The following is a 288,358-nucleotide window of genomic DNA, read 5'->3' as shown; positions in this document are numbered from 1 at the left end:
CATTTATTGTTTTCCTATCTTTTTATCTCATAAAATGAGCTATTCATGACAGGCTACATTTCATTGTTGAAAATTACATTTATGTAAAGACATTAAATATAAAAATCTCTTGTGAAATATAGGTTTAATTCATTTATTAGTTTCCCATTGCACAGGAGCTCATGGGCCTGACTTAGTTGTGCGTAATGAGTCCTCTGAACGGAACAGTAACTGTAGACACAGACGGAAAAAGGTCAGGTGAAATTGTCAAAGAAAAATCTAGTCATGGTTAGGCCAGAGGGTCTAAACCAGAGATTTTTATCACTCTTACGTTGATAATAGTAATAGCTAGAATTGACATTAAGTTTTTTCCACGTGATAGGCTATGTGCTAAGTGTTTTATACCTTGCCTCATCTCAAATCCTTTCAACTTCACAATAAAAGAAAAAAAAAACTCACTTCAAAACATTATGTAACTCGTTCATGCTCATAGCTAGTATTGGCAAGAGCTGGAATACAGGCTCTAGTTTGTCTATATCCAAATGCTAGGCTTAGCCCAACATACTACAAAAATAAAAATAGAAAAAAAAACACAGTCAAAATACCTCAAAGATGAAACACTATAGGAAAAATACCACTAGTTTCTTCCTCTAGAAAGTTGATTTTTAAAAAGAACTTCCGTAAAAGCCAGGAAGCAATGCTCTAAAAGGTAAACTGAGGCATAGACCTTGTAGACACAGCTTTTTAGAACTTTTTTAGAAACACGACTGCAACAAAAATACCATGTTGCAATATTTTTGAAGGTAAATTCTAGAAGCACTGGAGACTTATAATGATAAAAATTACATGATAACCTTTTATGCAACAGGCTTATTGAAAACAACATTACGTTAGTGATGCTATTCTAAAAACAACTAGTCGTGCTGGGCTAAATTTTCCAAGAATGCAATTTAAGCCCACAGTAAGGTATATTATAAAATGAATGGAATACTGTGGTTCAAACACAGTCCTCCGAATGGTCCATCTGTGGACCTTATCTCACCGATTCTCATTAAACAGTGATTTCATTTCTCTACATCATCACAAGCTCTACTCCTGGGCAGGCGTTCAGCTGCCTGGCTAGTCTCACAACACATGCAAATATGAATTAAAGGCGGCCTCACCACAAGACAGAGGAGAGTTTGCTGATACCCTTCCCAGTGTGAAGCACGGGGCCCCAGCCATCACAGATGGGAAAAAGAAATTGGTGGTCCCAGCAGGCCTTCTGCTTATTACCCGGGAGGCCTCATTTGGAGCGTGGCAGTCACACATAGGCGCATGCACGCAGTCACACACACACACACACACACGCACACACGTGCAGATCTACACCACTCCGCCCACCCCCTACATTCCACGCGCTGTGAGGTTAAAGATATGTTTGGACTCTCTGAAAACAAAAATCCCAAAGCCTTTACAGCTACCTTGTCACTGACTCTCATTGCTCCCAGTCAGACACGTCAAAGAAGGTATGTTTTCCTCATTAGACTTACAGGAAATTGGAATGTGAAATGTAACCATTTGTCCAGAGCCAGGAGGAAAATCAAAGACAGAAAACAGAAGTAGAAGTTCTCTGTCCTCTGACCTCCTCTAGTTTGCACCTTTCTTACAGCCTGACTTAGTATCTACAATATAGTCTGGTTATTTGTAAAGTCACCTCTTCTCCCTCATGTGACAAGCAGCTCCTCGGGGTGCAAGATGATTTCCAGTTTGGTTCTGTGTTCTCACCACAACATGGTTCTCTCTAGGGTAACTCGTCATGTGTCTGGGGCCTGGAATAAAAGGGTCAACAAGATACAAATGGAGATGTTGAATGGATCTGGGTAGCTCTGGCAAGAGAGGCTGTCAAGGAGGGCAGATGCATTAGTGACTTTGCCTTATGGAGTACCTACCCTTTCAGATCTGTTTACTGCTGGTCATCGTGAATGGAGGGCAGGGAGCATATGCTAGAAAAAGAGAAAATACACTCAATAGTGGCTACTAAAAAAGCTAGTGGGAGTCAAAATAACGGGTGAGCAGGAGCCTGACATGAGAAGCCCTGGTCTCTCCCTAGCTCCTGGGAGGTGTGAGGTGATTCCTGGAAGTACTTATCCTTTCAGTTTCTGGGAGCCCTGTGGCCCTGAACTCACATCAGCCCAAAGGGAACCTCTTGGGAGGGTCTTATGGTCCACTGGCTGAGATTAGCCCAATCCTCGTCCAGGCAGAGGTCTGGACCAGTTGTGAACCGCCCCAGGAGTAGTCAAAGTCTGCAGGTGTTTACCATTCTATGCTAACAGCCTGAACCGCAAGTACCAGCTGCCAGCCACATGGGAAGCCTTCATGGACCTTCTAGCCCAGCCATGCCATGGATGAATATAGCCTGAGCCAACTTCACGGGAGTAGGAGAACTTCCCAGGGGCAGGAGAACCTCCCAGAAGAAGCCAAACAACCCATAGAATTATAATAATAAAATGGCAGTTATTTTAAGTCAGAAATTTTGAAGTGTTTTGTTTGCTACATAGCACCAGATAACCAGAACACTGAGCCTGATGCCAAAACGAAACAAAATTCTGCAGGGCACGGTAGAGGGTGGGGCAAGAGGGGAGTGTCTTGCAGCAAAGAGTGAGAATATTCTGCATGTGAAATTATATAAATTATTGGTGGCAGAGTGCAGACTAAAAGATGCTCTTTAAAGATGCTCCCTCCCCTATGAATCATACCCCCTGACCTCGCATAGTCTAACCCTAGCCCTTCCACAATGAATGTGTGACCAATACAAAATGAGGCAGAAGTCACTTGGTGTGACTCCCAAAGTTATCATGTCATGAAAAACTTTGTGGCTTTTGCTCTGGAGAAGCCATCCACTGTGAAACAAGTCCTATGACCCTGCGAGTGCCATGCTAAGGAGAGGTCCCATGGAAAGAGAGAAAGATGCCCAGCCAGCCCTTTGAACTGAGGTGGCAAACATGAGAGGAAGAAGTCATTTGGGTTTTTTGTCCAGTCAAGCCTCCAAATGACTCTTGCTTCAACTGTACCTGATTTCGACCACATGAGAGACCCCAGGCAAGAGCCTGCAGCTGAGCCCGATCAACCCACAGAACTTGGGAAGATGATATGAAATTACTTTTAAGCCAATAAATTTTGGGTTGTTTTGTTGTGCAGCAATAGGATAACTGGAAAATTAGGTTTGTACAATGTAAATATCTCAAACCTTTTGGTCCCTTCATATACAGACAACATTTTCTGCTGATATATCCTCCATATGACCAAAAAGCCAAAACAAATCACTCCTACACCAGGTCATAGTAAGAAAACACAAAGTGGAGAGAATGACATTCTGGCATATATCAAAAGAACTTATGACATCTGTGAGCTATTTCTAGTATAGCAATGAAAATGGGACAACTGGATATTTGGGTTAAAGAACCAAGGGATCCAAAATGACTTGGACTTGTATGGATGTGGGCAGCCTGCACTAGGTGAGGATGGGATCATTAGTCCTTAGTCTCCACATGTCCACTATGGCCCACTTACAAGGAATTTCCCCCCAGACACCTTTCAGATTACAAACCCAACAAATCATGCAACATCAAAGAAGTTCCCAGGTTATATAGAAGACTAGATTATATTGGAGAGCTGATCTAAAAGAACAAGTGTGGGAGAACAGTCGGTTTTAGGTGGTTTAAGGAAAGGCAGTACGCTTAGGAACTGTGGCCAGCCATGCAGCGGATGGGCTCACAGGCCTCCACACCACAGCAGAGCTCCCTGTCCAGCCAAGCCTTGGGTCTGTCACCTATTGCCACTTACCTCTCCCTCAGGTGCATATGTGCTTTTTCATCCCCACCCATCCCCAACTTTCTTAGACATTTCCAATACCAGAGGCACAGACTCATCCTAGTAAAGGCACTTTACTATATGTATTATTATAAGTGACTTAATTCTGTAACTTCGCTTAGAGGCATTGGATAATGCCTCAAAGATGGGCTCTGGAGTCAGATTGACCCGAGTTTGAGACCCTGCTCTGCCACTTACTAGATGTGAGAATATGAATAAGTGATTTCACCTCTCTGAGCCTCAGTTTCCCCTCTGGTTAGAGGCAGATAATAATGGTGCCTACATAAAGGGATAACATAAAGGGATTCCTAAGACTATTCAATGCATGGAAGATGCTTAGCCCATTGAACATACTCAAATATTAAGTTTACATTATTATTATTACTCCCCCTACCTCTTGCAGGGATTTGTACATCCTGAACTAAAACAACTAAAGGGGAGAGAGACCATTTTCAGCCTAATTCCCCCACAGGGTTGTTAGCCTGGGTCTAGAGAGGATTTCATTATTTTGCAGATACTTCAACCTAACTCTGTTGAAGGCGCCTTTCACCCTCCACTCCACTCTCCTCCCACCCCACCCCGAGCCTTCTGAGAGGGAGCAAGGGGCCAGAGAGCCCAGGAGGACTGACCACCAGCACAGGAAGAAGGAAGTCTCTGGAGGTGACAAACCATGGAGGAGGTGAGGGACAGAAGGGGGCCCTGAAAGGGATGATGGAGAAGAGAGAGGGAGTCAAATGAGAAAGAGGTTCCTCTGCCAATGACCAGAATACTGGACCAGAGCCCAGTCCAGTGAGGCACACAGTTGGAAGCAAAGATAGTGGAACAGAGCAGAAAAGTCACCCCCATCTCTAGCTCCTCTTTAGGATTTCAAATGATTTGGAATATATTGTGAAAAACCCAAATATGAGACCTCTTGGTCTTGGAGTGGGTACTTGGCTAGCTAACAGCAAGACCATTTGCAGCACAGGTAATACTGTCCATGATCTCCACGTGGGAATGGCTGGGGCACGTGGTTACGTCCTCTGTATAGTGTAAAGCACAAACAAACAAACAAACAAAAAGTCATTTTCAGACTACAAATCATAATTTGTAGAGGAAATGAGAAAACTATTGACTTTATTTGCCGCAAAGGAAACAGACATTCCTTATAAACATTCTTCTGCAGCCTCATAGTGTCTTGCTAAAGCTAGCAGTAGGGTCAGGAGGTGCCTTCTTGCTCCCATCTAGCCAGGTGTTCTCCGTCATTTCTCAGCCTCGGGTCAGCCCTGCTTGGGGAAACCCTGCCCACAGTATCAGTGTTGAAGTTGTGGGGTTGTCTCCTACACTGTTGGCCTCTGCTGGTCACTGGTCTTAAATATGCTCTTATGGCTTTGCTCAGCTCCTGGATGGCCTGTAGGTTTCTGCTTTATAACCAGTGTATCAGTCAGCTCATGCTTCCATAACAAAATATCATAGGCTGGGTAGTTTAAACAACAGAAATTTATTTTGTCACAGCTGTGGAGGCTGGAAGTCCCAGATCAGGGCGCCAGCCAATTCAGCTCCTGGTGAGGACTCTCTAGCTTGTAGATAGATAGTGCCTTCTTTCTGTGTCCTCATGTGTTCATGAGAGAGTTCTCTCTCTCTCTCTCTCTCTCTCTCTCTCTCCTCCTCCTCCTCCTCCTCCTCCTCTTCTTATAAAACCACAATTCTATCAGATCAGGGCCCCACTGTTATGACCTAAGTGGATTTACGTACCTCCTCAAGGCTCTAGCTCCAGATACAGTCACCTTGGGTAAGCCAATGTATGATTTGGGTTAGACACAAACATCCAGTCCCTAGCACTAAGACTGGCTGCGTGTCTGTCAGCTTTTCTCTAAACCTCCTTCCACTGCACATCTATAACTGATCGCAAGCTTCCTTGTCTCTCAGCGGTGCTGAGTCCTTCACTACCATAAGAATGAAGGGAAAAGCTGAAGAGTATTTATCAATAAATTTCCATTCTCACATTGGGACAGTGGTCTGGCATCATAAGGGACCTTCACATTTTGTTTCAATTGATTGCCTCAGTAGGTGCTGTTAGCCTCTTTTTCTAGGTGAGGAAACAAGGCCAAGACATGTTAAATGGCTTGTACAAAATTACACAGCCCACAAGTAGCAGAGCAGAATTCAGGCTAGGTCTGCTAGAGACCAGAAAACCCATCAAATTCTTCACACTCCTTTCTGTCAATGCCACCATTGCAGAAGTTCAGCACCTCCTCATTTTTCACTAGGAAACTGGCATGACATCCTCATTCACCTTCCTGGCTCCTGTGCTACTCACTGCCAATTGCCCATCAGGGCATGTTGTAATTATACTTATGGCATTTCTCTGCTTTAAAACTTAGAAGCAGGGACACCTGGGTGGCTCAGCGGTTGAGCACCTGCCTTTGGCTCAAGGTGTGATCCTGGATTCCCAGGTTCAAGTCCCACATCAGGCTCCTTGCATGCAGCCTGCTTCTCTGTCTGCCTGTGTCTCTGCCTCTCTCTCATGAATAAATAAATAAAATCTTTTAAAAAAATAAAAATAAATAAAAATAAAAATAAAACTTAGAAGCAGTGACGTGGCACCAACAAGCACACCCAGTGCCCAGATATTGGTTACTAAATACCATTCTTCAGTCGAAGAAGCCAAGGTTCTTTGAAGAAATAGCTGATTCTAGACCGAGGCAGGTAAGATACAATAGACTCTGGAGCATCCTGTAAGCCAGAAAGCATGGAAGTGCTCAAAACACACACAGAGACACACACTCACAATAATGAGGACATTTCAAAACAACAGAGGAGACAACCTGAAAGCATTCCCAATGACCAAAGCTAGAATAATTAAAGAAAAGAATAAATAACAATAGTATTGGTTATGACCGAAAAATTACTGAAATAATAAATATCCATGAATCTATATTAGTATAAATATAAGGCTGAATAAATAAGTAAATGAGGGAGAAGGGACAAATAAATCTTCCTTACAGAAGAATTTCCAAATAATAAATGTAAAAGAAATGAGAGAAATAGAAAACCACCATTAGAACACCCCAGTAATTGTTGCTGCAGGCAAGATCCTCCAATGAATATTAAAATTAGAAGGTGGAACGTTAAGGAGAAACAAGATTTTTGCGTAGCCTCAAATTATCTTCCCTATACTATTTATTAATTACTGTGGTGGTTTTAACATATGTCCATAAATTCTCTGATACTCCTCTCTCCAGGGAGTACAGCTTAATTCCCCTCCCTGTGAGTGTGGGCTGGACTTAGTCATTCTAAATAATGGTGTCTTACTCAGTTTGGGCTGCTACAACAAAATATCACAGATTATGTGGATTATAAACAAGAGGATTTTACTTCTCACAATTCTAGAGGCTAGAAGTCTAAGATCAAAGCGCCAAGCAGTTTCAGTGCCTGGTGAGAGCCTACTTCCTGGTCCATAGATGGCTGTGTTTTCACTATGTCCTCACACGACAGAATGGGCAAGAGAGCTCTCTGGGGTCTCTTTTATAAAGACACAGTTTCATTCATGGAGCCTCTACTCTTTTGACCTAATCACCTCCCAAAGGCCCCATTTCCTAATACCACTACACTGGGAGTTAGGAGTTCAACATAATGAATTCTGAGGGACACAAACATTCATTCCATAACAAATGAAAAGGGAACTAGTAACATTTCAATGGAATAATCTAACAGATACCCCTTTACCAAGTGGTCAAGGTCAACATCACCAGTAATAAGTCATGTTGATATCATGTATCCTTTGATATGATGCACTGAGAGAGCACTTCACCCCTATGGTATTCCTCCGCAAAATCCAAATCCCAATATAATCATAAGAAAATACCAGATGAACCCAAATCGAGGATATTTTACAAATGCCTGACCCACACTCTTCAAGAGTGTCAAGGTCATGAAGCACAAGGAAAGTCAAACTCACAATTGGAGGAAAGTATGAAGATGTGACAACTAAATGTAGTGTGGGGTGCTGAACTCAATCCTGGTACATAAAAAGGATATTAATGAAGCAACTGGTAAAATGTGAATAAAATCTATGAGTTTTTACAAAAGCAAACAAAATACTGTGCAGTATCTAATTGGCATATAAACTGCTGAGCAGGGCACACAAGACCCTCTGGATGTAACTCAGATGTCCCTTTGTCCTCTCTCACCACCTCCCACTCTGGTCTCTAAAACTCAGCCACACCAAACCGAGGGAGGCCCCTGAGGAAGCTAAGTTAGTCAGACCGTCTCACCTTTTCTCTTATTTCACCCTCTGCCTGGAATGCCTTCTCCCCTCTGCTCTACTGATCCATTTATCTGATAATTGCCTTTTTTAATGTTTTTAAAATTATTTTTATTTTATTTTTAAAATTTTTAAAGATTTTATTTATTTATTTATTTATTTATTTATTTAACAGGTGAGAGAGAGAGTGCACAAGCAAGGGGGAGGGATAGAGGAAGGGATGAAGTAGACTCCCCACTGAACAGGGAGCCTGATGAGGGGCTCAATTCCAGGACCCCAGGATCACTACCTAAACCAAAGGAAGACACTTAACCGACTGAGCCACCCAGGTACCCCTAATAATTACCTTTTTTTAAAATTTAGCCCAAGAATCTCTTCCTCATTGAACTTCTCTTCTGACTATCCCCTCATCCCAGTAGCCAATCTTTCCCTCCCTCTTTCATTTTCATGGATACCAGGAATCCCCTACCTACATTAATCAGTATCTATAATATTTTAGTGCATTTCCTTAAATGATTGCATCTTCCTCTCCCAGGTAATAAAATTCTTGAGGGGGGTCTGATCTTATTCATCTTTCATAGCCTTGGAGCTTAGTATATGTTTTATACATATTGGATGAATTAATGAATGAAAAAAATAAATCAATTAATGAGTAATGAATAAACTCACACTAGAAATCTTTTGGTGAGAAATGATAGATTTATAAATTCATCTCAGCTTTGCAGTCAAGATTGAACAAAATTGTCACTCAAAATTTCAAAATGCTTTATAGGAATACATACATCCATTCTTAATGGATATATCTTGAGGGCAGCGGACATATATATTATCAATGGTATATCTTTAGGTCAGCAGACATCCTGTTGGAGAGCCAAGGCCTGCCACAAACAAGTCCACCTCATGGAGGGCCCAGGCCCAGGAGCTCACCTCTGGACATTCCTCCTTATTTCCAGTTACTCAGTCAATTCAATTAAAACAGCCCCACACAGAGCTATACTGGGCCTCCTTTAAATGTGAAGCCTTTAAAAATATATATATAAAATAGAATAAAATAAGATAAAAGCAGAGCCTTTATTTTAGTCAAATCTGTACCTTGAAATTATATCCTTTCAAAACTCTCCCAAGTCAAACAAATGGCTTCCTAACGTGCTTACAGAGTCAAACTCCTTTTCTATGGCAACTTTCACCAAACTTTTCATGTGAAGTTTTAGTGCACTCCCATCAATCTGTGCATCTTCATGAATTGTGTCTCTCTCCCATCTTCATGAATTGTATCTCCCTTCTGCCATGTGAGTATTTCAGTAACTACACAACAATACATCTTCATTAATTGTAAGAATTTGCACTCTCATTTAAATGTTGATGACAGAGCTTTCTGTGCTTTTGTCCACATGCTACCTAGAGAAAAAAAAAGCTATGATAGAAGGTGTGTTACATACTAGGATAGTGTGTTCTCAAGGTGTGTTACATACTAGGATAGTGTCTAAAGTTAAGCAGGGATTTTTTGATCAGGAAGATGGTTAAATATGGATTGGAGGGATCCCTGGGTGGCGCAGCAGTTTGGTGCCTGCCTTTGGCCCAGGGCGCGATCCTAGAGACCTGGGATCGAATCCCACGTCGGGCTCCCGGTGCATGGAGCCTGCTTCTCCCTCTGCCAGTGTCTCTGCCTCTCTCTCTCTCTCTGTGACTATCATAAATAAATAAATAAAATTTTAAAAAAATAAATAAATAAATATGGATTGGACTAGAGAAAAGATAAGATTCATTTATATAACTATAATCAATACATTTAACTACTAAGCACAAAACACATGTACAAAGCATTGTGCTAAAATTGTAGTATATGTACAAAGGTTTAATATTATTTCTATTCTGAGAGGAAAAGAGATCTAGAGACAGAGACCACCCATATCCCTTTAAAAAGATGACTAACATTACAAAAAAATATGCATAAAGTTCAACTTGAAAGTTCTCCATCCCCCTTTCTCAAGGGATGCTAGGCAGTAAAGTCAGGTCCCAGGGTATTATCTTGACATAATTGGGGAAACACTGACTGCAAGAGTTCCTGCCTGTGACCAGGGCTCAGAACTTAAAACATGTCCCTCAGGCCCAGTCTAGTCATCAAAGAAGAACTGGCCTTAGACTCTAGTTCTTTCCCACTGCCTCAGAACTTTTCTTGCATTAGTTAATGCTTTCCTTAGAATGCAGGTAGAGGAGAAGGTGACTAGTTACTATTTGCTCAACCACTTTAACTTAGAAGGAAAAAGTTTAATAAATCAGAACAGTCTTCCAGTTGGGTGCACCCAGTTGGGTCAATCCTGTTCACCATTATAAAATTATCTTTTCGCTTTTAAAATATTCTGAACCAACACACAATTATTGTTTAGATCTTCAATATTATGACTCTAACGTCTGTCTTTTCCAAATAAAGGAACAAAGGGAGCTATTCACATACAAGCATTCCTTTTCATCTCAGCCCCTGAGTTTCAATAGTGCAAAGAGAATTTTAAGAAAAATACTCTGCACGCTGATGAAAAAAAAAATGTGCTGTAGGAGTTGAAGGAAGGGAAGTTTAAGAAGAAGTTGGGACTTCAGTTTAGCTTTGTAAAACAAGCAGATTTAAAATGGTGAGGAAAAGGGCAACAGATTCTCTGAGCAGACAGAGCAAAGCAGCAATGCATATGGTAGCTTCAATGCATTCTTTGACTCACTGACACCGAGGCTGCGTGTAGAGGCAATAGGAGATGTGATTAGAGTCAGGTTGATGGCATACGGTGAAGGTTTGCAATGTCAAGAAAGAGATTTTCCTCTGTAAATGTGGGAATGGAAACTACTTGTGATCTGTGTTCAGAAGAGGGACATGTGGTGAGCAATATCTTAGGAAGCAGAAATATGCTGCTGGGATGAGAGGAGAAGAATTTAGAGAGCAGAAGAAAGTAGTAGAGCCTTTACCCGAATAGTCTAAATAGAAAAGAAGAGGTATGTGAGAAAATGCTGTGAAGGAAAAATCAACAGGACTTAAGCATAGATTGGGCATGAAGAAAAAGAGGAGACAAGATGGCTCCCCAAGGAACCAAGGGAATAGCCACACAACCGAAAGAGAAGATTAAGTACTCTGGAGTCAACTTTCCCTTCTGTCTCTCACATTAGCTGTGTGACTCTAGGGAAATGACTTAGCTTTTCTGTGCTTCAGTTTCACCATCTGTGTAATGAGGACAATAATAATACCTACCTCATAAGGTTACTGCAATATCAAATGAGTGAAAATATGTAAAACATTGAGAATAGTGCCTGGCACCCAGTAAATAGGAGCAAGTTTAGATGCTGCTCTGGTGCTGTTGTTGTTACAGAGAAACCAAGACTAATAGCAGTAGGGATGGAAACAAATCCCTTCAGAAATTGCTCTGGTGAGACTAGAGAGATAAACTCAGAACTGGAATATATTACAGCAAGTCATTTTTACCGTTTAATGGTAAGTCTTATTTACCATCAGGGTACAAAGCTCCCTTTTCTTCTCCCCTGCCCTCCTACTAATATTCCCCTAGCTACCCTCATGGGTCCAGGCCTCCTACCAGATCCATCCTAAAATTTCCAACCCTAGTTTATTTAAATGGAAATGAAATTTCATTTGGGATACTTACTGGTTGGAAGGGGATTGTAAAATCATGTTTTAAGTAGAGAAACATCACTTTTAGATGCAGAAGCCTCCAAGGGAGACACTTTCCAAAGGACACTGCTGCTCTGGATATTATATAATTGGGGCATCTAAGGATGAAAATAAATCCTAGGAACATTTGCCCCTTATCCTGCCTCAGACAAGGGCATTGCCAAAGGTCTCAGTCACCATTTTCCCAACTGCAAAGCTAAGCTAAAAATACAAATATTACTCTAATAGGAATTGTATTCGAGAGAAAAGGAACAAGGGGAAAAGCATGAATAAAGAAAAAAGAGAATGCATATTTAGAAACTATTACATATTATTAGATTGTGGTAAGGGAGGAATAGTGGCATCTAAATACTTAATGCAAGGACAAAGTTGGGGATGGGGAACACTGACCTTAGTGTCTTCACAACCGAGCCACAATTTGACATGGACCAAATTGCTTAATCTTTCCATGACTTAGCTTACTCTGGATATTGTGAAACTTCCCTCACATCTGATCCCCTAGGTTCTTTAAGAGATAGGTGACTTGAGTAAAGGACATCATGTTCATTCACCTGGTTTTCATTTTATTTTTTTTAATTTTTATTTATTTATAATAGTCACACAGAGAGAGAGAGAGAGAGGCAGAGACACAAGCAGAGGGAGGAGCAGGCTCCATGCACCTGGAGCCCGATGTGGGATTCGATCCTGGGTCTCCAGGATCGCGCCCTGGGCCAAAGGCAGGCGCCAAACCACTGCGCCACCCAGGGATCCCTTTCATTTTAATATAATAATGATGAGGGATGCCTGGATGGCTCTGTGGTTGAGCATCTGCCTTCGGCTCAGGTTGTGATCCCAGGGTCCTGGGATGGAGTCTCGTATCGGGCTCCCCACAGGGAGCCTGCTTCTCCCTCTGCCTATGTCTCTGCCTCTCTCTCTGTGTCTCTCATTAATAAATAAGTAAAATCTTAAAAAAAAAAGAAAAAATATATGTAATAATGATGAAGGCAGCGAGAATCAGCACTAATGCCCTATCCAAGGGGCTTAAGGTGCACTCCAAACACCATCGTTACTCTCAATGTTCTTGCTACTTTTGTCCTGCATTTTGCCATCAGTGGTTAGGCCAGCTGGCCCTAATGTTTCACTGTCCAAAAGCCTCCCTACTTTAGACATCACCTTGCAGTTGATATTTTAAAGGGTTGCAAAGTGAAATCTTTCTATCCAATTGTTGGAAGAAAGAGAGAAGTGATGTTTGAGGCAGGTTGTCACATGATTTTCATCTTAAATGGAGGCATCAGAGTTCAAGGTGGTCTCATAATTTGATAGATAACCAAACTTGTCAGGCCCAAACAGGTTTTTACTAGTGTGTCGTCATGTCTTTGGCTTGGCCATGGCCTCCCCCGCTCTTCCAAGGAAGGCTAATAATGTCTCTCATTTCCATCCCATTTCCTAAGCCAGTTCTTCCTAAGGCTAACAGTGTATCAATTGTCTTCGCGCATCCTACTGTTCCAGCATCACTTTGAGTTAGCCATAAACCATCAATGAGCACTGGGCTCACACATTCTCCTTAAATTCCTTTGTTGTTCACTAGTCAAACCTCAGTCCCTAGATTCCCCAAAACTCCTTAATGTCAGCTCTGTTAGAGTTGTAACTCTCCCATCAAGCCCCCAGGACTACCTCACATGGGTGCAATCCATAAACCCCATGATTCTAACCAGTTATCTTGCCTAGTTGCCCAGACCAGATTGGACAATGGCCATCTCATCAATAACTGATGAAGACATATGACCAACCTCCATGGGGTCTCTCTGTGCCTAGAATCTTGTCCTAGCTCTAGAGAGGAGGAATCTCTGAAATAATTGAAACTATTTCCCACCATCTGAATGGGATGGTAGTTCTAATAGAATCACATCATTTTAGAAAATAAAATAATTTTACACACACCTCTAAGTGTGGGACTGAGGTCCTTCTTTCCCACCCCACCCCCACCTCCCCACCCCTGACACACACACCCTTTTGCCAGCATCCATCCTCCTGGGACTGGACTACACTACTTCTACCAGCTGGTTGGCATTCTGCTGCCAATAGACAGACCTCTCAGACGACAAATGACTACCCATCTGACTCCATGTTTGAATAGCCACCTGCAGCAGCTGCTACCTATACCACAAATTGTACCAAAGCACTTTCTCTGCCATCACTCCCATCTTGGTAAGGACAATCCAACCCTCTTGCCACTTGACTTTTTCCTAAAACTCGAGGATTGTCTTTCTTAACTGATGGACCCTCTCCCTAGGGGGAAAAAAAAGCACACATTCATATATACAGGAAAATATATTTTAGCCACAGGGGGTTCACTGACCCACCAGAGACCAATGCATGGGCCCTAGATTAAGAACCCCTGCCTTCAAATATAACTCAACATATACTCAGTTCATCTTGCTCATCCAGCAGGTGAGAAGGGGACAGGACACCCAGAGCCCCAAGTTACTGATGGTACAAAGAATGCTACAAAGAAGCCATCTGGGTTGGCTTCTTTGTAGATGCTACAAAGAAGCCATCTGGGTTGGCTGCCCCAAAGAATGACCCTTCCTGCGCACACATCTATAACACTCCCAGTAAAATTTATGGTTTTACTTAAAAATTAAATTAAAAAATAAATAAATAAAATAAATAAATAAAATTACTTAAAAAATAAATAATGCATCTCATTTAAATAAGGCATATCTTAATTTTGCAATAATCCATTAAATAATAGGCTTCAGTGGAGGAAAATTAATCTAAAATCCCAACTGGCCCTGTCAGGAATAAATACCCCAATAGTGGGGGCAGGGACCTTCATTGCCCATCCTGCCTACTTCTAAGCCTTAAGGCAGAGTTGGGAAGGGAATGTCCCAGTATGAAGCTAGTGGTATGGCTTTCCTGGTCTGGATCAGAGGTTCTAGAAATGCAACTGGACCATCAAACACATGAAATGCAGAAAATGGATCTTTTAGAAGGATTCTTGAAGAGCATCATTTCTTTTCCTCTTCCCTTTTTCTTTGTAGGGGTTTTATGGCTAGGGAAGAAGTGAGGATAGGACTGAGATAGATGAGATTTTGCCTCCTTTCCCTTCCCACAATAATCCCATACATCAGTAGTTACAGAACCAAAGCTAAAATTAGAGTGAAAAAATATCATAAATATTATCATTTCTTTTTTACATACATAGGATCCTGAAATCAGTATTGGGAGATTATTTAGTCTTCTAGAAATAAATCACCACTATTTTAAAAGATCTAATAATGATGACTCCCCAAGTTCTGAGTATGTTATGCCCCTGACATTCACTCTTTTAACTTACTGTTAAATACTTACTGTGCATATACCATATGTCAAGTCCCATTCTAGATACCAGGGGTATAGCAGGGACCTGAAAAGACCCTACTCTCAGGAAGTCACAGTGAACTAGAAAGGCCAATATTGAACAAATGTAATTTCTGTGAGGCAAGAGAAGTGTGGGCGCCTCCCATAGGTGGACCCAACCTGCACAACAAGTTCTTCCTTTCTCATATCCAATATCCATCTTACATCATCCAAGCCCATTTTTCTTGACATAGAGAAGGAAGACATGATTATGTCTTTTGTGAAAATCTTCATAAACAGTTACAGTCATGAAATCATCCCTTATTCTTCTCTTCTCTTGATTAAACAGCTTCAGTTGCTTTAACATTGCCTCGCAGGACATATTTCCATGCCTTTAATAATAACTTTCCTTGCATTGGCACAGACCTTTACCATTTATAGGGCACTTTGCAGTTTACAGAGCACTTCCGCATCATTATCACACTTTGATCCTTACAACAACCCCACAAGGAAGGTACTGCAGATATTTGCTGAGCACCAAGTATGCCCAAGGCACTGTTCTAGGGCTGTGGGAGCACCTGTGCCACTTTACACTTGTCCCTGCTGAAATTTATCCCAGTTTTGTGGAGCCATTTTCTCAATGAGTCAAGGCCATTTTGAATTTTATTTCTGTCTTGCAGAGCAATAACAACCCCACCTAATTTAGTGCCAGCTGCAAATTTAATGAGCATAGTCTTAATTCCTTCATCTGGGCCATCAATATAGTTATTGAGTAGGATAGATCCTGACCCCAATACCTCTGGGACGGCACTCAATATGTCCCCCCAGATTGATACCAGGCCATTGATGACTGCCCCCTGGGCTGAAGCCTTCCAGCCTCTAGCAGAAATGAAGACAGGAACATACTTTTCTAACCTGCCCAAGACAATGCCTAATTTAAAAAATCAAAATCTTTACTAAAATTGAGATAGATTCCATCTATTGATTCCCCTGGTGTATGTAGCCTCTCACAATCATGGAAGGAAATTAAATTGGCCTGGCACTATTTGCTCTTTACAAAGCTTTACTGATTGCTACTTAGTATTTTATGTTCTTTCAGGTGCTATCCAATTGATTATTTGATGATTTATTCCAAGATCATCCCAGGTATTGATGTTGAGCTCACAGGTCTGAAATTTCCAGGGTCATCCTGTCTTACTCTAAGAAATGGGCACCTCATTTACCCTTTTGCTATCCTCAGGGGCTTTTCCAATCCTCTGTGATTTGGGGGGAAACACTGGCTAATAGTCCTAAGATGAAAGTTGAAAATTCATTCAGTATCCTACAGGGCAAGCCATCAGGTCCTGCTGACTCGAGCATATTAGGTTTTTCTAAGTTTTCTAACTATGTCATCCCTTTGGCCTTCTATCCTCCTATTACAACTGGGACTTATTCTAGGCAGCAATTTATAGCTGATATTATCTTTCCCCTGGAGGAGGGGAGTGAAGAGGACATCGTAAAAAATAAAATAAATATCATAAAAAGCTTTACCTTTTCACAATCTTTTCTGCTTTAGCATGTCTGGCAGAGACAGTTCCATGTGTTTGAATCCCATTGCTTTTCCTCTTCTTGGCCATACTAGAAGACTGCATTTCCCAGCCTCCTCTGCAGTTAAATTGAGGTTACAGTTACAGGATTAGGATTAGGCCAATCTAATGATGGAAGGAATGATGGCTGCCATTTTCTGGCCTGGACACAAAATTATCTGCATGACCCTCTATGCTTTCTCTTCCCCTTTGCTGATAGCCATGGGCATGGCATGTTGATGAGGTAGCAACACAAAAGCCAAGACTGGACACGTGAATAACCACTCAGGAGTGCTGCCTGGAAGAGTTATGTTGGGTAGGTGACACAAAGAAGAGATGCATTCTGGTTCTGTGAAACCATTAACTATTAAGAAGTTTATGTGTGTGTAGTGTGTGTTCACTTGGCTGCAAAATCTCCCTCCTTACAGTCTTCTCACACTGACCTGAGTTTTGCCTTTTGAGATCATACAGAGGACATTTCTTTGTCATTTAAACAATCAAATTTTATCTGAGTGTCCCTTTTGGACTACTGAAATAGTTAAAGGATATCTTTTCTAATTTTTATTATCTTTCCTACATACATATTTTTTTACTTTAACCTTGCTAATCAGTCATACTATTTTATATATTGATGTACCCTGCTCGTTCACTTGAGGAGACGTTGCCAAAGGACCTTCATCCATCATGTGCTGCACAGAGAAGAAAATGACAAGATCAAAATTTTTAAATTCTAGAGAATTACAGTGGGTTAGGTATGTGTGTGTTCTAATTTGAAGGGGTTCTATAACATTATTCAATAGAAAGAATAACATCAAATACTTGTGTATCTATCACCCAATATTTTTAAATGCTCACATTTCTTGATATATACAAGAAACAAGCCTGATGGTCCAGGCCTCTCTGTTCTCCACTCTGCCCTCATTTCCTTTACTCACCTCAGAGAAAGCCAGTCTACCCTTTTTACTTAATCTACACATATATGTATACATGTATCTATGTAATCATAAAGAATATATTGTATGTTTTAGTTTACATGACTGGTATTGTATGTATCTCTACATAGCTTAATTTTTTTCACTAAACACTATATGTTGGGATACAATCCTTGTGGTACATATAGATCTAGTTTATTCATCTTTAATTGCTATGTTGTTTTAATCCATTATATAAATACAGCCAGAGTTTATTTATCTATTTCCCTGTTCATAAATGGACATTTTGGTTATTTCCAATTTATCTCTATTACTATACCACCAATAGTTCCCCAAAGTGGATGTGCCACTTTACTTCCCCACAAGCTGTGTATGCAAACTCCTATGTTGCCGTTCCTTCAGCCAAACCTGGTGCTGTTAAGACAGTTTGATTTTTGCCAGTTCTTCTATATCTTACTGTTTAGGTTTGTATTCCATTCTGGTCAGGCTTCACTTGTGTCCTTCAGAACTTCTTAAGATTTTTCCAAAAGGTACTGTTTATATTATTCATATGAATTCTAAGATATGTCACAGTTTTGTTGATCATATAAGTGAAATAACTTGTACCATTACATTTTCTATTTGAAAAGTAGAAATACTAGTGCTGGTATTCAGAAACGCCATTGATTTTTGTGCAGTTAATAATTCTCCAAAAGGAAACAGGCTTTTCAACAAACAACCTAGAAAAACATCTAGTGAGGAAAACTTAAATAGTTTCAAAGTATTTCACAGTATTTTCATTTGCTAATAATGGAGCTCAGCCTTCATTCATCCAACAAATATTATTTAACATCTACTGGGTCCCAAGCACTGTGCTTAACAATGGGATGGCTCCAGTGAGAATAAGACAGACAATGCCTACATTCTTGGCCCTTCAGATGATCTAATGGCACTACATTAAAAAAAAAAAAAAAGAAGAAGCAAACAAAAAATGAAATCAGATCTCTTTTATATTTATTGAGAATCCGTTTTCTCTGATTGCACAAATACAGTAGCTCTTAGAATCCCAACGCTTCCTCTGAATTTTCCAAACACAAGTACCGACATTTGCTTCTTTCTGCAATGTGATGTCACTGCGGGAAATTGAACCTTCACTCTCTCATAGACAATAGTTTATATAATTGCAACACGCTGCTTTTCACCAGCCCAGCCCTCACATACCCACACCAGTCCGTACTTCACGATGTACTAGTGCTTGGGCTTTCCCTTCTACATCGCCATTGCCTTTGGCTCACTAAAGAGTAGGGGACAGGCAGACTGTCCCTTCAGGGCCACTTGAGTGGAATTCAACAAACTCTCAGAGCACAAGTACACCTCCTTTTACTGGATGATCCATAAGCAATGCGTAGGCAGCTAGCAGCAGATGACCCTCACCTGACAGACCCAAGAATTGCAAATCCAATTCCCCCAGTTGCTGTACTCAGGCCATTGGCTACATTCTCTTACGTACAAGGAAACTTTTGTAGGATTGGCTCTACTCCAGGGGCTTCTCTGGTAATACTACTGATGGTGCTCAACAGTATCTCAATAAACTTACCATGAGCTTCCCCCCATTTCACACCCTCCGTCTCTTCAGGGTGTAAACCTATGCTGAGGTTTGGAACATTCTGTGAGTGTTTAGGAAAGTTTTCCTGGGGGAAGAAAATCCAAGAGATAAGAGAGAGCACATGAAAATGAGAGAGAAAGAATCAGAATATAAAATAAAAAGGAAATACTATTTAATTGGAGTCACTGCTTTGCCCCCCACAGTTCCTCCAAGGTGAACTGGTTTTCCCTGTATCCTTTTTCCAATCTATTGTTATGCTATAAAAATCTGTCCTTAGTTATCCTCCTCTAGTGATTCTTAAGAAAGTCCATACTGAAAGTCAAACAGACTGACTATTGAGTCTGTCTTCTCCTATCACTCTGCCCCATCTCCTCAAGGAAATGTGGCTACTTCTGACAAAGCAGAGGATGAGTCATAGATCATAATGAGTGAAAGATTAAAACTCAAAGGTATGATCACACCTACACAGTAAAGCTGAGATGCAAGAAGATATAGAGTTCTGGAGTCAGACTACCTTGATTTAAAATCTCAATTCTGCCATTTATTGATATGGAATTTTGAGCAAGTTACTCAACTTTTCTGTGCCTCTCTTCCCTTATCTGTAAAGTGGAGCTGATAATAATCGATCTCAAGTATTTTATGGTAATTAAATAAAGTCAACACATGGTAAGCACTCAGAACAATACCAGACACATAGCAAACACTCAAATAAATACTAGCCATTGTTCTGTAATTTAAAATAACTCATGACTAGTTCATATTCAGTTAATCACATAGCATCTAGAGTCTGGAAGTTTATCTCACTACTTCCATGATCTGATCATGTCTGAAGACTGGATGATCATCATCTTGAGAGCTCTGTATCCCCATTAAGCTGCCCTGCATTCAGCTGTCTACCTCTTTGATGCTTGGTTCCTAAGATATGTACGGTCCAGATGTCTCTCTAGGCAATTTCACACTCTTATTACTGGTTAGCATTTCAAATAGAAACTCCTTCTGGTCTCCTGCCATGGAGATATCTACATGGCTCACTGCCTCATTTTGTTCAGGTCTCTGCTTAAATGTCACATTTAAGAAGAAGTTGTCACTAAAAACAAAACAAACAAAAAATTTGCTTACTCTATTTTTCTCCATAGCACTCACCAGTACCTAACATTATGCACATATATTTCCTTTTCTGTTTATCATCTCTCACACTCTACTAGAATAAAAACTGCAAGACAGCAGAGATGTTGTCTATTTATTCACCACTGTATCCCTAGCATCTAATACAATGCCTGGCATGTAGTGAATCCCAAGAAATATGTGTTGAACGAATGAATGAAGACCAAACGTGACTTATGACTAACCTTCAAAGATTCCTGTTGCCTTTCTCCTTGAAACCCAGAGGTAACAACTAGTTTCATGTTAATCTAATTGTAATGGATGGCCTGATCATCCATTTGTTACATGATTTCTTTTCCTTTGATGCCCATGGTTCTTGGTCATGCTGCTTCAAAGAATGAAGAGATAGACCAGATGAAGAGTGGTGGGCAGCAAGGCAAAGTTTATTGAGTGATAGTAAAGCAGTTTATTGAGAATACAAAGTTCCCAAAGAAGGAGGGGACTCATGAGAATTGCCGATCTGGGGTTTGGATCCAGAGGCTTTTATGGGCTTCTTGGCCAGCTGTTTTAATCTGATTAACCCTTCTCTATGCCTATCACCCAACAAGGTTTTTATCACCTACCTATCATGTGGGAAAGGGTGGAGGGTTCCTTCCAGAGTGGTATAAAATCCTTTTAAGAATGGTTTCCTCTGGGGGGGGCAGGGGGTGGGCCTTGTCCTTGCCTGCCTTTTTTCTAACTATCCTTCATTACATTTAGATTCGTTATGAGGCAGAAAACTGCTGTGAATGATGACCAATGGCTGCCAAGGGATTTGAAGGAGAAATGATGACATATCCTCCATGTATTTTTCCATCTCTTAGTCAAGACTAAGCCAATCCAGCCATTCGTTCTGTGCTTTTCCACTGCTAGACCTCACTCCATCTTACTCGTCCTTACCAGAGGAGAAGTTACCTCCTCAGCAGAAGGCATCCTCTAAAATCTCTTTTACCATCCAACCACTAAGAAGGGAAGATATGATCTTCCTGCCTAATGTCAAGACCTAAGATTAGCCCTGAACCCTTTACTTCTGACCTGAACACAACCTTCAAACTTAATTTTCTGGCTCCTCTTGTTCCAACCCTACATGACACTGAAATAGTGAACAACCTCCTTCTTCCCATAAAAATTACCTTCCTACTAGAGCAAATCACTATGTTTTCTTGGAAAATCTATATTGCTCCTAACTCGTATCCAAATTCCTTCCCCTTAGAAATGGAATGAGGCATAAGAAAGGCTCTGAGTTCCTCTTTTGCTCCTTAACTTTAATTTTTTTTTTTTTTTTTGTGAGGATGGGAGAGGAGACAGACTCCTCTGAGATCTGATATATAGGCATGCACACACACCACATTTTGCATATGGTTAGAGGGCTCATCAGGTCCATTGCAGCACTTTAAAATGCAGATTCCAAGGCTCCACCCCAGAAAATTCTAAGTAGGTCTGGGATAGATTCCAAGAATTTGCATTTTAAGCAAAAACTCAAAGTTAGTCTAATGCAGATCATTTTCAAAACACTTTGAGTAACATTGCCCAGGAGTTCCACAGACAGCAGATTAAAAACCCAAGACCCTGAGAATGACAAGTGGATGATTTTCCAGAAGCACTTTTTTAAAAAATTTATTTATGATAGTCACACAGAGAGAGAGAGAGAGAGGCAGAGACACAGGCAGAGGGAGAAGCAGGCTCCATGCACCAGGAGCCCGACGTGGGATTTGATCCCGGGTCTCCAGGATCGCGCCCTGGGCCAAAGGCAGGCGCCAAACCGCTGTGCCACCCAGGGATCCCCAGAAGCACTTTTTAATGAGAGGTGTGGCCCTTCTCATCCTCATTCCAGGTTTCTGGTCACATGTCATCTTCTCACAGAGGACTTCCATGACCAACTTATCACTCTCCTATGTGGCTTTATTCCTTTATAGTAGTTATTGCTTTGTAACTATTATGTATGTATTTATTCGTTCAATTACAGGTGACCCTTGAACATAATGCAGAGGTTAGGGGCACCAAAACCACCCCTTATCCCACCACTATATAGTCAAAAATCTGCTTATAACTTTTAACTCTCTAAAAACTTAACTCCTAAGAGCTTACTGCTGACTAGAAGCCTTACTATACCACTGATTAACACATATTTTGTCTTGCTATGTATATCATATACTGTAATCTTACAATAAAGTAAGCCAGTGACAAGAAATGTTATTAAGAAAATCATAAGGAAGAGAAATACATTTGCAGTACCATACTGTATTTATCAAAAATCAGCTGCATATAAATGGACATGAGCGGTTCAAATGTGTTGTTCAAAGATCAACTGTACTGCTTTAGGGTCTTCTCTCCAAGCAATGCAAGTTTTATGGAAACAGGGGATTGTTACCTTTCCTTTGTTGCCTCCCCAGCACTAGAACCATATAGCTGTACAATAAATGAACGATTAAAAAGTGAACACATTTGTGAATGAACAATTCTCTTAAGTTCACAAAATCATTCAGTCTTTCACCCGTAATACTACTCAGCAAAAAAGTCTATTCACTAAATACATCTATTGAAGAAGATTCAGGGGAAAAAAACATGATGGTATTTTGTAACCGACAGATACAAGGCATTGATGTTGTCTGGGAACATTACAATGGCAGAATTATGAGGCTTAAGGAATGCTCCGCCTTTGGTCAGTTTATTGGCGCTGAGTAACGGATTTGTCGAAGCTCTGTGCTACAGGGTGGCAGTGGCAGCAGGCAATGCACCCACCCTCCAAAGCCAGCCACTGACACCCGTGCACGCGCAAGGAGAATCAAACCACTGATCTTCCAAAACTACTCTACTGCCACAGAAAGGGGAGAAACATGCTTTAGCTTTTCCTGGGTGACACCAAGTAAATAACATTTCCTTTTTATTTTATCTTCTGATTCTCTCTCTCTCTCTCTTAACTTGTCTCTTGGATATTTTTCCCAGGAAAACTTTCTCAAAAACTCAAAAAATGTTCCAAACCTCAGTGTAGGCTTACACCCTGAGAATTTGTTATTCATGAAGCAGGCCTTTGAAGTCTGATTTCCCAGAATTGATGCTTTATCTTTAAACAGTGAACATGCACATTGGCTCAAAGGGGCCTGACAATCACTTAGGAATAACTCAGACATTTGTGTCTGGGCAAGGTCTCCCCTACACAGGGAACCTTTTGTAAATATTAGTTACTAGAACCGTAACACTAATAGATGTAGTTAATAATTATCACCATGTGCCAAAACTGCACAGTTTGCTCCCTGATTACAATATTAAATTGCTATTGAGCTGTGGTATTCGCTTCAGGCTATACTAGTAAGAACCCCCCAAAGACTCTGGCTGGCCTCGCTGTACAAAAATGGAAAATGTGCCACAGCACACAATGCTCAGGCAGCAGTGGGCTTTGCCAGAAAACAAACACAAAACTCAGACAATAGAAGGAAAGTTTTATCAGGGCTGAAGTGTCCTTTCACTTGGGAACTGTCATCTCTCAGCAAGAACAACACGCACACACTTGATAGCGGCTTACGCGGCGGGCCACTGCTCTGGGCACGGGCACTCGCGGCGCAGACGGCGCTGCACGGCCAGAGCTCCAAGGCTTTGTTTTATTTGCATCCGATTACGTCTAGAGATAGGCCCAGCTGGCTCGGAAAAGTTGAGGGCCCCTCGGAATGCGAACAGGCTTCGCTGCCTGGGAGCAGGGAGAGGGTTTTCCTTTCTCACACACGCCCCCTCCTCTGTGCTTGACAGGTCAAGTGGCCGGGACAATGGGGCAAAGCCAGTGAGAGCAAAACTGTCATTTAATGGAGAGGTGTCATTAGCTCCGGCACTGCCCATCCGAAAGCAGACACAATGGGGGCACTTGTCACATGCAGCACACACCAAGCCACCCCTCACCCACCCTCCGACGGCCGTCCCACCCCCATGTTTGCAATTGCAGAGACCCACCGTGGGCGCCTGCGTGCTTAGCAGTCGGTGGAGGTACAGCCACCCCGCGCGTGCAAAGAGGAGGCTGGCTTGCGCCCCTCGGGGACACAGGGCTACACCCACCACTGAGGCTGAACACAGTATGTGCTGCCTTACGGGAATCAGGGCTCCTGAAGGCAGCAGGGTGACGAGAAAAAGAATGGTGGCCATGAAGCAATCCATTAAAAGAGATTCAGGGGGAAGGATGCTGCTTGGGCCTTGACCCCATCAGGCCAGGCAATCCTGGAAAGAACCATCAAAGTGCTTTTGTGCCAATTAGGAGAGGTTACACCAGAGCCATCTGCAGTCCCCTCAGCAGATGTGCACCTCTGGCTGTGCAGGCAGACACAGTCATGGATCTTCCTGGCACAGAGGACGCAGTGAACGGCTGCTCCAGCCCTTGCCCTCACGCACCAGGCTACCTGCTCCAGGTTACCAACGTGTGCTCGGTCAGGTCCCTTCCGTGGGCTAGGTAGGATACTGTGTGTGAGCCTGGAGCTCAATGGGCAATTCAAGCCACCACATCACCTGTGACACTAGAAATTCCCAAGAGAAACTGGGGGGGGGGGGGGGGGTTGTGCCTAGAGGTGGAAATGTTTCTTACACAGAGTCCAAACAAGAGGCCCCTGCAGGTTGACTCTTGGCACACCTGATGGACATCCAAAATAAAGGACTTGATACTTTTTGAAAAGTCTTTCTAGTCTCTTTATTTCCAAGATACTTGTTCATTGTGATTTTTTTTTCACATTCATCTATCCTTTAGGAATTCCTCAAGGATAAATGAGGTTCTTAACCATTTTCACCATTCACAAAGCCCCATTTGACAGATGAAGAACGTGAGTCTCAGAGAGTTTCAGTAATTTATCTGCGGGGTGAGTATTAGAGCTGGAATTACAGTGTACATTGTACAACACCAGAGTTTGTACTCTTCCTGCCTCCATTAAATCACTTTGTTGAGGTGTTATTAACTTGAACTCAGGGATCTATTCTGAGACGAGACCTTCTATATAAATACCCAACTTTGTATTGATTTCTTTTCTTCTAGTAGTGGTTTTTGGGAGGAGCCATAGGTAGGTAGTGCTGCTCATATGTGCTCCCTCTGCCCCAAACCTCCATCCTCACATGGGCTTTCTTGAAAATAATCATCAGGAGCTACTTGGCATGGTTGTTCCCTTCAAATTCACATGCTCATTAGGGTGGAAAACAAGAGACAACAACAACAAATCGAACTTCCATTGTTTATCCTCTTTCATCAGGCTGTGCTTGGTAGCTGACATTGAGACTTGAAAAGTCCAGAATATAGCAGATGAAATAATGTGAGCAAGACCTCCCCATATCCTGGCAACAGGAGAATGATGATTGGGACAGCAGCTCAGGAGGTCAAGCTGCCTACCACAGAAGACAGCCAGTTACACTACATTGGTCAATCAGCTGGTCATGCAATTGGTTCTAAGCAAATTTTGTACCAGACACTGTGCTAGATTCTAAGGATAAAAGACAAGAATGATAATAACAATGGCAGTAATAATAACCACAGCAGCTAACATTTATTGGAAGCTTATTTTGTACCAAGCACTTGTGATAAGAGACTTCATAGGCATTAGTATTATCCCTACCTGATGCACAGAGTAGATGGTCACTTGCCCAAAGTCACAGAGCTTTGTAAATGGTGAAAACGAATAAGAATCCTATATTCATCTTTGAAGAATTTATAAAAAGTAGACTAATATGAAAAAAATCATAATGAACAAGTATATTTTTGGAAATAGAGAACGGAGAGGCTTTTTTAAAAATATGAAGTCCATTACGGCTACTATCCATCAGGTTTGCCCAGTCTCTGGGTGGCTTATTCAGAACAGAAATTTATTTCTCACATTCTGGACGCTGCAAGTCTTAGATCAGGGGTCACTGGCACAATCCGGTTCTGCTGAGAGCCCTTTCCTGGGCTGCACACTGCTGACTTCTCAGGGTATCATCACACGGCTAGCTCTTCAGGGTCTTCTACACGAGAGCACTAATCCCAACCATGAAGCCTCTGCCCTCATGATCCAATCACCTCCTACAGGCCCCACTTCTTAGTACTATCACTGTGGGGGTTAGGATTCCAACACAGGAATTTGGGGGAGATGCAAACATTCAGTATATGACGAATGGAGTATGAAGAGGGAAAAATAATATCACAGTGGAGTCATCGGACAGACCCCACCTTAACCAAGTGGTCAAGGTCAACGTTACCAGTAATAAGTCACTGATCCCACGTATCCCTTGATATAATGAACTGAGGCTACTTCCATCCCTTGCACAGGGCTTTGGGAAAATTTAAATAAAAATACGCATGTAGAGAACTTAGGACAGAGCCTCTTACATAGACAGTCTGGGTATTTTTTTAGTCTAACTGATCACTCTCTCTACACAGAGTTCCGAGCAAATGGAGAGAAACACTTGGAACTCCAAATGGATCCAATCTGAGCTTTGTAAATGATGAAACTGGACAGGAGAAGCCTGCTTGACTTGAGGTCACAATGGGCTTTCTATTCCTCCTAGCTCCAAGCCAACTGATACCTTGAGATCCACAAAAAGAGAATAACACCTACTATTTCAGGAACACGGAAACAGCCTTTTGTCCTCCTTCTGTCATTCGCAGCACGACAGGCCCTGAACATTCCATTTCCCTCTGTTGCCCTGCTACTCACTACAGGCAGGCATTCGAGCTGAGTCTTTACAATCTCAACCTCCTTTTTAAGCTGAGTCCATGCTCCTGTCTTGCTTATAAGACTAAATCCCAGTGCCTACCTTCCTTTTGCTTCTCCTTGTCTTTCTAGCCCTAATATTTATCTTTCTCACTGATTCTTGAATCTTCTTTTGGAGGCCCCCATAATTAAAGAAAGTCAAGGATTTCTTGGTAGCATCCATTGCTCAAACTAATCTCATCCACCCTCCATTCCCTAAATCGGATAATCTTGCATCAGGAAATACCTCCCCACCAGACAACAATTAACCCGGGACTACACACAATCTGTTGTTGCTCCCCCTATTCCCAACTGGTGTGCCTATCTACCCTCCCTATCTCTTATCTCCTTTCCTTCCATAAATTTCCCAGGGGCTTTCCCTGGGGGGATAAACAACAGCTGTATTCCCACCTCCAATCCCCCATGCTACCATGAAACTCATCTAGTTCTGATTAAAATTTTCACTGCTCATCTCTTTAGTCTTCCTTTCTCAAATCTGTCCAGAGAGTCTAACTTTGGCATGCTCATCTCCAAGCTTTTATTTCTCCTTCTCAACCACAGCACTGAGAAGACCTTCATGATAAGGGCTTCTTGACTCCCTGCTGACCCTCTGAAATCTTCCCATTCTCTCTATCGAATCTCTTCCGACCCTAGGCGCTCCCTAGATTTAAGAGCTCTTTTAGTCCTCCTGTGACAAGCAAAATGCCTGGCTATATTTCCTTTCCCTTTCCCACCAGTCTAGCATGGTATTAGAGGTGCTTGCCAACATCTTTGGAACAAGATTGAATTGTGTTTCTTCTAAAATAGTCCAGGAGGCAGATATTCCAGGACAGAAAGAGACTTAGAGGCCACAGATCAGTCTTTGCAGGCCTGAGCTATTGATTGACTCCAAGACTGCTTGGTACATCATTTGTCATCACCAGTTGGTCCTTGATTCTACAAAGACTATTTAACATTTAGATTCAGGGGCTTTACGCTTCAGCTTGTGAGATGTGTGCTTTCAAACATCCACACATCCTGGACCCCCTATGCCTGTGCCTTGAGGGCAGCAGGCATAGAGGTCTGGTCCACAACTGGACCACTGCTGCCAAGTGGGGCAGCAGGTGGATGTGCCCTGGTCCTCTCTATAAAATTTCCTGAGCTAGAAATGATTAGTTAGAAGTGATTAAAAGATATACAATCACTGGAGGTAAGTTTTATAAACTGACCTCAAAGATCAAGCTACCACAATTTTTGAATACTTGGCAAGCATTGTATTAGCCATAAGTTGTAATGATATAAAATTTATCTTCTGGGAAAAGTACATTCAAATTTCGAATGTGACTTAAGAAAAATAACTGCCCCAATGTATTACTTATTTCTTTCTCTGGAGAGAAGGCATGACTGAACCATCAAATATACAGTGGGATTCAAGGGGATATCAGGCCTGCAGAGGAGAATTTGGCCAAGAGTCTTCTAGAACACCTAGACTCTAGGATCTCAGCCTATGTCCTCCCTTCAGATCCCTCTTATCCAGCCTCCAAGATCCAACCTTTCCTTATGATCTAATGGATTTCACTTTCCTTTTCCTATCAGTCTAGCTAAGGCCATTCAATCTCAATTTTTTCTTAAGAAAATTCTACTCTTCCTTCAGTCTAATAAAAATGACTTTATTTTTCTTTCAATCTCCCACTGTGCCTGTTCTTACTTTCTAGATGAAAGTATGCTTTTAAATTTTCCTCCTGGAGAGTCTCAGCAAACCTGATTCCCAGAGACCTACACAGGCATTTTAATTTTCTTTTATTAAAAAGATGAGATTGCAATAATTCCATTGAGTTTTTCTTCCACCTGACTTAAGAGGATGATATCTCTGCATTGTAACGACCCATTCTTCTTTACAAATTCATTAACAAAATTCTGCCTGTGTCTGAACTCCAGGTTGGTTCCTTGTAATCCACAATCATGATAGTAGGTTGCATAATTAGCAGGGGAAAGTTAACTTGAGACCATGCTGGGTAAGGAAGGACACGGACTTCAAAAGCACCTGAGCAAACCACATGATACCAGGGGGATGGTATTGCCACTGTTCCCACTTTGACCACAGAACTGGTTACAAGTCAAAACAAATTAAACAATAGGATTTGAGGCACCCAATCAGTGACTGCTACCAATCTCTTTATAATTTAAAGGATAAAACCTATACATCAGTGTTCCTAAGTCCTTCACCTGCAGAGAAGCGTGCAAAGAAAATAAAGAGATTTTCACTTTTCAATGCCAAAAAAACCTCTACAACCAAAAGATGCTTTTATTTTATACCCAGTGAATCTGCTAAGGTCAAAAACAGCAACCCAGATTCCATAGTCTGTTCTCGATAAAAATGGACACACACATGACTGCCAGCAATAAAGATGTCACAAATTATGAAGGAAAATCTATGTGACTGTTTCTAAAGCCTACTTCCAAACCCCACCATCAGCAGCCTTAATTTCCTTGTATAATGTTTAGGTCTGCAAATGGATGTCCAGTGTTCAGTCCTGAGGTTTCCAGACTTAATATTATAGATAGGAGTTTCAGAAGGTTACTAAATTGCACATCCCCTCCATCCTGAATTCTGAATCAATTTAAGAGTCAAAGGTGAAAACAGTGATTTTTATTACTTACACAAAGAATAAGACAGCTCAATATTTACTGAAAAGGAACAACTCCAAGATACAGAGTTAAATTCTAAAAGCTGCCTGCATAACTCTATGTGGTATATGTCATCTTTATGCATATGCATACATGATCAGAGACCATAGCAGCCTTTTTGGACTTAAGACTCTGCGCGTGAGAAATTCAGAAAAACAGAGAAGATAACTAACTAGGCAGTCACTTTAAAAGATTATGGCTCAACTCATCCCTTGTTGGGCACAGAGTACTAAATGAAGACCATACACATGTAGCCACCTATAAGCCATTAACCCCCTCCACTAGAGAAAGAGCGAATATCACATTCTTGCTACCTCACCATTCACAGATATTGCCTATTTCCATTGCAATCCACCAGTTAGATGGGTAGGGACGAGAGAGAGTTTCAATTCAATGTTCCTACACAGGGGACAGTTAGAATGTTATATAACATTCATAAACAGGTGTATAACAACAGATTTAAACTTAGTTGGTACAAACCAGTCCTTGATACAAGTAGCCAGGTTACAGGTATCTCTGAAAAGCACAGGCTTCAACTGATGCTTGTCCATGCAGTCTAACTCAGGGATCAGCAAACTTCTCCTTAAAGGGTCAGATAACAAATATTTTAGGCTTTGGGGCCATACAGTGCTTGTCACAAACTACTCAACTCTCATTGCAGGGAGAAAGCAGCCATAGCCAATACATAAGTGAATGAGGGTAGCTCCATTCCAATCAAACTTTATTTACAAAAAGAGATGACCATAATTTGCTGACCCATGGTCTAACCTGTTAAGCAGGACAATGCCACTTCTTTATCTAAGTAATTTGGTGCAAAATGCAAGAAATATTTCCATAGCCTGGGACTTCATCATCATTTACCCAAACCATTGTAGTGACTTCTGATTGCTGGCAGCAGCTTCTTCCTGCTGATTCATCTTATGCACTCCACCATATTTGTACCCCCAAAATTCAATCTTGATTCCATAACCTCCCTGCATAAAAACTTTCCATGTCTCCTAGTGGTTTCAAGAATGAAATCTAATCTCCATCATGGCTTACAAAACAATCCCTCTCTGGTTCCAAACTACTAGTAAAGTCATTCCTCCATATACCAGCCTCCAGTTCTACTGAAGTGTTGAACATTTTCCAAGTATGTTATACACTTCTACCTTCAAATCTTTTCACATATACATCCAGTCAGAGTAATTAATGCCAACTGCCAAAACAGACAAACTTAGCACAATAAAAGTTTATTTCTTTTTCATGTGAAATATACTGCTGGTCAGAGGTAATCTCCACTATCCAGTGATTTAGAGATTCAGATTCCTTCCATCTTGTGACTTATCCATTTCAAAATATTACTACCAAGCACAGTACAGGTATATCTTGGACGTAATGCAGGTATTCCAGACCACCACAATAAGGCAAATATCACAATAGAGTCAAATGAACTTTTTTTGTTTCCCAGTCCATATAAAAGTTATGTTTACACTATACTATAGTGTAGTAAGTGTACAATAGCATTATGTTTCAAAAATGCAAATACCATAATTTAAAAGACTTTATTGCTAAAAAATGCTAAGTTGAATTTTCATCATCTGAACTTTCAGCAAGTCATAATCTTTTCACTGGTGTAGGGTCTTGCCTCCATGCTGATGGCTGCTGTCTGATCAAGGTGGTGGTTGCTGAAGGTTGGGGTGGCTGTGGCAATTTCTTAAAATGAGACAACAATAAGGTTTGCTGCATTGATTGACTCATCCTTCCACAAACAATTTTTCTGTAGCACGCAATGCTGTTTGATAGCATTTCACCCACAAAAGAACTTCTTTCAACATGGGAGTCAATCCTGTTCAACTCTGCCTCTGCTTTATCAACCACATTATGGAATATTCTAAATCCTTATTGTCATTTCAATAATCTTCACAGCATCTTCAGCAGGAGTAGCTTACATCTCAAGAAATGATTTTCTTTGTTCATCCACAAGAAGCAACTCCTCAACCATTCAAGTTTTATCATGAGATTGCAATTCAGTCACATCATCAAGTTCCACTTCTAATTCCAGTTCTCATGCTATTTCCACATCTGCAGTGACTTCCTCTACGAGGTCTTGAATGCCTCAAAGTCATCTATGAGGGTTGGAATCAACTTCTTCCAAATTCCTGTTAATGTTGATATTTTACCTCTTCCCATGAATCATGGATGTTCTTAATGGCATCTAAAATGATGAATCCTCCCCAGAAGGTTTCCACTGACTTTGCCCAGATCCATCAGAGGAATCACTATCTATGGAAACTATAGCCTTACAAAATAGTAAGAGTTAAAATAATAAGATTCTAAAGTCTCATCATCAATAACATAATTCAACTACTTATTATTCAATAATTAATATTTAATTATTTAAATAATAAGACTTGAAAGTCAAAATTACTCCATGATTCATGGGCTGCAGAAAGGATATTGTATTGGCAGGCATGAAAACAACATTCATCTCATTGTACATCAGAGCTCTTGGGTAACCAGGTGCATTTTCAATGACCTGTAATATTTTGAAAGACATCTTTCTTTCTGAGCAGTAGTTGAGCACTGTTGAGAACACAGTGGGCTTAAAATATTCAGTAAACCATGTTATAAACAAATGTGCTGCAATCAAGGCCCATTGTTCCATCTACAGAGCACAGGCAATGTAGGTGTAGCAAAATTTTAGGACCTCGGAATTTGGAGGATGGTAAATGAGTATTGGTTTCAACTTAAAGTCCCCAGCTGCATTAGTTCCTAACAAGAGAGTCTGCCTGTCTTCTGAAGCTTTGAAATCAGGCATTGAGCTCTCCTCTCTAACTACGAAGTCTTAGGTGTCTTCTTCCAAAAGAAGGTTGTTTTGTCTACAGTAAAAATCTGTTTAGTGTATCCACCTTCATTGATTATCTTCTAGATCTTCTGGATCACTTGCTTCAAGTTCTACATCAGCACTTGCTGATTCACCTTGCACTTTGATGCTATAGAGACGACTTCTTTCCTTAAATCTCATGAACCAACCTCTGCCAGCTTCAGACGTTTCCCCTGTGGCTTCCTCACCTCTCTCAGTCTCCACAGAATTGAAGAGAGTCAGGGCCTTGCTCTGGATTAGGCTTTGGTTTAAGGGATGTTGTGACTGATTTGATCTTCTATCCAGACCAGACTTTATTCAACTCAGCAATAAGCATGTTTTGCTTTCTTATCATTGGTGTGTTCACTGGAATAGTACTTTTAATCTCCTTCAAGTACTGTTCCTTTGCATTCACAACTTGGCTAACTGGTGCAAGAGGCCTTGCTTTTGACATGCTTTTCTCACAAAGCTTAATCATTGCTAGCTTTTGATTTAAAATGAGAGATGTGTAACTCTTCCTATCACTTGAATACATCGAGGCCATTGTAGATTATTAATTGACCTAATTTCAATATCGTTGTGTCTCAAAGAATAGGGAGACCTGAGGAGAGGAAAATAGATGGGAAATGGCCAGTTGGTCAGTGGAAGAATCAGAACACATACAACAATATTTACTGATTAAGTCTGCCATCTTATATGGGTATGGTTCATGGCACCTTAAAACAATTACAATATTAACTCAAAGATCACTGATTAGGTGGTTACTCCATTTATCATGGTGAGCATTGAGTAGTGTGTGGACTTTTTAAATCACCATGTTGTACACCTGAAACTAATATAATGTTTTATGTCAACTCTACTTCAACAATAAATATATACATACATGCATATATATACACATACATACATATATGATGTTTAGGCATAATTGGGCAAACTTAAAACTAGATTAGTAATTAGATAAACATTTTGCTGATATTAAAAGGCAAAGATGGGTAAATGAAAAAGTAGATTACAAAACAGCATGTGTAATATGATCCTATTTTAAAGTTAAAATGCACAAGCATTTTAACACACATATATGTATGTATAGATATATGCATAAAAATGTAATATGCATAAAAAGATCTGTAAAAATATACAATGTTTAGTGTAAATATCTTATGTTTTTATCATTCTTTTTTTTTAAGATTTTATTTACATATTTGAGAGAGAGAGCATGAGCGGGAGGAGAGGCAGATGGAGAGGAAGAGGCAGGGAACAGGAAGCCCAATGTGGGGCGTGATCCCAGTACTCTGGGGTCATGACCTGAGCCAAAGGCAGACGCTTAACCGACGGAGCCCCCACATGCTCCTCTTTTTATCATTCTTATGATCTGTATTTTCTAACTTTCTACAAGATATTTGCAATAGTTACTTTAATCAATTGATTTTTAAGAAATCTCCTTAGTAAAATGTGATGATTTGTATTGCTTCTGGTGAGACATCCAAGAGTTGTGAGAATTTTAATAAATGTGATAAATTCAATTATTTTTAAAAAGATCACTGATCACAGATCACCATAACAAATAAAATAATAATGAAAATCTTGAAATATTGCAAGATTTACTAAAATGTAACACAGGAACACGTAGTGAGCCAATGCTGTTGGAAAAGTGGCTCCAACAGATTGTTCGACACAGGGTTGCCATAAACCTTCAATTTGCAAAAAAAAAAAAAAAAAAAACACAGTATCTGCAAAGTGGAGTAAAGAAAATGCAATAAAATGAGGTATGTCTGTATGTGGCAGCAGGAGAAGAGAGAAATGAGCAAGGCACACCAACACTTAACTGACTAGGATACTAAGTAAGGCATCATTTCTGCTCCCAATCCCATTCACAAAGATTCAGTCACATGGATCCAGTCCAACTGCAAGAAAACTGAGAAATAGAGGGATGCACACAAATGATTGTTGAGTAGAAAATCTCTGCCACATATACTATGCCCCCTTCTTCTCTTTCCATTTCTTCTCTTATCTTCCTACTTCTTTTCCTAGTAAACACCCTGTCATCTTCCAGACTCTGATCAAATGTCACCTTCGTCACTTCTTCAGATAGAATCTGCCCTCTTCTATGCTCCCATTAGTTTTAATATAAATACCTACTGCCTGTGTCTTATCCCACTTTACAATTATTTGCCTGTACATCTAACTCCAATTCAGAAGACAAGAAGAACTCCTTTCTTATCAATGGCTTCTCACCTCCCAGCACCACACCAGGTTCCTACAAATACACAGTACATATTTGATATGTGAATGAGTGAATGAATGAGTTCACCAACAAGGGCTATAGAAGGATTTTTCCCATGAAAACAAAGACAAAAAAACAAAGAGGAGTCACTCTCTTGTGTGTCCTTATCATGTTTCTGAGTTGCTAGCTAAGGACGAAACTACTCATGGTAAAGGAGCTCTCAGTGAGGATGATTCCTGGGCCAAATTTATTTAAACGGAAAACATCTAGAAGAGCCACATGATTATAGGGTACCCTTAAAGTTTAAAACAACATAATAGTCTGATTCTGGAAGTGGAAGACTTGAGGAGTTTCCAGTTAGGAACAGGCATTGTTGCTGGGATGCGCTGTCCTGAGGTTTTCCTCTGAGAAAATGGGAGAAGTAGACAGTGGCGCAAATATTTCCAGGCAGCCAGCCAATTTAGTAATCCCAGGCCTGTGTGTGTGTCGTGAGATTGATGTCCTCTCTCAGGCTGACATTCTTTGAGTCCCCTCCCATGTCTAATCATGCCTGTCTTATAGCTTTAAAATGAAGATCCAATTCAGAAAAAAGTCGGTGGAGTCCATCCTATTTTCTAAAGCAAAGAAGTCTTGGGTACTGGAGAAGTCTCTGCCTCGAATTTTTGGTAGCCGGCTGCATTCTGACTGAGGTTAGGTAACCACAACAAAAAAGCAAAACGAATGACTTCAGTGAAAAGTTTGCCCGGGGCAAAGCCAAGAGGTATGATATTTCTGTTGGATCAAAATCAACAGAAGCACTTATATTGAGGCCAGTATTGTTCAGATTTCCAGAGATAAGTGTAATACATTTAAGAACTTTTAAGGATTTTTTTTCCCCAAGCTTTTGAGATTTCAATTGAACGGTTTGGTTGGCTGGCTTTTATTCCCCTTGACCCAAAGGATTCATTAAGGAACCTTAGTCATGAATTTGGGGCTAGTGTGAAACAGCTGCCTTAATATCAGTGCCCTGTGATTTATAAGTTCACCACTTTCCTGGGAGGATCTAGGATCATATTAGCTGTGACTCTCCTAAACACGTCTCTCAATGAAACCCTGCCATTAGCACCAAAAATTCCAGCAGACTGACTAGCTGTGGGCAACATCTCATCTCGCTGACAAAATCTGCCATCGGCCTCGATTAGTTTGGAGAGCCTGTCTCATCAGAAAAACTCTGTGACAAATCTACTTCTGGTGCCAATGCTAAGCACTGCCATCAGGACAACAGTCAAAATACATTTGAGTCCTGGACCAGTGTGAAAACGTATCACTGAAGTAGACTCCTTGTTGAGGGACAGTTGCTGCCCTGTGCTGAGGGTGAAAATTGGTTCCGTTGGGGAAAGCTTCAAAGCCATTTTGGCCATTAAAATGTGACTGGACATATCAGGAAAGCAGGAGGGGTGGAAGCTTGGTGTGGGGATGTCATGGGGAGTTGGTAAAGAACTTGCTCCAGAAAATGGCCAAGTGGCCGTGCATTCATTCTTGGGAGCAAAAGCACTTGGGGCTGGGGCCCCATTACAGTTCAGTTCTTTACCTTACCAATTACTGGTGTATTTACCCTGTTTGGACTAACTTTGTGTCAAAAATTAGTGATGCCGATGTGGACTGCCAGTCTGAGATGTGCTAAGGCTTGCTACCCAGAAGGAAAATAACAATTCTGTAATCTTTAATCTGGAAAGCACTCTAAATTTCTCAGAATGAGAAACAGAAGCTACTGAAAAGCTTCATAAAACTTAAAGAATGCTCATGCTGCCACATACGGTAGGAGTGGCTTACTCTGGGTGGGGGTTCTCAAGGTACAGTCAGGCCAGCAGCATCAACATCACCCACAAACTTACTAGAAATGCAGAATCCCTGGCCCCCAACCTAGACCTACTGATTCCAAAACTCTGGTTGTATGGCCCAGCAATCTGTGTTTGAGAAGCCTCTGGGTGATTCTGATGCCAGCTCAAGTCAGCAAACCATTGCTTTGTAGAATATGGAGGGATCTTCACAGTCAGCAACTAATCCAGCCACTCACTCAACAGATGACCTTATTATGGAAGTCTTTTAATCTTGCTGTCCTTCCATCCTATTCCATCTAGAAAATGGTTGTCATTTCAACCACTGAGGTCCAACCCTGCTGCCTTACCCAGGCCGCTGGCAAGATAATCAGAACAACCTAGGCTGAACCCCTCATTTCTTCTGCAAAGGCTCCAAGGTTGCCAAGAGGTACTCTGGCCTCATTTTGTATCAATCTAGGTCCCCTACAGAAATGAACAGAACATGGTGGTTTTGTTTTATGTTTTAATTTGCCCTGGGCCTAAGGATGGAAAAAACTAAAAGGTTAGATATTACAATCCAACTAGATCAGGGGTGGGCCTATCCAGCTGTCCACCTATTTTTGTAAACAAAGTTTACAAACTTTTTTTTTTACAAAAATCACAGCCGTGCCCACTCATTACATACTGCGTAACGTCTGCTTTCAAGTGACACCAGCAAAGTTGAAAAGTTGTGATAGGGACTTGGTGGCCTGCAAAGCCTAAAATATATATTCTTTGACCCTTTCCAGAAAGCATTTTCAGACCACTGATCTAGGTACATAACTAGCCCACGTTGAATGGGAACCCAGAACAAGAGGTGGCAGGTACAGATAGGGTCCTGAGCTGGGAGGAGCAGGGACTTCAGGGATGACAGCAGAGGGGCCTCTGCTGGGAGAGCACAGTGCTCCAGTGCTGCTCCAGTGCTGCTCCGGTGCCTGGGAGCCCCAGGCCTGGATATAGGGACCAGGTACAGGGCCTCCAAAAGACAATCTGATTTATAAAAAGGCCCTCTGATGATTCTGCACAAACTAGTCCATGGACCATACTTTGAAAAATGCGGAATGACCTGGCTGTTCAGATGTACAAAGATATAAGCATACCCTGGAGCTCTTACAAAGTCCATCAAATAAAAATCTGGTCTAAGTCCCATAATTGCAGATGTGACTTTTTTGTACTTTCTAACAAATTTGGCAGGGGGAGGGGGTGGGAGGATAAATTTAAACTTCCAGGCTAGTTTAATTAATTTAGCCTAGAATGTGTGTGATTTGTCATTTAACATTCTTCTCTAAATTTATATTGCTAATATTCCAACTCCATACTTATAAAGAGAATTTTAAATCTATAAAACCCAACTTCCAAAAGACCAGAAAGCTAAATGGAGTTTTAACTTGTACCACTGCATAAACAAATTCTTGTCCCAAATGGAACCTGTAGGAATTTTGGAATTAGGAAGTTCAAATCTCTCAAAAAAGCAGATGGCCAGATAGTCTGCACACGTCAAATGAATTTTCAGGATATATTGAAATAACTGATATCTCTAAGGTAACAAAGGAGATTTCAAAAATTGTCAACTTTATAAACAAATGCAAAATTGGTTAGAATTCTAGAATTTTTCTAAAAAGAACTTTTGTTCTAAAACTAAGACATATTTGAAAAAATAAATAAAACTAAGATATTTATAATGCTTTCTTTTTATTGTAAAAGCTATATAACCCCATTGTAGAAAATATACAAAAGAGTAAAACCTACCCGTGATCCCATCATCCCAACAGAATCACTGTTACTAAAAAGGAAAAACTCTTGGGGCACCTGGGTGGCTCAGTCAGTTAAGCATCTGCCTTTAGCTCAGGTCATCATCCCAAGGTCCTGGGATAGAGCCCCATGCTGGGCTCCCTGCTCAGCAGAGAGTATGCTTCTCCCTCACCTCTCTCCACCACTTGTGTTCATTCTCTCTTTGCGTCTCTAATAAATAAATAAAATCTTTTAAATAAAAAGAAAAAGAAAACTCTTGAAATTTAAAACTGGAAATAATCTATTTTCCTGGTATGGAAAGACCTGTTCCTAAATTGTTGAAGAGTTAATAAAACTTCAAAGGTCAGTGGTAACAGGTAACCAAGACCCAACTGAGTATTAGTTCCTCGTAACGTTATCAACATGCCCTCCCTTGAGCCCTTTCCTACCTCTGCCTTCAAGATCCACCTCCATCCCTTTCTTTTGTTCTATTCCTTCCCCTTGGTTTCCATTTCTGTCTTCCTTTCTTAATTGGCAACAATATAATTACAACCAACATTTATTGAATCCTGTGCTGGGCACTTTACATGAATTATTTCATTTAGTCTCAAGTCTCAAGGTTCTTGAGACTAAATGAAATGCATAGTAGCCTGTGCATGGGTAATATGATGTCCTCATGCTACCAAACAGAATCTGGAAGTGGTACAACAAATTGTTGGAAATGGTCCCAAATTTGGTCACCACTCCCTGTATGCATGGCTGTTCAAGTGGTAGCATCTATATCTCTAAATCTTAAATCTGGGCTTGGTCAGATGATGCTTCAGTCAATGAGACAAGATAAATGTGATAAAAGTCAAGGTTTGTAAGATGCTTGCTCTTCAGATCTTACCCATTCTTGCTGCTGGGAACTTACGGCCACCATGGAAAGAAACCCAGGATAGTTTGTCAGATGAAAAGAACTAGCATGGGGAAGGGTCCCACTTAAGGCCCCAAACATATGTGTGAGCCTAGACTATACTATAAAGGACAGAAATAAGTTGTCCCAGCTGAACCCAGCTGAACTGTCAAATCATCAAATCCTGAGCAAATACATGATGATTTTTTAAGCCACTAAATTTGGGAAATTTGTTACACGATCAAAGCTAACTGACTCAAGCAGTTTACCCAAAGTCACATCACACAGTCAGGACTAAAAATCAAACCTAGAAGGTCTTTACGCTAGAACCTAAGTGCTCAACTCCATGTTATGCTGTGGAACTCCCATGAATCTAGTCAGTACCATGGGTACAGTCAGTGCTCAATAGTGATACCATGTCCCCTTAAAGATAACAATAATGATGAGTTATCTGTCAAGATGGGCCCATCCCACATGTTGCCATTAGTAGCTCATTTCTAAATTCAGACCACGGGCACCTGGGAAATAATTAGCTGCATTGTTGCTGTCCTCCTATAACAAATTTGAGGGCAACTCTTTATTTTTGCTCAAGTTAAACAGTTTGTGGCAACAAATGTTACTTATACTTTTCTAGGAATAGAAATGTATTTACTTTTAATCAGTTGGGGACTCATTAGTGAGGCTGTCTTTATCTCCCTGAGCCTTTGCCTTCTTAGCTTGTTTTTTTGGGGGGTTTTTTGGCCCTGTATTAGTGTTTTGTTTGTTTTCTACAGAACTCCCTGAAATAAACTCTAATGGGTTGAACAAGTCAGAGGAGAAACAATGTCAATTGCAACATAAGGGTCAACCCTATAACCTACTTCTTTTCACAATCCTTTCCTATGCCTAACAGAAATGAATTACTGATTATTGAAAGTAAAAAGGCTATTACCCAATTAATCTTGAGCTGTATGAAGCATTAATCTGGTGATGAACTACTAATAATGAGAAATTCTGGAAAAAAATATACATCAAAGCATTTCTCAGAAACACAAAGCTTTTAAAATATTAATCTACAATAATAGACTCTTTAAAGATCTGTAGATGTAGGAATAAAGTAAATACAATATTTTGATGCATAATAAACAGAGGTCATTATAGAAAGACATATCTGGGATACTGAATTTGAAAAATTTGTAGTGAAAACAATTTTCACTACAACTGAAGTGATCAGGTCTAGCCTTTTCCTCTTATTTTCCCTACCTTATAAGATCAGTGGAATGAAAAACAGTAGTGTTTCAGATAGTGTAGCTTAGTAAAAGTCTTTCTTTGAAATTCCAACGGTTCTTAAGTTGTTATTAATTCAGGATCTGTCCAAAATTCTACCCTCCTCAACACACACACACACTTTCAGTGGCATGTGTCCCTTGCAGACAGAAGTTGCCTTGCCTCCTGCCTCATCAGATGGCCAGTTCTGAGGGTATACTGGGGTATTTTTCATCAGTAAATGAAGTGTGGACAGTCTGTAGCTCTGGGTTCACTGTCCTGTGTACCCTGGAGATGGATTTAGGCAACTAGGCGCTTCTGGGAGCATCTAGTCAGGGATTCCCTGCTTCTCCCCTGTGCATGCCCTAACTAGCCCTTTCCCCTGGTTTCTGGTGTCCAGTTTTTCCTCCAGGTCTCAGGGAGGAACTACAGTCTATCCCTGCAGCACAGCTAGGAGGCTGAAGCCTGGCCCTCTCACTGGGTTCCTGAGCTCTGGAACTGGTCTTCACTTCATTCTTGCACATTATCCTGGTTCACTTTTGCATGACCTAGACGGGCTCCCATCAGATGATAAGCACGGCCATCTCCCAGAAGTCTTTCCTTTCCCATTATATCCTCTCTCCGACCTTGGATTTTTATGCACATCTGCCAAGACTTAAGTATGTTTAACCCATCGGGATCCAGGATGCTGGACCATCAGTCCTTCCCTAGGAAGAAAGTTGGGATTGGTTCCATGGAAATTCCCCCTGGCTTCTTGTCTACGCTGGTTCCAGCAATTCTAGACTCATTGCCTTTTACATGGTCGAGAGAGGGAAATGTTGCACTATTTCAGGGGAGAAACCTGTTTAGAAAGCCTAAGGACCATGAAGATAGCTTAATGTGAGCAAACTGCCCCTGAATATCATTAAAAGCAAGAGTATTATTTAGCCCTTGCTTCGTTATGCAGTTTTCTCTGTCAATTCACAAGAAAAAAAAAACCATTAGGGCAAGGAAGGAAAACTTACTTTTTTTCTTCTAGATTTTGACTGGAAGTTTTTCTTCTGAGTCTTTTCCCATCATGTGTTTATTTGCATCTACAGAGCTCTCTCCGCAGCAACACACATGAGAAAGTAACAGCTTGGTGTGGAATCCACCACATTTAATTATAAAACTGCATCCCTTGCATTTCCTCCAGCTCTTGTATATCTAAATGAACTGTGTAACTTTCAAGGATTTATTCACAAAATGTGTATCTTATAACCAGATTTTATGGCTATTTTAAAAGGAGGTAGTTGTTTTGTTAGAGTTGAATCCACTTTTTTTTTTTTTTTTTTTTTTACCAAGTTTCCTACCTTTTCCCAGTCTCATTCAGAAAGAGAAGATGAATGAGATCTGCTTGGCTGTTGAGATGCCCAGTCCCATTACTTGTGTTTTGGCAAATCCTTTGCACCTCAAAACTCAGAGCTTGGTACCTTTTACTCAATCATAAGCCATAAAATACTCAAGAACCCGTAAGCTCCTTTTCTTTTCAGTGAAGTGTACCTTGGCACTATCAAAAACTCTCTTAGAGACAAACTCTCCTCTAAGCTCAATTTACATGGAATGAAGCGCCCTGGGCAGCGTGATGTTGGAATTCATTCAGTACCATGTTTGCCTGCAAAAGGGCATTTACTCTTGACATTTTTGAAGATATTCATTTTACAACCCAATTTTCACACTCAAATAATCACCATCTGTGTTGTCCAGTTTAAAACGATCATGGAAAGCAAGTGCAAATTATTTTCCCCTTCATTTGGCTTTTCTTCCTTTGTATATTTTGTTTTGTTTTAAATTGTAGGAACATAATTAAACTTACTATTCCACATCTACAGACTGTTGTTTTATACAAAAAGAGGCAGGGAGAGAAAGAAAGGGAGAGAAGAAGGACACCTGATAATGAATAAAATGCATTTAACCCCTAGCAAGCTTTTTCTTGTAGAGCATTATCATTATCATTACGTCCACAGTATCATAATCCTGCCATGCTATTATACCACTTTTGTTCCACATTTCACCGTAATCCATCAATTCAGAAAGAAAATTCATCCTGATCCTAATTTGAGATTCTTTAATGTCTGAAAGCCAACTTAGTCTACATACCATATTTGGTTTATAGTTCAGTGCTCTTTAAAAATACTCTGTTCTAAAAATAAATAAATAAATAAATAAATAAATAAATAAATAAATAAATAAATAAAAATACTCTGTTCTAATGGCATGCTGATTTTGTAATATTCCTGGGTTCTCCTAAACGGAGAAATATGTCTTCAAATGAAGAAGCAACAGACAACCTAGGAGCCCCTAGATTTATGTACCATTCCTTTTACAACACTCATTACATTAAAAAAAATTTGTTTTTACTACCTGTTAAGTCCTAGTATAATACATACCATGTCTGTTTTATCTACTCCTGGAGGGACAAGGCCTCTTCACATTATGTTTGGCACTTTCAATGTGCCCTAGAAGCCTTTATTAATTGAATTAAGTCAATGAATGAATGTTGACTTTTCTTCCCTTCCTTTCATAAAAGGGAATCTGAACCCAGAGCCCATCATCCCATAAAAATCTCCATCACAAGAATTATTACCCCTTATAAACAAAAAAAGGGGGGAGGGAGAACACTCAATATATTTTGTATAAAAGCCAGAATGGTTCCCTGAAAAAAACCTACATTTTTTTATATTACAGTTTATACTGAAAAAAAAAATTAAGTGTGGAAAAAGAGATATTCTAACCAATTACAGAGTTTCATGAAACTTTCCTGTCTCAGCTAGTTTGACAATATTTAAGGCTCAGTCTGGTCAAAAACATTTTTCAATGGATTTGTGTTTATTTTAAGATGGTGTTAACACAAGCTGAACAAAAAAGAACAAATATAAAATTCAGTCTATTACCACTCTGCATGAAGTGTTCCCAGGACTTGGTGACCATCACACAGTAAAGAGATATTACATGAACGCAGGCAAGACGCAGATGGAAACCATGTGGGCTCATAGTGGAATAACACAATTTATCTCCACAGGTGAGAGCAAGTGCCAATGGGAGTAAATACTGTATGCCTCTAAATTTAAACCGAACACATATTAAGAGCTCTGTTTTGATCTTTGTTGGAGGAAAAACAAAGATGTTGGACAACTGGAATAAGTAAGTACCTCTCTGTTCTCTGAGAGGGCAGCATGTTTTAGAATACATATTGCTCCATTTTGACGGACCCCTATATGAGCACATCTGGAGAGGAAAAGCAGTTTAACATCTGTGCTCCTGAAACTTAGAGTTATTGTTGAAACCACATCAGTGACCACGCATGAGTTTCTATTAGTAAACCACGTGACTGATTTTAACTATTATTTTTACTGTTCTTATACCTAGGTTAGGATTTTCCTCACAAAAGCAAATTCCCATGATAGATAATCAGGCCTCTAAGTAGGACTTCCAAAGGTACTGGATACATCCAGAAAAGTATAAATTTCCAAATTAACTGGAATTTGTAGCAGTCCTTCATCAGACAAAAGCCAGTGCCTCAGTTGATAAAGTTTAGATTCACACTACACTTGCTCTATTTGAACATTCAGCACATAGACTCACAACATCTACCTCTGTAATCTCTTTAACAAAACAAACATCAGAGAAAAATGCGCTAATGCTCTCAGATTTTAAAATACAGATTCATATCACAAAGAGAGACCCCCCATTTGCCAATTTTTATATGCCATTTTTATGGCAAGATGAGCCTAACATGTAAGAGCGAAAGTATAAAAATGAAAATGACTTACCACCACAGGTCCTTGAATTACAGTCTGGTGGTCTCAATGGCCTTCTAGAAAGTTCTCCACCATCTAGTACTATGAATGCCCACAGTAAAAATATGCTTTTTTCCTGGCTGAACAATTAATTCATTTAAAATATAAAAATGAGGAGTGCCTGGGTGGTTTAGTGGGTTGGATGTCCAACTCTTGATCCCAGCTCAGGTCTTGATCTCAAGGTCATGAATTGAAGCCCCATGTTGGAATCCACACTAGGCATGGAGCCTACTTTAAAATATATATATATATATCTGGCACCCTCTTATTAGTGTATTAGGGGCATGGTAGTCATCATGACAAATAAGCTCCCAAATTTTAGTGGCTTGACATTAAATTTTGTTATTTACTATTTATTTATTTCCCATCCACCTAGTCAGATGAGCATTTTCTTGGTCATTCAGGGAGTTTACTTCCACATGGTGGGTAGGGATCCCGGTCCCTCCATGTGTGTTGCCACTACCCCCTGGGCCTTTGGAAGCCTCTGCTTCAATCCAGAGTAGAAAAAAAAAAGATTATTGTGATAACCCTATCTGCTTGAAACTCTCAGCCTGAAGGTGACCATATATATATATATATATATATATATATATATATATATATATACACATCTTCTTTACTCATGTTTTATTGGAGAAAACAAGTCACATGGCCACTTGTGCATGCAAGAAAAGCTAGACAATGACAACTCCACATTATCAAAGGAGGGACACCAATTTTATTTTGATAAACCATCTATGATACTGGTTTCCTCACTAATTCCCAAAAGATTTAACTCTCAGCAGCGTCATTTGGGGGCAGAGAGTACGTAGACTCCAGGCTTGTTACACCCTCCATTCTGCTATCTGCAAAATGTCTTAGAGACCAGATTCATTTGGAAACTGGTAGTCTAAGTAATGCTTCAAAGAGTGGTCAAATATCCAAGTGTATCTTGACCAATTTCTGTTGGCTGCTCTTCAGAACTCTGCAATAACTGCTGTAGCTAAAGTGATGCATTGTACATTGTTCTATACCCGAACTTGGAAGCTCTTGCAATGAATGCATCCTGCAAATAAAAAAGGGATCATTAGTTATTGGTTCAGGGTAGCTCTAAAGAAAAGGTACTTGGTTATACTCGTTTCCACAAAAGAGCTTCTCAAGCCCTAATGTCACTTGGCCCAATTAAATATATAAATGGCAAGGGGCCAAGTTAATTATAGCTCTAGGGACTTGGAGTAGACCAGGCTAGAAACAGAGTAACAAGAAGAATGGCCAAAGCTTACACTTTGCTTTGAATCCAAACAAAGCTTTTGCCTTCACTTGCCCTTAAGGGAAATATTCTGATCTCGATGTAAGGTAGAAGTGTCCTGAAGAGCTTTGGCTCTTGATCCTTATTATGGAAAAAAAAGAAAAAAGAAAAACCTGGATGAATATTAACCAAACCTGCAAAGAGGGCGAGCTGAAGTAAGACTCATTATAGGGTACCGTGAGGCAGATGCAAAATGTTAGCCATTCAAACTCTTTATGTCCCACAAGAAAGGTCACAAATGGAGAGTTTCCGAGAGAGAGCCACTCTCCCAGGAAAATCTCCAAGGAAAAGTGCAAGGATATATACGGGATATTTGCATTTAAGCAAATGCTGATCCTTTCCATCTGGCCAGGCGCTCTTAGAAAGCATCTAGGAAGTTCTGCCCCTCACCCCTTCTGCTAATTAGGCTGCTCTATGCATCAAGAGCTCTGCCCTGGAGGAGTGTCAGCAGAGCAGTTACTGCGTCCAGATGTGGACACTTCCTTAAAGGTGAAGTACAACAGGGGGAAAAGATTAATCTGCAAGGCACTGAAGGCAGACTCCGGGTAACCCAGCGATGTGTTAAATGAAAAGGAAAAAGCTGCTGTTGAATTTTATCTCCAAGTGGTGTCATTATTTCCAACTAACTTACTCCTTCAGGCAACCCAGATAGTTTGTTTTCCTGAAGCCCTTTGCTCTACGACGTTGCACACGCCCTCCTCTTGCTAGGCCCCGGAGAGGAATGACAGCAGCTGAAAAAACATTCCATCCCGGGGAAAAGGAAAAGAAGGGCTGGTGATTACCGAGCGGGTAAGGCTGGCAGGTCGTCACGCGAGGGCGCCGGGCTCCGTCTGCAGCTGGGAAAGGGGCCCGGGGTTGGGGGGCAGAGACCTGGCCACAGCTCGGCCAGCCGCAGAGGGTTAAAGTTCAGGGGGCTTCTCTCCAAAGAGCCGAAAAATACAATTTGTAATGCTGTGTACAGTGGAGCTACAATGTGATATTTCCTTCCACTTGTTAAATTGGGATTTTTGTTTTATGTGCTTTGGATTTAGCTCCTGGGTGCTCTCTGCTTAGTTTAAAAGGGTTTCCATCTCCACATTGTCATACATGGAAAAAATATACTGAGGCGGTGCACCGTACATCGTGACTTTTATTTTGCTGTCAGACTGCAAGTTGCAATATACCTGTGTGCATTAAAGACTTGGGGGCTTTAAAAGAGGGAAAGATTCCTTCACACGCCAGGAGCTACAGCCCAGGAGGAAACAACCGCCGCCTTCGTGCCTACATCAACCACGCCGCCCAGATTTTGGCAGCAGTTCCAGTCGCCTGTCACTACATTCCTTTCCAGGGGGGGAAAAAAAAACGCCATTTCTTAGAAACACAACTAAGACAGTTTTTGTCCAGCGGCATGGACCAATTTGGGGTTCATCCAAAAACATACTCATCAGATTTAGTACTAGAGGCCTGTGAACTTTGAACTGCTCTGTGTTCTTCTTCAGGAACAGGGACAGACTACGGTGGTCCCTCCTCAATGTCCCGGCCCCCCACGGAGCCCAGGGCAGGCTTGTCCAGCAGCTGCCACAGAGATGGGGGCAGCCACACCCCTAGACCAAAGCCCTAAAGCTGGCCGTGTGCTCACCACCTGAACAAACGGCTCCGCACAAACATGGCATGTCTGGGGCTGGACCAGATGCTACCTGGGGCTGGACATGGTTTTATTATTCTCAGCCTTATACTAGCTAGTTCCCGGGTGGGGGGCAAGGGGTGGGCAGAGGGCAAGAAGCTCTGTGGAAGGTCCGAGATCATCACCCCCCAGAAACACCATGGAAGCTAGAAACCACTCATGCACCACCAGTGTGCTTGCCCCATGACAGGTGAGGGCTGATGCTCAGCACGGGCTGCAGCAAACCTCGGAGCTTTGTCAGAGATGTCACAGACAAGGGGATCATGTGCACAAAGCAGGTCCTTGACCACCGTGTGGAAACCCACCGGTGTCAAAATGCGGGCAGCTGAGCGAGATTCAGTCAGTCGGAGTTTAAACAAAGAACTGGCAATCCGTCCGTCATCGACGGTCATAAAGCCAACTTACAAGTAAATATCCATCTCAGCCAGCAAGCTCCAAGTTACCAGTCCTTTCTGTTCTAGAATAGGTTTTCAAGGAAGATAAAGTATTTGTAAGGAGACACAGAGAGAGCGCGCGCACTTGGAAGCAGAATGGGATGGGGGCAACAGGAGGAAACGAGGCAGATACCGTTTTAAAAGGAAATCTCCATTTCTACTTTATTTTTTTACACGTTTCCCTGGCTCTTGGATTGAAAGGTACCCAAAAGAGAGCAACACCTAGTGCAGAGCAGAGAGTAGTTTTATTTACACCAGCAGGCTGTTTAGAACTCCCATTTTATTCGTGGCAATTTGATTGTTTGGTCACGCCTCCTAATAAGTGAAATGTTACACTGGAGTATTTGTTTAAACCTCGCAGCTTCAGATACAGTAAGTTGCTGAATGATGTTTGCTAATGGCACACATTCGATAATTCCTATAATGTGAAATCTCAGCCAGATTTAATGTTTAATTTCCCTGGGATTCACTCGGAAATTATTACAGACATTATGTATTCTGCTCCCTGGACTTGGAATTAATTTCAAAACAGAGTAAAAGTGCATCCATTTGGGTGCCTTGTGGGAGTTCAGATCAGTAACATTCCATTTCTCCTGAAGTTTCTGAAGTTTAAAAATACCTTTTCACTTTACTGCATTTGATCTGGGTTCAGTAGCTGCATGCCACAGTCACCCAGAGCTGCATTTTTTGTTTTGGTTTGTGATCTGGATGTGCCATTGCTTGATGAGTTCAGACTCTTGAAAAGCTGTATTGATATTCCAAGGCTTTATCTGCCTAACTCGAAGGTGCCTTTGAATGGTTATCGTGATACAAAATTATTACCAACATGCAATGATCTGGCAAGGAAAATCATTAAACAGATACATCTATGCCTTCTTTTTATGAATGTCTACCACAGAAACAGAATTCACGACATGCATTGCTTTGATTAATCAATCAATACATTGGCTACACTTCCGATACCTGGCCCAAGAAGAAAGCTCAGAGGCTGGAAAACCTCCAAACATTATAGAATAAAACAACCAGACCTATGTTAGGTTGTGATCCAAAAATTCCCAGACAATAAATCTTTAATTTGCTACCCTGGCAACCCTCACCAAATTTGAATTAAAAGAATATTTTCCATGCAAAGCGTTGAAAGGACTTGCCTCCTGAACAGTTATAAAAGTCTAACCTTTAACTGAGGCACACACTTCCTCCAGTCCGAAAGGAAACTGAGTGAAGAAAAAGACATCAGGGGATTAATTCACAAGTTTTACCCCAAAATGAATGACAGCTGTTTGGGACTTCAATTGCACTGACGTCCCATTAGGTTCGAAACATCCTGAGTCTTGCAATTATCTCATAGATTTCATAAAACCTTGCGAGTTAAAAAAAAACTTCACCTCCCCAGTCTGGTCTCAACTACTGAACTCTCACACCTAACCTCCCAATAACTGCTTCAGGTGAGCACCTGAGCAGTAAAGGATGTCACGTGGTTGTTTCTTCCAAGGATTGTTCATTTTTGTCAGGTAGATCTTATTTCATCAGCTCTCCCTCCCGTACCGTGGTGTCTATCATTTTAGTTTCAAATGAACAGAACAATGGATTATGGGTGGCTTGGAAGTTTGCTGGAAGCAGTAGAACCCAGCTTTGGAATTTGTAGCAAATTTGGAAATTTGTTCTGCAAATTTAAACCTTGAAATGATGGAAGAATTTCAAAGCCTGAAGCCACCTAGAGACCATCCAGAGGTCTATTCATATTTCTCAACTAGGAAAATGGCAATCTACGGAAGAAGCCATGCACCCAAAGTCCTATATCACAGCCACGACAGTGGCCAGGTGGGCGAGGGGACCTGGAAGTGCCACATGGACCACTCAGTCTCCATCATTCCCTCGCCCTGTTGCATGATTCTTATTTCTCTATTGTCTCAAGACTGAGCTCACAGGAGGCCAGAATGATGGCTTTCTTGCCTCTGGATCCTAAAGTGCATAGCTGAGGACTAGAAATGGAGATTTGCAGTAGAGATTTTTTTTCTTTTCCTTTTTTCTCCCAAACAAAAACAGCTTTATCCTTAGGTATTCAGACCTTATCACCATACACTCTTAAAGGTTTTCTAAAAAAAAAAAAAAAAAAAAAAAAAAAAAAAAAAAAAGAAGAAGAAGAAGAAGAAGAAAAATTTAAAGTTTTTTTTTTTTTTTTTTTTAATTCATGATAGACAGAGAGAGAGAGAGGCAGAGACACAGGCAGAGGGAGAAGCAGGCTCCATGCCGGGAGCCCGACGCGGGACTCGATCCCGGGACTCCAGGATCGTGCCCAGGGCCAAAGGCAGGCACCAAACTGCTGAGCCACCCAGGGATCCCCAAAAAGAAGAAAAGTTGAAAGAAAAAATCAAAACTGCTAGGAAGTTCACCAGCCATGTATGCCCTCTATTAATATTTAGGTGATAACCTTCCAGGAGACTAGCTGTGTCTATCTATAATACATATTCACCTAGTGCCAAAATGGAATTAAGCTCCTATTTAGTCCCCAACTTTCCCCCCTTAGCAATGTGATCAGGAGATCTTGCAATGTTGGTGAGGACAAATATACACCATCATTTTGAAGCACAGTATAGGTTCTCTTACATGGATATACCATAATGGAATTTGTTCTTTTTTTGGAGCTGTCACTCATTTCCCTTTCTTCATTACCATAAGTAATACTGTAGTAAATATCTTCATGCGTGTAATTGTGAATTTTAAAAATTTTGGTACATACTGCAAGATTACCTTCCGGGAATGCAGCAATTTTCACTTCATATCAGTTTATTAAAATGTGCACTTCTTCATACCCTTACCAAAATTGGAAGTGTCTGTCATTACCTGTTCTGATATTCTGGCAAATATACATTTCAATTTCCAGTTTGGGGGATTATTAACAAGGTTTTATAAGTAGCTGAGAACCTATCATTCCTAAAGCATCAAGCGAAGTTCTAGTGCCATAAAAGTGTACAAAACAGATACGGCCCCTGTCCTTGTATAGTTTATTAATTCTATTGAAGACTCCAAGGATGAAAAATAAGTAGGTTAATATCCACTGCAAAAAGATCTATGAAGGAAAGCAGCATGGTGTTGTGATAAAGGGTAGTGCTGTAGACAATGGGAGTTAGAAGAGTTCCACCTTAGGAAATGACAGTGGAGTCAAAACATCACATATCAGGAGGAGCCAGTCAAGGAGAGAGCAAGGCTGAGGACCTTCAAGGGAGGGGAACAGCAGGTGCAACACCCTCGAAGAATGAAGAGCAGCGCATGGCATGCCTGGGAAATGGCAAAAGGCAGATCTGGCTCAGAAACAGTAAAAAGAAACAGAATGGCATGCGGTCAGATTGGAAAGGGGGCCAGGAGTCAGGTCGCATGTAGGGCTAAGAGGCCTTGGAGGACTTTGAATTTTATACAAGTACAATAAGAAGCCACTGAAAATTCCAAAGCAGGGAAATAGCAGGACCTAATTTATGTGTTTAAAAGGCCACATGGGGGGATCCCTGGGTGGCGCAGCGGTTTGGTGCCTGCCTTTGGCCCAGGGCGCGATCCTGGAGACCCGGGATCGAATCCCACGTCGGGCTCCCGGTGCATGGAGCCTGCTTCTCCCTCTGCCTGTGTCTCTGCCTCTCTCTCCTTCTCTCTCTGTGACTGTCATAAATAATAATAAAAAAATGCCTTTAAAAGGCCACATGGACAATGGACAGGAGGGGTCATGGGCAGCAGTGGAGAGAGCCATTGAGCAATCGTTGCAGTATAGCAGGTGCAAGCCCAGAGTGGGGTCTGTGGAGACAGGGAGGAGGGACAGGCTGTGGATATATTTTGGAGCTGGAACTAGTGATAACTGGTGATATGTAAGAAGTGGAGTTTAAATAAGGGAAAGGATGTCTGATTTGAGCAGCTGAATAAATGATGATACCATTTGCTAAAATAGAGAAGTCTCAAGGGGAACAAATTTGGTAGTAAATCAAGGATTCCATATTACCGTTATTTATAACGGTAAAAACCAGAAACAAACTTAATATACAGCAATTGTGATGGTTAAATAAATAGTGGTATACACACAAATTATGCCTTCTGTGAAAATTATGATTCTGAAGAACAATTATTATATAAGAAAATATTCATAATGTTAAGTGGGGAAAAAATATCACTGTTTACGGTCCACAAATATAGGTATAGATAGAGACATAGATGAGAGAGAGATAGAAGGGAAAAAAGTAGGCTTAAAGGCACGGAAATGCCCATAATGGTTATATCTTGGCATTGGGATTACACATGATTTTCATTATTTTCTCTAGATTTCTCTTTAGGTTCCAAAATTCCTCTAATAAGCAGGTCTTACTGTTATCAGCACACCAAAAAGTCATTAAAAACAACCAGTTTACCTGCAGTAAGCCACCATATTTGGGTCAAGTTCATGACTGAACCCCATAACCCAATGGAAATAGATAAAGTACATGGTTGTGCTGTCATGCCTTGCCCGAAGGCCTTGAGGATTATTACTCTGCTTTTTCACATACAGACACACGTTTTGCCAAATATGTGTATGCTTCCAGGCTAATCCATGGAAGACTTAAGACTAGAATTCAAGTCTCTCGATTCACAGGCAAGAGCTTTTCCCACAGGGACTGATTCCATCTCAGCACAAGGCAGGCTCCTCTGATCTCATCATGGATGCTGAGACCACCCCCAACAATTTGCAGAATCCCTCTGAGCCAGCCTTGCTTACAGGCAGAGTAGACAGACCATCACCGCTGTATGATTTCAGGGACACCAGCATTTCCATACACCTTCCTCCTTCTTTCACCTGTTTAGCTAATACCCAGGATTCTTTAAACAAGGATCGGTTCATTTTATTCCACAATTAGAAATAGGGCTTAAAAAGTATATATACCTGGGAGAGGTAATCCCTTGGTTTAAACTTACCCTAGGTGTCCGATCTCTTATCAAATACACTCCTGAAAATGGGATTTGAAAGGGCCACCTGAATGCTGCATATTAAAAGTTAGGGATTTTCAAAACAAGGGGACGGGTTGGGGGGGGGCGGTTAAGACTTGGGATAAATGGCAAAGGACACAAATATTTCATGAATATTTCTGTGTACTGGACCCTTAGCTAGTTGCTGTATGTACACTATGGTTAATCCCACCACCCCGGCAAGGCAGGATCATTATTGCCAACTGACATTCATTCATTCAAGAAATGTTTATTGGGCATGTGCTATGTATGCTTGCACTCTCATAATTCTTGGAAATACTACAAAAATCAAAACAGACAGTCTCTGCTCTTGTGGTGCTAATTCAAGATACATGCGGGAGATGGACAACATGTATTTTAAACATGAATGCAGTATAGCAGATGGTGATAAGTGCTAAGAAGAAAATTAAGGCGGAGAAGGGGGATAGCAAGTGAGAGGCAACAGAAAACATGTCAAGATCATACAGCCAGCAAGTGCCTGAGCTAGACCGAACCAAGTGCCTGAGCTGGTCTGCTCCCCCATCCTACTGCTCCCCTGTGAGGTACTGCCTCCCCCAGAAAGTGCATCCTATCTGATAATCCTGCCCTGCGTTACTCTGCCAGCAACCTCCAAATATCCTATGGGTAAGCCTCTGGTCAGCTTTTGGTAAACAACCGGTAGCCTACTATGTGTCACGTAAAATCTATTTACCAATAATTGTTTAACATGATTGGTTTTTGCTTGAGCATGAATTTAAAACTTCTTCAATTGTGATGACCTTCAAAAACAAAAACATAGACCGCAGCCCATAAATGAAATGGAATAATTACCCCCTTGAAGTTTTGGAGCCCCAGACTTCACGGAGTACAGGCAACATCAATTTCCATGCTTGTAAAAAAAGAAAACAAAAATGTGAATATGATGTAAACCTCAGTATCATGAGGGGTCCCCTTCTTTTTTTTTTAAACGTTCTGTTAAAATATATTTTCCCTACACCAAGGGCAAAAAAAAATTCTAGTGCAAAGACTAGGGAGAAAAAAATGAAGCGAAGGTTGGTATTTTGTTGTTCAATGCATCTTTATGTGTCTATAAAAATCCATCTTCGAAACATCTCACCTACTAAATATAAGGCATTCAAAATACATAGTTTAAACCCATCCGTGGCATAATACCATGGAAAGGTCAGCCCACCTGGAGTTTCCAGCTTCTTTGTGGACAAATATGGCCTGATCATGAGCTGGGTGAGAGAATATAAGCCTCTACTGTATCTTAGCAAAGAGAAGAACAGGGGCAAACAGAGAGAATATTAATTTTCATCAAGAGAAAATCAAACTTGTCCAAGAACTTTATTGGCAGAAGTGAAATTAGTTTTTCTATAGCAAATAGTTAGTGGAGTTGAGGGATTAGTCTATTGCCCAAGAAGGAAAGTAAACCCACTGGCATTCAGAGGCATCTTTGTTCTCAATAATGCATTTAACTCTCAAAAACAAATAAGATTTGTCTCTGCACTTTCACTTTAAAAAAAAAAAAAACCTAAGACTAGATTATCTAAAACTCTCCCTTGCTAAAAATCAAATTATTAAAGCAAGTTTCCTAAATTCATAAGGCTCCAGACAACTGTTAATATTTTTATTGAATGTAAAGTGCCAGCCTGGGCCAAGTCTTCCTCGATTCAAACAAAACTCAATGTAAATAGCAACAGGCCCAGGACTTCTCAGTGGACAGACGGCAGCTATACTTAGTCACTTCCTACTATAGTCCAGGGGCCTGGCACATAGAGGCTATTTTGTGTAGAGAATCAAAATAGGATTATTGTATTATCTGGAAACTCTCAAGATTAAGGTAGTAAGAATGATGCTGCAGAATGCCATGGCCTTAGACTGCTTTGTTAATATTCCTGCCAAGTGCATCATCCTAGCTTTGGGTGATGCGGAGTACCATGATGGCCAGGTAGAAATCAGTTTCAGTACCATAGGTGGGGGAAGAGGATGTGAAACCTTGATTGCCAGATTTCTAGTTAAGACATCCCGTGAATTTACGGAGGTGTTGGATGAAGCAACCCTCCAGCCAATGAGAACATACATTTACTAGACTCAATGATTACATAATTAGAAAAACTCTGAACTTGTTCTGCACTTTGAGTAGTTGCCATCAGAAAACCTGAGGTCTCTAGATTTCCTCTTTATATCTCCCCTCATCCAAGTAGACGAATGGGTTGGGATGAAGAAAAAGGTAGACACAAAGGATCAGGAAATGATGCAAAGGTAGGTCAGTCAGAGGAGAGCATCTGGCCAGAGCCCTGTTCTAGAAGGGCTTTACCAGTTCCCTAGGGAAGAGAGGCTGGAGTCACTCCCATAGGCACTCTGTCAGGATTTTCATCTACGGTATATGTACTTAATCTTAAATTAACTATTCGGTAAACTGTAAATTACACACGCCAGAGGATAAGTTCTGCCAATCTCAACAAACCCTTTGGCTCTTTTTCTAAGTTAGAAAACAGCTTCAGCTGTTGTCAAAACCCCAATGGGACCATCAGGTTAGTACAGATCCTTGCAAGGTGCCTTAACGTCCTCGTTTCCTGCCTCGGTGGAGGGTCTAGCTGTAATGATAATGCATGTGAAAGGATTCTGTGAACCCCACCAATACTTAAATAGTGTTAACATTGTTTTTATTATTCCTGCTTCACGATATCCTCACTTCTGAATGCCACCCGATCTCCAGCAATAGCGGCACGCGTCAAGGGGCCCTTCAAGCCTGTCGGCCTCACCTTGTACATCACCCCCAACCACAAGACTGTGTTCATACCTATATGAAGGGAACACAGCCTGTCTGAGTAATATTCACTGGGGCTTATAAAGCAATAACAAGCCCATCTGGGGTGATTCTCATTTACCTTGAAGAACATGCACAGACGGACACAGACACGCAAGTGCACATCTTTTTTCTTTTTTCAAAAAGAAAACCCTACTAATTTGAAGGTAGGCATTCAATATCCGGTGTTTAAAAAAAAAAAGTCTCTATTTTTACCTGGTCTCCTGGTTTATTTAATTGCCTCCAAAGCTGTTTTCCACTTTGATTGCACAGTTTTACCTAGCAAAGTTGTCCCAATAAACAGAGCTGAAAGCAGTGGGCAGAAGTAATGAGTATGGGAATTCCTCGTCTTATAACTAACTTCTGCTCCTTTCCTGAGGTTTGAGATGACGGAACAGGCCCCCAAAACTACAGAGAATAAATCATTATGAATCAACATATTACTTTTGTTGGTATTTCTAGCGCTGTGATCTTCCAGCTACCCATAGTGGGATTTTAAAAACTTTCTTTCAAGAATTTCATTCTCCTTTGTCTCCAGAATAAATAAAGTGCAGTGCAGAATAAGTGCAAATGGGATTTTGAAATTCATCCCCGAACCACATGAATAGGAAGGCCTCCTTCTTGCCTTTGGTAAACAACAGTCTTTCACATCAGAGCAACTTAAGAGCCATGTGTGCTTTTTTTCCCTCTCACTGGAAATGACATTTTAACTTGATCTCATCTGATAGGATGAAAAGGAATTGTGATTTATGGCGTGGCAGTGTAAAAACATTGTATCGCAGTAAGAACCTATGCAACCGGGGTTACACCTGCCCCGGGACAGAATAGCTGATTAGTTTCCAGTTTGAACACAGGTGTGGAAGCAGAACAGTTCGTTGTTCTCATTGGTGTGACCTCTGCCACTCTGACTCCCTAGAGCCTGCCATCCTTACCCCGAGAAGGCAACATGTTGGCTTATGAACTACATAGAGGTAGCAGAGTCTAGTTTCCAGGAATCCTGTAGCATCAGGACTCAGGTGAAAGATCTTCTGTGCAACTAATGGGAAAAATACGTAAATATATATGAAATTTAAATCTACTATCTATTCTAAATGCATGCACAAGAGTAATTTTATTCCCAGCCTAATCCCAAATGCAAAGAGAAAGATTTTTCTCTCAAAATCTCTGTTCTCTAGAGTTGATGTCCATCTGCTCTCCTTTACACACCAAGATATCAAACTCCTTAGCCTGGCACTTAAGGCCCTAAGTTTTGATTCAACTCCATCCAACCTTGTCCTATAATTCCAGTCAAATTGCACTATTCAGGGCTCTAAAGAAAAACCAAGATGCTTCCAAATCTTTACATGTCATAAGCACACCTATAATATTCTTCTTTCTGGCTCTTCCTGTTAAAATCCTAACACAACTTTAAGGCACAATTCAAATAACACCTACTTAGTGAAGCATTTCCTAATTTCCCGACTTAAGAATCTTCTTTCTAGGGGCGTCTGGGTGGCTCAGTCGGTTGACCATCCGGCTCTTGGTTTCAGCTCAGGTCATGATTCCGGAGTCCTGGGATCGAATCCCATGTCAGGCTCAGGCTCAGCACTCAGTGCGAAGTCTACTTATCCCTCTCTCTCCCCGGCTACTCCTCCCCCAGAGCTCTCATGTGCACGAGTGCACTCTCTCTGTATCTCTCTCTCTCTCTCTCTCTCTCTCTCTCAAATAAATAAAATATTTTTTAAAAAAACAATTTATTTTCTAAACTCCTATAACTAAAGAAAAAAGGCCTTTCTCAAATACATTTCCTTCTCTTTGAAGAAAGTCAGAGAAAAACAAGTCTTGGCATTCAGATGAAGAAAAGCAACAAAATATGGCTCTGGGGCAGCCCAGATGGCTCAGTAGTTTAGCGCCGCCTTCAGCCCGGGGTGTGATCCTGGAGACCCGGTATCGAGTCCCACGTCGGGCTCCCTGTGTGGAGCCTGCTTCTCCCTCTGCCTGTGTCTCTGCCTCTCTCTCTCTCTCTCTCTCTCTCTCTCTCTCTCTCTCTCTCTTTCTCGGTCTCTCTCTGTGTCTCTCATGAATGAATGAATGAATAAGATATTAAAAAAATACGGCTCTGTCCGTTGCTTTATAACCAGTTCATTTAATCCTCACATAATCCTACAAGGCAGGTATTATTATCCTCATTTAACAGATAAGAAAACTGAAGCTGAATTTCATTTTTTCTCTCCAGCTTTACTGAGGTATGGTTGACAAATATAGCTTGCATATATTCAAGGTATATAATATTTTGATTTTTATGTATATTATGTAATTATTACCACAATCAAGCTAACTAATGTATCCATCACCTGGCATATTTATTATTTTTTGTGTTTGTGCTAAGAATGCTTGAGATCTACTACCTTAGCAAATTTCAATTATATAATATGTTATTATTACTATTTTTTAAGATTCTACTTATTCATGAGAGACTCAGAGAGAGAGGCAGAGATATAGGCAGAGGGAGAAGCAGACTCCCCACGGGGAGCCCAATGCAATACTCGATCCCAGGACCCCGGAACCATGACCTGAACACTCAACCACGGAGCCACCCAGGCACCCCTATAATACGTTATTATTAACTGCAGTCACCATGCTGTACCCAAGGTCTCCAGAACTTATTCATCTTATAACTGAGAGTTTGCACCCTTTGACAACATTTCCCTATTTGCTCTGCCCTCCAGCCCATGTTAACCACAATTCTACTTTCTGGATCTTTGAGTCTGATTGTTTTAGATCTCACATCTAAGTGAGATCATACAGGATGTGTCTTCCTGTGTCTGATTTATGTCACTCAGCATAATGTCCCTCAGGTTCATCTATGTTGTCACAAGTGGCAGGACTTCTTTCTTCTTCAAGGCTGAATAATATTCCACTATATGTATATATCACATCTTCTTCATCCATTCATCCATCAACAGATAGGTGTTTCATATCTTGACTATTGTGAAGAATGATGCAATGAACATGGGAGTATAGATACCTCTTCAATATAGTAATTTCATTTCCTTTGGATAAATACCCAGAAGTAGGATTGTTGGAGCATATGGTAGTTCTATTTTTAACTTTTTGAGGCACCTCCATACTGTTTTCCGCAGTGGCTGCACCAGTTTGCATTCCTACCAGCAGTGCAAGAGGGTTCTTTCCTCAGAGAGCTTCTTTGAATGAAACCTTTGCCTGTCAGACTTAAAAACACATGCTTTCCAACAAACAAGTCTATGTCACATTACTCATATTTATGCCTCTTAGAATATTGATCACATATTGCCTTGAATCTAGTTTTTTGCAAACATGTCTTTCTTCCTGACTGGAGCAGATGTTTGTGTTGTTGTAAGAGAAGAAAAGAAGCCACCTAGATTGCACCTTTGTTCCCTGGGCCCTTGCACAGCAAATTTCTTGCTCAAATATTTGTTTAATTAAGACACAATCTTTCAAAGGGAAAAATATTCAAAAGAAAAGGATAAAGATAAATGTCTCTAACTACTCATCTTAAGAACAATCAAAAAGAAAATAAATAAAAAGAAATCTTTCTTAGAAATTTGGCTACTTTGAAATTAGAAAAAGAAGGCAATTATTTTTGGTAATGACAACAGCTTGCATTATTTGAATCCTGATTATGTGCCAGACACTAGACAAGCATTTAATTTTTATACCTGCTGGTGAAGGAGGTAGCCTGATTCCCATCCCGCAAATGAGGACCCAGAGGGAGACAAAGGTTAGCAAGTAGGAGAAGCAGGATTTCAACACAAAAGCTTGCAATCTTGAACATGGCACTATCTCATCTTTGCTTCTACTGGCCTATTTAATATTTGCTCTCAGACAGGACCCCATTTCCCCCCTGCGTCCCTACAACAGAAGGCCTCATGCTCCAGTGACAGACATCTTTCTCAAATCTGTATTTTCATGATTCCTCAAATAATTTCTCTTCATTTGAGGACAGAGCCCTGAGCACCAGTGGAGGAAAAACAGTGCTATCTTTTTCTTCTATAGGGTAATGTGAATGACAGGGATTCAGAGGAATCTTTTCTGCTTCCAGCCCATAACAATACCCGTACTACAATCGGTACTTCGCCGTGTAAGCAGCATGACCCCTAGTGGGTACCAGTGGTAGGTATCTAGATATTAATACCAATACAAATACAATGGTGTGTTTTTAATAGGTGGATAGAAAAATAAGTCAAGATGTTGTAATTTCAGCTATATTAATTAAGGAGGTCACTATGAAACAAGAAACAACAGGCAAGTAGCAAAATGTTAAGATATATTTCATGCATTTAAATGATTAATAGAATTTTTAACATTAAATATATTAGTACACTACATTAGAATATAATATCCAGGAACGAATTCTAAAGTAGGTTTTTATATTTTATTTCATTTACCACCTTTGGCTTCCATAACCCTTAATTAAATTCTCTCAATCTTTGACAACATATCTTCAACAAAGATAGCTTGCACTAGAGTGCTTTCAAGAAAGGATTAAAAATGGTAAGGTTGGGACATTTTCAGTTTGTCTAGATAAAATACTCTCATGAATCCATCATTTTAAAATATCCCAATCCACACTCAATGTTACTTGTAATTTCACTGATGTTTAATTTATTTTACTGCATTATTACAGTTTAATTAAACAGCAGACAGGAGCTTCACTGGGATCGCTCCTTCTTTCTACCCAGCAATGTTCAGGTCTTGCACCTTGAAGCCAAACAACAAAAGAGATAGTCAAAGGAAGACTGTTCTGTTTCATTTCAATAACTGGGTCATATTCATTTCCTTTTTACTACCGACAGACGATCTATAGTAGTCCCCTCTCCCAACTTTCTTTAAAAAAAAAAAAAAAAGTAAATAGTAATTCTTATTAACGGCAGTGGCACCTGCACGGGGGTGGGCAAATCTGGTCACCAGCCGGTCCCCCTGCTGTTTTACTCAGCTGGCAACATGCTCTCGACCCTGGCAGCTGCTCCTGCTTTGTTTTTCCTTCCAGGCAAATAGGAACTTCATGAATGTTTAGAAATTCTTTTTTTCCTGAACCAAAACTTTGGTTTCAGAAAGTAACAATGAAATTGACAACAGATGATAAACTTTTATGTATGTGTTTAATTACCTAAGAAATACACGAATACAATCCTATAAAAAATTTAACACAGAAACGTCTAAATGGTAAACACCCTTTTCATCCTCCTCCCCAGCCATCTCACTCTCTCCTCAAAGCCTGGAGAGGTCGGGAGCATCCTCTCCACAGAATTAAACATAAAATGGGACAGCTTCATTAAAAACTACTTCAGATCACTGGGAAAGGACCAAAGGCAAAAAACAACTCACGACATTTGTTATATTTCCTGCTAATCTTTCGTTACATTCACAAATAAACAATGTGAGCTTGCTTCACTCTACATAAATGAGACCCTCCTAAATGTGCTGTCCTGAAATTCTTTTGCTTCCCATAACGTACTGACAAGACTTCTGTGTTGGAACCCATAGACCTCTATTGACCTTTCTTAATTGTTCCACGGCATTGAACAATTGGGTGTACCACCATTTATTGGGTCATTTCCCTATTGATTTAAGGTTGTTTTTTTAACATTTTCTTATTACAAACAATCCTGTAATGAACACTGTGGACTATCTTGGTGAACATATGCAAGAATTTCTGCATATGACTAGATACCTAAAAGTGAAACTCCTAGTCAAAGATTGTGCTAATATTAAATTTTGGAGGACAGTGCCAAATTCTGTCAAAAAGGCAGAACTATTTTTAAAATGATTAAACCTTTGAGAACCAATCCTAAATGTTAACACTGGAAGGGTTCTTAAGATTGCCCAAACACCTTTGCATTTTAGTACAGCACTGAGGCATATGGAATTGATGTGACTGGTCCAGGGTCATGCAATTAAACTCCAGTCCAGGGTTTTTTGGTTTCCCAGCCCAGTACATTCTTAACTACACAAATCTTCTGGGGCAAAAATCAGACTTGAATTTTGGAGTAATTCTTTCCAGCAAAATGAAGATGTTTTACAAATAATTGAAAACATGTTTTATTCCTTTGGATTTTTCAGTAGTATTGAGAAAAATTAGAATTTGTATTACAAATCAAATGTTCAGAGTGGTAATATAACTCTACAAAGCATTCGAACAAGTAGGTTCTATATTGTAGACAATGCTGTAAGACAAACATGCAAATGGAATCTTATTTCCTTATTAAATGACATTAAAAAAGGAGTCTGCAGTCCTATCTTCAGGTGCCCATTGTTTCTTTCTTTAAAATATTTTATTTATTTATTCATGAGACACACAGAGAAGAGGCAGAAACATAGACAGAGGGAGAAGCAGGCTCCCCAGGGGGAACCGGATACGGGATTCGATCCCAGGACTCCAGGAGGATCACAACCTAAGCCAAAGGCAGACACTCAACAACTGAGCCACCCAGGTGCTGCAGGTGCCCATTGTTTCATAAAAAATATTCCAGTTGCCAAACTAAGCTGCTCAATCATTGCTGCATGACAAATCATCTCAGAGTTAGCAACAGAGACCATTTTATGATATCCCCAATTCAGAGGGTCAGGAGTTTGGAAAGGGTACAGCAGAGGGTTTTGTTTTGTTTTGTTTTGTTTTGTGTCTCTCTACAGTGTCTGGGGCCCCTGCCGGGAAGTCTAAAAATCTGGGGGTGATTCAGCAGCAAAGCCAGAACCATTGAAAGGCACACTCACTCACACATCTGGAAGCAGGTGCTGTCTGTCACCTGCGATCCCAGCTGGGGCTGTTGGCCAGAGCCCCTAGGCACAACCTCGCTCTGTGGCCCCTATGCTTCTTTATGGCATGGAGACTGGGTTCCAGGAGCAATGTTCCAAGACTCACCTTCTAGTAATGGCAGTGTGAGATCAGGAGATCACAAAAGTTAAGTATAAAATTGAACAACCTTATCAAAACAACCATTTCAAGGCACTGGAAAATGACCAAAAGTAGACAAAAACTTGAGACGTGTTTACTCTTGAAAACTGCACTGGGTAAGGTTGGTGATTCAGTGGCATTCTTGCCTCAGGGCATCCCCAGCTCAGCTTTACCTTCTGGAAGTGGTGTTCTGGGTTTAAGATGGGCAACTAACAGCTAGAATAAGGCACTTTAGCAGTGAGAGAAGCTTAGAAGGTCAGAGGTAAAGTCTCCACTCATCGCTGGCAGACTGCTAATGCACACATGTTAAAAGAAAACCCCAGAAAGTCCAGCAAAAACCGTAAGCCCAGGGGATGTGTACATGGAAATAGGTGGTAGTGGGACCTTCACTAAAGGAACAGATAAACACATTGTGGAGAATGCACGTTCTAGAATTCCATGCAGCATAGTCTAGATGTACATATGTAAAACAAAAAGGATAAATCTTAACATATTTAAGGGATAACAATAATTATAATAATAGTATCAAGTAATACTTACATGGAACTTAGCAAAGCCCCAGGAATCAGGGATTTTTCTAATGTACTTCTACATATTAATTCTTTTCATTGTCACAAACCTAAAAGGCAGTCCATCAGCTAGGGTTCAAACAGAGAAGAATAACCAATAGGAGATATAGCTAGTAAGAGATGTATCACAAGAAATTGACTTCCGCAAATGTGAGGCTGGCTAGCAAGTCTGAAATCCACAGGCTGTCTGGAGGGGAAGATCATGGGCAAGCTCAAAGTCACGGGCACAGACGGGAGTTCCCATCAACTTGCGGGAGGGAAGGATGGATCACAAGAGGATGCACCCTCGCTGGCATGGGCTGAAGCTTCATCCACAAGCAGAATTTCTCTGTAAGAGTGTGGTAAGCAGAATTCTAAGAATGATTTTACCCTCAGACAATCACTTCCCTTTTGAGGGTGCGGGGAATCTGTGAATGTGAAAAGATATCACTACTATGACGATGCTATGTTATCATCTACGGCAAAGGGGGGGTTGTCTGGATGGCCCTGCTCTAGTCACATGAGACCTTTAAAAGCAGAGTTTTCTCCAGCTGGGTGAAAGACGAGGAAGGAAGAGATTTGAAGCCCAAGAGTGATTGCTGGTTTTGAAAATGGGGCCGACGGGGTGGGGGGGTGGAGGGGCACATGCCACAGAATATGTGTGTCCTCTAGGAACTGAGAAACGCTCTCATGCAACAGCCAGAGAGAAAGTGAAGCCCCCCATTTTATAGCCACACGGATCTGAATCTGAAGACTCTACCCCACAGCCTCCAGATGAAAGCCCAACCAGATAACACCTTGACGTCAGCCTTGTGAGGCCCTGAGCAGAAAATCCAGTCAAACTTGCCTGTACTTCTACCTAAAGAGCTGCGAGGTAATCAATGGGTGTGTTTTATGCTGCAAAGTTGGGATAATTTGTTTGGCAGCCTTATACAATGAACATTTGTGTCCCCTCAAAACTCATATGCCGAAGCCCTAACCCCCAATGTGGCTGTATTTGGAGCACAAGAATAATTAAAGTTAAATGAGGTCATAAGGTTCAATAAGATCAATGTCCTTAGAAGATAAACACCAGAGAGCAAGCGTGCTCCCCCCTCCCCTACCCCTTCCTCTCTCTCCCTCTCTCTTTCTCTGTGTGTGTGTGTGTGTATATACACATAAATATATGTACATACATACATACATAAATGGCAGGAGCAGACATCCTGGTCTTCAGTCTTTCATTACTAAATATGATGTTACTTGTAAGTTTTTCAGATATTCTTTATCCGACTGAGGAAGTGCTTTTCCATTCCTAGTTGTTGAGTCTTTTTATCATGAAGAGGTGTCGAATTTTATAAAATTATTTTTCTGGGGAATCCCTGGGTGGCTCAGCAGTTGAGGACCTACCTTTGGCCCAGGGCATGATCCTGGGGTCCTGGGATCAATTCCCACATCGGGCTCCCTGCATGGAGCCTGCTTCTCTCTCTGCTGTGTCTCTGCCTCTCTCTCTCTCTCTCTCTCTCTCATGAATAAATAAATAAAATCTTTTTAAAAAATTATTTTTCTGCATCTAATAAGATAATTGGGTGGGTTTTTCCCTTTATTCTATTTATATAGTGTATTACATAAATTGATTTTCAGATGGTCAACTGATCTTCCTTGCCCAGAATTGATCCCACTTGGTCACTGTATATGATCCTTCTTTTATACTGCAGAATTTGGGTTGCTAGTATTTTAAGATTTTTTTGTGCTTATATTCAATAAAGATACTCATTGCTAGTGTTTTCTTTTTCTTATGATATCTCTGGTTTTTAATCAGGGTTTCTGCTTGGAAATTTGGAGGAAATTTTTACCACAGTTCAATCTGCCACACAGTTCGTTCCTTGCCATGGTTGTATTCAGATTATGTATTTATTTCTCGAATTGGTTTCAGTAGTGTACATCTTTCCAGGAATATGTACATTTCACCTACATTACCTAATTTATTGACCTACAGTTGTTCATAGCATTCCTTTATAATCCTTTCTTATTTCTTTAAAGGTGAGGTGATGTCCCCTCTTTCATTCTAGATTTAATCATTTGAGTCCTCTCTTTTCCTTGGTCGCTCCAGCCAGAGCTTTTTCAATTTTGTCGATATTCTCAAAGAAAACCAACTTTTGGTTACACTGATTGTCTCTATTGACTTTCAATTCTCTATTTCATTTATCTCTGCTCTAGTCTTCATTTTTTCCTTCTGCTAGCTTTGGATTAGTTTGCTTTTCTTTTTATTCTCCTTCAGGTATAAACTTAGGCTATTGATTTGCAATCTTCTGTAATGTAGGCATTTAAGACTATAAATTTCCCAATTTCCTTTGAAGCACTATTTTAGTTGCATCTTATAAGTTTTGGTATTTTGTGTTTTCATTCTTCTCAAAGTATTTTCTAATTTCCACTTGTTTAGGAGTGTGTTGGTTAATTTCCATGTTTGTGACTTCTCAATTTTTCTTTCAATTTTTTTTCTGTTATTGATTTCTATTTTCATTCCATTCCATTAGGTTCAGAAAACATACTCTCTATGATTTAAAGTTGTTGTAATTTGTTTTAAGGCTTAGCATATCATCTATTTAAAAATTATTCCATGTGCACCTGAGAAAAATGGGTATCCTGCTATTGTTGGGCAGAGTAGTCTATAGATGTCTGTTAGGGGCAGTTGGCGCATGGTTTTGTTCAAGCCTTCCATTTCATTACTGATCTTCTGCTTGCCATTCTGCCCACTACTGGAAGTGGGAAGTTGAAGTCTCTATTATTGTTGAATTGTCAGTTCTCCCTTTGGTTCTGTCAGATTTAGCTTTGCACATTTTGTGTATATACAAACACACACATACAAATACAGATATATAAATATATATGTGTATATATATATATTTGCTAAGACCTTGTCATCATACCTTCCATTACATCTTTAAGTGCTGTTTCCTTTAGTTCCTTAAACATATTTATAATAGTTGATTCAAAGTCTTTGCTAAGACCAACATCTGGGTCCTCTCAAAGGCTACTTCTGTTACCTGCTCTTTTTCTTTCATACTAATCACATTTTCCTGTTTCTTTGCATGTTTCATGATTTTTTGTTGAAAACTGGACATTTTGGATAATAGACCATAGCATCTCTGCATTTTGATTTCTCACCAGCACCTCTCTGGGTCTCTCTTGTTTTTACTACTGTTTATGTGTTTATTTATTCAGTGATTTGACTAGACCATTTCTGTGAGGTTTATTTCCCCCATGGAGCACCACCTCTGATAAAACTTCTCAGAAGGCACACTCTTAGAGACACTCCCAGTCACCCTGAAGTGACAGTTGTTTTATCAGCACTCTCGTTTGTGTCATTCCTTGATCTCTTGTTAGCTTTTTAACTTCCTGTTCATCCTGCCTCTACTGCTCACACTCAGCTATTAGCCTCCACAAACTGGTGTCTGAGGTCCATATTGTTCTTCACAATGCCCGTTGCTGCAAAGTGCTCCCCAATCCAATCCAATTAAATCAGGTCTCTTTGCAGAGACGGTCCATATTGTTCTTCACAATGCCCGTTGCTGCAAAGTGCTCCCCAATCCAATCCAATTAAATCAGGTCTCTTTGCAGAGACAGTCTTTGAGGCCAGTCTGAAGATTATTCCAGTCCCAGAAGAGTTCTTCCTAGCTGTCCTTTTCTCCAAATTTTTCACAGTTCTACTTCTAGCTGTCCTTCAGTTTAGCTTACTGCTGTTGTGGAGTTATTAACCTCCTCATAATTGTTTGCTACCAGAACTTCCATTCCTTTTGATAGCACCCTTACATTTGAATTTGACCACACTCTGTCCCAAATAAACAGAGCTATGGAGCCCTCTGTTCTTACAGGTTGCCTCTCTCTGGTAAGACTTCTGGGCCATTGTTCTGGAGCTGAGGGCAGAGAAAAGGCCCTGCTTCTCTTGGAGCAACATCCTGCTCTGTCAGTGGGGCATCGGAGAACAGTGGCTCTGGTTTTCTTGATTTGCTTCTCTTCCTGTTGCAGAACCTTGACCTCATGAACGAAGGTTCTGGTATTCTATGCCAGCCTGGGATAGAATCTCTGCAACCTGGAGCTTGGGATGACCAATGAGAAATTTTGACAGCTTACTCCTCCAAGGAAGAAACTATAGCCCTAGACTGAGAGATGGGGCAGTGGAAGCCCTTCTTGGCCATACTCATTTGGAGTAGAGCTTCTATCACATTGAGCTATGAGGGGAGGGATGTCCTAATGCTCAAATGCCACAGAATCCTTCTTATAGAGAGTTACTACATTCCCTTAAATAAATATTTTCCGGGATCCCTGGGTGGCGCAGCGGTTTGGCGCCTGCCTTTGGCCCAGGGCGCGATCCTGGAGACCCGGGATCGAATCCCACATCAGGCTCCCGGTGCATGGAGCCTGCTTCTCCCTCTGCCTGTGTCTCTGCCTCTCTCTCTCTCTCTCTGTGACTATCATAAATAAATAAAAAAAAATTTAAAAAAAATAAAAAATTAAAAAAAATTAAAAAATAAATAAATAAATAAATATTTTCCCATACACTATATGCCCTTAGGACAATTTCCAGAAACTTTAGATTATTGTTTTTCACGAGTTGTATGGCTGAGATCAGTGGAGCTCCTCAAATTACCATCTTAGAAGTGTTCCTTATATATTTCTTCAAATGGATGAGATGTGTCTAAGGCCAAGAGACTCTAGGGGAGAAACTCTGCCAAACCAGGAAACCCAAAGGTTGGAAGCCACCAGGACTGACTTGCAGAACCATTAAGACAATACCCTGCTCACCAAGCCACATGCCCAAGGGCTATGTCAACCCAGAAGAAATAGCACATTTTCCTTATGTGTACAAGTAGAGGGACATCTTTTTCTAATCCACACAAAGGCACCGATGTATTTGCACAGCCCCAGAAAGCTACAAAGACTTCAGCTGATGGGTTATGTAGGATGAGTCAACCATCCAGAGCAGTAGTTCCCAATTTTGACTGTTCATTAGGATCACTTGGGGAGCTGCTGAAAAATACCAATGTGAGGGTCCCACCTAGACCAATTAAATCAGACTCTCTTAGGATGGGGCCCAGCCATCAGTATTTTTAATAGCCCCTCAGAGTATTCTAATGTACAGTCAGGATTGAGAACCACTGATCTAGAGCTTGGAGCCAGGGGGATGGGATTCTTTGTATCCAAACACCTCAAAAGGATGTAAATGGATGATGGGGTTCCAGTGCTGGCAGCTATAAAATGCTCTGAGTAAATAGTAAAATTGGAAGAGCAAAGTCAGTCAAATTATAGGAGATAATTTCTGAAGAAATGGCTATAGTTGTTCCTCAAAAAATAAAGAAAAAGAGACAATGACTCTGTGAGCAAAGTTTCCACACTCCCAACTATCAATCCAAATTGATACAGCTCAAGCCAGGCCCATCATGTTCCCTTGTGTCATGATGACACCTACAGTGGCAGGCTTTGCCCATTCCTTTGGCCACATTACTACTTCACACTTTTTTTTGGCATGACAGGATCAGAGGCTGCCTTTACAGAGGCATGGATTCCCAGATGCCAGAGAATACAGTTCCTTCATCTCAAGGAAAGGCTGCTGTGCTTTAACAAAGGGGATTCTACTTAGTTTCCAGAATGTTCTGCCAAAAAATACTCACTATTGCATAAAAATAAATCACTAAAAAAAATGGTGATGAGAGAGTTTATGAACTGATGGGATTCTCAGGTCATTTATGAGCCCTCCTTCTAATCTCGGATGTTCCAACTCATTAGTCTTCTCTGTGCCCCGCAAATGTTTCATTCCCTCCCTTTCTTCCTTCAAAGATCCCTGACTCACCCAACAGAACCCTAGGACAGTAAAATTGAAAAGCTTGCTGGAGGAGATCTTCTCCACAGGGGAAGGCATATACATGGCTTTTGTGACGGAATCTCCCATCCTTTTCCACTTCAAATATCAGGGATTGAGTCACAATGCTCTCTAGCTGTTGACTTTATAACCAGTGACTGAATCTCTCTGAGTCTTGCATGGAACGGGGCAGCTAATACCTACCTGGCTTAGTGGATTAAATGATCTCAACAATCTACCTCGAAGTGTGCATGGCAGGCATACGTCCAGTACTCACACTACTCTTGCTCCCCACCTCAATGTGTACACACATGCACACGCAGACAGGCATGCACACATGCAAGTACACATGCAGGCACCTGCACACGTGTGCACACACACAGGCACACACCTTCCCTCCCAGGAAAGGAAAATGAACAAAGCCTTCAGGAAAGAAATGACTTACCAGTTAGTGATACCCCAGTCAGTGACAGTGACTGGTCTTCAGTAAAGAGGACTTGATCAACCAAACAAAACAACCTCAACTCGGGATAAATGGCTTTTAAGTGTTACCTGGATTTGGTCTAAGGAAAAAATGTACTCTTCCAGTGTGCCTGCATCATTTTAAATGTCCTGGTATATCCCACACAACTGCCCAGTCAAAGAAACATGCCAGAGGCCATTGTGTGGGAAGAGCTTGGGCTGTGCAGACCTTGCTTGTACAGTACAAAGAAAAGCACTGGGGACATCTGCGTGGCTCAGTGGTTGAGCATCTGCCTTTGTCTCCGGGTATGATCCCTGGGTCCTGGGATCGAGTCCCACATCAGACTCTCCATAGGGAGCCTGCTTCTCCCTCTGCCTATATCTCTGCCTCTCTCTGTGTGTCTCTTCATGAATAAATAAATAAAATCTTGAAAAAACAAACAAACAAAGGAAAGCACTGGATTTCTGGGACTGGCAGTGAAGCTTCTGAGAAGGAATATGGTACTCTTCAAACTGTTAAAAAAAAAAAACAAAACATTTCTCTCAGCGGCCTAAGTCGGGCTTCCCCTCTTCTTCAGGGCCTGGCACATCGGGAAGTATCCCCCAGGAATTCTAAAGTCATCAGGAGATCCATCAGCCTTCCCACTCTTATCCCCTGCCTTACCCCCCTGCATTTTTCCATCTCCCCAGCCCTCCTGTTTTCTACATTTTTTAGAACTTCTCTATATTTATTCTAGCAGTAGCCTGCCATGCAATAAAAGAATGGGGGAAATCTCATTAAAATTATATCAAAAAGAAAAAGATGGAGTAGAGCTTGAAATTCCTGCAATCTACACACAATAACCTAATCAACTAGAACACACAGGTTAAATGGAGTCCACCCTATGGTGAGCCCAGATGATTAAACCCCCTCCCAGGGAATTGCTACCTTCAGGATACCTGGTGGTGAGCCATATTAAAATGCAGCCATGAAAATACCTCACATTTTAGAGCACTTTTAACCTTCCCACTCACTTTCACAACTATTTATCTTACTGACTTCAGCACGAGGGCCCCGGGAGGCAAGAAAAGCTATGGCTATTATCCCGTTTTGATAGTTAAGGCAAAGGAGGCAGCGAGGTTTCTCTGAGGTCACCTAGTTAGCGATGGGAGATGCCAGGCTGAGAGCTCAGTCTTGGTTCAAATGGACCCAGGTCGAAAAGACAGCAGATGATTGATCTAAAGATTGTCCTGGCATCTTCCTCTCCTTCAGCTTCTCCTTTTAATTTGACGCAAGCCCAGGGAAGCGAGAGAACAGTGTTTGCTCCAAACTGAAAGTCAGGTTCTTTAAATCGTTCTTTGCCTGGAAACGCAGGGGTAGCAGGAAGACCAGGGCCACTATCTGTACACTGAGTAAATAAATGTCTTACCAGGGGATCCCTGGGTGGCTCAGCGGTTTAGTGCCTGCCTTCAGCCCAGGGCATGACCCTGGAGTCCCGGGATCGAGTCCCACGTCGGGCTCCCTGCATGGAGCCTGCTTCTCCCTCTGCCTGTGTCTCTGCCTCTCTCTCTCTCTCTCTCTCTCTCTCTCTCTCTCTCTCTCTCTGTGTCTCTCACGAAAAAATAAATAAAATCTTAAAAAATAAATAAATAAATGTCTTACCAAATTTGCACTGGTTTCTCTCAAAGTTAATTTCTACTAGCTTTGGTCAGGGCATATTTTCTGTCAAAGAATATTTAAAGTAGCATGGAGAGGGGAAGTAGGAAGGGCAGTGCAGAGGTTCGAAAAAAAATTAGCACTAAAAAGAGGCCCCAGATCCTAAAAGGTTGGAAATCACCACTTCAGACTATGTCTTTGCCGACTCTCCACTCAGAATTCACCAGTTCTGATTTCCATTCCTTCAGGGGCCTGATCTCTGCTTTAAAATGATAGTAAGCTAATATGATAATATAATATGTATTAATAATTTAATGCTTACCCTTCCTAGGTAATATATGTGCATTTTAAAACGGGTCTTTTTAGACAACACGCTTTAATCCAAAGCAAACTTTCCAAGCCACTGTTCCTTAGCTCTGACCCCTCACCTGAATTCCAGACCTGTAAATTCTCAGCTTACTAAACCTCTCCACTTGAACCTCCCAGAGGCATCGAAACTCAATATGTCCAAAATTGATCCTGCACTTCTATTCTTTATCTCAGTCAGTGACAACATTCATTTATCAAAGCCAGAGAGGTGGAAGCTAGGTTTCCTACTTGCCACCCCTAGCCAGTAACTGGGTGAATGTATGTAATTCAGCATTTCCCAAATTGTGTTCTACTAAATGTCCTGTCAATAGGCAAAATAATTCCCCGATCAAGTAAGTTTAGATAATGCTAAGTCAGACAAAACCAAGCCATTATCATAGGACTTAACGGGATATGTCTAGGATGTTGCCTTGTATTGCAAATATCCAAAAGGAAACATACCACTCAGTGTTTCCCAAACTCATTTGCCCAGAGAACCCTTGTTTCCTCTGCAGAGTATCTTGCAGGATCTGTGTATTATAGAACATGCCTTGAGAAGTGGTGTAAGATATATTTGAAAATGTGCTTCATTATCACACCGCCTCATGCAATTTCTGTGATGTAGATGAATCATAAGATAGCAGTGTGCATTAAAAAAAAATCATTACATGACTTGAAAGCCAGAAGTGTAAAAGAAAATATGTCTTTCCAAATACTTACCAGGACATCCTAGTGAAAACATCACTGGTATTTGTGGCACTTCTTCCTGAAATGTGTTCATGAGTAAGAATGGGAGAATGTTTGAAGCCAACAAATGGCTAGCAGCAGTTAGCTCTGGGACGTGTTGTTAAAGGGGGAGAAGGGAAAGCTGTCCGGGCTTATTCTCCGCATGTCTGCATTCTTTGACTTTGTTATAGCGAGCATATGTTACTTTTGTAATTTGTTTTCCTGAAAAATCAATACAGTAAATAAATAAATAAATAAATAAATAAATAAATAAATAAATAAATAAAGTCTGGTACACTAAGTGCTATTTTAAAAAATCAATCCAGGGGATCCCTGGGTGGCGCAGCGGTTTGGCGCCTGCCTTTGGCCCAGGGCGCGATCCTAGAGACCCGGGATCGAATCCCACGTCGGGCTCCCAGTGCATGGAGCCTGCTTCTCCCTCTGCCTATGTCTCTGCCTCTCTCTCTCTCTCACTGTGTGCCTATCATAAATAAATAAAAATTTAAAAAAAATAAAATAAAATAAAAAATCAATCCAAAAGAATAAAAATGCAAGAAGAGCCAAGATATCCCTTAAAAAATAGAATAGGGTGTGAGAAGTTGTACCAATTACTATAATGTCCTCAAAGCCATAGTCATTTTTAAAAGGAGATGGTGGCATGGTTTATAGAGACAGACAGATGAGTGAAATTGCATAGAAATGTCACAAATTGAATCAAGAAGTTATGAAAATGGGGAGGGCAAAAAAAAAGAAATTACAAAAATGTAGTGGAGAATTAAGGTGGCATTTCAAAGCAGTTCAGCAAGATAAAATCAGTAAATTCTATTAAAACAATAGATTAGAAACTTCCCAAATACACTTGCATTTCTAATTTATTTTCATACCAAAATAAGTTCCAGATGGATCAAAGATGTGAAAGTTACACTTGAAGTCATGAAAATAATAGAAGAAAATATGAATGACCATTTTTATACTTTTGGTTTGAAGGAAGCTTCTTTAAACTTATTTTGTTTTAAGCCAGAAATGATAAAATCCAAAGATTTTATTTACAATCAAAAAATCATATATCGACAACAGAAAATTTTTCTAAAGCAATAATCATCAAAAGGTTAAAATACAAATGATATGCAGAGGAAAGTGTTCTCAATATACATGACAAGCTAACATTTAAATGTAAAAAGCCCCCTTGCAAATCACTGAGAAAAAACTGGCCACCAGTTGACCCCAAAAATGATAAGCCCCAGTTTCTGAAACTTCACTTTAATTAAAATTAAAGTTAAAATCAGAGGTCACAAGTTTTAATAATAAGAATACTGAGAAAATATTGAGAAAACAAATCACTGAGCAAGACTTGAACATTTTATTATAAAGATAAGGAAGAAACAGCAGGATATTTAAAATTCAGACACATATTTAAAACTCAAATACTTATATTTAAAATTCAGGTACTAATATTTAAACCTCAGTTAAAGATAAGGAAGAAACTGCGGGATATTTAAAACTCAGATACTTATATTTAGAACTCAGGTACTTATATTTAAAACTCAGATAAAGATAAGGAAAAAACTGCAGGATATTTAAAACTCAAAGAAATTAAGAATATAAATACTACCCAGGTTGGAGTGAAGGTTCTTTTTTATCATCTTTGTACTTAATCAGTGGCTTGTCATTATAAAACTGAACCCTGGATCAGTCATTTGCTCTCCTATGAGGTTCTAGTTTGTTAATAATATTTTTTTGTCACATAACCTTTCATTCTGAGATTAATTATGTTTACCTGTTTGTTATAGGAAATCTTATTCATTGTTCATTTGTTATATGAAAATGAATTTAAATTAATTCAATAACGTAATATTTCACCCAGTGATTTTTACTTTATTGACATTATTTTAACTATTTCAAATAGCAAAAGAAAAAGGAGGAGGAGGAAGGCAGTAGAGGCAGAGAGAAGAAGGACAAGGAAAATAAGAAAAAAAAAAAAAGGAAAGTTTGCTCTAATTTTCCTGGAGTGGAAAACCACCTCTTTTTCTCCCTGCATGAAAATTAAAATTACAATGCAAGTAAAAAAGAATAGTAATTACAGCCAAAACAATGCAGACTTTCCACTTTCTCCTCAACAGGCTTTAATATGAAAATTGGCCAAGAACATTGCATCGGTCAGGATTTCTCTTGGTGAAAGCTACAAAAAAAAACTAACATTGTCTAAGCAATAAACACATTTAATTACTTCATACGATAGGAAGTCTGTGATAGGAAATTCTAGAGACTGTTTCAGTCTTCTCACTGATGTCAACTTACTAAAAAGTCCATTTCTCCACAATTCTCCTGCAAAAATCACCTCCTTAAAAAGAGAATCCTAAGCATCTAAGAAGCTTCTTCAGCTGGGACACCCCTTAAAGGCTGAGTCATACCCCCTGGGGCCTCCAGGGCCCACATCTATTGTAGTGGTTGTCACACTAACTGGTGACTCACAACTGTCTTCCCGTCATGATGGCAATGAGGGGCTCCCATATGATTTCTCCACTAAAAAAGTGCCTGGTCCTCGTGGAAGCCCTCAACAATTGTTCTTTGGATGAATGCAGGATAGAGACCTGCTCCAAAGCAAGTACATGGGAACCCCATGCACTTTTCAACATCCCTTAGATGCTGCTTAGAACCTTGCAATTAAGTGGGACAAAACAAAAGAGAACTATTCCATCTAACAGTAGGGGAACTCCAAAGTTCTAAAACCAAAGGCAGTGGAATCCTTCAGAACACCAACTGGCAGCCCCCATATCATGAGACCAGAAGTATCCAAGACCCACTGGCATTGCCAGGTTGGGTCCAGTCCAAACCCTGAAAGACAGAGCCCAAAGTTATTCACTTCTCACATCCCAGACAATGTGTAAAACATTAGGGGCATCCTTTATTCTTTTCCTTTTGGGTCTCACGGGACACCCTCTCCCCCAAAATTAGGCTGTCTCTTTTTTACTCCTGTTTCTTCCTTGCCACCCAGCCCAGAGGAGACTTTTACTGACCCTCTTGGAAGAAATCCCACCCCCATCTTAATCAGCAGCATTATCTCTGTCATGAGAACCTTGCTCATGATAGGGTTAACACAGATTTAGGCTTTGGAAACCCAAGAACCAGAGACTAGAGTCTATGGCAGATGTGGAGGGACCACCAGGGTGAGTAGGACAGAGAAATAAACATTGGCACAAAATTATTTTCTCACCACATTTTTTGTGCTAGTAAATGTTTGCATGCTTGCAAAGGAAACTTTTTCTTCTTTCACGTGTCCTCAGCAAACTAATTGTTCCAAATCTAGTGTGTCGGAGGAGCAATTCTCTCAAGCCGACTATGCCATGGTAGGGACATGCTGGCTTCTCCAGGCTCCGGTAGGTGAGCCCTTTTTCAGAGCAAATCTCTTGTCTCACTTACCTGGGGGTCACTTCATCTAGGAGACCCTCGGCTTCTCCCTTCTGCTTTTAGCTCCCATCTAGCAGAGCGAGTCAGTCTGGCCACAGGCAAGACTATTTTGTGCCAAGGTAAGCCTCCCTGGGCTTCCCATCAGTGTTTGGCTCCGGGATGGTGGGTCCTGTGGATAGCAAGTGCCCAGCTCTGTCTGCTCCCTTCCTCTTCAGCTGAGGCTAGTGGATGCCTAGTGCAAGAGATGAGGTAATTCTCACCCAATTCTTGAGTCTCATTAAGTCAAGAAATCAAGAGTCAAGATCAGAATCTGTCTCTCCCTTCCTAAGACTCCCTCAATCCTGTTTTGTCATTGCTAGCTGTGGCTCTCTATAGTCTACCATGATAAGTTAACATTTTTCTTCTACAAGAAAAGGACAAGGAGAGGAATTTATGTTTCCCATCTTGGAATTATCTTGAAAACATTGCCCCGGGGCACCTGGGTGGCTCAGTGGTTGAGCGTCTGCCTTTGGCTCATGATGTGATCCCTGGGTTGGAGGATCAAGTCCTGCCTTGGGCTCCCGCCAGGAGACTGCTTCTCCCTCTGCCTGTGTCTCTGCCTCTCTCTGTATGTCTCTCATGAATAAATAAATAAAATCTGAAAGAAAGAAAGAAAGAAAGAAAGAAAGAAAGAAAGAAAGAAAGAAAGAAAAGAAAAGAAAGAAAGCAAGAAAGCTGAACAGCATTCTGCAGACTTACTCCAGAGTCCTTTCTGCTTCATGGCATATTCTCCACAGCTCCCAGGCCCCAGGTCCCTGCAGCAAAATGTGTAATTCTCTGTGTATTGTGTGTAGGGCCAGCTCTGGGGAAGAGAGAGTCTATCTTCTTCCCCATAAACCTGGGAAGTATCCCTTGGGGCTTACCAGTTGTCCCCACCAGCCCTAACTGTCAGGAACTAACTGAGCTAGAGTCATTAAGTTCACTTCTCTCTCTCCCTTTCTAGAAGATTCTCCCAAGACGAAATAATTAATTTATCTTTTCTCTGGATCCAAACAAAGTTTCCTCCTTCTGCTTTGTACCCACTGCAACTCCTACTTTCCTTCTTGCCCCTGAGACCTTTCCTCGGTCTCTGTCCCTGGGGTGGGAAGCAGACTGTCTCTTTCAAACTTGGCTTCTTCACAGTCCACCTGTGTTTCCAAACACCATGGCTACTTCCCAGAATGCACCTTATCTCTGTCTACATGGATGATGGCCTTTTCCTCAAAATGGTTGCACTCTAGCTTGAGGGATGATAACCAGTCTCCGATGCACTCTTTGGGGAAGCTTCAAAATCCTAGATCTGGCCCCACTCAAGGCAGGTACACATCGTGGTTTATAGCTCTTTATCTTCATAAACTCTATTTTTATACTAACTCAATTTCTATATTGATAGCACATTCTTCCAGCGTGGTAGAAACTCAGCCTCTCTCAATTTGAAAACTACCTTCTTTGCCCAGAATTGAGTTTAAATTCTAAGAAGGCCTCAGACAGTGCTAAGATGTTGAGTCTTCATAGGGAGCAATGAAGTGTTTGTTCTTTGTTCCTTTGTGGCCCCTTGAGCCCTTGGCTCTCCCCGCAGCTGCCATACTGCTGTGGCATAGGAACCCTTTGCCCTGGGGGTGTCATCTTATGGCTCAGGAATCTGCAAAGCTGTGCATAGTCTCTGAGGGATGGCGGGGTTGCCACCTCCCCCAGTATCACCCGGGAAGCCGGGCACTGAGCCCTCACTCCAGCACCAACCAACATACCTGCTTCCATCCCTGACCCAAGCTCTCCCTTCCACTCTCTGGCCCAAAGAAATCTTCCTCTAGTTCAAGAGAAAGCCCTCTCTCTTCAAACTGTTTTATCAAACTCTACCTATATCTCAAAACTTCTCCATTATTCCCAGGGCTTAGATTTTAGAAACCAAAGCCACTTCCTCTTTCTCTTTGACACCCTGTCACATCTGTCCCTTGAGCCTATGACCCTCTATAGCATTTACTTCACTGGGTGGGGCAGTAGAGGAAAAGGGGAGGATCACAGCAAGAGAGGAAGAAAAGAAGAACATCAGTTAATATTTTAAAATGCTATCACATTTTCATCTGCTATTACCTGATCTGGAACTGTCTTATTCTTAAATCTCAGAAGACATTAGTGATTGAAAGATGCCTTCCCTGCAGACTAATTTCTTATGTTCTCAGATCATGGGCCTTGCTCTCTGCTTATCTCCAGCCCGGAAGTATGTTTTACACTATCACGGATAGGCCTGGACCCATCTTTATAGCAACTACCTCTGTCTCCATTATTCCACGTAGAAATTCTTCTGGCCATGGCTCCTGAACCACTTCACATTTCATTAGGTACTTCATCAAGAAGGGAAGAAAGAAGTGCGGTAGCTCAAAATGACTGCCTTCATTTGCTGATTTCTTTGTTTTGCACCAGAAAGCATTTCTGCATCTCAGATGGTGTGCTCACACACAGTCAAGAGTAACCCCTCCTGTCAATTCCGATTCCACTCCATTTACTGGCATACACAGTTGAATGAGCTGTTTAAGTGGGGTTGTTATGAAGTGAAATGAATTTGAATTTGCATTACATATTCTTTCAATTATTTATGGGTTGGGGTAACCCGTATCAGTGACTTTTCCCCTCTACCCTCCTGAATCATCAAGAGAAAACAGAAAGAAAAGTAACTCAGCACTTTTTGCAAGGCCTGATGGTGATTACTGCTTACTGTGCTGAACAGACCTTCATTAAGGGCTCATACCTTGGCTTCTTATGGCAGCCTTTCAGACCTGCGAAGATTTTTAGGTCTAGGGCCACCACTCTATGGAGCTAGAGAAGACCTAGTGTGATTTGTGAGGCCCCACCAGGTATCAGGTGTTCTACTCCTGAAATCCCCAGTATTAAAGTCATTGCTTCCAGAAAAAATAAAGTCTTAATTATTTGCTATATGAATGATTTTGGGGGGTGGCTTGGGGCACGGCCCCTTAGAGGTCGCTGCTAGAATGTATGTGGCATGCCACAGGGAGTCTCCTCTAATTTCCTCCCATTATCAGCTTAGCTAACCATCACCTGAGAAGGCTCAGAGACTCTGGTCCTTTAAGGGAGAATTTTTGTAAATATTTCAGGACTACACTCCTATTACTCCTATTGATGAAAGGGTCCATTATCCAGCCACCTGACAAGTTCAAGCATAGCCTCCCCAGAATGTACAGAACAGGTCCCTTCCTTTAGAAAATGAACAAAATGTGTCTTCAGTTAAGCCTAGGAGACTAAGCACAAAGGGATGAAGGCATTCATCCCCTCTTTCCAGGGCTATAGCTAGTCACCATATCCATATTCTTAAGCCAGTCCTCTCCTGATTTAGTTTGTTTCCATCAAAGTCTATGCTGTCATTTTGATGATTTCCTTAGTTTTGTTTTGTTTTTTGTTTTCTTTTTTTTAATAAAGAAGGGCTATTTTATAAAATGGAGGTCATTTTATCATTAAAGAGCATATACAAATTTACAAAGAACTAATATGGTAACTTAAAGTAGATTACAGAATAAAGGCCTAGAGAAAATTGTTTAAAAAACAAAATTCAACAGAGTAAATTTTAAAGATCTGATTGGCTTTATTCAACAGTTCGTGAATTGGGTAGCATTGCATCAAGCAAATAGAAAAGACCTCCAAAGTGCCATACAAAATGGAAGACTTCTATAGGCAGAAGAGAGCAGGACAAGGAAGTTTTACTAGCAAAAAGTGGGTTGGTAATGGCAAGGTCACCTTCCCTCAAGGGCACAGAGGTATAGCATGATGGGGGTCTACTAGGCGGATTACCTTATTAGTGCTGATCAGGTAGGTCTTGATTAACTGGTTAAAGATTTTATTCCTGGGAGAGGTCAAAACTATAATTAAGCCTTAATTCTTGGTTTGGTGACATGGGGCTTAACATAAGTGACTCCGTTTTGGGTCTGTTGTCTTATTTTTAACAAAATGAACATAAACAAAATTAAAGGGCAGCATTTGGAGGTCCTTTAATTGCATGGTAATTGGGAGTCAAAGCAGAATCTCTTTAGAATACACAAGGCCTATTAGGAGTCCAGAGAACCAATAGCAAGTCAACCAAAATTAGGAAAAGAAATCAGACTTTAATTGTAAACGAAGACTAATCATTAGCTGTTCCCTTTCCCTAGAGTAAGTCATGGATAGTTGCCTGACATTTTACATTTTACTTTAAGTAAAAAAAAAAAATTACACAAGTGGCCTACTCATTAGCAGGTTTTTCTGTGTTAGTGGCTGTCAGAAATGTAGCTAAAGTCCAAGATTAAAAAACATCTTCCCAACTCATCCATGGTAGCTTACTCTCTAAATTGTCCAATGTCTACTCCAAGTCCATTACTGCAAAGAACCCCACTTTGCATATGTACTTGACAGCTCACCTGTGGCTTTATGCCAAGTCATCAGCTGACACGCAGATCAATTACATGTGCATTGAAAATACAGTTAGCCGACTCTTAGAAATGTGTCTCGTTGCTAAGTAGTCAAGAACGCTGTTCAATAGCTGCCATGTTCATGCGATAGACATAAATAAGATCAGCATGAGCCACAATTACATGTATATCAATACAGGATCAGATGATCCTGATTGGTTAACATCTTTTAATAACCATGCTTATTACATAATACTCAAATATGATTTTTTTAAAACTTAAATTAATCTGGCCATAAGACCTTTCACTGTAATGGAACTCCATTAGCCTAACACATTAGGCATTGTTGAGTTAGAAATGAAATTATGACAGACATGGTTGAAATGGCAGATGATATTGAAAATTACCAACTGCTAATATAGGGAAAGCTACCTCAATCTTTTAACATTATTTGGTTTTACTTTTATATCCTGAAATTCCTTTGGCAGATGTATATACTAATCTGCTCTGTGTAGGTTCTAGGAACTTTTTCTATGGTTAAAAAAAATAGATCTACTTTTAAACTTAACTTTTAATTTAAATTCTTTATCATCACTAAGGAAGGCACTTGATGGGATGAGAACTGGGTGTTATACTATATGTTGGCAAATTTAATTTAAATAAAATATTTTTATTTTATTTCTTAAATATTTTATTTATTTATTCATAAGAGACAGAGAGAGAGAGACAGAGACACAAGCAGAGGGAGAAGCAGGATCCACACAAGAAGCCTGATGTAGGACTTGATGCCAGGACCTCGGGATCACGCCATGAGCTGAAGGTAGACACTCAACCACTGAGCCACCCAAGTGTCCCATAAATAAAATATTTTTAAAATATAAAAATAAATTTTTAACTGTGAGGTTTGGGCAAAAGTACATTTCCCAAGAGTTTCATGTTACACAATTTTAAAAAGATTGCATTAAGTCTTCCATCCATTCAATAAGCACCTGGTGGATATAAGGTACTGTGGTGGGCATTGAAGAGCCTATAAAAATGTAGAAAGTGTCATAGGACTAACTAATGTAATAAAACAAGGCTATTGTAACTCAAAGGAGGAGAGAAGGCTTCCAGATAAAGGATCAGGAAAGACTTCATGGAGGAGACAAAGCAAAAATTAAGCAGAGAAAAGTAAGAAGACTCTTGTGCAGTATTGAGCAGACATTCCACTCATTCATTTGTAACCTGTGCCGAAAAATGTGATGGATGAAGACGGCAGGCAGATACACCCAAGAATGCCACCCTGACTACCAGCAGACTCACTAAATTACGTGCAACACAGTTCAGGGCTGCCAAGAGACCCTGTTCCTGGTTATGGTGGATGACTCATGAAGTCCCTGGAGGCAAGCCCAAGGAGTCTGGACCTCACTTCTGGGTAACGTGAAGACATTAGATGTTTACAACCAGGATCAGAATATCAGCAGCAGGTTTAACTTGAGGGAAATCAGAGTCAAAGAAACAAGGCAGAGGCTGCAGGAGATGTTTCTAGACATCAAGACATGTCAGAGCTAGTTTCATTGACCTGGAAGGCAAGCAGAGGTGGTGTTCAAAGCCATAGATTTGCAAGATGATCTAGGGGAGAAGGTCATGTAGACCAGAGCAAGAAGAGAATAAGATCAAAGAATAAAAAACAGAAGCAGATGACAGTGGTCAGGAACAGGACAACTGGGGATGCGGTGTCTCAGGCACCCAGGAAGCAAAGTTTCACGAAATAAGGAGTAAACGACTCAGTTGATGCTACAGAGAGGTCTCACAAGATGGAAACTGAAGGCAAGCAGTTAGGAGCACCTGAATACGCAAATGGGAGCAGTTTGGTAGTTTTGTGGAAGTAGAAGCCAGAATATTGTAGATTTTAAAGAATGAGTGAAAGGAAGAAAGAGAAAAAAAGTCAGACAAAATACCCATTCTAGAAATAAGGCTATAATGAGTTTCAGCGAGGGATAGCAGTGTCTTGGCCAAAGAAAGAATTATTTAAAATAGAAGAGGTCTGGGAACATTTGTGTGTTTTATGGAGGGAGCCAGAGAAAGGGAAAAATTCAAGATATGGGGGGAAGAAATGAATGAATTGATACAGTAAGAATGTATAACCTAGGACATACTTCAAGAGAAGTAGTAAGTAGAGAACAAATACCATAGTTTTCCTGCGCCCCTAAAACCCACCACCATAGACTCAGGCACATCATCAACATGTTGAGGGGGAAGAAAACAATGAAGGAAACAAAAATAAGACATTCCAATCTGGGCCAGGAATACAGGAAATGAACAGTTTTCCAGCATGTCATGATGAGAAACCTCACCCAGAGTGACCTAAAGAACAATCCAGAATCGTATTTGCATACGCACCAATTGCCTCTACTGCCAAAGAATTGCAGATGTTCCTGATAATAAAATGAGTTCTAAGATGCACGTTAGCCCCGCTTTTCAAAGACTGGCCCTCATCGGCACCTCTGGAAAAGGAGGAGGGGTTTCCCGGCTCTGGGTATGTGGAAGTTACAGGAAGAATGAGGAAGGGAGTATATATACTTAAAACGGCAGTAAAGGATTGGCTGCTTCAGTCCACCTCCCCTTGGCCAAACTGATATAATTCTTGATGGCATTTTAATTCATTAAGTAGAGGAGAATGAGAATGAGCAAGTAAAATTTAGTACGTTATGCAAATGACTTCCAGTAAATTCCTCAAAAAGTGCCCTCAAATATTTCACTGAGAGAGATGCAGATCTCTCAAATGAAGAAAGTTTACTGTTGAATTCCTAGGGTGAACGCTCTGCGGAGAGCCTTCATCCCTAGAAAATCTCCAGTTGCCATGACTTTGCCAAAGGGCGTCTCCCCATCAACCACTGAGCAAGGTTATGTTGTAAAAGACCTAGGCTCAGGAGGCCTACAGAGAGAGCTGCAGGCTCTCCAAATTATCACAGGGCCTCTTGGTTTTGCCTATGAGAAGGTTAATCCTAATTTCTGTAAATGAACCAGATTTGAAAATAGGTGTTTAGGAACAGAAGCAGCCCCAATGCCACGGCTCACAAAGCAGCCGGGCATGTAGCATGTTCAGCCCACCGTTCAATGATAATAGGTTTACCAAGCGAAATAAACACTAAATTGGGGATAGGGGAGAGCCTTTTACCCTATTTGACCTCTTAGGAAAGTCACCCAGAGTGTCATGAGGGAAGCAAAGCAGATAGGAGGGAAATACCAACATGCCCCCAATCTGAGTTGATAATCCCTTGTTACAGAACTGAAACAGGAAAAAGAAAATGCTGTCATTACTTTTACAAGTTTTTTGGCTTTTTTAAAATTTTACATATTGAAGTGAGTCAGTGTTTCTCCTGCTCAGTCTCCACTATTAAGACACAGGGCTGTGTGGTGGGCAGCAAGAGTTCCTCCAAATCTCTCCCAGCTCATGTCCCTGAGGCCACCCTCTGTCCCCACAGACCACAGGTACACAAAGACACACTCAGAAATCCTGACAGTTCTTCTCAACAAGAGACTAAACAGGAAGGATGTGGGTGGAATAAATCATAATTTGGGAGGTCGAAAGTTCCACATTGCTTTGCATTGTTTATTTTACCAGCCCCCAAATTCTGCGTTTAAAAAATGTTTACGTCAATCTGTCTATGGAAAAAGAAAATTATATGGATTATTAATTCTGTTTATGCCTTTTTACATAAAGATCATTGGGTTTTCAGACCACTGGTTCTGCACATGCATACACACATCACATTTTAGCAGCCTGCATACACTCCCTTGCAAATGTTAATATCTCTTTGTTAATAGGAATTCTTGTAGTGGGTATATATATATATATATATATATATATATATATATGCACTACATACAGTTTTGGGGCAATTTTTGCCCTCCTGATTCCCATCATTTTCCAAAATAATATTTTCCGTATTTGCAAATGGAATACATGTTTATTATAGAAAATTTAGAAAGGAAAGGAAAGCACAAAGAAATTAAAAATCATTTCTGATGCACATGTAAAAAATCAGTCATAAGCCCCAACCAGAGATAAACACATAAGTGAAAATAGTATATAGTATAATACGTTTTTTCTATATCATTGAATAGTCTTCCAAGTGTAATTTTCCAAAGTTACATAATATGCCAAACAATCCACATACCTAATGATATCCAGCCATCCCTTATTGTTGGGTATTTAAGTTGTTGCCAACATTTTGTCATCATTAGCCAAATTACGTTGAACATCCTTTTATCCTTGGTTAAATCCAGAATTATTTCCTTTGGGTAAAATCTTGTAAATTGAGTTGCTGAGTCATTGGGATTAGGCAATTATTAAGGTTTTCTATATATTGCAAAATTGCTTTTCAGAAAGATTATACCAATTTACATTCCTACCAGTGGTATATCAAAGGGCATCTTTCCCCATTTTCCAAAACTGGTTTTACCATTATTTTGATATTCTGTCTTTTTTGAAATAGAACTTGTTGTGACCCTTGTCTTCAAGGTGGTAAATGAACGGTGTGATTGGAGTTAAATGTGTTCCTATGATGTCTTTTGTAAACCTGTCAGGCAAAACTGGCCATCAACACATCATATCTGATCACTGAACACTATTCTAATGCAGTTCCCACATCCTCACTTTCTATGGTTAATCTGTCCTTTTTCATCCACACAAAATGTTTCTGATCAGATATCAACATGCTCTTAAGTAAAAATAAAGGCAATTTCAAACAGTTGGGGATAGAGATTCCAAATATGGTTCTATAAAATGTAATGAGGTTTTGAATTGTAAAACTCTCAGCTGAGGGAAGAGTTCTCAGCAATGACTGTGATGCTAACAGGAAGATCTAAAGAGTAAACAGCTCAGATCCCTGAACGGACCTCTGAGGGATGAAAGCTGGGTAAAAGCTAGCAGGAGTGAACAGAACAATATCAGAGTAAATAGACTGTACCGATTCCAAGAGATAGGATTGATGAAATCCAGTGTAGCGCTAATATATCCCACCCACATAGTTATATAAATAGGATTGTGAAAGAGAGCTTATGGAAATGTGTGCCCTAAAATTTTTTAATGAAAGAAAGAAAGAAAGAAAGAAAGAAAGAAAGAAAGAAAGAAAGAAAGAAAGAAAGAAAGAAAGAAAATATAAAATATAGCCTGTGTCAGGCCATGGCAGTGGGCTTGCTTTATGTAATGAACAAACTATCTCCCCAAAGAATTCTCCTAAAACTGGATCTGAGCCTGCTAGGGTAATATAAAATGGGATGTACTGAAAATCACTTTTTTAACTAGCAATCCTAGTACATATTAAGTTATGATCTACATCCAATTTCTCGTTTAAAACAGTTTGGAGCTCAATAATTAGTATGAAAGGTAACTTCCAGAAATGTTTGACAGGAAAACCCATTATTTCTGTATGAGGCTGCCACTTGGCCTCTATGTCCACCAAAGTAGTAAATGAGCCCCAGAATGCTTAGGAAAAGCTGACACACTGAACTAATCTTTAATTTATTGATTTGCTACTTCACTGAAGAAAAGTAGTATATCAATAAATGATGTTAGTTAAGAAGTTAGGGTCCAAGAAGAAACAGTGAGGGTTTGCTAGATTACATTGAGTACATCAAGGTTTGTAGAAAATAAAATAGGGAGCTTCTGGGAGAAAATTGATGTCTGGTAAGGACACAGGAGCATCAAGCAATATAAACTTTAAGATCAACAAACTTGAAGATCTATTTATAATGTCCTTCCTTTTTTTCTGCTTTCCTATCTGTACAAACAACAACAACTGCAATAAACTGGAAATTTTCAGATAAATTAATCTAAAAACAGTAAGTGAAATGAATAATTCAGAACTCTAGGATCCAGCAAAATATGACTTTGTAACTTATAACTTTATGCTTAATTATAATGATCAATTAAAGAAATCTCTGTGTGAAAATTAAAAATAGGGAATCCTTAAATGATAAAACTAAAAAGGAAAGTAAAAGAGAAAAGGCAATGATGTAAAATTAAAATAATCCTTAATTCTGAAGATGAAAATGGTCCCTGAACATATTTAAATTCCTTCTTGCTCTTGCAGGCTCATATTAGTCTTTCAGAAGAAAAAATTATAAAATTTTCCTTTATACCAAGAGAAAATGTTGTCGAAACACATTTCCTGAGCGCCTATGGCATGACATTAATAATTTGGAGATGTACAAAATGATTCCTTCGTAACAAACATGGAAAGTTGCTTTTGAATAACATTTTAAGTAAATTGTATAAATACACATGTAGAATAATTGAGAAGTTTTGATTACTAAAGAACAGATAGACCCATGATGTCATTCCCCAATATGATTATTAAAATTTCTGTATATCCTTTTCTAACATTTTTTATTTCAATTAATCTTGATTAAGTAGCTGCACATAAAATTGTGTATCCTTCTAACAGCAAATCAGAAGCATTTTAATGTGACTGCATGACAGCTACCAAATAGTATCCTCAGTATATCATGATTTTATTTTTTAATTTATTGTTATTTTTTATTTTGTCAGACATTTGAATTACATGCATTATTGCTACACTATGAAACTGCTGTGGTGAACATTCTAATGCATAAGGTTTTAACATCCTATGTAGACGGATTGCAAAAATGCCAGCAGTTCCCCTTTCAGTGCCCATGCCCTCTTGCCATGTAACTGTGAGTGTCCCCCTTGACTCCAAAGTCATGGGATCTGCTTGGCAAACAGGATATTAGCAACCCTGACACATGCCAAGTGCTTGCACAGGAGAGCTTGCTCCCTTGCTTTCCTGGAGATTCTACCTCCATATCAGCAAGCCCAGGCTAGCTGGCTGGATGATGAGACACAGGACCCAGTTGCTTCCATTCCTTTTGCAGACCTGCCAACAACCAGACGTGATGAAAACCATCCTGGATCACACAGCCACCGGTCAACTCACCAACTGAACAGCCTTATTGAAGATTTGGGCAAGCCTTGTTGAAATCAGCAGAGCCAGTCCAGTGAAGAAGAAATGCCAGTGATCGATCCATAGAATCATGAGCCATATAAGTGGTCATTATTTCAAGCCACTTTATTTTGGAGTGGTTCATTATACAGCAAAAGCTAACTAATACAGAATTTTTCTGTATTTCTTTAGGCTACTTTCCCAGAAATGACTTTACCTGGTCAAAGGGCAAGCACACTGACTATTCACTGACTGATAAGCAGGCTACCTTCTCAACATTCAGTAGCCCCAAGAATGAATTAGCCATCCTGTAACTATTATCTGAGTGGTTCCTACAGTCTTCAAAGACTTCTTCAGTGAGCCAGAATGTGATACTTAAGAAGTCAATGGGCTACAGGAGCCTTTGTGGCTTCGATGGTTAAGCATCTGACTCTTAATTTCTGCTAAGGTCACAATCTGAGTTGTGAGATCGAGCCCCGAGTTAGGCTCCATGCTCAATGGGGAGTCAGCATGAGATTCTTTCCTTCTGTCCCTCACCTCACTTATGTGCACTCTCTCTCCCTCTCTCTAAAATAAATAAATAAGATCTAAAACAACAGCAAAAAAGAAGTCAATGGGCTAAAGGAGAACACTTTGCTAGGATTTCCTTAAGACTCACAATTTGAATCTCCAAACCCAGTAAAGAGACACAGGTCCCACCAGTAATGTGAAAAGTTTCTGATCCTTGAACATCCTCACTCTCAGATCTGATGAGATGCACTCCATGACAGAACAGCCATCTATCTGTCTCTTACTTTCTTTCACTCATCGTTCAAAACATAATTACTTCATGTTTATTAACTAATGAATCAGGTGTTGGGAGGCAGCAAGAAAATGGTTGTTACTACCTTCCAGATACTTAGTCTTCTTGAGGAGAGGAGAAGTATCTAGGCACACAGATCCTGGCAGCAATCTCTGGACTTTCTATCAAAATATATCCTGAAGCAAACTCTGTTTACAGCCACCCAGCTCCTACCTTGATCCTAATTTCATTTCTCTTGACCTCAGGAGTAAAGTAAAAAGTGATTTAGACCAAAAATAATTTTTATATTAAATATGGTTGAAATTATAAGATCTGGATACATTGAGTTAAGTAAAATATATTATTAAAATTAATGTCACCTGTTACTCTTTAATTATTTAATTTTTTTAAAATGTTAATGCATGGCTCACATTTATGGCTCACATCCTATTTCTATGCTGCCCTAGATACTTTCAAAGTGTGAATGAAAAGGATGCTGATTTAAACTGAGCAGTAAAGAAATTAATTGAATGAATTTAACTATAATCTGGACAGAGGCAAAGATTCACATCAAATAATAGGATTGGGTCAAGGTATAAATATGGAGTTCTTTCTCCACATGATATAGAAACTCAGAAGATTACCTAAGCCTTGGATTGGTAACACAGAATCATCACAGAGGCATGTATCCACATGCCTCAAGCCCCATATTCCATCTCCTACCTCTGACCACATCCTGGCCATGACTTGTCCACCCAATAACCAACCTCAGTTCACCCACTAGAGGGAATCTCCCAATGGGTATGTGTGTTTTCCAGATTGGGAAATTCATTCCCAATTCATGAGAATGAAATATAAATATAATGAAAAAATCCAACTCTTAATATTAACAATTTTGTGTAATATTCAGGAGAAAGTTTTATCATTAGGACAATCACTACGTATCTGGTATTAAAGTATTTTTAAGAGAATTTGGCATATAGGGAATCTGACAGGTTATTTTTTGTGATTCTAACATAAACTATTCAAATAATTTCAGAATTGTTTTGAAAGGATTACGGGAAAACAGGGTAAATAATATTGGAATAATTCAGAGAATTTTCTATGTTTATCATTTGTTTTGCTATATTTGCAAACAATGTAGTAGATTTACAAGATTTTTTTAAGTATTTGGGAAACTTCTCCTAGTTAGAGTCAATAATTTTCCCTGTCAGGTATCCAAAACTATAAAAAAGAAATGAAATCTATTAAATATATTGGTACATTTTTAAAATTTTAGGGAATTAAATTAGATTTGTAAATAGGATGGAGGACTTTTTAAGGACTTCTGATCTTTCAACTTGAGTAAATTAAATAACTAAGAAAAAGTAAAGTTATTTGCTCTTATTTTAATCACTTTTTATATAGAATACAAGATTTATAAGTTAAAAGCTTAATAAACAGACTTAATTTTTTACAATTTTGTACATTGTTTACTTAAAACTCAAGTATTATAAATAGTTCTTTCTATGCACAAAAGCTCTACTCAGGACATGAAAAAATCACACACAAGAGAAATTTTGGTATCCAAAATTCTTGGGGAAAAGCCAAATCCATCCTTGTATTGAAATTATACTTGCTTCCTGGGTAATGTTTCCATTAAAGAATTTAAAAGGTTGTCTTAATATGAGATTAAAAAAAAAAAAAAAAACTTTGTAATTGGATGTTACCCCAGACTCTATATCTGCCTTAGGAGGTCACAGAACCCCCATTCTGGAAGTATTTGCTGTGTATGCTCACAAAGCTTGGCTGTGGGTTGCATGCAAGCCCTCCATGAGCACCCTGTAATCCAAGGGGACCACATTGGTTCAGGGATGCTGGATTGCTCGTACAGTGAAGTACTCCACCTTTGGCCAAGATCTCAAACAGTACCTTCATATTGCCTTGAACTAGGAATAAAGAGACAGTAAAAGCCAAGCAAGGTGTATCTTCAGTCCTGAAATTTCTCTCTCATTATTGAAAGAACCAAAGTTGGACTTATCACAGAAAAAGGATTTATTCCTAATTCTGGCAATCCCTCAAATATCTTCTGTATGTCTGCAGTAGCAAGCACATTGAGATGCTGGCCCAGACATGCCCTTTACTTTGATACTCCATATTTTCCTTTCAGAGAGAAGCAGGCAATAAGGTTGAAAACACAATGTGGTAGCCAAATTGCAGAGAGCCACAAACAAAAAACAAAGGGCATCTACTTTATGTAAAAGGCAGTGATGAATTGGCCAAGATTTTAAAGCAGACAAGTAAATTTATAAAAGTAAAAATAATTTTTGTGAAAAAGCACTTTAAAAAAACCAGTCTTGGGGTGGCCTGGTGGCTCAGTTGGTTGAGCTTCCACTGTTATTTCTGCTCAGGTCACAATCTCAGGATTATGAGATCAAGCCCCATGTCTGGCTGGTGCGCAGCCAGAGTCTGCTTGAGAAATTCTCTCTCTCTCCCTCTCCTTCTTCCTCTGACCCTCCTCTGGCACACACACACTCTCTCTCTCTCTCAAATAAGTGGATAAATCTTTTAAAAAAATGTATTTAAGACCAATCTTTTCTAGTAGCACACATTCAGGGAGAGCCTAGAGGTAAGAGACCAGGTAGGAGATATTGAAATAGCCGCTTGAGACCTGAACTAGTGTTGCATAAGTTGTAGGGTAACTAATTTATGGTCTTAGCCAGGATACTTCTGTGAGTAAAAGAGAGCAGTAGCAGGATGGGGGTGTTTGGTGTAGATTTCAACTGTCCTGAGCAAATTGGGATGTATAGTCACTCTAGCCAGTGGGAAGGCAAAAGAAGAAAGATGAAAGAGAAATGTGAAGAAAAAAAGCAAAAAGATTTAGTGATTTACGAGACTCAAGAGGTCAAGCGGGAAGGAATAGTCAAATATAATGCTGAGCTCTAGATAACCTGGAGGATACATTAACAGAAACTGAACACACCTGGGAGCTGGGTAGAGGAGGAGGTAACCAGGTGGAGATGTCGAGCAAACAACAAATGCTGGATTAAAAAATCAGGAGATAGAAATATGGGACTCGTCTCCATAAGGAGGGAGGGAAAAGAAGACAGAGAAAGTCTTGGGAATACACTTACTGTAGGAGGAGAAAAGGAGGGATAGTCAGTGAAGGAGTCAACAAAGGGGTTGAGACATACAAGGAGGAAAATCAGGCATTATCACCAAAACAAAGACTTTCGAGTGAGTCTGGAGAAAACAGGAGAATAGACCAGACACACTAGGAAACACCAGTTTGAAAGGAATTAAGACAAAACTACTGGATTAGCAATCAGGGAGTTACCAGTGAATCAAGAACATCTCTTCAGAAAACTGGAACTGAAGCTACATTGCAAGAGGTAAGTGGTGAATGGTGACAAGAAAGTAGAAACACAGAGGATAGACTCTCCTCTTTTATGCTTGATAATGAAAAGAAGGAAGAAGACTGCAGGGTGCTGGGGGGAATAATCCAACCCTGTACAGAAAACATATTTCCAACAGCAAAATTCTAAAGCTAAATTCAAGTTCTCTACCTGGGTAAGAATGATGTGAAAACCACCTGATTCTCTTGGGATCTGTCTATTCATTTTGGAGAGAGCCCAACAAAGCCCATATAATAACCTACAGCATGTTAACTTCTGTTTGAAGTCTCTCAGTGATTGTAAATTCTGGATCAATTGTTTCAGTTGAATTCAAGTCAAATGGTTCTTTGTGTTACTGGAATTTTTTCAAAAATCTCATCGCTCATTCAAATTTCCATTTTATGTTATTTAGAAAACTGTTGATTTAGGTATATTCCACCTTAGAAATACAATGTTAATTTGTAACTTATAAAGTAAAAGTTCACTTGCATCTTTTAAAAAGTGGAAAAGTGGAAAGAGAGGAAGGTGGCAAGGAGACAAAGAGGAGTGGCAACTCATTTATATATGTTTTGCTCACCCATCCCCAATCTCTAGCCCCTTCCCTGCACCTGTCTAGCTCATGATCATGATTAGTTTACAGTAAACATCGCTCTGCCATCACCGCCCTTTACAATGGGTTGACATAACATGCCATATGTGATTTTCATAATCCTCGATACCTAGGTGCCCTACCTCGAGCTCCCCACTCAGTGGGGAGTCCACTTCTCCCTCTCCCTTAGCCCCTCCCTTGGATCGTGTTATCTCTCCCTCTCTCTCTCAAATAAGTAAAATCTTTACCAAAACAAAACAAATAAACAAAACAAAACAAAAAACCCATGGCTATCTTGTATTCAACTGGATCAATACTTTGCATAGGGCCTAGCATAAAGTAGATGCCCAATAATAATACTCAGCAAATTAATAAATACATCAAGTTCTAAAAATGTGATCATTTATCAATCCTGGCTCTATCTCCACATTATTTTTTAATTCATAGAATCAAAGATCATAGTACTTCAGAGCAATAGTGATATTCAAAGATGATCTGGTTTAAACTTTTATTGATTGGTTGATTGATTTGTTGAGAGTGGGGAGAGAAAGAGAGAGAGAATCTTAAGCAGGCTCCAGGTTCTGTGTGCAGCCTGACACAGGGCTTGATCTCACAACCCTAAGATCATTGTAACCTGAGCTGAAATCAAGAGGCCAACACTTCACAGAATGAGCCACCCAGGTGCCTTGTAAACACTTATTTTTAGCAATAGAATTTTTTTTTCAAAATGCAATCTTATAAATGCACTGATTTCTAAGTGAGGTAAAGTAGAGCTGCTCTGGTTGAAACATAAGTTGAAGAAACCAGAGCCCTGTCTGTTCTGACTCTCATTTTCAAGGAAGTGCATCTACACACATCTAACAGCTCCATAGAAAGTTGGGGCTTATGGATGACAATTAGAAAGCCATGAGACTGGTTTAATAATCACAATATATTAAAAGCACCTGGAAAGCAACAAGAAAAATGACAAGTTAACCAATGGGAAAAAAGTGTGCAAAGTTATGAAAAGGAATTTTACTGGAAAAATATATACTTATGGCCAATAAAGGTATATAAAGATGATGAACTCTGCTAATCAGGAAAATGTAGGTTGAGACAACAGGAAACAGACTTTACCCATAATACTAGTAAAATGCAAATATTTATATTATCAAGAAGGTAAAATAGCACTGTCTTGGAGGTGAAAATCAAGCAGCAATTCCAATCTTAAACTATATTTGCCTTTTGACCCAGAAAATTACTTCTAAGAACCTATTCTACAGAAATTCCAAACATGTGCATAAAGATAAACATCCTTGAATATGTCTTTGTGATTTTATTTTTAGGCACAAATTTCAACCCTTGGTTGTATTTCTTGTTGCAAGAGTTTGCAAAAAAAAAAAAAATGTGGGCAAAAGGAAATACAAGCAAAAGGCCAAATTTAGAACATTTTCCTTATAGTCAGTAAGTTCTAACTTAAAAATAAAGTATGGTTTTACATTTAACCAATTATTTTCTTGAAATATTAAAATCTATTTATCAAAGGATGTCTGAGTGGCTTAGTTGGTTAAGCATCTAACTCTTGGTTTCAGCCCAGGTCATGATCTCAGAGTCGTGAAACCGAGCCCTGAGTCATGCCCCACACTCAGCTGGGAGTCTGCTTCTTCCTCTCCCTCTGACCCTCCCTCTGCTCACATGCTTTCTCTCTTTCTCAAATAAATAAATATTTTTAAAAAATGTATTTATTGAAACACGTATCAGTTTACTTCTCCCAAAAAGAATATTTCATGGTATTTGTCAGGTGCACAAACACTTATTTAAAAACAAAAGAGGGCAGCCCCCGTGGCACAGCACTTTAGCGCCGCCTAGAGCCCAAGGTATGATCCTGGAGACCCTGGATCGAGTCCCACATTAGGCTCTCTGCATGGTGCCTGCTTCTCCCTGTGCCTGTGTCTCTGCCTCTCTCTCTCTGCATCTCTATGAATAAATAAATAAAATCTTAAAAAAAAAAGAAAACCTTAGACCTCACAAATTTTCATATTAATATGATATAGAACCTTCCAGGAAAGTCAGATAAATGTGTTTTAAAGCAGTTCTTTAGGACCACCCAGGCGTTACAGTCAGTTAGGCATCCAACTCTTGGTTTTGGCTCAAGTCATGACCACAGAGCCGTGGGATCTAGCCTGGAGTCAGGTTCCATGCTCAGCATGGAGTTTGCTTGAGATTTTCTCTCCCTCTCCCTCTGCCCCTCCCTACCACACTCGTGCTCTCTCTGTGTCTCTCTCCCTCTAAAATAAGTAAATAAATTTAAAAAAAAAAAACAGTTCTTCATTATACCAATGCAATGAAACACAATCCATTTCCAAACTGCAATTCCATCCAATTTAAAATTTTTTTTTGTTATACACATACTTGGTAGTACTCGTTCTTTTTTATATTTAAGGTTTATTACTGAAAAGCAGCTGAAATACAATATGTTATTAGGCCTACAACATACTAATTTGACAATTCTATACATTACTCAATGCTCACCATGATAAGCGTAGCCACCATCTGCCACCATACAATGTTATTACAATATTATTGCCTATATTCCCTGTGCTGTACTTTTCATCTTTGTGACTTACTTTATAACTGGAAGCTTGTACCTCTTAATCTGTTTCACCTGTTTCTCCCATCCCTCCACCCACCTCCCCTTTGTGATTAAGAGTCTGGTTGGTTGGTTTGTACATTTGTTTTGTTTTTTAGATTCCACATATAAGTGAAACCATATGGTACTTGTCTTTCTCCGTCTGACTATTTTGTGTATTATTTTTAATAAAAGAAATTTAGCAACAGCCTCAATGACTATCAGTAGAAGAAGATTTAAATAAATTGTGATAGTCTCACCATGGAACACCATGAAATCATTTTTTAAATGGTAGATCATAAAAACAATAAAAGTAGTAGCTGATATGGTGGGATGTTATGTTGGAAGTTTTAACCAAGGTACCAAGATGCAGTAAAATCAGCATACCAAAGTCAGTACCAACTGAATTTTCAATACAAATAATAAAGCAAACCTATTACTGAACTTCCAAACATCTCACCCACTCTTCAAACATACAAAGGGATCAATGTATGGGAAATCAAGAGGATTGGAAGAAGACTTCTTTGCTGAAAGCCACTGGTGTACAATGAGTACCACCCAGGGGAAGGGTCTGAAGTGCTCCCTGTATATATCTCCAGTTAAGAGCGAGGGACTCCAGAGAGACTACTCTGAGAAAGAAATAAATATCTCCTGAGGTTAGTAGGATAGGGGATACAGTGACGTGTGGTCTAATCCCATCTGAGAAATTGAAAAGGAGATGCAGGCTGTCTAGAATCTGATGGATGATCCAAAGGAGAGGTGGCTGTGTTGGGGGTGCCTGCACCACCAGAGTTTATGGAAGCAGAAAGACTTCAGTGATTCCCACAGGCTAACTGTGTGCCGTGAGGGACAAACAACCAGCCTGATGTCTTCTTGGGGCCTATCTAATCGGGGCAACTGAGAGGGCGGGCAGCCGGGCCTCAGCAGAGAGAAGCCGAAGGTAGCAATGTATTTCTATGGACTGCATATGGGAAAGCAGCCAGTTGAAGGCCAGTTCATCATTCTTGTCAAGGGAAATACAGGTGGGAAGTCCCTGGTGGCTGGGGATATCCCAAAAGAACCCATGCAAACATCCATAAGAAAAAGGGTCCATTGTTAAAAGCTGCCAGATTCAGAAAGCACAAAATCACCCAACCATGAAATAGCTTTCCCGTCTCCTTATTGCCTCTCCTCCCTGTCTCAACCCTGAAAGTGTGAGAGACCACAGAAGATGCCAGAAGAGGGGTAGGAGGATAAGATGGAGAAAGAAGAAGCTGAACTCAACCTGCCTTTCCCAGGCATGGCTTTCTACCTACAGCAGGTCCTAGCCGGATGAGGGGAGGGGTTTCCAGTTTAACTGTAAGTCAAGTAAGTAAGACAAACCTATTTCTCACATGGTCCTGAAGTTCTAGTTACTGAATTGACACCATGTTTACAACTTTAAATGACTTCAGGATCTTTTATTACCTAGGGATGATCAAAGAGTTGTGGGACTTCCAGAACTTTCATCCAATAGCAAGGGAAACAACTGCCCCCATTGAATAAAGTTCAAATGATCAGGAGATAATAAACTGCTTTCTGATCACAGCCCTGTGTGCTCCCTATACAGATGCGTTAACATTTATCAAGTACTAATTTTGCCCAGCACAGTGCTGAACACTTCACTGCATTCTTTTTATCAGTTAAACTGTAGATGCTGTCAGAGAGAGATAGCAAGTTAATAAAGAAACTACAGCACAATAAAAGCCCACTTAAATTAAAAATAAAAACAAAAAAAAATTGCGTGTGTGTGTATGTTTATGTTTAAGTGTGTATATTTCCAAACATTCAGGAAAACTATAAGAATGCACATTAGTCAGGGTTCCTCAGAGAAACAGAGCCGACGTGATGTGTGTGTATGTATATTTATATAGAGAGATTTATCTTAAGGAATTTTTTATGCTATTGTAGAGGTTGATGAATCCAAAATCTGATGGCGGAAAGTTGGCAGGCTGGACGCCCAAGGAAGAGTTGCAGTTTGAATCCAAAGGTCACCTGCCAGCAGAATTCCTTCTTGCTCAGAGGATGTCAGTCATTGTTCTGACTTAAGACCTATGATGAGACGAGGCTCACCACATCAGGGAGGGAACTCTGCTTTACTCAATGTTAATGTTAATCTCATCCAATAAAAACACCGTCACAGAAACATTCAGAATCATGTTTGACTAAATATCTGGGCACCATGGCCCAGTCAAGTTGACACACAAAATTAAACATCAAAGAAGGATACACACCAAACTATTGATAGTGAGTGGGTCCCTCTGAGCCAAGGAGCAAAAGTAAAAGGAAATCAGGCAGGATTTTCATGTCTTACTCTATCGGTGTTCGCTATTCACTCCTAGCCCCAAGTAAGGAGGAAAGTGTCCTGCTCCTGCTCCTGCACTATAGACAATGACACTCTGAACCTTCTCTAGTCAAGCCTTTTTTCCAGGGCTAAGTGCTTTAGGAGCCAAGGATATATGCCCACCCGGAGGGGCCTCACTCACAATATCAGACTGCATTTCAGGCACTGGAACTCTGGAATGCCCTATCTGGGATTCTTCCCCAAGTCTGCTCTATTCAGAGCAGATGCACAGCATTAGTGTGTGCCGCCCTTCCGCCCCCCAGCCCTGAGAAGTGACAAGGGACAGGTGTTTGTGGGGCTGAAGGATGGGAGTTGAGGATGGAGTCAGATATGCAAATGGGGTTTCCACGCGAGTGCTCAGGGCCCCTTGGCAGTGGAAAGAGAAGATGAGTGGGGTAATGGGCCAGGGCTGGCTCTCCCCACCATGCCATGTTTTGACAAAGAACTCTAAAGAGTCTATCCACTTGAGCCCCATCTTCTATTCGTTAGCGTTAGGGTGATATATTTGTCAACTGGAAACATAATTTAAAACCAACTCTTCTTCCAACCCAGAACCCTTTCCACAAAGATAGTAGAGAAAGAAACAAGTTTTATGCTGAATAAGTATTAAACCAGAATGGGGTGTGCATCACAGGCAACATGCTAAGAGACTGAAGGATAGAAAGAAATCTCACCCACTTACATAGCCTGGGAGACACAACCCACTACCTACATGTGCTCAAGATAAACAGTACCCACTCCCCAAGTCAAAGGACTTAACAACACCATTTATTAACAAAGTTCATCCAAAATTCACCTGCTAGGGATCCCTGGGTGGCGCAGCGGTTTGGCGCCTGCCTTTGGCCCAGGGCGTGATTCTGGAGACCCGGGATCGAATCCCACATCGGGCTCCCGGTGCATGGAGCCTGCTTCTCCCTCTGCCTATGTCTCTGCCTCTCTCTCTCTCTCTCTCTCTCTCTGTGTGTGTGTATGACTATCATAAAATAAATAAAAATTAAAAAAAAATAAAAAAAAAACAAAATTCACCTGCTAACTGGGGTAACCATCTGCCTTAGCTAATTGGTTTTATACAAAGGAAAAATAAATTCTATTTGTGTGGCAGAAAGTAGCTTAGCAAAGGAGAGCAAGGTGCCCACCAAAGTTAAGTTTCTACCATTCCACAGAAACCATGGGAGTGCTATCTTCCCGGATGATCGCGGTTCAAAGAGACAGCTCCCCATCCTTGATAAGACATTCCTGGGTTATAAAGATGCTCACAAGAGACTTGTTTAGCTTATAAGAAGATCTACATACATTTCAAAGACACAGAGAAAGAACTTCAGTCGCAAGTTTTCTGATGTAAATGCTCTAAGAAAAAAGGAGAGATGGGAAATCTCTTCCTTATTTTTAACAAGAAGAATTAAGCCCCGTATTTTTAATACTTGTCCTTACAATAGAACATATTGTACTCAGTAGTTTGCCACCTTAATTTAAAACCTTTAGAGATTCACACAGATTACATGTGGAGTTCTATTTTCTTTTCAGGAAATATTAAAATCAAGTCCGTCAGTATTTTGCTTATATTTTTTTCCAACAACAATAATGTATTACTATGGTCATTAAAATTTTTTTTTATTTTAAAAAAAAACTGACAGTGGTTAGCAATTTTAATTTTACAGATAAGCAAACCCAGGCTCAGAATCATTTCACAACTTGCTCAGTCAGGGTGACTCAGGAAGTTAGTGAGAGAAGTAACCAGGGGCCCTTGGGTGACTCAGTGATGATCCCGGGGTCCTGATCGAATCCCACATTGGGCTCCCCACAGGGAGCCTGCTTCTCCCTCTGCCTATGTCTCTACCTCTTCTCTGCGTCTCTCATGAATAAATAAGTAAATCTTTAATAGAAGAAGAGGAAGCAACCAGTCTTCCAGGTAAAGCTCAGCTCTTTCCACTGAGCCATGCTACATCTCATTCACTCAAACGCTTTACTATGACTTCAGGCTTATCTAACGGATCTTAATACATCTTGACATGGCCTAGGAGTTAAACAGCAGCAAGGATCTGAAAAAAAACTTTCTGCTGAATTTGAATACTTAAAACTTTCAAAAACATGTTTTTAGCACATAATTGTTGTCTAAGAAGCTAGTCCTTAAATCAATATGTCAGAAGAGGTCACTTTGTATTTCCAGAACTAAAGATTTTTTTTAAATTGACATATCCGTTTCCCACCCCCATGGCAGCTCAAAGATTCAATCTAAATCCTGAAGGCTCACACTCCCCTGAGCCACTCTGGCTCTGACTTCCCCTTCCTCTAACTCACCATTTCGCCTGTGCTGCGCCTCCTCTGCTTCCCTCTGCTCCACACCAAACTATACCTGGAATTCATCCTCATGCTCACAAGAACTGCAAGCGACCAGACTTTACTGAAGGTTGCTTTTCTCCTTGAAATTCAACTCCCCCTCCTATTCCTCATTCCCTTGTTCAGACACACAGACAAACAGACACACAGACACACAGACACACAGACACCCACCCGGGCTCAAGAATCCCATCCTCCTTCCTGGATTCTCTGTTCTCTGGCCCCCTTCTCTGAAAACTTAATTCCGTTCATTTTCTTATGCAAAGCAGCTGTGGTCTCACCCACGCTTTTGCTGCCACCTTTGTATGCCCAAGATTGAAGCCCTATCTACTCTGGATAGCATAAAAGAAAGAGAAGAGACTTTGTCATTTCATTTTTTTCTTTCTCCATCAGTAGAAGAAAGTAGCACAGAGATTTTTTTCCCCCCACTCTATCAAGTGGGATGATTTCAGTAGTAACAGAAAACCCAATTCAAAACAATTTAAACAAAAAGGATTTATTACATCATGTAACAAGAAGTTTGGAATTTGGAAGTTTTCAGGATTGACTTCAAGGATACAAGCTCCTCCATCTTTTTTGCTCTGTCATTGTCATCTTCAGACTACTGGCTCGGTCCTCACAGCTGTCTCCTTAGGAGCACAATACAGCTGCCATAGTTCCAGAAGTCAAATGTAGACACAACAATGTCAGACTGAAAAACACACATTCTCTCTTATTGACAAGGAAAAGGTAGAAATATAGGTGTTGCGTAGGCAACCTCAAATCATCTCTGTGGAGAAAAGGTCTGTATGTAATCCAGCCGAATCATGGAGCTCCATTACAGACCTCAAACCAGAATGGCCATTCGGGAAGAACTGCATAGACTCCCCTTGATGTGTTCACTCACTCACTCAGTATTAGCTACCATAATTTTTTCTAATCATAAGAGATTTTAGCTTATAGAAATTTAGAGATCATTTTATCCAATAAACCATTTTACCAACTTAGAAGCAAGGATTCAGAGAAATTCTATGCCACGTCCAAGATAACAGTCACTGGTAGAGATAGGACGTTGACCCCTATGCCTCAAGCATTTCCCACTTGCCCATTCTGCCTTCATAGTACAGAGTTCACATCTTCAGTTGTGTAGTAAAGTTAAAAGAGCACCGGGTTAGGAGTCAGAGACCAAGTTTATGTCCAGCTTTGTACTACACAGACCACCAGTAGCCACTCACTGTTCAGCCTCACCTTTTCCATAGTAAAGACCTGATTTTATTTAGGGCATCTCCTTAATTAAAACACCGCTTTTCCCAAACTTCCTTGTAGATAGATAGAGCTGTGTGACAAAGTTCTGGCCAATTAACATTGAAGCATAAGTGTGTGCCTTCCAGGAAGTGTCTTTATAAGCAGGCCTTTGCCCATGGCCTTTTTCTTTCCCCTTTTTCCCCTTCCTCCACTGTGATGTCTGACTCCACTGTGGCAGCCAAAGTATAAGCAGCCATCCTGGGTAACATAAAGACCATATCTAGGGAAGGAGGCTCCTGACAACTCAGTACAGCCACCCATACATGATTTTAGTTTCCTTCCAAATTTTCTCCCTCTTGGCTTTCCCACTCTCCACGTGCAGCATTCCTATCCTCCCAGACCAAAAAAAAAAAACAAACAAACAAACAAAAAACACTCACAACTTTGGCATCACCTCCAGTTCCCTTATTTCTGTCACCAGACAGCAAAGCCTTCACCACACCTCTCTGATCCTTCCCTCACTGCCTGATTCGACTCTTCCCTCCTGGCCTGGCCCTGCTTGCCCAGTTATCTGATTGTGGTGATAGTGCATCTTACAAGGCAGAAAAGAAATGGCGGGGTTCAGACCTTCCTCCAGTACATGTACATCTCCACCAAAGAGTATGCCATTTATTCATTCACTCACTCAACTTTTATTCCATGTTTGTTGTGAGCTAAGACCTGAGCTGGTGCCAAAGACAGATAACTGAGACATCACCCCTGCCCTCAAGGATAGTCTCCTTTAGGGAAGAAGACAGTTGTGTATAAATAGAAACCAGAAACAAATAACTAGATGAAAATTTATTTTCAAGAAGAAAGTCCCAAAGCTAGGTTTCTAGTTTGCCATTCAAGGAAGAACAATGCAAACACCACCCAGAATCTCTCAGGCCCAGTCTACATATTTGGAAGAGTCCCAGAGAGCCCATGCAATAACCTACAGCACGCTAACTTCTGTTATAATCTGTTAGTGGTTGCAAAATGCCATCTATCGCTTTAGCTAAATGGGATTTGGGTGATTATATTCCTTCCAGCTCTAAATTTCTATGTTCTATGAAATACATAACTAATGACAGTTACAGCTACCCAGACACATATATATGAGTGCTTAGAGGTGCTTAGAGTGATAGGAGAGTCTGGAGATGAGCGAGTTAATCTAGGAGGGTTTAACAGAGGAACGACCCACAGAGCATTTCAGTAGGAATGAAAGCATGTTCCTCACAATAACACTTCCACGTGAATAATAGTCACAACCAGAACCCTCGCTGTGCTTAACACAAAAAAGTTTCCACATATATGTTTCATTAGAAAGTAAGACAATACCATTTAATAAAATATTATGGTTTCATTGCACAAATTTATCTCCTATACCCCTACTGTTTCTAAAACTGGATTTGAAATCACCTATAATGAAAAAACAGGAAGATTTTGTGAAGGATGAGGGCAGTGACTTATCACAGAAAACTAAATTGGAATGACTGAATTGATCAGAATACTTACCTCTGAGCTTCCTGGCAACAGCTAAGGCAAAATAGAAAACATCCTGGATTACATAGTTCTCATTAGCTGCTAAAAAGAAAGATACTGGTTTATCAAGATCTCTCTCTCTTTTTTTTTCTTTCATCCCTGTCCCTTGCCTCTAGCAACCCCCAGTCTGTTCTCTGTATTGATGAACTGTTGGTTTTTTTCTGGGGGGAAGGAGGGCTGTTTTATTTTTTAGATTCCAAATAGAAGAGACATCACACAGTATTTGTATTTCTCTATCTGACTTAGTTCACTTAGCATAATGTCTTAAGGACCATCTATGTTGTCACCCATAGCAAGATTTCATTCTTTGTTTGTGGCTGAATAATACTCCATTATACCCCCCCCCACACACACACACACTTCTTTATCTAATCATCCATCGGCGAACTCTTATGTTGTTTCTGTATCTCTGCTATTGTAAATAATGTTGCAATGAACGTAGGGGTGCATTTATCTTTGTGAATTAATGTTTTTGTTTTCTTCAGATAAAAACCTAGAAGTGGAATCCCTGAGTCATATGGTGATTCTATTTTTAATTTTTTGAGAAACCTCCATGTTTTTTTCCACAGTGGCTGCACCAATTTAGATTCCCACCAACAATACACAAGGGTTCCCTTTTCTCCACATTCTTGCCAACACTTGTTATTTCTTGTCTTTTTTGATAACAGCATTCTAATTGGCACAAAGTGATACCTCATTTTGGTTTTGATTTGCATTTTCCTGATGATTAATGAGGCTGCACATCTCTTCATGTAACTGTTGGCCATCTGTATGTCTTCTCCAGAAAATTGTCTATTCAGATCTTCTGCCCATTTAAAAAGGATCTCTTTTTAAATTCAGGGGAGTATTTATTGTGTAGAGCTTTATTAAAGGGACCCTGAACAATTTGAGAATAATATATTCAAGGGCAGATTTACAAATACTTTATTTTTTTAAGATTTTATTTATTTATGAGAAACACACAGAGAGAGAGAGAGAGAGAGAGAGAGGCAGAGACACAGGCACAGGGAGAAGCAGGCTCCATGCAGGGAGCCCGATGTGGGACTCGATCCAGGGTCTCCAGGATCACGCCCCAGGCTGAAAGCAGCGCTAAACCGTTGAGCCACTGGGGATGCCCACGAATACTTTAAATCAATGTTCAATAAAACACCAAAGCACAAAATCAAGTTATAGTCTAGGTAGGACTACCTAATATAATATGGCTACTAACTACAGAAACCTATTTTGAGAAGGAATGAAGGTCCACTGCTAGAGACTCTTGTAAAATTGAATGTCCTAAGTTCAATTGCCTACTCAGCTGAGCTGTCACTTTGCACAGATATACTTCTGTGTGACCTGGAACTTTGCAACATGACTGTGAGGGGCTCTCTATATTTTCAGTCAGCATTTGCTGACCATGTGACCAAGGTGAGACAAACTAGTCCACCAAGTACTGCTATACAGGATCACAAAGAATTCTCTGATAGAAACAGACCTCATTCTCAGCTGGCTCATCCAGAGCTCTGAGTGCCCTGAACTCCACTGAAGACCATTGGCAGCACCTAGATTACCTTTCCAAATGAACCAGGTGCATTTACCCAGATGTGATAGACAGGGCTGCTGATGCTTCCTCATTTTCTCTCCAAACGTTCAAAAGCCTGGATTCCTCTAGTACCCCAAGTGGATGCTGTCCCTCTGACATCTCAGGTTTGGCCCAACTCTGATGACTACACATCTGCCCAGGGGTCATCTAGCTTCTCATCCCTAAGAAAGGAGAACAGTGCTCAGCACTCAATGCTATTCAAAGAACAAGGACTTTGGACACCAAAAGCAAGCTTTCCAGAGTCAGACAGGAGTTTAGCAACGGCTTTCCAAACTTGGTTTCCCAAGAGCTTCCTGGAGGATTTAGAACCTACTTCTTACCCTGAATCCCCAGATTCCCTTAAATCCACAAATCAGATGCAGAAAGCTCCAGACGGCTTTAAACTTTATTCCCTAAATCACTCTGGTTCTCAAAGATCCAAAGGACAGCCAGCAGACGAGTGCAGGATAGAAAGTTACGTATTTGTATGTGCTCCTTCCACCCGGATGAACCTGCCTCTCTCTTGTTCATCTATCAAAATCCTGTTCGTCCTTCCAAACCCAGATCAGGCATTATCACTTCTGGAAACATTGCCTGACAATTCCCACTCTCCCTGAGAACAAAGATCTCCCAGCTCTGCCCTTTTTCTCCACTGTGTACAGACTCCTTGATTGGCTCTGCGAGTTCATGCATGTGTTCCTAGTGATCTACTCTAAACTCCACGAAGGCAGAGATTTCTACCCTTCTTTGTGATCCTCAGAGCTAGCAGAGGGCTTACCACTTTCTAGGGGCCTATGTAGCATTTGTCAAACTATCTGATCAAGAGTTTGAAGCATGATTAAAAATTCTAAGTGTTACATTCAGGAAACCCCGGGCTCCCAGATGGCCTGGGTCAGGTTTTCATACTTTCAATGGAGTCTACCATACTTCAAATTAGATTCTTTAGAGTTGTTGGAGTTGATCTTCTGGAATTTAAGACTTGTGCCGGTGATAAGCTGGGATAGGGAGGGATTGGGTGCTTACTGATGTATAGAACTTGTAGAAAGAAAGTGTCTTGAAACATTTTCCTCTATGGTCCTCTGTCTCTCCCCATTCCCACCCCAGGCTCACTCAATTCTTCTACCTTGGTACGTACAGAGAGCTTCTTCTGTCCTCAGTTTATGATAAAAACTCTCTCACTAGGAACTGACATAGATTCTTTGCTTGACCTAACTTCAGTCAGGTTCCTGAACCTTCTCCGGGGGCCATCTGTGTTCCTTCTTGTGAAATCTGGTTAAAACAAGAACACTGCTGAGTCAGTCTAATAAGAACCACCCCCACACACACACCCTCAATATCTGATCACTTCAACATCTGACTGCATTCCTCACCCTCCACCTCCAACCTCCCCAGATGATGGCTCATCACCTTGGCCTGTCTTCAGCAAGCATCCAGTTAGGCTGAGTTAGCCAGAGCTCCCCCTAGCCTTGATGTTTCCTCTCAGTAACTTTCCATTCACTACTCGGCCCCACACCCTGGCCCTCCTTGGTTATAAACTACTCCCACTTGTCCATGCTGTATTCAGAGTGAGCCCAATTTTCTCCCCCACAGCAGAATGTCAGTGCAATGGATCTACACCTATGGTGATGGTCCTGAATAGGGTTTGCCTGGCCATCTTTTACAAGTGTCATTGAATATTTTTTTCTTCAACAGAACGAGTAGGAAAAGCTTCAGGCACTTAACTATTTCAGGGAAGAAATAACCTAAATCCAAGGAGAAAGACGCAAATGCGTATTTTCAAGGTCGAGTTTTTTTCTGTTCTTAGAAAGAAGAAAATAGAGCACCTGAGTGACTCAACTGATTAAGCATCTGCCTTCAGCTCAGGTCATGATCCCAGGGTCCTGGGATCAAGTCCCAGTCGGGCTCCCTGCTCAGTGGAGGGTCTGTTTCTCCCTCTCCATCTGCCCCTCCCCCTGCTCATGCTCTCACTTTCATGCTCTCTCTTAATAAAATAAAATAAAATAAAATAGAGAAAGAGAGAGAGAGAGAAAGAAAGAAAGAAAGAAAGAAAAGAAAAGAAAAAAGAAAAGAACAGAAAAAAAGAAAAGAAAAAAGAAAAGAAAAGAAAAGAAAAAGAAAAAAGAAAAGAAAAGAAAAGAAAGAAAGAAAAGAAAAGAAAAGAAAAGAAAAGAAAAGAAAAGAAAAGAAAAGAAAAGAAAAGAAAAGAAAATGTTCCTTTCTGGGCCAGGAATGGGAGAAGAGCCACCACACTCGGGGAGCATTAGAGAAGAATGCTGGGTCCAAGGGCACCGAGCCCATCCTCTTGCTTCTGTGTTCAAGGACCCCCAGCTGACAGCAGCCAACAGCACCCCCAGGCATTTTCTGGGTTGGAGGAACCTCTTAAAGCACCAGAATTTTGCCTGTCTTCCTTCTCCACCCATCATTCTAAACAACGATGTCTTGTTTAGAAGGATGGTCTTGTGCCATGAATGCCCAGGACATCGACAAGCTCCTCTCAGAAGGGGGAATAAATGTGAATCAACACTTTCAGGGTGATGGGGAAAAGGGAAAGCCCTCTGATGGTTAGGGGCCATATGGAATCATTTTGAAATTGGCCACCCATCACCACAGGGGTGGCACATATCATCTCCACTACGACAGCCTTATAATTCCACAATGTTCTGAAATACAGAATCTTCCCATGTTAGACTTCAAACAACTCAGCACCGAGATTCCATTGGTTCCTACAGGACTCTACTGAAGTCATCTATGGCTTGAGGAAGGAGCCACAGCCTCTGTCCCCAGGCGATGCAGTTACTCCTCTTTGTTTGATTGTGAAGAGTCCTTCAGATACTCTCACCCAGCTTCCCGCTCATACCCCAGCTTCTAGGCCTGGGGGCTCATTTCAAAAATGTGCCTGAAGTTAAAATCTAACCTAAAATATACATTTTTTTTTTACTTGGTGACTGAGGCATGAAATGGAGTCATGTGGGATCAGGAAGTGCCAGAGTAGAACAAAGAAACAATACCAACAACACAGAAATTAGTGTTTTCTGAGCTCTGGGAAACACATGTTTGAGAAAGTTAATTCCCTGGGAAGTACTTGCTTCTATGTTGTAGTTTTTTCTGTTCTACTCTACCACTTCCTTATCCCATGTGATTCTGTTTCATGGCTCAGTCACTGAAAAGAAAATGTATATTTTAATTTTGAAGTGTGAATTCTAAAATATCTTTGAAGTGTGCATTGGTGCAACAAAGCTGAATCCCTGGGCCTGACAGATCAGCAACAGAGGTGAGGGATTGAAAAGAAAAGTTGAGAGCACAAAAAGTTGATTCAGCAAGAAAATTTTGGATGGCATTAGGTGGTGAGAAAAAAATAAGTGGCAAACTAACCTCCTATTGCTCAAAATCAGGTAAATATTAAGACTACCAAAAGCCAAAATAATTCAGGCACCTCTAGAAAGCAGGTGGTAGCAATTAACAGGAGAACAAAGGAGTGTAAAGGTTCAGTTGTGGGCTTTTTCGTTTTTTTGTTTTGTTTTGCATTGATTTTTCTGGGAGAAAAGCACTGCAGTGTTTGAGTCCAATTAAAAAAATCCTGATGTTAATTGCTTCACTTGCAAAGAATAAAGCCAAAAGAAAAGGTGTGTACGATGTTATTGTTATTTTTTTAATCAGAAACACAGCATTTTAAGTTCAGTCACATTTTTTAATGGCAAAGAGAGCTACAATTGCTTTTCCAAGACAGTTATTCAATAATTCTTACACTGTTTGCTGTTAAAGGGAAAATCTTTGGAATGAGGGAATTGATGGTCAAAGAGGCAGAGGACCTGCAGAAGTTCCAACACAAAAATGCTGCTTAGGTCTGGCTGACAGTTCTCCCGAAGTCAAGGGCCATCTGGTGCTTGAATGTCAGTTGCTATTTGCACTTTTTAAAATTTATTTATCATAATTTCTTTTTGCCTTCCTAAAAAAATGGGAGGAAGGAAGGAAAGGTGGGAGGCAGGGAGGCAGGGAGGAAAGGTAGGAAGAAGGGTCACCTTCTTGTATCCTGGGAGGTAATCTCTAAATCAGTAGTAAAAAGTTTTATGCTCATATATTTTGACAACATTTGCATTACCTGAGCAGCCCCCTCCTCAAGTCTACCATAAAAATCTATTGTTCAAAAAGAGACATGATTCCTAAGATAGTTGTCATGCTTTCATTCATTTATTGCAGCAAAGGAGAAAGCAGGTTGTTTTCTGAAACCTTCATTGTACTTCTGAGGGATCTCAAGATTCCAAAACTCCATACAATGATTTTAAAAATCCTGCAATGTTGTATGTAGAAAATCACATGTACCAAACAGGACTGAATATTCTGGATTTATGAAAACACAAAGACATGATAGAAGAAGAGAAACCTTGAAAGCAACAGACAAGGAACCCCTGGATAGCAATGGGCCAGCTGTCCCTCAAGGAAGGCCTTCAGTTGATGGCACATCTTTTCAGATCTTTTCAGTAAACTAGTTTATCTATTAAACCTCTCCTGAACCATTCACGGGCAACTCTTTGCTCATGTCTGTAACTTGAGACAAAGTGAGACAAATAGTCCAAATGGGGGGGGGGGGGCTCTGCATAGCAACACTTACTAAAACCAAGAACTTAGAACTGTTCCCTTTAAAATGATTTATAGATGTTTCAAATAACTTGGCCATTTGTTATTTTTATTTAAGAACAAAAGGTACAGAATCTACAGAATGTTCATATGTGCAAATGACTCAGGAAGCATATGTATAAATTCAGAGATTAAATCCCTTTGGTGTTTCACATATTTGAGCTCATGTACGTCAACAAACTTTGAAGTTATGGGTTTCTAGAGCAACAAGAATTTTCCAACTCCCCCACAATGAATACTTTATGCTTTTAAAAATATATATGCAAAACCAAATTGAGAGACATTCTACAAAGTAACTGTTGTGCACTCTTCAAAATGTCAAGGTCACGACAAAGACAGACTGGAGATTGTTCTAGATTGAAGACGATTAAAGGGACTTGATAGTTGAATGCAATAAATCATCTGGGATTTTCTTTTGGTATAAAGGAAATTATTGGAAAAATCAGCAACTTAAAGTAGATCAGATAATAGTATTATATCAGTGCTAATTGTAGGATTTGGATAATTGACTGTGGTTATGTAAGAGAAAGTCCTTGCTTTAGGAAACATACATTGAAGTATGTAAGGGAATAGAGCATCATGTTTGCAACACATGATGTTGTACTACGTCTGATGTTGTACAGAGACCTTGTACTATACTTACAAGGTCTCTGTAAATCTGAAACTATGTCAAAATAAAGAGCAAATAAAAAATTTTTATTCTATCTTAAAAGAGATTAAATTTTTTACTACATACATCCTACATGGCCTTTAGCTATATTTAATAAGAAGACTATATTAAAAGGTCAAGATTCTACTAGGATATTTTATCCTAAAATTATGTATGAAGGAACACTATTTCAAGAAGGAAATATCTAACAATAAGAGGTTTTAAAAAAAAGACACCGAGATCATTACATTCACAACCTGGTATCTGGAAAAAGGCTTTAGAATGGAGACAAGTTCCTTACAGGTTAATCTAAAGCTGACTTATTTTAGAAAAAGGAAAATATTATTATCAAAGGAAAGAATTATCACTCCAAAAAAATATCAATACTTTTTAAAAGAAACAAGATTTCTCCCCACCTCCTCCTGTGCCAAACATAGAAGAAGTCTAAGGATAGGAAAACAATGGGAATGGACATAACAATACCCATCATTGATAGAAGTCCAGCACAAGAACATCATAAACTGGATTTTAGGCTGGAGTTCACTGGGAATTGCTTTAACATATGGTTTTTAAGAAGTGTATAAGAGTTCTTCAACCTCCTTTACACCAGGCAGTGGGTCCCTCCTTCTAAGGATGAGATTCACTCTCCCTTTTAACTCTAAATCACAAAGTAAAGAAAAATATCCTGCAGATGAATTTATTTGGAACACAAAAGTCAAATAATGGCCCTAGATAGTCTGCAAAATCCAGTGCCAAAACCTAGAAGATACACCTCTTAGGTTATGTTTTACATATTTAATATTAATAATTTAGTCATAAACTTAATAACATCATTTTTTTAAATGTCCCTAGTTTTCAAAGTAATGTCTAGGAGAATGGGTTGTTCTCCTTACTCTCTTAGATAAAAGTTCTCCTGACTACAATAAGAGGAACACATCATCAAACATGAATAATCTGGCAACCTCACCAATCCTAGTTATTTTTAATTTCAGTAAAATTTCAAACCATAGTGCCTCACTTCCCAATCTAAACATTTTATTAACATATATGTTTGCATTTAATTTTATGAGTACAAAAAACTCCTTAGTAGAAAACAAAGCAAATGTAAAAGTTAATCAAATGGTGACTTGTCTTAGCCCTACCCAAGTGTCTCTAAATAGCCGTGTAAATTGTCATGAATTGTCTAAATGTCAGGACACAGGCTTAAGTTTTAAATATGAAATATGAAATTTTAAAATATGAAGCCATTTTTTTTCTAATTTGACTTCATTTTCCTTGCTTAATGAAAACTCTACTCACATTCAGTTTGAAGTTTATGGCTTCAGCTCTTTGAGTTATATAAGCCCAAAAAGGTCAGATCACTTATTTTAAAGAAAAAAGGTATTATTTACCCTCACATGACTCAAATATAGCTAAAGTGATCCAGCTGAAGCTTTAAAAAGACTCCTACCAGTAGTTTGGAAAGTTTTAACTTAAGACAACGGAATCCATAACTTAAATGAGACTTTTCAGGAACAAGTTCTTTTTTTTAAGATTTTTATTTACTAATTTGAGAGAAGGGATATGAGAGAGAGCACAAATGGAGTGGGGGACATAGGGAGAGAATCTTGACCCTGAGATCATGACCTGAGCTGAAATCAACAGTCAGATGCTCAAGCTACTGAGCCACCCAGGTGCCCTCCCCTTTTTAAGGATTTTATTTATTTAGTAGCATGTTCTTAAATTACTTTGATTACATGTCCTATAGTAACATATGCAACCATTTATTAAATTTAGCAAGTCAAGTCTTAAACTCATAAGGTTTCAAAATTTAACACTACTATTGTTTGACTTGGCAATACTCTTTCTAGACCTTAAAAAGAGGGGCTATTAATGTATTAATAAATTAATCTTTAAAATAAAACTGTTCAGTTAAACAAATAGGACCAGCAGCCATCAAGTAACTGTATTTGTTTCCCACTTTCCTTTAAGTCAGCCCTGTCAGGAGCTAGTTTTTCCTACCTCCTTGAATAAAAATTAGAGCAGTTCCCATAGCTTTTCTGGATACTCAGGACACAAAATTTCCTTTGGTGACTCTAGTCACCCAAACAGTCCTAGTTCATTAATAAACTGTTCAATCCCTGATACCTGTCAAATTCTCCAATTATGCTTAATGTTAAGTTTTTTCCCCTTCTGCAGCTAGGCTTGATTTGGGCTCAGCATCAACAATGGTGAAGATAAGCAGGGATGACCTCACCATTTATTCAACCAGCACTATCATCCCCTGTCAACCATGCCCAACTCAGTTCCAGCCAAGGCTTCAGCATGGAGGGGAGTGGAAGAAGAGGTGGGTAGGAGTAGCAATATAGTGTGAAACTGTCTTCTAGAAGATTTTTATGACTGACTCTCTCTCTCTCATGGGTTCTTCAGTAGGATGCTGGACCATAGAAGATCTCTCACCTGCCAATTCTCAGACCTTGGAGAAAGGATCATCTTAGGCTGGGAGCTCCCACCTCCTTGCTCAGTCTCTTCCATCTGGCTTACTCCTCCAGTATCTTTTTGCCAATGTCTCCTTACCTGACCAGCTGGACCTCTGGATCAGAATCGTGGACAATCTCACTCTTTACTGGCCTACATTGGTTCCAGAGAAACCATCAGGCATTTGTTGCTTCACAAACCCTGAACGTGAGGGCTGTATTGCAGTATTCCCCATTCTGTCAATGCAAGCAATCAAAGTCAGCCCCATTGAAGTATCTTTCCCTAGGCATGAGATGAACATAAACACCCCTTTCTCTTCTTCCTTTGGAATTGTAGAATATTTCCTAAACTTGACCTAACGTTTTTTTCCCCCCAACTCTCCTGTTACTCTCTCCAGCAGCTCTTACAGACTAGAACAGCTAAGGGTTACAAAACCAAAACATTTCCCAGACAACCCCTTCACAATTCCCAAGTTAGTAGTCTGGAACTCGGAAGTAGTTGGCACCTACTGTCTTGTGACCTGAGCCAGAACTGATCACATTTTTAAAATCCTGGTCCTAATTCTTCTGCAATATCTGTTGAGATAATTACAATTACATTGGAACATAACAAATCCAGGATTGGAATATGTGGTAGTAAGCATTCAGCTTATACTGTTTTAATACAGTATTTTTAGATGCAATAGTATGTGTACAAGTAAATCTAGAAGGAGGGAAGAAATACATAGCACATTTTTATACCAATATTAATATGCCTGAGAGTTCCTACCACAAGACAAAATTCTAGTGAAACTATTAAAAGTGGTGTATCAACATGGATGACTTCTATTTACAATTATCTCATGACCAGTTACATTCACATGTTTTCATGGAGCTCTACAGGACTACGTCAGAAGGATTCACAGACCCCAACATGGTCCTGAGTAAAGAATTTACCATCAGAGATGTAGGGAACAAGCATAGACCTCAGAAAACTACTCTACCCTTTATGTGGTTTCTCATTCTTTTCCAATCTGTCTAGAAGGAGCTAAATGAAGTCTACTAGTAACTGCAAATAAAGCTGACCCTACAATTAATTATAATAACATTTCACAATTTCGTTTTCTATAAAATAAGCTAATATAAAGCTATTTGTTCCCTTCCATAGGTGACTTGATATTTGCAATATTTTGTTTCCTTCACTTCTGTTTCAAAGGAAAGAGAAAACATATGCCAGGGAAGAACCTATTCTACCCAAATTATTGCATGGCAATATTTACCCCTTAACTTCTCTCCATCTAACAAAGAAAATTATAGGATCCTGATACTTTGGGAGCAAAACAGACTTTAGGAATAATTTGTTCCAAATTGCAGGTGTAAGTTTCTTATGGCTGCTGTAACAAATGACCACAAACTCCAGAGGCTTAAAACAAACAAAATTCTTTCTCTCACAGCTCTGAGGGCTGTCCACCTGAAATGAGTATCCCTGGGCCAAAATCTAGGTGCTGGCAAGTCTGAGCTCCCTCAAGAAGCTCCAGGGCAAGTCCGTGCTTGCTTCTTGCAGCTTCTGGGGGGTGCCAGCTGTCTTTAGCTTGTGGCTACATCACCAAAGTCTCTGTCTCCAGGATCATAGCACCTCTTCCTCTCCTGTGTGAAATCCCCCTCTGCTTCCCTCTTATAAGGACACTCATGATTACATTTAGCATCATGCACGATAACCTTCCTTCTCAAAAACCTAATCTCATCACATCAAGACCTTTTCCAGTTTAAGGTAACATTAATAGGTTCCAGAGATTGGGACTCGATCTCTCTGGGGCCATTATTCAGCCTATTTTAGAAGCAAGGAAACAAAACCAAGAGAAGACACATCACCCCCAAAATCACACAACTAGTTAGAAGTAAAAGTCAACACAGGAACATAGACTTCTTTTTTTTTTTTTAAGATTTTATTTATTTATTCATGATAGTCACACACACACAGAGAGAGAGAGAGAGAGAGAGAGAGAGGCAGAGACATAGGCAGAGGGAGAAGCAGGCTCCATGCAGGGAGCCTGACGTGGGATTTGATCCCGGGTCTCCAGGATCGTGCCCTGGGCCAAAGCAGGTGATAAACTGCTGCGCCACCCAGGGATCCCGGAACATAGACTTCTTGATCCCCAGTTGAGTGCAGCCCCCTCCGTTGCAATGGCTCTGTGATTTTTTTTTCTATATTTGTAAAACTGCAAACTACATGTACGCACACATATTTGCTTTTCAAACCTGGCATCATAATCTCAGGACTCTGGGATCACAACCTGAGTGGAAAGCAGATGCTCCATTGAACCACTGAGCCACCCAGATGCCCTGTATTTGCATCTTGTGTCTTTGATTGATTGCTATTGACAAAAATCTTAGAAACACAGTTGTAAGGGGGCCTGGGTGCTTCAGTCGGTTAAGTGTCCTACTTTGGCTCAGGTCATGATCCCAGGGTCCTGGGATGGAGCCCTGCATCGGGCTTCAAACTCAGTGGGGGGTGGGGCTTTCTGCTTGTCCCTCTCTCTGCCTCTCCCTCCACTCCAGCTGTGATCTCACTCTAATCAATAAATGAACACTTTAAAACAAAAAACACAATTGTACATAACAAATATGCGTATTTGGGGGGTCATAAAACAAACTGCCCTCCAGAAGGAACAAATGCCAGAAGTGTTTATGAGTCCCCTCTCCCCAATGCTCTTATCAACAACAAAAATTGGCATTCTTAAATTTTATCTAAAAAATTAAAAATGGTATCCTACTGTTGTTTTAATCTGAGGCTGGCGACTCTTTATCCACTCCTGTCTATTACTTGATACATTGCCTACTCCCTCTCCTTCTTTTCTTTATCTTGGAGTACTTTTCTAGTGGGACTTATCTTTTTGATATTGATTTTCTGAGCCTGAGCCCAAGGTTCAGGCCTTTCTGCTTCAGCTTCAAAAAAAACAGCTTAAATTTTTCCTGTTTCTTTATTGGGCATCCACAAAACATTTCATTTTTTCTAACAGGTTCCTCTCAGAATTTAAGTCCTGATCAAGGGGCATCTGGGTGGCTCAGTGGTTGAGCATCTGCCTTTGGGTCAGGTTGTGATCCCGGGGTCCTGGGATCGAGTCCCACATCAGGCTCCCCAAAGGGAGCCTGCTTCTCCCTCTGCTTGTGTCTCTACCTCTGTTTGGGTGTCTCTCATGAATAATAAATAAATAAATAAAATCCTGATCAAAAGCAGCCCACTTCTTTACAAAAGCCACTCAATGGTTTTTACTTTCCTATCACCCTCATCATCTTGGTCTACAGCAGGAACTCCATAACATTGGCTGAATTAAGTCACCTGCCCAAGACATAACTGGTTAACCCTAAACTGGGACTGGAGCCTAGGTCTCCAGATTCCCAGCCCAGTGTTATTAATGCTACTGTCACGCTGCTTATAGTTTGTATGGCCCTAAGTCTTATAAACATTTGGTGAATAATTGTGCTAATCTCCTGCTCCATAGAAAAATAGATGCAAACTTCAAAAATAATATTTTCAAGTCCCATCATCATGGTTGGCCATGGTTGGTGACCTTGGCTATTCTCAAGACTTAGCCTTGAGTTGAGATGGAATAGAGGGCCCCCTAGGTGGCAGAATTGAGAGAGAATTGGGAAATTGGACCCAAGAGGATCCAATTTCTGAAAGTCTTTATAGCGATTCCTGTTTATCATGTACTTTTGTTCTTTAAGTACAAAATTCTGCATCGCCAGAAGTCCCTTTTTCTAATGCAAATGCTCTTGGACAGGCCAAGTCATCTGGCCCTCAAAACCTTCAAAATGAATCAGAACAGTGCTTCAGATGACTGCGCCTAGCCTTTATCTGGAGCTCTTATTCAAGAGCTGCTTCTGATCCAGTTGTTCTGGAGTGAGGCCTGTTTTTCTGCATTTCAAACAAGCTCTGAGGTGCTGTGGTGCTACCGAGCTAAGGACTCCTGCTTTGAGTGGTCTATCTGAAATGAGCAAACACATCTCCAGAGAAGGCCTAGAAGGAACATAACAGAAGCATAAATCTGGTGGGAATGAGGCTTCTGCATAAGACTCAGAAAGGCCAGCCCTTAGAGGGGTTCGTACTGTAGGGAGTTCTAAACAGTTCCTAAGCAGAGCTTGCATGTGGTCATGAGGGGGAAAAAATCAGGGCACAAAAGACTTTATTTTGCTGGAAGCTGCCTCATTTGAAAAAAAAAAAAATACAAAGTTGGGTTCAGCAAAGGGAAAGGGTGAGTCTTATGATGAGCAATCCATATGCCTAGCGCCCATCTGGGCTTTGCAAGAGCCTAGTGCTAGTGCCCCGGACTGTTTAATAAGACCCACTTCACAGGCTCCCTTGACTTTCAAGTGAACACCCCACGGAGGTGACTACGCGGTCAGCACGCAGGGGAGTCGAACGTAGGTCCACGTAGGTCCGTGGAGGCAGCAGTATCATCTGATTGGAGATGATCTTCGTAAAGGCTGGGAGACAGGAGCGTGTGCTAGGCAGGTGTCATGAGACCTTCCCAAAGCTCCGTAAGCAGTTTGCCTCAGAGCAGGCAATATCCAGCCTTCCTCCCTCTGTGGCGTTAGGCAGGGGCTTAGAGCTTCATTAGCCCAGCTTAATTTTTACCAGATCCCTGCTGAGCATATACAGAAGCAATGTTTTTAATTGGCTATTTTTTTTTTTTTATATTTTGTGCTTTTCCTTCTTCCTTTTTTTTTTTTTTTTTTTTTAAATTTACACAAATACTACTGCACCAGGGAGATGAGTCATTGGTGAAGTTTGCAGTTTTGCAGTTTGCAGTTAGGACATTTCTAAGGCATTATGGTAAAGAATACTCTTCTCTTAAAAAAAAATAAAGTCAATAAACATCCTTTAAAAGAACACTCTTCTCTTTTTAACCTATCTAGTTTAGAAACATATACATATACATAGAGTTTGATTAACGGTGGGGAATATCCTTGTATAACAAAATAAAGAAAAACTAGCTCAAAAATATTTCCCCCAACTATCGCATATGTAAAATGATAGCATTCAGTAATTTGCCTAATAAAGTACAAATTTCATTTCTAGAAATGACAGTTATGTATTCCATGCTTATCCCCAAAACATCTTTTCTCTTATTAAAAAAAATTGGATTATTTTCGTGATTATTTGTCAGTCACAAGCTTGAGACAAACCCAGGCTAATCTCATTTTTAACTTTCTGAGTTTGCTGACACCAGTCTGCATTTCCAAAACCTGTTTCGAAGATGCAGTATCCAGTATCGGAGGTGTTTCAATTAGTCAGCACTTAGCCCTCCTCTTCACAGAAAAACAAAATTTCTTGCTGGCGATCAGTGCATTCTACAGGGTTTTCTCTGGCTCTGATCTGCACTTCCCATGTTGAGAAGTTTTCCTACTCCTTTTCTACCACTGAAAAGTTAATGTTATTTTAAAATGTCCCCTGTCACAGCCCAGATTCTCCCGAGGAGCATATTCCTTTCCATAGAATGGGCATTTTTGCAACTTAATATCTTAAGTTTGATTACCATTGGTGCATATTTAAGTGCTGTCTTGCTCATCTTGTTTATTACATATATGTATTAAAAACTAATAAAAGCAAAATAATACAAAAAATGAGCATTTCATTTTGGCAACCTCCCTGCTACAAAACCCTGCAGATGTTTGGCTGCCTGTGATATATTTTGGAGGATGGAATTTGCAACTGTTATAATTAAGCAATACCATTAAGTCACCCGAGAGTAAATTAGAAGCTAAACTGGTGCTGTGTGCTCAGAAACCCAAGATTATGGGCTGCGATCTCTATTCAGTGGATAAAGTCAGCTCCCTTCAAACTGATTCTGAAATAAAAGGTGTTATTTCTATTCCCCACCCCCAAAATACATAAGTGTATTAAACATGTCCCTAATATCGATTTGGCATGCCAGTTATAATCTTAAATTGTAGGGGGAAAATGTCTTAGTAAATAGAGCTATTTCTATTTTGCTACTACTGTTTCAGTTGTAATGGGCAAGAGAAATGTTTAGGTCTGGATTATTTCCAGGGATTTGGCTAGATCCACAGACTCAATAGTGGTTTATAGAAAGAAAGAAAGAAAGAAAGAAAGAAAGAAAGAAAGAAAGAAAGAAAGAAAGAAAGAGAGAGAGAGAGAGAGAGAGAGAGAGAGAAAGAAAGAAAGAAAGAAAGAAAGAAAGAAAGAAAGAAAGAAAGAAAGAAAGAAAGAAAAAGTCAAGAGAAAGGGGAAGAAAGGAGTCCTAGTACATCCTGTTGCAGTTAGAAATGATAAAGGTAATGTCACTTCTCAGGTTTTCCCTGCATAATACCATCTGGAGAGAGACGATCAATTCCCAACAACCGAAGAGACAAATTGTCAGTAATGTGAATAGGACATTGATACAATAGTTGTCACCAAAGGCCCCTTACACAACCTAAAATCCAATATATTTAGAATATTGATAATTACAAACATGTTAACTAATTACCTAATAAAATTAAACATGTAATCTCAAACATATCACCATCCTAAAAAGTTGTCTTCAACAACAATTTAAGTTACCCAAACTGTGACCTAATGACCTGGGCCCTTGTGATTAGCAACTCTAAGTGTGCTGTTTAGAAGTAGCCCACAGCCCCTCAAGGTATGGTCTCTGAAATGGCATCCGAGTACCATCTGGGAGTTTGCCGGAAATGCAGAATCTTATGCCCACCCCAGGCCTACTGTATCCAGATCTACATCTATGTTTTCCCAAGATCCCCAGCTGATTCATTCACATATTTAAGTTTCAGAACCAGTATCCAGGCCCTTGACTTCCTGTTTTCAGGCACCCGGGGCAGCCCAAATTCACAAAGCCTCTCAGTCCCAGGACAATTTGCATCCTTTCTCTATTTCCCCACCTGTCAGTCACTGCCTTGGCTTTCACAATTTGGCTGATCCCCAAAAACACACTCTGTTTTAGCAGCTTCTGAGAATTCTTCACAGATACTACACCGGTCTAGAGGATTGAATCCCCTCTCTTCTTTCCAGAAGAGGTGCATTCACTGAGCTCCTCTCAGAAACCATGACAAGATATTGATGCTATACATTTTCAAGTTAGTCCTTAGACTGATCTTTCTGCACTTGGATTGCTGTTAGGATGGATCACTTTTCTCCCCATATCTGACATAATGTCTCCCCGGATCTCACAATCTGCTGCAACTTGGCAGCTTAAGTTTATGAAGTTTTCTGTTCTTCCAGGTTTTCTTTTAGATATTATGCTGCTTTTCTTCTTCATCTGTCTGGGTTGAACTAGTTGTCATCTGACAATCTTTATGCAAAAAAAAAAAAAAAGCAAACAAACAAAACAAAAACAAAAACAAAAAAAACCCCACCTCTTTTAAAGTGATATTTGTAAAAAAAAAAAAAAAAAAAAAAAAAAAGTGCCATTTGTCCTGTATAAATCTGGTCCATCAGGAGTGTGTGTCCTCCAGAATGATTCCACAGGCCTTCTTCCATGGCCTTCTCAGGCTCCCACTTTTTCATCCCATCCCATCAATAGGACAGAACACTGCTTCCCATTCTCTGTGATTTTGGCAGAAGGTTGCAAAGAACATCAACATTTGAGAGCATATACCCTCTAGTGATCTTTAAGAAAAAGGGAACACGCAAACACAAATCTAGCTACATGAGTTCCACTGCATCATATTTACACAGATACAAAAAAGATTTAATCACAGCAAAGTTCAGGCAATCACTATGGTAACTCATACATCAACCAAAAGGCCGAGATCTGCTTTGTGCTCAAGGCAACCTCTGTAGATTCTTCTCCTCCCCAAAATATACTCGCTTGTCAGCTGCCTCCATGATTATGTTCAATCTAAGACGTGCTACATAGGGTTTGCTTTTATTTCTACTTGGCAATTTCAGGATTGCTATGACTTCCACAATCTCTAGATCATGAATCACTTGAGCAAATAATGAGCCAATAAGCTCAAATCCGAGGGAAATTTCTGCAAAGCTGTCTTTTAACTCTATTTTCACACAGAGTGAAGTGTTTCTTGTCATAGAATAATAATCTGAGAAACAAATTCTGGCTAGATCCACTACTTGGTTTCAAATAACATATTATTTTAGTATGTTAGAATAAACATTCCTCTATTCAATCCATATCTTTTCAGCGCCTACTATATATGCAAGGAACAAAAGAACAAACGAACAACTCATCTGGCTAAATGATTTTTTTTCTTATTTCTTCTCAAATCTAACACAAGGGCCTCCTGCCTAATTGAAAGGTCCCCATGGCTCTCCCTATTCCTAAACTCTTCCATCAGCCCTGGGAGCACCATCAATTCAGAAGAGGCCTTGAACGCTTTTCAGCTCCCCATGGAGGCACTCTCCCAAGCATCTAGAAGAGAGAGCAATTGATGGCAAATCAAACATAATTTTAGTTAATATGTTTCTTAGTCATCTCAGTTTAATTTTTGTCCTCCCCCCACATGGACCATTTTTCACACTACTTCCATTGGTAACAATTTCCCAGCCTCTTGAAACTCTATGTGCTTAGCACGGTGGGACCTAATCAGGTTTTCTGAACAGCTCCACGCTGTGCTCTCAGCACTCGGGGACAGGGGAAGACAACTCTAAAATAAACTAGGGGGAAATCGGTTTTTCCTTCCCGATTCCCAAGCAGGTCGTTGGTTCTCAACAAGTTTGCTTCTGATAGAGCAGCCAGTCATAAAACCTTCTGATCATATTGAGAATCACTGCCTCCGCGATGCAACCCAAGGCGCGGGAAGATCTCTGGTACCAGACGAGGACATGCGCCAGACAGACCAAGGAGGGCCCGATCCAGAGAGCCAGGCCCCAGGCTGAACGCTGGTCTGGAAGTCACTGGCCGGGGAGAGAGCTGCACGGGAGCAAACGAGATCTCACTGTGATGAAAGCCCTCCTGGTTTAAGCTACCTGCTCCAATTAATTTGGACTCTTCCCCGTTGCGATGTTCTTTAACTTGCAAGGACTCTTTATTCTATTTTCCTAAAATGTTCCCTGGTAAGTTCCTCTCTTGCAGATGGTTAAGGTTTTTTTGTTTGTTTGTTTCCAGAACCTTTCTTTCTACGCTTCCCCGGAGCTTCACACAACCTCTTTTAGGAGATACCATAAGAGAAAAGCAAACAGAATCATAAAGTTTAGACAAACGCTGTCCGATTTTAAAACTGCAAGCGACAAGACTCAGCTCTCACCACCCAGAAAAACAAACTCCATTAATAATAATAGGATGCTTCTGATCCATCCCCTACTTTATACTTTGTAAATGAGTCTGCTGTTTTCATCAGTCACCCCTCAGGGTTGGCGAGAAGAGCGCTGGCGCCCCAGGTAATATTTTTTTGGCAACCCCTCCCCAAAACAACAAAGCCAGTCCCCCACTGCTCGGCTTCTCCATTCCTCAGGTCGTCCCCATCTCTCTAATTGGTATTCATCCAACGCGGAACAGTAGCTATCAGTACTTGATGATTAACAGCCTTGTGAGACCTCGTGCTAGCAGCAAGAGTTGGCTCTTGCATCCACCATTTAAAAGGGACGCTTGAATGTGAGATTCTTGTTTCAAAGAGATACAGATGGATGGCATTGTGTTGCCACTACCCGGCTCGGTCACGGAAGCAAGAAATGTGCCATGGAGGACGCACACCGAAGTCCCTCTCCAACACTGCCATCCCTCCCAACGTTGCTCTATACTAGGGCATCTCCCGTGCTTGATCTTGATTCTACACTGCTCAGACATAAATAAATCACTTTTAGCGTTGAGATACTGTTTAGTGTTGAGATACTCCTTTGTGTCCCAAAGGGCCTTGTGATCCTCATTCACTTTTCCCCCACGTTGATCTCTGTGCACGCCAGCCCCTTCTGCCCCCCCCCAACCACAAAATTCAGGACTCCTGACTCTCCCTTCATTGCACCAACCTCACGGAGTCAGGAAATTGGCTATTTGTCTCATATTTATGGACTAACCAAGGAGTAACCCAGAGTTACATGCCGAATTCCTAACGATCTCTAGTTACAAAGAATTTCGCATGTCAAGATTATGATCCCACCATATGGGCCTCTTTGCTTTGCATTGGACTTGGCCACGGGATTTCAGAAACATGTTTTGGGTCTCTTGGAACTACCAAGTCTGTTTGGATTGCACCAGATTTTATAAGCCGTGGAGCAAATGTAAATACTTTTGGATGCTGGTACACATTTTATAAATAATTCTGGCAGCGTTTTAATTCTCTAGGACTTCAGGGGTTTGTTATATTCCATTTTTCATTATTTGTTCATTTCCATGTGGCCTTATTTCTGCAAACACGATTTCTTGAAAAATGGAATTAGGTCCAGATTTAGCAAATACAAAAGGATGATTTGTAACATTTCTCTCATACACTGGATCCAAGCAAAGGCAAAATGAACTCATTTATACTTAGTGAAACATAATTGTCAATTTGCACATAAAAGTTGAAGGGGAAATTGATATTTTAAATTTCACCAGTCTCTACAGTTGCCATCCTAACCTCACCGGGTGACCAGGTCTTTCTCTCTTGGTCAGTTTTATGCTGACAACCCCCGAGGGCCCAAGAAGTTGACCAGGGGAAGCCATGACTAAGTGGCCCCATTGACAAGTTCCTCTCAGTAGAACTATTTCTTTTTCCAGTGCTTCATACTCACCACCCTGCGCTGGTTCTGCAGAGTGACTCAAGGAGAAAGGAAATGGCTGATTTTGAAGAAAAAAAAATCCTGAGCTGTTCATATGATTATGTACCCTCTGCCTGAAGCACTCCTCAAAACTGATGTCACCAAGGCTCACCTCTTTCAGCTCACTCAGGTGCCACCTTCTTAGGGAGGATCTCCCTGACTGCCTACCTACGATCGCAACCCCTCCACTCCCAAGCCCCCATCCTCTTTTTCTGCTTTCTCCTTCTCCAAAGCCACCATGTGCACACACACACAGACACACACCCACGAGGATGTAGGCACCATGAGGAAAGAGATTTCGTTCTTGCCTTTCTTGTTTACTCCTGTGTCTCTAGTTCCTACAACAGTGCGGAGCATAGGAGAGACACTCAGTAAATATTTGCTGAATAACGAATGAATACAAATTCATAAACAACGTGCATACACACACACACACACATGCTCAACCACCTGATCCGTGTAAAGTCCACACTCCGACATTCACACCTGCCCTCGCCTTTGCCTTATTGGGATAAAGCTTATGCTTGATACACCCTTTAGCCTGCTTTCATCTCCAGAAAGGTCAGAAGTGGGAGAAAAGGCATTTCCTGAGCCCTCTGCTTTAGGGCAGGTGACCAGCCAAGCTTCTAACTGATAAGTCTGTGCCTTTATGTCCCCACCAAGCTCGCTTTTCAATGTCTGTGCTCTCAATTCAGACCCCGCTCAGCTGCACATGGGCGCTGAAATTTTTCTCCTCAATCACAAATCCAAATGGGCAAGTGCTCACATCCCTCGCTCTCTTCCCCTCCCCCCTCCCTCCTCTCACATTTGCTGGGACCCACCACTCCTTTCATTTGGGAGCTGCCTTCTTAGCTGTGTCCACTCTCCAGCTGCTGGTGCTGGACACCGGGGTCTTCACCCCAGCATCCACAATAGGTAATTCCCCAATTCCCGTCTCCAGCTCAGGTCTTTCCTCCAAATTTCACACCGCGTTTCTACTCCTTCACTTATCCCCATTTGATGTGTCACAGCCCCTCAAAGTCCACGTGCCTGGAACCCACCTGCTCCTTTCCTTGGCCCCTCTCACTGAAACGTGTGATCACCACCTGCCCGGTAGACAGAATTAAGAACTTTGGACCATCCTCTCACCCTCAAAGTACTTCCATGGGATAGTGGTCAGCAAACCAGAGGAGGAAGCAGAGGCTTTGGGGCAAAGTAAACCTGGGTTCAAATCTGGACTCTTTGTGACCTCAGGCAAATGACTTAAACATTCTGAGCCTTAACTTTCTTAGGCTTAACTTAAACTTAACCTACTTTCTTAAATGTAAAATGGAGATTATTTGTCAGCTAATAACAATGCTTATCTTGAAGAATTGCCAATTGCCATCAGGGCCCGTTTAGTCATTCTACAAAAAGAAATGTATCAGGTGCTCCGCTAGGCACTAAGGTTCAACAGTGAGTGAATTAAGTTGCTGGCTCTCCAGAACATAGGCTGGAGTAGATTATGAGTTAAATATGTTAAACATCTTCTCCTGAATCTACCAGAGTCCAGGACACAGTAGGTGCTCAGTAATTAGAAGCAATTTTCATTATTATCCCAGTCAGTAAGATCTGTTAATACACTATTGATATCTATTAAATACATTACGGGCGCTTGGGTGGCTCAGTGGTTGAAGGTCTGCCTCAGGATATGATCCTGGGGTCCTAGGATCAAATTCTGCATCAGGCTTCCTGCATAGAGCCTGCTTCTCCCTCTACCTATGTCTCTACCTCTCTCTGTGTGTCTCTCATGAGTAAATAAATAACATCTTTAAAAGATATAATAAATCCATACCAACTTTCTTCCTCCTGTACCTCAGTTCGGGCCCTCATTATTCCATGCCTAAATTATTTGTTGGAATTTCTTTCATTTTGCCATTGACTGAATGTCTTTTCCCTCCTCACCCCTTCCCAGGCCAGAATTCATTTGTTGAAACAATGAGGGTGGAGCCCTTAACAATGGTATTAGTGCCCTAATAAAAGAGACCCCAGGGAGCTCCCTCACCCCTTCCACCATATAAGGACACAGCAAGAAGACAGCCACTTATGCACCAGGAAGCGGGCTCTCACCAGATATAAAATCTTCTGGCACCTTGATTTTGGATTTTCCTGTCCCCATAACTATGAGAAATAAATTTCTGCTGCTTATAAGACATTCAATATGTGGTATTCCATTATAGGAGCCTGAACTGATTGAGATACCTTCTAAAAGTTTTTCCTACTACCATTCACTCAGCATTCATTCAACAAATATTGAAGCTCCTCTTTTGTGCTAACCAGCTAAGTAGTATTCTAGAATCCAACAACATGACAGTTAAAAAAAAAAAAAGACCCACCTGCCCCCCAAATCCCTCTGTCATGGTAGTGACATGCTAGTGGGTCTCACCTCACTTTAGCTCATTCTCCACAACAAAGTCAGAAGGCTGTTCCCAGCTCTGCACTCATTCTTCAGGCCAGAGCTGAAATGCCATCTGCTAAGGAGAGCTTTTCCTCACCTTACAGACTGGGTTGGGTGCCCAGGTCAGATGTCTTCAGTGTCTTGCCTGTCTTAAAACCAAGTTTTAAAGAAATCTAGGATTTAAGAGAGGAACAAGACAGAAAAATAGGATGTTTGGGAACATGTGGACATAAATCAAGCAAGGAGGAGTCTAGACAACTCTCACAAAACAAAAGAGCTATTCACATATTTGAAATTTACATTTACTGGCTGTTGGGTGGAATTGGTCTAAAAGTGTTGAGGCTGGATCCAAGCTGAGGTCCTCTCCCACTAAGTCAAATGCTGTTAACTTTGGCTTTCATGGTATAAAGCTCTTAGTCTCCCTAATCCATTCTGTGGGTTGTAGATGTCATTCCCATCTAACATTTAATAACTACCTTTGTATAGCTCAAATTTGGAAGGTGATTAGGAATCCAGAATGTTTATTGAATAATTTACCTCCGCTTTTATGTCAGTAGGAAAAGGGCAGACAAAGAAGAAAAGAATTAGGGGGTAGATAGCTTCAAATACCATGGCTAACAGGGTCACTTTATGTTCTCTGAAATCCAGCAGGGCCATCCACTGTTGCCTACTCTCACCAGGGACAGAGGCTCCTCATCCTAAAAGCAGCTGAAGATCTAGTGCTCAGGTCAGGTGCAATGTTCGTTCCAAGAAAGCATGGAGGCAATAGGCAAGAAAACTGCCTTCCAGGAAGGGGAAGCTCTGGAGAGAAATGACCCTGTGTCTCCTGAGAGAAGGTGAAAATGATTCATGAGAGGGGAAACATGAGTAAATATGACACAAGGGCAATATTTGGGCCTACTAATAATGTGGTTTAGAGACTTTTTAATGATTCTTGTTTTGGGAGAAGTATTGTAAAATCTTTCACTGGCCAAGGCAGACCTGGTACTGTTAGCTAGACCGATTAATTCTACATCTGTTCTAACGTAAATAGCCAATAGGCATATTATTTCCACATTCCTAAAGGTTGGTGAATAGCAGTGGAATTAATTCTTGAGTACCTATGAGAACATGCTCTCCTCCTATTTATATCCCATCACGTTTTGTTTATTTTTTTCTTATAGATGAAACAGAAGCAGAGCTTCCACTCCTAGTCTTTGATTTCTTACTAAGGCAACTGGATCCTTTCAAAAATTGGAACTGAAAGGTTTTGGAGTTTCTATTATTTGAATGCTACAAAAACTGTGTAATTCACCAAAACTGTGATCCTGGATTTGATTTAGATACACTCCTAATAGTAACTATAACAAAGCATTTGTTAACATCCTCGTGGGGTTTACTTCTGAGAGTAGGTCCTCCATCCAAGTCGAACTCAACTAGGGGAGGATATATATATATATATATATATATATATATATATATATATATTCATTTTATTAGTTACTGTAGCATAGAATTGAACACTATTCAAATAGTAAGAATAGAAAAATATCACTAGGATATATATATATATATTCATTTTATTAGTTACTGTAGCATAGAATTGAACACTATTCAAATAGTAAGAATAGAAAAATATCACGAGGCTTTCAGAGGATATAAAAATGAATAATTTTTGGTCCTCACCCTCAGGAAGTTTATAATCTAGCAAGATGATAAGACAGTAGGCTTACATAGACAGCTTCAAAAAAATACAATGTGGATTCAAAAGGAAAGGATGGGTTAAGTGAGAGACAGAGACTGTTGCTTTTGAGGGTCCTGAAATGTTAGCAGGAATGTATCAAGGCAAGGAAGAAGAACAGAAAGTTGTAGAGTGGCAGACATCTCAGAGGACAAGAAAGCATGGAATACTCCTACCCCATTGCCCGTGGTTCTCAACACTGATATGTAAGCACTACAAAAAGAGACTTCTCTTTTTCTGAAAAAAAATTAAAACTGCACCAGATTTTTTAAATTCTGTTTTGTTTTAATCGTCATGGCTGTTGATCACCAATCAGTAAGCAAACCCTTGATGTTATCTGGGCATAACAATCAAAAGAATCTGAATAAATCAAGCTAATTTAATGGCTAATGCGAATACGCCTGATCTTCTATTCATGATTCATCCTGTTATTTGCCAGTTGACCCCAAAGTAGCAGTCTTTGACAACAAAAAGACAATGTGCAAGGAGACCTCAAAATTAGAATGTGCCCCTCAGTCCACACAAATGTGGTGTTACACAAGGCCATTGCCTCAACTTTACCAACAGATGATCCAGCAAACACTCCCTTAAGAATTATCTGGAATGACTATTTATTTGTGAAGTTACATCACTCAGTGTTCATCTTTTCTCTCCCACTGATATCTTTCCTTTGGAAATGTGCAAAGAAAAAGCAAACATAATATAATACACATGATAAAAACCCAGCAGAACTAACCGTAAGCAAGGAAAAGGGTTTCATGTAGTACAAGAGATGGGACTTTACACTTGAACTCAGACATGCTCAAATGATAACCTTCTCTATCTCTCCATGTTGCCCTGCCTATAAAATGGGGCTAATTCAACTCACCTAGATAACTCACAGACATGATGGGAAGATTAATTATTCAGGGTTTATGGAGTGCTTTCAATATGAAAAGCACGATGTATGTCACAAACAGAGGGCTGTGACTTCAGGGGAGACAATAAACAGCAGGCACAGATGAACTTTTAAAAAAACAAAGGCCCTATTCTCATGTAAATACTCAGTAATAAAAGCTATGGAAAGAAAGCCACAGGAAATATAAAATATAAACAGAATATTTTCCATGAGGAGTCAGCAGATTTTATCAAGTTAATAAATTATTACAATAGAGTATATAAAATCAAACTCATGCAGAATCAGACCAGAGAATATAACGTGTGGCTGCTGGGATTAACTGGTGGGAAAGATCTCATTGATTTTTGTAGAGCATTGGATCTGGGAGATTTTTAAATTAGGCAAGGATGATGACCCAGTTTGGGTGGGAAAAGCTTAGAGGTTCCCAAGGAAGAATACAGCCCAAGAAGAAATCTCTGGAGGTAGTTATTTTTAACCTTTCAGACCTGCTTGACATGAAGAGAATTCTGAAAACTGAAGGCAAAAAGTAAACATTTTAAGAAATGTGGCATCATTTCTCATTGTTGTGACCCAAGCAAATAATTTTAAAAAACAGGCAAAATCTCTTTACAATTAAATAGGGATTTGAGGAAAATAAAATTGAGCTTGCTTTTTTATATTTACCAGTATATGAGGAAACAAAGTTGGGTGAATTTTCTCTTGGACTGTGACTCAACTAAGAAATCCTTGTGCAAAATAAAAATCATAAGCATCAAATACAAAACGTATTAGAGTTAAGTGTGCCAAATTTAAAAATCAGTGGAAACATCATAGGAGCACTAAGACCATGTTTTTTTAACTGTACACCAGTTAGTTATTGCCAAAACAATGCCGCATAACAACCAACCATAAAAACTAGTGACATATGACAATATAAGCATTTGTTCTAATGTTTCTTTGAATCATTTGATGTGGTTCTACTTCACATACCACACTGGATCTGCTTCTCCTTGAACCACTCAGCTAGCCAGGGCATGCTCAACTCATGCTTCTAGACTCAAAACGAAAACATTTTTTTTTTCTTCCAAAATTACATATAAAAAAAAAAAATCTCTGGAAAAATGGTCCAGAGACAGAGACCAAGACAGACATGAAATACAGAAACATAAGCTTTTAACAAAACCTTTGTTACAGAATAATGATGTTTTTAATTTCCTTTCCATCTATGTGTATATTTCCATAGTATGCACATGCATATTATGCATATGAAAATCCTAATGGCTGACATTAATCTATGTTCTTCTTAGTGATAAAATAATCTAAGAAAATTTTCTTTTTAAAGAATTTTAAAATAGCCCTATAATATGAAGAGCTCAGCTCCTTTGAGAAGCATTCCCCACACACTGAAAGGTTTTGATTCATTTCTGCATACAGCAAGTAAACTCTTAAAAGGCCTTCTACCAAATGGCCATCTCTAACCATAGAGGTGAATTCCATCTCCACGAATTTGGGTGGAGTTTCAAACTAATGAGCAGTGAAGGCAGCAGCCCCAGGATTTCTAAGCCCTCACCCTTTTTAAAAGATTTTATTTGACAGAGGGAGAGAGAGCCAGCAAAAGCAGGGTGAGTGGGAGGCAAGGGGAGAGGGAAAAGCAGGCTCCCTGCTAAACAGCTCAATCCCATCTTGGGATCCTGACCTGAGCCGACCGCAGATGCTTAACCGACTGAGTCACCCAGGTGACCACCGCCCACCCCCAGGATTTCTATGCCATCTTCATCATCTCAATTAAATTTATAACAGAACCTCAGGAAAGTTAACTGCTAAACATACTTTCAAACTCAACTACCCAGAGAGTATTTTCTATCTGCAATATCAACTTAAAAATAACTTCTTAAAACATTAACCAACAGAGCACCTGGTGGTCCCGCAGATCTGTCTCTTACTTCAACAGTGTTTGGACAGAACAAACTCAGGGTACACCCTTCCGACCAGCCTCCAACCAGCCTTCTCCCGTTCACAACCATCAGAACCATCTTCAGCCAACACCCTATCCTGAGCTTAGCTTCTTATTACCAATCAACCATGAGCACCCAGATTCATCAGAATTATTCCCCCCAGGTGGAGGCCACCTGCAACCTCCTGGCCAACGTGCATCTGCAGGCCTCCTCCACCTACCCCTCCCTGGGCTGCTAATCCGACCAGGACCATGTGACTCCAGGGGGCTTGGGCCACTGCCAGGAGTCGGCTGAGAAGCGCGAGGGTGCGGAGTGTCTCTTGAAAATGCAAAACCAGCGTGGTGGCAGCGCTCCGGTCCAAGACGTGCAGAAGCTGTCCCAGGATGAGCGGGTGAAGCATTGAACACCATGCAAGCCACCCTGGTTCTGGAGAAGAACCTGAACCAGGCCTGTCCGGATCTGCATGCCCTGGGATCTGCCGGAGCTGACCCCCAGCTCCGTGACTTCAGGGAGAGCCACTTCCCGGGTGAGGAGGTGAAACTCAAGGACATGGGTGACCACCTGACTCGCTTCCGCAGGCTGACCACCCCCAGGCCAGGCCGGGCGAGGAGCTCTTGGAAAGACTCACCCTCAAGCACAACTAGGAGCCTCTGGAGCCCAGCAGCCTTCGAGGGGCCCCTCCACCCTGCCCTTGGTGCCAGGGCTTGTGCCTGAGCCTCCCGGCAGCCACTAGGCAGCGTTTTAACCCCCTGCAGCCCTCCCCCAAGCTGTGGACCAGGTGGGAACAAAGCTTTTTGCAGTAAAAATAAACAGGTAAAAATATATGTATACATATATACCTATATATTTATATATTTTATATATATGTAAAACTTCAACCCATCACAGACCTTGATAATGTTCTATGCTGGCAAAGAATTATGCACTAGTTACACTAGTGCTTAATATTACAATATTTACACTGTTGACTGGGAAGTGAATTTAGGCAAGTTTTTGGAAGGCAGTCTAGCAATGTGTATCAGGTAGTTAACTGATACAGGAGACTATCATACCCTTTGATCCAGTAATCCCTCTTCTAGGAATTTATCAAAAGTAATTGACAAAAAAGAAGTAATTGACTAAATAGAAAAAGAAGTATAGAAGTATACATAAGATGTTCATTGTTCTATTGTTTATAATAATAAGAAAAGTAGAACCTATTTAGATTCTCATCAATGGGAAATTTGTTCAATACCATGGAATATTAGGTAGCTATGAAAAAGAGCAACATTGAGCAGGTAAAAATACCCAAGATATATTAATAACTGAAAAGTATTAGGCCAAAGACTAGAATATTGTGTATAATACATATAATACACATATTTATATTTATATAAAATGTAAATTCCAAATGTGCTTACATATGTAAGAAAAGCTATATACCAAGCTGTTAACAATTATCTCTGGGGAGGGGATCCCTGGGTGGCGCAGCGGTTTGGCACCTGCCTTTGGCCCAGGGCGCGATCCTGGAGACTTGGGATCAAATCCCACATCGGGCTCCCGGTGCATGGAGTCTGCTTCTCCCTCTGCCTGTATCTCTGCCTCTCTCTCTCTCTCTCTCTGTAGCTATCATAAATAAATAAAAATAAAAAAAAAACAATTATCTCTGGGGAAAAAAGGGGCTTTTTAGTAGAATGAGGGGATAGTTGCTTTCATTTTTCCTTCTTATACTCCTACATTATTTGATTTATAATGAATATGTATTACTTTCATTTTTTTCAACAAAAAAATAACTTCTCAGCTATTTTCACTTTCTCTGTCCTCAGAAAAACCTTTTCAATTGTTTTCACTTTCTCCTCCATACCACCTATACACAATAAACCCCACCAAAATCCCACATATGCAGAAACCAAAATATTGATGAATATGTGTAGTTATAAAGTCAACAAAAGTTCAGAGGAGCCTGCAGAACTAACTACACTGGGTCAGGTGCTGGATCCAAACATGGTTTGGTTGAGGTCTGGTTTGTCCATCAGTTGCAGTGTTTACTCTTGTTTAAATATCAATAGAGACAACTCTGTGCTCAAAGCTGGTTGAGATTCCAAAGGCAGTGCCAGCCACCCAGTTATCTCCTTGTTAACTGGTACCCATTTCACAGCCATGGAAGTAAGTCTAAGAGACTACTGAGATGCAGTCTTTGCCTCCCTGCTTTCAAAGATGGGATTACATGCTACTCTTCTAGCCAAGGTTCTATCCAAGCCACTGCTACCCTCTTACCTCAGTATAAGAAACTTAGCCTGCCCCTATTTGAGAATGGGGCTGAGTGAGAGAGAGCAAGAGCCAACGCAAACCAATCTGTCTGATTTTACTTATCCTGGGTGCCTTATTGCAGGCTTTCTCATATAAATCATCAGTCTCTGCCAGATTGCTTTCATGCATGTTTTCCATGCTTTCTCTATATCATTCCCTTTCCACATTCCCCTGGGGAGATCCACCCCGCCCCCCCTCCACCACTGGCCCTTCAAGAGACAGTTGAAATGCAGTCCCATTTATGGGACACATAAATTCCTGTCCTCAACTCAGAAAACACCTCTGTCTCTTCTCTGATCTTACCCACTACTTTGTACTTCTATCGACATACTGTGAACATGCCCTATAATTTGTTGTGTACATTTCTGCCTTCCCAAAAGGTAGTGTGAGCCTTCAACAACTCTCTCACCATCATCCTCATGGTTTACTTACTCTTTTCTGCCTGCACTATACGTACCCAGCAAAATATCAACACTAAGTTAAGCCAACCACCTGCCCTCTGCAACCCTACACTGAGACTGCTGGAGAATACAAGTAACAGCACAAAGTGCTGTCACTACTCCGTGTTTCCAACAGTAACTGGACCCTGAGTACTGCCCAGGGCAGCCCCTCCCCCACTGCTTACACTAGCAGTTGCTCAAAACCTTCCCACCCTACTCAAGCTTTCTGCACCCACCAGATTACTCCCCACCCTCAGCAGCTAATTTGGATTACTATTTGGAGAGAGAGACCACTCACCAGGAACTGCCTCAATCTCCTCTGCACTTCCACCTCTTCCCTAGTCAGGCCTATGCAGGTAGCCACACGACAGTGGATGCTGTGGATGCCCCACTCAGATCCCCTGTAGTGGCAGGTGTCCTCGTCCCTCAGCTGCTCTGAGGGCTGGTTGTTTAAAATTCATAGCTACTGCCTCCCCTGGTGAACTGCCCTCAGCCAGCCAGAACCCACATAGTCTAGAAGATGATGTTGCACTCGTTTGGCAAGCAGATCTTAACCAATGAGTGACTGGCACAGGAGGAAAATGCCAGTCCTGGCCTCAAGCTGAATAACCCTGTGGTTCAGCTTGTGATGCTGCCCCTTCCTCTACGGTCACAACGGATGTTAGTTTCCAGTCAAGATCACACTCTTGCTCAGCTCTCTTCCCCTATCCTATTCTATGTCTCTCTCCCTTCTCCCCTCTAACACACACTCACTTGAACGAGAATCTCTGACCCAGGCTCTGCTCCTAGAGAACCCAACCTAGGACACATCCTAATCACTATCTCCTTTCCTCCTGGCAGTGTGGAAAAGGTGACTCTCTTCTAAGCAAACGTGCTCTGGACCCTGCCCTCTCCTTCCTTCTCACAGACTGTGCTGTCATCTGTTTTCTCTCTTTCCTGGAGTTCCCAGTTCTCCCCTCTTCATTGCCTCTTTCCCATACAAATTATTTAAGATCATTCTTTCTTACAACAAGGCTAAACAGAAAACTCCATGAACCCTTTATCTCCTTATTTTCTTTCCAGTCTTCTTAGATCACACTTCTTGAAAAAGTAATCTATGGCTACTTTTTCACTTTTTTGCCTCCTAGGGTAGTGTAATTCTCTAAGATACAGAATATCAGAAGAGGAAAAGACATTAGAAGGAAAATGAATTCCCTTTCTGATACATTGTCTGAGATGCCTACCATATTAAATTTAAAATGTCTAACAGGCAGTTGATATTGAGGGTTTCAAGAAGTGATGTGATGGTAAATAATTAACTGGCTCTCTGGTGGACAGGGGAAATGCACACATATATATGTTCATAAGTTTTATACATTTTACTGGTATGGAGGATGTGTAGTTCCTAATTTACAAATAATAATAAAGCATCTAATACTGCTTCTCCATTTCTAATTTATCAGCCATTTCTCATCTTCTCCCATGCTCACTTTTATTGTCTGCCCTTTAAATGGTGGTTTCCTTCAGGGTTCCATTCTCACTACTGTCTCTTACCTTTACATTAAAAATATTTTCCCTGAGGGAATCCCATCCATATCCCTGGTTTGACTACCACATATGCACTTTCTGTCCTGGGCCAAATTGTTCCACTTCACTTTAAACTAGTGGTGTGTTACAGCCAGGCTGTACCGGCTTACGAGAGCCAATTGTTAAATTTTCCAGAATTGTGTGAGCCAATTGGTTCTAAATCCAGCCATTATTAAAATTATATAAATTTCCAATTAAATGACACCAAGAAGTGATCACAAGGAATAAAAATTATCTATTCATTTATGGTATCATTTGTTCATTCAATATTTAATTTTTTTGAGCACTTGCAAGTGCTTGGAAATCTAGTATATTAAAGTGGACCTTTGGGACACCTGGGGGGCTCCAGTGGTTGAGCGTTTGCTTTTGGCTCAGGATCGTGATCCCGGCGTCCTAGGATGGAGTCCCACATTGGGCTCCCTGCAGGGAACCAGCTTCTCCCTCTGCCTATGTCTCTGCCTCTCTCTTTGTCTCTCATGAATAAATAAATAAAATCCTTAAAAAATAATAAAATAAAAAAATAAACTTTTTAGCATTAACCCTAGGCTGAGGTCCAAACACACTCCGAATAAGGTGCTTGCCCACCTAGACAGGATTTTGCTAAGGAGGTAGCTGAGGCTTTCTTCTCAACACTTACTATAAGAGCACAAAAGATATAAAGTTACAGTGACATGAAAATGGAAATTCCAAAAAAAAAAAAAAAAAAAGAAAATGGAAATTCCTCTGAAGAAAGTTTTCAAAGGGCTGTGAGTGATAGCTTCATGCATATTCCTCTCACTTAAAGCCCAGGTTGCCCTCCACAAGTGCTTTGGAATGGACCACCTGAGGTTTCTGGAGCCTGGGGAACATGGCAGACCAGTGGCCCACTCCCTCCAGAAGAAAGGGTATACCTGAAAGGCAGTATGAGCTGGTCTGCAGACACAGAGTAAGAGACTATGTTTGAGAACTACTACTTCTAACAGGAACCTTAGCCCAGAGAATTCCAAGTACAGCCTGACTAAGAGGCTTCTGACAGAGAGCTAGTTAGTCTCTGAAGAAAGGCTGGAAATTTGTGTTTGGAAGCAAAAGTCATACCACTCACTTACTGTATCATCTTTTCTTCCCTTAGTTTCCGTGACATAATTTCTCCTGCTTCTGTAACTTCTTGATCTCTTACATTGTCTCACTAATTCTCTTTGTCTACCCACCCCCTCTCCAAATGCTTACATCTCCAGGAGTTCAGTCCAGGAGATGAACTCCTGACATGAACTCCTCACGTCATCTCATCCACCCCATGGCTTCAGCATTACCCCTGTGCTATACGACTCATGATTTTCTAACTCCAGCCCTAGCCTGTCTCCTTGGTTCTGTACTTAGACTTGTAATTGTCTATAAGCAGCTCCACGTTAGTTCAAACTTGAACCCTTCATTGTCCCTCTCAAATCTCTGTGCATATTTGGGAGTTTCTTTTTTTAATTTTTTTTTAATTTTTACTTTTTTTTACTGGAGTTCAATTTGCCAACATATAGCATATCACCCAGTGCTCATCCCGTCAAGTACCCCCCTCAGTGCCCATCACCCAGTCACCCCAAACCCCGCTCACCTCCCTTTCCACCACCCCTTGTTTGTTTCCCAGAGTTAGGAGTCTCTCATGTTCTGTCTCCCTGATATTTCCCACTCATTTTCTCTCCTTTCCCCTATAATCCCTTTCACTATTTTTTATATTCCCCAAATGAATGAGACCATATAATGTTTGTCCTTCTCTGATTGAGAAGACTTCATGCTTCTCAATGGAGATTCAAGATTACTTCACTCAGCATAATACCCTCCAGTTCCATCCACGTTGAAGCAAATGGTGGGTATTTGTCATTATTAATGGCTGAGTAATATTCCATTGTATATATAGACCACACCTTCTTTATCCATTCGTCTTTCGATGGACATGGAGGCTCCTTCCATAGTTTGGCTATTGTAGACATTGCTGCTATGAACATTGGGGTGCAGGTGTCCTGGCGTTTCACTGCATCTGTATGTTTGGGGTAAATACCCAGCAGTGCGATTGCTAGGTCATAGGGCAGTTCTATTTTTAACTCTTTGAGGAACCTCCACACAGTTTTCCAGAGTGGCTCTACCAGTTCACATTCCCACCAATAGTGCAAGAGGGTTCCCCTTTCTCCACATCCTCTCCAACATTTGTTGTTTCCTGTCTTGTTAATGTTCACCATTCTGCCTAGTGTGAGGTGGTATCTCATTGTGGTTTTGATTTGTATTTCCCTGATGGCAAGTGATGCGGAGCATTTTCTCATGTCCTTGCTGGCCATGTGTATGTCTTCCTCTGTGAAATTGCTGTTTATGTCTTTTGCCCATTTCCTGATTGGATTGTTTGTTTCTTTGATGTTGAGTTTAATAAGTTCTTTATAATCTTGGATACTAGCCCTTTATCTGATATGTCATTTGCAAATATCTTCTCCAATTCTGTAGGTTGTCTTTTAGTTTTTTTGACTGTTTCTTTTGCTGTGTAGAAGCCTATTATCTTGAAGAAGTCCCAATAATTCATTTTTGCTTCTGTTTCCTTTGCCTTCATAGATGTATTTTGCAAGAAGTTGCTGTGGCCAAGTTCAAAAAGGCCAAGTTCACAGTGCTGTTGCCTGTGTTTTCCTCTAGGATTTTGATGGATTCTTGTCTCACATTTAGATCTTTCATCCATTTTGAGTTTATCTTTGTGTATGGTGTAAGAGAATGGTCTGCATGTGGCTGTCCAGTTTTCCCAGCACCATTTATTGAAGAGACTGTCTTTTTTCCAGTGGATAGTCTTTCCTGCTTTGTTGAATATTAGTTGACCATAGAGTTGAGGGTATTTGAGAGTTTCTTAAGAACTTAAGGATACATTTACCATAAGACCTAGGAATTTCATTCCTAGATACTTACCAAAAAGCAACAAAAATAAATAAACACACGATGACTTTGTAAATAAATGCTTATAGCAACATTATTCATAAGTGCTAACAATTGGGAACAATGCAATGCCTATCAGTTGATGAATGAAAAAACAATGTGGTATTTCCATACAATGGAATACTACTCAACAATAAAAAAGGGGAAAATGACTAATATGCACAACAAGGATGAATCTCAAAATCTTTAGTTCAAGTGAAAAAAATTGGAAATAAAAGAGTGCATATTGTATGCCTACAGTAACATGATACTTCTAGAAAAGGCAAAATTATAGCAATAGAAAGCAGAACAATGGTTGCTGGATCAGGGATAAGCACAGATATCTTCAAATAGGTATGAACAATGCTTTGGAACTATTCTAATACTGGACTGTGGGGATGGCTCCCCAACTGTATGCATTTATCAAAACTTGTTGAGCAGTATGTCCCAGACTTCTGTGTGTGTGTGTGTGCGTGAGAGAGAGAGAGAGAGAGAGAGAACAGTGTACTGAAATTGGGTGAGTTTCATGGTATAAGAAGTATACATCAATCAAGCTATTTAAAAAAGAAGTTATATTTACACCATACTGTAGTCCATTAAGTGTGTAATAGCAGTATGTCTAAAAAAATACAGTGCACATATCTTAATTTAAAAATACTGGTAAAAAGTGCTAACCATCATCTGGGCTTTCAGCAAATTATCATCTTAGCTGGTGGAGGGTCTTGCCTCAATGTTGATGGCAGCTGACTGATCAGTGGTGGTTGTTGTAGGCTGGGGTAGCCATGGAAATTTCTTAAAATAAGACAAGTTTGCCGCATTGATTGACTCCTTCTTTCACAAAGAATTCCTCTGTAGCATGTGATGCTATTTGATAGCATTTTATTGACAGTAGAACTTCTTTCCAAACTGTAGTCAATCCTTTCAAACTGTGCCACTGCTTTCTCAACTAAGCTTATGAAATATTCTAAATCCTTTATCATCATTTCAACAATCTTCACAGCATCTTCACCAGAAGTAGATTTCATCTGAATAAACCACTTTCCTTGCTCATCCACAAGAAGCAACTCTTCATTGGTTCAGGTTTTATCATGAGATTGCAGCCATTGAGTCACACCCTCAGTCCCCACTCCTAATTCTAGTTCTTTTGCTATTTCCACCACATCTGTAGGGACTCCTTCTACTGAAGTCTGGACGCCTGCAAAGTCATCCATGAGGACTGGCATTAACTTCTTGCAAACTCTGGTAAATGTTGATATTTTGACCTCTCCTCATGAATCACAAATGTTTTTTTTTTTTTTTGCAGGTGAAACAATTTTATTTCACAGTTGTCTTTAAAACCACAAAGACACTATGTTTTTCATATAAAAACATTAGTACAGATAACTATACTTTCTAGAAAATGATTATATAGACCCTCTCAAAGAAAAATGCACACCATTATATGGTTCAGACAAGTTACTTGGGAAAAACACATCTGGACCGATTCCTAAAACATACCAGAAGACCACGCCGCATCTTTTGGTTCAAAGTATAGATTACTGTCATCAGTAAGGGCTCCTGCATTCTTACATATTTGATAATACACATATAGACTGGTTTGTGACTTAATGCTCCATTGGTTCATCAGCCTTTTCTGCAGGTTCATCAGCAGGTTGAGCAGGCTGTGCCTTTCTCTGTGGTCTTTCTTCAAGACCTTCCAGGAACGGAGATACATCATCATCATCATAAATCGTAAACTCCAAGTCTTTACCAACAATTCCAATGGAAACATTCTTTGTAGTTAGGTCCTGTTCTGCAGGAAGTGTCTCTCGTAAGGCACGCAGACCATGTTTAACCAGTTCATTCAAATTGCACTCCATAAAACCAGACATATGTCTCTCCAAGTAAGTACGAGCTGATTGAGAACGGGCTCCAATGGACATGGCTCTACAGTCAAAATAGTTGGCAGATGGACAGGTTTGGAAAATGTGAGGGCCCATATCATCATAACCAGCAATGAGCAGTCCAACACCATATGGTCTCCGGCCATACCGTTGTGTTGGTATCTGGGTCTTGCTTCCAATTAGAGATACAAGACGAGACACAGGAAGAGGTCTGTCAAATACAAATCTGGAATCCAAACACTCCTGGCGCATAAAATTACATAACAGTCTAGCATCAGCAGTAAGTCCCGCAATTGAGATACCAATATGGTTATCAACATGAAGAATTTTCTTCTGATGAGCTGCAAGCTCTGACTGTGCTCTCTTCAATGCAACCAACACTGCATGGGTTTTTGATTTCAGACCAACTGTGGCTGAACCTTGTTTGACAGCTTCCATTGCATATTCAATTTGATGAATCCTGCCCTGAGGGCTCCAAACAGTGACGTCATTGTCATACTGGTTGCGAAATGGTGGGTCCCGCTGTGGCCTCCGGCAGAGGTGGCGGCTTCAGGAGCGCGCGAATCACAAATGTTTTTAATGGCATCAAGAATGGTGAACTCTCTCCAAAAGGTTTTCAATTGACTTGCCCAGATCCACTTGAGGAATCACTATCAATGGCAGCTAGAGCCTTATGAAATGTATTTCTTCAATTATAAGACTTGAAAGTCAAACTTCACTCCTTAATCCATTGGCTGCAGAATGGATGCTGTGCTAGCAGGAAGGAAACAAGACTAATCTCATTGTGGTGCACCTGGATGGCTCATAAGTTAAGTGTCAGACTCTTGATTGCAGCTCAGGTCATGCATGATCTCAGGGTCATGAGATCGAGCTCCACGTTGACTGCACTCTGAGTGGGCTTCTCTCATTCTCCCTCTGCCCTTCCCCCTGCTCACACACTCTCTCTCCAAAATAAATAAATCTTTAAAAAAAAAAGAGAGAGAGAGATTAATCTCATTGTACATCTTCCTCAGAGCTCTTGGTTGACCAGAGACATTGTCATTGAGCAATAATACTTTGAAAGGAATCTTTTTTTCTGAGTAATGGTGAACGTAGTATGTGATTTATGAACCTAGAAAAAAAAAATTAGAGAAGGGGAATAGGAGGTACCCAGAGGGAAGAGGTTGCTATTTTAAAATGGGTGGTCAGAGACAACCATACTAATAAGGTGACATTGTCAAGAGACCTGGAGAGAGGAGTATGGAGTGAGCCATGTTGCTGTCTGAGGGAAAAGAAAAAGCAAAGGTCTTGAGACTGAAGTGTCATTGGTATGTTCAAGGATAACAGTAAAATGAGTGTGACATCCTTAAATTAAAACAGATTATAAACCTAAAACAGTTAAAAATTGGTGGGGTTGAGGGTAAAGATATAATGATGAAACAAGATAAAGAGTCCAGAAAAACACTCTAATATACAGTAAAGGAAACAGCAAGAATAACAAAATTACATCATGCAAAGGGGAAAAAAAGGAAAGAAGAACTCCAAAATGTTAATAATGGTTATAACTAAATAGTAGAATTATAGATAATTTTAGTTTTCTTCCTTATGCACTTTTCTGTATTTTTTAATTGTTTTAAAATTAACATGCATTACCTTAAAAAATATTTTAAGAGGAATGAATGAATCAATAAATGTGTGGGGCAGGTGATAAGCTATTTGAGGAAAAACATTTTTAAGATATTACCAGTTAACTTTAGTTATATGTAAAAATAAATCTAAATATCATAAAACAAAAGACCTTTCCAAGCTTTCAAGCAACAAAATATATTTTTTCTGCACAAAAAAATCAAGATTATATATGTAATAAAAGACCAAAATGAAAAAAACTAGTATAAAGTATAACCCACTGCGTAACTTAGCCAAATAGACTATAAAAGTATAGCTTTTACCTGTTGAACTTATCCAAATGTATAAGAATCCCTTTAAAATCATTAAGCATAAATAGATTTTTTTAAAAAAATAAGGAAATACAAATGGCTAATATACAAGAAAAAATTCAATTTAACTACACTAATAACCAAAGAAATAAATATTATAATAAACTGTCATCTTCATCTATGAGATTAGCAAAGATTTATCTTTAAAAATGCAAAAAAGTGGCAAAAGTGGGATGATATACTTTCTGTCCATTCCAGGAGTGTAAATTAATATAATCCTATTGGAAAGAAAAATCACAGTATTTATCCAGAGCCTTAGAATTTGATAATTCTACTTCTAGAAAACTGTCTTAAAGAAATAATCCCAAGTAGTAACAATTTACACTTATATAGCACTTACTTTGTTCCAGGTACCACTCTATCTAATATATTAACATGCAATGACATTGGGAAGTTTTAGTATGGGTATATCATCTCATTTAATTCTCATAACAGGGACACCTGGGTGGCTCAGAGGTTGAGTGTCTGCCTTTGGCTCAGGGTGTGGTCCCAGAATCCTGGGATCAAGTCCCACATTGGGCTTCCTGAATAGAGCCTGCTTCTCCCTCTGCCTATGTCTCTGCTTCTCTCTCTGTGTGTGTCTCTCATGAATAAATGGGTAAAGTCTTTTTTAAAAAAATTCTCATAACAACCCCGAGGTAAGTATATTATTATTTCTAGTTCAGGGGTGCTGCATTTGCTGCACGAAGAGGTTCAGTCATTGCCCAACATTTCATAACTAGCAAGTGAAGGAACCAAGATTCAAAACCAGGCAGTCTGACTCCAAATCCTATGTGCTTAACCACTCTGCTATCTTGCCTTTCTATAGAATAAGCATACATACAAAGATGTTTACCTCAGCAAAAATCGTAATAGGAATTTCCATAAGAAAAGCCAAATCTCCTACAATAGGAGAAACAAGCAAAAGGTACCACAGATAATATAGTATGCTTGATTTTTAAAGATACAGTTTCTCTATTATAGGCTTTTAATTAGTTTAGGTTATTATAGGTTCTAAGAAACTTTAGTCTATTAAGAAAATGAAAAAGATGAAAATACCATGGCATACTTTTAAAAACATTCATACTGTAATTTATGCAGTCTAAAACACCATTAATTGTAAGACACACCATTATTTTATGTATTATCAAGAGAGAAAAAAATCCCTATTTCAGAGTATTTTTTTTTTAGGCTTCAGCAGTTTATTTTTTTATTTTTATTTTTTATAAATTTATATTTTATTGGTGTTCAATTTGCCAACATATAGAATAACACCCAGTGCTCATCCCATCAAGTGCCCCCCTCAGTGCCCTTCACCCAGTCACCCCCACCCCCCGCCCACCTCCCCTTCCACCACCCCTAGTTCATTTCCCAGAGTTAGGAGTCTCTCATGTTCTGTCTCCCTTTCTGATATTTCCCACTCATTTTTTCTCCTTTCCCCTTTATTCCCTTTCACTATTTTTTATATTCCCCAAATGAATGAGACCATATAATGTTTGTCCTTCTCCGATTGACTTATTTCACTCAGCATAATACCCTCCAGTTCCATCCACGTCGAAGCAAATGGTGGGTATTTGTCATTTCTAATGGCTAATATTCCATTGTATACCTATTTCAGAGATATTAAAATGTGAACTAAATGGGTCTTAGAGTAGATGAAACATAGTATATTCAATTCAAACGAGGAGGTAGTATTTCTTTCTGAAGATAATTTTAGAACTGAGTTTCTAAATACAAAGTGATATGACATGGCTTCTTAACCTCTTCAGCCTGAATTTTCATTCACCTTCCTTTGTGGCAAACTTACTGCCGTGTCAGCTCAAAGATGAGTGTACAGACCCCACACATGGTTAACAAGGAGCTCTTGCTATCTATTTTTCATAGAAGAAAAGAAATTATTGCTAATAATTACCCATGCCAGGCCAGAAGCCCATCACCCCTCACGTAAGGGAACTGTCAACTAGAGGAACTTGGAAATGCTTAGAAACCATAAAATGCTAATAAAAGAAATGGATTCAGCAGTCAACTTGAACATGGTTGAGTGAATATTATGCAGTAAGGAAAGCCACTTGGAATGTGACTGAATGTTTGGGGAGGGTTATAAACAGAATGGGAGAACAGTGAAATAGAAGGAGCATTGTTAAGGCAGAATGGGCATATGGCCAAGGCCAGGAGGGAGATGTGGAGGGGAAGCCCAAGGAAGCTTACGATGGTAAGATCATTATATGTATCATATAGTTGGCTATATTGGTGCAGGGGCAAAACAGCACGTTTTCCTAGAAAGTTGTAGAAACCTCATGGTTTAGCTCTGGGCACAGACTAGAGGATCACGGAGACCAAAACAGAGAAGGGCTATCAGCAATGTCATCATTCTTGTGTCTGTATTCCCACAAGAATATGCTCCCCCAAGGAGACTTTTTTTTATCATTATTAACAAGGGGAAATAAAATAAAGTTAGCTATGTTTACCATTTTATGACCATTTGTGAAATGATTGCAATGCTATAATTCATTAATAAATCACCAGTATGACCAGGCAACCACCACTGGCCTATTTAAAAATGAAATGGATCCTTCTATTATACAGCTTAAGGATAGGCATTTACACAGGTTCACAATCCTTTATCCTGAACTAGGACCAGATATGTGCATATGCAGTGTTACATGGCACCTCCAGAGGAGTCGGAGTCAGATAAAGACAGACTATAAATAACCTCACCATAGGTCAGGCCAGGTATCATGGTCAGATACCTTAGGATAAGTCAGGATTGTGAATTGTGGAGAAGGCTTTGTGGATCTTGTGTTGAAAGGCACTGTGTTAAAGCCCTGGTTTTTATCTCTAACCTGTTTTATTTCTTCATCTACAATGCCTGAATTCTAAATTTCTGCATACATACCAATTCAGAACCAACATTCCCAATACCCTTTCAACCAATATTTATGAAACTCCCATTACGTGTTAGAAATTATTCTAGGTACTAAGTGACCAGCAGTAGACAGAAACAAAGTCTCTGCCTTCAAGCTGCTGAAAATTCATAAATGAGCTATAGGTGATGAAAAAAATTCAGGGTGAGGGCACCTAGATGGCTCAGTCCATTAAGTGTCTGCCTTCAGCTCAGGTCATGATCTTGGAGTCCTGGGATCGAGTCCTGAGTTAGCTTCCTGTTCAGCGGGAGTCTGCTTCTCCCTCTCCCTCTCTGTCCATCCCCCCCCCCATTCATGTTTTCTCTCTCTCAAATAAATAAACAAAATCTAAAAAAAAAAAAAAAAAAAAGAATTCAGTTTGATTCTTAAATCTAGTCATGGGTTCCTAAAGGGCCAGAAACTACATCCTATGTCACATCTATTTAAATTTTGTGATATTAATGTCAGATATAAGAAGTTCATAGCCAGGTTTGCTATACAGCCCCTGTATGATACACTTTTGGCAAATACTTGGAATATGTAGCACATTTTAGTCATACTCCTGTTCTTCTTTCTAAAACTGCTTACTTGTGCCTTCTTTTTTTTTGGGGGGGGCGTCTCAATTTATAGCTTTAATTATTTTTCAAAAAGAGATTTGGTTCTTTTTGGTAATCCTCTTATTTTATTGTAGTCTTATGTCATTTATTTATGCTCTTCTCATTATTCCCTTCAAAATCTTTCCTTATTTTTGTCTTAACTGCATTTTAGTTTCCTCATCAGTATTTCTGAGTTGGATTTGCTTTCCGTGTTTTTTGTTTTTACATAAAGACACTTAAGGCCATCAGTTTGGTTTCAAGAACTGTCCTTTGAGCATCTCACAAGTTTTGCTACTGACAACATTAATTGTAGCTTAGCTCTAAAAATTTTTACATTTCCACTGCAATTTTCTAACCACAGGTCACTAATAAATTTTGAAAGTTCCTAGCAAATGTACTGTTTTCAGAGAAAGTGATTTGGCTGATATTCTTTAAAATTTGACCAGACTTCCTTTGTAAATTAGCATAAGGCCATTTTTTTTAATATATTACATATACTTGAAAAACGTATATACTTTGCTAGGTATAGGATCCGCGATCTATCAGCTTTTCTGAATCAAGACTATCCATATCCAGTATAGTAGCCTCAGACCAGTAGCCTCTGACTGAGCACTTGAAATGTGACTAGTAATGTACTCTAAGTTAAAATACAAGCTAGATTCTATGAAGAAAAGAATATAAAATGTCTCATGAATTTTAGTTATGTTGAAGTAGCATTTTGGACATATTGGGTTAAATAAAATGTATTAGAAGTTTCCCTGTTTCTGTATTTTGTAATGTAGCTATCAGGAAATTGTAATTTACATATGGGGCTGACATATTTCTATCAAACTGCTATATCTGAATTGTTGTCTGTTTAAGTTTCTGCTCTAAGTAGATTAAAATATTTCCACTATGCTTTTAGAGGTTTACATTTTTGCTTTTGTTTTTGCTTTGTAAATTCCAAAGTTATTATATCTTAAATGGCTTTTCTATTTACTATTACTTAAGCTCCTACTTTATTAATACTTTTGCTTTAAATTCTACTTTGGTATTAATTCACCTATATCTGTTTTCCACTTTTTGGTTACATTTTAGTAATATCCCTTAATAATAATATAGTTGAGTTTCCTCTTAGTATCTTTTAATAAATAAGTTTATATTTACAGTTACTGCTGATATAGATATAATCCTATATTTTTTTGTGAGCTTCTTGACACTTTTCCTCTTTTTATTCCTTTATTCCTTCCTTATAATGATTAGCACATTTTCTTTATTCCTCCTCCTGCTTTTTTCCCCCTCCCTCTTTTCTGGCTTCTAAATTTCTGAATTATATTTTTTTAAAACGATGATTCTTACATTTTTTATACTAATACTTTAAACATTACTCTTATAATTTTACCTGAAAGATTTCCAACGAAGCCTAAAGTTTCTTAATCTATTATTCTCCAGTACATGAAAGCCCCTTCATAGGCTTATCTATTCATTCATGTATCCTATCTTGTTGACTTGGTTTTGCTTCATGTGTCTCTCACATTCTTTAGGTTAGCCTGGGCAGATTTCCATGGCAAAGGCAGAGATAATAAAGTGGAAGCAGAACTGTACCAGTGCTTTTAAAGACTCTTTGAGTCATATCAACTAATATCCCACTGGCCAAATCAAGTCACACAGCCAAACTCAGAATCAAGGGGAGAAGCTGAACTCTGTCTCTTCAGTGAGAGGAACTGCAAAATCACATGACAAAGGGGCATGCATTCAGGACGGGGTAAAGAACTCAAGTCACCAATGCAATCAACCTATCACATGGAACTTTACCTCTTCTTTGCACCCAAAAGAGAAGGGATGTTTCCCATAAATAACTATATTTGACAAATTTTATGCAATCTCCATTCTTTTTTGCATCCCGTACCTTCTGGGTTTTTTTTGCTCAAGTACAACTTGGATGATGAACTCTTAGTCTTTAGAAATCTAAAAATTTATTTTGCCCTCACTGTAGAATTATAGTTTAGCTGGGAGTAACATTTAGGCTGAGTCCTTTTCCCCCAGTACTTGACTCCTGTATCTTTTAACTATTGCAGAGAGTTCTCGTCTAAATTGTTCCTTTTCTAATAGATTTTTTTTCCTTTCTGAATACGATCATGATATATCTAGATATAGATTCATTTTTCTGATTCATTTTCTGATTGGATTTAGGGTGGATTTACAATCTGAGTATTTATAGATTCAATTGTGGAAAACTGTCGGCTTTTTTTTTTATGTGTTGCTTTTCTACCAACCCTTCCATTTCCTTCTCTTGAAGCTACCTTTTTTTATATATAATAAATTTATTTTTTATTGGTGTTCAATTTGCCAACATACAGAATAACACCCAGTGCTCATCCCGTCAAGTGCCCCCCCTCAGTGCCCGTCACCCATTCACCCCCAACCCCCGCTTAAAACTCTGCATTCCCTTCCCTATCTCTTTAACATGCAACAATTTCTCACACTATCATCTAATTCACAAATTTTAACTGTGTCCATTCTACAGTTTATGCCAATTGAGCTTATTCCAATGACTCTATTTTTTGCTTAGACTTCTCAGTTTTTAAATGTATCCGCTTTTGCTTTTGACAAGTTTTTGTCTTATAATTTCATATCTGTTTGAGGGTCTATGTGGATAGATTTATTTCCTCAAGCATCTTAAACACTCATATTTTAAAATGTCAGACTCTCCTATAACATTAACTTCATGCGGTGGGAATACATGTTCTGCCAAGAGGTTTGTGGGCAAATTTTGGGACTTCAGTTTCATGGGCTTGTTTAAAGTAGGAGGTTTTACTTGTTTCCTTTTTTCTTTCTTCCCCACCCTTCCTCCTTTCTGTACTTCCTCTCTTAGACTCCTATACCAAGTCCAGAGTCAAACCTTTAAGAACTTCTTCCCTACAAAGATTCTCAGGAATATTTTAGACCTAATTACCAAGCTTCAGAATATCTTAATTCAGCTCCAGATCAAGAAGCTAAGTATATATTTTTCAGTATCATTATGCTTAGATTCCTCAAAACAAGGCCCTAGGTAGTGATCAGCTGCAGCAAGCTGTTATTAAGCTTCCTTTTATAAGTGGGAGCAATAGAGGCAAGTCACATTCTAGCCTCTGAGGTCAAGCAGTAAACCTGGCTCCAGAATCTGATCGTGAAATACTTTTTTTAATCTCTATTTCTTCATAGGAGCCAATTTCTCAAATAACACTACCCAGAAGGCCCAATGGTTTTAGCCTTACCAACTTAACATTTTTGTTCCATGTTAGATCTTAACTTTTGTTTGAGGCCTGGCCATCTCTGGTTTGGTTCATTTGTTTTATGTAGTAGTAGTTGTAGCAGTAATAATATTAGTAGTAGTATGTTTGGAGAGGGAACATCAAAGGATGAAATAATGTCTACTTGACCTGAAGTCGACAATGAATGTTCAAACTCACACACACACTCACACTAGCACCAAAAAAAACCCCAAACCAACCCCCCCCCAATATATCATTACTGGCCTTAAGTGACTGAAATTTCCAAAGACATTTTTTAGGTCAAAAGGACACATTTTTAGTGACACTAATCAGTAAACATGGACTATTATCTTCCAACAGACTACTGCAAATTATGGTTCAATGCCATTTAATCATTGGAACATTTAGGTAGATTTTATTTCAAAAAATCAAAGAGTTAAGTACCACAGATTTGCAGCTTGGAATTCAATTCCTTCTTATGAAAATCCAGTTATAACTTATTAAAACTCAAAATGCTTTTGGGGGGGTATGGAGGATGAATGACTTTCAGAATAGCCTGAGAGTCGTGAATAAAGAAAAACATTGCTGTGTTTATTTAGAGAGTATTACCCCTTGGAGCCAGCGTTTGCACTAATGCATTTTACATTAGCGTGCCGCATCAGGAAATCCTGACTTTTTGGTGCCAAGGGGGTAATTAATATCAGTTCACGTTTTCAAAATGGTTGTGTTTATGTGGGAATGAGGACTGAGCACTAACATGTTGAGCTTGAAGTATGAAAGCTTGCTGTGAAGTGAGATCTTGGGAAAGAATGGAATACTGAAATTAATGAACAGAAAATAGGATTTCTATGGATAGAATGATATTAGTACTGAAAAGAAAGCCACAGCTACACTTCCTTGCTCTTAATTTACTAAGCATTAACAGAAATAATTCCCTGCTATAGTAATATTGATAGAAGATAAAATCCTTGGTAGTTATAAACAGTATTTTGATCTACTAATATTAAGAGTCCTCAAAGGTAAAAAATTTGATGATCTGTATGAAAGAGTATATGAAATTCTTCATATTTGACGTAAGCTGAATAAGATCCACAATAGGTATAAAAACCAAATGCTTTTAGTGCATCTTTTTTTTTTTTCTCCCCAAAAGAAAAGTTGGCAGGAAAGTTAGAATCAAAGTACACACTTCATATAGTGAAAGTCAAAAGACTAAAGAAACCATAAGAAAGCATTAGACAAAAAGTGCTAAGAACAAATTAAAACAGAAGCCAAAATAAAAGTTAAAAACTGAAGAGATTTTAAAATGTTACTAGACACACGCCAAAATGATAAATATGAAGTATATTTTTACCAATACTTTAAAATTAAATCTATTGTTACTAAATTATAGCATTCAGTTCATTCAAGTGATAGAAAGCAGAGGATGATCTTAGAGGAAATACAGTTTGTCCTACTTCATGAGTCAAGAATGATTAGGCACTGAACCGTTATGAAGTATACTACACACATAATATACTAGCCTGTTATCCGTAAAAACTAGGACTCCAAACAGAACATGCTATATAGCATAATGTTAATGGCCTTCTACTGTATGATCCTATGTTGAACTACAGGCTCTGCTGCTTAATAAGACAGGAGTGTTAATTTTCTCATGTTGGGCGTCCACACCAATAGGCAACAGAATGGGCTTCAGGAGGCCATTCGGGGGAATTTTGATTCTATCTAGATGCATTGCCATTCTCTAAGATATTTTTCTCATCTGTAAGGTTAAATCTTCCCACTGATATGTCATGTTCCAGCCCTTGGGAAATGGAAAAAAGAAAATGGAGTACATTTTTAAGGCTGTGATCTAGAAGCTGCATGCATCACTCCAACTCACATCCCACTGGCTGAACTTAGTCACTGACCACGTCTAGTTGCACAGGATGCTGTTAAATGTAGGCATTAGGTACACAGTTATGTGCCCATCCAGAACTTGGGTATTTTTTTTTAAAAGGAAACAGAATATTAGGGAATTCAGACCCTAATACAGACCAAAATGATCAAAGTGTCTCAAAATATTTAGGACTTTTTATTCATCTATTTTAACATTAAGTATTTTTAATGCACTGTTTCATGAAAAATCTCTCAATATGTTACCACAGTTAAAGATTATAGCCAAAACAAATGTATCACTTGCATATTGAACTTCTTAAACTATGGACCTCTATCAGGAAAAAGACAAAATAAGATATTTATGTATCTATATATGTACAATTCCACATATGTACAAGTATAAAATCCACACATACATATACATTTATGCCCATGTACACGTACATACATACACGTATGCTTGTGTATAGTATCCTCCTTTCATTATCAAGTTTCCCAGATTAAGCAATAAATCATATGATTACCCTATTTACAGGTCTTTACTGAATTAATGAAAATTATATTGCAGTGTCTATTTCTGAGACTTGGAGTTTTAAAAATAAAAAATGTATATTGACTTCTTACTTTTTATAATAATCAAACTGAAATACTTTGGGGCATCTATGGAGGTAATTAACTGCCAAGGTACAAGAAAAATTAAAGAACTTGAAAACTTCCAACAAGCAAGAGGTTCTACTTATTCTGTAAAAATCACATTTTAGTAATTCTCTGTTAAGAAGCCAGTCATTATTTAAACCCTTGCAGTTAACTCTTCACCAATAAAAAACAGCTTGCTTAGGGGGAAAGAATCCACAACTTTATGCCAACAAAACTGTACTTAAGTGAATCTAACCAGTCACTGAAATGGCATTAAATTAAACATGCCTTAATTATAATTTGTGTTTTAAATAAACAGAATATGGTGACATCTCAAATTAGTTGGTTTATTCAATAAATAACGTTGAAACAACCAGTTATCCACATAGGAAAAAGGTAAATGCTCTAAACTTTCCATGTACAATTTTAGAAAAATGGAAGCAAAATACTTTTTTATAAATTGGCAAATTAGGGAGGTTGAAAGAAGCTATGATTATGAATATGTAAAATCTTAAAACCTTAATACAGTAAAAGACATCATAACCTAAGTTAACATATTGCATATCTGAAGAGATGTGCAATATATAGAAGACATAGGATTAATATTTGCATAGAGAACTATATATATTTGTGCATATGTATTTATATTATTTCCTCTCTCTTACACAAAAAACATCCCAACAGAAAAATGAACAAAGGACATTAAGAGGTATTTTGCAGCAAAGAATAAAGTGCCTTTAAGCATTTGAAAAGATGTTCAAAGTTACAAACAAATGTATTTCAAATTAAATCCTAAGAGCACTTTTTAAAGCCTACTACAACTGTAAAAATTAACAAGGCTAATAATCTGGCACTGGCAAGAATTTATTTTTTAGGGGGACATCTTTTAATACATAGCCTTACACCTAACATTCAAAATTTACTGTATAGAAATATCTCACCAAGCACACACACAAAAATAACCCCCAAATCCTCGCAGGATCACTTATGTTTTATTTTCCTAATAGTAAAAAATTAGGGACAACACAGAATAGGGAGTATTCAAGATATTTCTAACATTAAAAAAAAAGGAAGTTACAAAATAGTATGACTTGTATCTGATTCCATTTTTGTTGAAAGAGACAAAACAGTAATAGATGTTGGCTTATATGTGTAAAATCAAGTTGAAAGAAATGCATCAAACCTTTTAACAACTGTTACCTTTAAGAGATGAAATTATGGAGCATGTTCACTTTTTGTGCAATCTATTTTTGCTATGGTCTTAATTATTCAAGAATGATTTTTAAGTGAAAGAAAAAGTGGTAATTTATTCATACAAATTTTGGTTTCTAATCACTAATAGTGAAATTACAAAATTTCAAGAGCAGGAAGAGTCCTGGTGCTAAAGTGTTTGTTTTTTTGTTTTTTGTTTTTTTGGTTTTTTTTAAAGATTTTATTTATTCATGAGAGACTCACAGAGAGAGAGAGAGAGAGACAGAGAGAGAGAGAGAGAGAGAGGCAGAGACACAAGGCAGAGGGAGAAGCAGGCTCCATGCAGGGAGGGTCTCCAGAATCATGCCCTGGGCTGCAGGTGGCACTAAACCGCTGAGCCACCCAGGCTGCCCCCAAAGTGTTTTTTAAAGAGTACAGTTGACCCTTGAACAACAAAGGAGTTAGGGGCACGAAGCCCCTAACATAGTCAAAAATCTACGTGTAACTTTTTACTCATCAAAAACTTAATAGCCTACTGTTACCAATACCATAAACAGCTGATTATATTTTGTATATGTATTATATTCTGTATTCTTACAATAAAGTAAGCTAGAGAAAAGAAAATGTTAGTAAGAAAATCATAGAGAAGAAAATAGATTTATAGCATGGCACTGTATTCATTGAAAAAATATCCGCATATAAGTGGACCCATGCAGTTCAAACCCACGTAGTCAACTGTACTTATTTAGAGGTACTTAACGAAATATTTCAAGGATGTAGTGTTTGCTTCCACTTGTGGGTTGGTATATAGACAACACAAGATTAGCCATGGCTTCCTAAGTGAACCAGTTATCTAAGTTAGGTTAATGGACCATGGGGCTGATTATAACATTCTCTCTACTTGGGCATCTGTCTGAATATTCCACTAAAAAAAAATAAAAACAGAAACATACCAAAAGCAATGTGCCACCACAAGTCTATAGAATAATGCTAACATATTTCTTAAACAACTGAACTAGTTCAGTTAAGTATTTAAAAATGTTGATCAATAATCACCACACTCTTTTCTTAGTAATGTTTTGCTTCTGGAATTTTATATGATGGCATGATATTTATTCATTGTAATACATTTTGATAAAATAATAACTTCAGTTTTTGGGAATTTAGTCTATACGGGAATGTCAGATTTGGAAAAAAGCTCCTGGTACAGCTAGTCTTCCTACTAGGTATCAAAGGAGTAAAGTAATTTTTGTCACCACCAATTAAAAACTTTTACGAAATAGGACTGTTATAAAACAATTAAACCTTGCAAATGCACTAGTCTCTAGAAAGAAAGTCCTGGAGGAAATTCTGCTTATTAAAATTGCAATTTTAGTTTCCATTAAAAGGAGAATAAGACAACAGAAGATGGGTTGGCAAGACAAATTATTTCTTAATGTCAGTTGAGCTTATTTCAAATGAGATAACATATCTACACCAGGTTGGGTTCAGTACAATTTTGTCTCCTCAACTCATTTATCTAATTCAGTCATCTTGATTATAGCCTCATGGACTTCATTTTCAGAAAAAGAATTCTATAACAAACAGCCCACACAACATGCTGATTACTGAACAGTTAATTCTAATTAACTTGGGCATGGCAAGAGAATTTTGATAAAGTCCTAGAATACAAATATAGTCTGCTTACACCAGACTAACTTATATAAAAAACCCACAGCAAAGTCTCCAGACAAAACAAGAGAGTCAAAGAGATCTAATTTAAAGAAACAAATGAGAAAATTAAAATCACAAATAATTTATTCTTCCGTTAGAGTTGATACAGTTTTAAATAGCAACAAAGTACACAGTGGTGGAAAATTGGCACAGAACCTATAAGCATTTTCAATCACAATAAGGCTGTCCATGCTTTATCTGTTCAAATTTGATGTCCATTTTCTACTGACCAAGTTGAAAAAAAACTCTATTCAGACCTTAAAACACACATACTCTCTTTCATACACACACAGAAACATATTAAAATTCCTCCTTTTGATTACAGTATGTTGAAACAGTACATTTTGCTTATTCAAATTTATGGCACCCCTTCTGCTTTGTTTCCAGTTAGAAGTGGGGAAAAAACAATTCAATTATAAAGAATACATCTTATTCCCTGGGCATAGGCAACTGTGATGAAAATAGCAACTTACCTTTAGGCTAGATGTTTTCAGATTATGCTTAAATAATTGTGGTTATAAACTTCTCAATGCATGATTTCCTGCCCAATGCAATATCCCTGAATTTAGCTAAAATAATCAGGCACAGGACACTCTTGAATATGATTAAATATGCCACACTAATAAAGTGATCTAGAATGCAACCTCTATGCTTTTAATACAGATCAGAATAAACCTCGTCAATAAGCATTTTCCTAAACATCTCTTTGTTATATTAACCAACATAAAAAGGGAAAAACTTAAGTGTCCCTTTATAAATGGCATTATTTCCAGTGAAGAAAGCTGAAATAAAGATTTGTAAAGTCTCCTGAACTATTCTATTATATAAACCAATTATCCTTTTAATGTTAAAAAATAAAATTACTGGATCAATGTTGACTCTTCTTGATACCATTTAAAAAATGCTTTGATATTTCTAAGTTCCCTGATTACTTAAAGTAAAATTAACATTTCCATTTTCAGTTATTGCTATTTTAGAAGAATCACCACTTCATTTATATGAAACTGCTACCAAGATTTTTCAGATCCCACATGAAGTCATTCTTATTGCCTCACATTTTAAAACTGTATTATAAATGATCTTTATAAAAAGGTTTTAATCCACAAAACTGGAAAGCTTTTAAAAAATGTCTTTTTACTCAAAACTATCACAGTGCCCTTGATTATCTAATAGATAAAAGGGATCTGAATTTCCTCTAAAGAACATAATAGTGGACATATGGTGTGCTTTGTCTTCTCCCTCACCTTTATCTTCTATAGTACACCATTTTGAGACCAACACAATCAAGCATCCACCAAGCTCCAATCCACATTAACAGAGGATTTCTGATTCTGTCCAACGCGTAGTGTACCGCCTTGCATATTCACCACATGAAATAAACATAATATACAAAATATTGCTGCTGTAAAAAGTGTACATTTCCCTCTTCCCCTTACAAAAGAATCTGTGGAAAAGTATTAAATTCCCTTAACCTTCATAAACATACAAAGCTGTTCACACCTTTCAGTCTGTAACAGTCCATTTGAAACACAGTTCCCAAATCATTGCAAATTGGTTATGTCATTGTATTTTCTGTCCAATGTTGCCATCTAGAGTAGAAATGTGAAATCAAGAGTATTTTTTAGCTACTAAAGCCTTTACAACTAAGCCACAAAGGCTGCTTACTGATGAAACAGCCACTTATCCACAAAGTTTTTCCAAAAACTAGATGGAATGGAAGGATCTCTTCACACAGAGGTGTCCACAGTGCTGAGGTGACAATATGGCTGCTAATAGATACTGGCTATTGGAATGTAAGTACTTCTTCACTGCTGGTAATTTCCATACTGTCCCTAAAAGATAAATTTAAAAATACAATTAGATAATGATTTGACCATAGTTTGACCATAATCATTTGGCAGAGAAAATTACAAATAAATCTTAACATTGTCATACTACAAAAGTTGACTTCATTGATAACGAACAGAAACTGTTATATATTTAGGTACATGGCATTTCTGTAATTGCTTCTGATGTCACATTCAATTGCAAGTGGATTTCAGAGTCTTTAAATCTAGAACAGCACCTAGCACACAGTAGAAACTAACTTACTTACTTACTTACTTACTTACTTACTTATTTATTTATTTATTTATTTATTTATTTATTTATTTTCACAGTAGAAATTTAAATGTTTGGTGAATTTTATTGAACTGAACTGAGCAAGAATGAATGAGTTCTGGTTCTAGATCCTGGTATGATATGTACTGTGTATTAATTACAGTGCTAATATAACAATTTTGTGACTGTTTAGTTTATTACAATTGCTATTCTGAATTAACATCAATAGTATTTGGAATAAGTAGCAAGGATGGAAAGATACCTAGGAGATAGAGGGAAAAGAACCTTCTATCCATACTAAGAAGCTCGGCCTTCCCTGAGGCCAACAAAGTGTCAGCAAAAGCATTCAGACAGGCAGCTGGTACATAGAATCAAGGGAAGTTTGTTTTGTTTTTGTGGGTTTTAATAAGGTAGATTTGAAGGCCTGTAGGCTGACAGGACAGAGGAGACAAAGAGTACAGATAAAAAGAGGTGATAAATGAAGTAGCAGAATTCTACAAGGGAGGTAAATAATGTCTAGTATACTGCTGCTAGGGTTAGATTTTGGAGAAGAGAAGGAATATCTCTTCCTCTGAAAAAAGAAAAAGAATGGTAGAAGAAAAGAGAAACCTACTAGAAAATACATATATTTTAACAAAAATTTCTTAAATGTGTTAAAAAGAGATGCTCCTGAAAGCACCTATTTTCTAAAAACAGTACTCATAGGAAGCACATAATCAGCTAATTGTCTCCTTTAGCTAAATTTCCCCCTCCAAGTCACATTATTTTATATCAATAAAGTATTCTAGAATTGAATTACTTCTATACTTTAAGAAATAGCAACCTAAAACTTTATATTTCCACAGATATAGATATAGATGTATTTGAAAATCTGTTGAACACCGCTATATTTCTAATGGAATAATGCACCATGAAGAGAATTAAGGTATTTTAAAAATATTAATGTACTTTTCATAGCTATATTCAATAAAATTTAAAGTCAGGGCTCATCTTGAAAATATTTATAGGTAGAATATATATATATTATATATACACATACACACACAGAATATATATATATTATATATATATGTATATATATATGTATATACACACACACACACACACACACACACAAAATAGCATTAGCAAAATGCTGATAATTGTTGAAATTGGTTGCTAGGTATATGGAGATCCATCATACTCCTCTTTTTTTGTAATTGTGTAAAGATTCCTATAATACAAAGTTTAAAATAAGAAATATAAGTCAATAACTACTTAGCATCAGGTGCTTCTTATTCAATTGCTAATCTCAACTTCAGTATCTAGGTAATCTAAGTCCCAACTCTATTGTTAACTTTCCATCTGAGTCTAAAAAAGCTCTTTGAGACTAAGTTTCTTCACTAAGGGTAGGAATGTAACATCCCTGTCTACAGATCTCAATTTTCTTTCCATTTATAGCTACCTTAATTCCTACCTCATCTGTTTGTTAGGACACTTAAATAAGAGAGGACATGAGGAAGGGCTTTTAAAATTTTTTAAATATTAAAAGTAAGGAAACCTCAATGCCGGAGGGAAATGCTCCCCTAGTGAATGTGTCTAATGAGATATTAATGGTAAAAGTGACTTGCACATATTATGAATGATGTGAAAGCAGAAGAGAGGGTAAGAACTGCTGTGCTACATAAATATAAGCTATAATTTATCAACTATATTATGAACTACTTGAGAGTAATGAGGGTAGGGACTAGGTCTTACCTATCTTCATGGCCCAAGTACTGATGGGTGCCTGATACTGACACATAAAACTTCTTGAATAATGTGTGCCGAATACTATAATCAAACAGTTATAAACATTTACTGAGCAAATGTTACATGCTCATCACCATAATAAACTTGAAAAACAGGGAAAGTAAAACTCAGAAATAAATCAAGTACAATTACAGAAATTCTCTAAGAGTTCACGAATGAAAAGATTAACACAGCTAAAATAATCAGAAAAATATTTCAGAGAATGTGGAAACCTTAAGAAAACTTTAAATAGCAGAGAAAAGAAAATGAGGCACTTCAAATAAAGGAATAGCTAAAGCAAAGGCATGTTGGAAACACAGGTATATAATGCTTAGGGAAATAGAGTAAAAAAGGAATATACAGTAATGTGGAAAGCTATTCATTACTTGGTAACAAAGAGCCTGAAGTAACAGAAAGTAAGAAGTCTGGCTAGTATTAATAATAGCAAACTCTTACTATATCTCAATAACTAACACTTTATTAGTGTCAGACACTAATAAATGCTTTGCGTCCATCTATAACCTATACAATAAATAATATCTCCACTTTATAGATGAAGAAATTGAAGCACTGAGAATTCAAGTAAGTTGAACCACACTTGATCACAGTGCTGGGACCAAATCAAATCACAATCAAGCCCAAAAAAGTATACTATATATCTGCAAACATTAGTGAATTCCAGGATTAAAGGTATGGGTTTGGGAGTCAGAAACCAATTTCTAGCATTGACTCCACCACTTAACAGCAGCTTATCCTTGAGAAAGTTACCTATCTTCCCCTTCTCAATTTTCTCATCTGACAAGTATAAGTCATTACAATCTCCACCTCAAAAAGTTATTAGAGATGAAAAATGTGAGAATGCTCTACAAACAACTCAAGTACTCATTGACATTACTGGAAATAGCTTGAGAAAGTGAGTTCTAGTCAGTCATTACAGGCTATAGTCACTCAGAATTTGCCACCCAGCTCCACCACTTCTTGGCTCTGTCATCTTGGACAAATCACTCCAACTCTCTAAACTTCAGGTTTTCTATATCTGCTTCTTCAAATTTTTCTTTTTTTAACTACAAAATTCCTCTAAGGTATAAAGAATGAATGAGAAAAGAAAGCAAGAAAACAGAATGGAAGCAACCTGCCATGATGTTGATGGTCTTAACTAAGATAAGGCAGTGGTTACAGAGAATTGGATGGATTTAAGAATTTAGGAAGGAAGGTTAACAAGATTCTGTCATGTATTAGATGGAGAGAAGGAGAAAGTCTTGGATACCAAATGTGGCACTTGGCATTCTAGCTTGATGATAGTACTTCTCTTCTTTGATAGAGAATACAGAAAGGAGGAATAAGTTTGGGTAGAAAAATTCTGAGTTTGTTTTGGTTATGCTGAATTGATATATTTATGATATATCTCAGTGGAGATGTCCAGTAGGTATCTGATTTTGAAAAGCAAGAGTCAGGGCAGCCCCGGTGGCACAGCGGTTTGGCACTGCCTGCGGCCTGGGGTGTGATCCTGGAGACCCGGCATCAGGCTCCCTGCATGAAGCCTGCTTCTCCCTCTGCCACTCTCTCCCTCTCCCCCTTCTACCCTCCCTCTCTCTCTCTCTCTCTCACTGTCTCTAAGAATAAATAAATAAAATCTTAAAAAAAAAAAAAAAGAAAGCAAGAGTCAGACTAAATAGAGATCTGGGGGTCAACAGCATGGTAAACTGAAACCATGTGAGCAAATGAGATTGTCTAAAGAGAGAGAGTGTGTTGAATGAAGAGTCCCTAAGCTAGAAACCTGAGCAATACCAATCATCTTTAAATTTCTTTCTTCTAGTCATCTAATCATATTAAACTCTTAATATTATTGTCACAATAATTTTTGGGAATTTCTTTCTGTATTATCTTATGATCACCATTAAAATTTAGGAAGTAAAGGCCTTAATTATTCACTTATTTATACTTTATCAATATTTACTGCTAATTGATAAGTTCTGCTAAGCGATGGAAGCTCAACAGTGATAATAAATAGACACGATGATCTCTTTAAAGGACTAACATTCTAGAGGAAGAGAATCTGACAATAAACAACAATACATAATCTGTCACATGGAGATACACGCTACACTGACAAATTTAAGCATCTAACATAATGAAACTTCCCCCACTAAAATGAGGAACAAGGCAAGGATGTCCCCTTTCACCAGCCCCTTACAACACTGTACCAGAATTTCTAGCTTATGCAATAAGAAAAATAAATAAAGGTATGCAGATGACATGATCACCTAGGTAGAAAACCCCAAAGATTCAACAATAACAACAACAAAATCTGAAACTAATAAGCAAAGTTACAGGATACAAGGTTAACATACAAAAGTCAATCATTTATTTATATGCCAGCAATGAACAAGTGGAATTTGACATTAAAAACAATACTATTTACATTAGTACCTCAAAATGAAAATTAGGTATAAATCTAATACCATATATATAAGATGAACACGAGATAAAAAGGTGAAGAAAAAAATTTTTAAAAACTAAATAATGGAGAAATGTTCAATGTTCATGGATAGAAAAATAAATATTGTTAAAATGTCAATTCTTCCTTGCTTGATCTAAAGATTCAACACAATCCCAATCAAAACCCCAATAAGGTGTTTGTGGTTATTGACAAGTGAATTTAAAGCTTACAGAGAGAGGTAGAAGACTCAGAATAGCCACAAAATATTGAAGAACAAAGCCAGAGGACTTATAGTTCCGACTTCAAAACTCACTATAAAGTTACAGCAATCAAGACAGTGTAGTACTGGTGAAAGAACAGAAAAATAAAAAAAATTAAAAAATAAAAAAAATTTAAGGGATCCCTGGGTGGCGCAGCGGTTTGGTGCTTGCCTTTGGCCCAGGGCGCGATCCTGGAGACCCGGGATCGAATCCCACATCGGGCTCCCGGTGCATGGAGCCTGCTTCTCCTTCTGCCTGTGTCTCTGCCTCTCTCTCTCTCTCACTATGTGACTATCATAAATAAATAAAAAATTAAAAAAAAAAAAATCTTAAAAAAAATTTAAAAAAAGAACAGAAAAATAAATCAATGGAACATTAAAGAGAACCCAGAAATAAACCCACATAAATACAGTAAACTGATCTTTGACAAATAAGCAAAGGTAATACAATGGAGCAAAGAGTCTTTTCAATAAATGGTGCTAGAACAACTAGACAACCACATGCAAAAAAATGAATCAAGACATAGGTCTTCAAATCTTCACAAGAATTAACTCAAGCTGGATCACAGACCTAAATGTAAAAAACACAAGAGTAAAACTCCTAGAAGAAAACCTAGGTGACTCTGAGTTTGGTAATGACTTTTTAGATACAACACCAAAGGAATAATCTGTGAAAGAAATAATTGATGAGATGGACTTCATTAAAAGTAAAATTTTTTACTCTGCAGAAGACAATGTCAAAGGCATGAGAAAGCAAGCCATGAAGACAATACAATATTTCCAAAAGACACATCTGATAAAGACTATTATCCAAAATATATTTTTAAAAAAACTCTTAAAACTCAACAATAAGAAAACAAACAACCCAATTAAAAAAATGGGTCAAGATCTGAACTGACACCTCACTAAAGATGGCAAATAAATGTATGAAAAGATGCCCACATTATGTCATTAGGGAAGTGCAAATAAAAACAATGAGATACCACTACATACCTACTAGAATTACCAAGATCCTAAACACTAACACCTCCAAATGCCAGTAAGGATGTAGAATGACAGATTGCTACTGAGAATGCAAAACGGTCCAGCCTCTATGGAAGACAGTTTGGCAGTTTCTCACAGAACTAAACAGACTCTTACCATATAATCCAGCAAGCGTGCTCCTTGGTATTTATCCAAATGAGTTGAAAATTTATGCCCACACAAAAACCTGCACATGGAAGTTTATAGCAGTTTATTCATAATCGCCACATTTTGAAAGCAACCAAGATGTCTTTCAAATAAACGAATGGATAAACAAACTGCAGTACATCCAGACAACAGAATATTATTCAGCACTAAAGGGAAATATGCTATCAAGCCACAATAAGACCTTATATGCATGTTACTAAGTGAAATGCCAGTGAAATGAAAAGACTATACACAGTACAGGATTCCAAGTATATGACATTCTGGAAAAGGCAAAATTATGAAGACAGTAAAAAGATCGCTGGTTGCCAAGGGTTAGGGAAAAGAGAGAGATAAATAAGGGGAGCACAGAAGATTTTTAGGGCAATGAAACTATTCCATATGATACTATAATGGGGGGTGGTATACATGTCATTATAAGTCTGTCAAAACCCATGGAAGGTACAACATCAAGAGTGAACCCTATGGAATAGGGGTGATAATGATCTCTCAATGTATGTTCACTGATTATAACAAATGGATCACTCTGGTGTGGGATGTTGAAAGCAGGAGAGGTTATACATATGTAGGGGAAGGACTTATAGAAAATTCTCTATAGTGCAGTCCGTGTGGCTCAGCGGTTTAGCACCGCCTTCAGCCCATGGTGTGATCCTGGAGAGCCAGGATCAAGTCCCATGTCGAGCTCCCTGCACGGAGCCTGATTCTCCCTCTGCCTGTGTCTCTGCCCCCCAGCCCGCTCTCTCTTTGTCTCTCATGAATAAATAAATAAAATCTTTAAAAAAAAAAAAAAAGAAAGAAAACTCCTTACTTTGTGTTCCATTTTGTTGTGAACCTAAAACTGCTTAAAACAAGTCTATTTTTAAAAAATTAAAACATGTTTCCAATTAAGATGGGTTTACCTCCAAACCACTCAAAACATATGACATAATCACATTCAAGACACAAGGTAACAAAGAACAGCAATCTGAGAAATTAGAACCAAATGAGGTGAGCTCTCTGCTTATATATATTCCTGAATTTACACTGCAGTGTGGAGTGGAATGAAGGCTGAATCTGAGTTAAAGACATAAAGCTTAGAGTCTGGAGAGAAAACAGGAGTTCTAGGTCATAGGATAGAGTACCAGAGAGGAAAAGAAATGCACAGGGAGGGAGGGAACTGTCCAGATCTGAAGAAGAACTCTCTTGAGTATTCAGTGTAGTACTGATATGCAAATCCATGCAAGGAAAATACCCGTCCAAGGAAAAAACAACCAAAAGAATTAGAGGAAACAATATTCGGTGCTAATAAAGAAACAGAAATAGTACTTATTCCCACCAGCCAGAAAATTGTGGAAAACCTCACAATTCAAGGACATTAGGTCAAGTACTTGAAAAGGTTTTATCTCAGTAGCAGAAATACTTAGCCAAGGACTACACACTGCTTTGGTGTAGTCCAAAGCTACAAAGCTCAAAAATATTTTTAAGAATATTATGCATCCCCCCCACAAAAGAAGAAGAAGACGAAGAAGAAGAAGTAGTAGTAGTAGTAGTAGTAGTAGTAGTAGTAGTAGTAGTAGTATCCAACATCCAACAAAGTAAAAAGTGATATTCACAACTTCTGGTATACAATCAAACATTATCATGCATACAAAAAATGAGAAAAATAACCCATAATAAAAGGGTTTGAAAAAAGCCCAGAAGATCAAAAAACTGACCTAGATATTAAGAATTATCAGAAAAGAATATTAAAACAATTATCATACTTATAATTCAGATGTTCAAAACTTTAGGTAGAAATATAGAAGGCATAAAAAAAGAACCCAAACTGAAATTCTAGAAAAAAAGACTCAAATTGAAATTCAAGAGATGAAAACCTGGGAATGAAATGAACAAAAAAACATTAGTGAACTTTAAGATAAAGCAATGAAACTACTCAAAATAATTAGAGGATCAGTGAACTATGGTGCAAGCTTAAGCAGACAAATATACATGTAATTTAAGTCAACTAATGATGTAATTGGAGAGGACAGAAAGGGATATAGGGGTCAAAGAAAAAAAAATACTTGGTCAGAATTTTTCCAAATCTGATGAAAACCATAAAGCTACAAATTGCAAGAAGATATATGAACCCAAAGCATAAAAAAGTCAAATAATTTCATAAAGGGAAAAAATTTTAAAAACAGCCAAGGGCACTAGGGTGGCTCCGTAGTTGAGCATCTGCCTTTGGTTCAGGTCATGATCCTGGGGTCCTGGGATTGAGTCCTGCATGAGGCTCCCCCCAGGGAGCCTGCTTCTCCTTCTGCTGTGTCTCTGCCTCTCTCTCCGTGTCTCTCATAAAAAAATAAGATCTTTTTAAAAAATAATTAATTAAAAACAGCCCCCCAAAAAACAAATACCAACCACCAGAAAAGAAAGAGAATAACAACAGCAGATGCCTCCTTGGAAATAATGTAAGCAAGAAGACAGTGGAGCCACATTTTTAAAAGTGCTGAAAGAAAATTTTTAAAAAACCTGTAAACCTAGAATTCTATACGCAGAATAAATATTTCTCAATAATGGAAAAGAAATGAACACTTTCTCGAACATACACAAACTGAAGACCTGCATTACAATAAATGTTAAAACAGTATCTTTTCCTTCATGCAAAGGAAAATAATGGCAGATGGAACTATGCCTCAATCACAGGAATCAAGAGCACCAGAAGTAGTAACTAAATAAATAAATATATAAGATTTTTTCTTATTATTTAAATATCTTTAAAGGATAATTGCTTTTTAAAAACAAAAATTCCATATGCTACAGAGTTTATAACACATGTACAAGTAAAATTTATAACAATAACACAAAGGTTGAGGAAAAAAAAATAAAAGCAAACTATCGAAAGGCTTTATACATAAGGTGGTATAACAGCACCTAAAATATGCTACAAGATGGGTGAACCTTGAAAATATTACAGTAAGTGAAAACAGCCAATCACAAAACACCACATATTGTATGACTCCATTTATCTCAAATATCCAGAATAAGAAAATCTATACAGATCAAAAGTAAACTATCTGTTTCCTAGGGCTGGGTGTTTAGAGAGAAATGAATATACAACTAAAAAAAAAAATCCCATTGAATGTTACACTACAAAATGATGAGTTAAATAGCACATGAATTACATCAATAAAAACTCTTTTTTAAAGCAAGAAAAAAAAATCCAAAGACAGAAAAAGAAGAAAAATGGAAGAACAAAATAAGAAAAAAAAAAAAAAACAAAACCAAGATGATAGATTCAACCAAATCTAATAATCATATAAAATGTAATCACTGTCAGATTGGATAAAAAAAAAGCAAGACTTGACAAATGCTGCCTTCATGAAACAGAACTTAAATATAAAAACACAAATATGTTAAAAATAAAAGGATATGGGTGCTTGGCTGGATGAGGTAGGACATGGCAACTCTTGATATGAGGGTTGCAAATTCGAGCCCCATGTTTGATGCAGAGATTACTTAAAAATAAAATCTTTTCAAAAAAGGATAAAAAAATATATAATTCTATCAATAATCCAAAGAAAGTTGGTTGGCTACATTAATATCAAAAAGATCTGAGAACAAATATTATCATGGATAACGTTATTTCATAATAAAGGACTAATCAAGACATAAAAATTCTAAAAATGTATAAACCTTAAAAGTTAGCATTAAGATACAGACAGAATTATAGCCAACAATTTAATATGTTTTTCTCAATAGAAATAAAGTAGAAAGAAAATCGGCTAAGATATAGACTTATCAATCAATTTGATCTAACATTTATAGAACAACCTCATAGACCAGACCATAGGCCATGAATTAAGTCTCAAAAAAAGTTGAAGAATTCAAGTCACATTAATGCTGATGGAATAATGATGATGGCATTAAATGAGAATCAATTACAGAAAAATATCTGGAAAATCTCCAAATACTTGAAAACTAAATTATACACTTCTAAATAACACTTGGATCAAAGAAGAAATCAAAAGCAAAATCAGAAAATATTTCAACTGACTGAAAAGAAAAACACAACATATAAAAATTTGTGGGTGATAGCTTAAGAAGTACTTAGGGGAAAATTTACAGCAATGAACACCTATATCAGGAGGGCAGTTCTTAAATCAATGGGAATTCAGCTATTACCTTAGGAAATTGGAAAAAAAGAGCAAATAAAACCCAAAACAAGGAGGAGACAAGAAATAATAAAGAAGAGGGCAGAGGGGTGCCTGGGAGGCTCAGTTAAGATGTCTTCAGCTCAGGTCATGGGATCAAGCCCCATAATGGTTCTCTGCTCAGTGGGAAGTCTGCTTCTCCCCCTTCCTTTTCTTCTTTGTGGTCTCTCTCTCTTGCTTATTCTCAAATAAATAAATAAATAAATAAATAAAATCTTAAAAAAAAATAGAGGGCAGAAATCAAGGCAACAAAAACAAACTGGTGGGGGGGCAGGGAGGAGAATCTATAAAACCAAAAGCTAGTTCTCTGAGAAGATCAATGAAGTACATAAAAACTGGCAGCCAGATTATTTAGGGGAAAAAAAAGGAGAGAGGATACATATTACTAGTAACAGAAATGAAAGAAATATCATTACTGATACTAGAGATACAAAAGGATAAAAAAGAAATCATTCGACAGAACAAATAAAATGGACAAATTCCTTAACAAGTATAAGTATCTCCTCAAAAGAAATGCATAACCTGAATACTCTTATGTTTAATAAAGAAAAAAAAATTTTAATTAAAAACCATCCTGCGGGGATCCCTGGGTGGCGCAGCGGTTTGGCGCCTGCCTTTGGCCCAGGGCGCGATCCTGGAGTCCTGGGATCGAATCCCACGTCGGGCTCCCGGTGCCTGGAGCCTGCTTCTTCCTCTGCCTGTGTCTCTGCCTCTCTCTCTCTCTCACTGTGTGCCTATCATAAATTAAAAAAAAAAAAACAAAAACAAAAAAAAACATCCTGCAAAGAAAATCCAGGCCTAAACGGCTTCACCAGTGAATTGTACCAAACATTTTAGAAGGAATAACACCAATTTTACAAAAATCCTTCAAGAAACCTGAAAAGGGGAGTTGTCCTTCCAACTCACTTTATGAAACTCATGCTTTTTTTTTTTTTTTAAGATTTTATTTATTTATTCATGAGGGACACACAGAGAGAGGCAGAGACATAGGAAGAGGGAGAAGCGGGCTCCATGCAGAGAGCTTGATGTGGGACTCGATCCCAGAACTCTCTGGGATCACGCCCTGAGCCAAAGGCAGATGCTCAACTGCTGAGCCACCCAGACATCCTGAAACTCATGCTATTTTGATAACAAAACCAGATAAAGACATTAAAAGAAAACTAGAGTTCAATATCCCTCATATGTATAGATGCAAAAATTCTTAAAATTTTAGCTGATCAATTCCAACAACATATTAAAAGGATAATACATCATGACCAAGTGAAGTATATCCTAACTATCCAAGATTAATTTAAAACTTGAATATCAAAAAAACCTTGAATATCAAATATTATTTAACATACTAAATTAACAAAGGAAAACCATGATTCCTTCAAAAGATAAGGAAAATTCACTTTGCAAATTTCAACATTCATTCCTGATAAAAATTCTCAGTGAAGTAGGAATACAGGCAATAATTTCTACCTGATAAAGGACAGCTACACAAACCCTACACACCTTATGTAGGGCTGAAAGCCTCATTGTTAGCCCCCTAAGATTAGGATTTAGACAAAAGATGTTCAACTATTTCTATTCAACATGATATCAGAGGTTTTAAGGCAGGGATAGATTAAGGGGAGGGTGGAAGAGCATTCAGATTATAAAGGAAAAAATAGTCTTTATCCATAGGCAACATGACTGCTATGTGGAAATTCTGAAGGAATCTACCAAAAAACTAATAAAAGTAATGAGTTAATGTTACAGTTTTGATAAAATATTAATAAAGATAAATTATACTTTTATATAACCAGCAATTAACTACTATAAATTGAAATTTTAAAAAATTTACAATAGTATCAAAAATATAAAATACCTAGAGATAAATCTGACAAAAATCTAAGATCTGTATGCTGAAAACTATGTAACACTGCTGAAAAAAAAGTTTAAAGGGACATATGCCATGCTCATTGGATGGAATATTCACTGACATGTTAGGATACAATTGTCTCCAAATCTATACATTTAAGACAATCTCCATCAAAATATCAGTAGGCTTTTTGTAGAAATTAACAAGCTGATTTTAAAATCTATATGGAAATTCCAAAAACCTAAAACAACTTTGAAAAAGAACAAAGCTGGAAAACTAACAATACCTAATTTCAAAACTTACTATAAAACTATGGTAATAAAGACAACCTGGTACTGACATAAAGACTGATATATAGATAGTTCATAAATAGACATATTTATGATTTTCAGCAAAGATTCAATGACAATTCAGTAGAGAAAGGATAGTCTTTTCAACAAATGGTGCTCAGAAAATTAGTTACCCATTTGAAAACAAAAATGCAAACTTCAATTTGTGCTTCCTACAAAAATTAACTCAAAATGGGTTATAGACTTAAATATAAAGTCTAAAAATATAAGGCTTCTAAAAGAAAAGCATTAAGAGAAAATCTTTGTGACTCTGGATTGGGTAAAGATTTCCTACACATAACATCAAAAGCATGATATATAAAAGAAAAACTTGACAAACTGGACTACATAAAAATTTTAAAGTTCTTCTCTTCAAAAGACAATACTGAAAGAATGAAAATCCAGAGTGAAGAAAAATATTTGCATATTTATATACCTGATAAAGGACTTGTATGTAAAATATAGAAAGACCTCTCAATACTCAATAGTAAGAAAATAACTGAGCTTTAAAATAAAAGATTTGAACAGACATTTCAGAAAAGATACATAGATGAAAATAAGCACATGACAAGTTATTATCACTAGTCCTTTGGGACATGAAAATGAAAAGCACAATGAGCTATCACTACACATGCCTTAGAATAGGGTAAAATTGAAAAGACTGACCCATCAAAAAATATCAAACTGTACACTTTTAATATGTGTATTTTATGGCATGTCAATAATACTTCAATAAAGTTGATTGGGTGGGCCCCTGGGTGGTTCTATCGGTTGGGCATCTACCTTCAGCTCATTGTCCTGGGGTCCTGGGATCAAGTCTCGCATCAGGCTTCCTGCTCAACTTGGAGTCCACTTTTCCCTCTCCTGTCCCCTCTCCCCCTGCGTGCTCTCTCAAATAAATATATATATATATATAAAAAGAAGTTGTTTCAATAAGAAGGATGAAGAAATACAGTAGTCCCCCCCCCCCACCCCGTCCCAATCCATGGTTTACATTCTAAAGTTTCAGTTTCAATCCATGGTCAACTGTGGTCCAGTAGCAGAAGATCCTCTTAACACATCATCAGAAGATCACTAGCAGCCTAACACTACATCACAATGCTTATGTCATTCCCCTCACTTCACACCTCATCACGCAAGCATTTTGTCAGCCCACATCATCATAAGAAAAGTGAGTACAGTGCAGTAAGACATTGAGAGAAAGACCACATTTGTGTAACTTTTATTGTAGTATATTGTATAATTGTTCTTTTATTATTCTGTTAATCTCTTATAAAGTTATAAATTAATTTTATAAACTTATATTTTAATTTATAATTATAAGTTAAACTTTATCAGATATGCATAGGAAAAACAGAGTATATACTGAGTTTAGTACTACCTGTGGTTTTAGGCATCTACTGAAGGTACTGGAAAGTATCCTTTGTGGGTAAGGGGGAGCTACTATAAAGCAAGGCAATGGAGGACGTTACTATTTTTCAAGATTGATTGATTTTAGAGAGAGGGTACAAGCTGGGGGAGGGGCAGAAGGAGGGAGGAGGAGAAGACAATGACCCCAATACAGGGCTCAATTTCACAACCTTGAGATCATGAGCCAAAATCAAGTCAGATGCTCAACCCACTGAGCCACCCAGGCACCCCACAGATGTTACTATTTTAGATAGGTAGACCGTGAAGGACTCCTTGATATGACACGGTGACAGATCAGAGATTTGAAGAAAGTGAAGAAGCCAAAGTATTGGGGAAGAGTTTTGGCAGTAAAGGGTACAGCAAATATAAAGGTTCTGAGGTAGAAATATGCTCAATGTGTATGGGAACAGCAAACAAGCCAATTTGACTGAAGCAAACTGAATGAAGGGAGCTATAAATGCAGAGATGAGGTGGTAGGACAGCTGCAGGGGTGGCACGAGTCATGGAGGGCTTTGTAGGTCATTATAAGGTCTGGACTTCACCTTAAGACTTGAAGTCTTTTTTAAGACCCACAGTGCTTTGAGCAGTGGCTCTAAAAACATCTGATTAATGTTTTTAAAAGATTATTCTGGGTCCTATGTGGAGCATATCCTATAGTGGAGCTAGGATGAAAGTAAGAAGACCAGAAGGGAAGATACTACAGTAAGTCCAGGTGAGTGACCGTTATAACTTTGACTTGGGTAAGAGCAGGAATTGTAAAAAAAATGGCTAGATATAGATATATTTTGAAGAAAAAAGTGATGAGACTTGCTGGTTGACAAGATGTTTGATTTGCAAAAGAGAGGAGCCAAAAGGACTCCAGGTTTTTAGACTGAGGAACTGAAAGAATCAAGATGCTGTTTACTAAGATAGAAAAAAATGATGGAGAAACAACAGCCTCCAGCATGGATTTCTCTCTCAATTACCCCCTCTTTTAATTCATCCTGCACATTGCCACAAGAGTCATCTGCCTAAATCAACACTATAATTATATTACTATTGGATATAAGAATCAGTATTAGTTTTCTATTCCCTTCACTACCTTGAAGAGGTGAACTACTTTCCCTAAAATGAAAAGACCAACAAGCCTTTGGGTTGGAGGATACAGGTAAGGTGAAATCTATGATAACTGTGGGCAGACTACTAACCCTAGAGTAGCTAAGATGGTCCCCTCCTCATAGCCTTTTCTAGTGGGGAAGGAGATGTGGCTGGCATCTATCCAAACATCATGGGTCTTTAAGACAGTACCATCCCAAATTCCTAAGAAGTTCAGGGGGTGGAATAATCATAATAAAAGAGGTACCATAACATATGTCTATCATATATAGTACATAATAACACATAGTTTACCAAGTGCCAGGCATAGCTAATACTTTACATACATCATTTAAAAACCTTTATAGGCTCCAAATGATGTCTGGATGAAGCCCAAGTCCTCTAACATGGCTTATAAGTCTTTCTTTCTTTTTCTTTCTTTCTTTTCTTTTCTTTCTTTCTCCTTCCTTCCTTCCTTCATTCCTTCCTTCCTTCCTTCCTTCCTTCCTTCCTTCCTCCCTCCCTCCCTCCTCCCTCCTTTCTTTCTCCCTTTCCTTTCCTTTCCCCTTTCCTTTTTCCTTTCCTTTCCTTTCCCCTCCCCCTCCCCTCCCCTCCCCTCCCTTTTTCCTTTCCTTTTTCCTTTCCTCTTTCCTTTCCTTTCCTTTCTTGATTTTATTTATTCATGAGAGATAGAGAGAGGCAGGGAGAGAGAAGCAAGCTCCATGCAGGGAACCTGATGTGGGACTTGATCCTGGGTCTCCAGGATCACACTCCGGGCTGAAGGCAGACACTCAACCGCTGAATCACCCAGGCACCCCCGCTTATAAATCTTTCTAATCTGAACCTTTATTTCTCTCTCCAACCTTGCCTCTCCCTCCCCATGCTTCTCCTTTAATCAGCCACACATCTTACTGCTAGATGCTTAATGCCTTTGTGAATACAATTCTTTCTGACTAGAATACCCTTCCCTCCTCTGTGTCTACTTGCCTAGTATCTACTCATTCTTGTGTCCTCGTATTAATACAATACTTCCCAAAGAACATTTTTTCTATGATCTGTGTTAGGAGCCCACTTCCACAAAAATCTTGCCTTTCTTTACCTAAATACTTCTCACACTATATTATATCATCTGCATATTTGTCTGGATCCCGTGTAGACTTAAGTTCACAAAGGCAGAGTTTATGTCTATCTTATTTCCCAATGTACCCTGATCTTAGGTATTTGGTATATAATATTGCTTAAGAAACATCTACTTAATGACCGATGTTAAGTTTAGGGGATTTAGAAATATGTCATTTAGAGAGAAAATGGTTAGTTCAGTCCATGACATGCTAAAGTTAAAAGAAATGGCAAGACATCCAAAGAAAGATGTTCCATACACAGCTGAAAAAAATAGAGCTAAAGATGAGTTGCAAAGGGTGAGCTAAAGATACTGAAAATATAATGCAGGGTAAATAGAGAGGCCAAGAAAAACACTTTATTGATATTTGGATAAAACAAAGATAACAAGTGAAAAAATAAAGAAGGAGTCACTAAAGTGTAAGAGAAATAAAAAAGCACAGTAATGAAAAGCTAAACAAGACCAAGAATGAAAATAGGAAAAAAAAAAAAGAATGAAAATAAGAACATGTGTCAAATATGTCAAAAGTGAAGTCAAGAAAGATCAAGATATTTAATTGCTGCACTAGGGCACCTGGATGCCCACTAGGCTTAGTTGATTAAGGGTCCAATGCTTGATTTCAGCTCAGGTTATGAAATCAGAGTCATGGGACGACTGCACCCTGCATCAGGCTCTGCACTCAGTGTAGAGTTGGCTGGAGATTCTCTCTCACTCTGCCCCTCCACCCACTCTAAATAAATATATACATACATAAATAAAATCTTAAAAAAAAATTGCTCTACCAGCCATAGGGAACCATGTCTACTTTATTCTTCTAGGACATGATACAGTGTCCAACACATCTAGAAAATAAGTATTTGTTGACTGAGGGGATAAATGATCAGAAGCTCACTTTTTTTTTTTCTAAAGATTTTTTTTATTCATGGGAGACACAGAGAGAGAGGCAGACATAGGCAGAGGCAGAAACAGGCTCCCTGTGGGGAGCCCAATTCAGCACTCAATCCCAGTACCCTAGAATCACCCCCTGAGCCAAAGGCAGATGCTCAACCACTGAGCCACCCAGGTGCCCCAGAAGCTTACTTTTTAAAAAGTTAACTTGTAGATTAGAATGAGCCCAACTCTTGTGCTCAGGAATCTTGCCCTGAGTCATTAGCCAAGACTTATTTCTTTTAAAATTTAAATATTCCTGCCTAATCCTTTCATTTAGTATTAGTGTATTTTCAAAAATATTACTCATTTGTCCTTACCCTTTTAGTTAAAGTCTCTTATACCTCTTATCACTTAAATAGGAAGTGTCAGTATAAGGCGGCTGTAGGCTTGAGAGAGCACTGATAAAAGAATTGCTCATGCCTCAAGTTCTAATTAATACTGCACTGAGTTGTGCCTCAAACCAGATAATCTACATTGATGCTGGAAACATAACTTACAAAAAAAATCAACCTGTTTTGGGTAGCTTGAGTAGGGAGCAGACTAGAAAGTCATTAGACAATCCCAAAATCAATCTAAAGAAACTGCCAACTTAATAAACAATTTTCATTAGAATTTAGAATATTTATAATAACAAGATTCACAAAACAATGACTGTGGCACAGATTATTAAGTCTGAAAAGTCTACTGATAAAAAGAAGGAACTTAAATAAATACTAGGTTCAAGAGCGTATAGTCACCTTAGAATGAGATACATCTCTACATATATAAGAAAGTAGAAGGAAAGATAACAGGAAGTAAAGATTATTAATATTTTTAGAGAATGGATATGTATACAAAAGGAGGCATCAGAGACAGGAGGTAATTACGAATTGGAAGAGAAAGGATCTCAGTGGTGTGGAGGTGGTGTAGTGGATCTGCTGAAGTGAAGAGGAGAGGAGAGCTACGAAAAGCACAGACTCCCCATTTCCACAGGTCAATGCATAGTTGTCAGCAATAAACATGAGGGAGATAGGAGAAATTAGGGGCTTTAAAAAAGAGATGATGTTTGTAGTACCTACAAGAAGTATGCCTGGGTAAAGACCAGAGAGAAAGAGAATATGGATGAATATGAATGAATGCTGGTGCCTAGAGGTAAGATATGTTTTACATGTTATAGTAACTATCATTAACTGTGTTAGCATTTTATGAAAAAGACTTAAAAGTAAATATTTTTTTGTTAACTTTCATATTCTATGAACAGGAGGAGGGAAAAATGAGCCTTCAGATGAAAACAACCTAATGAGTGAACAAACAATGGGGCAATCACTGGCCAAATAACTTACCTGGTCATATCCGTAAGGCCTCTGCTGTGGCGGCTGTGGTGGTCCAGGCTGTGTTGGTCTATAACCCCCGTATTGCTGACCTTGTCCTTGTGGGTAGTTAGGATACTGAGGACCTGGACCACCCTGCGAAGGGCCTGCAAAATAATTAACACAAATAAAAGCCCAGATAAAAACAGAACTTGAACTCTCAGAAGGGTTTAGAACTAGATGTTATTATGTTCTTATATATAAAAAAGGATAGTTTGGTATCTTGATCTTCTCAATTACTTTTTGAAATAAATTCCAAAGGTTGTAAGAGTGAAAATACTGTAAGGATACCACCATGTACAAGGTGTTTTGATTCAGTGTAACTAGTGAGCTATGTGTTAGCCATCAAAAAAAAAATTTTTTTTTAATGAGTAAAAGAGACTCAGGAGTTGTACAGTAGGTTAATTCCATGGTATTAATAAAATTTATCTATACTTCTACTAGAAAGCAAATCAGTATAAGTAATAGGTAAAAGAAAAAGCAAGAAGCAGAAATATGTTGAAATAATTTCTGAATAAAGTTTGGGAACCAATGATATTTACAACTGTAGGACTCTAGATTTACACTTGAAATCACCAAAGGATCACAAAGAATAATTTTCCATATAAATTCTAGATTTGTATTTGCAATTACCAAAAGGCTTTATGCTCTGCACTGATAAACTTACTCAATATTTTCAAACCAAAACTAAAGAAGACTTGAAAAGCCACAGGTTGCATGCGAAAAAAACCTGATTCAAAAGTTATACTCTATGTACCAATCACTTTTAATACTTAACCCATAAAAATGAATGATTTCCAACTCCAGGGATGGCAAGGGACTAATTTGGCTTGCCAAACAAATATGTCTCTTTCATAAATTCCACTACTGCCTATTGTAAAGAATGCTTTACCAAAGCATAAGCTGAAAAGCTTTGACACTTAAATTTTTTCTATCACAGCTATTCAAAATCTGCCATTAAAAAAAAAAAAAACAGATGGCAGAGGAAAGTGTCAAAATAGAATAAACTTTCAAGTGTAAATAAATTCCATCAGTCTATTATTTATTTATTATACAGGCATTATTAAACTCTAAATTTCTACTAGAAGAGAGTACGACAATTGAAGCCTATGAATAAGTAAAATGGGAACTTCTTTGGGATTCCCAATGTCTAACAAAATAGCATAACTACTTGAACCAAAAAATATCAATTTCATCTACTCTCTCTTCCCACTGAAAATAATGTCTTTTTTTTTTAAGATTTTATTTATTCATTCATAGAGACACACACACACAGAGAAAGGCAGACACACAGGCAGAGGGAGAAGCAGGCTCCACGCAGGGAACCCGACGTGGGACTCGATCCAGGGTCTCCAGGATCACGCCCTGGGCTGCAGGCGGTGCTAAACCGCTGCGCCACAGGAGCTGCCCGAAAATAATGTCTTAAATCAATGAATTTACTTGATTAAACCACATTGCATTTATTTTCATGTAAATACAATAAAACCAAATACTCTACTTATTCAAAATACAGATATTCAATAGTCATGAAATGAAAATTGCCATTTGAAAAGAGCAAGAAAGTCCTCTTGTAAAAACAAGAAATCCACTGAATATTTCTAAAGTCTTATCTCAAATCAGGGAACCACAATTATCAGTTTGGGGGAAAATGCCTGGCTCCCAATACATGACTAAATTTCAATGCATATATTGAAGGCACAAGAGAACTTCAGCTGATCCTGGTTCTTAGATTTGCAATGATGGGTGGCTAGAGGTGCCCATACTAATCGCAGAGCTTAAAGTAATGACTAAAAATAATAAGACATTACTGATGTAAAAAAGAGACCATGCTAGCAAGAGAAGATGTCTCTAACATTAGAAACATATTTTCCTATATATAAAGTAGTAACAGTAGCTTAATATTTAAGAATGAGATACCAGGTCTTTATCATTCCCCACTCCCTATCTAATAAAGTTATTTAAAGCAAGATATCCAGCCACTAGATCTTATAGTGAGTATACAATAAGAAAATATGGCTACATTTCCCCCAAACTCTGTAAATATATAAATATATCTCTATGTATATGTATATTACTATTTAACCAAAGAATGACAAAAACATTTTCTTTATGCATTCCAAATAAATCTCATTTGTACTCTAAAAATCAATGCTATTTTTCATAGTAACAGTCATTAGAAATAAATTTGCTAAGTGGATAATGTAGATATGGTTAATAATCAACCAATTCATCAGTTTTCCAAGCACATACAAAGCTACTGGGTGGTCATGAATGCCAAAGAGGTTTAAGAATTCATTTAAGAACTCATTTTAAATGACTACATACCTTACCTTTGGTCAATGAACCATCTCTAGTTTGTTTCTTTTTAAATGGATTACTCGTTTCTCTGAGCAAAAAAAATATTTCTTTAAAAGAAATATTCCAGTAATAGACTGAGCTAAAATTGTGAATTTTCAAAAATAAGAATTCTTAGAAAAATAAACATTAAATATTTGCTTCAATATTTCAAAACAGCAATCATCACATTTTTTGTGACAAAAATAAACTGCAAAAAGCTATTACCATAGCCCTGCTGTTGTCCTGGATAGCCCTGCTGCCCTGGGTACTGCTGCTGCTGGGGTGGATATCCCTGTTGGGGAGGTGGTCCTTGGTAGGCATCTTGCTGTTGGCCATATTGTGAATTTCCTACAGGATAATTGGAGAAGAGAAAAAAAAAAAACAACTGAGAAGTTCGCTTAATTAACTTTTTTACTCTAAGATGCATAGCCAACAACACAAGAACAAAATGAAATGCCATATTGATTTTTTGAAAGTTAACAAAACAAAGAAAAAACTCAAACCAAACAGAAGGATTTCGGCCAAACAAACTGCAGTTAAAGCCAATTTTGCAAGGTTGAACTGCAGCATTTTCAGCGTCTCTGCCATACGAGCATTACATTTACTGGAACATCACAGTCATAAGATCATGACTATGCTAAATAAAATAAAAAAGACAAAATTAAAGACAGCTACAAGAGCACACACTAGCTACACAAGATCAGCAAGCTGTTTCCTAAAGGCACTATACTTATATGTAAAATTATACATATGTAAACACACACAAGAAAAAAAATTGGATTGATGGATTTATGTTCAAATAGAAAATTTCCACTGAGGAAAAAATTATTTTTAAATGTTTTAGTCTTTTTATTGTTGTTAGAAATGGCAAGTCATGGTTATACATTTTAAATATTTGTAAGGAAATTATTTTGGTTGTTCTGGGCTCCCTGTAACTTTCAAGACAGCCAGCAACTAGTATTCTACGAGAGCTTTGCATGGGTAGAAGTTGTCTTATGCAAAATTTGCATTCCTGTAGAAGGGGATATATATGTGTATGTGTGTGAAGGTATATAGATACCTCCTTCGTAGTAATGTTGTGAGGAATCCTCATAAGGCCTATCGTAGCCTTGTTCAGGATACGACGGTTGCTGATAACCGTAATCATTATGACCTACATCAATTCGACAAGAGACAGGAAGAAACGTTAATGGCCACTGAGTGAAAACCCTAAATATATTTAAACTTTCAGATAAAATTGAAAAAAAGAAAAAGAAATGGAAATACATAAAAAATAATTTCAAATGCATTAGCCAAATATTTACCAATGTGATTGTTTTCATATTGAGATATAACGTGCAAATTTTTTAAAAGCAAAAAACAGTAGTTTTAGAAACATTACACTTAGTCTTAACTGATAATCCTCAACATGGGGGGGAAAAAAAACTTCATCTTCAATTTTTTTCAAAAAAAGAGAAAGAAAGCATTTAGGCCTTTCACATGTAAATAACTTGAATTAAATTAGAATGAACAAAGGAAGCAATTATCATATTTTGTCAAACACCTGTTCTGCTGGTCGCCAATTCCACAGCATATGCTAAAACAATGCAAAGTATAAAAAAGCTCCATAAGTTTTTTTCCCCTGAAAGAAACTGAAACAAATTTTTCACATTCTATTTACTAGCATAACGTATATGTATCTTATAAAAAGCATTTTCAGATGCAAGAATAATATTGCTTAATGCTGCCATTCTAGACGCCTTTAGAAAATATTTCTAGAGTACCATAAACACACCTTCAAAAAATTAATACTGTGTTTAGTGCCAGGGTACACCTTTAAGTTTTAAGGCTCAATAAATTTTATGACTGGACTTTAATGAAAATCAATAGTCTATTTCTTTTAACTAAAGTTACACACCAAGAAAATGCAGGAAATAATGCTTCAGTTAGCTAAAATCTAAATTTTAAAAGAATGCCTAATTAAGAAGAGCAATACAGTTATGAATCAATGTTATATTCAGTGTTCTACGATTTCAACGTTCCCAAACCACCTCATAAATAGCCACATGAGGGGTTGGCAAACTATGGCCTGCAGCATAAATATGGCCAGTGCCCTGCTTTTGTAAATAAAGTTTTACTGGAACACAGGTATGCCCATTCGCATTTTCTCTACCTGTTTTCATGCTACAGAAAGGATTCAGTAGTTGATATGGCCTGCAAAGAACTAAAATATTTACTCTCTGGCTCTTTAGTGAAAAAAGTTTGCCAACTCCTAATCTATATATTTATTGGCATAAATATCTGAATAATAGTAAGAAAATATTCAATGCTATTTAAGCAAATTATTGTTATACATGGGATATTCTACATACATATCAGAAAAACATATTAATACACACCTATGCAAAAATGATAGATTTTTAAATCCCCTGATGTAATAAATAATTTATATAATCTTAAAGTTTTGATGTCTAACAAAAATAACATCTATTTTGAATAGAAAGGTCATATTTACATTTCAGAAAAATACTCAAGACCAAAACAGTGTCAAATTCAACTCAATTATGTAAAATGTATTTTAAAAATTAAGCAAAACATTTACTTTGAGTTCCTAATACATAAAATTTGACAAACTAGATTTCACTTCTTTAAAATATCCATAGTCTATAAACATACTAAATTTTTTCGTTAAAAAAAATTTTAATGTCTACATATGAAAGAAAAAAGAAAAAAAACTCCAAAATTCTGAATTAATTCAGGGCAAGAAAACCTGAGATTTAAAAAAATATATCATTTCTTAACAAGAAACATCCATACATATCACCACTATTATAACAAACATTTATGATAAACAAAATTCTACAGATGAGTGTTTGCTCTGCCTATACAGGCAGAGTCTCTGCAGTAAAAACCACTGTCTTTATACTGATATACCTTTATGCTTTATACATTAACAAAAAATGGCAGGCTAAAATACTTTTTAAATTCACCAAATTATATCTTCTTACTAGTTCACATTAGCTTTGAGAGGATAGTCCCAACACTTTAGCTTTTAATTTTTTGTTTCTCTGAGTTTCTCTGTTAAGTAGTTTACCTTAAATATACCAAGGGAGCTTACTGGATAAATGAAGATTTTGACAAATCCTTTCATAACAAAACAAATCATATTGCAATGTGAATAGCTACCTGTAATTTATCATAGTTTTATATGTTTGGATTATTTTTTCCTCAACAAAGTATCATGAAATTTTCAAACACACAGAAAAACTGGAAGAACTGTATAGTGAAAGCCTACTTATGCTTGCATCACTTCCAAGTGCAATATATCTTTAATGACCAACTTTTTCATATACCACCTTCCCACCAAACTCATTAAACTAAATAATTAAAATCTGATTTCCAAATGCTTTTCCTATTCTCTCAACTTTAAACACAGCTATATCATATAATTTAACCTCCAAAATTTTTCAGATACGAATGATAATATACACAAACCACAGTTCTTTGAGAAGTACTCAACGTTAACTAAAAATGATGAAACTTGGAAAAATACTCAAGAACTAGATCTTCTGTGTATTTATACCATGCATAAAAGTAAACCAATGGGTGAACTTTACAGTATGTGAATTATCTCAATAAAGTGGTTATTTAAAAAAAGTGTATCAGTTAGAACTGCTTTGGTTCAAATGAACAATTCCAAATGTAAGAGGATCCTCTTTTATGTAAGAAAGGATTCCAGTGACAGAATAATTCCTGATGGTACTAATACAGACTATCTAAACCAAATATACTTTGAAATGGATTATAAACTAATGCGACCACTGATGTTTTAAAAAGTGTTTCTAAATTTAGAAGAAACATACTGTGAGTTTCTTCATCCTCATTAAAATGTCTTGAACAGCTATCTACATTAATATTGGGCACAGATAGGCAACAGGAAAATTAACATTAGGAGAGATTACCATCAGGGTAATATTGCTGGTTCATGCCTTCTGGAGGACCTTGTCCACCATGACTGTATTGGTCCCCATAATAGTCTTCCTGGCCTGAGTACTGCTGTGGTGGGCCTGAAAAACCACAACCAGTCAAGAGGTAAATAATTTGTTCTCTAATCTGTTATTAAGAGAAATTATTTCTCTCCTGTAGACTCCCCTCCCATGCACTGGCATTTGAGATACTTTTAACTATTCTTAATTACATACACAGATACACAAACACACAGCAACATCATACAACCACATTTCACAAAAACTGTTATGACCATACATGCAGTATCTAACAAGATCAACTTAAAAGAACAAATACTAACTCCTTAAAAAGAGGTTCAAACTAGTAGAAAATTTTCTTTCTGCTATTAGAGTAGTTTGGAATAAAATAGGGTTTGTTTCTCATCTTATATTCAGTAACTTCTCAAAATTAAAATACCATCTTCTGCTATTAGTGAGCTTTTGTTATCAAATTTTAGGATATTAACCTTTTTCCCAGAAAAAAATAGATAAAAGAAAGCTGTGTAACAGGAAGTTCCTATACACTATGTACCTACTATATCCACTAACTTTTAGAAAAAAATATGTAAAAATCATCATAAAAGTCAAGAAACAAAAAGCCTTGACTCTGCCTATATAAAGAGTTTATTAAAATAAAGCCTTTCAACTACTGTCATTTATAATAAGCAGGAAATTTCCCACATGTAATCTTACCCTGTTGAGGTGGTCTATAAGGAGGAATCTGTCTCTGACCCATCATATGATTGCCTTGGTTAACTTGACCCATCATTCCCATGGGGGGCTGCTGGCCTTGATAATGCTGCCCACCTCCCTGTGGCATATTGTATTGTTGAGAAGGAGGCTGCTGATGCATCATTGGACCTGAAAAGAGACAAAACATTATGCACACAATTTTTCTGTATATAATTTTAACAAGAGAAATGTAAAAACCTTTTATCATACAATCTCCAAAATATATAATGTATTATAATAAAAACTGTCTTCAAGTAATAAAAACAAGTCTTTCAATTGAAGGTTACATGCCGAATATAATCTGCAAACAAGGGAAAACAACTAACCCACTGTAGTTGATTTAAAATCTACTGGAGGAGTGTCCTAGTGACTTTTTCAAAATGCAAAGTGAATACAATATATGAAAATCTTGGATGTATGTATTTTTTTATTATATACTATATAATATTTATCCACACAATTCTCGGAAAAAGAGAATCTTTAAGGTATATAAGAAAATACACTAAAACAAAGTACACTTCACAGAATCACACAGCAAATCAGCAGTCAAACCAACGGAAAGAAATCTAATTTCTGAACACCCATTTTTTTCTCCCTTTTTCAATGCCCACTCATTTCATTATATAATGGTTGACAGGGAAACTACACATTTATAAATATACTTACATGAGTTGAATTTCATAAACTTTAATTTTAGAACAAAAATTTAAAGGGTCTTCTTTCGCTTTTCCAACAGTAAGATTTATAAATGAAAAAAGCTTCCTGAAATCAAAGGACTGTAGCGCCCTCTTAGTAAGTTCTAACACACACTCAATCAAAAATACCTAGGTAGAAAACTTAATAAGCCACAGACTCAACTATCAGAACTATGGTTTCCAAAGCAAGCAATGCTGAAGTTGCCTACCATGGCTACAGAATCATAATGGAATAGTAAAATATATCACATGAAATAATCAACAATGGCCATAAAGTTCTGTGTTGCCATCTAACAATGTAAAGAACTCCTCAGAGGTTCACTGGGTCAAGTTATGGTATGGAGAACTCACCATTCTATCGTTATAACCGTTACTGTCTCAGAAGTAAGTATGAGTTATCCTCTAGTTTACTGCTTAAATAGCTATGTATTCCTCATTTACTGACTTACGGACAATTTAACTACAAAAAGGATTAGAGGGCCGAGAAAACTTTTACAGGCAAAATTACACAGATGAGCCAAAAGTTCATTGTTTAAATAATTAAAAACAAAACATGCTCACCTCTTTTTAAAATTTTATTTATTCATTTGGGTGGGGAGGAGAGAAAGAGCTCACAAGCGAGCATGAATGGGGGAGGGGTGGAAGGGGCAGGAGAAGAAGAGGGAAAAGCAGACTCCCCACTTAGCAGGGAGCTGGATGAGGGCTCCATCCCAGGACCCTGAGATCATGATTTGAGCTGAAGGCAGACGCTTAACCAACTGAGCCACCCAGGCGCCCCTTTGACCACCTCTTTAAACATATTACTGGCCTGTAAGAGCAGCAACAACACAAGCAGAAAGAATTTAACTCTCTTCCAATTTGAAGAACTGTATTGTCTATTTTATCAGAGCTCTTTTTCTATTTGCCTTCTTTTGGTCTTCTACTTCATTTCAAATTCATTTTTGCTTCTAATTTTATCCTAAATATAAAGCTTTCAAAGGTTACTCTAGGACTTTTCTTTCAACAAGGATAAAAACTCTTAATAGTTGGGATAAGAGGGCTCAGTAGAGAATGGAAGGGAAGAGAACTTAATAACTCAATCCACTTAACACTACCAGACTCACTTTCACATTTATTTCACGTGAACCTCACTACCAGAAGGATCCTAATTTTCAAATTTGTAGCTAAGGAATGCGAAGATCAAGATAATCAACTGGGAACCAGACAAAACACAAGTTTGAAACTAGTTTAATTGAGGCTTTAAAGCCTGTGTAAGGGGTGCCTGAGTGGTTCAGAGTTATTAAGCTGGGTGATATCAGCTGTCTGGTATCAGCTTAGGCCTTGATCTCAGGGTTGGGAGATCAAGCTCCTGGTTGGACCAGTGCTGAGCATGGAGCCTACTTAAAATTCTCTCTCTCCCCTCTTGCCACCCCAACTCGTGCACACACATGTGCACTTGCACTCTCTCATTCTAAATAAATAAATAAAACCAGTTTGAGTTTATAATTTTTAAAATATATTTTCCATATAATAAAGTATTGAATACTATCGTGTAAATTTTAATAGGCAGAATGATTAGACATTCTTATAATTCATTTTTAGTAGATAAAGGTCGTGCCTTGATTCTCTTCTCCAACACTGATTAAAGTTCTCTTGTCTTACAGAAGGTTAACTATAAAACTAATGCATATAATATGCATTGGAACCAAAATTTAAAGTAAAAGAGGAAGAAAGCAAAAACATAATAGCTGGGGAAAATCCAAAAGGATACAATAACAGAAAAATTCTAAGCTTTGCCCTAAAGAAGGAAAGTAATTCTAGCTTAAGCCCTAGATAGAAAAGACCATGCCTCTTGTGCTTTATCTTTTGGGACTGTCAGCAGTTTCAATCCCAAAGAGCTCAATTACTACCCTTCTTTTATACTCTGTCACTTCCCTCCTCTGAGGATCTTCAACATCATTCAGGATCAAGCCTAAAACCATAGAGAATGGAGAAGGACAGCATTACTAACACATGATGTTTTTCATCTTTTTCCTTGAAGCTTTACCCATTTAAAAAAAATTAAGACTTCAACTCTGATTGTTTAAGAATAATATTATTTTCTTTACAACAATGAAATATGCTACACTGGCAAATATCTATTATCCCTTGAGACAGTAATGGAAATGAAAGCTGAATCTCAAAAGGTTACCCCAAAATAAGTTCTAAAAATCTGTACTACAGAGGAAGATTACAAAATGAGTCTATTATAACCATTTTCTGCAAATGAGATAATACATTACTGTATGGCTTAAAAGTTATTCATCATCTTTTACATAAATCATTTTGATGCTAAGATACACTACAAAGTGTGGTATTACATAAAGATCCTAATGTCTTAAAAAAAAAGATCCTAATGTCTTAATTGTCTACAATATGTTTTATAAAAGTTTATATGTTTACATGTTTTTAAGAAGACATATAAAGTTTATATGTTTTTAAGAAGACATATAACAAATGTTCATCACAACATTATTTCCTTCCATTTTGTTTTATACCTAACAGATATTCTATGGAAACAATGTCCTATATTTTAAACTATGTGAAATATTCCCAAATCACCATGTTTTATATTATTGTAATTCTTTGCTCCAGTGAGATGGTTAATACTTCGTTGTATCTTAAGTTACTGGTCAAAAAATATCTTGAGACACAACTAAAAAGAGAACATTAAGTTTTAATTAATCAGTGAAAAATTAAGGATTACATATTTTTTAAAAAATTCTGTACACATACATACACACATATATAATCACATCCTCAAACACAAACCAATACACTAAAGCTCTAAAAATCATATCACTAATCTATGAGCTTTTTAAAGAGATTTATTTATTTATTCATGAGAGAGAGAGAGAGAGAGAGAGAGGCAGAGACACAGGCAGAGGAAGAAGCAGACTCCCTGCAGGGAACCGGATGTGGGACTTGATCCAGATTCCAGAATCATGCCTGAGCCGAAGGCAGACGCTCAACCCCTGAGCCACCCAGGTGTCCCTGAATTATTTTAAATAAAGGTTAAAAATGACAGCTAACAGTTAATGAGAACTTAGTAAAGACCAAATACTAAGCTAAGAGCTTTCTATTATTTATTCTCCCAAATCCTATGAAACAGGTAATGCTATCATCAACTTTACAGGTAAGAAAATTTAAGGTTTATATGCATTAAGAATCTTACCTAGTGTTGCACACTTAGTAAATGATGACAACTTTACAACCATGCTCTTAACCAGTATGTGTATCTCTTCTCTGAAGTTAAATCATACTTCTCCCATGTAATATCTCCCAGGATAACAGTTCTATGTAACATTACCTACAATATACTATAAGTAATATATATGTGTGTGTATATATATGTGTATATATACACACACCACATATATACATATATACATACACTATACACATACGCACACTATATATACACATATATACACACTATAATAGTGATAATAATGGTGTTATATGAATAATATAATATGTACTAATATAATACACTATAAAAATTCTAAAATGCAAGAAAAATTTCTTCACCCCACCTATATCTATAAGAATTAGACTGTGAAACTGCCTAAGTAATACTCTCCAAGCCTAATTTCCAATTCATATTTCACTATTTATTACTCATTTTATTTACTACTGTTCCTTAACCTTTTAATCTCAAACTACACCATTTTTGGCTCTTATTTGAAGGTATTACTAATAGTTTATTTGCAAGAAAAACAATTCCTCTATTCTAGCAAACTCAATTTGCTAACTTACCATTATCTATTAAATAGCCTTTTAAAATGAATAGGACTTTTTATAACCTAAAATGTACATCTGTTCTCATCAAGAGTTTTCAATAGTTCATAATAAGGCATTTAGATACAATATCAGGGATAAAAGAACAGCCAAGTAACTAAGAAAATCCCAGAAACCTAGTAAAGTCACTGTAACCAATGCAAACTTAGCTGAGTTTCCTAGCAGCCAATGAAAAAAACAGAAGCATGATAGATTCCAGCTACTAAAAAGGACAGTTCATCTAGAAATACAAACTTTTAGATACATTTTCAAGAAAATATTAAAAAGTATTAAAACATACAAGTACCAATAATTTTTGTTGTTTGTTTAGTAACACAAACCATTCTTATATGTATATGTAGTTCCTTATATTAACCGTTTCTTAAAGCTGTGATTTTCAACCTTGGGTGATTCTGTCGCCCAGAAGACATTTCAGCAAATCTGGAGACATTTTTGGCGGTCACAATTGATATGAGTGGTGGTGATACTGCCACCTAGTGGGTACTGGACAGATATACTGCCAAACATCTCCAAACGCACAGGGCAGGCCCTCACAACAAATTATGCAGCTCAAAATGTCAAGTGTTGAGTCAAGAAATCCTGGATCCTCAAGAGCGTAATTTTAAATCACAAGCATCTCTACAAACTAGTCTAGGAATTATATTATGAATTTAACTTTCTGGTGATTGAAAACTAGAAAAGGGATGTATTATTGCTTAATAAAACCAAAAAACAAAAGACTGGGTAATTTCTTAGTTATACCTCTTACATAGTTTAAACTATACTATATTAGAAAATTAATTCATAATAAAGACATTGCTAAATATCTATCATAGTCAACTGAAAGAACTCCAAAAGCCTCAGTAGAAAGCTATGGAGATGGGCTGCATTAGAACATTACGTTCGTGTCAGTAAGCAGGAAAGCTGAAAACTTACAAACCATCTGGCAATGAAGAGATTATCATGCCCAGCATTATTGAGAGAAAGGATTGTAAATAAGCACGACTTAGCATATTTGTTAAAATTTAATTTCTAAAATTACTCCTAGAAATTCTGGTTTAGCCGGTATAGGATGGGGCACACAAATCTTTTTTTTTTTTTTTAATTTTTATTTATTTATGATAGTGACACAGAGAGAGAGAGAGGCAGAGACACAGGCAGAGGGAGAAGCAGGCTCCATGCACCGGAAGCCCGACGTGGGATTCGATCCCGGATCTCCAGGATCGTGCCCTGGGCCAAAGGCAGGCGCCACCCAGGGATCCCCACACACAAATCTTTTTTAACAATTTCCTCAGATGACTCTGATCCACATAGTCTCAGGACCACACAATGAAATAGAGATCTAAGAGAAAGAATAACCAATCATCCACTTTTATAAAAGAAGCCAGACTGTGGTTCATATAAAATGTTTAAATTGGAATAGGACTGCATCCCATAAAGATGTTAGCTATAAAATGAATCCTAAGGGGTTTGTGTTATAAATATATCAAAATTCATCAAATGATACATTTAAGACCTACACATGTCATTGTATGTAAATGTTACCTAAAGAAAAAAATGTTTTAAAAAATAAAAATTTTAAATGTTAAGCCTTAACGATACGCAGACTAAAGAGTTTATGGTTTGAATATACTAGTATCTGCAAATTACTTTGAATGCATTCTAAAAAATATGATGCACTGATTAGTGCATTAACAGATTATAGATTACTAGATTAACAGACAGATAATAAACAAATTTAGTAAAATACTAACTGTAGAATGAAGGAGGCAACTATACAGGTACAATCCTTCAAGTTTCACGTATGTTTGAAAATTACATATTAAGTACTGGGGAAAAAATTAAAAATTAGAAGAATAGAAGAATATATATAGAACTAGAAGAATATATATAGAACTCTCAAAACCCAACAGTAAAAACCCAAACAATCCAACTAGAAAATGGGCAAAAGACATGAAAAGACATTTCACTGAAGAGGATATACACTCTAAAACACTCTAAACACTCTAAAACACTCTAAAACACTAAAACAAAGTAAATCTTTAAAAAAATCTTTAAAAAAAAAGAAAAAAGGAGGCATCAGGCTAGCTCAGTGGAGCATTCTACTCTTGATCTTGCTATCATGACTTTGAGTCCCACATCGGGTAGAGAGTTTACTTAAAAAACAAAACAAAATGAAAACAAAAAAAGGAAAACTTATCCAAATAAAAACACGAAACTGTACACAATTGTTCATAGCACTTTTACTTAAAAAGGCCAAAAACTGGAAACTAAAATGTCCCCCAATTGGTGAATGGTTAAACAAACTATGGTATATCCTTGGAAGTCTAATTCTGCAATACAAAGGAACAACTGATACAAGCAACAACTTGAAACAAATATTAATTATGTGGAGTAAAACAAGTCAATCTCAAAAGGTCTCCTACTGTATAATTCTATTTATAACATTCTGAAAATGACAAAATTATAAAAACAAAGGAGTTAACAGTGGTTTTGAGGGATTACAGATGGCTGGGGGAAAGAGACACATAGCATCTCTCTGTATTACCTTTGTAACTTCCTGTAAACCTGTAATTATTTCAAAATAAAAAGGTTTTAAAAACGTATTGTGGGGAGCCTGGGTGGTTCAGTCAGTTAAGCATCCAACTCACAATTTTGGCTCAGGTCATGATTCCACGGTGGTGGAATCAAGTCCTGCATTCGGCTCCATGCCAAGCAGGAAGTCTACAGGAGAATTCTCCCTCTCTCTCTGTGCCCCTCCCCCTGCTTGTCTGTGCTCTCTCTTACACTCTCTTTCTCTGTCTCTCAAATAAATTAATCTTTCAAAATAAAGTATCTTAATGAAACTTAGTTTATAATCTACTGAAGAAACTCATCTGGATTTAGTTCTCTACACCCAAAACGTTTTTGGTAAAACTGATGATCATCTATTTTATCTGACAGTGACAGTTCTTTCTTCGGTTCATTCCTAGAATGACAGTTGATGGATGACAAAGCATAGAGAATACTAGTTTTCTAATTTGTTATGGCATGAGGAAATGTAGCTAATCAGTCAACAAACAGGATAGAGTAGTGAACAAGACACAGTTCCTGACTTCACAGAACTTAGAGTTTAGGGGAAAATAATTAAATGGATATTACAAATAATTATGTAATTACAAGTACTCAAACTTCTGCTACAAAGAGCCTAAGAACAGCCTACTTACTATACCTATGTGGACTGTAGCTTGTCTGTAGAGTAACTTAAAACTTGTAGAGTAAGACTATAGGTGATTTTTATTTTATGCTTTATTCTAAATTTTCCAGATATTTCATAATATGTTATTTTTATAATCTGAAAACTGTCATCATTGGGGAAAAAATTACAACCTTGAAAAACTCATTCAATGCAGCAATGATCAATTTATAAACAAAATATCTAATCCTAACTATAATGACTGTATATACCTAAAGCTGTAGCAGAAACCTGCAATATTAGCAATATTACATAGATTTGCCAATTTTACAGAGAGGAGTATATACACAATTCTCATTCAAATCGACTAGAAGTCAAACACATTTCAATGAAATAAAATATTTGAAATAATTTCATTTGTAAACTTTCTATGTTGTACTTGAAAGGAGAAAAATAGTATTATAATATTCTTCCATATTGAAGATTTACTGTATTTATTAAATTGGGGATTCCTATAGCTCCTGAACCCGAGTGAGGGCTTCTGGTCATGCCCAGAAGGACTCCATATTACAGTCTAAGATTAGTAATTTGGACAATCAATCAGATCTACACAGTGGAGCACCACTATAAACTCAGCATGGAGGCTCAGGGGAACACCCTTGGTTTGTTACACACTGGGACCAGGAGAGCATCCTGACTCCCATGGACAGAGAAACTCCACATATGGTGCCTCTTCTGTACTTTTCCCTATGCACTTTTCCCCTTGGCTAACATGAATCTCTATCCTTTCACCATAATAAATCATAACTGTGGGATCAACAATTTTCAGTGAGTTCTGTGAGCTATATTCAATGAATTACTGACCCTGAAGGTGCTTTTGGGAATCTCAGAACTTGCGATTGATGTCAGAAGTAAGGCCAGTCTTAGGAACCATTCCCCAAAACTCTGCAGTTGGCTAAATTCTTGGAGTTAGTAACTTTTCTATAGCTTGGCCAACTGTCATCTTCCTTTCTAAGTATGGATCAGCTTCCAGCATTTTATCCTTTGTACTTTCAGTGTTATGAAATGTCTCCAAAACTTTTAATATGAAGTATTTTGCTGGCTTTAGTTTTTCTCTGGGACTTTTTTTTTTTTTAAGATTTCATTTATTTATTCATAAGCGACACAGAGAGAGAGGCAGAGACACAGGCAGAGGGAGAAGCAGACTCCCTGCAGGAGCCTGATGTGGGACTCGATCCTAGGAATCCGGGATCACACCCTGAGCACAAGGCAGGTGGCAAACTGCTGAGCCACCCAGGCATCCCTCTCTGGGACATCTTTGTTCTTTTCATCACAACCTGTTTTCTCATGTTATGTCAGTGAGTTCACCTTCACTAAGTACCTGCAAGTACACATCTAGAGTCTCTCAAATGGCAGCAGTGTCAACATTCCCAGTCAGCAATTTCTTCTCTAACTCTATTTACAAAGGATTTGGATTTCATTTTTAGCAGTATTACTTCTCATTTCCCTGCTACACTTTTAACTTTTGTAAAATACCACATAGGTTGATAACTGGGAGCCAAGGAAGCAACACAATTACATACTCTGCTATATGCCCATAAAATGATAGATACAGTGACCAAATCACTGACAGCATCTAAAAGTAGCATGAGGGGGGATCCCTGGGTGGCTCAGCAGTTTAGCGCCTGCCTGTGGTTCAGGGCATGATCCTGGAGGGATCCAAACAGATCCAATTATTTAAGAAAATGGTCATTCACTTTGAACAAGTCTTAAATTTCAAAGTGATAATCCCTGAACTTTTATCTGAAAAGTAGTGAAAAGAACACAAGAAAGTTTAAGTTGGATGAACTATTTACAACATTTTGCCAACAGTATAAGAAACAATTCCTAAACCTTTCATGGAAGCAGTAGACTCTCTAAGAAAATATAGAGTAGATCCTCTAAGAGTACATAGAGAAAATGACCAACAGTTATTTATTTTATGTTAGAGAGGGGGTCAGGGGAGTGGGGGTAGAATCTCAAGCAGACTCCCTGCTGAGCAGAGAGCCTAAGAACAGAAAACTTTATTTATTTATTTTTAAATAAGTTTTTTTTTTTAATTTATTTATTCAGAGAGAGAGAGAGACTGAGAGGCAGAGACACAGGTAGAGGGAGAAGCGGGCTCCATGCATGGAGCCTGACGCGGGACTCGATCCTGGGTCTCCAGGATCAGACCTCGGGCTGCAGGCGGCGCTAAACCACTGCGCCACCGGGGGTGCCCAGAACAGAAAACTTTAAATGCAAAACATGTAGCTTATTTTTAAAGCTACCTAAGAAAACAATTTTTTTAAAGATTTACTTAAAAAATAATAAATAAATAAAATTAAAAAATAAAAATAAATAAAAATAAAAAATAAAAATTTATTTGAGAGAGCTAGAAAATGCACAAAAGAGAGAAAGGCAGAGAGAAACACAAGCGAACTCTGAGCTGAGTGCAGAGCCCAAGGGGGCAGTGGGGGGGGGCATGTGGAGGCGGCTCCTGGATCTCATGACCCTGAAATTGGACTGACAGTCCAAAACTGACAGTCAGATGCGTAAACAATCAACTGGGTCATCCAGCCCCCCCCAAAGAAAATGTTTTAAATGAAATGAATATTAAAACTTTAAATAAAACTCATATTCAAATTTTTTTTCATCCAACAGATAAAATATCTGTACAAGGAACTTCCAGGATTAAAAAAGTAAATATTGCTATAACCTCAAATATCTTTCTTTTGTGCAATTGTAATTTTTTAGTGTTCTTTGTATGTGAAATATCAAAATTTAACTGCAAAGTTATTTGTCCTGAAGAGATTTTTTAAATATTGAGAAGTTCCTCACCAATTTCCATCCTATTCTTTTCTGAAAAGTAACTTTTATTTCTTTATATCAGATCTCTACATAGAAAGTAAAGTATAGAGAAAAGGACTATTAAGAAATTCACAGATTGGGATGCCTGGGTGGCTCAGTGGTTGAGCATCTACCTTCGGCTCAGGGTGTGATCCCAGAGTCCAGGATCAAGTTCCACATCAGGTTCCTTGCAGGGAGCCTGTTTCTCCCTCTATGTCTCTGCCTCTCTCTCTGTGTCTCTCATGAATAAATAAATAAAATCTTAAAAAAAAAAATTCACAGATTACACAAAGCAAAAAGCACTGACTACTAGAGTAAAAAGAAAAACTGTACATTAATAACACAAATACAAAATATGACATTTTAAAAAAGAATAGTTGGTTCCTAAGTTTAGAACAAATAATTCTTATAAACACCTCAATTACTTTCTCCAAAAAGTTACTACTTTCTACATACATATTGCTGCATGCACTATTTTTTTGTTCTTCAGATCTTATAATGTCATATCAACCCATTCTACAGCAACATCCATTCTTGTGCAAACTCTACCCTTTTTTTAATTATAGTTTCTAAGCAGGGTGCCATCATTACTGTAGTTACTGTGAAATCTACCAATTTTCTTGCTCTCTCTCCTGTTAACCAAATTGTATGGAGAAACATTTGGACTCCCCTTTTGACCCGGCAATGAATGGATCTTGCTGTTATTTTGAACCTTTAATTGCCCTAATTTAAAAAAAAAAAGAAATTTCATCATGGGCACTAAACAAATTTGAGGAAAAAAAAATGGAGAAAGCGTCAGTTTTGTGAGGCTACCCTGACAACTTATTCTACTGTCTCTCTTTGTTTTCAGTGTATCTCATCAAAATTATAAAAATTCTGTATTACTCTTTAAATATTAAAATATATTATTTCACCATAAATAATTATCAACAGGTTAACCTTAACTTCCTTTATCTGGGTGTGCTTTGGTGATTTGTTTTTCAAAGTCAAAATCTAGAAAATTTTATTGCATTAACCTCACATTTTGTAACTGAAATAGCTGTAGGCTGGCAATACGCCAAATATTTTAAAGGGCAATTAATAGAACAGAGCGCCACTTACTGGTTTTTAGTTATTATCTACAAGAATACTTAAAAAAAGAAACATGATAATAATTTCATTCTCTGAGAATGGTAGTAAACTTTAATAGACTTATAATAGAAGAATACAGCAGCATTTCCACTGAACACTCTAATAAACAAATTATGTTAAAATTACTTCTTAATGCTAAAATACAACATCAGAAAACATTCATAAAAATTGAGGGAAATTCATATAAATATATCCTTAATAAGTAAAATAAACTACAGAATAAAGGTTTTTTACAGTGTTGTACTTGCAAAGATAAAATTATTTTCTAGCTCTAAACCAAATGCTTGTGGTTATTCATTTATTAGCTTGAAATAAAAATGTTTAAAATCAAAATCCAAAAATCTCAAATAAACCGTCCAAAAGATGTAAAGATAAAATAATCTTTAAAGGCTTAATTAGGCAAATTAACTTCTAAGTGTAAAAAAAATTATTTTAAACTAGTTTCAAACTCAATGTTCCTTTTTTATGGATATGGTTGCTACTTCAAACTGTATCTTCATGAATCAGCTACAAACTTGAAACAAAGGTTTTATTTTTAAAGGATAGCATTCTGTCAAGAATGACATAATGGGCTGGGCACCTGGGGGGCTCAGTTGGTTAAGTGTTTGCCTTTGGCTCAAGTCATGATCCCAGAGTTCTGGGATCACCCCAAGTCCAGCTCCCTACTGACTGGGGAGTTTGCTTGCCCCTCCCCCGCCCACAACCACATTCTCTCATATAAATAAATATTTTGAGACACCTGGGTGGCTCAGCGGTTGAGTGTCTGCCTTTGGCCCAGGGTTTGCTCCTGGAGTCCCGGGATCGAGTCCCACGTCGGACTCCCTGCATGGAGCCTGCTTCTCCCTCTGCCTATGTCTCCTGCCTTTCTCTCTCTCTCTCTCTGTGTCTCTCATGAATAAATGAATAAAATCTTTAAAAATAAATAAATAAAATGAATGACATCAGGGACACCTGGGTGGGTCAGTTGGTTAAGCATCTTACTTCAGCACTAGTCATGATCTCAGGGTCCTGGGATAAAGTCCCGCATTAAGCCCCAGTTGGAGCCCCATGCATGGGGCTCCCTGCTTAGCGGGGAGCCTGCTTGTCCCTCTGCCCCTTCTCCTGCTCATGTTCTCTCTCAAATAAATAAAATCTTTAATAATAATTTTTAAAAACCTTTAAAACAAAGAATGACATCAAGTTTGTTTACCTTGGTTTGGTTGCATGTTCATATTTGGTCTGGGGCCATAGCTTCCTATTGGTTGCCCTTGACTCATTGTCATCTGATTCTGTACTGGCATGCTCTGTGATGATGGCACAGAATGGTTGTAACCTCCCATGGATCCATGGCTACTTGAAGGCATGTTCATGGAACTGTTTGTCATATTCAGTTGACTGGGTCCAGGTCCCTGAATAGGCATATGGTTAGGCCCTTTGAAGAAAAGTGGTCAGAATCAAATAAGAAAGTTAAACAAATGGTCTATTAAAAACTTTAAAAAGCTTTTAATTTTTTTGCATACCATAATAATAATACCAAACAATAACTTGAGTATTTAATCAATAGCAAACAAAGTAAATGCTTTACATGAATGATAGCAAATATTGTGAGGTAGATGCTATTCCCATTTTACAGATTAAGAAACCGATGCTTTTAGAAGCCAGCAACATTCTAAAAGAGAAAAGCAATGATGAAAAAAACATATAAAATCTGGAGCAATTTAAAGTAGGTAGTATTAGCACATAAATGAATTAACAGATCAATGGACCCAGAGGAGAGTCTAAAAACACACCCAAATTTCTAATTTTGTAAAATATAATAGTGGTGAAATTAAACATCTGTAGGCAAAACAAAGACAATTCAATAGTGTGACCAGTAAGTAGTCATCTGGAAAATGGCCTACCACATTCCTTCTACCAATTGTTCCAGATGAATAAAAAAATTAAGGATTACGGGATCCCTGGGTGGCGCAGCGGTTTGGCGCCTGCCTTTGGCCCAGGGTGTGATCCCGGAGACCCGGGATCAAATCCCACGTCGGGCTCCCAGTGCATGGAGCCTGCTTCTCCCTCTGCCTATGTCTCTGCCTTTCTCTCTCTCTCTATCATAAATTAAAAAAAAAAAAAAAATTAAGCATTACAAAAGAAAAAAGAAAAAAAAAACCTTTACAAAAGATTTTAAAAAGGAGAACTTTCAAAATAATCTCGAAGCAAAAGGGTCTTCTATTATATGCCAGAAAACCCAGAGCCATAAAAGACTGATAAACTAAACTACATAAAAATAAAAAATTTCAATATGACCAAATCAGACCAAACTAAACAAAATAACAAAAAGAAAAACTGGGGAAAAATTATTAACAAGACCTATCACAGATAGAACTAATTGCTTAATGTATAAAGTAAGTAAAAGACCACCAGCAATAAAAGAAATGGCAAATGACACGAATAATCAGTTCACACAAAAACTACCAAAGGGACATAAACATGAGAGGACTGCTTGCTTCACTTACAATAAAAAGGCCAGTTAAAACTATGAGACTCTTTTCTCATCTTTCAGATTTCAAAGACCTGAAGTTTTGATCTACGACGAAAAGCAATTTCATACATTGTTGAGGTATATAAATATATAAATAAGGACTATTTTTAAGTAGAGCAATTTAGCCATAATAATACCATATTTTAAAAGGCATATACCTTTAACCCAGCCAACCGCAGTTCTATAAATATACAGGTCTTTGTGCACACATAGGCATAAATGCTAAACTGCATATGCATGTTTATTTACTCATTTACTTATTTACCTTTATTTTATAGGCATATTCACAGAAGCATAATTTTTAGTACCAGAAGACTGGAGATAATCTGTATTTCCTTCTAAGGGAACTGTTCAAATAAGTTAGGGGCATCAGCAAAAAAGAATGAATACAGCCAAAGGCACGAGGCAGCTCTTCATGTACTGAATGGTCTCCAAAATACATCTCTATATACTCATGGTCTCTAAGATATATCTTCAAGAGGGAAAAATTCTACATATAATACTACAAAATGTATGCTACCGATTGTTTTTTAAAAGAATAAGACAAAAGAAAAAGTGTTATGCATATGTTCTGGATACTGAGAATATATCTTGAAGGATAAACTAGACACCAACGACTCTCTGGAACAAAGTATTTGGAGGAGATGGCTTTGGTACCTTTTGACTTTGGTACCGAAGATTTTTTAGTACTATTTTTTAAATCAGCCAAATGTTTTTAAAAAAGAACCTGAAACTAAGGCCATTTGACCAAGATCAAGGAGCACAGAAGTAGCTCTACAACTTAGATTATAAAGTATTGAAAAACAAAACTAAAATAGGAAATTAAAAGCCTAGATACAAATTTGTGTTTATAAAAACACTGGCTAAGCTCTAATGAGGGGCTCATTAAATAAAGGAAACATAAGTAACTGGACTTCAATTTTTCCTACACCTAACTAGAATTCTTTATAAGAAAGTTGTTTTGGAAGCTCTATAGTATTCTAGACAATGTAGGTCATAACCAGTTGAAAATCTCTAGTTTATAAAGGATATAACTATTCCAGATGGCCTTATACAAAAACCCAAATGTCATGTTAACAATGATTACATTGCTGCTCAAGTGCTCCTTTGGCCTTAATCTTGAATGTTACATGGAGAACTTACGTTAAAATTCTAATTAACAGTACTACCATAAAAAAATAAAAAACACCTAACTTGCTAATGTGCATTAGCACCCTTCCAGTTCTAAAAACAAGAGGTCCTGATGAGGTAAATGTGAATTCAGCAAGAAGTGTCTTCCTGACTACAACCTAACAAGTAGTTACAACTTTATTCCTACTCCCACACAGGGTGCATGTTGTGGGGGCCACAGATTGTGGTAGGCCTCAGCAAGAAATAGAAGGCTGCCACCGAAACGGCACCACCCTCCTACATGATCAATCACACATCAATCTTCTATAAACCAGGCTACCTGGCTCCTTTTGCCCTGTGTTCTCCTTTACATCATTTACTGTACCCATTGTCCCCAGACACCAATGCTATCAACCAACACAATCAGCTATGACAAGAATATCCTAAGGATGCTAATTACTAATTTTAAAAATGAACTGCTTTATTTTAATTTACTTTCATAAAAAAATTATTTCATTATTGCTATTTGTATAATATTCTATTTTTGTTAATGAAAATAGCCTCTGTCTTTTTTTTTTTTTTTAAGATTTTTATTTATTTATTTATTCATTCGAGACACAGAGAGGGAGAGAGAGAGGCAGAGACACAGGCAGAGGGAGAAGCAGGCTCCATGCAGGAGCCCGATGTGGGACTCGATCCTGGGTCTCCAGGATCAGGCCCTGGGCTGAAGGCAGCAGTAAACCGCTGAGCCACCTGGGCTGCGCTAGCCTCTGTCTTTAGAAAATAAAACTATTCTCAAATTAAATGCAGAAAAACAACCAAAATTTATGGGTATGGGTTGTAGCTATCACAAAAAAAAAAAAAAAAAAAAAAAAGTTTAAAGATACTTTTCAGTTTAAAAATTCAAACCAGCAAAAAGTAACTAATTAAGCATTCATTTGCCCGGAAAATATTCTAGGTGGCTCCAAACTTAAAAGAGGATGAATAGTAAAGGGAATATCTCACTATATAAAACATCTGACATTTTTTTTCTTCTTTTAACTCTGCTTTAATGTCAACTTGCATATTTATAATATACTGTAAACATATGTATTCATAAAAATCTACTCTCAGCTTCAATAGTATCAATGAGGAAATACTAAACACACTGGCACTTACCAGATTTTCTTTCCTTTCCCCCTGTTTTTTCCAGCAATGTTGTTTCTGAGACCAGTAAATTTTTTAAATACAAAACCCAAGGAAATGTTATCATACCCCTATAATCTATAAAGAGATTTTAATTCTTAAGTCATGGCACAATGCCTTTTTTTCCAAAAAGCTTCTAAAGCCAGCTGTATTGCATAGTTTCAGACAGACTAAATTTAGCCAGTTCTGTTCATCAGAGGAATGCTGTGTGTCAGCTACATCAAAGCCCAAGGGCAGCCTGATAAACACTGAATACAGGTCACGTAGCTCTGTAGCTAACAAACTCTAAGAGAGCTTGTACTCGGGGGCATTCAAAGCAGTTTTGTCATCAACAATCTAGTATCCCTTGAGCCCCCATGTCGTTTCAGTTGCTAAGCAACTCCGGTGTTAATGTCTTAGAGGAGAAAAACTTACCAGGCATCTGGCCGTTCATCTGGTTCTGCATGTGTGGTGCAGGAGGACCCCCACCTACCATTCCATCTGAAGGCATGTTGTGAGAGCGTGGAGGTGGGGGAGGGCCGCTCTGATTCATCCCTCCAGGACCCATAGGCATATTCTGTGTGGGTGGCTGAAAGAAGACAGTTTAGTAAAACAAGAGAAACAGTTAGGCTAATATATTAAAGATGCATATAACAGTTGCCTGTATTATTAAACTGAATAGGAACAAAAATACAAAAGCATTTCAACTTATTCTAATGAATTTTAATCACGGACTAATTATTTACATCAAATTTAATACGCCCCCAAAACTTATCTTAGTATGAAGAAATCATCTGACAACCTCAGACCAAAAGACCACAACTAAAGTATATTTGATTTTACAAAATCTCAATAGTGAAAATAATTTTTTTAACATTTTATACAAAAATTCACATTTATTTATATATAACATGTCTATACACATATTTTAATGTGTCTATTGTTATTTAAATTATGTTTTAAAACTTAGGTCTCTTTTCATTATTTATATTTAAATATATTTATTATTAATGATGTATATTATATCTGAAAAGATGCAATAACAAAAAACCATAAAAGGATCAGAAGCTCCAAAATGTGATATACAATGTACTACTGTTCGAGAGGAAATAAAGCAATTTTGGCAAGGGAATGTTTTAAACCATGAAGACTCAGTTCAGTCCAACGTTTTTGTGCCGACGACTCCTATAGATGGGAAACATTACTGATGGCCTCCAAGGGTACAGAGACAGCTGCCTCAAAAGGATGCCTTTGGCAAATTTCCTAATGAAAGTGTGAAGAAAATCACTGACTAACCTTGAGAGTTCACAAAAGGGCGAAAGGAAAAACACAGATAGAAGGTGGTCTGCAACACCTGGCTCTTCTTAGGGATATTTTGGTGAAGAAAGCAAATGGTTAGTTCTTTCCAATCCTCATTTTTAAGCCTACAGGAGAAGGAGCTATATTCTTTACACATCTATTTCTGCCTTCTCTATTTCTCCTTATTCTAAAAACCTAACGTCCACTCTTATCATTTTAGTCATTATCTTCCTCCCACATTTTTACATGGCTAGTTACTTACCACTTCTGTACTATCAAGATTTTGTGAACACAGTCCTCTCTGGCACCCTTAACAGATAAACACTGTCTTATAGCCATCACATGCAAATATTCAAATCTCCAACCATTTAATAATCACTAACATTGATACAAATAACCTAACTACTCTAATAGTTCCCATTTAAAATTCATATTTTTGGGGCGCCTGGGTGGCTCAGCTGGTTAAGTGCCTGCCTTCAGCTCACATCATGATCCCGGGATCCTGGAATTGAGCCCCACATCAGGCTCCCTGCTCAGCAGAGAATCTGCTTCTCCCTCTGACCCTCCTCCTTCTTGTGCTCGCTCTTTCAAATAAATAAAATCTTTAAAATTAACCAATTAATTAATTAAAATTCACAGTCTTAGCACATCTGGGTGGCTCAGTCAGTTAAGTGGCTGCCTTCACCTCAGGTCTTAATCCCAAAGTCCTGAGATCAAGTACTGGATTAGGCTCTCGGCTCAGCAGTGAGTCTGTTTCTACCCCTCCCTTTGCCCCTCCTCCCACTCATGTTCACGAGCTTGTACCCTCTAATAATAAAATCTTAAAAATAAATAAATAAATAAATAAATAAATAAATAAATAAATAAATAAATAAAATTCATGGTCCTGGTTTCTTCACTATTAAACTCAGAAAATAATTGTTCTTTATTAGATACTTCAATTCTCATTTTATTTTTTTAAGATCTTATTTATTTATTTGAGAGAACAAGAGCACAAGCAGGGGCAGCTGCAGAGGGAGAGGGAGAAGCAGGCTCCTGACCAAGCAGAGCCCGATATGGGACTCAATCTCAGGACCCTGAGACCATGACCTGAGCCAAAGGCAAGACACCTAACCAACTGAACACTCAGGCACACCTTCAATTATCATTTTAAATTCTTCACCCACTTTGGATTCTTTAAACACTTAATGACTTCCTTCAGTTTTGTTTTTTCTTTAAATTGCCAAATATCAACTCAGTGTCACGTATCTTACTTGGAAATGATCTTTTACTATGCTAGAAACATAGCTGACTTTGACCCTCTCGTTTGAAAATAAAAATCCCTCTTTTTATATTCTTGTCCAAATTTTCTGCTGAAAATTTACGTTCTCGCTGTCAAAAGATACCAGTTTTTTCATTTTCTTGTGATGCATTTAATGAACATCAGTATTCATGGCTCCCATCATGAGAGTAGCTTGTATCAAACTAATCTTCCTGCTAATAAAAGTAATAAAATCTAGACAATGTAAAAACTGTTTGAAGACACTGAAGAGCAATATACAGAGAGAAACAAGGAAAGGCTACAACTCTTGAAAGAAGGGAAGCACAGAAGATCAGCTCCATAAGCACCTTTGCTTTTTCCTTGACTTTGTTGTGTAACAGGAAAATAAGAGTCCAAGCAGAGGTGGCAGCCCAAATGGATTAAGAAGAAGAGTTCTGGGCTATCAGAAAGCTAAAAACTAAAGAATAAAGTCCCAGAGTAAAAGAATCATAAAAAGAATGAAAATTCAAAAAGAAAAAAAACTAGCATAAATAGCAGTTAGGAGGCTAAAGAGCTGAGTGGACTATTTCAACTTCTGCCCAGTGCTAGAGCAACAAAGACTGGAGTATAACCTCTACGATGTTAGAAAGGCCTTCATAAGCAACTCAAGCTCTCTGTTGAGACTTCAAAAAGGCCCTCCTTAAATTAAGGTCGAAATGGAAATCTATCAGCCCTAACAAATTTTATAGTTGGCACTCAGTACTCAAGGTAATCTAGCACTTCACCTTCCAAAGGAAAACTTAACTCTCTGGAGGAAAATAACACCGAATACAGCCCCTACAATTGTTCAATGAAGAATTACAAGGCATTCTAAAAAAGAAAAAATGGCCAACCCTCATTAGGAAGACTATAATAATTTAAAAAAGAAAAAATTACAGAAAGTAACAAAGATTGGCAAGAATGTGGAGAAAATGAAACTCTCCTACGTGCTGGCAGGATTGTAAGGGGTACAGCCACTGTGGAAAACAATTTGGCAGTTCCTCAGAAAGTTAAACATAGAGTTACCATATGACAGAGCAATTCCACTTCTGGTACAGACCCAAGAGAACTGAAGACATGTGTTCACACAAAACTTGCACACAAATATTCACAGTAGTATTATTCATCATAGTCAAAAAATAGAAAAAAATTTCAAATGTCCATCAACTGATGGCTAAGTAAAAATATCCATACAACAGAACATTATTCAGCCACAAAATGAAATGAAGTACTGATACATACTACAACACAGATGAATCTTGAAAACACTACGCTAGGTTAAAGAAATCAGACTCGAGGATCCCTGGGTGGCTCAGCGGTTTAGTGCCTGCCTTTGGCCCAGGGTGTGATCCTGGGGTCCGGGGATCGAGTCCCACGTCGGGCTCCCAGCATGGAGCCTGCTTCTCCCTCTGCCCCTCTCTCTCTCTCTCTCTCTCTCTCTCTCTCTCTCTCTCTCTCATAAATAAATAAATAAATAAATAAATAAATAAATAAATAAATCTTTAAAAAAAATAAGAAATCAGACTCAAAAGGCCACACATCATATAATTCCATTTATATGAAATATCCAGAAGACATAAATCCAGAGACTATGAATGTAAACTAATCAGACGTTGCCAGGGGGTGAGTAGACGAAAAACTGGGACTGAGTGTCAATAATTATGAGATCTCTTTTTGAGTTGACAGAAATGTTTTGGAATAGTGGTGATGGTCACATAACACCGTGACTTTACTAAAAACCACTGAATTGTATACTTTAAAAGGTTAATATGGTGAATTTCATGTTATATGAATTTTTTTCTCAAATTAAAAAAAATGGATGAATAACAAAGAGAACATAGAAAAAGACATATAGGTCATTCATAGTTTGGAACTATCTGAGAAACGTTAAAATAACTGATACATTCAAAAGCCCCCCCCCAAAAAAAGGATAGGATAGATGGACAATTTTAGCAAAATCCTAGAATTCTTGAAAGAGTAAAATGGAAATTCCAGAACTGGAATATATAGTCAATGAAATTAAGAACTCACTAATTTACAAACAGTAAAACAGAAGACGGGTAAAACTGGAAGAAATGTACACAAAAGATGATACAACAAGAGATATAAAGGAGAGAATAAAGGCCCCCCCAAAACATAAAGACAAGTACAACATGCTACAAAGGTCTAACACACATCTAACTAGAGTTAGAAAAGTAGAGAAAATGAAACATAGGCAATATTTGAAAAACACTAGTCAAAAATTTTCCAAAGCTAACACGAGACATTAGTCTCTCAAGTAAACATGTCAAGTTCTATAAACCTCAGCAGAATATGAAGAAAACCATACCCAAGTCAAAGTCAGAAAATCTTAAAAGTAGCCAAAAAAAGTAAGACACAGGGCAAGGACAATAAGACTAACAACCATTTTTTTTTTTATCAGAAACATTAGAAATGGAAGGCAATAAAATGGTATCTTTAAAATAATGTCAAAACAAGAAAATAAACCAAACAATCTAGAGTTCTACAAGAAAAAATATCCTCTAATATGAAGATGAGTTAGTAAGTTTCAGATAAACAAAAGCTCAGAGAACTTGTTACAAATGAAGGGAATTCATCAAGTTAAAAGACAACAATCTCAGATGGAAGCACAGAACTAGAAGATTTAATAGAAATGAAAAGGTAACTATTTAGATGAATATACATTAATATTAATTAAAATAATTAAAGGGATGCCTGGGTGGCTCAGGAGTTGAGCATCTATCTGCCTTTGGTTCAGGGTGTGATCTCGGGTTCAGGGATCGAGTCCCACATCAGGCTCCCTGCGAGGAGCCTATTTCTCCCTCTGCCTAGGTCTCTGCCTCTCTCTCCCTGTGTGTCTCTCATGAATAAATAAATATCTTTAAACAATAATAATAATTATAACAATGACTTGTGTGGTTTAAACAGACATGAAAGTATAAAACTTATGACAGCACTAACAAAACACAAATACAAAAAGGATAAATGAAGCTACACTTATATATCTCTTGCATTTCTCAAGTGCTAAATCTACAAATTTAGACTGGAACCTAACCAAGGATGCACACTGTAATCTCAAAGGCAACTATTTAAAAATGCATACACATGTAAAAATGCACAGCTAAAAAACCGGTAGAGAGGAAAAAATAATGCTTGATTAGAGTTCTCAGAAAAGCAATAGAAAACTAATATTCTCAATATTCTCAAATTCTACTATATCATGTTCTGCATTAAATGTATCTGGACACAACATTTTGATTAGGTAACAAATATTATTAGGATGGATTTCTAAAACCCTCACCTCTATTCTGTTTACAAAAAATCTACTTTATGGACACATATGTTAAGAGAAAAAGATACTATACACTAATCACTAATAAAAGTATGGTGAGGTCACTATATTTATATCAGACAGTTGAGTTAAATCAAAAACCACTACTAAAAACACTAGAGGAATATTTTATTATAAAATCAGTCCAACATAAAAATCTATGTAACAATCATTTGTAGACATCTCATAACACAACTTCAAAGTCTTTAAAGCCAAAGTTGATGTACCCAAAAGTAAAAACAGAATAATCCATAATAATGGTTGGATTTTGGGGGGAGGAGATTTATTTACTTGAGGGGGGGCACAGTAGGGAGGGAAAAAATTAATGATATAAGCTTCCGCTTCAAACAGCTAGAAGAGACAGCAAGTCAAACCCAAAGTAGTACAGACAAGGAAGTAACATGGATGAATACAAAACTCAACAAATCATATGCAATCTTCCAGAGAACACAAAAAAGGAGAAAATTTTCCAATTTTTTTTTTAAAGACTGTATTTATTTACTTGACAGAGAGAAAAAGTGCGGAGATGGTGAAGGGTTGAAGGAACAGGAGAAGCTGACTCCCCACTGAGCAGGGGGCCCAACGTAGGGCTTGATCCCAGGACCCTGAGATCATGACCCGAGCCAAAGGCAGATGCTTAACCAACTGAGCCATCCAGGCAGCCCAACAATTCTCAATTCTATTATGAGGTCATCAAAACTCTGATATCAAAACTTAAAAAGGACATTATTAGAAAAAAAATCTACAAGCCAAACTTTCTCATGAACATAGACACAAAATGCTAAACAAAATTTTAGCCAATGAAATCAAAACTGTATTCAAAAGATGATGCATTATTCTACCCATAGTGCTTATTCCAAGAATGTGAGCTGGTTTAACTTTTGGAAAGCAACCACTGTAATCCACCAAATTACAAAATAAAAAATAAAATAAAATAAAATAAAAAATAAAATAAAATATAAAATAAAATAAAATAAATAAAATATCACATCTCAGTATATAAAGAAAAATTATTTGATAAAATTCAACACTACTCAAAATATAAATTTTTAAAAATTCAGGCACATCCTTAATTTAATGAATCTAATTTACAAAAAGTTTGCAGTTAATATTATCTTACTGATAAAATATTAGGCTCTTTCTTCTTGAATTCAGGAATAAGACAAGACTGTCCACTAACACCATTATCTATTCAACATAATAAATAAACCCATAGACAAATCGATAGTATTAAGAACAGAAATAAAGCACACACAAAAAAAAGTTTGGAAAAGACACATAATTGTCATTATTTACAGATGACATAATTGAATTCACAGAAAACCAAGAGAATCTGTAAAAAATTATTTGAATAAGGTAACTAGATATAAGATCAATATGTAAATATCAACTGTATTTCTATATATTTCTAAAAACACAGAAAATGAACTTTTATTTTTTTTAAAGATTTTTATTTATTTATTCATGAGAGACACAGAGAGAAGCAGAGACATAGGCAGAGGGAGAAGAAGCAGACTCCATACGGGGAGCCTGACGTGGGACTCGATCCCAGAGCTCCAGGATCACGTCCTGAGCCAAAAGCAGACACTCTACTGCTGAACCACCCAGGCATCCCAAAAATGAACTTTTAAAAGCATATATAATAGGATAAAAAAACTGAGTAACTAGGAATGAATCTAAAAAGATGTGTACTACCTCTATATTGCAACACTGTTGAAAGAAATTAGAGTTTACTAAATGGAGGGATATACCTTTTTTTTTTCTCTCTCTCTCTCTCCAGGATATACCATTTTTATTGACTGGAAGACTCAATATAGTAAAGATAGCTGTTTACCCCATAAAGATAGCCGTTTACCCCATGCTGACCTAGAAATTCCATGCAATCTCCGTCAAAATCCCATAAGGCTTTTTGAAGAAAATTCACAAGCTGATTCTAAAATTTATATGGAAATGCAAAGGAATTAGAATAGCCAGGACACTCCTGAAAAAGAACACCACTAACTGCTACAATAATTGAGATATGTGGTTGGTGCAAGGATAGATAAAAGACCAACAGAACAGAAGTGAGAAACAGATCCACACAGTCACCTTACTTATATTCAATGGATAAAAATGATATTTCCAATAAACGGTACTATATTAACTGAATATTCTATGAACAAAAATGAATGCTGACTCCTATGCTCGGATCATTCACAAATTTAACTTGCAATGGATCATGGATATAGACTTTTAGAAGAAAACATAAGCATATTTTCATGACTTTGATAAACTATTTCTCAAACAAGATACAGAAAGAAAAACAAGATCAATAAATTGATTTTGTTTCAATTAGAAACTCTGTTCATAAAAAATATCATAAAGAGAATAAAAATAGAATTTTCAAAATGAGAGAAGATAGCATAGTGAAGGAAACAACAAAACTAAAAGGCAACCTATGGGATGGGAGAAGATATATGCAAATGACTTATCTGATAAAGGGTTAGTGTCCAAAATACACAAAGAACTTATAAAACAAAACAAAACAAAACAAAAAAAGAACTTATAAAACACAACATCCAAAAATAATCCAATTTAAAAATGGGCAGAAGACATGAACAGACATTTCTGTAAATGATGCAGCCATTGTGGAACAGTATGGAAGTTGCTCAAAAGGTTAAAAATGCAACTGCTCTACAATCCAGCAATCATTATACTGAGTACTTACCAAAAGAGTACAAAAACACTAATCGAAGTGGATACATGTACCCTGTTACTTCCAGTACCATTATTTACAAGACCCAAGATACGGAAGCAGCCCAAGTGTCCATCAATTGATGAATGGATAAAGATGTGGGGCATGTGTGGGCATGTGCATGTACATATGTGTGTACAATAGAGTATTATTCAGCCATAAAAAAAGAATGAAATTTCACCATTTGCAATGACACAGAGCTAGAGAGTATAATGCTAAGGGAGATAAGTCAGTCAGAGAAAGACAATTACTATGATTTCACTCATATGTGGAATTTAAGAAAATGAGCAAAGGGAGAAAAAAAAAAGACAAACCTAGAAACAGACTCTTATTTATTTATAGAGAATACACTGATGTTACCAGAGAGGAGGTGGGTGGGGGGATGGGGTTAAATAGGTGATGAGGATTCAAGGAGCGCACTTGTAATGAGTACCAGGTATTGTATGAAATTGTGGAATCACTATATTTTCTACCTGAACCTAATTTAGCACTGTATGTGTACTGGAATTAAAATAAAAACTTTAAAAAATATTATACAGCCAACAAAAGATTTATATCTAGAATATATTTAAAAAAAAACTCCTACAAATCAATAATAAAGACAACTCAATGTAAAAATGGACAAAAAAGGCACCACAATTTTTTTTTGTGATGACAGGATTATTCTATATCTTAACTGTAGTGGTGCTTACACAGATTTGTCAAAATTCATTAATCTGTATAACTAAAATGAGTGAATCTTATTTTATGTGAATTGTACCTCAAATGATACTTCTTCAAGAAAACCTTCCCTATCAGAATAATCAGGCCCCATTATCTCCTATAGTCCTAAGTACCTTTCCTTCATAGCATCTACTACAAATGTCATTTAAAATGTCTGTGAGGGCAGCCTGGGTGGCTCAGCGGTTTGGTGCCTGCCTTCAGCTCAGGGCCTCATCCTGGAGACCCGGAATTGAGTCCCTGCATGGAGCCTGCTTCCCCCTCTGCCTGTGTCTCTGCCTCTCTCTCTCTGTCTCTCATGAATAAATAAATGATCTTTAAAATAAATAAATAAAAAATAAAATGTCTGTGAAAAGAATGTTTGTGTAATTATTTAACATCTATCTACTGCATATGTTAAATTCTGTAAGACCTGGGTCCGTGATTGTATTTATTTATCACTTATTGCTCTCAATCACCTACTATCAAATAGAGGTATTCAAGAAATATTCACTAAATGAAAAAATTATTTCAAAATATAAGCAGCATTTCAAATCCAATTAGGGACCAATATTTTTGTAATAACTTTCATGTTTCTTATTGTCAAAACTGCTTATTCTGTATACTCCACATCTCCATTTAGAAAACTATCAGACATCTCAAACTTGAAATCTTTAACACTGAATCTCTGAAATCTCCACCACTACCCCCCACCCAAATAACTTTACCCAATAGTTTCAGTTGATGGCAATTTCATCACTCCAGTTGCTCTCTGAAAACCATGGAGTCATCCCTTACATGTCTCTTATTCTCATCCTCTGCCTCCCACATTCAATTCTCAGCATATCCTTTGGAGTCTACCTTTAAAATATACCTACAATTTGACAATTCCTTCCACCTCCTCCTCTGCTACCATGGTGGTACAAGCCACCATCACATCTCTCAAGTTTTTCACTGAAATAGCCTACTAACGGATTCCAGGCTTCTATTCATGCTCCTCTGTCATCAATTTTCCACACAGTGATCAGAATGAGCTTATTCAAATATGTCAATTCACTCTTCTGCTCAAAATCCTCCAAGAGCTTCCAATTTCAAGGTAAAAACTAAAGTCACTACAAGAGCTTGCAAGACAGATTTGTCCACACAACTTCCTTACATTACTCTGTTCTAGCCACAAACTTCATGTTGTTTCTTGAACAAGCTAGGCACAGTTTCACTTCAGGACCTTTCCACCGCTTGTCTCCTCTGCCTAAAACATTCAAGTCTTTGCTCAAATGTCACCTTCTCAATGAGGTCTTCCTGAGCACTCTACTTCATACTGCAAATACCACCCCCCACCTCCAGCATTCCTAATAAATCTCTCCCTGCTCTATGTTTTCCTTTTCAATAGCCCTTATCATCTTCTAATAAGTTATATGATTTAATTATTTATTGTACCTACCTTGCTTGCTAGAACATAAAACCCAAGACAGCAGGAATATTCATCTGTTTTGCTAACTGATGTTCTAAAAGTACCTAACTATTGTTGAGACACAGTATGCGCTTAATATTTAGGAAATAAATGAACTCTCGAACTTAAATTATTTAGTATAAAATTAATTCTGACTAAAATTATCTTCAATGTTTCTTTAAAATATAAAAAATCACTGTGAAACATAATTTTTAGTTTAATAATCCTTCCTCTGTGCAACTATCATTCATATAACTGTCATTAGTATACCTTCCCACAAGGAGGCACTAAAATGACACACAGAAATAGGAGATTTAAAAATATTATGCAAACAGGAGGAATATATACATATATATTTATATTTATATATGCATACATATATAAATACTGCCAAAAGCTAACAGATGACCAGTACATACACAAATAAAAAGAGTCCGACTGGTCAACCAAGAATGGATCCAAAAGCCTTATCATTACATTTGTCTTACTTCCTAGTCCTATGTCAATCTCACCAAAAATTAGTTCTATACATATCTGAGACAGTTCAGAAAGATCTCCTTGATTCCTTACTAATTCTGTAAGAAATGTCAGAATACCATCATGAGTAGCCTTGAACTGATACAGGTTTTTGATCTTACCAAATGATTTCCTCAATTTAATAATCTTAAAAATAATAATCTCATCAGTTATGTCATCTTGTCCCCAAGCTAATACAGAATTTAGTCTTGCTATAAAACCTGACCAGTTGAACTTTCGCAACTAGCAACATTTTCCACTTATTTTCACAACACGATCCTCCAAACTTCCTAAGGAGTTATACCCCCAAATGATTCACTTACCAACAATACTCTCCTCAGTTAGTAATAGGTTCCCCAGAAACTCAACCTTCATTTTTGAAATAGCAAACACTCTCACCATAACAAATGCAATGTTATACTATCTCCACTTTGAAAAACTAAGCCTACCTAGCCCTAATGATGTTAACTACTAAGCAGTCACTCCATATCCATATAATCTTAGGGAATGAATATTTATAAATCCTCAGTAAGATATAACCAATCTCTTTACATATGTGGGCTGAATAAGTGCCTGAATTTCATATATACTGTCTAGCAAAGAGTTATAACAGGATTTTTTTCTAGGATTCTGAAATGACATAAGCAATGGTATAGGAAAATGCTCCCTATAATATACTAATCCAAGTGTGTCCCCATAAATCAATTCTTTACAAATTACAGGGTTACCTCTTTTGTGAAACTTTCCCTAATACTTAAGAGCAGAATTAATCACTTCTACTATGTAAAATATATTTTAAATGTCCAGTACTTCTAAAATAACATGCATTATACTGTACTATTACCATCTGTTGTCTTTAATTTCATTTACAGGACTTTTTGGCATACAAAAAGTCTTATTTTACTTTATTTATTTTACTTTTTTATAGTTTCCTCCTTTGCTTTCGTTCTCACAGAAGTCTTCCTCACCTCAAAATTATTTAAGTAACTGATGGCTTCCTTAATTCATCCTAAATATCAAATACAGACTTTAAAAGACATTTCATTCATGATCTTGCTTCTGTTTTTAACACCAAAATGTTTTAATTAGACACCTCTTATTGTGCAGCACCATACTACATACAAGAGGAAGACTCAGAAAGTAGCTATAGTAGGTGAATAAATCATAAATGACGATTACATTTCTGACTAAAAGAACTCATGTTTATACCATTCACTTGAAATAGTAAATAGAAAATTCAAGCTTATGGGCCTTTTTCTTTAACAGCAAGAAACAGCATAGGGGGAGCTGAGGGAAATGGTGTCTTGTCCACACTGTGCTGAGAGACCTGTGCAATACCCAAATGGATACATCTATTGGAAACTGGATTCATGTTTCACTCAGGCATAAAGACAGATATTTGGGAGTCATCGATGTATAGGTGGAGCCTGAAGTCAGGAATATAAGAAACCAGAAGTATGGATGAAATCTCCCAGAAAGAGTGTATATGATAAAAAAAAATGTTCAAGAATAGAATATCAACAATTGATGGGCATGTTAAAGATAAGAAGCTGAAGAGGCACCTGGGTGGCTCAATAGTTGAGCGTCTGCCTTTGGCTTGAGATTCCCAGAGTCCCGGGATCGAGTCCACATCAGGGTCCCAGCAGGAAGCCTGCTTCTCCCTCTGCCTATGTCTGCCTCTATGTCTCTCATGAATAAATAAATAAAATCTTAAAAAAAAAAAAAAAGATAAGCTGAGTATAGAAAGGTAAAAAGAAAACTATCACAGAAGTCAAACAAATGTTTCAAAGGAGAAAGAAGTCAACATCGCACTGACTAAATATACATTATTGTGTTTATCAAACACTCAAAACTTAAAAATTCTTAAAGTGATGCCAATATTTAAGAAAGTTCTTTCCAAGGGGAGCATGAGTGGCTCAGTCTCAGGATCCCGGAATAGAGCCCTCCAGCAGGCTCCCTACTCATCAGGGAGTCTGCTTCTCCCTCTGACCCTCACCCTGCTCATGCTCTCTTTCTCTCTCTCTCTTGCTCACTCTCTCTCAATAAATAAATAAAATCTTAAAAATTCTTTCCACATTTCTAAATAAGAATGCAAACACTTTCATTTTTAAAAAATAAGAAACAGAACTGTGGATGGCAAGGTTGTATGTGGACAGAAAAGGATAAAGTATGTACTTATATCAGCTTTTATTTGCATAAAAAAAATCTAAGATAGAGACAGAGTGGGCTTTTGTATGACCTTTTGTAGTTTTTGATGTTCTGACCATATCAAAGTACTACAATGCTGAAAGTGAAGGTAAAATTTATAAATGAAATATAGTATGCTAATCTGTAAGATGTTCCACATCTCTAAGCACAGGTTCTTTCACTTCAGGTAGATCATACCTGTCAGTGAATTCTGTAATGCCAAATTTTAGTCAATGAATTACTTTAAAACAGATGTTTTGCCAGTACTGAATCTAAAGACTACACATTATCACTTTTACTGAAGCTTGTGTAATGAGAGGTTAATCAAATGCTGTCCAAGGGTTGCTGAGAACATCAAGTGCACATCACCAAAAAAAAAAAAAAAGAAAGAAATGCAACTTAGGAAATATAAAACATAAGACTACTGTACTTACTCTAAATCAATTTGTATTAATAGTCCAGACTTTTATTCTTTGTAGAGAATACACAATAAACAAAAATAATCTTTAATAGGCTTAAAATTCAAGAAGTATATCTGGTTAAATTGGGAATTTTTTAAACCTTTTTTAAGGAATTTTTAAAAAACTCAAATACACAATGAATTAAGTGAAAAGCAAGATAAGCAATTCCTTTCAGCCTCCAACCTTCTTTAAAAATTAGGAGACATGCTGATATACTCAACCTCAGGGAATGTCACTGTCAAGTCTCCCAACTCTCTCCCTTACCCTTCGTATGTATTCAGAATTGAATCCTGCTAGTCTTACTTCAAACACTCCTGAATCAGACTTCTCTTTCTGTTTATACTTCCAACTGTGTACTACCTTCATCTTCATTATCATCAGTATTTTCTATGTACCCCCTCCATGTTAATTAACCTACCTGAGACTCCGTAGGTGAATTGTTTATTTTAGTCCTAACAATAGTATAGAAGAAGTATTACCTTCTCATACTGTAAAAATAGTTTGTGGTACACAACATCAAATGAAGTTGCTAGTACCAGGATAGGAATATTTTCCTTAATTTGCTTATCTTCAGAATGTCACTGGATGTTTCATTTAAAAAGCATGGAAATATAAGGTCTTCAATTCCTAGATGCACATTAGACTTACCTGAGAAGCTTTTAAAATATGCAGCCAAGGTAGATAAACACAAGACTATGATTGTCCATGTTCTTTCCAGCTCTACAATTTTTAATTCTGTGAAATATTTCCAGTCTGTAGGTCTTAAAATGAACTACAATAGAAAGACTCTTTATTCCCCAAGTTTTTCCCAAATAAAAATAACTTTTCTTTGGGGTGCCAGGGTGGTATAGTTGGTTGAGTGTCCAACTTTTGGTTTTGGCTCAGGTCGTGACCTCAGGATCGTAGATCAAGCCTCGAGTTGGGCTCCACACTGAGTAGAGTAGGCTTGAGATTCTCTTTCCCTCTCCCTCTGCCCCTTCCACTCAGGTGCATGCATGCTCACTCTCTCTCTCAAATAAATCAATCAATCTTAAAAAAATAAATAAAAACTTCTTGATTTAAACTGTCCTCTCATAATTCTTTCCTAAATCACTGGTGTCTACCATTTTGTATACACTAATACTACCGAACAACAAAAATAAGTGACCAATAACTAATATTAGGCTAAAACTTAAAAATCCAACTTATTCAAAGTATATTCGAGAAGACTGACATATAACATAATCATAATGTCTACTGGCAATATATTCCTAGTTCATATATGAAAATAGTCAATGGTTTATGCTACTTCAGAAAGTAAATACCAACCCTCAAGTGATGCCTCCAAGGTTTATCTAGATAAAGAGGGCCCCGGGTGCATATACTAAAGAAGCCAGAGTAGGGTACGTTTTCAATTACGTCAGCTTTTTATAACTAGATGGTCTTTTTCCATGCCGCCTTTGCTGTTCGGTTACACTGATTATATTGTATGCCTGCCTATAGATTACACTCCCTCTTTTCTGATTAGTTGCTTCCCAGCTAAGGGCTTAAAATTTAAGAAACAAACTTCTTAAAATATATATAAGGTTAAGAATAAATAAATAAATATATGAACGGATAATGCTTTTGTAGTAAGAAAACATAGGGCCCAAATAAAAAAGTAAAATGCCTAAGTGTTAATGCACTGGATTTATAAGTTATTTTTTTCCTTATAGATCTTTTTCCATTTATTCCTGGTTTTTGAACCCTTGACTTTCTTTCAAATAAGAGAAGCTTGCTAGATGTAGCCTAGTCCCAAATATATGAAATAGTACTATAAATATATAATTTCTCTTTTGGGGGATATGAAAAAAACCTGAAAGTTGATTCTGTATATAATTATGAGCATACTTCCAATTCTCACTAGTTAAATGAAGTGAAAAACCATTCTGGAAAGCTTTTTTTTAACCCCAAAACATACAGTTCTTTTTCACAGTCAAAATTTCTCAAACTATATTTACTAGCATATTCTCTCTCCCTTTTGGCAGACTGGTTGCATTCATTATCTCTAGTTTTCCCAAATTTACATTACTTCCTATTTCATCTCTAATCCTTCTAACTGATTTTTCCCTCTCTCCAGCCCCACTTTTCTTTACTGGCTCAAGTCTCTCTTATGAGAGACTTATCCTCTTATCCTCTCTACTATGAGGATATATTTATTTCTATTTTTTCAAAAACTTCTCCTTTGTTAACTCCTCAAGCAATTTGACCTTCAAAACGCTCATATCTTTTTAATAAAAATTTGACCATGTGTTTTAAACTTTGACCAATATTAGGAGGCAAAAATTTTACTTCAAAATATACAAGTAGCAGTTTTTATATTTAGTAAAATATGATGTAAAATGGTAACTCCATATTAAAGGAGTGAAATAATGGTAGATGGTTAGTAACAAAATGTGTCTCTTTCCCTTTTGCTGTTTTTTCTTTTAAAGATTTTATTTAAAAAAAAAAAAGATTTTATTTATTCATGAGAGACACAGAGAGACAGGCAGAGAGACAGAGACACAGGCAGAGGGAGAAGCAGGCTCCATGCTGGGAGCCTGAAGCGGGACTTGATCCAGGGACTCCAGGATCACACCCTGGGGCAAAGGCAGGTGCTGAACTGCTGAGCCACCCAGGGATCCCTGGAACAGTAAGTTCTAAGACATCTTTTTGCACCAAAATGAATTTCCAATGATAGCTCAACTTTACCACACCAGCATCTCAATAATTACTATCTTCCTGAAGAAGGGCAAGAGAAATTAGTAAGATACATGATCTGACCAAATATTTTTGTACTCTACATAAAGGCTAGAGAATATGAGACATAGGGACACCTGGGTGGCTTAGCGGCTGAGTGTCTGTCTTCAGCTCAGGGTGTGATCCCAGAGTCCTGGATGGAGTCCCACATTGGGCTCCCTGCATGGACCCTCTTCTCCCTCTGCCTATGTCTCTGCCTTTCTAGGAGTCTCTCATGAATAAATAAATAAAATCTTAAAAAAAAAAAAAAAGAACACGAGACATATTTGAGAGGCTGTAATGTTTAAGGCTGGAAGACATTTCCACATTTTATGGAGACAGTATTTCAAATCAAGACAAACTGGAAAAAATCCACAGTTTACACAGTATCATAAGTTACACAAAGAACTTCAATTCGCTGGGTAGAAGGAAGGAGGAGGAATATAGAAACAGCAGAGGACATTTTACCACATCCCAACTACTCACAAGATTCTAATAAGACTACCTAAAGGGAAACGTCCCCCTTTCCACTGGCAATGCCCTGAGACTTGAATCTCTGCCATAATTAGTTGTTACTGATGAGAACACGTTGAGACTGTCATTATCTTCAGATGTTTTAGAACAGGGAAACAAGTTTAAGAATCACTTAATTATAGGTCACCATGGTGATGATAAGCTAAATTCTTAACCTACTACTTTAACCTATAATTTAGTCCCCAAACTATAAGCAGACCCAGTCACATCACATTTTTTAAAAATTAACACCTAAATACAAGAGTAATGCGAGACCAAAAAAACAAAAAACAAAAACCTGAAAATAATTAAGGTAATCATTTCTGTGACAACATAATAAATCAATCAAGACACTGCCGGTTGTAAAATTCAAACTCTATGAAGACCTAGCCAAGTTCTACCCATATACTTCAACTTAAGAGCAAATTGATCAGGATTTTATTTCCTTTCCTAGTAGCAACGAGACATGATAGCATAATGCACAAACTGCTTTCAGTAAGGCCAGAGTTCAAATCCCATGCTACCATTTACCAACTATGGGTCCCCAGGCATGTTAATTAATCTACCTGAGACTCCGTTTCCTCAACTACAGAATGGAACTAGTATCCTAAAGGCTTCTGAGGATGAAATACTGAAGGGACTCAATGCATAGTAGTCATTCTGCAAGTGTCTGTTCTCTCTCCAAAGAAACAGTTATATTTGAAAATCCATAAAAGTAACTAATATTCTGTTACTTATTCCTTGGACAGCAAAACAATACAATTCTAGTACTTTAAAGAATCACCTAAGGTGATTAGCACATTCAAACAACTCTCTACGAAGACAACAAAAAAAGCTCAACAAATATTTTTAAAATATGCTTAAAGATATGGAAGAGTACACAAAGAAGTAGCAAATGATCAGGCCGAGTTCAGAAGGAAAAAGAAAATCCAGAGAGGTGGGCCCAAACTTGGGAGGGGGTGGGGAGTGAGTAACATTTGCTATGGGTACATTAGCCAATCTATAAAGCCAGCTGATAATTTCCCAAAACTGGTAAAAGACATAAATTCACAGATTTCAGAAATCTCAACACACAAGCAGAGTAAATAAAAGAAATCCACACCTATAGATAGTACAGCAAAATTTCAGAAAACGCTAGACAAAGCAAAAAAATAGATTACCTTCAGAATAGTAACACCAATAACTAAATTTCCAAGAGATACAAGATGGAAACAACAATCTGTCCCGGCAACAAAATTCCGTAAGAACGATGGTGAAATGATTTTTCAGATCACCAAACAACAAACAAACCTAAGGTATTTGTCACAAGCAAATCAGTCCTAAAGAAAATACTAAAATATGTTCTTTAGGGAAGAAAAAGAAAATGATCTGAGAAAAGAGGTTGTAAATGAAGGGCGAAATGAAAAGCATGAGAAATGTAACAATGATAACACTAAGAGCAAACCACTGAAAAGATATTAAGTCTTTAAGTACATAATTTCCAAACTAGAAGAGAAAAAAGGAACAAAAATAAAAGGCTTTTGTTTCTCTAAAAGAAAAAAGGAATATAGAACAGATAAGACAAAGTACACTGTATGATGGTAACTTTAAACTTAGATACATGAGTGATTGATTATATTCAATATAAACGGATAGATTTAATGTTCCAATTAAAAGATTGCTAGACTGGATTTTTTTTAAAACCTACATGCCATTCATAAAACATTACCTGTAATACAAGGAAATAGAAAGGTGAATATACCATGCAAACACTAAAGAAAACCACCTGAGCTATTCTAATATCAGATAAGTAGACATTAAGACAAAATGCAATTATCAGACATAAAGAGGGGAATACTTCATAATGACAAATGTTACAAAGAACCAGAAAGCTGTAAACGTTCTAAAGTATATATGCACTTACTAACAATGTCGCAAAATGTCATATTAAGAAAAAACTTGGAAGAGTTATAAGAAAAAGATATAATCCACAATTATACATTTTAAACATACATCTCTCAGTAACTGACATAACAAAGCATCAGAAAAGTTAAAAATAGTAAAGCTATAGAAGATTCAAACAAGATGACCACACTTGACCCAATAAACATATACAGGCATTCAGGGGCTAAATACACATTCTCTTTAAGTACACATAGAACATCTGTAAAGACTGACCATATGCTTCAACATAAAACAAACCTCAAAGAATTCCAGAGAACTGAATCATAGAAAATGTTATGTAACTACATGCAATAATGTTAGAAATCATTAATAAAAAGAAAATGATAACATTTCCATATGTTTGAAAACTAGAAAATATGTTTGTCAACCCATGTATAAGGAAGAAATAACACTGGAAATTAGAAAATATTTGGAACTGAACAAATATAAATATAGAACTATGACTATTGGGAAATTTATGCCTTTAAATGTATATATTAGCATTAAATGAAAACTGATAAAGTAGGCATTCATCTCAAAACTCAGAAAAAGAACAGCAAAATACAATAAAAGTAAAAGGAAATAATAAAAAGACAAGATCAGAAATTAATCACACTCAAAAACACACAAAAGAGCAGTAGTTCACGAAACATGGTTCTCAGTTCTCAAGACTCTTTCAGAGTCCAAAATGTCAACCTATCTTCATAACGATACTTTTATGCCATGTTGATATTTAAAACAATGGTGCAAAAGTAAGAAAGTGGATTTAACTGCCAGAGTTTTGGCATGAATGAAAGCACCAAATTCTACAGTAAATCACTGTATTATTTATTGCCAGACTAGCAGTTAAAAAAAAAAAAGTCACTTCACTTAAGAACGTCCTTGATTAAACAGTAAAAATTACTCATTTATTAAATTCTCTATGTCAGTTAAATATTCTGGGACAAAATAAGAAAGTAATAAACGTATCTGTTGCAAATCAAAGTAAAATAAAAGCACTCTGTGACTGAGTTGCTTGCTGATCCACACAGTTTTTATGGAACTCCATTTTTAATTCAAAGAACTACTGCTAGACAAACTAGACTTACCCAGGCTTGGGTTTCTGGCAGACATTTGCTCAAAAATTAACACATTAAGCCTGGAAAATAACTGACAGCATTTCTTGCTAATGATTAAGCTTGACTTTTCAAGCAAGAATTGGGAATTTGGCAAAGTTCTATCTACCATCTTGAGTTTGACAGCACCTCAATACTTAACTTCTGAAGAGACTGGTGGTGATTTAAACAAATGTGGTTTTTGGTATCATATAATGAAATACGTAAATATTTAGATGTACATAACTCAATGCACTTCTATTTTCCAAATGACCAAAGCATGTTACAAATTATACATGATAGAAGATCCATCCAAAATGCAGGACAGACCAATGAACTCTAATATACCAGAATAAGAAAAATCTATTGATATTGTTTCAGATTCCGTATCGCAAAAAACCTTTAGAAACACTTGTTGAAATCCTCTGTACTATCAAAGAAGATTATTGTACAACAATATGAAAACGCTATTAAAATAGTTTTCCCTTTTCCAATTCCATATCTGAGTGAAAAAGGATTTTTTTCTATTTCAACCAAGACATTTTATACCAGATTGAATTCAGAAACATAAGAGAATATACCTGTTTTAATTAAGCCAGACATTTAAATGAAATGTGCTAAATTATTAAACAATGCTATTCCTTTCCTACTTAAACTTGTTCTAAAAGAGTTATTTTTCCTTTAAAGAACATTATTTACATTAACATATAATGGGTTCATTATTGTTCATTCTAAATGAGCTGATAAACACTTTAAAAACTTTCTCAGTCTTAATTTAAAAACTGAGGAAAATTTACAAATATATCAATATATATATAATCCATATAAAGTTCTTCAGAGTCCTCAATAATTTTTAAGTATAATGGGGTTCTGAGAACAAGAAGTTTGAGAAATGCTGTCACAGCAAAAATAAAAGTCAAAAATTGATTCCTTGAAAAGACAAAAAAAGATAAACAACTGGCAAGAATATCAAAACATTTTAAAAGAGAAGGCACAAATAAACTATGTTAAAAAATAAAAAAGAAAATATCACCATAGATGCTGAGGACATTAGAAAGACAAGATTATTTCATGAACTTTACGGCAATAAATTTGAAAATTTAGTAAATGCTAAAAAGCACAATTTACCAAAATAGGCAACTCACAAAATATATGTTTTAAATTGTCCAAAGACCAATAAAGAAATTGAGTTAGTAAACAAAAGCCTTCCCACAAAGAAAACTCCAGACTCACATGGCTTTTCTAAAGAAGTACACCAATCATTTAAGAACAATAGCTCTATCATACAAATTATTCCAGATAAGAAAAAGTAGGAACATTCTCCAATTCATTTTATAAAACCAAAATAACCTCAAAATAAAACCCTGACAAATGCATTATAAAAAAGGAAAATTAAAGGTCAATTACACTCAAGAACAAAGACATAAAAATTGTGATCAAAATTTTAACAAACTGAATACATCAATTTTTTAAAGACCATGACCAAACCAAACCAAACCAAACCAAAGATCATGACCAAGTGGGCCATGAAAAAGGTTAATTACAAGAATGCAAGACTGATTGCACATTAAAAAGTAAATCAATGTAATTCGCCACATTAACAGATTAAAAGAAAAATTATGATCATTTCATTAAATGCAATATAAGTATTTAATAAAATTTAACATCCATTCAAGATAAAAACTCTTACTTAGCACAACAGAAACAGAAGGGAACTTCCTTAATCTGATAAAAGGCATCTACAAAAAACTCCAGCAAACATCATACTTATTAATGGTCAAAGAGTGAAAGCTTTCCCTTTGTGATCAGGAACAAGATAAAGTTGTCCTCTATCACCACTTCTATTCGGGAATGTAGTGGAGGTCCTAGCCAGAAAAGTAAGGCAAGAGAAAGAAATAAAAGATGTAAGGATTGGCAAGAAAGAAACAAAACTCATTATTCACAAATATGTTCGTGAATACAGAAAATAGAAGGTATCTACAGAAAAATTGTTAGAAATAAGAGTTGAACAAGACTGTGAAACTCAGTATCAATTGCGCATTTCCATGTAAATAGCAAATGCAGTTAGAAAATAAAACTTAAAAAATAAAGACTCTTAAAATAGCCTCAAAAAATATGAAGTGCCTAACAATGAGTCCATTGGGAGATGTGCAAATCCTCTGCAGGGAAAATCATAAAACTTCATTGAAAGATATTTACAGGATTAAAAAAATGAAAATATATGCAATGATCATGATTTGACGGACTCAATATTGTGAAGATATAAATTCTCCCCAAATTAATTTAGAGTCAAGAGAATCTCAATGAAAATCACAACAGGATTGTGTTGGGCATGCTGGTTTTTAAGCATATATGGAAATGCAAAGGACCAAATAGCCAAGATATTCTTGAAAAACATTAAGTAGTTAAGAACTTCTCTAACATACATCAAGATTTAGAAGACTATAACAAGTGTGACAAGATAGTGGAATTTATAAAAACAGACCAATGGGACAGAATAGAGATTAGACAGAGAACCACACATATGGGTAGCCTGACAAAATAGAGAAGAGTCATTGTTTTGTTTTTCCAATAGATAATGCTGGGACAGAAATCTACCCGTACGTAAACAAATGAAATTGAACCCACTTCTCACACCATTCACAAAAACAAATTCCACCTAGCTAGTAATCAAGTTCATAGTAATAATCACATGAATTATTTCAGATTCAAAAAGAAATGTATTGATTATATATTCCCAGTGGGATATACCCTAAAGACAAACATCATCTTATTAGTGGCAATCTTGGTATTGTTAAACTGAAATTACTTTATACATGTATAAAGCAAATAAATAACCATGATAATGCCATTAAGGTACCAAGATTCTTAGAATAAGACACAAGAAATAATATATAAAATCAAAGCTAATTCCTGAAGGGAAATATCAATAATTCAGCGTTATTTCTTTTTCTAAAAAACATGTTTACTAGTTCTATTCACCAAAAATACCAAAAAAACAAAGAAAACCCAGTAATAACGAATGCCCCAAACATCCAAATTGGGGTCTCTAGGTATCAATTCCCAGTGAAAAAAGTGCTGCTTGAAAAAATAGCTGAGGCAGAATAGTTCCAGGGCAGAAAATATAGTCACAGCTCTCTCAAATCCTAAAAGAATAGAAGCTGTACAATAATACTTGAATCATGTCAGATGGACACAGCAGCCAAATGAAGAGCCTCTCACTGACCAAAGAGGAGACAACCTGAAGTATCAAAAAGAATGATGCAATGGACTTACACACATTAAAAATATAAAAACATGAATGTTTAGATGACAATAAAAAAAATATCACTGGTCAGATTGCTAGGGGCCAGCTTGTCATTTTGAAAACTGATTAAGAGGATAGAAACCAATCTTTAATAATGATTCTCTTATGGGGACTCTCTATCTCAGAATAACCAAATACTTGAGGAAAGAAGTTTTTCTTTTTTAAAAGAAGTACAGCTAATAAATGCAGGAGGAACTGTAAAATTAGAAATTCATCATGATCTCAATGTGAAATAATAGATCTGATCAACAAGCATTAATGACTGCTAAAACCATTAAGTCAAAGGTTGATGGGGAACTTTATAATACATTCATCAGGCCAGTATCAACTGCACCCATGGATCCATCTTTTTTTTTTTTTTTTTAAATAGACTTCACGCCCCAATCTGGTGCTTGAACTCACGTCCCTGGGATCAAGAGTCACAAGTTCTACCGACTGAGCCAGCCAGACGTTCTATCCCATCTTAACATTACTAAAAATGGAACAACAGAGGTCCCATCCCATCTTAACATTACTAAAAATGGAACAACCAAAATGTTCCTCCTGATGTGATACAACAGACAAGTGCAGTTCAACTCAAGGCTTAAATTCATGACCATGAGATCAATATCTGAACTGAGATCAAGAGTCAGACGTTTAATTGACTGAGCCACCCAGGTGCCCCTCAATGAAATATTCCTAACACAAAACACAAAACCTAACCCTAATCAAGCCTCTCTACCTAATTACCAGTTTATAGGAAATAAGAGATGAAATGGAAGAACACATTAAAGGACCATGAGGATACAATTAGCCAAATCTAGAATGTGAGAAACTATAAATATGACCCAGTTTCTTCAACAAATAAACAGAGAATAAAAAAGATAAACTGATATAGATTAAAAGAAACTTAAGACATGTATCAACCAATGCAACATGTGGATCTTGTCTGGATTCTGCAGCAAACAATCGTTTAAACATTTGGGTGTGGGCAGCCCTGGTGGCCCAACAGTTTAGTGCTGCCTTCAGCCCGGGGTATGATCCTGGGGGCCTGGGATCAAGTCCCACATCAGGCTCCCTGCATGGAGCCTGCTTTTCCCTTTGCCTGTTATCTCTGTCTCTCTGTCTCTGACTCTCTGTCTCTCTCTCTGTGTCTCTCATGAATAAAGTAAAATAAAATAAAATAAAATTAAATTAAAATAAAATAAAATAAAATAAAATAAAATAAATAAACATTTGGGTGCTTTTAAGATAATCAATGAAAACTGAAGATAGCCTGGGTATGATAAAAGGTTAAGAAATTCTGGTTAATCTCTTGGGTGGAATAATGCTTCTTCTCTGCTAGAGATGCATACTGAAGTATTTGCCAAGGAAAGTATATGATGCCTGGGCTTTGCTTTGAAATACTATAGACTTACTCATAAATTATATCTGCAATTATAGATGAAAATAATTAAATAAGTAGGTAGGCAGGTGGGTGGGTATGTGGGTAAATGGATGGATGGATATAACTTCTTCAGGGAGGGAATCAATTCTAGGTGAATAAACTCAAATTCAACATGAAGGCAAAACAATGAAGCTTTTAGGTCATATAGAAGAATACCCTTATGTTCGCAAAGGGCAGAATTTACTAAACAAAACTTAAAAATCACTAAACAAAAATGTGTTATTCTGTACATAAGTCTAAAAGATTTTGTCTACTTTATACTATTTTAAAGGTACTTACTGCTGGTAAAAGAGACTGCATATTTTGATTAGAATCTGCTATTGTAGCAAGGTAGACCAAGTTCGTATGCAACATCTGCTGATACCTATTAAAACAAAACAAATATCAATATTTAAAAATAATTTTCTTCCTATCTGCTTCAATACAAATTAGCATTCTAATTATTTCCCAAGTTTAATAAAAGATGTATGTTACCTGAACATCAATAGCACTTCAATTTTTTCCTAGTTCCTCTGCAAAATAATTCCAAATAATAAATACATTCAAAGATAATAATACACACAAAGAGTTTACCATGTGCTAGATATTGTTACAGTTGTTTTATATACTCATATGTTTCAGTCAATTCTCAAACCCACACTGAGGTAAAAGTTCTTACTTTCTTCATTTTACAGATGAGACAAGTGAGGTTTTGAAAAGTTAGTAACATGTACAATATTTGCGCAGCTCAGGAAATGGAATTACTGAGTTATGTACCAGCTCTATACACTGCACATATGCTTTCCAAAAAGAGACCAAGAATGAAGGAATTCAACAAAACTGACATGCTACTCCTCTTCCCCCCCTGCCAATTTCATATTGCCAAAACCCTCAAACCCAAGTCAAGGGAAAAAGCTCTACAGAAAATGTCAAGAAGGAGGCAGACATCACATAAACTTTTTCTTTCTCTGGCAGCAGTGACCAACAATTTATGCCTGCTACAGGTATGCTGCCCATCTGTTAGGGCTCAGCATTAAAGAAGATAATTGACATGTTTACTTACAAATAATATATATATACACATATATATGTAATATGAGACAAAATAACTGGACACTAATACCATTAAGAATTAACTTTATAAAACAAAGCAAATTCTCACCCACAAAGTGGTTAAACATGCTCATTGTAATCTTATGAATTAGTTTTGCTAACTCTGCAAATTGGTAGTGATTCAGTTACTAATGTTTGTAAACCCTCCAAATAAAAACTTACAAATCCTATACTAAATTGTTAGGCTGTTTTAGAATTTTGTTTACCTAGGAACTTATATACAAATTAAAATAATGAAAATAAGATAAAAGAACTTTATTCAGCTAAATAAAGCCTTCTAAAACAGATCTCAGGGATGCCTGGGTGGCTCAGTAGTTGAGCGTCTGTCTGCCTTTGGCTCAGGATGTGATCCCAGAGTCCCAGGACTGAGTCCCAAATTGGGCTTTCTGCATGGAGCCTGCTTCTCCCTCTGCCTATGTCTCTGCCTTTCTCCCTCTCTGTGTCTTTCATGAATAAATAAATAAAATCTTTAAATAATAATACAGATCACATATAAAATCATTATCTATACATCACATAAGGAATCCTAGGAAATCTTTTGCAGCATTATTTTTTTCTATTAGAACTGGTTTCACTACTTTTCTCTTATTAGAGGAAAAACAACTTCTCACTGACCCTTGATTTTCCTAACAAGTTTATGCTCATTTTCTATTTTTTACAGATTTATTGAGGTATAACCAATATAAAAAAGAACGACACATATTTAACTTGTCCAATTTGATGAGTTTGGACATATGCAAACACCTGTGACACCATCACTCTAATCAAGGTAACAGACATAACCAACACTTCCCAAAGTGTTTGTTTCCTTTTATGACTTTGTTGTTAAAAAACAAGTTTAGAATCTTAATGTTCCTCCTCACATATTACACTATGTTGCTCAATTAGACATGATATAATGTTTGTTACAGTGATCCTCAGACAAAAGAGGAACAGGAGTTATTGTATTGTACTGAATTATTCATAATGGTTAATTATGTTGTCAAAATTCTTAAAACAGCACTAACAGGCACCACTAGCTGGAACCATTTCATTACTTTGTGAAGATCCTGAATGGAATTTAAGGCATAGGGTTCCAAAATCTTGCCATTTTTTAAAACTATTCAGCCATTTTTAATTAGAACATAAAATCCACTTCAAAGTCTACTCCTTGAAGTGTCTTTTCTGAGAATATGGCTTTAAAGTATTCAGATATGAAATTTGCTGACCACCCTGCAAAAATAAAAATAACAAACCTTACTAAGAGACTATGGCTTCCTCATGACCCTTTAAGAAAAAATTTTAGTCATGCTGATTAGTACTTAACAAGTCCATCTTAAAATACTGTTAAATCTAATCTGCCATGCTCCTAAGGCCTCCTTTGTAAAATAATGGGAGTTAAAAATAGATCTCCAAAGTCCCTTGTAGTTCTAAGTATCTATAAATACAGCATCTTTTATGGAGTACTTCAGTTTTAGGACATTTCCCCAAACTAAACCTTTTAACTTTTATTTTTGAAATAATCTTAAACTTACAGTTTTAAGAACAGTATAAAGAATTCCCAAATATCTTTCCCTCACCCTCCCCAATCCTTGGCATTTCACATTTTTAAAAAACATTTTATTTATTTATTCCAGAGAGAGAGGCAGAGACACAGGCAGAGGGAGAAGCAGGCTCCACGCAGAGAGTCCGATGCAGGACTCGATCCCTGGTCCCCAGGATCACGCCCTGGGCTGAAGGCTGCGCTAACCTGCTGAGCCACCCAGGGATCCCCGGCATTTCACATTTGTCTTACTCCATTTGTAAACATACACACCAATATGTACACACATGCAAGCACACACACACATACTCAGAACAGCTTTTTTTTAAAAACCTTTTGAGAGTCATTACAGACATATTACTCCACTACTTCAGTGTTGATTTCCCAAAAACAAGGAAATTCCCATATGCAACCACTGTACAAAAAATTAAGATCAATACAGTAATATATAATCCAAAAACCCATTCAAATTACTCCAATTGCACCAAGAGCCCCGAATATTTTACCTAACATAAAGGTATCTTATCTAACTTCAGGTTTTCTTTCTTGTAAACTGCATTATTTCTACAGCATTCATCAAAATAAGTTTTTTCTAAGATCATTTAAGACTCAAAGATGAAAGTTATTGAAAAAGTAGTATATACTCATATTCTTTTACAAGTTTGTGGAACTTGTAAACTTACCAGTGAAAAATCTTTAGATGGTGAGATACAGTGTTTGTTATGTAATTTTTATGTTACCTGTGTCTTTAAATTTTCTATAATTCATATAATACTTTCATAAAAAATAGTTATTTTACATTAAATAACTGTTCCAAGCAAAGTTATCACATCTTAAGGAATTGTTTAATTAAAATTGAACTATCAGTTCCTAGATGCCTGTTCTTTACCGTTCCTCTTCATTTTCCTTTGCTTTCTCCTAATGCAAGAAATGAGAACATTTAAGGTTGAGAGGAGGAATTTTTTTCTCTTTACTCACAAACCAACACTAACAACTTGATAAAGAAAGAGTATCTAAAGAACTCTAAAAATGAAATCAAATCCATCAGGAAGAGCAAAATATAAGACTATATCTAAATCAATGTAAGCCCCATCTGCACCAAATATGTGAGAAAATGAGGTCTATTCCAATATGCAGAAGGAAGAAATGATCATATATACACAAAAAAAACTAAGAATATAAAGAATAAAGCAATACAAACTTCTTCTGACTCAAGTTGGAAAGGCTCATTCTAGATCTGAACACTTTCTATCCAAGCCATGCACTGCTGGGTCCTTTAAGAAACTGAACCAGTCCTATGCCACAAAATCCTCTGACAGCTGAAAAAGCCACAGGTGAAAATAAGTATCCTAATCAGAGCCTGTCGACTTTTATCATCCCATGGCCAATTCGAGGCAGTGATCTCCTTACCACTGATGATTATCCATAGTTAAACTAAGGAATAGATCAGCTAATTAATTAATTTTTAGAGAATATTTTGAAATATAAACAGACATGACTACTGAAGAAACAATACACATAAAAGTAATGGAAATTGTCACGTAAGATGCAAAATGTACAAGTGACTAGAAAATAAAATACTCAGACCTAAGTTTCTAAATATCATTCTCTAAAAAGAACCAGGGCTTGAAGAAATAGGCAATTCCAAAATGGGACAGGAAAAAGAACAAGATAAGCCTAGAACATTTTGTAGTGCAAGAACATTTTTTAAAAATGCTCAAAAAAGGGATCCCTGGGTGGCGCAGCGGTTTGGCGCCTGCCTTTGGCCCAGGGCGTGATCCTGGAGACCCGGGATCGAATCCCACATCGGGCTTCCGGTGCATGGAGCCTGCTTCTTCCTCTGCCTGTGTCTCTGCCTCTCTCTCTCTCTCTCTGTGACTATCATAAATTAAAAAAAAAAAAAAATTATAAAAAAAAATGCTCAAAAAATACTGAATACAAATCAAAAAGCCAGCTTGAGGGGATCCAGTGGCCAACATTAGGGACAACTTAAAAAGAAAATAGGATAACATTATAACTTAAAGAATTATAGTAAGAATCCATAAATCCATTCAGATATAAATAAATGAATGAGTAAATGGGGGCAAAGAATGAGAAATGTTTTCCTTAAAGTAGGATTTCAAATAAATGTAGAAGGAATGACTGATTTAGTCACCATTTGGCAACCACCATAGTAATAACAGTTTCAATCAAGGATCATTGGATGGTGAATACTTAAATAAATGCTTAAAAAAAAAAGTACAAGAGGGGCAGCCAGGGTGGCTCAGCGGTTTAGCGCCGCCTTCAGCCCAGGGATCCTGGAGACCTGGGGATCCTGGAGACCTGGGATGGAGTCCCACGTCAGGCTTCCTGTGTGGAGCCTGCTTCTCCCTCTGCCTCTCTCTGCCTCTCTCTCTCTCTCTCTGTGTCTCTCATGAATAAATAAAATCTTTTAAAAATAATAAAAATTGAAATTAAAAAATAATTTTTTTAAAGTACAAGAAGAAACATTATGTATATATGTCTCAAGGTATTTGCCCAAGAAGATACATATGAATTAAAAAGAGAAAAATAATAACTTTACAGTTGATAAACTGGCAGGTCTCACCGTAACGGATTAAGATTCTCACAAATACTAGGACAAATCACTATCATACAGCTATTTGAGAATGCACCAAGAAGGACACAACACCATTTATTTGTGATGCTCCTGCCAAAAGTGCATAACATAATCTAATCAAGGAGAAATACCAGTCAAAGCCAAAATGAGGGACATTCCACAAAATAAACGCTATGTATTCTTCAACATCAACAACATGAAAGACAACAGACTGAAGAATGGTTTCAGATCAAAGGTATAATCAAGGCATGTGACAATTAAATGCAACATCTGATCCTGCACAGGACCCTAAACCTGAAAAAAGTACACTAATGGGACAAGTGGCAAAATTTTAAAGAGGTCTGAAGATAATTCTATTCTTAATTCTAACAATTATACTGATTATTTAAGAAGTTATGTCTGATTTTATGAAATACACACAGGTAATTGAACGTAAGATAAAGTCATGTGCAACCTATTATCAAATGTCTCTGTGAAACAATATGGAGAAGATATGAATGATATCGGGAAGAAAATGAAAATTAAGGCATACAGGAATTTCTTATCCTTTTTTTTTTTTTAAGATTTATTCATTCAAAAAAAAAAAAGATTTATTCATTCATAAAAGGCACAGAGAGAGAGAGGCAGAGACAAAGGCAGCAGGAGAAGCATGCTCCTTGCAGGGAGCCCGATGTGGGACTCAAACCCGGATCCTGGGATCACACCCTGAGCCCAAGACAGACGCTCAACAGCTGGCATCCCTTATACTTTCTTTAAGACTTTTCTCAAGAGTGAAACTATTTCAAAATAAAAAGTTTTAGAAAAGATACCACTTTTCACCAACCAGATATGCAAAAATTTTTGAAAGATACTAATCTCCAATGCTGGCAGAGGATGCTGAAAACCAAGGCTCTGAAATCTGACTGGAAGAAAGAAAACCAATATAACCTTTTTGCAAGGTAATTTGGCAATCTGCATGATCTTTGACCCAGACATCCCATTTATAAAATTCTAACCTATTAAAAAACAAAACATTTACCTAAATGTATTTATATAGTTATACGGGATCCCTGAGTGGCTCAGAGGTTTAGTGCCTGCCTTCAGCCCAGGGCATGATCCTGGAGTCCCGGGATCGAGTCCCACATTGAGCTCCCTGCAGAGAGCCTGCTTCTCCCTCTGCCTGTGTCTCTGCCTCTCTCTCTCTCGCTCTCTGTGTGTCTCCCATGAATAAATAAATAAAATCTTAAAAAAAAAAAAACCTTTTAAAAATAAATACATAAATACATAAATAAATGTATTTATAGATATGAATGCCATTGTGTGCAAATGTACAAAAAAAATGTTTAGAAGGATAGGTACTGAACAATTAAAAGTGGTTACCCCTGTGGAGAGGGGAGAAGCATTATGAGTGGAAGGTAAAACATGACTTGCTTTTCTCTCTACCAACTTTTATACGTTATGATTTTCTTTTTATAATGACCCTACATGACTTTTTCATTTCAAAAATGATACGAAAACAACACGGAAAAAGACCAAGTAACCAAGAGAGACTCGAAATTAGATAAAGGGGAATCAAGTGATAGCAAAAGTTCAGCCCGGCAGGAAAGCACATGCAGAGGCAAGACTCTGGGCTGCTGGGATAATCTACTTGAGAAAAGACCGGTGAGGTCTCTAGTAAAGACAGATATGTTAAAAAACAATGGTGGGAATAAAAGATTTTAGAGCTGCACTGTCCAGTAAAGTTGCCACTTGGTAGCACAGGATGTGGCTAGTTCAAAATGATGTGTTATTAGAGCAAGATTCGCAAGAGATTCCAAAAGACTAGGTATGAAACAAAAGAATATAAACTGTCTCATTAATATATTTATACTGATTATGTACTAAAGTGATACTTTTTGGAAATAATGGCTTAAGTAAAATATATTATTAAAATTATAGTTTCTCCTGTCTCCTTTTACTTATTTAATGTGTCTACCAGCAAATGTAAGATTACATATGTGGCTTGCAATATACTTCTACTCGACAGCGCTATTCTAGAGACTTTCGATAAAACATTCAACTTTTTCCACTACGTTGGATTCTATTAAAGATACCATTTACTTCTGACACATCACTAAAATTACAAGTTTGGTTCTTATGAATGATAACCATTCTCTATTTATTAGATATAAGCTTTGCTTTCTCAACTACATATACGGATGTTCACTAAATATCCTATATGTGTGAAGAGCTAACTTTTCCACAGATCAGACTACCCACAAATTTGAAGTCATTATTTTACAATGTAGGATAAGTATTTAAAAAGACAAAAGAAAGAAAGAAAGAAAAAAAAAAAAAGAAAAGAAAAAAATCCACTGCATCCCAAAGAACAAATTTTTCTTTTGTAAAAATCAGGAAAAGTCACACAAAAAAAGTATACATTAATGTTCATAGAAGTATTCATAATAGCCAAGAAATGAAAACACAAATGTCTATTACTGATGGATAAATAAAACATGGTACAACCATACGATGAAAAATTATTCAGCAACAGAAAGGAAGTATTGATACATGCTTCAACACTGATGAATCCTGGAAAATATTATCCTAAGGAAAAGAACTCAAAGACGACCACATTTTGTATGAAGCCATTTATATGACATGACCATAATAGACCAGTCTACGCAGACTGAAAGCAGATTAGCAGCCGTCAGAGGGTGAGGGATTAGGATGTGGGAATGGAAAGTTACTGCTAATGGGCATAGGGTGGAGATGATCAAAGTGTTCTAAAACGGACTGCAGTGATGATGACACAACTCTATACCAAAAGCTTTAAATTGTAACCTTAAAATGAGTGAATTGTACGACATGTGAATCATATCTAAATAAAGTTGTTATTAAAAAGAAAAGTAAAAAATTAACCAACACAAAAAAATGAATACAAAAAAATGTTTTCATATCATTCTTACTGAGAACACTCTGAGGTCTTTCCTTTATTCTGATAGTCCATTATACACTGAATAAGATGGTTATTTTCATCCAACATCTGAAATAAAATTAGAAAAAGTTTATTATAAATGTAGTGCATCACATAAATTTTTTTAAAATCCTTCAGATTTCTAGAAATGTTTATTCATACAGGAACTGAATCTATTCAGTTCTTTTAAGTCTTATTCTACACCCCTGGAATGATATGTTTAATCAGTAATTTTCAAAGAACTGTATTCCAATTATTCTCCCCTTAAATTATTACCTGAAGCCCCAAACGAGTTTCTTTTGTATTCAAACATTTTATTACTTCTGCTACTTGTAGTAAAAGATTTAGCCTGTTAAGACTAAAAGGTAAGGGTCAAAGCTAACTTTGCGTCATTCTTATGCTTTGCAGGAGTAAAGAAAATTTTGTCCTTATCCACAATGAATACATGAAAATATAAGCCCATAAATCTTGAGGAGATAGCTGGCTAGTTTCCAAGTGTTATACAGTATGGTTCTGTGGTTCATATTCCAAATATGGAATAATCAAATACTATAATTTCTATGAATATGTATTTGTTACAGACTTTACAAGCTTTCCTTTCCTTATAAATTAAGTTGTCCCAAGAGTTTAAAAACAAAAAGCATATCAACTTATCATTCTATTGTCTTATAACAATTCAAAGCAGTATTGGCTTAAAGGATTAAATAATTCATCTAAGTAAGGGGGCACTGAGGAAAGTACTGACATAGTAATGAAAAGACCAGTTAGTTTTAGTGCCAGCTTCACAATCCTATGCAAATCACTTACGATTTCAAAGACTCAGATTTATCTTAAGGTCAAGTGACAGGAGTAGATGTTCCTCCTGAACTTGTCCTACATTTCCAAGACTCGATAAACATAAAGTATAATACAATAATCACTCTACTTCAATAACTTAATGTAGCTCTTTTAATCAAAAACAAAAATCCACTGAATCTTGTGACTTTCTTCCCACATAAGAATCACAATATTCACTTGCTAGAAAAAAAAATATATACTGACATGCTCTTCCAAAAAGTGCAGTTATTTCCTAAACAGAATCATCGGATGCCAAAAAAGAAAAAAAAAAGTCTTTAAAATCCATTAGTCCAATCTGATGATTTCACAACATAATCGCTTCAGTTGAACACTCAACCTAACAAACTTCACTGGAGAATATGTCTCATTTCTAACATCAATTCTCTCACACTGTAAAGTAAGGCACTTAATTTAGAATCCGTTTTCTCTTCTCATTCCAGAATGAAAACTAACTGATCTGCATCTCCTGAGTAATCATTGGTAGTAAATATCTTAACATGTATGCAAGAAAAACTCTTTGAAAACCAACCAACCAGCCTTAGGACTGTTCTACGGTCCAAAAATAAAAATAATTTTAAAAAAAATGAATCCCTCCAGAAACATGTCCTTCGTGTATGTACTTGGAGCTGTTTGCCAGGCGGCAGACTTAGCCCAACGCACTCTATGAAACTACTGCCACTTCCAGGCACTGACAGGCCGGCTTGTTCAAAAAAATAAATAAATAAATAAATAAATAAATAAAGCAACAGTTGGGCGAATGTCAAATGCCACGCGAGAAAGAAGCTGACAGTCAACAGAAGCCCGCTAACATAATCTGCCGGCATACAACGGTGCCTGGGGGGTACGAAAACGTGGACTTTTCTTCAGTTTTCATCTCCATCCCCACGGAGACAACAGAACCGCAATACTCAAGGTAAACTGCCGAATTCTCCAAGTAACTTTTCAAAGTCTGGCTGACTGAAATTCAGATTACTGCCTCGCTCCTGGGCAACAAGGGGCAGCGGACAATGAAGCAGCTTTGTCTGTGTCCCTAACTGGCAGTTAGCGGCGCCGCGACCGAGGCAGCACTACCCTCTACGAGGGACGCACGCCCCGTGCAGGGGTCACGACTGCCGCGGGGTCTCCGGGGCTAGACGCCGAGCTGCGGGGGGCAGGGACCACGGCTCACCGCTGTAGCCTCAGCAGCCAGCGCAGGCGCTCGGTGAGGACTTGCCGCAGACGGACAAGGCTAGCGGGTGAATCCGGAAGGGACAAGGAAGTCGGAGGGGACCCCCCGAGTCCACAGGGGCCTCCTTCGCCCGCCCCTCAGGCGCCTGCGGCGTCCCCCCAAGTTCTCCCGGGAGCTCCCCAAGTCGGCGGGAGCGCGCGGCGCGGCGCGGCGCGGCGCGGCGGAGGGCGGCGACCCACGCTGCGACTTCCCCTCGGCCTCCCGCGACGCGAGGTCGGGGGTGCAGCAGGCGGCCGCGGCGCGCGGGGCGGGGCGACGCCAAAGTAACTCTGGAGCGGCGCGCGGGGCCGCGGGGGGCGCCGGCTCCCACACACAGCCCTGCCCCGCGCGGCCGTCGGCGCCGCCGGGCGCACGCGCCCCGCCGCCCGAACGCCGCCCCATCCCTGGAGAAATGCGGCGGCGGCTACTTGGGCTTTTGTGCCCGCAGGAGAGAGCCCAAAGGCGCCAAGGGCTCCGTGGGGGGGCTGGCTCGCCGCCTTCCGCCGCCCACTCGGGCACGGCCCGCGGCTCGGGTTCCCGCACGCGACCGCCTCCCAGCAGGCCCGCCTCCGCCCCCCGCCCGGCCGACTCCCGCGCCGGCCCCCGGCGGCGCTCCCGAGGGCAGGATGGGCCTGGCATCCCCGACCCCGCGAGGCTTCACCTTCTGAATCGCGGCGGGAGTGATCTCCCCCTTGCCTCGCTGCCTCGGGGCTGCGAACGCCACGGACATGTTGCCGCCGTCACCACTACGGGCAAGTCCCGGGCGCTCCGGGGGAACGGCAAACTGGGGGAGAGACGCCGGCCTCTCGGGCCGAACCACCTCGGGAATGCGGGGAGGGGGGATGCTCCGGCGCCGACCGAGCAGCCGGCCGGCCTGGCCTCCAGCACTTACTCGGGCGCGTCGCAGTCGGGTGCCGGCGCGAGACCCGGAGCCGCAGCCCCCGCCGCGCCGCCCGGCTCTCGGCCGACCTCCCGTCCTCCGCCCTTTTCTGGGCCGCCCCCCCCGCGCCGTCTGAGCCAGTGGTAGGGCCGCGCCCCAGTCCTCCCTCCGCCTCAGCGATTCAGGAAATGGTCCCGCCGCCGCGGGAGAAGGAGAGGCTGGGGCAGACCCTGTCACAGGAAATGCGAGCCGCCCGAGCCGCCCGAGCCGGCCCGCCCCTTTCGCGCGGGTGCAACTTGCCTGCCTCTCCTGCGCGCTGGAGCCTCCCTCCGGCTGCGCTTCGGCGCTCGGCTCGAGACCCGCTTCAGTTTTGTCGACTTCATCCTCGCCACCCCCCCGCCCCCGGGAAGAAGGGCCCGCCCCGGGCTGTCCCGGCACCGGGTCAGGACCTGCGGGTTCGAGCCACCCGGCGCAGCATCTGCCGAGCGGAGCAGAGGTGGAAGGTGTAGGTGGACGCGGATTCGCTGGTTCAAACCGCTCGGCTACGCCCCGGAGGCGCACCTCCGAGTCCGCACTCGCACTCGCACTCGCACGCGCACGGGCGCGCCCGACAGTCGGGAAGTAAGCGTGGCCCGTGGCCCGTGGCCCGTGGCCCAAGCGGAGAAGGCAGGCTGCGCCCGGTCCCCGAGGCCGCCCCACGGCAGCCGCCTCTTGGGGCAAAGCCCCGGCACAGACGCGCGTCGAATTCGTCGGACGTGGAGCTTCGGGACTAAGTTTTGAGATCGAGCACCCTCACGTTTTTCCTTTTACAGTTATATACTTGACTGCTTTGTAAATTAGGCCCAAGCTGCCAGGGTTCAAATCAGTGTGAGGAAAAAAAAAAAAGATCCCAAAGCTCTCAAACTACGGCAGGAACACGGGTCAAATGTGGGTAAGGTACTGGCCCTGGGGAGGGCCGGGGGCTGGGGGTGTAATTATTGTGTAAATGTGGACTTCATGTAACAAAGGAAACGTTTATGTAAGACGCAGCCGTCGCCCAACAGTAATGAGGCTCAAAAACAATTCTTTCATTTACACATAAAACTGGGAAAAAAACTAAGAAAAAAATGCATACAGTTTTTGTTTCAAATATATGCTCTTCACGAGAGGCCCTAAGTTTCATTAAGCAAACGTTGGCAGTTTTGTGTGCTAGGCACCTGGGATATAGCGGTGATAAGGTGGACATGGAACCTGCTCTCATGGAGCTTATATTCTGACAAGGCTGACAGATTACAAACAAGTATGTAAATATGTAAACTTCTAAGGAAGACTAGATGGTAACGAGGAACAGAGAACGACAGGCACTCAACATGAGTTAGGGTGAGAAGCCTTCTCTGTTAAACTGACCTCTAAAGGATAAAAAAGACTCAAGCCATCCTAAGAATAAAGGGAAGAGAATTTATACTCCTACTAACTGTAGTTCTTAGAATTCTTGTCTTTCACTACCCTAAACCTTGCGGGGGGGGGGGGGGACTGTTATATTTGGATTTAAGGTAATCACTTCAAACTGGAAAAACAACTATTGAATTTAGAACAGAAACTTAAGTCTTGTCCACCATTAATATAGTATGTCCAACACCTGGCTGTGTCTTCACTGAGCATGATTTATGGCTGAATAGTATTTCACCATATGGATACTGCATTTAAAAAATCATCAATGAAAAAAACAATCATCAGTGGATGAATATTTGGGTTGTTTCTACTTTTCAGCTATTATGAATAATGCTTTGAACATTTATGTACATTATCATGTCTTGATGTTTACACAAAAGTACCTTGGGGTACCTGGCTGGCTCAGTGGGTGGAGCATGCAACTGGATCTCAGGTTTGTGAGTATGAGCCCCACATTGGGTGTAGAGATTACTTAAAAATAAAATCTTCAGGGGCACCTGGGTGGCTCAGTTGGCTAAGCATCTGCCTTTGGCTTAGATGATTCCAAGGTCCTGGGATGGACCCCCTCCTTGCTCAGCAGGGGAGTCTGCTTCTCCCTCTCCGTCTGCTTCTCCCTCTCTCTCTGCCTCAGCTCCTGTGCCCTCTCTCTCCCTTCTTCCCTCCCTCCCTCAAAAAAATAAATCTTTAAAAATTAAAAAAATGCCTTAATTGTCAAGAGCAATATTTCAGTAGGAAAAATGAAACATAATCCTACTGTTCCAGTTGTGTCTACTTGGAAGATAGCACGTAAATCTTAACAACATGAACCAATGGGAATACTTGCCTGAATTTCTATATTCCAGTTAAAAAAAAGAAAAAATGCCAAGGAGAATCTTATTCCAGGAGTTACCCAAAGATAAGTACCTTCTTTGTCTAAATCACAGCTCCCCAACAGCAGGAGAAGAAATCAACTGAAAATAGGTAACAGGTCAGCCCAAGGTGTTTATCCCTTCAGAGAAGCAGGTTAGGACCCAGGGTAATAGGCATGAATAACCACAGCCTTTTCTGTGATGGCATGTGTGCCATAAAAATTATTTTCTGTGTCCCTCACAGGACATCAATAGGGGGGCACTGGAGTAAAGATCCAGCCAGGAATAAAAATGATCTCCATAAAAGAAGACACCTTAAAGGGACCCTATGTTACTCTCAAGCTTCCTTCCTGTTTCATTTGACCATTAGTTTTGGGGAGAGAGGAATTCCAAAGTATAGACTGAGTGGAAGCAGATATAGGAGAAAAAGATTAAAGAGTACTCAGCATTTAGTTTGGGAGAAAACAGGGAATGAAGATGGGAAGTTGACCCAAGTCTCAGAAATGACTGTAGGAACTTAAAAATGAGCTACCCAGACAACTATTTCCCCAACCAAAAAAATCAATCCCATTATTTAGTCTTGGACTGAGACATCTGAAGAAGGAATTGAGGTCATATAACAAGGTGAAAGGTTTTTTAGAATAATCCTAATAGAAGAGCATACACGGTGGTTTAGAATTAGTAAAATAATCTGCATGAACAATTCTCAGTTATTTACACTAATGAATGTAGACACATGCAAGAAAAGTAAGGAAATTTTCCACATTTGGTTTTTCAAATGTTTCCATTTTTTAATTTGTATTACATGAATTTGTTTGTATTCCTTAAATGTATTTCACCAAATGGATAAGATGCTCCAGGAATATGCTCAATATTTTATAAAACTATAATCATGGCATTAAATATTATCTTAATCCACAAAAAATATACATGTATAGATAACTGAGATTACTTTTATATGCATTTTTAATACTTATTGTTTTATAATTAATAGAGTATCCATACTATTGAATTTGCATTTGAAGCCCCTGTGCTGCCATAAATTCCTTGAATACCTGGGGAGGCATAGACAAGCCTGTCTGCTCATAATTGGGCTCAGAGCAAAACCCCTCAGGTAGTATCTTTCAAAATATTTCTACTCACTGTCGCCATGGCATTTAGTGAGTCATTTTGAGTTGTGGCTTCCACAGACTTCAAAACTATAAGGAGAACAGCAACTATCTATAATCATTATTCTAGGCAAAAACAAATCACCTTTCCCAATTCTCCCCCAGAAGACTATATTTTCAATACTCCAGAACACTTCATTCAAAGTAGACTATAACAAAGTCTATCTGGCGCATTTCTATCTCTTTTTACAGTATCAAACATTGAATGAATTAAGGAGGGGCTGAATCAAATATATTTGGGGGTATAATGTTATAAGAAAGTATTGCTTTTTTTAAAAAAAGTTTCTATGTGAAGCTATATTCAATCATAACTTACTATGACAAATGCACAGGTTTAGAATTCTCAGTTCTTCCACCTTATGGCATGATACTGCTGCCGCCTGTGGAGGATGGAGCAAGCAAGCAGATTCTCCCCTAGAGCCTCCAAAAGGAACATAGCCGGCTAACACTTTAATTATAGCCCAGAGGGGTTCATCTTAGACATCTGACCTCTAAAACTTGATGATAATAAATTTGTTGTTTTAAATCATTAAATTGGTCATGATTTGTTAGAACAGCAATAGAAAACTAATACAATGTTTTTTTCCTATCTAGTATTATTTATGGTTGAATTGGGCAATGTGCACTAAAATACTGGTCAATATTCTATGGAATACCTATTCCGTATGTTACAAACTATTGTTCTTATATTAAAGTAACCTAGCAATCATATTTGTTATATATTTTCTTTAAAAGAAAAATAATAGCATAATATTATGGTAATAATATCCTGCAAACATCATGATTTCAGCCTTCTGGCCACCAGAATTGTGAGAGAATAAATTTCTATTATTTTAAACCACCATGTCTGTGATGATTACTGCAGCCCTACGAAACTAATACAGATGGCCAAGATACTTCAATGGAGAAAGAATTGTTTTGGAACAGCTTGATACCCATGTTTTTAAAAATTATCTTTGACCTTTTCCCCACATGTACACAAGTGTTAAATTGAAATAGATTGTAGACCTAAATTTTAAAAGCAAAACTACAAAACTTCTACAGAAAAACAAATAGAAAATGTTTATGACCCTGTGTGAAGCATTTATTTCTTAGATATGACATAAAAGGCAAGAAGCATGAAAGAAAAATTTGATAAATTTTTATTAAAATTAAAAATTCTGCTCTTGAAAGATATGAGAAAACGAAAAGGGAAGCTATCATCTGGGATAAAATATATGAATTTATGAAACATTAAAAGAAAGAATTTGTCTCTAGAAAATATAAAGAACACTTACAACTCAATAAGACAAACAACTCTATTAACAAAATGAACAGAAGACTTAGAGGCATTTTAGAATGATCATATACAAGTGGCCAATAAACACAATAAGTTGCTCTCCATCATTAATCATCGTGGAAATGCAAATTAAAGCCACACTGAGAAACCACTACCACATACCCACTAAAACAGCCAGAATCTAAAAAGAGTGACATCATCACATTTTGGAAAGTATGTGGAACAACTAGGAACATTCATATATTGCTAGTGGGAGTACAAATGATACAACTCTGAAAAACAACTAGTAATTATTATAAAGTTAAACATGCACCTATTATATGATCCAGTAGTTGTGCCCTTGAGTATTTATTCCTTACCCAAAGGAAATTAATATGTATTGCCCACACAAAGACTCATACATGAGTATTCATAGCACATTTGATAAAAATAGTGTTAAGTTAGGTGTACCTGGGTTACCTCAGTTAGTTGAGCATCCAATTCTTGATTTCAGCTCAGGTCATGCTCTCAGGGTCCTGGGATCCAGCCCCAAGTTGGGCTCTGCACTCAGCACAGAGTCTGCTTGAGATTCTCTCCATTTCCACCCCGACCTCGTCTCTCCCCATTACTTGAATTCTCTCTAAGTAAATAAATAAAATCTTTGAAAAAGTAGTGTTATATTAGAAACCCAAATATTCCACACAGTTGAATCAATAAATTATTATACATTTATATAGTAGAATACTACTCAAGAATAAAAAGTAATAAACTATTAATATATGCAACAAAATGAATGAATCTCAAAAACATCAGGTTGCATAGAAAAGTCACAACAGTCACATACTGTTGGTTTCATCTACATAAAAATCTGAATAAGGCAAAATCAATTTATAGTGACAAAGTAGGTCAATAGTTGATGAGGGATGAGGATGGGGATAGGATAACTACAAAGGAGCACAAAGGAATGTTTGGGGATGACGAAAATATTCTATATTTTTATCATGGTCATAATTACATAAGTGTATACATTGGTAAAAATGTATCCTACTATACAAAATTTAAATATTAAAGTACTTTCTAAGGAAAAAAGTGCTGTCACTCTTGTTAATATTGCAGTGAATATCTAGATCAATTTAAGTTTGCCAACTAATGAATATGATATATACCTCCCCTGACTTAGAGGTTCTTTAGGTTCTTTCAATAATATGTTAGGTTTTTCTGTGTAGAGGTCTGTATGTATTTCCTAGAAATATAGTATATACATGGTATCTTTTTTTTATTTCATTTCCTAATTATCTGGTTTTGGTTTATAGAAATACAATTGATTTCTTCCTAAAGTCATTTACTAATACTAGCAATTTATATATAATTTATTTTGGACTCTTATGCACACAGTTAGGTTATCTAAAAATAATATGATTTTCATTTTTTCCTTTCTAGTACTCAGTTTTTTTTCTTGCTATATACTGCTTAAAAGAAAAGATAAATAGAAATGACAGAGCAGGTACTCTCAGGTATATTGCTGAGATACATTCTCAAATGTAAAGAAGTTCCAATATTTAACCATCAAGTATGTTTTCTGGAGGTTTCCTGTAGAGTCCCTTAGCAGATTAAGGAAATTCCTTCCAATCCTTAGATTATGAGTCAATAAGATTGTACAAGACAATGGATTTTATTAAATGCTTTTCTGCATTTATTGAGATAGGGTTTTCTTCCCTCTATTTTATAATTCAGCAAACTTTTTCTATAAAGGACCAGAGAGTAAGTATTTCAAGTTTTGCAGGCCATCTGGGTTCCCTTGCAATTACACAACTCTGTCATTTTAGCTAGAAAGCAAAAATAGAAAAGAATGGGCATAGCTGTTTTTCCAGTAAAACTTTATTTACAAAAATAGACACAGCAGCAGGCCAGAATTGGGTTTGGGGCCATAGGTTGATAACTTCTGTTTTACTCTGTTAATGTGGTGAATTACATTGATAGCTTCCTAGAATAACTTAATTTAGTTGTGATATACACGCAATATAAATTTTTTTGCATATTGCTTATTTTTATTTATTAATATTTTACTTAGGATTTTTATATGCATGTTCATGAGTGAACATGGACTATAATTTTCCTTTCTTATAGTATCCTCAGGTTTTTGCTCTTAAGATTATGCTGCATCCTGGGGCACCTGGCTGGCTGTCAGGAGAGCATAAGATCATTGATCTCAGAGTCATGAGTTTGAATCCCATGTTGGGCATACAGCTTATTAAAAAAAAAAGGTTATTCTGTTTCATAAAAGAAGTATGGAAGTAGTCCCTCTTTTTCTATTTCTGTAATGACTTTATGTAAAATTGGTGTTATTTACTTCTAAAATATTCCATAGGATTCACCAGTGATACCCCTGGGCCAAAGGTCTTCTTTGTAGCAATGTTTTATTTATGGGTTTAATTTCTTTAACAGATTTGGGACCATCAAGACATTTCTCTTATTTCTTGCATTAGTTTTATTATGTTTTTCTAAGAATTTGCCCTTTTATTCTGAATTTTCCAACTTATTGGCATGAAGTTACTCATAACTTTTTAATGTCATTATGACCTCTAATAAGGTCCTCTTTTCATTCCTCATATTGTCTTCTTTTTTCTTGGTAACTTCTGAAAACTATCAATTTTATTATACTTTTCATTTTTGTAAGATTTTATTTACTTATTAATGAGACACACAGAGAGAGAGTCAGAGACATTGGCAGAGGGAGAAGCAGGTTCCCCATAGGGAGCATGATGAGGACTGGATTCCAGGACCCCAGGACCCCAGGATCATGCCCTGACCCAAAGGCATATGCTCAATCACTGAGCCACTCAGGTGCCCCTTATTAGCCTTTTCAATACTCTTTCAGCCTTCTTTGTGTTCCCTATTATATATTTTGTATTTCATTGATTTCTATTCTTCCTTTAATAATTTTTTTAAATTTTATTTATTTATTTATGAGAGATACAGAGAGAGAGGGAGAAGCAGGCTCCATGCAGGAAGCCCGATGTGGGACTCCCTCCCGGGTCTCCAGAATCACGCCCTGGGCTGAAGGTGGCGCTAAACCACTGAGCCACCGGGCTGCCCCACTGATATCTATTCTTATCTTTATATTTCCTTCCTTTTACTTTCCTTGGGTTTAATAAGCTGTTTTTTAATATAACGACTTTGATACTTAGTAATTATTTTTAGTTTTTCTCCTTTTCTAATGTGTATATTAATGCTGTAATTTCCCCCTTAGGCACTGCTTTGGCTGCAACATGTTTTAATATATTTACTTATACTATTTATATTTATTTATAATATATATTAAACATGCATATTTTAATGTATATTTTATATATGTAATATTAAATCATATTAATATGATTCCATTGAAAACATTTTCTAATTTCCATTGTAGATTCTTCCTTAACTCATGTTATTTAGAAACACATTTCTTAATATTCAAATACTTGGGTGTTTTGGTTTTTTTTTTTTAATTTACGATAGTCATACAGAGAGAGAGAGAGAGGCAGAGACACAGGCAGAGGGGGAAGCAGGCTCCATGAACCGGGAGCCTAACGTGGGATTCGATCCCGGGTCTCCAGGATCGCGCCCTGGGCCAAAGGCAGGCACCAAACCGCTGCGCCACCCAGGGATCCCACTTGGGTGTTTTCTAATTATGTTGTTGTTACTTATTTCTGTCTTAATTCTCTGGGGTCAGATAATATATTCTCTATGCTTTTATTCCTTGTAAATTTTTTAGTTTTTTATATGATTTATCAATTACAAGAAAAGCTGTTAAAATCTGACTTTAATTGCAGTTTCTCTATTTCTTCTTTAGTACTATCAATCTTTATCCTGAATATATGGTTGGCATTAGGTACAAATTTAGAATTAAGTATTGCTAATAAATTAGATCCTTTATTACAAAATATCCCTCAATACCTCTTGCTATGAATCTTAACTTGAACTATATTTTGTTATACTACATACTACCTCTTTTTAATGTTTGCATATATTTTTCATCCTTTTACTTTCAATTCTTTTTTACCCTTTAATGTTTTCGCACATAAGCACATATAGGTGCATTTCTTTTTATCCAGCTGGATATGTATATAACTGAAATATTCCATTATAGAAAATATAAGTATTAATGTAGTTATCTTGAAACCTACTAAAATACTATTTGCTTTCTATTTTCCATCCTGTTATATGTCCCTTTTTCTTTCTTTTTGGTGTTCTTTTCATTATTTATTATTATTTCATTATAATAAAGTATTATATATGGTTACATATTTTTATATGGTTCTCTTAGTGGTTTCCTCAGAGATTATAATATGCATTTTGGATCAATTAGTCTAATATAAATAAGAAATGTTACTACCTTTTTAAAAAGATTTTATTTATTTATTCATGAGAGACACACACACAGAGAGAGAGAGAGAGAGAGGCAGAGAAACAGGCAGAGGGAGAAGCAGGCTCCATGCAGGGAGCCCGATGTGAGACTCGATTCTGGGGCTCCAGGATCACATCCCGGGCTGAACCGCTAAGCCACCAGGGCTGCCCGAAATTTAACTACTTTTTATTTTGAAATTTGACTACTTTCTGAAACAATGAAGGGAAGTTAGAACACTTTAATTTCATTTGTTTTGGGGATCCCTGGGTGGCTCAGCAGTTTAGTGCCTGCCTTTGGCCCAGGGCATGATCCTGGAGTCCCGGGATGGAGTTCCGCATTGAGCTCCCGGCATGGAGCCTGCTTCTCCCTCCTCCTGTGTCTCTGCCTCTCTCTCTCTCTCTCTCTCTCAATGTGTGTGTCTATCATAAATAAATAAATAAATCTTTTTAAAAAATTCATTTGTCTTCCTACCCAAATTATGTTATATTCTCAATATTTTAATATTATCTATATATATATTTACAAACCCATAGGGATTATTTTACTGTTAATATTTATTTGAACTTAAGTATATGTTTACCCTTGATCCTTTTTTCTTTTTAAATATTTTTTTATTTATTTATTAGAGACAGAGAGAGAGAGAGAGAGAGAGAGAGAGAGAGGCAGAGGGAGAAGCAGACTCCATGCTGGGAGCCTGACATGGGACTTGATCCCTGGTCTCCAGGACCACAGCCTGGGCTGAAGGCGGCGCTAAACCGCTAAGCCACCGGGGCTGCCCCCCTTGATCCTTTTTATTTCTTCCTCCATCTCCAAATTTCCATCTGTGATAATTTTTCTTCTGTCCGAAGAACAGTCTTTGGTATTTCCTGCAGTGAGTGCTTGCTGGTGTCTAATTCTTTATGGTTTTGTGTGGGGAAATATCTTAATTTTGCCTTCAATTTTAAAGGTTATTTTCACTAGAAATAGATTATTATGCCAGCTTTGCATGTATTTTCTTTTAGCATTTTAAGGTAGAATTCCATGTTACTACACAAATCAGTTCAAAGTCTTATTACCTTCTTTTTGGCAATACAGCTTTTTTTTTTTTTCCTTAAATAGCTTTAAGATTTTCTTTTTTTCCTTTTTTTTTTTTGGTTAAAAAAATTGTATTTAGATTTGTAGCTAGCTGGACTCAGTTTAGATGATCCCAATTTTGTCGGCAACATCCAAAGTTTCATAGTCAGGAGCCAATTGAAGATATGCTTTCTTCTCTCCATCAGGCCTGATCAAGGTGTTGACATTGGCCACATCAATGTCATAGAGCTTCTTCACAGCATGTTTGATTTGGTGCTTGTTGGACTGGACATCCACAATGAACACAAGTGTGTTGTTGTCTTCTATTTTCTTCATGGCTGACTCAGCAGTCAGGGGGAACTTGATGATGGCATAGTGATCAAGCTGGTTTCTTCTGGGGACACTCTTTCGAGGATATTTGGGCTGCCTTCAGAGACACAGGATCTTGGGTCGTTGGAATGTAGGTGAGGTGCAGATCTCTTTTTTTTTTTTTTTCCTGACTGTGGACGACTTTTAGCACCTCTTTTTTTGACTTTCAAAGCCTTTGCTTTGGCCTTGGCTTTGGGAGAGGCAGGAACTTCCTTTGCCTTCAACACCATCCTCATGAAAGATGCTTTAAGATTTTCTCAGTGTCTTTGGTTTACATTGGATTTATTGTGGTTTTCCTAAGTGTGAATTTCTTTTATTTATCCTTCTTGCTGTTAATAGTTTTTCTTAAATCTGTTGCTTGATTCATTTGCCAGTTTGAAAGTATGTAAACAAAATATCTTTATATGTTGTTTCTGTCTTTTTTTTTTTTTAACCTCCAGTTGGAGTCTGGTACTCCAACTACACCTACATTTGGTTTTTCTATGTTTTAGATTATTTTTCAGTGTTCTCTATCCTCTTATCTCTCTCTGCTTTGATATGAAGATTTTAAATACATACATACACACACACACACACACACACACACGCTTATTTTATAATCTTCTAATTCCCTACTTCTCTTTTCAACTAGGTCTGATTTTAAGCCTGATTATTAAGCTCTTAATCTCAATTAATATAGTATTCATTTCTACAGTTTCCAAAACACTCTTCATTAATAGCTCTGGTCCCTGCTGAAAATCTTTTTTGTTTTTTTAATTTATTTATTCATGAGAGACACAGAGAGAGAGAGAGGCAGAGACACAGGCAGAGGGAGAAGCAGGCTCCATGCAGGGAGCCCGACGTGGGACTCGATCCCGGGTCTCCAGGATCACGACCAGGGCTGCAGGTGGTGCTAAACCGCTGAGCCACCAGGGCTGCCCTCCCTGCTGAAAATCTTGATCTTGTTTTTAATCGTTGCATAGGGGCCTGAATGGTTCAGTTGGTTAAGTATCTGCCTTCAGCTCAGGTTATGATCCCAGGATTCTGAGACGGAGCCCCAGGGGCTTCCTGCTCAATGGGGAATCTGCTTCTCCCTCTCCTCCCCACTTGTGCTCTCTCTTGCTTTCTCTCTCTCTTGCTATCTCTGTTGCTATATCTGTCTCTCTCTCAAATAAATAAAATCTAAAAAAAAATCCCCTGCATATAATTAACATGTTTTAAAAATCTGTATTTGATAACTCCATTATCTGGATCTTGTATTAGTCTGCTTCTGTTGCCTGTTGTTTCTCTTGTTCTTTGGTCATATGATCTTTTTGTGTATGCAGGCTTATTTTTGATAGAGCACAGGATACTACACATGAGAAATTGCAACAATTTATGGTTCTGTATGATGTTGTCTTCCTCTACAGAGGATTTACTTTTGCTTTTGGCAGGCAACTAATCCTCTAGGGTACTAGTAATGCTTTGTTCCAGTGCTTCCCAACTTTTTGGCCTTAGGAATACTTTTATCATTCTAAAAATTATTGAAGACCCTGAAGAGCTTTCATTTATGTGGGCTATATCTATCAATATTTACCACATTAAAATTAAAACATTTTACTTATCATTAAAAAGTTAAACTCATTACCTATTTACACATTTCATATATTCTATTAAAACACCTATATTTTTCAGGATGCCTGGGCGGCTCAGTCAGTTAAGCATCCAACTCTTGGTTTAGACTCAGGCCATGATCTCAGGGTTGTGGGATCGAGTCCTAAGCCAGGCTCTGCACTCAGTGGAGAGTTGGCTTGAGATTCTTTCTCTCCTCTCCCTCCTTCCCTCCCCCTCACTCACATGTGCTCACTCTTGTGTGCTCTTTCTCTAAAATAAATAAATCTTTTCAATAAATAAATAAATAAAATGAAAAACCTGTATTTTCCAAAATTTAAAACCATTAATGAGAAGAATGAAATTGTAAATCTTTTTTAATATCCAGCTTAAAAGAATACAGCTGGATTCTTAGATCTGCTTCTACATTCAAACAGTTTTAAAATGTTATTTAGGTTGAAATATATTGGGGAAACAATGTCACCAAAATATATTGGAAAACAAAAATTTTTACAGCCTTTTTAGATCACTTCAGATCAATTATTCAGTGATTTCAACCACTGGATACTCTTTGTTACTAGACCAACATTCAAAATGTGATAGTTCTTAAAGTTAGTTGAAATGTGTCATCTAAAATCACATCAATGAAATTTTAGTACTCTTTTTACATTAAAATCTGCTAGTCTGTGTAAGAATTTGAATGTCTTTTTTATTTTTGCATGATTGTGTATGATTTATGCTTTGGTCACTGGAAAATCCTGGTTCACTGAGTTATGCATATTTTCCAAATGTAGCACTATATAAACAATCACATTTTATTAACACCACCAATCTCATCAGTAAAGTAGTTAATTATGGACAAATTGTCAAGTTCATGGTGATGGATATAAATTTTTCAAAATTCTGATTTTTGCTTTAAAAGCTTAAACCCTTTTTTAATGATTATTTATTTGAGAGAGAGCGCAAGCAAGCATGGGGGTGGTGAGGGAGAGGCATCCTCCCTGTTGAGCAGGGAGCCCAATGCAGGGCTCAATCCCAGGATCTGGAGATCATGACCTGAGCAAAAGGCAGGTGGCCCCAAAACTTGAATTTTATCTTTGGAAATATACCGTCTGTTGTTTTTCTTAGAGTATAGGCTAATATTGTTTATTTTCAGCAGTGTCTGCCCAAATATCTAACTCTGAATAACCATATGTCAGTCACTCTTTCAGGTATAAAAGATATTCCATGATAAAGGGGGCTGGTTCAGCTAGCAACTCAAGGATTTACAAAAGTGCTTTATCTCAAGCTAACCACCTTACTTTGAAGGCAGCAGAAGTACCTTAAGTATACTTCCCATTCTGGAAATTAAAAATATAAGTACACGAGTCAAGATTTGATAAAATTAATAATTTACTGCGTATTCAATGACATTCTTAAATGAAATTGGCATTTTTTTAAAAATGAGTGCTTAGTGGTAAAGAATACAGTGGATACTAGTATAGTTTGGTATTGCTGCCTTGATTCATACTAAGGTTCCAGTAGTTTTACCCATTTCTTTTGCACTGCAAATGTAAATATTCATACAATGAAAGGACAAATACCATTTCAGTATTATCACTATAGTTTTGATATCGTGAATTCCTTGAAAGATTTCTGGGTAATTCCAAAGATCTGCAGACCACAGTTTGAGAAACATTGGTGATGGAGCTGCCAAGTGAATGGTCAAAAAAAGAATTCTTGAGGCATTTTCAGTGCAAAAGGTGCTTTTATTATATAGCATGGGGAAAGGATTCATGGGCAGAAAGAGCTACACCAGAATTGTGAGGAGTGACTGATTGTATACTTTCTAGTTGGTGGGGGTTATGGGTAACATAAGTCTCTAAGGAATTTGTGCTTGTTGAGAGCAAGGTCTCCAGGACCTTGGAGGGCTAGCTATTAAGATAATGTTGCTTTTAGTCTCTAATAAAACATCAACATTAAGGCAGCCATGAGTTCCTTGAGGAATGTCACCCTCTACATGTCTCAGGTATTCATCAGTGGGCTGTGAATTGCAAGGAGATGTAAATTTTTTTTAGGAGATTTAATTTTACCTACATTTCTGTTACTTTTGTTCTCTTCATCAACTGCTTTATTCCAATCTTTAACTAAGGTGATGAAAAACTTGGTGGTAGTTCTTGTAAGAAGAGGTCTACTTTGGGTTCACTCTTAGCTCTGGGTTGTGGTTCTTTGGGTCCCAAACAAAAAGTCTACAACATCTTTACCATGACCCTATACCTTGACTGAGTTTGAAATCCAATTTTTGTCTATCAAAAGTCTGCTTCACTACTCACCTAGCCACTGCAAATAGGAAAATACTTCAAGGAGAAAATCCTAGGCTTACCCCTGCAAGGGTTACTTCTCTTCTGAATCTTGGCATCACAACTCTTCATTCTTTGTTAGCTATTGGAGTCAGAATATATATTTAAAAAAATTTTTTTGTCCGGTATTTCTAGTAGTTTTCAATAGGAGATCTGGATGAAACCATCATGATTGTCATTGCAGGAAGTCTCTAGGCATTAAACTGTTAGTTTACACTGTCTTTATTAAGTATAAAGGTAAACTATGCTTGCTGTAAAATTTTTAAAATACAGATACTAAGTTTAAAACAGTAACTTCTCCTTCCTTACCATATCTCCTCATTCTCTTTCCAATCTCTGGATTCCTGTAAAGAAAAAAACTCTTGTCAACTTGATGTATGCCCTCTCACTCTTTTCTCTATAGATTTAGAAATATGTTTGTACCTACATTTAAAAAATATATAAGTGGGTTCATGCTACATTTTTACTCTTCCTAACTTCTCACTTATAGAATAATCTTAATTTTAGTTAGCTCAATGATTAATAACAAGACTTAACATCTTTCAAGTGCTTATCTGTGATAGGTAATACCTTCATACATTAATATGTTATTTCACTTGCTCTTCACAACAATCTTGTGAAGTCAGTATTATTATCCCCCTTTTACAGGTCAGAAAAGTAGGTTTTAGGAAACTGAAATATACCTACCCAAAACAAAGCCTCACTGTTAAGTTGTAGTGTCAATGTGAACCCTGAGTGTGTAAAGTAATCCTTGTCAAGATTTCGATACTATCTCATTGCTGAAATACATCTATAATACGTCGTAACACTTTCAAATGTCTTCCAATGAAAGCTATGGACATATTTCCTATTGATGTCAATTTCCTAGTTTTGATATTGTGTGTAATGTAACAAACTGGGTAAACTAAATTAAAGGTACAAGGGAACACTGTTAGGATGATTTGATTACAACTTCCTGTAAATCTATAATTATCTTAAAATTAAAAGTCACAAAAATTTACATACCATATGATTCCACCAGTGTAAAATTTTTTAAATGACAAAATTAGACAGATGGAGAACAGATTAATGGTTTCCAGGGTTGGGAGCAGGGGAGAAATGGGCATGACTGTTAAATGGGCAGCACAAGTAATCTTTATAGTCATGGAACAGTTGCGTATCTTGATTGTGGCAGTGGCTAAAAATTGCGTAGAACTATACACACATACACAAATGAGTGCATATATAAGTGGTAAAATCTGAATAGGCTCTGTGGATTTTTACCAATGTCATTTCCTCGTTTTGTTATTGTACCATAGGTTATGTATGATATTACCATGTAGGGAAACTGGGTGAAGGGTAGAGGGGACCTCTCTGCATTTTTTTTAAGTCTCCTGTCATTTGTAAGTATTTCAAAGAATAAATTATGATTACCTAATAAAATGCTAAAACACTTCTTACATAATAGTTTCCTGTAAATGTTGGTGTAACATAACATTCATTGTAAAATTTCATGAACTCTTGAAAAGGTAGAGCGAGTTGTTTTGGTTAGGAATTACTATTTTGTTTTCAGTAGAGCCAAGTTTTTCAATAGTTTCTAATATTAAGAAACTAGATGGGGGGATCCCTGGGTGGCGCAGCGGTTTGGCGCCTGCCTTTGGCCCAGGGCACGATCCTGGAGACCCGGGATCGAATCCCACATCGGGCTCCCGGTGCATGGAGCCTGCTTCTCCCTCTGCCTATGTCTCTGCCTCTCTCTCTTTCTCTCTCTGTGACTATCATAAATAAATAAAAATTAAAAAAAAAATTAAAAAAAAAAAAGAAAGAAACTAGATGGGGATCCCTGGGTGGCGCAGCGGTTTAGCGCCTGTCTTTGGCCCAGGGCACGATCCTGGAGACCCGGGATCGAATCCCACGTCAGGCTCCCGGTGCATGGAGCCTGCTTCTCCCTCTGCCTGTGTCTCTGTGTCTCTGTGTCTCTCTCTCTGTGACTATCATAAATAAATTTAAAAAAATTAAAAAAAAGAAACTAGATGACAGGTAAATACAAATTGCTTTTAGTAGTCAACTAAAATTCTGAATTAAATATTAGGAATTAAAGGTGTTGAGTTTTTCTCTTTTGTAGGTATTCTTTTTTTTCTTTGTTTTAGTCAAGGTTCATTTCACCAAGGGTAAGATCCTCCCCAATGGAAAACAATATATATTAAATACTACATGGAAAGCAATAATAATAACTAAACTTACCTTTTACTACCCACCAGACACCATTTTAAATTATTTATGCCTACAAACACATGTAAACCTGAGCATAACACTTTGCCACTGCGTTTTAAACATCCCCATTTTATAAATGAGGACAAAGAGACAAGAGTTGTTTCACAGGCAGAAATGTTGTACCTGTTTAAAGACTTTCTACTATCGTTACATTTGCAGAGATCTTTTAAGTAGCATACTTTTGGACTTTAAAAGAATTTCTTTGATTAAAATAGTATCATCTTCATTCCTGTCATTAGCAGAAAATAAACATCCTCTGCATCCACAGGGAGAAAATGAAAAACAAAACAAAAAACAAAACCCACTACTTCTAAAATTTTAATTTCTCTCCTTGACTTAAAACGTTGTAAGACACGTGAGAGCGAGAAATGAAATTTACAACTGGAAGCTGAACTGAAGAGGCTGAAATTTAACCTCCCACCGGCGCTCTGCCAGGTTTGCGAAAACCAAAATACCTGAGCGTTGACTTTCTCTTCGCGAAGCCCTCGGCTCGGCCGTCATTTTTATAACTGGAGTGATCTGACAGCACCGTGGGGCAACACCGTGGTGGGGAAACTGGCAAGCGTGCACCAGGCGTAAGGGTAGCAGAGGGACTCTGCCCTCTCAGGGCACAGGGCACAGCCGCGCACAGCGAGCGAGGCGGGACGAGGACCTCTGAGCCGGCTCCGGGCCGCGGGCGCCAGGACTCCCGGAAGGCATCTCGGGGGCTTGCGCGAGCACTTCCGGGAGGCACCTCGAGGCCCTGGGCAAGCACTTCCGGGTGGCACGTGGCAGCCGCAGTGGCTCTTGGGCACGGCTCTCCAGCGGTAGCGTCGTTGACACCGCCGGAATTGGCCTAGGCGTGTGCCATGGCGTCTCGGTATGACCGGGCAATTACGGTCTTCTCCCCAGATGGACACCTTTTCCAAGTGGAATATGCCCAGGAAGCAGTGAAGAAAGGATCCACGGCGGTGAGCGAACAACCCCTTCACTGCCCCCGGCCGCGCCTTCCTTACCCCGCTACCCCAGCCCCGAGGCCCCGGTGTAGGGAGTCAGAAAAGGCGAGTCTCCCGCTTGTGAAAATTGCGGCCTTCTTTTTATTGGGAGAGATGCCCTTTCCGAAATTTGGGCTGGAAGCGGCGGAGTAAAATTCGGTAGATTTCATCGGTGTGCAGCTGCTTTTGAAGAACGATAGCTACAGACCTAAAACTAGGGTGTGAGTTGAAGCCTTGATTTTAGAAGAGGTATTTATGCTAACAAAAAGGGAAGAAAAAACTTCTTCCAGCCAGTAAAAGCCTTCCTGAATGCACTTCCTCAGGAATCTGTAGATGCGTGGAAAAGTGACGGTTCCTTCATATGGGCACTTTTGTTTAATAGTAGTTTATGCCATGCCTGCCCTGAAATACGGACAAATCCATGTAAAATTGAATCCTTTGCCAAGGAAATGGTCAAGAACGCTAAGCCGGTTGTCATACGTTTCCACCTGTTAAAAGTAATTGTCCTAAGAGACTTTTACCCGAATATTTGGCAGCCTTTTAGACGCTCCAGCACCAAGAATCTCCCCATTCTTTTCCCACTTTGTTCTTTGTTTGTTCAAATAATGCTGGAATTTCTTGAAAGATGATTCCCTATTTCATATTTACGTATCCACATTTCTGAAAAACTTTTAAATACTCAGGGTAGCAGTAATGCTCCTGCCAAATTTTAATTACATTTAATAATCATAATGATTTGTAAAAATTAAAAAGGACAAAACTACCCTGGTGACCAAGGAACTATTACCCCAAATCTTCTAAGTCCTAACCTGTGAGTTCAGAAAGATACAATTTTTTTTTAATCTCTCGAATTTCATGAGCATGTTTGTTGTGTATTTTGGAAATTGAGACCCTAGGTATGGGAATACACAGTGCATTTCTGAGTCTAGCAGTATCTCTATTTTCCCTCACTTTCCATACCAATTTAGTTATGGAAGGCAATAATTCACTTTTATTATAAATCTATCAAATGTAAAGTGGTTAAAAAAAAAACACTAGAAAGAATCTTACCATTTTTTAAGTATTTTTCTATTTAATTGGGCCCTCTAGTTTTGCTTCTGTTTTATAAGTAATTTTTTTAGAATTGTAAATTTAAGAAAAGCCTGATGTAGCTTAAACCAAAAGGGTACCATTTTGATAAAAACAAAAAGTTGTGTAATCCCCAGCAAGGCATGAAGCATATGGTTAGAAAATAATGCCCAAGTTTTAGAGCCTAAAATAAAGGAAGTAATGGGAGAAGACTGGGGTGTAATAAGAAGCCACGTTGGCTCATTTAAAATGTTTTAAGAATGCTATAGAACTGATTGATAGTTCCTTTGTAATGAGCTGTAAAAGGGTAAGGATATAAAGATACCTATAGTGGGCATTTTTAAAGATACATTGGAAGGATGAGACAGTTTTTATCTCAGGATTCTGAAATTATAATTTGCATCTTTGTTCATTGTGTTTCCTTGAGGGTGCTATGACCTTTTATGTGGGGTAAAGTTTATAATGGCACTTGTTTATTAAAATATGTTAGAAAATATTCTGTCTATAAATGACAGTTGTTATAATGAGTTGTAAATAAGCCCAAGGTTGGCTAGTTTTGGCCAGTAGATGAATGAAATATTATTTAGTAATAAAGAAGTTATAGGAACCACAATTAGAGACCTGGGTTCTACTTCATTCTTGGTGATTATCTTACAGCACAAAGTGAGGCAAGGGCCTTTTCTTTTTCCTTTAGTTTCTTTTTCTGTAAATGAAAAATACGTTTGAATAGCATTTTGGAGAGGTAATACCTTTCTTCAGAAAAACACAAAAAACAAAAACCAATGGATCCTTTGCAGTATTCCCATGAAAAAGGTAAGATTTACTATCATTCCTCATCCTGTCCTTTGCCTGACCCCAAACTATTACTAGCTCCATGTTTCCTGCTTTTTCAAATCTTAGCTTCACATTCTGGCCATCAAAGTCTTCCATAATCCTTATCCACCCTCTTTAATTAATGGGGTAGCTTCATGGTTTTACTCACTTATATTTGTGGGTAGAAGAGAAAACACTTTCATTTTTGCCACACTCTCTCTTATTTATCCTCAGACAATCTCTGTACATTTCTTCTCCTTGATGAAGCCTTCTCTGATCTCCTCCAGCCATCATGGCTCATAGTCTTTTTCTGTATTTATAATAGGTACCACATAGCATTGTAGAGTATCTCCTATTTGGCCATGTATTCTCTTTAATTTCAGGTATATTTAATAGTCTTCTCATACCAACTGGATAGTAAGATCTTTCAGAATCTAGGTAGCATAATTCTTCCTGTATTTCTACCACATGATACACTACAGTGGAGGGGCAAGGTAAAAAGTAAGCCTTTAAGTAGAGTTTCCTTTGTACCAAGTATTTTGTGTACGTTATGTAATGTTAAGGATAGTATTTAATCCCCTTTTTATATGTGTGGAAACTGATTCAGAAACTTTGATAGCTTGCTGAAGGTAACCAGCTAGAAAGTGATGGAGCCCATATTCACACTTAATTTTTTTCCAGTTCCAAAGCCTCTGCTCTTTTCATTGTATCATGCAGTTAATTCAATAAATACTTTTATGTTAAGTAGCTGTCAGTACCATGAATGTGGAAGCCAGGTATATAACGCAAAAGGCAACTAGCTTCTCTCAGCTACAGTTTAATAGTAAAATAGGTAGCAAAGTAGCACCTGCTTCATAGGGCTGATGTGAAAATTAAATGAGCTAATAATATGTGTTAAGCATCTTGCACAGTGTTTGTTTCACAGCAGGTACTTAATAAAAGCTATTATTTACTATCTCTTCGTTTTCTCTTTTCCCTTCACTTTTGCCTGTGGTTCTTCTAGTGCATTCGTTTATTATTTCAGGACATTTTTGTTGATGCACTTATGTATGCCAAACATGGTGCTGGGTCCTAGGGTTTCAGAATGAATAAGATAGATTCACACCCTGTCCTTAAGGAGCTTACTATCTAGCAGGCGTTTTGGATGATTAAGTAAATAGTCCTAACAAGGCCTAAAGTCATCATGAGTATTATGAGGGGGAGAGAGTATGGGAACTCTAGGTGTTAGGGAGGTTCTCCTGAGGAAGTAGTATATAAATAGACACTTGAAAGATGAATGGTAGCCAGGTTGAAAAGTAGAAAGAAGAAAGAGTATTTTAGACAAAGGAAATAGCATGTAGAAGACCAAGTAACAAAAAGTAACTATATTCTATGAATTGGAAGGCATTCCAGATTGCTGAAGCAATGTGAAAATAGAAAAAAGTAAAGCTAGAAAGAGGGGCTGTATCATAGAATGACTTTAAGGAAATAAGAGGCTTTGAAGAGTTTTAATGTGCCTGTTGTCATTCTCTAGATCACTACTGATCTGTCCTTCTAGTAACAGACTACATTTGTCCAAGCACAGAGGTACTCACATGACCCAGGTAGAATCATTTATAGTTTCTGTTCTCCTGGACACAGTGATGAGCACGTGACTCAAATCTAGCCAATATAAGTCCATCCTTAGGACTTTTTAGACTAGAGATAGTGGTTTTTTTTTTTTTTTTAAATCTGGGATAACTTGTTAGGATGTGTGTCCAAGATTGCCAGTGGCCATCTTTTTTTTCTGTATCAGGGAAAGCTTCTCTACATTAAGAGAGCAAAAGGCCAATACACCGAGAGTAAATACTATAGTCCCTAGATCTTTTTATTCCAAGTCCAGCTCTGTGCTGTCTCAGTATGCTTAGTGAGAAATGATCTTTACTAGTACAAGTTTTTAAGTAGAGGAATACCACATTCAGATTTTTTTTCATGTTTTTATTTTTCAAAGATTTCTCAGACTCCAGTGTAGTCAGTGGATTGAATGATATCAAGACTGAAAGCAGGGAAACCACATAGGAGTCTGTGAAGCAATCCAGCTGACAGATAATTGGCGCAGAAGTGGGAATAAGGCAGATTCCAGAGAAACTTTAGTGGTATATTTGATACAATTTGCTTATTATTTATATGATATGGGGGAGGGAGAGTAGGAGGTACTGAAGAAGGAGGATTTAGCCTCTTAGTACATGGCCCTACTATTTCTTAGGGAATATGAAGCTCTAAGTTTGACTGAAGGATTGAGGTTTGGACTTGTTGGGGTTGAGATGCTTATGGGAACTATAGTAGGTAACCTCTAAAATGACCTCCAGTGATCCCCACTTTCTGGTGCTCATGCCCTTGTGTAATCCTCTCCCCTTGGGTGTGGGCTCAATCTAGTGACTTGCTTCTAGGGAATGGGATAGGCAAAAGTGATGGGATGTCACTTTAGAGGCTAAGTTACAAAGAGATGGTGACTTATCTCTTGTTCATCCTCTTTCATTCTTGCTTGCTTGTTCTTGTGAAACATAGCTGCCATTTTGAGTTACCCTATGGAGGATCCTATGTAGCAAGGAATTGAGAGAAGCTTCTGTTCAAGACACAGTAAGAAACTGAGATCCTTAGTCCCAACAATCTGTGAGGAACTGAATCTAACAATCACGCAAGCAAGCTTGGAAATGGATTGTCCCTCATGAGCCGTGACATGAGTGCAGTCCTGGAGGGCAGTTTGATTGCAGGCTTGTGAGAGACCCTAAACCAGAGGGTAAACTGTGTCCATATTCCTGACCCACAGAGACTATGAGGCATGAGTGTATCTAAATATATGTGTTTGGAACTCAGGAGATTGATATGGGCTGGAGATAGTAATTTTGACTGCATCATTTCTCTCCCCTGCTCAAAATGTATGTTGAAGATCAAGTAAAAGAGTATTATTGAGTATTCTTCTTTACTAATGTACTATGTAGAGTTTAGCCCACAACCATAAGAGACTTTAGTAACTTGTATGTAGTCGACCTTGACTAAACTCTGAGAGGAGTGGGGCTAGAAACCATGTTACCATCAGCTAAGGGATGATGACAATATTTGGGCTTAAAGGGTTTGAGAGAGGAGTGAGATTGAAGTGAAGTGGTCTTTAAGACTTTGTTTAAGATAAGGGAGACTTGGGGATCCCTGGGTGGCCCAGCGATTTAGCGCTGCCTTTGGCCCGGGGTGTGATCCTGGAGACCTGGGATCAAGTCCTGTGTCAGGTTCCCTGGCATGGAGCCTGCTTCTTCTTCTGCCTGTGTCTCTGCCTCTCTCTCTCTCTCTCTCTCTCTGTCTATCATGAGTAAATAAATACATCTTAAAAAAAAAGATAAGGGAGACTTTAGCATGTGTTTAAATTGTTGGTGAGAAAAAGCCGATAGAGAAATTCAAGGTTTGTTTTGTTTTATGTTTATTTATTTTTAACTTTATATTATGGTATATTTTGAACACACAAAGATATAAAGGGAATACCATAATGAACCTCTGTATACCTATTACCCAGCTCCAATAATTGTCAACATTTACCAACCTGTTTTATCTTTCCCCAACTTTTCCCTCTTTCCATTGGAGTAATTTTAATTGAATTTTTTATTGAGATAATTGTAGATTTCACATGCAGTTGTAAGAAATAATAAACATAGAGATTTGGGGGCATCTAGCTGGCTCAGTTGGTAAAGCATGCAGCTCTTGATCACAGGATCATGAGTTCAAGCCTCATGTTGGGTGTAGAGATTACTTAAAATATTGAAACTTAAAAAAAAAGAAATAATACATAGAGATTCCTTGTGTACTTTTCCCATTTTCTGCTAATGGTAGCATTTGCAGAACTATAACAGAGTATCACAACCAGGTTATTGACATTGATACAAGCTTACCTATTTTATTCAGATTTCTCCAGTATCACTTGTACTAATTTGTATATATATTAAGTTCTGTCAGATTTTTATTGCCTGTGTACTTTCTTGTTTCCACAGTCAAGATATAGAACAGTCCCAACTCCACAAGGATTCCGTAAGCTGTTGTTTAATAACCACACCCCCCCAAAAAAAATAATCATACCCACCTCCTTACCCTGCCCCACACACCCTCCTATCCATAGCCCTCATTCCAGAGGCAGTCATTTGTTCACCATTTCTAAAATTTTTTCATTTCAAAATATTATGTAAATGGTATCATACAGTATGAAACCTTTGGGATTTGCTTTTTTTTTCCCTTGAGGTTCATCTAAGTTGTTGTATGTATCAACGTTTTATTGCTAAGTAGTATTCCGTAGTATGGATGTACCACAGTGTATAACAGTATGGATGTACCAAATGTTCAAAAACATTTGGGTTATTTACAGTTTGGAGCTATTATTTATAGATATGCTCTAAAATTTATAGCAGTTTTTTGTGTAAACATAAGTTTTTATTTCTCTGGTATAAATCAACTGCAGTTACTGGATCATATGGTAATTGCACGTTTGGTTTTATAAGTAACTACTAAATTGTTTCCCAGAGTAGCTGTATCATTTTACATCCCCACCAACATTTGGTGTTACTATTTTTCATTTTATTCATTCTGATACGTGTATAGTGATACCTCATCTTGGTTTTAAATCAGTTGTTAAATGGCTAATGATGTCAAACAGATTTTCATGTGCTCATTTGCCATCTGTATGTCTTCTTCAGTGAAATATCTTTCGTGTCTTTTATCCACTTTCTAACCGGATTGGTTTTTCCACTGTTGAGTTTCGACAGTTCTTCATATATTCTAGATTCTAGTCTTTCGTCAGATATGGGTTTGCAAATATTTTCTCACTCTTTGTAGCTGGTGTTTTCATCTTCACATGGACTTTGATAGAGCAAAAGTTTATAATTTTGATGAGACCCAGATTAACAATTTTTCCTCTTATTTATTTCCTCTTATTTTTTGGTGTCAAGTTTAAGAACCCTTTGCCTAGATCCCAAAATTTTCCTCCTGTATTTTTCCCAGAAGTTTATAGTTTTGCATTTTACATTTAAATCTGTGATCTATTTGAGTTAACTTTTGTATATAGTGTGAAGTATAGGTTGAAATTCATTCTTCAGTGGAGTATTTTAAAATAAATCCCAGATAACAAGATATTTCATCAATAAGTATTTTGGCATGCATCTCTGAAAAATAAAGTTCTTTTTTTTTTAAGATTTTTATTTATTTATTCATGAGAGACACACAGAGAGAGAGGGGCAGAGACATAGGCAGAGGGAAAAGCAGGCTCCATGCAGGAAGCCCAATGTGGGACTCGATCCAGGGACTCCAGGATCACACCCTAAGCCAAAGGCAGATGCTCAACCACTGAGCCAGCCAGGCGTCTCAATAAAGTTGTTTCTTAAGACCGTTATCACTTCTAATGAAATAGTCTACCTTCTGATTTCCCACACTGCTCATAAAATATCTCTGTAATTGTGTTGTTTGAGTCTGAATCTAAAGTCCATGTACTGTGCTTAGCCCTTAGGTATCTGTTTTATCCTTGAACCGCATCTCCTCTTTTTTTCATGGCTTTGACTTCTTGAAGAGACAGGGTTAATTATTCAGTGGAGTGTCCCACTTTCCAGATTCATCTGTTTCCTTGCCTTCAGAGATATTACTATTTGGAGAGACAAGTATAATGACAAATAATTATGAATGTGTTGACTGAAAGAAAAGAACAGGTTGTTGTTTAAAGAATGATAGAGGATGACTCCTTGAGGTGAAATGGAAATTGAGACTTGAAATAGGAAGAGAAGCATTCCAGGCAGAGGGAATATTACGTATGAAAATTCAGAGGAGGGAAACAGAATTGTGCTTGAAAAAGTCTTGAAAGAAGGTAATGAAAAAAAAAATAAATAAAATAAGAAGGTAAGTGGCTAGAATTAGAATAACAATGACATACTATTGGAGAAATACGCAGGAGCTAGATCATGCCCAGCTTTATAGGAAAGACTAAAGAGTTTAAAAAGATTTTCTAAGTGCAGTGGAGTGCTGTGGAAGGATATTCAACTGGAGAGCAATTTGACCCTACTCAAGTTTTTAAATGTTCACCCTGGCAGTCTTGTGAAGACTAGATCGCAGTATGGGATGAGGGTGGGAGGATGGAGAGGTGGAGAGAGTAGAAAAGTACAAAGTGAAAAATCTATTAGGCTATGCAGTCCTTTATAGTCCAGGCAAGAAATGATGGTTGCTTATACTAGAGTGTTGTTGGGAAGTTGGATAACTTTTGTAGGTAAAATGGACAAAAACAAGGTAATTGATTGGAAATGGATGGTGTGAGAGGAGGAGCTATAAAGGATAACTGGGTTTTTGACTTGAACATTAGAATGGACGATGACTCATTTTCTCAGATGATTCTGGCTGCCAGTTTTGTTGAGACCAACAACAGGCTTGAGCAACGGAAACTTGATCAAAGCAAAAGGGCCCACAGTGACCCCTAGGCTCCTGGCTGAATACAGACAGGCCCATCAGGCAACCCCCCTCAAAATATCCATAGGCCATAACTAATCAATGGGCTACTTACAACCAGGCACAGTTTAAAAAGGGGAAAATTCCATATGTCCCTCTACCTCCTCACCTTCCCCCTTAATTTTATTTATTTTAATTAAATTATTTTTAAAGATTTTATTTATTTGATAGCATAAGCAGGGGGAGCAGCAGGCGAGGGAGAGGGAGAAGCAGGCTCTCTGCCTAGCAGGGAGCCTGACATGGGGATCGAGCCCCAGACCCCAAGAGGACAATCCAAACCAAAAGGAAGATGTTTAACTGAGCCACCCAAGCACCCCTATTTTTATTTTTTATTTTATTTTTTAAATATTTTATTTATTTGTTTGAGTGAGAGAGTACGCTCAAGCAGGGAGAAGGGCAGAGGGAGAGAATCTCAAGCAGACACTATGCAGACCATGGAGCCTGATGCAGGGCTTGAACCCAGGATCCTGAGGTCATGACCTGAGCTGAAATCAAGAGTCGGATGCTTACCGACTGAGCCACCCAGGCACCCCTTATTTTATTTTATTTACTTTATAGGTAGGTTCCACATCCAGTATGGATCCCAGCATGGGGTTTGAACCCTGTGATCAAGCCCTGAGCTGAGGTCAAGGGTTGAATGCTTAACAGACTAAGCTAAGCCACCCAGATGCCCCCTCACCTTGCCCCTTCAAATATGGCCCCCACCCACTGCCTCCTGGCAGACAGCCTCTCCTTTACTGTTCTGCTCGCTACTCCTTCGCAATATATTTAATAAACCTCTATCTCCTTTGTTCTGCTTCTAGTGAATTAATTTATCACCTGTGCCACTGGCTTCTACCCAGTTGTCACCCCCATACATACACTTGAATGGGAGAGATACCACCACAAGTCTGTGATACTTCTAACAAGTTATGAAATAGTCTTTACAAATATAGTCTTCCTGCTTTTCAGTGTTGTTTTTAAACTAGGTGTGGGTGTTGAATTTTATCAAATGCTTTTATAGCTTTTATCATTTGCTTTCTGCTATTTAATTGTTTTAGTCAGGACTATTTCAGTTACAGGCATCAGAAAGCCAACTCAAACTGATTTAAACAAAAACTGAGGATGAGTTTGAACTACATGGATTCACTTATTCTCAAATTTTTTACAATATAGTACCATAAATGTATATCTCTTCCTTATGATTTTCTTTTTTTCTTATGATTTTCTTAATATTTTCTTTCTCTACCTTAATTTATTGTAAGAATACAGTATATGATACATATAACATGCAGAATATGTATTAATCAACTGTTGATGTTAGCAGTAAGGCTGCCAGGTGACGATAGGCTATTAGTTAAGTTTTGGGGGAGTCAAAAGTTATAACGTGGATTTCCAACTGCATGAAGGGATATGGTTGGCATCCTTAACCCCTATATTGTTCAAGGATCATCTGTATTACTCCCTTACCCAAAGGGAGCAGGAGTAAACTTTCCTTTTAGGCTCAATTATATGGCTAGTAGGGTCTTAAATGATATCCCCAGAACTGGTAGGTGTCTGTTTTTCTTCTCCTCCTTTCCTCTATCTCCTTCTCCATCTCTTGCTTCCTCCTTATTACTTTCACTCTCAGATGTGACCTTTCCAAGAGGTGGCTCCTAAATAGTCCTGGGACCCAGGCTCCTAGCAATAGGTAAACAATTATCCTGTCTTCCAAACACTTTCAGCAAAACTTTAAGGACTTACTGTTTGATGAGGCTGGGCTACATTACAGCCTCAGTTAAAGACTGAGTATTTCTCCAAGAACAGTTGAATTGCTGTTTTTATCAGAAGGGCAAAAATAACAGATCTTCCACATTGTTCTAACATTTATATTAAAAGATTTACTTTTATTGACATTCCTAAAATTCTCAGAAAGAACTGTAAATGTTTATGGTATATTACTGTTTTCCTGTATTGGTAGATTCTATTTGTAAATATCTTGTTTAGAATTTTTGACATCAGCTAAAAGAATTTTTGACATCAATTTTCTTCCTAAGTGAAAATCATTAGTACTTTTTTTTAAATTTTTTTATTTATTTATGATAGTCACAGAGAGAGAGAGAGAGAGGCAGAGACACAGGCAGAGGGAGAAGCAGGCTCCATGCACCGGGAGCCCGATGTGGGATTCGATCCCGGGTCTCTAGGATCGCGCCCTGGGCCAAAGGCAGGCGCCAAACCGCTGCGCCACCCAGGGATCCCATTAGTACTTTTTTTTACCTAGAAAGTGTTTTAGGGATGTCTGGGTGGCTCAGCGGTTGAGCGTCTGCCTTCCACTCCAGGTGTGGTCCCGGACTCCTGGGACGGAGTCCCACATGGGGCTCCCCACAGGGAGCCTGCTTCTCCCTCTGTGTCTATGCCTCTCTCTCTCTCTGTCTCTCATGAATAAACAAATAAAATCTTTTAGAAAAAAAGAAAATGTTTTATTTGCCAGATTTTAACATTGTTACATAGCTTTCCAAAAAAGAGGAGCCTTTCCATTTTGATCTGTATCATGGAATAATTTAAATGACATAAGAATTACCCATAACAGAAGATCAGGAAAAATTCATCCATGAACCTTCCAGGCATGACACTTGTTTTTGAAATTATTCCATGTTTGTTAGGGAGACTGGGGTTTTCTATATTTTCTTGAGTCTGCATGGGCAATTTTGAATTTAGTCTGTCATCCTTTTCAGTCAGGTTTTCACATTGGTTAGCTTAGACTTACAATGTTTAAATTCTTGATTTTTCACACTTGTATACATTTTTTACACTTGCCCCTCTTGGTTAGATTAACTGAGCCATCTCTTCATTATCTTAAAAAAACTATTTCTTGGTATTACTTATCAGTTTTATTGTTTTCTCCATAATCATTAATTTCTGCTTTTTCCTTATTTTACCCTGTAAGCTTAAATACTTTTATTCCTTTTTGAACCTCTTAATTAATTTTTAATTTGATTTTATAAAATGAGATTATGCATTTTCTTCTGAGAATAGTTTTACCCACACTAAAAGACTTTGATATTAGGATTTTCATTATAAACATTTTCTAGATAGTCTGTATTGGAAGTTTTAATTTCTTTATTAAGTCAAAACTGTTTAAGTGAGAATTCTAAAAATTCTATGTAGTGATCAATTTATTACAAGTTTGGAAAAAATACTGAGATTTTCTTGAGTCATAATATATTATATTGTTATGATGTCTCATGGCTTGATAAGAAGGCATAATCCATATAGGCTATAAAGTTTAACATGAGTCTTTTAGATGAGGGTGGGAGTGTTAATGGAGAGCTATTGATTTTAGATAGGATGATTAGGGAAAGACCTATCAGATAAACTGACAGACTGGAATGAAGTGAGGGAACAGAAAGGGAAAAAGCCTTTATAAATTATCTTAAGTTTTATTTAATTGAAAGAGGTAATTCCAGGTCTAGTTCTGTATTTAACCTGTTCTGTATTTCTATTTAAGTGATACTAATTCAAAGCACATCTATTTGCATAGTGAGTACCAATATCACACTTAGCTACACAGCAATCATAAACATAAATACCTATACCAAGGGGTCCCTGGGTGGCTCACTTGGTTAAGTGTTTGCCTTTGGCTCAGGTCATGCCACCTCCCACCTCATTCACACACACACACACACACACACACACACACACACACATTCTCTCTCTCAAATAAATAAAACCTTTTTAAAAAAATAACAAATACCTATATCAAAGTATTTAGATTACCACTGTAATACAGAATTAAACTTCTCATAGATTACCCCTGAGAATATGGGCAGGTTTCTACAGAAGTCCCAATTTGAGAACTATTATCCTTACACATTATTCTTAAAACATTTTCCCACTTCACTCCCAAGGGAAAGAGTAGAGGGAGGAACAATAGTGATTCCTCTTGTATTCATGTTTGGAATGAGGTTTTATTGATCATTGAACTAGAGTGAGTGCATTTGGTCTTTCTCTTGGCTGCTTATGGCCCCCAAGCATTATCCCTACAAATTTTGAGATATATGGGAGAGCTTTCAGAATTTTATCTACTTAGTTTTCTATACTGCCTCTACCACCAATACTAGTATTGCCCATTCTATAAGGAATCCATATGGATTCCCAGCATTTTCTTTCATTTTGGTTAAAATTGTTCTATATATAGTTAGTACTTCTTCAGGCGTATTCTTTGAGTTAGGACACTCATCTAGTTTCGGCATTTGTGGTATATTCTTCCAATTCCTACCTACTTGTCTTAATTGCTTTGGGTTTGGAGAATGGACTTCTAGTAATCATGTACCTATCCAGCTGTTTTCTTGGAAGTTTACTTTTCTCAGTTTTATTGAATGGTTAGATAAAAGCTTTTCCTACAACATATGTATTAGAATAAAATTCATTTTAATGTTAAAACTGACAGCTAATTATGTTTTTTTTTAATCACTCGACAGGTTGGAATCCGAGGTACTGATATAGTTGTGCTTGGAGTAGAAAAAAAATCTGTTGCCAAGCTTCAAGATGAAAGAACTGTGAGAAAGATTTGTGCCCTTGATGACCATGTTTGCATGGCTTTTGCAGGTACTTATGGAACTATGGTCATGATCATAGTATGATAGGGTAATATTACAGGCTCCTCCTGTAGTCATCCTGCTACATTTATGTAACACATGGAGATATGCTCCATTTCTTATTTAACACAAACAGTATACCCTATCATTTCTGGAAAATCACACCTCTATAAACATGGATTTCTGATAACTAGCTTTGATAAAACATAAATGTTTAAAGATATATATTATAGTACCTTAATTATAACTTCAGGTAGCTGTGTTTTCTTTTTAAACTTTTTACATAGAAATAATTATATTCAGGAAGTCATTAAAAAAACATGGTGGGGGGTGGGCACCTGAGTGGCATGGCAGGTTGAGCATCTGACTCTTGGTTTTGGCTACGGTCGTGATCTCCATGTTGTGGGATCGAGCCTTGTGGAGAGTCTGCTTGAGATTCTCTCTCCCTCTCCCTACCCCTCCCACTTGTGTGCGAGTTCTCTCACTCTTTCTAAAATAAGTAAAGCTTTTTTTAAAAAAAAATAAGTAAATCTTTAAAAAAAATTAAAACACAGGGAAATCTCCTTTACTGAGCTTCCCCCGATTCTAACATCTTCAAAAAATAGTACATTGACATTGTTACAAGCCACATAGTTTATTCAAATTAAATAGTTTTACATGCATTCATTCATGTGTGCGTGTGTGTAGTTTTATTAGACTTATCACATGTGTAAGTTCATATTACCATCACCACAATCAAGATACATAACTCTTCCATCAACACAAGACTACCTCATGCTATTCCTCTGGCAGCCACTAATCCATTCTCTGTTCCATCTCTACAATTTTGGCATTTTGAGAATGTTCTATGAATAGAACCCTGTGATATGTAACCTTTTCATCTTGGCTTTTCTTGTTCAGCATAATTCCCTTGCATTTCCATCCAAATTGTTGCATATATCATTAGTCACTTGTTTTTTATGACTGAAAAGTGTTCCATGACATGGATATACCACACTTTTGTTAACAACTCACTGGTTGAAGGACATTTGGATTGTTTCTAGTTTTTGCCCATTAGAAATAAAACTGGTGAGAACATTTATGTACAGGTTTTTGTATGAACATAGGTTTTCCCTTTTTTGCGATAAATGCTCAAGAGTACGGTTCTTGGGTCGTATGGTAATACATGCTTAGTTTATAAAAAGCCGGCAAATTGTTTTTCCAGAGTGCCTGAACTATTTTACATTCTTACTAGCAGTGTATAAATGATTCATTTTCTCTACATCCTCAGCAGCCTTTGGTGTTGTTACTATTTTTAATTTCAGACATTTTTCTGAGTATGTCGCACTATCTCATTGTGGGTTTAATTTGCATTTGACTCATGGCTAATAATGTTGAGCAGATTTTCGAGTGCTTATTTGCCTCTGTATTATAGCAAACAAGGCATGTTTCTTGTCATGGGTAAATGCCCATGCACCCATTTTATTTTTTCTTTTTCTGAAATAAGACTTCAGTGTGCACAAAGAAAGCTCACATTACTGATAGAGGAAGGAAAGTGAGGAGGCCTTAGGGAAATGAGTGTGGAGACAAAGGCTCTGTAGCAGAGGAGACAGCTGGCAGAAGAGAGCTGAGAAGTGGGCCAGGCAGGGAGAGGCCACATCCATTGCCTGGTGGGGCTCAGGGGCAGTGCTGAGGCAGGCTCTTGCTTTATCACAATGGTCCTCCTCTGGCCTCAATTCTTCACTCCCTCGTATTCCCTGAGCCCTGTTCATTTCACCCAAGTGCCAAGAGTCTAGGGCCACCGCTGCCCTGCCACCTTGGCCTTTCCAGGGCCTCCCTTAGTCTTTGTAGTCCTTTACAGGACTTGGGTCTGGCAGTGGGCCAGCAGTTTCTGCCAGCAGATGTAGGTCTGAGCAGCCAAGTCCTTGAATCTGGTTCGGTGTGTGGCCGGGGGCTCTCTTGGATATGGGTGCTAATATGCCAGAGCAACTGCTTGCACAGCAAGCTGCATCTCTCCCCATTGGTCTGGAGTAATGTCCTGGCCATCACCCTGGCCAGTGTCAGAAAGCTGTGGCACAGGTAGCAGACCTTGTGGTCTAATTTGGCACTGGCTTTTGGCTATTGCTCCTGGCAGGGTTGCAAGGTCTCAGAGTCCAGGTACTACAAGAGGGATGATGGCCTCATGAGGGTCAGGAGCCAGCTGAGCAAAGACAGTGGGCCTTCTCTTGCCAGAGAGGGAGTATGTCTCTTGCTGATCTAGCATCAAGGCAATGAGTATAAGGCTGAGCTGGCTTCGAAGCTATCTGCTCCAGAAGGTCATGTCTAGGAAGAACTTCATGAGTGCCAGCAGGCTGCAGTGGTGATCCAACACCTTGCTTAGGGTGCAGCACAGCAGCTGGAGCTTCCCTGGCCCTTCCTGGATGTTCTTGAGGAGCAGGGGCAGAAACTCCTGGAGATAGGTTTTGGTACCGGTTTTGTCCTGGAACCCCCAGGACAGCAAGTGCAGTCCAGGCCAGCTCAGCACAGGACCTCAGTTAGGCCCTAGAGCCCCCATCTGTGTAGGCCCCTGGCTGGGCTAGGGTACCTAGCCCTAGGGTACATATTAGTGTCAGAAACTAATAAATATAGCTCAAGCTGATGTCAGAGACAGTCTCCACGGGAGTGTCCTGTTACTTCAGCTCAGGCTAGTGTCATTTTTAAATACTTGCCCACTGTACTGACAGGGTCCCTGCAGTCCCAGACTGGATTATTTCTGATGTGTAAAGATAGTTCAACACATGAAAATCAATCAGTGTAATATACCGCATTAACAAAATGAAGGGGAAAACTACATGATCATCTAATTGATGCAGAAAAAGAATTTGACAAAATTCAATACCCTTTTATGATGAAAACTCAACAACCTAGGAATAGAAGGAAAAGATCTCAACATAATAAAGACAATTTATGAAAAACTCAACAGAGAACATCATAGTTAAAAAAAACTGAAAGATCTTCCTCTAAGATCAGGAATAAGTCAAGGATGACTGCTTTTGCCATCTCCATTTAACATAATAAAGTCCTAGCCTGAGCAATTAGGCACAGAAAAAAAGGATCCAAATTGGAAAGGAAGACATAAAATTAGCTCTTTTTGCAGATCTTGTATATAGAAAACCCTAAAGATTCCACACACACACACAAAAATGTTAAGAGGTAATAATTAAATTGAACAAAGTTTCAGGAAACAGTGTCAACACAAATCAATTGCATTTCTATATACTGACAATGAACAATCTGAAAAGGAAATTAAGAGAAATAATTTTATTTGCAATAGAATCAAAAAGAATAAAATAATTAGGAATAAACTTAACCGGGGAGACAGAGGGCTTGTATACTAAAAAATATAAAGCATTGCTGAAAGAAATTGAAGATGACACAAATAATTGTAAAGATAGGGGCACCTTGGTGGCACAGTTGGTTAAGTGTCTGACTCTTGGTTTCAGCTCAGGTCATTTCAGGGTCATGAAATTGAGCCACGAGTTGGGCTCTGTGCTCTCTCTCTCCCCCTACCCTTTGCCCCTCCCCTCCCTGCATGCATACTCACTCTCTTTCTCTCTCTCAAATGAATAAATAAATCTTTAAAAATAATTAATTAATTAATTAAATAAAAAGACACCCCCTGGTGGTGGATTAGAAGGCTAATATTGTTAAGATATCAGTACTACCCAAAGCAATGATGTAGTTATCACTATCAAAATTTCAATGGGGGCAGCCCAGGTGGCTCAGTGGTTTAGCACCGCCTTTAGCCCAGTGTGTGATCCCGGAGACCTGAGATCGAGTCCCGCGTTGGGCTCCCTGCATGGAGCCGGCTTCTCCCTCTGCCTGTGTCTCTGCCTCTCTCTCTCTCTCTCTCTCTCTGTCTCTCTCTCTCTCTCTCTCTGTCTCTCATGAATAAATAAATAAAATCTTTAAAAAAAACTCAATGGATTTGTGTTTTTTTTTTTTGCAGAAATAGAAAAAAATCATATGGAATCTCAAAACAGTCTTGAAAAATAACAAATTTGGACAATTCATGCTTCCTGATTTCTTTCTTACTACAAAGCTTACTATAAAACTTACTACAAAGCTACAGTAATCAAAATACGGTGGTAGTAACATAAAGACCAAAAGAATATAATAAAGTGCCCAGAAATAATCCTCAAATATATGGCCAAATGGTTTTTGTTTGACAAAGTTGCCAAGACCATTCAGTGGGGAAGAGACAGTTTTTTCAACAAATGGTGCTAGGGAAACAAGATATCTCCATGTAAAAGAATAAAGTAGAACCTTACCTAACAGCATATACAAAAGTTAACTCAAAATGAGTTAACTAAAATTAAAACCTAAAACTTTGAAACTTAGAAGAATATGTAGGAGAAAAGTTTCATGAGATTGGATTTGGTAATGATTTTTTGGATCTGAGACCAAAAGCACAGGCGAAAAAGAAAGAAATAGTATACTAGACAACCTCAAAATCAAAGTAAAAGGACAAAGTCAAAGGACAAAGTCAAAGGACAGAAGTCAAAGGACAAAGTCAATAGAGTAAAACAGCAGTCTGTGGAATGGGAGAAAATATTTGTAAAACTGTGTATCTGAGAAGGGAGTAATAGCCAGAATACATAAAGAATGCTTAGAACATAACAAGTAGACACCCCAATTCAAAAATGAGCAAAGAATTTAAATATTTATCCAAAGAAGGTATACGAATGGCCAATAAACACATGAAAAAATATTCAGTGTCACTAATCATTAGAGAAATGCAAATCAAAACTACAAAGAATTGCCACTTCTCATCCATTAGGATGGCTATTACCAAGAAAACAAACAAAATAAGGATTAACAAGACTGGAGAATTCCAAACTTTGTAGTCGGTGAGAATGTAAAACGGTATAGTCACTACTGAAAACAATATGGTGTTTTTTTTTAAAAATTAAACAGAATTACCATGTGATCCAACCATTCCACTTCTGGGTATATATCTAAAAGAAGTGAAAGCAGGGACTCAAAGAGATATTTGTATACCCATATTTATAGGAGTGTTAGTCACAATAGGTAAAAGATGGAAACAGCCCAGGTATCCATCAGTGAATGAGTGGGTAAACATAATGTGCTATATACATACAATGGAATATAATTCAGTCATAAAAAAGAAGGAAATTCTGACACATACTATAATATGGATGAATTTTGGAAGACATTATAGTATGTGAAATAAGTGGTCATAATAGTATAATTACATATAGTTCCACTTTATATGAGTACTGGCATAGTCAAATTCATAGACAACAGAAAGTAGAATGTTGGTTGCCAGGGGCTGTGGTGGAGGAGGACTGGGAGGTTATTTCATGGACTCAGAGTTTCAGTTGGGGAAAATAAAAAGTCCTAGAAATGGATGGTGATGATTTTCCAACAGTGTAAAAGTTCTTAATTCCATTGAACTGTTTTTAAACTTAGAAATGGTTAAAATGAGGGGGTCCCTGGGTGGCTCAGTGGTTTAGAGCCTGCCTTCGGCCCAGGGCGAGATCCTGGAGTCCCAGGATCGAGTCCCACATCGGGATACTTGCATGGAGCCTGCTTCTCCCTCTGCCTGCGTCTCTGCCTATCTCTCTCTCTTGTGTCTCTTATGAATAAATAAATAAAATCTTAAAAAAAAAAGAAATTGTTAAATTGATAAATTTCATGTTTTGTATATTTTACTATAATAAAAGAAAAAATTTAAAATGAAATCTTAGTATAAATAATATGGAATGCTTTAACTTCTGGTATGCGTACTTTTCTGACTTTAATATAAATTATATATGAATATGACTTTTTAGCAGAATAAAATAAGCACTTATTAATACTTTTCCCCACATTGATTTTCATAATTGGAAAATACCTAAATGTCTATTATTGGGGAACTAGATGGCATATCCAAGCAGTTGCTTAAAACTATAGGCTCGGGAACCATACCAGCTGGGTTCTAAGCCATACTCCCTTGCACAATACACCTGTGATATACTTAACTGCTCCTTGCCTCAGTTTAGTCTTCTTTAACATGAGGTTAATGACAGTGTGTATCTTATTGATTTGTTACAAGAATTAAATGAGTTAATACATAAGAAACATTAAGAACATTTAGAGCATATATTATTAATATTACCACTACAATTACTACTGCTACTACCATGTTATTTTTCTTATTTAGTAGCAGTTTAAAAAGGAGGTTATGGCCCACAACTATATAGTCAACTAATCTTCAACAAAGCAGGAAAGAATATCATGTGGAAAAAGACTCTAACAAATAGTGTTGGGAAAACTGGACAGCAACATGCAGAAAAATGAAAGTGGGCCACTTATATACACCATACACAATAAACTCAAAGTAGATGAAAGACCTAAGTTTAAGACGGGAAACCATCAAAATCCTAGAGGAGAACACAGGGGAAAGCAAACTATAAGAGACTCTACAGTTAAGAGAACAAACAGGGTTGCTGGAGAGGAGATGGGTGAGGGGGATGGGCTAAATGGGTGATGGGTATTAAAGAGGCCGTTTGTTGGGATGAGCACTAGATGTTATATGTAAGTGATGAATCACCAAATTCCTGAAACCAATATTACACTATATCTTAACTAAATTGAATTTAAACTTTTTTAAAAGGAGGTCATAGGATCTATACATATTGACACCATAAAGTATTCACAATACACATTAAAAATCTGGTTAGTGAATAATATGTATAATTTTGTTGGGATGCCTGGCTGGCTCAGCAGTTGAGCGTCTGTCTGCCTTTGACTCAGGGCATGATCCTGGAGTCCGAGGACTGAGTCCCACATTGGGCTCCCTGCGAGGAGCCTGCTTCTCCCTCTGCCTGTCTCTGCTTCTCTCTCTCTGTCTCTCATGAATAAATCAATAAAATCTTTTAAAAAACATATGTATAATATTGTTTTGTTTATAACTTGTGGAGTTATAGAGTAGCTTTTATTCCCTCTGTTGGAATATTTTACAATGAGTGCATATCAGAAAAAAAGTTTCATCTTGAAAAAATCACATTCTTTTGTCAATATTGTTATATTGTACTTTAATGTTTAGAAAACAGCCCTAGGGCAGCCTGGGTGGCTCAGCGGTTTAGCCTTCAGCCCAGGGCCTGATCCTGGAGACCAGGGATCAAGTCCCACGTCAGGCTACCTGCACGGAGCCTGCTCCTCCCTCTGCCTGTGTCTCTGCCTCTCTCTCTCTCTCTCTCTCTCTCTCTCTCTCTCTCTCTCACAAGAATAAATAAATAAAATCTTAAAAAAAAAAAAAGAAAACAGCCCTAAGGGAAAAAAAATTAAAGATTTTGAAAAAATAGTTCTTTCATGTACCATGTACAATTCCATTTAAAAGTAGAAATTCTGCACTGTGAAAGTATCTTCAAGATAAAGTTGTGGTATGAATTTAAAAGCACTAGACTGAGGACTTTTTTCTTCTATAGATTACTTATTTATAAGAGAAGTGAAATTGTAACTTTTTAAGTTTTTATTTAAATTCCAGTTAAATAAATAAATAAATAAATTCCAGTTAACATACAGTGTAATTAGTTTCAGGTATATAATATAGTGATTCAACACTTCTAATAACACTCAGTGCTCATCACAAGTGCACTGTTTAATCCCCAAAACCTATTTCACCTATTGTCTCTCTTTTTTCCCTTTGCTCATTTGTTTCTTAAGTTTCAGATATGACTGAAATCATATATTAGTCTTTCTCTGACTTATTTTTCTTAGCATAATATTCTCTAGCTCCATCCATATCATTGCAAATGGCAAGATTTTGTTCTTTTTAAGGCTGAATAATATTCCAGTGTGTGTGTGTGTGTGTGTGTGTGTGTGTGTACCACATCTTTATCCATTTATCAGCCAATGGGACTTGAACTATTTCCATAATTTGGCTACTATAGATAATGCTGCTATAAACATTGGGGTGCATATATATCCCTTTGGGTAAATACCTAGTAGTGCAATTCTTGGATCATAGGATAGTCATATTTTTAACTTTTTGAGGAACCTCCATACTGTTTTCCAGAGTGGGTGTACCAGTTTGCATTCCCACCAGCAGTGTAAGAGGATTCCCCTTTCTTCACATCCTCACCGACACCTGTTGTTTCTTGTGTTGTTAGTTTTAGCCATTCTGACAGATGTGATATTTCACTGTAGTTTTGATTTGTATCTCCCTAATGATGAGTGATGTGGAGCATCTTTTCATGTGTTCTGTTGGCCATCTGCATGTCTTCTTTAAAAATCTATTCATATCTTCTGCCCATTTTGTTTATTTTTAATTTTAAAAAAATTTTTATTGGAGTTCAATTTGCCAACATATAGCATAACACCCAATGCTCATCCCATCAAATGCCCCCCTCAGTGCCCGTCACCCAGGCACCCCCCACCCCTCACCCACCTCCCTTTCCACCACCCCATTTTTGCTTTTGTTTCTCTTGCCTTCATGGATGTATCTTGCAAGAAGTTACTGTGGCCAAGTTCAAAAAGGGTGTTGCCTGTGTTCTCCTCTAGGATTTTGGTGGAATCTTGTCTCACATTTAGATCTTTCATCCATTTTGAGTTTATCTTTGTGTATGGTGTAAGAGAATGGTCCAGTTTCATTCTTCTGCATGTGGATGTCCAATTTTCCCAGCATCATTTATTGAAGAGACTGTTTTTTTTCTTTCCAGTGGATAGTCTTTCCTCCTTTGTCGAATTAATATTGTGAAAATGTCAATGCTACCTAGGGCAATTTACACATTTAATGCAATCCCTATCAAAATACCATGGACTTTCTTCAGAGAGTTGGAACAAATTATCTTAAGATTTGTGTGGAATCAGAAAAGACCCCGAATAGCCAGGGGATTATTAAAAAAGAAAACCATATCTGGGGGCATCACAATGCCAGATTTCAGGATGTACTACAAAGCTGTGGTAATCAAGACAGTATGGTACTGGCACAAAAGCAGACACATAGATCAATGGAACAGAATAAAGAATCCAAAAGTGGACCCTCAACTTTATGGTCAACTAATATTCTGCCCATTTTTAATTGGAATATTCATGTTGGGGGTTTGATTTTGTAATTTTTTAATATATTTTATATACAAGCCTTTATCAGATATGCCATTTACAAATATCTTCTCCCATTACGTAGGATGAACAAATATTGTTAAAATGTCTATACTGCCCAAAGCAATCTACACATTTAATGCAATCCATTCATTATGAATTCAAACAAAATACCAACAGTGTTTTCCACAGAGCTAGAACAAACAATCTTAAAACTTTTATGGAACCACAAAAGACCTTGTATAGCCAAAGAAACCTTAAGAAAGAAATGCAGGCATCACAATTCCAGACTTAAAGTAATATTACAAAACAGTATGGTATGGGCACAAAAACAGATACATAGATCAATGGAACAGAAGAGAATACCCAGAAATGAACCCACAACTACATGGTCAATTATCTTCAACAAAGCAGGAAAGAATATCCAGTGGGAAAAAGACTGCCTCAAAAAAAAGTCTCTTCAACAAATGGTGTTGGGCAAACTGGACAGCAACATGCAGAAAAATGAAACTGGGCCACTTTCTTATACCATACAAAAAAATAAATTCAAAATGGATAAAGACCTAAATGTGAGACCTGAAACCATAAAAACCCTAGAGGAGAACAGAGGCAGTAACTTCTTTCTTGATATTCTCCTGAGCCGAGGAAAATAAAAGCAAACATTAATTATTGGGACTTCATCAAAATAAAAAGCTTTTTACACAGTGAAGGAAATAACAAAACTAAAAGTTAACCTACAGAATATGAGATTGCAGTTTTCAATGCTATCTTTAAATTGAAGTTGTTCTGGGGCACCTGGGTGGCTCAGTGGTTGAGCATCTGTCTTTGGCTCTGGTTGTGATCTCAGGGTCCTGGGATTGAGTCCCACATTGGACTCCCTGTAGGGAGCCTGCTCCTCCCTCTGCCTGCTTCTTTCTGTGTGTCTCTCATGAATATATTAATAAAATCCTAAAAAAAAATAAATTGAAGTTCTCTTTTTCCTAGCCATTTAGTATAGATTAGTGTAATTGCTATTTCTTATATTATAAACAAATACAATCACATAACTATTACTCATATGGTTTGGCAAATTTATCACTAATTTTTTTCTTGAATTAGTTATGTTACTACTGTTTAAGCATACTTTTATGTTTCTGTAGCTTTGGTTCATATTTACATAGTAAAGAGGAAATAACTTAGAAATATTCTTTCTGATCACATTTTCCAATTGAGTATAGTTTTTAATCCATAGGATAGGTAAAGTTAATCTCTTCCCATTTTTCTCTCCTATAACATTTATTAATAAATTTTTAAACCTTTTTTATAATGTAGACTTTACCTTCTCGGGGCTCAAACTCACAACCCCAAGATCAAGAGCATGTTCTACCAATGAGGCCAGCCAGGCTCTCCTCATATAACATTTTTTTAAAAAAATAAATGCTTTAAGGAGAACACTCAGTGACCTGTATATGAAAACCCAATTGAGAAATCCCTTTATAAATTTTTAATATATTTTTTAAGTAAATTCTACACCCAAAGTGGAGCTTGAACTCACCACCCCAAGATCAAAAGTCACATGCTCAACTGACTGAGACAGCCAGGCGCTTCTCTCATACAATGTTTGCAGAGAGCAGAGAATCACTTTTTCTGTAACTAACTGATTCAAATGCACCCTACCGATGAGTGTCAGAGTGATTCTTAGTGGCACATTGTGACAGGTTCTTCATTGTTGACTACCATTTATCTTCAGGGATTGACAATTCTTCCAGGTTTGTAGAAACACAATTTGAAATGGTGTGGAAGTGGAACACTAGTTTGTGACTGCAAAAGACTGATGATTATGTCAGAAATGATTTTGTGAATGCATCTTCCTGGCAGTGTGCTATTGAGAGAATGGAGAAAGAAAATGGCCACATAAAGGTCAAATGCCAAAGACCTCTTGAATAGAAATGTTTGCAACCCTTGCACTTAAGTTTTGGGTCAGTTACTTTTATAGAAACATTCTATTTCCTTATGGAGGTTTTGCAAATTCATTACATGATGTTTTGGTGTGGCAAAAGGGAGACAGTGTCTTCTTTTTCTGTTTTAACATTCTTGATTTTCAAACCCTTAATCTTAGACAAAAACCTAAGAGAAATCCATATGTCACAGTTACATTGAATGCAGTTTGAATTCAACGGATATGTGTTTGATAATGAAGTAATGTTTCCACAAGGAGAAATCCAGCTTACTTAATGATTTGGGTAATGAGTAATGAGTATATTGATTTTGGAACCAGGATAAACTATCAGCCTTTGATCAGTCTGCCATTGATACCTTCCCAAAAAATAATTTTAAGAAGATATGATTACATAGATTTTTAGAAAATGTTTAATAAAAACTAATAACCAGCCCAGCTACTGTGACTTAAAACATTTTGATCTTTGGGAAAATTTACTTAACGTTAGTGTTTACCTATTATTCTTTAAAACTATTTTCTTTAGGGACACCTGGGTGGCTCAGTGGTTGAGCGCCTGTCTTCGGCCCAGGGCGTGATGATGGAGACCCGGGACCAAGTCCCACATGGGGCTCGCTGCATGGGGCCTGCTTCTCCCTCTGCCTATGTCTCTGCCTCTCTCTGTGTGTCTCTCATAAATAAATAAAAAATCTTAAGAAAATCAAACTATTTTCTTTAAAAAGTAAATATTAATACATCAGATTAAGTGTTGAATATCACATAAGTGATATTATTTTATAAATTATTTATAATAGACATATACTGAAAAAAATGATATTACAAGAAAGATTTCATGGTAGCTAAAAACAAAACAAAACACTTTTAACCAGGAAAGAGTCATTCGTTTTTGTATTACTTATTTTTACAGGACTGACTGCTGATGCTAGAGTAGTAATAAATAGAGCCCGTGTGGAGTGCCAGAGTCATAAGCTTACAGTTGAGGACCCAGTCACTGTAGAATATATAACTCGCTTCATAGCAACCTTAAAGCAGGTAAGCCAATATTCCAACAGATTTCCTCAGGTTCTGCATCATTATGGTTCCTATCATGGGAATGCTACAATAACTCCAGTCATTTGATCTGTTAAATCTACTAAACTCATTATTCCTTCTAACACTTACTTCATACTCACACTCTTATTCCAGTGGACTGATCTGAACATTAGAAATCTCAATCACAATCAATTCTAGGAATTATATTAAAATTTAAAAAAAGCAATAAATCTCATTTAAGATTTCTACACCTCTGTACATACAGTAATAAAAACTCTTTTTTAAATGTTTACTAGAAAAAAAAAACCATAGTTCTTTCACCTACAAACCTAAACACCATTGATCATTGGATATGACTTTTTTTTTTAAGATTTATTTATTTATTATTTTAGAGATACAATGGGGAGGGAAGGAAGGAGAGGAAGAAAGAGAATCGTAAGCAGGCTTCACACTCAGTGCATAGCCCAACATGGGGCTCAGTCTCACAATCCTGAGATCATTTCCTGAGCTGAAATCAAGAGTCCAACACTCAACCAACTGAAACACCCAGGTGCCCCTGGATATGACTTCTGAGTCCTTACGTAGATACATGGTTTGACATTAAGTATAATCATGATGCATATAAGGATTTGTTCTCTATCATTTTATGTGTCCTTTATGTCAGCATAGTCCTTATGCATACTTACCATTCTTACTAACTATATAAAATACTGTTTCCAGTTCCTCACTGGTAATTATTTAGATTGTTTCCAGTCTTTCCCTTTCTCATTCTCTCATTTAGTACTTTAATAGCATTACTCTATCTTTGTCACAGCTTTTCTCTTTTTTGAATTATATCATTAAATTAATTTTTAGTATGAGATTACTAGATTAGAGATTTATAATTGGTTTTAAGACTAGTTATATGTAGCTAAATTGCTTCCTAAAAAGATTGAACCAATTTTTATTGTGCAACCAGCAATGCATAAATGTATCCCTGAAGGATCATCAGCCTTGGGTTTTCATTTTTATTTTTCAAGTAAGTATAACATAGTACTATAGTGGTTGTTTTAAATTGTATTTTATAATCAGTAGTGAGGTTGATTTTCTTCCCACATGTTGGTTTGCTATTTTCATTTCTTCTGTTGTAAACTGTCTTTCCTTTTGACAGGCACTCCTGTGATTAAGAATGTGCCTCTAGGGGAAAAAAAAAAATGTGCCTCTAGGAGCCAGAATTTGGGAGTTTTGAATCCTGGCTCTGCTACTTCCCTACTTCCTAGTTAGTGCCGTGAGCATACTAGTTAGCCTGTTTTGTCTTAATTTTCTTATTATAGAATAAACATTACAATTATACCTATGTTGTTGAGTTGCGTTATGGATTAAATAATTTAATACACATAAAGCATTTAGAATATTTCTGGCATGGATTTTAACATTAGTCCATGTAGAGATTTATTTTAATAAACTATCCTAGATATTAAAAGTTTTAAATTACATACTTATAAAGAGTTACCTTATTTTTTTTCAATTTAATTTATGTTGCAAGGAAGTCCAACATTTTTATATTACTCTGCTCTTTTTATTTGCTTTCATTTTCTCAGTGGTTAAACAGGTATCCACTGGAGTGCCTACATGCCTCAGTGGGCTTAGCATCCAACTCTTGATCCCACCTCAGGTCTTGATCTCAGGGTCATGAGTTCAAGCCTGATGCTGAGGTCCACACTGTATCCACCAAAAAAGCAACATGTAGAACATTGTGTATACAAGGTTCCCAACCTTGGTTTTTAGTTTTTCTTCTAGTATTATAGAGCCTCCACATAGAACATTTAGTATTCATTGTAAACCTGTAACAGTGTGGTTGCTACTGGGAAGGGGCCTGGGGCTCAGAGACAAAGGAGAGCCTTTATGTATACTTTTATACTTTTAAATTACTTTAACCCTATGCAAGTACTATTTTTTCATTAAAGAAAAAAAAACATGATTGATTAAACAAATGAAAGGGTCTTTCTTCTGAGGTATATTTTACAAACCATCCCTTTCATACCTCTGTGTAAACTAGGAATATTAGGAAATACAAAAGAATGAAGTCATAAACTCTGTTCTTTAATAGTTTATTTACCCTTGTAGCCCAACTATTTGCATTCCAAATTTGAGGTAGCTAATAAAAATACATAATAAAATACAAAAATGAAAAAAAGGTATGAGTTTGAGCTTTCTGTCAGGGCTGCCCTCTGCACAACTTCTAGGGGCACCAGTCTCAGAATTAGTGTGAATTCTACTCTTTGGAGCACTATCCAGGAAGTTCTCAGCACTAAAGTAAAAAAGAAATACAATTGGTTTCCAGTGCCCTGCTGTCTGGGAGGAAAAAACATGCTTTTTCTTCCAGAGAGACAAAGGTTTCCTTGTTCAGGAACTGAAAGAATGTCTTAGTTGGGTTTTTTGTAGAGATAACCTGGTATATAGTGAACAGAATATACTTGATAATAATAGTATCAAGTAAGAATATTGATTATAAAAGTAACAATTACAGTGTCTCTCAGAGTAAACCCCCAGAACTTGTTTCCAAAGCACAGCTCATTAAAATCAGCTTTACTAGGAGGAACCAAAATGGTGTGACATATGGTTTTCTGCTATGTTAACAAGATTACAATCCAGTTATGTCATGAAAAAATATATAAAGCAACAAAAAATACTTTTAAGACCATATATAAGCAAACTTACTTTTTATTTTATACACTGTATACATTAATTTCACTAAAATTTCATCATAAATTGAAGTTAGTCCATAAAAAGGAAGAGGATCTTATAACAAGAATTGACAAAGAAGATCATTGCACCAGGAGTACCTTATTTACTATTAATTTTTTTTAAGATTATTTATTTATTTGGGGGAGACACAGACAGCACAAACTGGGGCGGAGGGAGGCGAGGAAGAGGAAGAAGCAGACTCCCCACTGAGCAGGGAGTGCAACATGGGGCTCCATCCCAGGACCTTGAGATCATGACCTGAGTTGAAGGCTCAACCAACTGAGCCACTGAGGTGCCCCTATTATTAAGATTTCTTAGTTAAGTAATTATTAAGTAATAGTGCTGTTCTTTGTATGGCCTCATACTGGAAGTAGTTATAAAAACATTTTATTTTTCAGAAATATACACAAAGCAATGGACGAAGACCTTTTGGCATTTCTGCCTTAATTGTAGGTTTTGATGATGATGGTATCCCAAGATTGTATCAGACTGATCCCTCTGGTACTTACCATGCTTGGAAGGTAAGTCATGAATTTGTTAATATATTTTAGAAGTTGAGTAAATGTATTTACAGTAAATGTTTTATTGCTTTCAGGGACATGAAAAAAGTTATATTGCATTAAAGTACTGATAGTGGTACAAACTTTATGTAATCATTTAGCTAGTCACCAACTATGATGATTTTTGATGGATAGAGAAACACTTTGGTTCATTAATCACAGGGTCTTTTCCTTACTTTTGAAAAGATGCGACAAACCTAAATAAATATAAATGGCCAAATTAGAGATATATCCAATTCCTATTCATCATTCATTCTTTCAAATAAGTACTGTATTATATGCATATCAAAGCATCCCTCTTTCTGCTTTTAAAACAGAATTGAATGAGCATTTAAACCCTATAGTGAGGGATACCTGGGTGGCTCAGCGGCTGAGCACCTGCCTTCAGCCCAGGGCGTGATCCTGGAGTCCCAGAATCCAGTCCCATATCGGGCTCCCTGCATGGAGCCTGCTTCTCTCTCTGCCTATGTCTCTGCCTCTTTCTCTGTGTCTCTCATGAATAAATAAATAAAATCTTTAAAAAATAAAAAAATAATAAAAGAAATAAACCCCATAGTGAGACATTTAATGCATTCTCTACTCTAGGAGAGTTAGAGTACCCAAACTATGAATATATGTAGAAGTATATTATAATTGTATCCATATAATTCCTGGAATATAGTTTGTTTTCTGCATAAGTTATTTTTCTTTCAGTACCCAAATACTTTGTTTAATGGTACATTCAAATCTAATAAAAAACCTAGTGGCCATTTCCAGAAATAAATTTTTATATATTTTCATATATAAAAATAGAAGTACATTATAGAATCTAAATAATGTTTACTTTATTAAAAGTTTAAATACCCAAGCTTTAAATAATTTCATGAAGTGTTTATTTTACTGTTATTAAAAACCAAATAAATTAATGGGAAATACTGCCTTGGTCTTTATGCCTGTATTAACTAAAGGAATTGATCTGAGCTGACCATACTCATACTGTTTTATAAACTAATTAACCAGGTCAGTAAAACAGTAGATTATATTTTTGCCACAAAGATCTGATTATTTTGTTAGCTGCACATCTTTTAAGCTAACTAGACAAACTAATTGATAATCAGAAACTATGAATTTACCTACTGCAAATACCAGACTTTTTTCTGCCAATTTAAGAAATCTTTTACATGTACTAGATTTCTTATGCCTCCCAAATCTATACCTTGAACAAAACAAGTTACTACCCTCAGTCTTTCTCTAAATATTTTAAAGTCTGCCATCTTCTGTTTGTATTAATCATTACATCATTACACTTCGTTTCAATATCATAACAACTTCCAAGTTTACATAATTTTCCATTTTAATTTGATTGCTCCTTAGGGTCATTCAGAGAAGCATTTTTGTTTTATTTTAAAGCCAACTAGTTAGGAAAATTATGGAATTTTTTTAATTGTTGGGAATTTTGTTTATCATCTAGGTTTGAAACTATGCTTTGTTGTGGTGTCTGAAGGCCATGTGTCATCATTTAACTGATTTCACATATTGTACTTTCTCGTAAGATTTTGGTTGAAATCAAATGCAGCTTTAAAAAAAATAACAAAAAACATTAGAAAACTTTAATTTTACATATTTGGTAAGTGAGACTCGAGTTAAGTTGGCTTTTGTTTGTTTTTTAGGTTCACATCATTAGTTAATAAGAAAACTGTCATTAGAACTCAGGGTCTTCTGCTTTCTTAGTACAGTGTTTCTTCCATTACATTCTGCTGGGGCCAAATGATTCCCTATGCATGTTACATAAATTCTGTTATCCAGTCTTAAAAAGTAGAATAAAATCTTGTGGTAGAATTTCTGTTTTGGGGAGACTACATATAGTACTTTAGCTGTGAGATCAGGTGGGTTTTTTTCCCTTTTTCATTCATTTCTATATTTTATTTTATACTCTGATTTACTATACCAGTAGCCTGATAAAGTGATATAATGGGCCATTGAGGGCACAGTTATGGTACCATATGGTGACGACACTTTGTAGTGCTAGGATGTAGTTTTATAAGGTGCACATAGAGGACATGTGAAATGGGTAGTAGAAATAGGAAATTAAAAATATAAACTGTGGCCACATGACCTGTAGCAGAAATGAGAACAGAAACCTCTGATGTCAACCAGAACTTTGGTTTGTTGGGGTTCTTTACCTGGTATGTAACACAAACTTTTTTTTTTTTTAACATTATGGTCCATTAATGATCCTGTCTTAATGGATTATAGAGCCTTCCATTAGCTTTTTTCACTTTACATGAGAATACTATGAGAGTTTTAGACATCTCCTTCCTGGTCCCATTATATAACAGTAACTTTATTTCTCTTGATAATCAGAATAAATCATACCATCTTTTTGATAACCCATTATTTGCCTACTGGTTCAAAGGCATGAGGTATCCAAAATTGCCAAGTAACAGTCTCAGTTTCTAGTTAAGTGAAATTGTTATATTCCCTAGTAGAACACTGCCTCTTATCCCTTCCCCACCACTCCACCTATTTGGGAAGTAGGACCTTTAATACAATTCAAGAAGCAAAAATTTTATTAATCAGCCATTAGGGGTTTAATGAGACATCTATCCCTTGATTCCTAGATTTGTGGCTATGAGAGAAATTAGTTAACGGTTCCTATTTCAGGGCACATACAGGATCTTGTAGAATAGAAACCTGGCTCCCTAAGATGCTGATGCTATAACTGAGTCTTCAGTTGGCTATTCCCTGTTTTTATCAGGCTGGCTTCTTTAGGATTAGAGAACATGATAAGACTAGTGAATCTCATGGGCATAAGTGCTCTCAGTTCCTCCTTGGTCACCAGCAGGGTCTTGTAGGATCCCATGATGGTGAAGAAAGCATTCATCAAGTTCACAGAAGGTGGTACATTTGATATAGGGAAAGGAAAGTCATATCCAGATTAAGTTTCTCTTCCAGTGAGGGCATACAGCTGCCCCTTCCATGACAAAAAAAAAATCAGTCCTTTAGTTTTGGCAGTATCCAGATCAGTGGTGAGGGGACACCCTATTTTAAATATTTTTTTCTTCTTTACTTATTTTTATATTGCAGAAAGTATTTTTTTTTAATGTGGAGTAACAGGTTCTGGAGTTTGGTGTATTACATTAAATTGAACTAATCAAAAACTCTCCTGCTATAACCATGTAGAAAGCTAGAATGATCATTAACATGTTTTTAATGCATAGCTGAACTCACAGAAAAGACAGAAACTCCTAAAGGGCCAGAAATGAAGAAGGAATTGAGTACCAGAGCAGTAAGCATGTGAGTTGATGATATTGCTGTACTTAGGGATGTTATAGTGTAGGATTCTCAAAGATAATTACCATCAAAAGTTACAAAGTAAAATCTATTATCAGTATATAATTTAACAAATATTCAGTATATAAGTATTTGAATTAAATATCAAATATTGTTCTAGGTTCTGGGGATATAGAGGTGACAAAAAATATGTTCAGATGGCATATACATAATATAAGTCCTGTGGGGGAAAAAGAACAAGATTGGGAGGATGGAGTGTGATTGGTAGGTAAGGTAGTCAGGGAAAGCACCTTTGAAAAGGTGATATTTGAACAGAGGCCTAAAGAAAGTGAAGGAGCAGCCCAGGTAGTTATTTCTGTGGTATTCCAAACAGAGGAACCAATCAGGGCAAGATTCCAAGGAAGCAATATGTTCCATATCTATGAGATACCAAGCTCTACGCAGAGCGTATGACTGTGCTGTGGTGAATCAGTATGATAGTCATGAGGGATCAGTAGCAGATATAGGAGGGAGCTAGATCTTGTAGGGTCTAAAGGCCATGGATAGGACTTGGATATTAAAAGAGAGTGATGTAGAAAGCTACCTGAGGTTTTGGCATATTAGAGTAACATGATCTGACATATTTTTAAAGGATCTGTGTGGCTGCTGTATTAAGTACACTGTGCAGCAGTGTAGAATCAGGCAAACAAGTTAGAAGGCTGTGCCCAATAATAATCCAGGCAAAACCTGATATAGATCAGGGGTAGTGGACTAGTGGAAGGTGGGGAAGGATCCAGCATCATCTGTGAATAAGGAGAACCTAGAGAGTGGTGTCCTGGATTGTAATTGAAAACAGTATTCTGAGAAGAGCTGATCAGCTGACCAGAGCCATTGATGGGTCAGGTAAAAAGTGAAATGATTGGCTCTGGCAATGAGCAGGTCATGGGTGACCTCGACAAGAACACCTCATAGTGATGAGAGCCTGATTGGAGTGGATTTAAAAGAGATAAGAAAGATCAAGAATCATCAGGCTTCCATACTTTCTGTATAAGATCACATAAAGAAGAACTATTGTATTACTCATCAGCTAAGAAATTCCGAAAATAAGTAAAGTATTCCTGCCAAAATGATCTTCTTTATCAATTTTTATTCTTTTTAAAAAGATTTTTATTTATTTGATAGAGAGAAAGAGCACAAGTGGGGGGAGGGGCAGAGGGAGAAGTTAGCTCCCCACTAAGCAAGGAGCCCTACACTGGGTGATCCCAGGACCCTGAGATCATGACCTGAGCCAAAGGCAGACACTTAACTGATTGAGCCATTCCAGTGCCCCATCGATTTTTGTTCTGTATATCTTTAAGATATGCAAAGATTTAGCTGTGAGGTATTGTTTTGGCTCTTAACCACAGAGATATGATGATTCTTAACCCATAAAGATTTATTTTTCTCATGTAATAAGTTTGAAGACAGATGGTTGCTGCTTTTTGTCTCTTTTATTTTTTATTTATTTATTTATTTTTGTCTCTTTTATTATCTTAGTCTTTGCCCATGCTCTCTCATTGTGGCTACCAGATCTCTAGCCAGCCTGTCTGCATTCCAGGCAGCAAAAGTTTCTACAGTTCCACCCATTTATTTTTACTTATATATTCCTATTAACTGACGCTAGGAAATGACACTTTTCAGCAGGCACACTGCCCAGAGTTCTGTCACAAAGGAAGAATGGATTTGGGGGTTGACTGCTAATAATCTTTGCCATAGAAAATTATCATTAATCATTATAGGTAGGCAGAAAAAAAAATCGCAAAACTAACAGTCTGTTGAAGTGGGCTAGGGTGGGTGATAGACTTGGAAGAAGGGTGGGGATATAAGTATGGCAAGAATAAGATTTTAGGGAACCAGCCAAGTAAGTAAGAATTAAAGAACTTTACACCAAAAAAAAAAAAAAAAAAAAAAAAAAAGAATTTTACACCACCGTTTAGAAGAATTAGGAAGGTCACCAGGAATTTATAAGGTAACCTTCTAAGGGCTCAGTGAGATTTCTGGATAAACTCCTATCTTATAGTCTTTGATCTTAGCGAAATTTCAAGGCCACAACATTTATTTTAAAATTTCACAGGTGTTTTTTTTAATCCTTTGAAATATAAAGGAATATAAAAAATTCTGTGAAGTAAAAATAATCTTCTGCTAACCAGAACAATATACTGTCATGCAGTACAAAAGGTATGCTTTCATGCTCTCTTTTGAAATCTCTTTCCTATAATCATAATACTAACCATAGCTAGTTAGAACTGAGACATTCGCTCATTCAGTCCTGGGATCCTTCAGTGAAAGCATGAGCCTTTCCGCTGGTTCTTTCCTCTCTCTACACTCATTATAGCAAAGGGGCATGTGGCAGCATAGTTTATAGACTTCAGAGCTTGGAATGTCAATTCAGACTACTTGGTTTCAAAGCTCAGCTCTTCTATTTATCCCATCTGTGATCTTAGGCAATATTATTCAGGCCACTGGTTCACAAATAAGGGTGATTCTCTACCCTCTAAGAGACACTTGGCAATATCTAGAGACATGTTTGGTTGTCTGTCACAACTGGGGTGGGGATGCTATTGGCATGTAATGGATAGAGGCTGCTAAACATCCTATAGTGTACCAGACAGCCCCCCACAGCAAAAAATCATTCAGCTAAAATGTTAATAGCACTGAAGTTGAGATAGCTTGTTTTAACCTTTTCAAGCCCCCATTTCTTCACTCATGAACTGGGCTTAGTAGTAGTAACTATTGTTTTTGTGCTGGCTAAAGGAAATAATTTAATTGTTTAGCATTGGCTAATGGAAATAATCCATGTAAAATGCTTAGCATAGTGTCTGGCACATAAGTGCTCTATTAATAAGAATTACTTTATCATCATCATTATCATCACTAATACTTGCCTAGATATTTAGACTAAATTAAAAAAAAACATGTCTATACTACCTGTGGTTATGCAGCCAGGAAAAACATGTGCCTCTTTCCTTCATCTGATGAAAATTTCTAAAGAACAAAGAAAAATGAGGAATAGAACAGAAGAATCTTTACTCACTTATAGAATCAAAGATAATGAATCAGTAATTAGATGACCATTTTTTTCCAAGTTCTAAGAACACAGTCCTTATTCATGTAAACAGTTTTGTTCTTTGGGTCAATGTCCTTTTTTTCCTCTTTCTTTCCTCCTTTTTTACTACATTGCAAAGTCATACCTCCTTTCCTCTGTATATATTTTGAATTTCAACTATTTCAGTCTTCCCTGGTTATCAAGGACTTGAGAGCCATTAAAGTAGTAGAAGGCATTAACCAGGACAAGGTATTGGTATGTTTGAAGATGAGTCATGCAATCATGACTATGTTATTCACATAGAAACAAAATGAGCTGCTGAAATGTTTCCTAAGTTTTCAAAAACTATAATTTTCATTTGGTAAGAAATATCTCAGTAAACTCTGAAATTCACTGAGTGACCATAAATTAATTTGTATTGCAATGATATTAATAATTACCTTGTATTTTTCAAGGCAAATGCAATAGGCCGAAGTGCTAAAACAGTCCGAGAATTTCTAGAAAAAAATTACACAGAAGATGCTATAGCAAACGACAATGAGGCTATCAAATTAGCAATAAGAGCTTTGCTAGAAGTAAGTGACCTAATAAAACATACTCAGAAAAACAAGTGTTTTTTTTTCTTATCTATTTCCTTACTAAAAATAAAATGTGCTGAAGTAATTTTAATATTGTGCTTGTTCTACATTAGGTTGTCCAGTCTGGTGGAAAAAACATTGAACTTGCTATAATAAGAAGAAACCAGCCTTTGAAAGTAAGTCATTAACCAAAGAGAAAAAAAAAATCTGTAGCATAAAATAATTGGATAACAGTTGAATCTTGTCAAAATGTTGACACCTGTGAATCTTCATTAAAAGCCTGAAACACCCATTAGCATCCACTGACACTATGATGACATCTGTTTTGTTTCTGTAGGCTAATGTCCACTAATTTGTATGTGCTTGTGCAAGCAGTTACCTATCCTTGGTCCTTTGTGAAGACTTAGAGGAGCTGAAATCTATATGTAGGCTAACCCCATTTAGAATATATTCTTGTAAGTAAGAACCCCTACTGAGTAGTCATATATGGGATTGGTATAATATATCATCTTTGGAGATTTATTCCCAGCCCCACATACAAGCCTACCTTAGAGATACTGAGGATTCAGTTCCAACTATGTTATTAAGCCGATACTGCAAAAAAGCAAGTCAAATGAATTTTTTGGTTTCCCAATGCATATAAAAGCTATATTTACACAATGCTGTAGTCTCTTAAGTATGCATTAGTCTAAAAACAAATACATATCTTAATTTAAAAATACAGTGCTAAAAAATGCTACCTAGCATTTGAGCTGTCAGTGAGTCATAATTACCAATTACAGATCACCACAACAGATATAATAGTAATGAAAAAATTTGAAATATTGCAAGAATTACCAAAATGTGACACAGATACAAGGTGAACAAATGCTGTTGGAAAAAGGGTGCAAAATAAGCTTGCTTGATGTAGGGTTGCCACAGACTTTCAATTTGTAGAAAACGCAGGTTGGTAGAGCATGCAACTCTTTTTTTTTTTTTTTTAAGATTTTATTTATTCATGAGAGACAGAGAGAGAGAGAGAGGCAGAGGCACAGGCAGAGGGACAATTAGGCTCCATGCAGGGAGCCCGACGTGGGACTCGATCCCAGGTTTCCAGGATCACGCTCAGCGGTTTAGTGCCAAAGCACTAAACCACTGAGCCACCCAGGGATTCCCTAAAGCATGCAACTCTTGATCTCAGGATAGTGAGCTCAAGCCCTATGTTGGGCATAAAACTTACTTAAAAAAATAATAAAAATAATAAAACCCCAGCAATTTATTAAAAATGCAGTATCTGCAAAAGCACAATTAAAACAATGTATTCCTGTAGAGAGCCGTTACCATCCTTATCTTTTTAGATATTCTGAAATGAAGTTATGCTTCCAGCCAGTGTCATTCAGCTATCATTTGTATAATTGTTGGGCCTCCAGGCTTCTTACATAGTATTATCCTTCATTATGTCAAAAAGCCTCCATCCCTTGATTGGCTACTAGTTTTTATCTATGTTCTCTTCTTTTCACTTAAAAGTGCCTTGAGCCTCTGTTAAGACTTAAATTTTAATACCTAGTGTAATAACCTTTCTGTATTTCTTTGTGGCAAGACTAGCATTATTTTTTGTATACTTTTTGGTAGCATTATGGGTTAAAACTGCTGAATCACAAAGTAAATCGTCCAGAGTACTGTGATAGAGGACTCATTGGCTAAAGATCATTTGAAACGTGGTTCACTGTTGTTCCTTAGGTAGAACTGTACATGGTATATTTTGCCAAATCTCTGAGCTTGTAAAAAGCACTTAAAGCATGGGAAACTATATGAAAAGTATACTAAAAATATTATTTTAGGGGTATCTGGGTGGCTCAGTCGGTTAAGCATCTGCCTTCAGCTCAGGTCAGGGTCCTAAGATTGAGTCCCACATAGGGCTCCCTGCTCAGCGGGGAGCCTGCTCCTCCCTCTCCCCTTGCTCTTCCCTCCTGCTTATGCTCTCTCCCCCTCTCTCTGGCAAATAAATAAATAAAATCTTATTTAAAAAGTATTATTTTGGGCAGCCTGGGTGGCTCACGGTTTAGTGCTGCCTTCAGCCCAGGGTGTGATCCTGGAGACCCGGAATCGAGTCCCACATTGGGCTCCCTGCATGGAGCCTGCTTCTCCCTCTGCCTGTGTCTCTGCCTTTCTCTCTGTGTGTGTCTCTCATGAATAAATAAATAAAATCTTAAAAAAATAAATAAAAAATAAAAATATTATTTTACATATACCTTTGTTTTGAAGGAAATATTTCAAGAGGAAATAATATTAAAATCAGTGTTGGATGGAGCAGTAGGGTTTTTGTTTTTTGAGTTGTTACATTGTTTTAACACCACATTCCCACTTTTGACTAGTCAACTAGTAGATGGGGATATGGGGAGTTAGAAAAATGGGGAGTGGAGTGTAGGTTCTGCCCCTGCATGGCCCCACAAAAATCGTGGTGCTGATCACAGCATGTGGAGAGAACTGGGCTGTGTTGTCACCCCTGCTGTTAAGGGTCTCAGGATAGATATGCCAACACTACAAAGACACAAAACCACCGAGGCCAGGGTCACCTTTCCAGCTCCATCATATACACATATAATACATACCCACATGAATATACACACCAGTCATGCATATATTTCTTACTAATGTGCGGTAGGATGATATGTGCACTGGCAGCAAAGTTAGACCGCCAACCCACGTGCTATTTCAGGATACGCTGTGTGGCAAATAGGGTATATGCTTTGGAATTGGATAGACTTGGGTTTAAATTTAGAGTTAGACCTAAGTTCCAGCAAATTGATGTTTAATAGTATACCCTTGAGCAAGTTGCTCCCATCTTTAATTTTAAATATAATAAAATTGATTTATATAAAATAAAATATATTTTTGCTTTATATTTAAGGAGTTGTAAACAAAGCAGTGTAAGTCATCTTTTCACTACTTCTGTAGCTATTCTAATGGCTGATAAAATAGGCAAAACCCTATCAGAATCACACAATTGGGTAGAGAGGGGGAGTTAAATAATGAGTTACTTACTCATAAATAGAATAAGCCTGCATTAAAATGTTTCAGAGTTATATGCATATTTAGGATATGTAATGCAATATAACACTTTGCCCTGCTTTCTTAGCACAATGATAGTGGAAATATCAGAATTCAGATTTTGTACATATTTGTTATAAGTATTTTGCTTATATATATATTCATATTTTTGAAGATATAAAATTAAAATTTAAATAGAAAATATAAATGTATAAGATATAATTGGTTCCTCCATATTGGATTTAGAAATTACTGGTATAATTGAAATTTGCTTTTTAAAATATTTTCTTTTCAGATGTTTAGTGCCAAAGAAATTGAATTACAAGTAACAGAAATAGAAAAGGAAAAGGAAGAAGCAGAGAAGAAAAAGTCCAAAAAGACCACCTAATTTTTAGGATGAACATTAGGAACCTAAAATGTTTAATTGTACTCCTTGGAATTACTTAGTGAAGTTTTAAAGAAAGTAAGTTGGTTTGTGGCATTACATTTAGTAGTTATGTGCTGTCTTGAGAATGCCACATATCTGGCTGTCTTCAGTAGGCTACATAGACAAACATATCTTAGTATGAAGATCTTTGAAAACAAATTTTATTAATTGTTGAAGGCAGTCACAATTCCATGTAAGCCTGAGACTATACATAATAACTTGTCCAGTGTGTTACTTTTCTTCATCTGTACAAATTTAAGAAAAAAACCTTAATTTTAAAAAATTAATAATTTGTTAAAAAGATTTTTTAATAAAAATTAATTTGTTGATGTTTGGGTATTGAGTATCAGGTAAAGAGATAGCTATTGCAAAATAAACTGAATACTGAGTTGTACTTCTAGATAAATGATAAAAATACCCTTGTATTGAATTACCAAAATTTTGTCAGAGCCTTCTTTTTGAAACATATTATTTTTGTCATTTCATAAGTTGCAGTATGTTATTTTTTCATGGAACAAATTTAAAGACCTAATCTAAATAGGCAGTTAAAGTGTGGTGGGGCACCTGGGTAGCTCAGTGGTTGAGCATCTGCCTTTGGCTCAGGTCATGATCCAGGGGTCCTGGAATCCAGTCCTGCATTAGGCTCCCTGTGGGGAGCCTGCTTCTTCCTCTGCCTATGTCTCTGCCTCTCTCTGTGTCTTTCATGAATAAACAAAATCTTTGAAAAATAAAAAAATAAAGTGTAGTTAAGAGCTTTTAAGGGCATCCAAATAGGGTACTCTATATATTGGAAAACAAGAGAAATGAACACATGTAATTCTTAATTTCAATTTTTATTTTATCTTTTTTTTTTTTAAGATTTATTTATTCATAAGAGACACAGAGAGAGAGAGAGAGACAGAGACAGAGACACAGGCAGAGGGAGAAGCAGGCTCCT

At 37.9% G+C, this 288,358-nt stretch overlaps 3 protein-coding genes and 1 pseudogene across 7 annotated transcripts; 2 read left to right on the top strand and 2 right to left on the bottom strand.

The window, feature by feature from the left end:
- Positions 1 to 128,573: 128,573 nt before the first annotated feature.
- On the top strand, positions 128,574 to 129,160 carry LOC129508658 (ferritin light chain-like; annotated as a pseudogene).
- Positions 129,161 to 136,950: 7,790 nt separating this feature from the next.
- On the bottom strand, positions 136,951 to 141,340 carry LOC129508657 (proteasome subunit alpha type-1-like). The gene is made up of 2 exons (XM_055323599.1): positions 141,300 to 141,340; positions 136,951 to 138,084 (listed from the first exon to the last, which is right to left on the bottom strand). Exons 1-2 carry the CDS (start codon positions 141,338 to 141,340, stop codon positions 137,259 to 137,261), a joined length of 867 nt encoding a protein of 288 aa, XP_055179574.1. The 3' UTR covers positions 136,951 to 137,258.
- Positions 141,341 to 151,705: 10,365 nt separating this feature from the next.
- Positions 151,706 to 232,633, bottom strand: SS18 (SS18 subunit of BAF chromatin remodeling complex). 3 transcript variants are annotated; one of them, XM_055324202.1, is made up of 11 exons: positions 231,459 to 232,633; positions 228,227 to 228,303; positions 220,366 to 220,450; positions 195,567 to 195,720; positions 191,538 to 191,759; positions 178,643 to 178,810; positions 177,905 to 178,009; positions 175,024 to 175,116; positions 174,189 to 174,311; positions 171,600 to 171,733; positions 151,706 to 153,471 (listed from the first exon to the last, which is right to left on the bottom strand). In XM_055324202.1, exons 2-11 carry the CDS (start codon positions 228,301 to 228,303, stop codon positions 153,445 to 153,447), a joined length of 1,188 nt encoding a protein of 395 aa, XP_055180177.1. In that variant the 5' UTR covers positions 231,459 to 232,633; the 3' UTR covers positions 151,706 to 153,444. The 3 variants fall into 3 exon arrangements, with proteins under 3 accessions (XP_055180177.1, XP_055180178.1, XP_055180180.1); XM_055324203.1 differs by lacking the exon at positions 231,459 to 232,633 and adding an exon at positions 230,940 to 231,080; XM_055324205.1 differs by lacking the exons at positions 175,024 to 175,116; positions 231,459 to 232,633 and adding an exon at positions 230,940 to 231,071.
- A 16,052-nt stretch (positions 232,634 to 248,685) lies between these two features.
- PSMA8 (proteasome 20S subunit alpha 8) lies at positions 248,686 to 287,407 on the top strand. Of its 3 annotated transcripts, none has more exons than XM_055324446.1 (7): positions 248,686 to 248,787; positions 261,612 to 261,624; positions 273,638 to 273,762; positions 276,888 to 277,010; positions 283,842 to 283,961; positions 284,078 to 284,140; positions 287,290 to 287,407. In XM_055324446.1, exons 1-7 carry the CDS (start codon positions 248,686 to 248,688, stop codon positions 287,380 to 287,382), a joined length of 639 nt encoding a protein of 212 aa, XP_055180421.1. In that variant the 3' UTR covers positions 287,383 to 287,407. The 3 variants fall into 3 exon arrangements, with proteins under 3 accessions (XP_055180421.1, XP_055180420.1, XP_055180419.1); XM_055324445.1 differs by having other exon boundaries at positions 261,612 to 261,738; XM_055324444.1 differs by having other exon boundaries at positions 261,612 to 261,738; positions 273,605 to 273,762.
- The last annotated feature ends 951 nt before the right edge of the window (positions 287,408 to 288,358 follow it).

Source organism: Nyctereutes procyonoides, unplaced genomic scaffold (genome assembly GCF_905146905.1).
Source record: "Nyctereutes procyonoides isolate TBG_1078 unplaced genomic scaffold, NYPRO_anot_genome, whole genome shotgun sequence".
Lineage (NCBI taxonomy): Eukaryota > Metazoa > Chordata > Mammalia > Carnivora > Canidae > Nyctereutes > Nyctereutes procyonoides.
This window is presented reverse-complemented; position numbering and strand designations above follow the sequence as displayed.

Excerpts from the sequence above, each read along its gene's own strand:
- PSMA8 (XM_055324444.1), top strand. The coding sequence starts at position 248,686 with ATGGCGTCTCGGTATGACCGGGCAATTACGGTCTTCTCCCCAGATGGA. Across the intron at positions 248,788-261,611 it reads TGAAGAAAGGATCCACGGCG|GTTGGAATCCGAGGTACTGA; the intron begins GTGAGCGAACAA and ends ATCACTCGACAG. Across the intron at positions 273,763-276,887 it reads TCATAGCAACCTTAAAGCAG|AAATATACACAAAGCAATGG; the intron begins GTAAGCCAATAT and ends TTTATTTTTCAG.
- LOC129508657 (XM_055323599.1), bottom strand. The coding sequence starts at position 141,340 with ATGTGTGGGGTCTGTACACTCATCTTTGAGCTGACACGGCA. Across the intron at positions 138,085-141,299 it reads ATCTTTGAGCTGACACGGCA|CCGCCACCTCTGCCGGAGGC; the intron begins GTAAGTTTGCCA and ends GCGCTCCTGAAG.
- SS18 (XM_055324203.1), bottom strand. The coding sequence starts at position 231,008 with ATGTCCGTGGCGTTCGCAGCCCCGAGGCAGCGAGGCAAGGGGGAGATC. Across the intron at positions 228,304-230,939 it reads CTCCCGCCGCGATTCAGAAG|ATGTTGGATGAAAATAACCA; the intron begins GTGAAGCCTCGC and ends ATTTTATTTCAG. Across the intron at positions 174,312-175,023 it reads ACAACATTACTACGAAGGAG|GAAATTCACAATATGGCCAA; the intron begins GTATCTATATAC and ends ATTATCCTGTAG.